This window comes from Schistocerca cancellata, chromosome 11 (assembly GCF_023864275.1).
Source record: "Schistocerca cancellata isolate TAMUIC-IGC-003103 chromosome 11, iqSchCanc2.1, whole genome shotgun sequence".
Lineage (NCBI taxonomy): Eukaryota > Metazoa > Arthropoda > Insecta > Orthoptera > Acrididae > Schistocerca > Schistocerca cancellata.
This window is the reverse complement of record NC_064636.1, coordinates 126,410,957-126,699,314: the sequence shown is the minus strand read 5'-3', so window position 1 is coordinate 126,699,314 and position 288,358 is coordinate 126,410,957. Positions and strand designations below refer to the sequence as shown.

The 288,358-nt window shown below is 40.7% G+C and overlaps 1 protein-coding gene and 1 pseudogene across 2 annotated transcripts; one reads left to right on the top strand and one right to left on the bottom strand.

Moving 5' to 3' along the window:
- The first annotated feature begins 23,285 nt into the window (after positions 1–23,285).
- Positions 23,286–23,403, top strand: LOC126109060 (5S ribosomal RNA; annotated as a pseudogene).
- Positions 23,404–108,911: 85,508 nt separating this feature from the next.
- LOC126108827 (zinc finger protein 468-like) lies at positions 108,912–235,743 on the bottom strand. Of its 2 annotated transcripts, XM_049914191.1 has the most exons (8): positions 235,225–235,596; positions 233,597–233,683; positions 227,040–227,102; positions 214,818–214,910; positions 129,957–130,028; positions 118,967–119,004; positions 109,922–110,615; positions 108,912–109,333 (listed from the first exon to the last, which is right to left on the bottom strand). In XM_049914191.1, exons 2-8 carry the CDS (start codon positions 233,663–233,665, stop codon positions 109,001–109,003), a joined length of 1,362 nt encoding a protein of 453 aa, XP_049770148.1. In that variant the 5' UTR covers positions 233,666–233,683; positions 235,225–235,596; the 3' UTR covers positions 108,912–109,000. The 2 variants fall into 2 exon arrangements, with proteins under 2 accessions (XP_049770148.1, XP_049770149.1); XM_049914192.1 differs by lacking the exons at positions 129,957–130,028; positions 235,225–235,596 and adding an exon at positions 235,608–235,743.
- Positions 235,744–288,358: the final 52,615 nt, after the last annotated feature.

The window sequence follows — 288,358 nt, the reverse complement described above, 5'->3', positions numbered from 1 at the left end:
AGCGCCGTCAAGCCAGCCCTGGAGACGTATGATGTGCACGTGTAGACACCTGCCTGAGAAAATTTACGTACATTCTGTACACAGCGCGGCAGGCTCGCTCCACGGTACACAACCGAGACCTCGTAACTTCGACACTGGCGTCTTGTTTATTACGACCTACTCTGCAACGCAATACGCGAAGCCCCTACAGTCCACAGAGCTTGTCGTAATATTCTTCTCACTAAAATGATTGCCCGCATCTCGTGGTCGTGCGGTAGCGTTCTCGCTTCCCACGCCCGGGTTCCCGGGTTCGATTCCCGGCGGGGTCAGGGATTTTCTCTACCTCGTGATGGCTGGGTGTTGTGTGCTGTCCTTAGGTTAGTTAGGTTTAAGTAGTTCTAAGTTCTAGGGGACTTATGATCACAGCAGTTGAGTCCCATAGTGCTCAGAGCCATTTGAACCATTTTTTGAACTAAAATGATTCGTCATAATATCAAGTATAAGCATTTTAAGGGCTTACTTTTTGTCTTCCTACAGCTGTAACACGTTTTTAAAACGTGTAAAAGGTGCACATATAATCCATCGTTAGGAATACGGTGGGCGACGAGCCTCGACAATCGAACTGCCCACCCTCTGTTGCCAAAGTGGTTTCGCTGTAGTCGCTTCTGCCTCCGCGAAGTAGTGCAGCGACATCTTACACATTCCGTCCACGTATTAAACATTGCCGTAATACCCTTCATGACGCCAGAGGAGAAATGTATCATTAGTAGCTGCCCATATAACATGTGGTGACCGCACTCCGAAGTGTTTGAATAGTCCATAGTAGAAAACTACTGGGAATTGGCGCGATTAATCCAAACAGATTTGCTATACAAAACTATGAGCAAAAGATCCGAGACCTATTAGATCCGACGCAGCGTTTCACACGGAATACGAATCGGTTTATCAAGGTGTTTTCTCTGCCGGTGGACATACAGAAGAACCTGCGCAACACAGAAGCCCTACCACCTCGGCTGTATGGATTACCTAAGATCCATAAGAACAACGTTCCACTAGCACAGATTGTTAGCGTTCCTGGCTCACCGACGTATAAACTTGGAAAACACTTGGCCTCTCTGCTCCAGCCACACGTGGGAAAGACCGACACATACATAAAAGACTCTGGATATTTCATTGAGAAGTTCAAGAAACTCAAACTTGCACCGAACGACATCCTGGTCAGCTTTGATGTTGTTTCTTTGTTTACGAAAGTGCCACTCAGTGACATTCTGGAACACATCGGTTCCATTTTCCCACAAGACATCACAAAGCTCTCTCACCACGAGCTATTTCACGTGGAATGGCCATTTCTACGCACAGCTGGAAGACGTCTTAGGCCAGTGGTGGCCAACTTCTTCACAGAACTTTTCGAAACACAGGCACTGGACTTGGCGACTTGCAAACCTAGGGTGTGGTACAGATACGTCGATCATACTTTCGCTGTGTGGAGCCATGGTGAAGAACAGCTCGGTGACTTCGTAAGACACTTGAACAGCTCCCAAACCAACATAAAATTTACCATGGAACTAGAGAATGTTAAACTACTAAAACTCGCACTTTTTCAAAGAAAGTATAGACATTACGTTACTTCACTCAAAAAAAAAAAAAAAGATTTTCTGTCTCAAACCTAGTGTTATACTTAGTCATCTTGCCTAATAGACGCTATTATTAATGACATAATTAAAAAATACTTAATAAAAATGATAGCATCAAAAATTTGTCGTCAAAGTGTTTTATGTCTCCCACCCACCTCATTGACGATGGGATATGTGTCAGAAGAGACTGGTGCTCACAAAGGGCTCGTTTCAGCTGTATTACATCTGCATGTCAGTGGAGTTCAACAGTTGGTTAACAAAAACGTCCTGTATTCAAACTACTTGACTGTTTGGAAAGAATTATCACAAAATGTGACAGCTGAGTAAGCTATAAAATGGACTGTGAGAACGTAAAATGGAAAGTGAATGAATATTTCGAGGAGAGTCTACTGCTATACGTTTTTACCTCATTCACTGACTGTTGGACTGTCCTGTATCATGGAACGGACAGTTTTAGATTTCTAATTTGTTGTTGGTCAAAACTTTATTCAGAATTGCTTACAGTTTCGTTTCTATGATAATTTTCTTCGTTTGATGTGAGTGTTCATATTAAAGTATAAGAATCTAAATTTTTTGTGTAGGAGACTCCTGGAGAGGAAGCAGGTGGGAGGCGGATCCAGGGTGCTGAGGAGGAGGAAATGAAGATCGGTGAATACTGTGGGCAGCTGGGGCAGATGTGGATGGGAGGGTGAGAGCGGTCACTGTGCACTGGGCTGCAGACAGGCGACACGTGAAGGCAGTGGGGTGTCTGGTGGAAGGCTACACAGGGGATTCGGGTTCGATTCCTCGTCAGATCAGAAATTTTATCCACTTTTGGACTGGATGTTGAGTTGTCCTCAATGACATTTCATCATCATCGACGGCAAGAAGCGGAAGTGACATCATATAACGAAAGGATTTACACTACACAGCTGAACAAGCCCCACGTGGAGTCTCCCGGCCAAAAATGCCGTTAGGCATTTCATTCCACCTGCTTATGAAGATGTTTACATCAACCTTACCATCCTGTGACCATATGCGAAGTTAAACAAGACGTAACTAAATAATTTTTTGCTACTTTTAAAACAGGGAATACGAAAAATTAGTCCTATCACCATTCATTTGCATCCATGTTTATGTAGTACTCGAGTAACACTATCATAAGAGCAGTGCTGAAGAGGTCCTTAAGGTAATGTAAGTAGTCCTTCTCTTGAGGAAACAATACAGATATATTTCTCGAGTGACCTTTACAAAACACAACAACAATTAAAAAGTTCTCCTTTCATTACCAATAAACAATACTTCTATGTCTGAAATTTGCTTTTCCCAGGATATAAAACGTTAAGACAACTTACAGGACTATAGCTAAAAGGCATCTTCAACACGTGCTGATGTTTAGACAGGTGAACACTCCATCATTTTCAAGTTGAAAATGGCGAAATATCGGTGTTTGCCGAAGACTTCACCCAGCTGCATACTCACAAGGTGATTGAAGCAATCTCTACATTATTTCATTAGTGAAAAGTACTTGGTAAGAGCGGAAATAAGCCTTATATTAAACTAGCGAAAACTGCGTCATACACAGCTTACTGCCATATAATCTGTATGATTGGAATGCATCGTAAGTTCTTATCTCAGACTGAATTTACCACTGTGTCTGCAGTATGAATTAGACAGTAAGTAGTGTGGGACTGCTGGTACTGGATAACTATGATCCTGACCTAAAGGTCTTTTCCAGAAACGCCATACAGTCTAACTTGTTATATTTCGCAGTCGTCAGCACCAGCTCTTTTTTATCTTCAGTGTCATTCCGTGTATCCTACCATACTCATGGAGTTGTGCTTGTTATATTTTGCTGAGGTCATTACCAGCAGTTCCTTACCTCCAAGCAGTTCATGGGACTCATGACATCCAGCTACCTGACAAAGCCGAGGAGGTGGAGAGCGAGGGGACTGGGACTCATGTCATCATAATGAGCTCTCCTTTGTCTCCAAGGTCATAGTGGGAATTATAGCATCAGCATCGTTGCATCTGGCCACGTGTCAGAAGTGTATGGACGAGGAGGGGGAGGAGGGGAGGTACTTCCACGCCCCCTGCGCTGCTGTAACCTTGCTCCTCAGCCAGACATGACAGAAATGCAGAAAATACTGTAAATTTTGTCAACTGTGCTTGCATTACTGACTTCCAAAAATTCTTTTAAGGACTGGCTCCCCAGTAACATTGGCGTCATTGCCTATTGTGTTCGTTCAAAAGGCATTAAGCAACACCTGATTCTGACGTATCTGTTACCAGTTATTGTAAAATTCCCACGACTGTGGTGACATTTCTAAGCCTTCGCTAGACTGTGGCGACTTATCGCCGACCAACTCAACTTCTTAATTTGCGTTTTCACTACCTATCGCTTGTTCTATTTCATTATTGTTTGATAAATTGGTTAATAATTGTGGATCCGCGGAATTTGCTGGAGTCTGACGTAAACTACTGGTATTTGCAAATTGTTCGATGTAGTTCATTTCATCCTGTACTAAATCGTTATTTTGCAACACCCTGTTCACTTGTGCTACGACGGATTTTGATATTGTTTTCTGTTGTACCAAACTTGATGAAATACTGATTTTTAGGAAAAACAAAATTCCTACAGTGACCAAGCAAACAAAAATAAAACTTTACTACTGTCCACGCCAATACTGAACAATGAATCAAATTCACACAGAGCGTGTACTATTATGCCGACTGTTTATGTAATAGAGTAATCAATAAGCGTCACACGACATAAAATTTCACAAATTGGACACATGTTTTGAAAGTCATTTCCTGAAGAACAAGTGCAACATTAGTAAAATTAGCGCAGCGGCATCTCTCACTTTCGAGAAAATCAACATTATCTGACTACATATTACCAAGAGAATCAACTAACTAACCTGGCACCAAGGTCGCCGTATGTATCCTCCCCACAATATTGTTTCTTATGAAATTTAGCCCACATTTACCCTCTTTAAAAATCTGCATGTTACGAAAACTATGTACTCACAAACTGTTATCCAACATAAACTCAAATGCTAACCCTTGACTAAACAGAGCCTAATTTGAACTGAACTGTAACTGATCTGAATTCAACTTCTCTTTATATTAAACGCCCAACTTAAGTAAAACCATTATGTCGCGCCGGCATGATTTGGCCGAGCGGTTCTAGGCGCTATAGTCTGGAACCGTGCGACCGCTACAGTCGCAGGTTCGAATCCTGCCTCGGGCATGGGTGTGTGTGATGTCCGTAGGTTAGTTAGGTTTACGTAGTTCTAAGATCTAGGGGACTGATGACCTAAGAAGTTAAGTCCCATAGTGCTCAGAGCCATTTCAACCTATTATGTGGTCCCAATCAAAATTTCCACTTACCTTGCGTATTGAAAATATTATTGCAGATTTCTCGAAAGCCCAACAGCAAACAGAAAGCAGGAAACGGCTAAGCTAGATATCTGTTTCTAAGTATATATTCGAACTGTTTCACATGGTAATGCATAATGATAAGCAGTGGGGTGGGGAGAGTAACTGTTCCTATGAAATGATGTTCCAAGAAACGATTTTAGAGAAGTGTTTATTCAAAAAGATAGAGTAAAATCTCGCGTCATCTGTACACATAACATTGGTCTGAACAGTTCCATGCTTAACAAAGTGAACAATGATTTACCAACATATACATCATATTCACCCTTGCTGTCCTTTACAATCGTTCTTCCTTCATCTAACAGACTCCATCACAAGTCGACGCAGCACCACTGAACACGACCATCAACTACCACACTTAGAATGAATCAGACTGCGCAGAGGTAAAGACCGCACCACGACAGGAGCAAAGATTGCTTAACAGTAACGTAACATGCTCTCTTTTTCTCTCTCTCTGGCATGCACATCGACAACACAAAAAACTCAAAACGTCATGACCACCTTACAACCTAAAAAGAGCTGCTCAGGGATCGAGCAGCGATCCATTCTGTAATCGTCTCCAGCTGGTAATGCCATGTTTTTTAGCCAAGAAATATTTAAAACTTTTCTGTAGTCAGATGTTGGATGCTTTATTAAATCTATAAGATAGTTACCAATAACTACTGGGATTGTGATTTGAAATATAAATATATTATGTAGTTTTACTTCACAGTTATAGGTCATCCACGTTGAACAGTCGATTCCAACGGTTTTATCGTATAGTATAGCCCTGTATAATGTAGTATATACTACAACATATTTCGCTGTATAATTTGTTAATCCAACGTGTGCAGTTTATAAATTAATAATCTCGTAACATATTTCGGAGAACAATGTTTCCCCCTATACCAATATACACTGAAGCGCCAAAGAAACCGGTACGCGCAAGTTTATTCAAATACAGAGGTATGTAAACAGGCAGAATACGGCGCTGCGGTCGGGAACGCCTGTATAACACAAGTTTTGACGCAGCTGTTAGATCGGCTACTGCTGATACAGTGGCAGGTTATCAAGGTTCAAATGAGTTTCAGCGTGGTGCTATAGTCGGTGCACGAGCGATGGTACAAAGCATCCCCGAGGTAGCGATGAGGCGGGGATTCTGCCGTACGATCATTTCACGAGTGTACTGTGAATGTCACGAATCCGGTAAAATATCAAATCTCCGACATCGCTGGGGCCGCTAAAAGATCCTGCAAGAACGGGACCAACGACGACTCAAGATAATCAATCAGAGTGACAGAAGTGTAACCCTTCCGCCAACTGCTTGCAGATTTCAGTGCTGGACCATCAACAATTGTCAGCGTGCGAAACATTCAACGAAACATCATCGATATGGGCTTTCGGAGCCGAAGGCCCGCTCTTGTACCCTTGTTCACTGCACAACACAAAGCTTTACGCCTCACCTGGGCCCTTCAACTCCGATGTTGGACTGTTGATGACTGGAAACGTGTTGCCTAATCGGATGAGTCCCGTTTCAGATCGTATCGAGCGGATTGACGTGTACGGGTCTGGTGACAACCTCATCAATTCATGGACTCTGCATGCCAGCAGAGGACTGTTAAAGGTGGTGAAGGTTCTGTAATTGTCTAGAGCGTGTCCAGTTGGAGTGATATGGGACCCCTGACACGTCTAGATACGACTCTGGCAGGTGATACATATGTAAGCGTCCTGACTGATCACCTGCATCCATTAATGCCCATTGTGCATTCCTACAGACTTGGGCAATTCCAGCAGGACAATGCGACATCCTACACATCCAGAATTGCTACAGTGTGGCTTCAGGAACACTCTTCTGACTTTGGACAGTTCCGCTGGCCCCCAAACTACCCAGACACGAACATTATTGAGCATATCTGGGATGCCTTGCAACGTGCTGTTCAGAAAAGATCTCCCCCCCCCCCCCCCCTCGTACTCTTACGGATTTAAAGACTGCGCTGCAGGACCCATGATCTGAGTTCCCTCCACCACTGCTTCACACATTAGTCTAGGCCATGCCACGCCTTGCTGCCGCACTTCTGTGTGCTCGTGGGGGCCCTACACGATGTATTTGTCGGGTGTACAAGTTTCTTTGGCTCTTCAGTGTATATCTTCAGTCACTAAAACAAAATATTCTCTGTGATTCTGTGATGGTCTCAACGAAATTGGAGTTCTTACAATAATTTATTTCATTAAATTGTTTTCAGTTTACGAGATGTAACATCTCATTCATTGTCGTTCGTTAATATTACCAGCTTTGCTGGATTTCTAGGCTGCCCATACTTTTACATAGAAAGCATACCGAATATTCTTATAAATGTGACATAGGATAAAAACCAGAGATAAAGGATGAGTACAATAAAAATCCATGTTCATGTGCAAAAAATGAGGTACTGCACAAATGAAAACAAAAATGATATCGTACGACTCAAAAAAACAGCAACTCGTATCTATTGATTCAGTTTGAGAAAAAAAATGTACCTAGGACTGTAACAAAACGGACGAATAATATATACACTATACAATATGTCACAGTTTACAATTCACATACAGAAAATGTACATATTAAATGCTAAATTACAAGTTAACATGAATATTAACAAATTATGTGGAAAATAGAAATAAAACATTATTTATGAACTATTGAAAATGATGAGTAGCATGAAGCGTTGGTGTTATAGAATCCAAATCCCACGAAATCGTAAGCAAGCCGATCAAATATTTTAACCATGTGTAAATGTATGAGACACATAGCTGTTGGTCCATCTGTGGAACGCAATACAGCCGGCATTCAGAATGGCATGTTTTCGACAAACCCACGGTAGGTTTACGGAGGTGTACAGCAGCGGACATACGCGCACAGGTCACGCAATAAATGTAAATTATGGGCCAGTTATTTGTGGGGGTTGGCCTCAGACCCAATAGCTTCAGAGATGCGAAGCATCAGGATGAGAGCAGAGAAATCACTATAGGATAATTTCAGCATTGTGCATAGACAGTTGTTCGGCTGGAAGATGGTATTGCTGTTAAGGAAACACCATTCATGAGTGGGTGCTGGTGGTCTGCAGTAATGTTGCCCAAGTGAACAGCTTGCATGATGCCTCAGGTCTCGAGGACGCCCAGATGGATGTCCCACACAGCATAACACTTTCCCCACCGACTCACGTCTGGGGTCTGCTGCAGCTGCTCGTGTGGATGATGGCGTATCAGCAACACGACCACCGATCTGGTGTATCAAGCAAATCTGTTTATCTGGAGACGGGTTTCCATTGATCTACTGTCCAAACTCGGTGTACTCCCTGCGGTCGCAGCTGACGATGTCGTCGTGCCACCACGGTAACAGGTCAGGGTCGTCAGCACCAGGGTTGTGCTCTGCCGTCAGGTTGGCCACAGATCACCGCCAATCCTGCACTACAGAGCGGGCAAGATTTTGACCTCCACAACCTGCGATAAGGCGTCCCCTACTGACGCCTTGTCTCCTTCCTGTGGTTTCTCTGTCCTCCAACCAGTTTCATTCCCATGCATCGGCTAATAACACTCTCCGCTTTGTCAGAGTCGCATGTGTCAACTGTTTTCCCACTTCGCAGCCCTGGCCATTTCTAGAATTACTCCACATTCTTCTCTGCTGCGACTCTGCACACTCCTCAGCGCGTCACGTTCCCACAGCCCCTCCTCCTGGCGTTCTGTCTCGCGCTGGGCAGTGGTCCTAATCCTTTGACTCATGCGAAGGAAGGGCTGGCCTGACGATTTTGGTATCGGAATAGTAAACCAGAATTTCTGGACACGGTCCACAAAACTTTTAGTTGAAGTCGTTGTCGTTCTGAAAGCGTAAAGTACACATAAAACTAACGAATAATTTTCTGTTACGACTGTGTGTTGGCAGCAGGTCATTCTGAAAGGAAAAATGAATGAGGCTGAGATCCGGTGGTTTCTTCATCCTGCGGAAAGACTTCCGCTACGCTCGTCGCTGTACTGGGACTGTTCTCCGTGCGACGCGCGCTGCGTGTGTCGCCACCTCAGTCAGCCTCGACAGCCGACGACGCGTCCAGCGGGCGTAGCTGCGCCGCCGCTGGCTCTGCTTGCATCAAACGGGGCCTCCGTGCTGGATTGCGTCTGCAGGCACGTCGGCCGCAGCCTGAAAGAAAACAGCTATGGTGATGGGGAAATATGGAGAACCTACTGTCGATACCTCCGTGGTGAAAGTATGGAAGTCACACTTCTTCTGCAAATGTGATGCATTATTTATAACAAATTCCATTAGCGAATATATGCGTCGTCATAGTGCAATTAAGATGCCTAACCCCTTGAAAGCGACACACCTACATGACGATCATGGGTGACCACCACACATTATCCTTACCGCTCGCTTATGCTGTGTTGGTCTTTGTTTATTTCGAACACGCTCCATTAAACCAACTTGGTGTAATACTACATATACATCCTGTGTCTGTGTGTGTGTGTGTGTGTGTGTGTGTGTGTGTGTGTAGTGTAGTGTAGCGTAATGCTTGTATTGTGTGATGATGAATATGACTATGTTGATTATGATGATGGTGAAATAAGGGAGCCATTCCCGGCACATAACCGACTGCTTCCGAATAGCACCATGTGGGCCGCAGAGCTTAACGTCCCCATCCGACAGACGGATCGCCATCGACAGTGTCGCACGCCCTCACATCGTCAGGCACTGCAGAGAGGCCTGGCAGTTAAACCAGGAGGTTGGCGCCAAGTCTGGTGACCAGGAACATTACGTCACCACCTCTCCTCCCCTTGACGGCCAAATACTGGCAGTGGTAATTTTTTCCACCACTGGGGCTCTAACCACTTTAGCTCCGGGTATAGAGCCACTGCACAAGTGTGCGTTAGAGACGTCGGCCAAACATGTGGTTAGACTGTGGGTTCAAGAGGACTACACATTTACAGTCAACAATACGGAATCAGTGTACACCACCTGTCTATCTGTAGAGTAAATCCTATGTGGAAGTGTGAAAACGTGTACTAAATGTCTATGTAGCATGTAACGTGGTAACCAGCCTGGAATTCACTTAGCCAGATGTCAGATGATTCGAATAATTTACCTGACTTGTACAGTTCCTACGTATCGAACCTAGCGGGACGTGGGAAACCACCTAAAACCCATGCCCAGTCCGGTCAGCTCGCCAGCCTTCCAGCCTAAATCGTTAACCCGCGGGGGGATACTCTCTGGTGTCAGGCTCAGCTCCCCAAATCCCAGGAACGGCGTGTTACCTTGCGTGACTATCTGCGCAGGCCTTACTCCTCGCTTTTGTGTAATATTTTCTTTCTAAGTGATAAGCTACCCCAGACAATTATTCTGTAAGAATTTGTTTTAGTGAAAATGTGTAAAATTTTTCAAGAGTTTGATTCGTTTGTTTCCAAAACCATAATTATACGAATAGTAAATGAAGCTCAACTCAGTTTCTTAAGCAGCAACTTCCTCCAGTTCTAATTTTCGTCAGTATCTACACTCAAAGAACTGCAGCATTCTGCACAGTTTACTGACTCCTGTTGGTGTGGCTCTGTTTGTTTTACAGAAATAAATGTAGCATGGATTCTCAAAATTTGTGATGAGGTCATCTTCAGAGAATCACCAAACAATTCTCAGAAAACACCATTAAATGCTCATCTATATTAGATTAGATTAGTACTTGTTCCATAGATCATGAATACAACACTTGGTACTGATGTGGAACGTGCCAGGTTAATAACAGGTATCTATACAAGATATCACATTACACTACATATTAGATGACACTTAATATTTTTAATTTTTTTGTGTGTGTTGGGGAAATTACCCACATACTATATCCCAAATTCATCTAATGAGTAGAAGAAGTTGCCATTAAGAAATTCTTTTAATTTCCTTTTAAATACTATATGTCAGACTTTTGATGCTATTAGGTAAATGACCAAAGACTTTTGTGGCAGCATAATTACCCCTTTCTGAGCCAAAGTTAGATTTAACCTTGAGTAGTGAAGATCATCCTTTCTCCTAGTGTTGTAGCCATGTACACTGCTATTACTTTTGTATTCGTTTGGGCTGTTAATAACAAATTTCATAAGTGAATATATATATATATATATATATATATATATATATATATATATATATATATATATAGTGAGGGTATAGTGAAGATCTCTAGCTCTTTAAATAAGTGTTTGCAGGATGATCTTGGATGAGCTCCAGCAATTATTCTGATTACACGCTTTTGTGCAATGAACACTCGTTTACTCAATGATGAGTTACCCCAGAATATGATGCCATACGAAAGCAGAGAATAACAAAAGGTGTGGTAAGCTAATTTACTGAGATGTCTATCGCCAAAATTTGCAATGATCCTAATAGCATAAGAAGCTGAACTCAAACGTTTCAGCAGATCTTCAGTGTGTTTTTTCCAATTCAACCCCTCATCAATGGATGCACCTAGAAATTTGGAATATTCTACCTTAGCTACCGATTTCTGATCGAAGTCTATATTTATTAATGGTGCCATTCCATTTACTATGTGGAACTGTATATACTGTGATTTGTCAAAGTTTAATGAGAGCCCATTTGCAGAGAACCACTTAATGATTTTCTGAAAAACATCATTTACAATTTCACCAATTAATTCTTGTCTGTTGGTTGTGATAGCTATACTTGTATCATCGGCAAAAAGTACCAGCTTTGCATCTTCGTGAATATAGAATGGCACGTCATTAATATATATTAAGAACAGCTGAGGACCCAAGACCGAACCTTGTGGCACCCCATTCTTGATTGTTCTCCAGTTTGAGAAATCACCAGTTTTTGCAAATTATGTGAACTGCTTATTTCGACTTTCTGCACTCTTCCAGTTAGGTATAATTTAAACAATGTCAGTGCAGTCCCATTTATACCACAGTACTTGAGCTTATCTAGAAGTGTTCAATGATTTACACAACCAAAAGCCTTTGAGAGATCACAAAAAGTCACAGGGGGTCACTTCCAGTTACTAAGAGCATTTAATATTTCATTAGTTCTTAGGTGTGCATTCTGATGAATACTTGAACTGGGAAAACCTTATAGTACTCCTGCTAAAACTATTACAAGTATCTATTTTTGACATGAGAACAGCTTCCAACTTTTGGGATATAACAGTCAGTAATTCAATTTAATTTGCATTTTTTTCTTTCAATGATGCCTTGTGGGATAATATTCTTGGGTAAAGCGAAACTTAAGTTTCCCAAAAGAAAATTATTAGAATGAGGTGTTGGGTTCACACCAATACATCTTGCAGGTATCTCTTTAATCCATCACTAGCTCATTGTACAGGCATTCACTTATGAAATTTGTTATCAACAGTCCATCATGTTAGCCACTAAAATAATGAAAACCAGAGATGTAGAAGATAACCAGACAAAATAAAAACACACACGCATGAAACGAAAGAATATTAAGCTACAAACAGACAATACAACTCAACAAAAGATGAGTGAACAGCACAGAATAACACTTGTGAATAGCACACACAGTAATCAGGAAGTAAGGTGTTAAGTCTAAATTGGTTCGAAAAGCATTGACATCCTGGGTATGTAGACCACACAATTATAGCTTCAGGGCGGCACACAGGCAGTAATGAGACTTCAATTGATAAGTAGAAACAAAACATAATTTAACCTCTCCAAACGTGTGCTACAAAGAGTGGTTTCTCACCTAATAAAAAGAGAAGAAGAAGAAAAACCTTAATTAGTGAAAAATTGGTAATTATTATATAGCAAAATAATTGTAAGAAAAGCAAGCATGTATTACAGCCACTGAGAATGCTTCACAAAGAAAAAAGAGCGAAATACGTATGGTCCAGTACAAACAGCCATTAACTTAGCTGCATGTTCAACAATACAGAGTCAGTAAAGGAATGACTGAAAACAAAAAAATGACGATGTAGCCACGTCTAATGTATTCCATCTGGTTATATGATAATTGCAAGAATGTTCGTCTCAGACTATACAAGAGCATCCCCGACTTCATATTAAACTTAAAAAAGCCAAAATAAATGCTCTAATTCCAACTTATGTAAATGTAAACGTCAGAAAAAACTTTTTGGTGGCAGAAAGAACAAAATCTTTTACTTGACAAACTCGATTAAAATTAAAAATCAAATCGCTTTATAGCAAGATATTCATGCCTAATAGAATGTCACGTGATGTAGTTTGCCGCTTATTTGCATTTATTGACAGTCTTGAAGTGATGATTAGCATGCCAGAGAAAATTAAACACTTGACAGCAAAAACATTGAAATACAAATGGAACAAACTCACATACAAAAGTAAAACAATCGCTAGTAAACACAAACTGCAAGATAAATACACAAAGTGCAACAGATACATCTTCACACATTCCACCCTAAACTACTAAACGCCACAAATACGGAATTAAAAGAGGAAGAAGCACAGATACCAGGAAAAGTTCACGAGCACAACATTATTACCATGACAGATAAACACTACATAAAAATAGTGATTGTAGAAACAGAAAGCAGCCAGACAGAGGAAGAGAGAGGACAAAGTAGCACTAAATGTAGCACTAACACGTGAACTGGAAAAGATGAAAGAAACAACATGATCACCATATCAGATAAAAATCATAACAGGAAACCTGAACTAGAAAACGATACTACAAAAAAAAAACCTACACTCCAGCAACATCATAATCAATAGAGCTGATAAAGGAAACACTACAGTACTTATCAGTATAGAACAATACATAGAAAAACAGAAGAAATCATTTACTCAATCATCACAAAACTGAAATCTGGTCCAGGGGCACATTTTCACACACACAAAAACAGACTCGTCGCCAGTCTGTTGTGGCTGGCTTATTTTTGGACGGCTCTGATGATTATATCGGAGCCTGCGATATTTCTTCCCCCATGAACCATGGACCTTGCCGTTGGTGGGGAGGCTTGCGTGCCTCAGCGATACAGATGGCCGTACCGTAGGTGCAACCACAACGGAGGGGTATCTGTTGAGAGGCCAGACAAACATGTGGTTCCTGAAGAGGGGCAGCAGCCTTTTCAGTAGTTGCAGGGGCAACAGTCTGGATGATTGACTGATCAGGCCTTGTAACATTAACCAAAACGGCCTTGCTGTGCTGGTACTGCGAACGGCTGAAAGCAAGGGGAAACTACAGCCATAATTTTTCCCGAGGACATGCAGCTTTACTGTATGATTAAATGATGATGGCGTCCTCTTGGGTAAAATATTCCGGAGGTAAAATAGTCCCCCATTTGGATCTCCGGGCGGGGACTACTCAAGAGGACGTCGTTATCAGGAGAAAGAAAACTGGCGTTCTACGGATCGGAGCGTGGAATGTCAGATCCCTTAATCGGGCAGGTAGGTTAGAAAATTTAAAAAGGGAAATGGATAGGTTAAAGTTAGATATAGTGGGAATTAGTGAAGTTCGGTGGCAGGAGGAACAAGACTTTTGGTCAGGTGATTACAGGGTTATAAATACAAAATCAAATAGGGGTAATGCAGGAGTAGGTTTAATAATGGATAAAAAAATAGGAGTGCGGGTTAGCTACTACAAACAGCATAGTGAACGCATTATTGTGGCCAAGATAGACACAAAGCCCATGCCTACTACAGTAGTACAAGTTTATATGCCAACTAGCTCTGCAGATGATGAAGAAATTGATGAAATGTATGATGAAATAAAAGAAATTATTCAGGTAGTGAAGGGAGACGAAAATTTAATAGTCATGGGTGACTGGAATTCGTCAGTAGGAAAAGGGAGAGAAGGAAACATAGTAGGTGAATATGGATTGGGGGAAAGAAATGAAAGAGGAAGCCGCCTTGTAGAATTTTGCACAGAGCATAACTTAATCATAGCTAACACTTGGTTCAAGAATCATAAAAGAAGGTTGTATACCTGGAAGAATCCTGGAGATACTAAAAGGTATCAGATAGATTATATAATGGTAAGACAGAGATTTAGGAACCAGGTTTTAAATTGTAAGACATTTCCAGGGGCAGATGTGGATTCTGACCACAATCTATTGGTTATGAACTGCAGATTGAAACTGAAGAAACTGCAAAAAGGTGGGAATTTAAGGAGATGGGACCTGGATAAACTGAAAGAACCAGAGGTGGTAGAGAGTTTCAGGGAGACCATAAGGGGACAATTGACAAAAATCGGGGAAAGAAATACAGTAGAAGAAGAATGGGTAGCTCTGAGGGATGAAGTAGTGAAGGCAGCAGAAGGTCAAGTAGGTAAAAAGACGAGGGTTAATAGAAATCCTTGGGTAACAGAAGAAATATTGAATTTAATTGATGAAAGGAGAAAATATAAAAATGCAGTAAATGAAGCAGGCAAAAAGGAATACAAACGTCTCAAAAATGAGATCGACAGGAAGTGCAAAATGGCTAAGCAGGGATGGCTAGAGGACAAATGTAAGGATGTAGAGGCTTGTCTCACTAGGGGTAAGATAGATACTGCCTACAGGAAAATTAAAGAGACCTTTGTAGAGTAGAGAACCACTTGTATGAATATCAAGAGCTCAGATGGCAACCCAGTTCTAAGCAAAGAAGGGAAGGCAGAAAGGTGGAAGGAGTATATAGAGGGTTTATACAAGGGCGATGTACTTGAGGACAATATTATGGAAATGGAAGAGGATGTAGATGAAGATGAAATGGGAGATAAGATACTGCGTGAAGAGTTTGATAGAGCACTGAAAGACCTGAGTCGAAACAAGGCCCCGGGAGTAGACAACATTCCATTAGACCTACTGATGGCCTTGTGAGAGCCAGTCATGACAAAACTCTACCATCTGGTGAGGAAGATGTATGAGACAGGCGAAATACCCACAGACTTCAAGAAGAATATAATAATTCCAATCCCAAAGAAAGCAGGTGTTGACAGATGTGAAAATTACCGAACTATCAGTTTAATAAGTCACAGCTGCAAAATACTAACGCGAATTCTTTACAGACGAATGGAAAAACTGGTAGAAGCGGACCTCGGGGAAGATCAGTTTGGATTCCGTAGAAATATTGGAACACGTGAGGCAATACTAACCTTAAGACTTATCTTAGAAGAAAGATTAAGAAAAAGCAAACCTACGTTTCTAGCATTTGTAGACTTAGAGAAAGCTTTTGACAACGTTAACTGGAATACTCTCTTTCAAATTCTGAAGGTGGCAGGAGTAAAATACAGGGAGCGAAAGGCTATTTACAATTTGTACAGAAACCAGATGGCAGTTATAAGAGTCGAGGGGCATGAAAGGGAAGCAGTGGTTGGGAAAGGAGTGAGACAGGGTTGTAGCCTCTCCCCGATGTTATTCAATCTGTATATTGAGCAAGCAGTAAAGGAAACAAAAGAAAAATTCGGAGTAGGTATTAAAATTCATGGAGAAGAAGTAAAAACTTTGAGGTTCGCCGATGACATTGTAATTCTGTCAGAGACAGCAAAGGACTTGGAAGAGCAGTTGAACGGAATGGACAGTGTCTTGAAAGAAGGATATAAGATGAACATCAACAAAAGCAAAACGAGGATAATGGAATGTAGTCAAATTAAATCGGGTGATGCTGAGGGGATTAGATTAGGAAATGAGACACTTAAAGTAGTAAAGGAGTTTTGCTATTTAGGGAGTAAAATAACTGATGATGGTCGAAGTAGAGAGGATATAAAATGTAGACTGGCAATGGCAAGGAAAGCGTTTCTGAAGAAGAGAAATTTGTTAACATCGAGTATAGATTTAAGTGTCAGGAAGTCGTTTCTGAAAGTATTTGTATGGAGTGTAGCCATGTATGGAAGTGAAACATGGACGATAACCAGTTTGGACAAGAAGAGAATAGAAGCTTTCGAAATGTGGTGCTACAGAAGAATGCTGAAGATAAGGTGGGTAGATCACGTAACTAATGAGGAGGTATTGTATAGGATTGGGGAGAAGAGAAGTTTGTGGCACAACTTGACTAGAAGAAGGGATCGGTTGGTAGGACATGTTTTGAGGCATCAAGGGATCACAAATTTAGCATTGGAGGGCAGCGTGGAGGGTAAAAATCGTAGAGGGAGACCAAGAGATCAATACACCAAGCAGATTCAGAAGGATGTAGGTTGAGGTAGGTACTGGGAGATGAAGAGGCTTGCGCAGGATAGAGTAGCATGGAGAGCTGCATCAAACCAGTCTCAGGACTGAGGACCACAACAACAACAACAAAACCAACCTCAAGGGCATCAGACATATACTCACTGTTAGACAGAAACAATACCTCACACAAAAGAACCCAAAAACATCTGCACTCAAAAATCAACCCGAGCTTCAGAAACCAAATATTCCTGTGAGACTAGTCATAAATTTCATAAATGCACCATCATACCATGTGGAAAAACACATAACACAACAAGATACAACATTATGAAACGATCAACAACAAAAATTAACTTCAACCACAACTGAAAAACTTGCACATTTAACACACAGCTTCACTCATTTCTTTTGATATGGAGAACTTTTACACCTCAGCACCAATTGCAGAAACAATAAAACTAGTTGAATAAAAGATACTGACGTGCAATGAAATACTCACAGGTAATATTAGAGAAATGAACAAAACAAGATTACCATTATTGTCTGCATGGTGACTATTACTGAAGAGCTTGTACCACAAGACATGGACTCTATTAAGATGAAGTATTCACTTTATGTAAATAAAGAATGATATTAATTCACGTGCGCATTTGTGTTGTAGAAAGAGGATACTGGCCACTCATAACAACGTCCGCTCCCTTGCTTCCTTGAGGTACAAGTCTCTACACATTTCATAATTCAGCACGTAGTGTGTCAGCAAATGCATGCAAAGGCTCGAAAACTGTTTATGGAAAGCAGATAACCGATCCCTCTGCTGGACGTGGATGTTTCCCTGTTTGTGCCAACAGTTCCAGTGCTATGCTGGGAACGTGACTACCATTTCCAGTGTGAGTTCCGGAAGGGAGGCGGTGCCAGGACTGAAGCTGTGAGTGCGAGGCGACGCTCCTGCCTCGGTATTCCAGTCGGTAAGCGCAGCGGAAGAACGGGGGCTGCCTCTGAGCCGCAGTCTGACACACAGTTCCGGTGTGTGAGCAAGTTTCAGATTTTCGTTTGTCCCGTTACTGGCACAGTTAATGTGAAACAATTTTATTGCTGCCATTATTGCAGTTTCCATTGCTATTTGTTTTTGTGATGACGATGAAGATTCCGGTTTGCGGGGCCCTCAATGGCGTGGTTATCAGCGCCCATACGAATTTCCAATTTTTGCGCTGTCCAGTCTCGACATTTTCCTGAATGATGATGAAATGATGAGGACAACACAAACACCCAGACCCCAGTCAGAGAAAATCACCGACCCGGTCGGGAATCAAACCTGGAACGCCGTGACCAGGAGGCAGCAACGCTGACCACAAGGCCACGAGCTGCAGAGCTGTTGTAGTGGTCTTCGGTCCGAAGACTGGTTTGATGCAGTTCTTCAAGCGACTCTGTCCTGTGCAAATCTCTTCATCCAGAAAACTTATTGCAGCATACATCTGTCTGAACCTGCCGACTGTATTCAAGCATTTGTATCCGTCTACATTTTTTTTTTACTCCACACACTTGCCTCCCTACCAAACAGATGATGGCTTGATTCCTCAGAATGCGTACTATCAGCCATACCCTTCTTTTAGTAAAACTGTACTATAAATTCTTCGCAGTTTTTCTCGCCTGCAGCTCGCGGTCTAGTGGCTAGCGTTGCTGCCTCTGCATTATGGGGTCCTGGGTACGATTCGCAGCTGGAATGGGGATTTTATTTACCTGGAGGACTGGGTGTTTGTGTTTTCCTCATCATTTCATCATCATCATCAATCATGGCAGTGGCTAGATTGGAGTGTGTAAAAAATTGGGACTTTGTATCGGCGCTCATGACCATGCAGCTGAGTGCCCCACAAAGCTGAGATCATCGTCACCCTGTTTGATTCAGTACCTCTTCATTAGTTAATCGATCTACCCATGTAACCTTCAACATTCTTTTGTAACCCACATTTCATGCACTTCTATTATCTTCTTGTCGAAAGTGCTTACCGCCAGCATTTCCCTTCTGTACGAGTCCACACTCGGGAAATTAGATTTGTATTAGATGTCAGTAAATTGCTCTTTTTCAGAAATGCTTTTGAAGCTATATGCAGTCCGCATTTTATATCCTTTCTGCTTCGGCCATAATCAGTTAGTTTGCTGTCCAAACAGGAAAGCTCATCTACTTCTTTCTTTATCTCAATTCAGAATTGTACTTACACTTCAGAGGCTCACAGTTCCAGATTTCAGTATTCTGATATCTTCCCTTAGCACGTTATGGACATATTGCGATGTATAATACGACTGAATGTTATTAAGACTTAAGTCCGACTGGAAGAAAATAATCTGAACTCCTCTTCAGTGAGTGACAGAACGTGACAGTAATATCGTAAGGGAAACACCTGATGTTCTTCAGCTCATATTTATTTAACTGAAAACAGGTTTGTTATCTTAGTGCTACCATAACATTATCACTTGACTATGGGATAAGAAGCGAAACACATTTGCCACAATCACAGTCACAATCACATGAATAGACAGTGTCGTCGTCGTCGTCGTCTCCCTTCCCCCCCGCCCCCCCCCCCCTCCGGCAACAACGCAGGTGCGAAATCTTGAACGCAGACTATCATAAATGTGCCGAATAGCATCCAATGACAGAGTTTCCCAGACACACATGAAGCGTATTCGCAGTTGCGAATACAAAAAAGCGTCAAATGTATACGGGAATGTCAACAGTGAAAATTTGAGACAGACTGGAACTCGAACCAAGATTTCCTGATGTACGCGAGTGGTCGCCTCAACCCCTTTGGCTATCCGTGCACGCCTCACGGCCAGAGCCAAACTTCCATACGTAGTTGTCCCTCCATCACAACCTGTTGCCGTACAATCATTTTGTAATTCCTTTACGGAGGGAACATTTTAATTGAAAGACGCTGGTTAATATCGGAGGATAATTACTACATTCCAGTGCCTGTATTCCATCTGGTATGCATGCATGTCCAGAGGAACACCGCTCTATTCTTCGTTCTCCAGTATCGTGTTCCAAACATCTTTCACATGTTGCAATTCGGCAACAGTTCATGCAGGCCCTGCAAAACGAGTAAGTTTTCACTTACGTCTGGTGCATATTCAGTTGATAAGACATCTGGTGATCTTGCTGGCCAGGGCAGTTGTTGGACATCATGAAGAGAACGTTGCGCCACAGCAGCCATATGTGGATGTGCATCATCCTGCTGAAGAGGCACATCACCTTCCCGTCGAAAAACTGGGAGTCCCACATGAATAATAACCCGTGGAATGTTGCGGGCCCTGGTTAATTTACACTGCGGAAACACCAAATGTGACTGGGGACTGTAATTGATGCCTCCCACCACACACCATGAACCCCGAGGAATGGCACAAGTGTGTTATGGGGGAATGCAGTCTGGAATAGCCAGCTTATCAGGTCTTTTCCATAGACGTATATGTACGTCAATCACGTATAGACAGAACCTACTCTCATCACTGAAGACAGGAGCGCCATTCCACTCTTTGTTCAATTTCACAGCACCAGAGTAGCCATCTCTAGTAGTGTCACGGTGTCACCCGTAGCCTGGCTAGAGGCACATGTGACATTAATGCTGATGCAAGCTGGCAGTTCTCTGTGGTCCCTGATGACACACCAGGTACATCGCGTCCCCTACTTATTCCCTAGATGATGTTCGGTCGGCCACCGCCGCTCACACAACGCGTCTCCCTTGACGTGCGTCTGTACTGTACAGAAACTCGGAAACCTAAACTAAGGGTGATGTTCCGCAGACGAGTGTTGAAACTTGCGACTCTGCGCCGGTGCTTTGAGGTCTACATGTGTGGCAGTCTATAAATGTATGTTCTTTCTTGCAGGCCTACAACGCTACCCTGTACATATGGCTGAAACTGTTAACCAGGAGTACTTATTCGTCGTCGGGGCGTGGTTGTACCACAGAATGAAACTTTCAGAAACTGTTTACCTAGACACTCAGCACCGTTGTGCCTATAGAGTGAAAACAGAGGCTGCACAGACTTTATCAGCGCCATTTTATCGCAAATATCTGACAGACATGAATGACTAAAACTCTTCAGTATTCAAGTTACAGAAGCACCAAAGAAGCTGGTATGGGCATGCGCATTCAAATACGGTGATATGTAAACAGGCAGAATACGGCGCTGCTGTTGCAACGCCTGTATAACGCAACAAGTGTCTGACGCAGTTGTTAGACCGGTTACTACGGCTACAATGGCAGGTTATCAACATTTAAGTGAGTTTGAACGTCGTTTTATAGGCGCACGAGCGATGGGACACAGCATCTCTGAGGTAGTCATCTAGTGCGGATTTTGTCGTACGACCATTTCACGAGTGTACTGTGAATATCGGGAATCTGGTAAAACATCAGCTCTCCGACATCGCTGCAGCCGGAAAAACATCCTGGAAGAACGGGACCAGCGATGACTGAAAAGAATCATTCAATGTGCGAGAAATGCAACGTTTCTGCAAATTGCTGCAGATTTCATCGCTAGGCCATCAACAAGTACCAGCTTACGAACCAGTCAGCAAAACATCATAGTTATGGGCTTCCAAAACGGAAGTTCCATTCGAGTACCCTTGATGACCCCACGACACAAAGCTTTATGCCTCGATTGGGCCGTCAACACGGACATCGGATTGTTGATGACTGAAAACATGTTACCTGGTCGACGAGTCTCGTTTAAAATTGTATCGGGTGGATGGACGTGTACGGGCATGGAGACAACCTCATGAATCCATGGACCCTGCATGTCAACAGGGGACGGTTCAAGCTGCTGGCGGCTCTGTAACGGTGTGGGGCATGTGCAGTTGGAGTGATATGGGACCACTGATACGTCTAGATAAGGCCCTCACTGGTGATCCTGTCTGATCACCTGCATCCATTCATGTCCATTGTGCATTCAGACGGATTTCGGCAATTCCAGCAGGACAATGCGACACCCCACACTTCTGGAATTGCCGCAGAGTGGCTCCAGGAACACTCTTACACAGCCGTTGACAATAGTGTACAGTTTTCCTCCGGCAGTGTATTTGGAACTGCGGCTGAAACATAGCAATCAACATCTCCCAAGACTGGTGACCCTGCAGGATCTGATCATTAGTGTGTGGCTTCAGCTGGGTTATACCTGAACAATGTTACTCTGTTCCTCGTTAATGGAGGACATTTACGAATCTAGATGCGGTGTTTACGCCGTCATAGCTTGCTGTCTCCTAATGGCTGGCCGATGTGTTGTCACTTATGCTTAGTCTAAGGAAACAGGACAAGTGGCAACAGACAGAACGAATGTAACAAGTGGAGAGGAGAATCAGATGCATAATCAGTGGTTGCAGTCTTCAGTGGTGTACGTACCGTGCACGGAGCAGGGGTTGGTGCAGTCGGCAGCGACAAGGCACGCGAGGCCACCGCCGAGTCCCCTGCCAGAGGTGCAGACGATGCCGCGAACAGCCACCAGGGCGCCGCCGCGCCCCTCCTCGTCTCTGAGCTGCTGGTCTCCCCCTGCAGGCGACGGTGGTCCGTGACACCAGCTACTCTGTGCTAGGCGCGCCACAACCGGCACCGCGATGCAAAGCGTGTCGAGGTCCTGCAGAGTTGCAACATCCAGTGACTTCCTGTAAAACGTTTTCCGGTCATCTTGAGGGCTGCACCCTGCTCAGACAGGGCTTTAATTACCTGCCTCTACATCAACAGCACCATCCATTGAAACTGCAACAACACGAGAGGGGCAACGGACAAACATCAACAAGGCATGAAGTGCACTACATGTTTCTACGAGCAGTACATCAGCGTTTCAGCTGGCCATCACCACTGTGACCATGGTGGCGACTCATCTGGACGTGGACGCAATGAGAGTTGCGATGACGCTGGTGAGTCCAATGACGAAGCTGTACACTGGGGTAACACCATAGGGTAGGGTGCCCTGTTTTCTGATGGTGGCCCAATACCAGGTGATTGGCTACTTTCTCTTTGGACAGTGCTCTCAAAGCGGAAACTAGATGAAATCCATGCACTGCCACCATTTTACTATCCTGCTAACTCCCAAGCATATCAGCCACGTTATGTGCTTATAGCTGATTTTTTTCTTAATATCTTACATTTGAATGTAATATTTTGTAGACACAGTGTAAGCAACAGCCAACAGCCTTGCCGTGGTGGTAACACCGGTTCCCATCAGATCATCGAAGTTAAGTGCCGTCTGGCTGGGCTAGCATTTGGATGGGTGACCATCCGATCTGCCAAGTGCTGTTGACAACCCGGGCACACTAAGCCCTGGTGAGGCAAACTAAAGGAGCTACTTGATCGAGAAGTAGCGGCTACAGTCTTGTAAACTGATATACGGCTGGGAGAGCGGTGTGCTGACCACATGCCCCTCCATATCCACATCCAGTGATGCCTGTGGGCTCAGGATGACACGGCGGCCGGTCGGTGCCGTTGGGTCTTCATGGCCTGTTTGGGGGGAGTTTCGTTTTTTAATGTAAGCAACGCAATCGGATGGCAAGTTGATTTTTTAGTCTTATTTATTGGTGATATATTATCGAAACCTGTGAGTAGCTTTCGAATGCAGTAATTGATTACATGTTTCGATAGGTCAACCATGTTTGTAAAGAGGTAAAGGTGCCTACTTTCAGATACTGTTAGGGTGACAATTTCAACCATCTGACAAATGTGCCTCTTTCTAGATTTCGCTTTTTATTTCTTTTCAGGAGATGGCTGGACAGATGAAGATATGAGGAAGGCAATGAATTGGGTTTCTTAAAAGCGTCGAAAGTGTTTCAGGTGGCAAAATTTACGCTTTTAGATTACGTTAAGTCAGGAAACTCGGAAGAGAAACTGGGCTCTAGGGTAGACGGAAAATGTGCTTTAGGAAGAGTCGTCAACTCAAGACAAGCTAAAATGCAACACAGCAATTTTAGAAGAAGTAGGACAATATTCTAAAAGGTAAAAACACTAAAGCACCCAAAAGGTCAGCCAGAACAACACAAAGGTGCCTATAATGAGTTGGGGGGGGGGGGAGAGAGGAAATAAAATGGACATATGAGTTATCATTTGCTAAGGATTCTGTTTCCCTCCTCTTGACAGACGACAAAGACAGCGCACATGAGGACTGCCTCTATTATTCTGTCTCATACCATAAAGATAAATCAGGGGAAGATTGGGTAAGATGTTTAGAATGTTTCCGTTGGGTACATGAGCTGTGTACTGGGACTCAGAAACCTGGATGGAAGATGTACAAATGTGGAAACTATAAATGTAGTTATAAGAGTATCATTATTGTAATCGAACTGGAATATCTCAATATTACTTTTTGTAATAAAACGACATTTCTATAGGTATGGAATTTATAATTTTCCTTATGAAATTAAGCGACAGAGAATTTGAAATTGCTTATCCCTTTGGTACACACTCCCAAATGAAAAACTTCTTTGATATAAATTATTAAATCTAATTTGCTGAGTTTTGCTATAAACGGATGTATATAACCAAATTATGTTATGTCGGACATAAATCCGTAATGTTTGGAAAATTTCAGCTGATTTTTAACCAATCATATCCTTAGATTTTCTTAGATACCCGAAAACAGGGCATCTCACACTATCGTCTATTCAGGATAGTCGCCATTCTCATTGCAGCATCGCGATGGATGTGTCAATGTGTTGAGGCTCCAAGGAGAGCATAGGCGGCCACGCTGCATTTGTCGTTCCCACACATGGGCAGCAGCTGTCAGCATTATATGGGGTGCTATTTTGTACGTAGCCCATAGTCAGTAAGGTGGACAGCAGCCGCCCATATTTCCGATTTGTCAAGTTCGGTGTCTGCCCACTGTTTTTAAGAGCTCGTTAACATTATCTTTCAAGCAAATAATTCAAGGCCTCATGTTTTCCATCGTGTCTGGGCTCGTGTTACAGTGGTAATGTTACATAAATTGAAGGTGCAGGTGGAAGAAAGGAAAGGAAGGGAAAGAAGCTAATAACATCAGCTGCATCTGGACTTTATACGGAATGAGCGGCGAAGAGTCAAAATGTGTGTCAGACCAGGCGAACAAGGACTCGAACCAGGGATCTTATGCTTACTAGACGGTTGCATTAACCACTGCGCCACCCAGGCAGATCGTTTGTCGCAAACGCGCGCACTATCCCCGGCGTGCTCCCCGGCCGACCCTGGCGCCACCTACCTGCAGTCTCACACATGTCCTCCACACTCACTGATTTTAGATTCCCTCTAGAGATCGAACGCAGATGTGCGTCTGCACCCAAGGTCGTGGATTCATAGCCCGTCGCGACAAATCAGTTATCTGGATCCCTGTTGTCTGTTCTTGCATTTCCTTTCACCCGACTCCACCTTCGATTTACATAATATTCATCACAACTGCGGATTCTGCATGATGTCTGTTGCTTCAGACATCACACATTCATAAAATAGTTGTAATAGCCAGAAGTGTGTCTCTACATTCATAATTTAGCAACCACTGTGACGTTCTTGGTACTAGGTACTTTATATTGTAGAATATACTAGAGATTATTGTCCCTCCATTTGCATCAGGTTCTCGGAAAAAGTGTCAGCTCAAATTACTCTGTGTGCATAGTAATTTATCTAATCCTGTCTTCATGGTCCCAAGCACAGCCATGCGTGGGTGGCTGTAGTATAGTCTCAGATTCCATACTTAATATTCGTTGTTGAAAAAGCTGCCCCCTATCTCCAAGCCCCAACCACTTTAGGCTTTACAGCACTCCTGTGACACTTTCGCAAAACACAGACAAGCCTGACACCCTTCGTATCTCTGTGTACACTCCCAAAACCCTCTCGTGGCGCTGTCTGCTGTGGTGCCCACAGTAATATTCTAGAATGGGCCCCACGAGCATTTTGGAAGCCAGACTGACTGAATTTCGCTAGTGTCCTACTGATAACCTGTCGTCTACCACCTGCTTTAACTACGATTGACCGTATCTGATTCTTCCATTTCCTGTCTCCACAAACTGTTTGTACAATTTCGCTGTTTCCAATAGGCGGGGTGCAAAGTTTCGTATTTATGAACCTTTAAAGAAAGCTGCCAATGTCTGTATGAGTTCTAAATCATGTAAATGTGTGAGTGGGTATATGTGGAGCTTTTCAAGGTACAATTTCGTCACCTGAGAAATTTCTGAGATTATTATTAGCATTGTATAGTAGGCAATTAACATACAATATGGTCTGTAATAGTTACAGCACACTTCCCTTCGGTTACTTCTACACATGTTGTATGATTCTTTATCCGTCTTGAGTCGTGGTACCACATGTATTAGTACACCTCTTAATAATATTTTGTATGATATACGTATGTTCTTCACGAGTTAATAAATCTTGCACTTGATTGCCTTGAACATTAGCTCTCAGAATACCTTGTGTAAAAAGTGCTACTCGAATTCCTCATGACCAATATTTTTGAGAATCTGGCTGGTATTAAGGCGATCATTGTATTCAAAGTACCTCGACTTTCCACCATGGTACGCAACAACTACGAGACAGTAATTTGAAATTTGTGGTAAGTTCCTATGGGACCAAACTGCTAAGGTAATCGCTTACACAGTGCTTAATATAACTTAAACTAACTTACGCTAAGGACAACACACGCGCTCAGGCCCGAGAGAGGACTCGAACCTCCGACGGGAGTAGCCGCGCAAACCGTGGCAAGGCGCCCGAGACAGCACGGCTACCCCGCGCGTCTGTGAGACAGTCGTAGATGTTAGACAGACAGTTTGAGTACTCACTACTGTCACTGAATCGGTTCGCACAGAGCACGACCACTTGGACGAGCTATCCATATACAGAAACAGGCATAGGTCGTAAGCTATTAGCCAGATGGGACGTCGAGCTGTGCTGAGGCGGAGAGGTGGTGAAACGCGTCCGCAACCTCCGGCAGTGGACTCGAATTGCTGCTGCAGGAGGGCAGTTGGGCGCCACTGTTCTGACTAGGTGAGGTTCAAATGGCTCTGAGCACTATTGGAGTTAACATCTGAGGTCATCAGTCCCCTAGAACTTAGAACTACTTAAGCCTGACTAACCTAAGGACATAACAGTCATCCATGCCCGAGGCAGGATTCGAACCTGCGCCGTAGCGGTCGAGCGGTTCCAGACTGTAGCGCCTAGAACCGCTCGGCCACCCCGGCAGGTTAGGTGAGGCGGATGCTTTCCGAGCCCAGGTTTTGCCCAGCTACAGACACACAGATATGTGCACAGTAGCAAAAGGCGCTTGACGAAGACAAGGGGCGAACGGACGACACAGGTGAACATGGCAGTCGCAGATGCCAGAGGACCTCATTGCAGATAGTGATGAAGAGTGCATTCAGAATGGAAATTTGTTGGCGGGTTTGGGTACCCTCTGGAATGAGAACAGAGAGCGTTGTGGAACGGCTCTGAAACTTGTAGTCAAGTGATTTGACTGGCGAAATGAAGATGGTGAGCAGGCCATTCTCATGTGTGGACATCCAGTTAGAAAAACTTCGCAGAGGGCCAGGAGAAAGGTCCTCTTACGTGAGTGTGGCTCTCCCTGTCTGCCAAAACAGCTCACTGGGCTCTCACTTCCTGCAATGACAAGTCTCTCATCACAGTATGCTGCCGAAGGTTGTTTCTGTGTTACAGTAACTAGACGCTGGGAAGCAACACTGAGGATCCTCATTAACTTCTTATGTGCATACCGTTGTATACTTGTATTGGTAATTGTGATACGAACATATTAATTGTGTTGTAAATCGAATAACCAATGACGGATGGAGCAACGAGAACATCAAAAGCTGAGTAGCAGCGGCATTAAGAGCATTCCTGGCCAAGAGAAAGCTACTACTATCAAATAGAGATCTTGATTTGAGGAAGAAATATCTGAGAATATGTTTGGAGCACAGTATTGTATGGATGTGAAGCAAGGTGTTTTGGAAAACCAGGACAGAAGAGAATCGAAGCGTTTGAGATGTGGTGCTACAGATGAATGTTGAAAATTAGGTGGAGTGATAACTTAAGGAATGGGAAGTTGTGTGCAGAATCGGAGAAGAAAGGAATATGTGGGACTTTTTTTGGAAATTTTGTGGTAAGTTCATATGGAACCAAACCACTAAGGTCATCGGTCCCTAGGCTTACATACTGCTTAATCTAACTTAAACTAACTTACGCTAAGGACAACACACACAGCCGTGCCCGAGGGAGCACTCGAACCTCCGATGGGGGAAGCCGCGCGAAACGTGGCTACCCTGCGCGGCGAATATGTGGAAAACAACTGACAAGGAGAAGGGACAGGATGATAGGACATCTATTAAGACATCAGGAAACAACGTCCGTGGTGCTACAGGGAACTGTAGAAGGCAAAAATTGCAGATGAAGATAGAGATTGGAATACATCCAGCAAATAATTGGGGATGTATATTGTAAGTGCTACTGTGAGATGAATTGGTTGGCAAGGAAAGAAATTTGTGGCGGCTACATCAAATCAATCAGAAGACTGGTGAAAAAAAAAAAAAAAAAAAAAAAAAAAAGAAAAAAAAAAACACGAATATTGTGTGATCTAGTAATGTTCCAAAACAGCTCATTTTATGCAAGTAATCGGCGTAATCTAGTTTTTCAATTTTTCAGCTGGTGCTCAGATGCCTTCAGTTTCTGTGTAGCATGCGTCATTTTCACTCATGATAAGTAACTTTTCGGCAACAGATCACTGCGTATGCTCAGGCTTCCAATTCAGTGCACTTGCTCAAAGACACAAATAATTTGAAGTTTATTATAGATTCTCTAGAAGCATTGATATCCTTTAAGCAGTTACAGCCGTTTTCAGTGGCGGTATTGTTAGGCTATTGATCCCTTCTGTAATGTCTACAACGTTCATAATTATGTAAAAGTTATAGAAATACATAAAGGGCACTTACATCACAACCTTTTCACGAACTTGCATCGGTAATGTAGGATCTGGCGAGTAGTCGGATCCTGCACCCTGTCTGTCACATTTCGCAGCGATTGACTTCGTGTTATTCGCATACACCTGGAAAACTTTTTAAATCCAATAAACAACTCAAGATTATTAATTTAAAACCTTTCCAAATCGAACTTTGTGTTATCTTCTGATTCGCAAAATGGAGAACAAATTCCATTCGTCTAAATGTTGACATTAAGTGTAGTTTCCCCCTAATGAACATGGTCCTTCACTGTGAGGCTGGCGACGTTTAGTCTTGCCTCGTAGCTGTATGCAAAAGCCCAGCTGCCTCTCAGAAGTGTATAGCGCCGTTTGACTCTATGATGTACGAGGAAGTACTTGCCCTGCGCTGACAGCTGCAGGAAAACACCTCTCCCTCACCGCGGCCGACGTGGCTGCAGACGCAGTCCAGCACGGACGCCCCGTTTGATGCCAGCAGAGCCAGCGGCGACGCAGCTACGCCCGCTGGACGCGTCGTCGGCTGTCGAGGCTGACTGAGGTGGCGACACACGCAGCGCGCGTCGCACGCAGAGCAGTCCCAGTACAGCGACGAGCGCACAGGAAGTCTCTCCGCCGGTCGAGCGAAACCACAGGAAGCGCGGCGCCTCTCGCCTTGACCGCAGCCGTTTTCCTTCTTATTTTCAGAGCGGCCAGCTGCCAACACACAGACGTGACAAAAAATTATTCTTTCGTTTTCTGCGTACGTATGCCACATGCTTTTTATGACAACAGTTAGTTCAACTAAAAGACTTGTGGGTGATGTCCAGAAACTCACGTTTACTGTTCCCACACACAAAAAAAAAAAGATTCGCCGTACCTGGTTTTTAGTGTTGAATTGGGAACTGAGAGAGTTTGTACGTAACTGCACTTATTGTAAAAATATATTTGTGGATTGAAATGATTGATGCTGAACATACCATGTGGATAACACACCGCTGAGCCGAAACATCACGACAACGGCCAGCGCGGGATTCAATGCTACCAGAAGACGCTGTGAGAACGTGACTCGCTGAGGAGCGCGTACAAACGGAGTAGAGGAGAATGGGCAATCTTTCTACACTGAAGCGCCAAACAAACTGGTATAGGCATTCGTATTCAAATACACAGATACGTAAACAGGCCGAGTACTGCGCTGCGGTCGGCAACGCCTGTATATGACAAAAGTGTTTCACGCAGGTGTTAGATCGGTTACTGCTGCTACAATGGCACGTTATCAAGATTTAAGTGACTTTCAGCGGGTTGTTATGGTCGGCGCACGAGCTGTGGGACACAGCATCTTCGAGGTAGAGCTGAAGTGGGGATTTTCCTGTACGACCAATTCACGAGTGTACCGTGAATATCACGAATCCGGTAAAACATCAAATCTCCTACATCGTTGCGGACGGAAAATCGTCCTGTAAGAAGGGGATCAATGGCGACTGAAGAGAATCGTTCAGCGTGACAGAAGAGCAACTGTTCCCCAGATTCCTGCAGATTTCAATGCTGGGCCACCAATAAGTGTCACCGTGAGAACTATCCAACGAAACATCATCGATATGGGTTTCAGAGCCGAAGGCACTCTTGCGTTCACTTGATGACTGGACCACACGAAACTTTACGCCTCGTATGGGTCCATCAAGAGCGACATTGGACTGTTAATGACTGCAAACAAGTTGCCTGGTAGGACGAATTTCGTTTCAAATTGTATTGAGCGGATGGACATGTACATTTATGGAGACAACCTCATGAATCCATGGACCCTGCATGCCAGCAAGGGACTGTTGAAGCTGGTCGAGTCTCTGTAATGGTGTAGGGCGTGTGCTGTTGGAGCGATATGGGACCGCTAGTGTCTGTAGATACGACTCTGACAGGTGACACACAAGCATCTGGTCTGATCATCTGCATCCATTTATGTCCATTGTGCATTCCGACGGACTTAGCAATTCCAGCAGGGCAAGGCGATACCCCACATTTCCGGAATTGCTGCACAGTGGCTAGAGGAACACTCTTTTGAGTTTAAACACAACCGCTGGCCACCCAACTCCCCACACATAAACATTATTGATCATATCTGCGATGCCTTGGAACGTGCTGTTCAGAGGAGCTCTCCACCACCTCGTACTCTTACGGATTTATGGACAGCGCTGCAGGTTCATGGTGTCAGTTCCCTCCAGCACTACTTGAGACATTAGTCGAGTCCATGTCATGTCGTGTTGCGCCACTTCTGCGTGCTCCTAGGAGGCCTACACGATATGAGGCAGGCGTACCGGTTGCTGTGGCCCTTCAGTGTAGATACGGCAAGGGTCGCAAATGGGGAAAATCACTGACGTACCTATAGGCGACTTCGGCGAAGAGACAGATTGTCATTGGCTGGTGCGTGGGAACGTCGGCTGTTCGTGTGCTACTGCCCTCAGCATCTATGGAATCCGGTTGAAGGTCGGTCAAAGAATTCAAAAGGTAAAGGTGTTAGAAACTGCAGTTTCGCTACAAAATTCTGTGCTAAAATATTCTTCAGTTGCAGTGGATGAGTTCATTATGATAATACGTCACATGCACGCAGTGTCAGTAGTAGCACCACTACCAGCTTCACAGTACCCTTCACTTGATGTTTCTTATGACTGGAACTTTTATATTTCAATTAACTTTTATCTTGGCGCATACTCGCTATAGTATTCAGAGGAGAATTGCAAGATTTCTCTGTACCTTTAAAACTAGAGACTCCAAATGGTCGTTACAGTTGGACAAAATCTCGTCGGAATATCTACAGTCGACTAAAGTCTTTAGCAGAAAAAAATACTCTTTCCAATTATTTTCTTAACTTTTTTGCCAACGGGCAGTAGATCACTTTCAAAGTATGTGCTTTTTTCGCAACCACAGCATATTAGTAGAGTACACAACGCTCATTAATTGTACAGCAGGCGATATTGTATTAAACTGGGACCCTAGAAACGATGGAGAGGCTTCGTCCTGCTGTAGCCCTTTGTGGTTCACAACCCTACAACAGGCCACAGCCGTCCACCCACCACTCCGCCGCCCCACACCGAACCCAGGGTTTTTATGTGGTTCTGGGGACCCCCTTCCCCCGACCCCCCCCCCCCCCCCCCCGTTCCTCCCGCGCCCTCCCTCCCCGGGAACGTCTCATACCAGACGAATGTAGCCCTAAATGTTTACATGGCAGAATAATTATGATGTATGCGTACGTGGAAACAGTGTTTGTGCAGCAATCGCCGGGGCACAGTGTAACTGAGGCGGAATTAGGGGAAACAGCCCGCATTCGCCGAGATATGTGGAAAACCGCCTTCCCGATCAAAAAGCAGCGAGTGGGACAGCGCTGCTAACCGGGTGGGCCTACAGGAGGTTTCTGGATTGATAAAAATTCAGCTCAAAATTATTTTTTTCATTCATTTAATACTTCTTTTTCTTCGTGATTTATTTATGAAAATATTTTCACTATACATAAAATAACTTCATAAGAACTCAGCAAAAACGTGACGATAACTTATTAAAAACTCGCACATAACAAGGACATTTAACTTGTTTCATTTAAGAAATTATTTCGTTTCCGTAGGCATTGAGGTGACAAACATCATGGCACACCTCCTAATGTCGTGTCGAACTTCCTTCTTCCCAGCATAACGTAGCACCTCAGTGTGGCATGGACTCAACGAGTCGCTCCAAGTCCCCAGTAGAGATACAGAGCCGTGCTGGCTCTGGAGCTGCCCATAATTGCGAAGGTGTTGCCAGTGCAAGATTTTGTGCACGAACTGACCTCTCGATTATATCCCACAAATGTTCGACGGGATTCGCATCAGGCGAACTGGGTGACTAAATCATCGCTCGAATTGTGCAGGATTGTCTTCAAACCAATTTCAAATAACTGTGGCCTGGCCATATCCGCACATTTTAATCCATAAAAATTCCATCGTTGTCTATGGACGTGAAGTCCATGAACGGCTGCAAACGATCTCCAAGCGCCCGAACACAACCAGGACCCTATACACTCCATGTAAACACTGGACACGTCACTATGCAGCAACCACCAGCTTGCACAGAGCCCTGTTGCCAACTTGGGTTTATGGCTTCGTGAGGTCCGCGCCAAACTCGGACCCTACCATCAGGTCTTACCAGCTGAATTCGGGACTCGTCTGACCAGTCGTCTAGGGTCCAACCGATATGGCCGCGCACCCAGAAGAGGCACTGCAGACGATATCGTACTGTTAGCAAAGCCACTAGGACCGGTCGCCTGCTGCCAAAGCCCATGAGCGCCAAATTTCGCCGCACTGTCCTTGTGGATAAGTTCGTCATACGTCCCACATCGATTTCTGCGGTTATATCACGCATTGTTGCTTGTCTGTTAGCACTAACGACTGTACGCAAACGCCGCTGCTCTCGGTCGCTAAGTAAAGGTCGCGAGCCGCTGCACTGTCCGTGCTAAGAGGTAATGCCTGAAATTTCGTTTCCTCGGCACACTCTTGACACTGTGGTTCTCAGAATACTGAATTTCCCAACCATTTCCGAAATGGCATTTCCCAGCTCCAACTACTATTTCAGGTTGAAAGACTTAATTCCTGTCATGCAGCCATGATCATAATGGTACTTTCCAGAGTACGAATTATAGCTCCGCCAATCCACTGCACTTTTAGGCCTTGTGCATGCAGTACTACTGCCGCCTGTATACGTGCATATCGTTGTCCCATGACCTTTTCACCCCAGCGTAATGACAGTCATTAACGTTCTTCACAACACGATCGTGAAAATCTTTCATTCGCCGGTGTCGGCTGACTCTTTTTGGTGACCTGCACAGCGGCATGTGAGTGGGCCATGCTGTCACGAACTCGAGTGCTGCACATTTCAAAACAGAAAGAAGCACATTTCTTTAATACACTGATCACGACCTAAGAATATACGTTCCAACAACTAATTGCTGCTTACCTGGGTCGCTCAGGCGGAAAAAGACGTCGATGTTTCAGCTAATACATTGAAACACTACATATCGTCCCTCAGAGCCGAGCGTACTCCAGTTTTAAGGGTGTTATGGAACTGAACTCTTCGTCTGTTTAAACTGAATTTAATTAACATATCTCCGCTAAGTATGCTCTTAAAATGTCCATTTTTGTTTGTTTATTGATTAATGGGAATATTTTAACACTAATATGATCCTAATCTCATGAAACGGTTTACATACACAGAAAAATATTATTCCTTAACAAAACTTGTTGTAGTTAACTGCACAGTATATGCTCAATGGTTTCCATCTTGTTACTACTAATTGCTCAGAGCTTTAGCTTCATTACAGAATATGAACAAACGGAGATGTCCCATTTGGAGTCCCATGAACATCATGCACAAGATAATACGTCACATTTTATCTATGTTTGTGAACATTTTGATGATTACGACATTTTCTAATTTCCTTATAAATGTCAAGGAAATTCAAGCTGTATTGGTGTTCATTATGTTTCCTTTATTTTCTAATTGTAATAATAATTCTAATTTTGGTTCTATACAGCTTTGAAGAATAATGTGCACTAAACGAGCAGTTTGCATAGCCCCATTATGTGACACATTATCATAGAAATGGAATTCTAGTTGTTCTGTAAACATTTAACAGCGCTTCACAGGTTATGTGCTCATGTTAAGTGTGTTATGTACATATCCCAATACACTATCTGCAGTGCTGACATATGTATGTCCTCTCTTCAAGTTATAAGGTATTCTTGAGATTTACAATATTCTTCAACTAAACGGTTTGTCTGTAAGAATTGCAATCAATTGTACATCCTTAGCATCAATTATACATCCTTAGCAGTAAACAGGGCATACTATTATAAGTTCTGTAGGTGATCTATTTAGAAATCAGTGAGATCCGCTTATTGGCATAAAGAATAACAAATCTTTGTTTTACAAAGAAAATGAATCTTCCTATTTCAGCTACTCCCTTCAAACTTAATCACAAAACTGTATTCTGAAGGAACAAACTGAAGGTACTCATTGGATATACATTCTAGTAAACACAATGCCTTGCATTCAAATACTAATATCAGGTGTGTATACAGGTGTGTGTATATCAAGTTACATAGGGCTTACTAATTTATTCGTAACTCTATTTGATTGTGTATGTGTATGCTTTAATCAGAAATCCTAAAAGAACAGCACACCTTATTGGATTAACACCAATACTTGCTAACAAAACCGCATCAGTGGCATTGGCAAATTGCTCTCATAGAAGTATTATTTCGGAGTTTGTTCCCTGACAACACTCTCCAAGTACTTAATAAATTAGTTATTACGAACCATCCATCACTCTTCATCTAGTAATCTTTTCCACTACATCTAGGACATTACAGGTCTATAACCACATGAACGATTTATACTTTTTATGTGACTGCATATTGATATACAGATCTTCATATCATTCACTCTCAGATTTACTGACTCTTAGCAATTTCCCAACCATTCTTCAATAGTAAATGTTCCTACTCTCCTAACACCAGCTCTTCTGGAATAACTCAAAACTGGATCCAGCTGCACTTTTTCTCAGCAGTGGCGTGATCCTCCACATATTAGCTACCTATGTACAAAGCACAGTCTTTGATGGGAGCAGAATATGTATTCCAGATATTGGAAATTTTTTAAATCCAGTGTCCTTGTCTTGCTTCTCTGTCAACTAGCAAGTAAAAAATTTACAAAACAGTAAACCCTTTTCCCAGCTAAAATTAACAAACAGTATACAACCAAAAAAATACAAAAGATGCCTCTACATTTGACTGTGACACTGATAGTCGGGTGATTGGGAGGATTCTTAGGTATTTCAGGGTAATTTTGTCTGCCACATTTCTCAATACTTCAGCACATTTGAGGCGTTATACATTTGCTTAGCAGTTTCACTTCCTGGATCTTGTAACGGCAAGGCCAGTATAACATTCCTTTGTAGAGTAACCAATTACTCTTCTTACAATTTGCTAAACTTATTTCTTGTACAGATTTAAACTTCATTCAACACAGGATTTGTCATCTGTTCCTTCATGATCATTTTAGCTAGTTTCTTGACACCTCTGTTATTGTCACCTCACTTTATATAATAAATTCTAAACTTTGTGCTTGGCACAAACAAGCTCTGGGCTGCCTTAAAACCGATAGTTATCTGTGTGAAGTGCTAGTCATAATATTCTTAACACCTGTAGTATATTTCATTTCAAAATTGAATTTCTATTAAACTTCCTGTATAATTCCATTAATCTAATTAATATATTGTGAATTAGTTCACTATTCCTGAAGAAGGTAAGAGTTTAGTGATCAGTATTCACTATAACTTTACTGCCAGCTTGAAGATCCTTAAATAATTTAAAGCCCTAGATAACTGCAAGTGCCTCTTTCTCAGTCATTGAACAATTAAGGTCACCTTTATTTAGTATTTGAGTGGCAAAAGCTATGCTACAGATGTTGTTCTGTGTGTTGCTTAAATCTCCCAGGAAGGCTTCATGTGCTAATTCATAATCCTAAGCATTAGTTGAAACCCTCAATATTTCGTCCAGATTGCTATAGTGTAACAATTTTGTCCAGTGCAAGGTTCTCCCTGATTTGGGCAAAAACTTTCCTTTCCTTGTTACTCCATTTCAGTAAGATCTCTGTATCAAAAACTGCATAATAGTGGATTAATGATTTGACTCATTCATAGAAATCTCGTGAGATATAAACTATTCGCTTTTTGCTCCCTAGGTATGGGCATTATGCAATCGCCTCCACCTCCTGGGCATTACCTCAGATTTCTCTAGAATCAATTATGTATACGAAAAGTTTATGCTAAAGAGAGATTTACATAGATTCATTGTTACGTGTACTTGTTTAAAATTATCAAATACCTCTTTCAATAAAGCTGTATTAATTGACAATATTTCAGACATAATAAGCAAACCATCAATATACAGAATAATACTTTGCACTAATTTATAGCCTAATCCAAAATTTAAGGCTCACATGAACACTGGTACTGGCACATTTAAACCAAAAGGTAACACTAAATTGATAAGATCGTCCTTTGAAAATAAAATCTGGGTATGGTTGTGACTAAGGATGGAGGCACTTACCAATAACTGGTAGTAAGATCTATACTACTGATATATATCACATCATTTAAATAGGCCACTAGTTCTTCTGTAGGAAGGGACTTGTCCTTATTCATTTCTGTTGTTTTGGTTTATAGTCTTTGTATCCGAAATCTTTACATCTGAAATTAACTGAATCCCTCATTGGGTTTTCTAAATACTAATAGTTGATTACAATATTCACTTTGTGATTTTTCTATTATTCCTTGTTATAACGTTTTCCCAAATTCGATAACTGCAGATGGCTTAAAAGTCATGGGCATAGGATATCATTTTTTTTAAATGGTTTATTGTCTTGAATACTTTTACACTCACACCTTTTCTATCAGTGGAAAAATGTTTTTGTCAGAACACAAAAAGAGGAATATATTCATTTGTAAAATACTCTGACAGGCTAGTGCGAAACCAGCTGCCCCAATCTTCTTTCCGTCTACCTCAACAAGAATTTTGGGAACCGAAATTATTCATGCCGTTTTAACACAAAACATTTTAAATAATTTTATCCAATCTATCTCACAGTAAAGCCTATGTACGCAGCATCTCTCTCACACAGCAACTGCCTATAGTCATCTGTCTGCCACTGTCTCCTTTTTCTCCCACTGACATGCAGTATATTCCACTGCCATTATCTCCACTCTCACTTACATTGTCTCCCTTTGTCTTTCTCTCCTTTCTCTGATACTCTCTTTCAGCACAAAAAAGTGTGAATGTGTTTGTACGCCAAAATTTTTCGTTAGTAAGATGAAATAAGAATTGAGGTAGCTTGTTGCCCACTTTTCTGTCAGTCTTGCAAAGAGGGACATAATCACATTTTCTGCGAATTTTTCCGCTGGTTCCTCTCTTTCCCCTGTTACAACAAATGTGCTGCTTATATAACACGATTTCTATAGGTTAGTAGTTGTTTTGACGCTTTATATATGTATACTTCGACACATTTATATATTTTGAGGCACATAAACAACAAAGAAGTATGCATAATATGAGGGTAACAGAAAATCGTTGGCTTGACATTTTTCTGACAACAATTACCATGGCAGGAGGGGGCACTAGGACAAGACATATGAAAAACAGTACCACTCTCAAAGAGAAAACCACGCACACTGTAACTGTGGCTGCGTGGTACGGCGCATAGTGAGCCGCAGTCTCTGTAGCAACGTAATGGAATAAATGGTCTCTAACATGGAAGCCCTGCATTTCTGGACATAGGTTTATTAGAACTCTTTTGTTCCATATCCTCTCATCCATCAATCCCTAGAGTTTGTGTACGGTGAAAAAAATCACCCTGTGTAACCTGAATGGCATAATTATCCTGTGGAACTGAACTATCAGATATTTCAGAAGACAAACACTGTAACAGAGTACTTGCAGTTTCTCAACAACTCTCGTGACCATGTCAAAAAGAAAACGACATGCCCAGCCAAGTAACTGTAATTTGAGTTCCTAATCTACAAAGACTCATGATACAAACATATATAATCTGAATTGGGACAAATTATTGTACACAACTCGCGTATCAGGTGTTGCAAAACGCGAGGAGTGCAACAAAATACGTGCAGTTTCACAGCAACTGCCGCTGCATCGAGGAACAGAAGATGTCCGAGTTTTGGGGGCTGGTCACCTTAAAACCTTGTAGCTAGAAACGCATTGGTCGGATATTAAGGAATTTCTTATAGGTTGCAGGCACGCATACATTGGCCTTCTCAGCAGGAATTCGGCCCTAGCAGTCACAAAAGGGTTCAACCCCTCTATGTCCCTCGAGGAAAAATGTTCGCGATAATGGATCTCTGGTTGATCCATCAAAATTAGCCAACAAAGCAAAAGTATTACTGGGCAACATAGGTGAACCACATGTGGGACCTGTAGCTAGGCCATTAATAATGGAGAGCTGTTAGTAGTGTTAGTAGTAGTAGCTTTACTCATCTCTAGATTTCATTTTACAAGGATATAGGACATGTCAAAGTATTTAGGAGTTTAGTGAAATTTAAAATAAGCTAATTCGTATACACATACATTTACAGACTTCTAGTTAGGGACAATCATTAGATTTATTCCTGGTATACAATACTTTTTTTACAAACAACTTATTAAATAATGTAATGGCTCGCTGTCCACTCATATCTCACTATCAGTCACTGCACACACAATACACACATTGTTTCATAACTCTTCACTCACTACACACACACACACACACGCACACAGGTGATCTCTGGGCCATTGTCTGTACCACAAATTCCCATTTGCTAGCCAGAAAAACTGAATCAGCATCCTTCTATAATGAGTGAGATGTTGAGCTCAGAAGGAAGAGGTGTTACTACTGTGCAGTGCATATCTTGAGGGTACATTTTTTTCTAGAAAAAGAAAAAAAGAAGGAAAAAACATAGTGCAATGGTGTTACATGGAATGTTGGATGTTTTATAATCACTATTATTATTTGTTTGTCTAACATTTTTCTTTACCAAACCCCTGCTTTGTTTTATAGAAGTAGTCCTTCAACACATAAAATATAATGCGTAACAGGTACTTTTAGCTACCCTTTTAAATAAGTGTATTTTTGCAATTTCTTTTATGTATTTTTGTAATTTATTGTACAGTGTAATGCCTTGGTAGAAGATGCTGTTTTGAGTTTTATGTTTATTTTTTCTTTGCAAATGTAAGTTGAGTCTAACTCTTGTTCCATGGTCAAGGACAGAACTGTTGTCAGCAGCTCGTGGTCGTGCGGTAGCGTTCTCGCTTACCGCTGGGGCAGGGATTTTCTCTCCCTCGTGATGACTGGGTGTTGTGTGATGTCTGTAGGTTAGTTAGCTTTAAGTAGTTCTAAGTTCTGGGGGATTGATGACTGTAGATGTTAAGTCCCATAGTGCTCAGAGCCATTTTTTGAACAGAACTGTTTGTGCAGTAATTACCAATGTTATTTTTGATGTGAACAACTGACTGGTAAATGTATTCACACGGAGCAGTTAAAATCCCCAGCGTTTTGAACAGATCTTTACAATGGGCTTTACTACCACTTTTAGTTATGATTCTTATGGCTCTTTTCTGGAGTTAGAAAACTGTGTTCATATTTTGTGCATTTGTTCCCCTACAAAAGAATGCCATAGCTAAGAATTGAGTGTACATATGAATAACATGTAACTAAAAGATACTGCATGTTACACACTGATGATAGGATTCTAAGGGCATAACATGCTGATGACATTCTGCTTGCGAGTACCTTGGTTTGTTCACACCACTTCAATTGAGAATCAATATTTATTCCTAGAAATTTTGAATTTTTTACACAGTCTATAGAGATGCCATGTAAGTTCAATTTAACATTGTCATTTTCCCTCTTCAAACTGAAATTCATGGCATTAGTTTTCTTTATGTTCAATGTCACTTTATTGCTTTTTGAGCAATCGTAAACTTCCTTGGGGAATTCATTTTCTTTCTCTGCAAGGAGTTCTCTTGTTTTCTCAGTTACAATGATATTGCTGTCATCAGCAAAGAGAATTTTTTCACCAGGAGTAACACTACTGGGAAACTCATTGTTGGTCCTAATACGCTACCTTGCGGAACTCCTATATTAATGTATTTTCCTTCTCTTAAGTGTTTTACGAGATATTTAGACCTATTTGAAGTATGTGTTATCTCTGCTCTTTGTACCCTCTCTGCCAGGTATGATCGAAACCAGTCCTTAGGTACCCATCTTATTCCTAATGCTTCTAATTTATTTAATACGACCTTGTGGTCGACTGTATCAAAGGCCTTAGTAAAATCCAAAAGTATGCCTGTGACACATTCATCTTTGTCAAGAGCATCAGTTTGTGAATTCTACTATGGCTGACTCTGTATTTTTGCCACTTTGGAAACCAAACTGTGATTCGCATAAAAGATTGTATTTATTCAGGTACTTCATTAATCTGTATTTCATACTTGCTTCTATTATTTTTGAGAGTGGTGACAGCAGGAAAATGGGCCAGTGATTTCCTATGACTTTTGCATTACCTTTCTTAAGCAAACGTGAAGTGAGGCCACTTGGTAAGTGGGGCCACTGGGTAAAACTTTTATGGCGAGAGGAATTAATAAGGAATTACTAAAAGAGTGAATATAATTATAGCTTGTGTATTTTTTGGATAGATTCTCCATTCACGACGTCTAGAGAATGCAACCAAGGCAGTTTTACAGTGGATAGGTAAACTGTCCTGATTTGCTAAGGTGCGATATGACAGCACACACACACTGTGAAGTTTATGCTGGCCAGTATCGCCAACAGTATGGTAGTGCACATACCAGTCAATTCACAGAGGTCAGTTTGGTACCCTATAGGTTAAAGAAGAATTTACAGCAAGGTAAGTATGTTCTACTTTATAGTCATTATTCATGGGTAGTAGTTATTTCCAACGGCCTTGCCGCAGTGGTAACACCAGTTCCTTTCATATCACCAAAGTTAAGCGCTATTGGGCTGGGCTAGCACATGGATGGGTGACTGTCTTGTCTGCCAAGCGCTGTTGGCAAGCAGGGTGCACTCAGCCCTCGTGAGGCAAACTGAGGAGCTACTTGACTGAGAAGTAGCGGCTCCCACCTAGAAAACTGACATATGCCCAAGAGAGCAGTGTGCTGACCACACAACACCCCCCCCCCCCATATCAACATCCAGTGACGCCTGTGGGATGAGGATGACATGGCAGCCAGTCGTTATCGTTGGGCCTTTTCGGGCGGAGTTTAGTTTAGTTTGGTTTTTAGAAAGTTATTAGTGTAATTTTGTAGAAGATGAAGCAGGGATGTGTAGATAAAAGCAAATCAAGCAGTAGTGTGAGGATGCCACCCTAATAGCCACTAACTACCACACAGTGGAGTTAAAAGCTGCTACCTAGGAGTAAGTTACTGGCCAAGTCAGAGCAAAGCATGAACGCAAATCTCAGTGTGTGTGTGTGTGTGTGTGTGTGTGTGTGTGTGTGTGCGAAGTACAAACAGAACAACAAAGGAAGTGTAGCTGGTGTAAAGGAAACAGTGACACTGTGAGTGAAGTACAGGATTATAGTGAATACGCCAGAGCTTATGTTGCAGTTGGTTCACAGACAGGAATATCGAGGGCCACTTCTTCCTATGGGGAAAGAAGTGCAATGCTATGGGTCACAGCCATAGACCGTGTCGTATCTACGACATCATTAGCTGTTTCCAGCGTCCTCGGTTAGGAAAATGCCAAATCCCGCTGTAGCAACCCTCCACCACGTGCCTGCTTCCACTTAAACCTCCTTCCGCATTGTTGCAGCCAGAATCTAGGACATGGTGTCGTTTATGGTTGACACAGAAACGTTATGACTTCCTGATGGTCAGTGCCAGACAGCAGTAGTTAACCCTTGTTCGCATAACAGTGGGCTTATAGACCCGACGTCGTTCATTTTCATAAAAATATAGAATTAAAATTAATTTATTGTAGTTGATGTCCTGTGTAAACTACGGAAATACAACTGACTTTCTTGAGAAGAAACATTATTTGTTGGAACTCAGATTACTTATTTTATATTTTCAATTTTGCAATGCTACATGTCTAATGCAAGTCAGTTGTCCTTTAGATCACTTAGCAAACGATCTGTCTGTCCTATAGTATATTTATCTTTTATCTGAATGCTGTGTTAAAGTACTCACTCGTAGCTATATTTCTGTTAACAGTTGTCAATTTGCTATAATTATACTATTTTTTGAGACATCAGAAGTACAGCAAAAGCTACAACCGAATGCAGTTTTGAATGTAAGTGTATTCCTCATTACATGGACAGAAAGACCCTTCACTTTACGATCACATAATTGCTACCTCCATAAAATACCCAGGAGCATGCATACAGAGCGAGTTGGATTGGAACGACCACAGATTAATCGCGAGTAAGGCAGATGCCAGACTGAGATTCATTGGAAGAAAGCCCAGAAAATCTAGCCCATGAGCAAAGGAAGTAGCTCACAAAACACGCTTTCGACAAATACTTTAGTATTGCTCGTCGATCTGGGATTCTTACCAGACAGGACTGATAGAGGAAATGGAGGAGATAGAAATAAGAGCGGTGCATTTCGTTTCAGGTTCATTTAATAAGTACACAAGTCTCACGGATATGACCAGTCAACCCCAGCACACAAGCCACCCTGCATAACGGTGTGGTTTACTGTATAGTCGTGGTGCAGGAAGCTGCCGCAGCTGCGGCCATCGCTCAGCCCGCTCTCGGTGTAGCCCCAGCGCCACCTTTGCTCTGGAGTTCCTGGATAGGAAATCAGCAAGAGCAACGGCCTTCCACCTGTCAGGCTAGCGGGTCAGGCCTGCAACAACAACATCAGCTTTACTGAAGAAAATCAGAGTAGTAACACCATACCACGATTAGAATACTCGGTGATTGCGGACACCATTGAGGTGCGAATCTCCTTCACTAGCATCGAGAATTCGGCAGGAGGGCGCCGCATCCTTGTCGGATTTCTAAGAGCGTGCCTTACCGTCGTGGAAACGGAGTTCCTTAAGGGTGTTAATGGTCTGCAAATCTGCGGTATCCTGCCATTAAATGGATCAAACTGTCGCATCCCCCCAACCCCCAATGTTGCCTCTGGAGTTGAAGGCACAAGTCTTCATTATCTTTGGGAGGATAATGCTGTGATAACGCCGAGCATATCAATCACTGAGTGGTTTCGTGAGACCACGTTGTGAGCTATACTGGCCCAGTTTTTCTGGATGGAAGTTCTGGGGTCAGCTAAAACACTCAGCCACTGGACTTCCATATACATGTCTATCATAGAGTAAATGGAGAGTCTAGCTGTACTGAGTTACCTAAAGATATAGCGAATAAGAAAGCATGCATTAATGTCAAAAATGAAAAAGCCTTGTTTTGAATGGTCAATCCTGGCTTGCAAAAGAAATTTTACAAAAGGTCTGTAGTGTACAGATAGATACCATTTTCGTAAAAATACTATCCCTGGAGGGCCTAACTTTGATGTTATCGAGTTCCCCATTAAGATCGAGAACATACCTAAATTTGAGGCTCAGAATACTGGAATATCAATTCATGTTTATGGCTTGGAGAAATGCACGTCAGATGAGCAGAACAGGTGTATAGTCATCAGCCTCCTCCATTTATCACAATTTGGCACTGATTCTAAGGTGCATGAGCCGACCGTTTTGGACGAGCGGTTGTAGGCGATTCAGTGCGGAACCGCGCTGCTGCTACTGTCGCAGGTGCGAATCCAGCCTCGGGCATGGATATGTGTGATGTCCTTAGGTTAGTTACGTTTAAGTAGTTCTGTCTAGGGGACTGGTGACCTCAGATGTTAAGTCCCATAGTGTTTAGAGCCATTTGAACCACTTTTAGGATGCATGTAAACATGGTCTTATTCTATGATGAGAAAACTAAGGAGAAAGACAATTATCATTTTGTTTGGATCAAAGACATGTCCCATTTTCTCGTCTCCAGATGAGTAAAAATAAGGGTAAAGAAAATAGGGGTACATAACATATTTGCATAAGGTCCCTCAATGCATTTTCGAGAAGCGAGTATTTAGTAAGCATCTGGGAGATTGTGCTTCCAAGGACCCTGTAGGTGTTACTGTGTTTACTGAGGAAAACAGGTTCATAAAGTTTAGGAATGCCAATCATCAGGAGTGATGTCTGTTTGTGATATATGCCAACTTTGAATGCATCCTTGCTCCTGTGACACGCTGTGCAAGTGACCCTCCAGCCTCAGATACTGCATTTACAGAACAACATGTATCATATGTTCTGTGTTCCAAATGGTATCATCCTATGTTTCAAGTCTAAACCACTAGAAATCTTATGTCAGGGACAATCCTGCAGTTGGCTTCTCACTGAGCTAGAAAAACTTTCATAGGAGTTTGATAAGCTTTACCACGACAATGTTCCCATGATGAAATCTCAGGAAAATGAAGATTTGTACAATAACATGGTTGATTGTCAAGTTTGTGGGCTGCCGTTAGGTAAAAAAAACAGAAACTCCTCATAGGGACCACTGTCATCGTACAGGGAAGTTCCGTGGCGCAGCTCACAAGACGAGGAATTTGAAGTACCAGTGACCAAGGCAGATACCATAATTTAAGTGGTTACGCACTTACTTTCTTGTCGAGTACTTGGCTAAAATGGCTGGGAGAAAAATTAGTTCGGTGTCCTGCCTGATAATGTCGAGAAATATATTTCATTCTCCAAACGAATGATGGCAAGACTCACACTCTGCTTCCTTGACTCGCTTCGTTTTATGCAGAGACCACTCCAGAAACTTGTTAAACTCAACCTCAGGAGGATATGCACATCACTAGAGCTGCTTTTCCCTATGAGAAAAAGTTTCAACCTGTGGCTAGGAAGGGGGTTTTCCCACACAATTATCTGGATATCATGGCAAAACTCAACGAAACCAGGCTACATATCTTAAGTGCGTTCTCCAGCAATGTAACAGTCGATGCCATAATGGATGCAGATTATGAATATACCATGAATATCTGATGGGAATTCAGCATCTCCACTTTAGGACAGTATACACAGATTTACCTGGATACAGACGTGAGCTTGCTTGCAGATGTTTTCGAGAAATTTCATAGTCTATGCATGACCACACATTCTCTGTATCCCTCCCTTTGTCAGATGGCACCTGGGTTGTATTGGGTCGCAATGAATCAGGAAACGAAACGCAGCATGAAATTATTGACTGGTTCCAACATGTTTCTTTTCTTTGAGTGAGAGATTCATGGGGGAGTTTGCTAATGTGTCCACAGGCACACCAAGGGAATTAGCTCACAGATGGGTGACAGGTTCAATGCATCCTTCGATTAGAATTACATCATGTACCTGGATATAAAATCTTATACAGGCATGCCATGCAGCGATCACTGCCAACTGGCGAGTTGCAATAGGTGCCCAGACAAATGCAGGGGATTAGTTGGAAAAATCAAGGGCAGTATGGCAGCTGCTGCTGATTTAGGATACGGGGTGGAGGCAGAACTCACATACCCTATTAGTTTGAATGATGCACAATCTGGTTTGCCACTGTTTCCAGAGCAGCTAATTCTGCGAGGATGCTCCACCCCAAAACTGAGGACAACACTGGGCAATGAGGAGAAATATATTATTTACTATTACAATTCCAGCAGTTTCTAAGCTTGGGGATGGAGCTGGTTAGAATCACTCAGGCTACCTCCTTCAACATTTCTACCTGGCTGAAAGAGTATATTCATTTGAATACAAGACAGAGAGCTTCCATGATGTGTGCCCTTAAGAAGGACTTTTATAAATTAATGAATAATTCAATTTTTGCCAAAACAATGGAGAATTTGAGAGATCGTCGTGAAATTTTGATTGCAACTGAATTGGATGGGCGTTATGCCGTAAGAGAATGCATTGCCGAACCGAATTTTAAGTGGGTCGCCATATTCAATGAGAGCTTTTTTGCTGTGAAGATGGGGAAGACTGCAGTGGATCTTATGAAAGTTATTTACATGCAGATGTGTGTACTGGACTTATCCATATTCCTCTCGTTCCACTTTCATTAAGAGTTAGGGAAAACTTATTTCGCAGATCCAAAGTTACTTTATCTAGATACAGGTAGCTTCATCTATTGGATGAAGAACTGTGATCCTGATGAGGTAATGAGGTACCATGGTAACGAATACGGCATATTCTCATACAAAGCCCACAATCCTTATGGTATAGTTCCACAGAAAAAGAAGATTATTGGCTTTATGAAAGATGAGGTGAATGTATTGCCAATTGTGGAGTTTTTAGGTCTGTAATCAAAAATGTATGCGTATCACACATTGGAAGGTGCCACCTAAATATTTATTTATATAAACTCTATGTGTAGTGCATCACGCAAATAGAATAGTTTTTAAGTTTCGCCTTCCAGTAACTGTCCAAGAATGGATAGTTGTTAAGTATATATAGCTCACAGTCCATCACAATTTTTGTAAAACATTTGCTATGGGACTGTGGAATTTAGTTGCAGTAAAAAAGTTCCCCTGTGTTAGTTTTTACCGTAGATTTATATATCTGGGAAATTGTGAATATTCACATCCATTGCTACTGGTAAATTGTAGAAATATTCTCAACCACTGTTGCTGCTGGGAGGTTTTTTTCCCTAGTTATTAGTACTAGCATGTAAGTTAAAAGTCTTTCTGCACTGAAGTATCAGAGCCAAATTGTGTCTCAAGAACTCAACTGTACCTCAAGAAATGACCTATACCTCAAGAACTGAACTGTATCTCAAGAACTGAACTGTCTCTCAAAACTCAAATTGTTTGTGTGTGAACTGAACAAATGAAAAACTCGTTACTATATATATCTTCATTGTTATTTACAAACAACCTATCCCCTATTTCGTTGTGTATATAAAAGACATGCAGGACACTAATTACATTAGTTGTGAAGATGAAGGTGAAGTTTAACATGTATGAGGGCAGTTCAATAAGTAATGCAACACATTTTTTTTCTGAAACAGGGATTGTTTTATTCAGCATTGAAATACACCAGGTTATTCCCCAATCTTTTAGCTACACAACACTATTTTTCAACGTAATCTCCATTCAATGCTACGCCTTACGCCATCTTGAAATGAGGGCCTGTATGCCTGCATGGTACCATTCCACTGGTAGATGTCGGAGCCAACGTCGTACTGCATCAATAACTTCTTCATCATCCGCGTAGTGCCTCCCACGGATTGCGTCCTTCATTGGGCCAAACATATGGAAATCCGACGGTGCGAGATCGGGGCTGTAGGGTGCATGAGGAAGAACAGTCCACTGAAGTTTTGTGAGCTCCTCTCGGGTGTGAAGACTTGTGTGAGGTCTTGCGTTTTCATGAAGAAGGAGAAGTTCGTTCAGATTTTTGTGCCTACGAACACGCTGAAGTCGTTTCTTCAATTTCTGAAGAGTAGCACAATACACTTCAGAGTTGATCGTTTGACCATGGGGAAGGACATCGAACAGAATAACCCCTTCAGCGTCCCAGAAGACTGTAACCATGACTTTACCGGCTGAGGGTATGGCTTTAAACTTTTTCTTGGTAGGGGAGTGGGTGTGGCGCCACTCCATTGATTGTCGTTTTGTTTCAGGTTCGAAGTGATGAACCCATGTTTCATCGCCTGTAACAATCTTTGACAAGAAATTGCCACCCTCAGAGACATGACGAGCAAGCAATTCCGCACAGATGGTTCTCCTTTGCGCTTTATGGTGTTCGGTTAGACAACGAGGGACCCAGCGGGAACAAACCTTTGAATATCCCAACTGGTGAACAATTGTGACAGCACTACCAACAGAGATGTCAAGTTGAGCACTGAGTTGTTTCATGGTGATCCGTCGATCATCTCGAACGAGTGTGTTCGCACGCTCCGCCATTGCAGGAGTCACAGCTGTGCACGGCCGGCCCGCACGCGGGAGATCAGACAGTCTTGCTTGACCTTGCGGCGATGATGACACACACTTTGCCCAACGACTCACCATGATTTTGTCCACTGCCAGATCACCGTAGACATTCGGCAAGCGCCTATGAATATCTGAGGTGCCCTGGTTTTCCGCCAAAAGAAACTCGATCACTGCCCGTTGTTTGCAACGCACATCCATTACAGACGCCATTTTAACAGCTCTGTACAGCGCTGCCACCTGTCGGAAGTCAATGAAACTATACGAGACGACGCGGGAATGTTTGAAAATATTCCACAAGAAATTTCTGGTTTTTTCAACCAAAATTGGCCGAGAAAAAAAATGTGTTGCATTACTTATTGAACTGCCCTCGTAAGATAACAAAATGTATAGAATGGTTGCATGAGATATGCCTGTCGTGTTGCACATATTGGGTTATGGGAGCAGATGGCACGTGACTGTGTCTGCTTCCACATACATACAGCAAACATGTCTAAAATTATATCTCCTATGCATGAAGAAAACTATAGACATAGTATCTGAGTAAAACTGTATACTATCAAAGTGGAAACAGGGTGAAAATATGCAGACTTTGAGATGAAAATTTTTCACATAACTTAACACATATTTTACATTTTCATACGCAGACACAACACTATTTTTCACACATTTTCTTCTGTGTCTTGAGTCGACAGAGAGGAGGACACCCGTAGACTTCCAGGTCTTGAATAGCAGCAGACTTGAATATTCGACATATCCATGTGATCATCTCTTTCCTCTTCACATAGATGATGGTATCAGAGTGGTTGAATAATAGAAGCGACGTCACTATATCTTTATATGGTACTCCAGGATCATCCCAGTGAATTCCAAAGTAGAAATATGTTAAGGGGAGCCGGAGGTGGTCAAATCCAAAAAACTACGATTTCTTTTTTTTTTTTTTTGCTACCGAAAACTAATTGGAACATTCTTCTTTAATGTAAATTTATTGTTCTACTCGCCCCAGAAGTGGAGTTATTACCATTTTCCCCCACGCCTGAAGAGGAAATGGGCGGCCGCTGAATGCATCTAACACCCTCTCATGACTTCCTGGCGAACTGCTTGGGATTTTCTCGGCCCGTTACGCATACAGTGCCTTATGTTACGCATACAGCGCCTTATGTTACGCATACAGCGAGTGTGCAAGGGTTGGCTACATTGTTTTCTGTGACAAATGAAGCGCTAAGAGCGCGGAACATCGTCTCTTTGCTGTTTGCCGTTTCGAATTAATTCAGTGTTGCGCCTGTAGTTGGTAGTATTACACTTCTTGTGTAAAGCGTTGTTCTGGTTACGATGCCACATTTTAGTAAACGTGTATATAAGAAGAGGAAGAACGTAGGGAAAATAAAATTAACAGTAATACGAAGTTGCGATACTACAATTACTGAAACAGTGCATTCTTCTGCTAAGCAACACATGGCCGGCCATAGCCCTGTGACATCTTCTAGCAAGAAGCTGACTGGTGGAAGTGACAGATTTCATGAATATTTTAGTGACAGTGATGATATTAACGAAGTACTGAATATTGGATTATTATCTTCTGTGCTGAAAGAAAGTGTTCTGTGCAAAATGTGTTCAAGTATAGGAGTGGGACTAGAGATAACAAAGCACTTTGGTTTAGCTTGTGAAATGAAGTGACTTTCTACAATTCACATGCCAGTCTCTTTGGTGAAAACGGACGATCTAGAGTGTTTGATGTGAATGTTCGACTAGTGTATGGTCTTCAATCCATTGGAAAAGGGTCTGCTGCTGGTAAACTGTTTTGTGGTATTATGAACTTGCCATCGCCTCCAAGTAAATTTTGGTACTACTGTGAACTGGTAGGCTCCTCCGTTGAAGATGTGGATTTGAAAACCATGAAGGAAGCAGTGGAAGAATCTGTAGAAGTGAACGGTGATTCTAGGGATTTGGTAGTGGCATTAGATGGTTCCTGGCAAAAGAGGGGTCATAAATCCCTGAATGGGGTTGTAACTGCTACTTGTGGTGATAGTGCAAAAGTGATAGATGTTGCAATATTATAAAAACATTGTAGGTGCAAAAATAAAATCAAAGGAGAGCACAGTGGAACCTGTGAGGCAAATTCTAGTGGATCAAGTGGAGCAATGGAAGTGGATGGAGTGAAACAAATTTATGAACGTTCAGTTCCCAGATACAATGTTAGGTACAAATACTACCTTGGGGATGGTGACTCCAAAGGTTTCAAGACTATAGAGGAACTGAAACCAAATGGAAATGAATTTGTAGTTGAAAAGTTGGAATGCATTGGGCATGTGCAAAAGCGTATGGTGCACGGCCTTGAAGGCTCAAACAAACTTTGGGTTCAAGTAGGCTCAGTGATGGAAAGATAATAGGAGGGAGAGGAAGGCTTACTGATGAGGTGATTGAACGTCTGCAGAGATACTATGGGTATGCTATAAGGCAAAATACTAGTAATGTTAGTGACATGCGAAAAGCAGTGTGGGCATTGTTCCTTCATACTGCCTCTTCCAATGAATACCCTCAACACAGCCTACGCCCAAAAGATTCCTGGTGCAAATATAATGCTAAACAGGACTATGATCACAAACATGATTTGCCAGCAGCTGTGGTAAATGCAATAAAACCAATTTTTCATGACTTAGCACAGCCAGAATTGTTACACAAATGTCTACACGGAAAGACGCAGAATCCTAATGAGAGCATAAACAATTTTATTAGGAAAGTGATTCCTAAAAGGGTGTTTGTAAGCATAAAAACACTGCACTTTGGCATTTATGATGCAATAGCAACCTACAACCAAGAGAACAGTGTGAAGTGTGAAGTTCTGAAGGCATTAGGATTTACAGCTGGGGTAAACACTGTACGAGCACTAAGAAATATTGACAGAGAAAGGATAAAAGGAGCAGAAAGAAGAGAAATGCATATGAAGTATGATGGAACAACAGGCCAGAAAAGAAGACAGAAGAGGAAGCTTTTGGAGGATGAAGAAGAAGACCCTGATAATTCATCCTTTAGTGCAGGAATGTATTGAGAAACTTTGATAGCCATTTCCTGTAAATTGGAATTTTTCGAATATAAGGAACATTTTCTCAAAATCCACTCTAGCTAGAGAGATAAAATTTTTATACAGCACTCCTAGTGGTCAACCTTACATTGTAACACAGCCATTTGGCAATATGTTCAGTAGTTTCATTTCAGTTTAATTATAAAGCAATTATTTGTAAAAAAATTTGGGTCATTAATAAAAAAAATAATTGGAAGGAAACTAGAAAAGAAACTCCAAAATCCCTCTGTCATAACTGCAATTCTAAACCACTCTATGTGTAAAAAAAATTCAAATTTTCCATTTTGTAGTTTATTCATAAATGTTCCTCAAACTTAGTGATTTTAACATGGGCAGCATAAGCACCTCCGGCTCCCCTTAATCACTTGCACCCCTTTGTGTATTATCACACTTCACATCTTAGAAAGACCTTGGTGATACAATGTTTGCTGAGAATGTCTCTATTATAGCTGCATCTTCTTGTGTATGCTACGAATGAAACATCTTCAACTATGTACTGTCTACACTCATCGTCATAGAAACCCTGAGCATTTGCAATGATGTTCAAACCTTGAAATACCATTGTGGAATGCTCTGTGTATGGCGCAGCACATGTTCATTTGTACAGCTTGCTACACAACGCAGGTGAGCGGGCAGTAGTTGACCACAAGGTCATGTATAACAAAAGCATACACTGCAGTGTGTTCTAGGAAATTTTCCACCGATTCAAATTCATATAGTACAACTTTAGATCCAGATTTCTTTATATTATTCTGTTTTGAGCAATGTATTACAATGATTGGCGCCAGCTCCTTGAATTTCTGAGGAGTGAATAGACATTCTTCCTCTTCATATTATGAAACATAGAACCTTGCATGCATGTCATATGCTAGACTGTATACATTTTCATCCCCTTTCAGGTGTAAATTATCATACAGGTAGAATTTGGAGTTCAGGATGTCTCTGGCATTAATTAACTTGCAGTTATCAAATTTGGTGAATCATTTGCTATATTTCCTCTTTTATTGGTCTGAAACGCAATTATGATGAACCTGGGAATCTTCAGATGAGCGGAAGTTTTAATAGACCATGTTTGTCTGCTTGCAGTCGGTAGCATTGGGTACTCATAACCTCCTATGAACAGAAAGATCACGGTAGAAATACACCAGCATTCAGAACTTGTAAAAGCTTCAAACACTGCTTACCTGATACTATGATGTATGGTATTTTCCATATGGTGATCTCGTTCTCCTCTTGAGCTTCTTGAGTGAATGAATTGTTATGTGTTGCACTCCATAACACAATAAGTTCCTGTTTAGCATTCATAACAATTCACCACTCATAGTATCCTCAAAGTATCTCATAAGCAGTTTTAAAGGTATACATGCAGTATATCTCTTGTACTCATCCATTGTTCTGTCCATTGGTTCGTCAATCAGCGATCCAGCATTTTCTAAATCGATCATATCTGAATGAGAAGCAGATACATACGTTTTAAGAGTTGTTACGCCTGCATTGCATGTACAATAAATCTCGACCCCATTAAGTTCTTATCATATCTCAGGAAACAGGAACGCTAAAGCATTATGCATAAGGTTCGATGCCACTGTAGCAGTACCTCCCCTTTTCGTAACGATCCATCAAGATATACGAAACTCTTGCATGGGAGGGTTAAAGTGTCTTTGTGTTGGAAGACAGTCCTGATTTCATTGCTCTTGTTTAAACTTGGTTGATGCATAAGGTTTCTGGAAGAAGTAATCCTAGCGTACAATACACTCATCATATTCCATCGGGCTAGTTATACTGAAATATGTCATTGCATGGCTTCAGACCCATCGATTTAAGAAACTCGTAGTCTGCTTGTGTTATCACCTTGCTGTTCTGATGTGAAGAGGCACACTGTGTGTTGAGCACTTTGGTGTCATACCTTATGCCCATATATATATATATATATATATATATATTTATATGTACATATATGTTTCTATGTAAATGTTAGGAAGAACATGGTGTACAGATGCTCGCATAAGTAGTTATTAAAGTCTCTGTAGCGATGAAAATTGTAGAACACACGCGTTCTGTCGGTGAAATATCGCTGTAACTTTTCTGGTGGTTGCAGGTCTCCAAATGAGTCGAAACAGTTGACGTTATTTGTATTTTTCTTAACATATGCCACTCGATGGGGTTCTAGCCCCCCAAGCAACAACTAAATTCACAATTCTACATTCTCCAGATTTCCACATAGTCTTTAATAATGTACACCGCATGGTTTCAGGTATAGTCGTTTTCCGATGGGTGCTGCTTCCCTCATGTGTTTACGTCTTCTTGCTTCCTCTTGCCGCTTCATTGTTCTGGCAATAGCTACAGCACCACCAGCCAGTGAACCCATCGCTGAGAGACCTGGGAGGGCAGAAAAGAGGAAGGGGATAATTCAACCTGATATCTTGGGTGTCAGCGAAACTCTGAGTGCTTTGACCGGTCCTTCATTCTTCAGGGTTGCACACAATGCTGTCAGGATACAGTTTTTTAAACATCCCTTCTTGTTTCTTCGTCGTTGTCTTCTTCTTCTTCAGTGCGTGACGTGCAGCGTTCATAGCTTGCTTGAAATCTACACTTAGACACAACTTCACATTACTATGCATTGTTTTATCAATTAAAAATGCTGCAATGCGCTGTCCTATACCAGTATCCTTTCTTGAACATAATGCTTTGCCTTTATCAGCTAAAATTGGATCTGCAGCGTGATGAACTGGGATGTCTTTATGTTTTGCGCATACAATATCATGTTCCAAACAGGGCTCGTCAAGCAGGTTAATCCCCTTATCACCACAAGGCATACTCATCACTATTTTCATAGCTGCATACATAGAAACTCCTAAAAATTTTGTCTGTTCCTACCATCATTCGGTCTTCTTGATTTGTCAATAACAAGAAACCTGTATGTGTGATACCAGCAACTCCTTACCAACATTTTGGCCAGCATATTAGCACATTGCAGAGCATCCACTGCCATCTGAGGTGATCAAACACCCTATTAAGAATGATGTTTTATCTTTAGTGTTGTCCAGGGGTCACCATTAATCGTGGTGACATCAATGTAATCACTTTCTATGAATAAAAGTGTTATTTCTGTTCATCTCATTCTGCATTTCTTTCAGTTCCTTTCTGTACCATGCTGTGGTAGTTTTCCCTGTGTGAGGTTCATCTTCCCTCAAGCTATGTTACTCGGCTGTAACATATCATGCACAAGTGTGTTTCGTCCATAAGTTTTGCACACCAGTATAAGTACAAAGTTTTTTAATAATTCCAATGAATGTTGTTTTATTCATCAAAATCAGCACACTCGCCCTATAAAATAATCCTCTCACAATATCAAAGTTTTCGGTCATGGTTATAACTGGTTCTGTGTTTAGTGAAATCTGTGTGGAGGTTATTAGTGCTCAAACAAAAATAATGCAGCACCTCTTGGTTTGGTATGCTGTGCTGCTTCTCTTGTGCTTGATGCTGCTTTCTTCAGTGTAGCGACCCGTGGTGGGTGGTAGTTTGTGATATAAATTAAATCTAATGGTGTCAATTTCCCTATTTTTGTCTTAAATACCACTTTTATTTGTATTTAAGTGTTCTCGCTTTTTGCTGGGGAGATTTGTTTTATTAATGAAATTTTCAGTTGTTACTTTTTATTTATCCTATTTAAATAAAACAAGAACATTCAGTATATTATAAATGCAAAAATATGAATACCTGGGAGAGTTAGTCATCCTGTTTACATAAAAATAAGTCAAATATTATATTGTGTGAGATAGAAATAATTTAAATGCGACAAATTAACACAGCAGTCCTATTTTTGTTGTCAGTATTAAAAGAACACAGTAAATATTTGCGTTGTAAACACTGAAATATACTTGGTGTAACAGTAATGCATGCCAGATATTGCAGGACGCATTCCTTACATGTAGATGAAGAAATTATGTTATATGAACGTGGGTCTGGAAACGCTTTGTTTCCATGTTACAACTCACTTTCTCCACCTGATTAATCATGAGAAACACACAAGAACAGAACACACTGGCATACTGCACGCTACTCTTCCTCACAGGAGATGTTCAATATGCCCTTCATGGGCATTAAAGCGTGCATGAAGTCCTCATTGTAGTGTATCTTAGATGCACTGATGAATCCATTGCGTATTGCATCTGGTTTCATAGCCTTCCATAATATAGGCATGGAGACTTTGAGTATACTGTACTGAAGGTTCCACTCACAAGAGCTAAGAGCTCTCATTCAAATGCCCCCACAAACAAAAGTTCAGGTCTGGAGAGCATGGATGCCATAATACTACCTAACCATCTGTCACCAAATCTGTTATTTAAAGGCCAGCAGGCAGTAACACTAAAATGAGGAAGTGCTCCATCATGCATGCATTATATGTTTTGTCACACAGCTAAAGGCACATATACTAACAGATCTGATAGAAGATTTTCTACAAAATTATGATAACTTTTCCTGTTGAGCCTGGGTGAAAGAAAATGAGGTCCTCCCAAACAGTAACCAACAATGCTGGCGCAACATCGAGAAAAAAATCTTTGTTGATGACTTGATTCTACAGTTGCATGAGGATGACATTTGCCATACATGCTGACTGTGAAAATGTACAATGTGATCTAGCTGAATATACGACTCATCTGTGAACAGCACTGTTGCACTAAAATTAGTGTTGACTCTTTGATGAATAAACCATTTCCAGAATGGTACCCTTTGCAGGGAAATCAGCTGATGATACTGTCTGTACACACTGTAAATGGTATGGATTAAGCTGGTCCTAGTGTAGCACTCGCCAGATAGACACATGGCCAACATTCAGTGTTGCAGCTATACACTTCTACTAACTCAAGGGTCGTTTTCAACTGCATGAAGAATTGACACTACCAGTAGCAGTGGCGTCATCCTTCTACCCCCCCCCCCCACACTCGTGAGTATCAGGCTTAAATAACCCATGTTCCCTAAGGTGACGACCAATGGCTTCAAACGTTTTCTGTTAGGGCACCTTCATCCCGAAAATCCGTCCCAGTACAAAAGTTGAGCACTAGCGCCATTGACATCATCTAGTCCATGCATCAAATGGGGCATTTGGGTACACTGCCAATGCATGAACCAAGTCCGTGATTAAGTAGCAAACAGTGTGTTTGCAACGTTTGTACTGATCTCTGAAACAATAGTTACCTGTAAACAAACAATGACGTACGTAGCATGGCAACAGGGACATGTGAAACAGAACACATGATATAAAATACAACCAAATATCACCAAGAGCTCATTTTCCCCCATGATTCTAATGATCTGTTCTTGTGTGTATTCCATGATTATGGAATTGGAGAAAAAGAGTTATAATATGGAAACAAAGCGTTTCCAGACCCACGTTCATATAACATAATTTCTTCTTCTATGTGTGAGAAATGTGTCCTGCACTTTGTGCCATACATTTTTGTTACATCTGTACATCTCTGCCACAGAAAACTCTTTGGATCTATGATAGAGAAATAATGACATGCTGGTAACTAGTTAGTTACCTGAAATGAGTTAATCATGGTGTAACTGTTCTGTGACTAAATACAAGAGGTGTGATATCTTCTCTGTAATTGCAGAAACTGATCTGCAATGCACTTATAAAATAAAACAAGTTGAAATAAATATAAAAGTGCACTACATAATTGGCGTTTCAGTCTGGATCTACAACCCAGACCTGCCTATAGGAAAACTGCAATGCACTATTGGAGGCTATAGACTCTCTTGTCAGGAAAAAGATGAGTACCACAATTACTTTACATTCTCTCGTGGAAGATTAGAAATATAATTACTTTATGTTCTCTTACTGATACTATTAAACTGCTTTAAACAAGGATATAAAACCACAGACTGAAATGTTTTTCAGCAGTGAAACAGTGTCCAAAATTTATAAAGAACGGTGGATGACAAATGCAGAATAATGATGAACTTTGGATAATACAAATTTCTAGAGAAATTGAGAACAGAGCACACTGACGGAAACAGTTGCTGAATTGAACTGTAGCAAGTGCAGCCAACAATATTTTTTAAATAGCTCAGCGTTATCAAATACTTTATTTGTCGTTATTTTATCTATGGGAAATAAAAGGAAACACTAACGACGAAATCTGTGGTGGAAAGATACTCTCAGTAACAGTGGGATGGGGACAGATGTGCAAAATCGAGGTAAAAACTCAAGGTTTAGAAGAAATAATGAGAACATTAATAGTTCAGTTGGAAAAGATGGAAGCAAGATTAATGCACGATGCTGTCGAAAAATTACATTCAAAACTTTAAGAAAACAACATTCAAATAGTTAAAAAATCAGATGCAAAACTTAAAGAAAGCAATTAAGGATGGAAGGAGGGAAGTGTTTCATGTCCATCGACGTTGAGGTTGTTAGTAATATAGAACACATTCAAGTTTTTCAAGGATGAAGAGGGAAACTGGCCATGACCTTTCAAAGAAATCACCCCAGCATTTTCCTGCAGCGATTTACGGAAATCAAGGAAAACTTAAATCTTGGTGGATCCATGCAGATCTGAACTGACTTCCTCCGAAACATGTGTCCAGTGTGCTAAGAGATGCGCCACCTTGCTTACTAGAAATCAGTGGACAGCCGCAGTTGAAGTTAGCAGAAAACACTGATAAATTGTGAGTGAATAGGAAGAAAATCAATCAAAGACTCAGCAAAATAGAAAGTTAAATTGAAATTTATTGCGAGAAAATGTTAAATTTGAATGAGTGTATCAAAAATCGGATTCAATAATGCAATAGTTAGGAACATTAATAGCAACGGCAGTGACAACTGTTTTAATTTTGGAGGAGAAAATTCAGTTGAAGTAATAAATAGTATTTCTGTAGAACAAGACGAAATTTTGAGTTGTAGTATGATGCCTGATACACATTTTCATCAATTTCAACTTCTTGTCCAAGATACCAAAATATTATGTGGAATTTGCAGAATTTAACAAAGAAGATTTTCCAAAACAAATGTTACGAACTTGCAGCGTTACATTTTTTAAAAAATAACTGTAGAAAAAAAGACGAAACTATTTTTTTGTTGACTCACTCTCATGTTAACAAAGTTTTGGCTCATTATAGCGCTTTCCACAGTATTTACTGTGACGATAGTTTGAAAATGCTGAAAACTATGTCACAGAGAAAATTGTGAAAGACTATGTTACATTCACATGCAAGTTTACAAAGGGAACGGTCAAAAGGAAGTTAAAGTTTATTTCTCTGCAATATGTTGCTAAGATTTTGATTTGGAAGAGTTAAAACTCACTTTCACTTTTGGAGTCCTAACAGAGATTAAATCAGAAGCTGTAGTGGCAAGTGATGCTTTGTGTGAATGTTAATGATCATGTTCTCACCGAGTCATGAAACTGTGACATGAGTGTGTTAAATGTATGGCCCCAGACAAAGCAGCATTACTTCTGAAATTTTCACCCTTCCCTGCTGCACCTTTTCTCCTATTCTTATGTTGAGCTTTAAATGTAATCTTCTACCTCAGTCTCTCATAGTTAGGAATCATCCTTACTAGAGATTAACAATAGTTAAAATTATAATGTAATCTTGCAGCACAGGGAAAAAATCATTTATATGTCGTGTTTGCGTAAAGAGAAATAAACTGATACTTTTGTAAAGGGAGTGTTCTTATTATATATGTCTGAAAATACTGCTGCATAAAGTAATAATTTTTATATCTCTCTATATTTTGTTTCTTTTCTGAATTCAAGGATACATAAGACGCAATGATTACCATATTCAAAAAAAGGTTGATGAAATGTAAGATTCATACTATTTTTAAAAAAGTGCAAGTGGATTTGGGGAAATTTTGCATTTTCGGAATGATTTTGTATTTGTTGTGAATAACTTAAAGGTAGAGAGCACCTTACTTGTTTTTGAAACTGTTTGAGTAAATAGATGGAAATGTGAACACATATTAACCTTGGTTAGGGAACTATTGTCCATTTGTCTTGAAATTGATTTTCTGTTGAATTGCTTGCTGAAAGATGGTATTTCACACTTATTGCTGTCTTAGCATAATATTGTGGGTGTAGTCAGCTATAAACCTGGATACTGAAGTGACATCTGACACATTAATGAGGAAACCTGATTATGGATCTCTTTGAGCTACAGTTTTGCAAATTGTGTTAACTCTGTTTATTATCCCTGTGGCAATTAGAGATAAGTGTTAATTTGTGAAAAGTACTTACTTTTCACCACATCTTCAAAGAAAAATTGTTACGTTACTACTTATGTGAGAATCTTGAAGAAGAGTTGATATGGTAGTTTGGTGTAAGTGCTACGTCGTCATGAATGTTGTATGGAAGATATGACCAAAACAGCTTTGTAACTTTGATATTATCTTGAGGGTCTTAGAGTTTTGTGAAGTTATGGGGATATATTATGCGCTATATGTTTATATGGTGGCGAGATTTGAAGTAATGATTTGTGATCATCATTTTGATGGGGATGATGACAATGGTGTTGTTCATTGTGTCAACTTCGTGTATGTTTTGGGCAGAGTATAAGTTGATTTTGTGCTATCACTTGTAATATTTTGTCTATCATTGCTAAGACAATCTTACAATATGTTATTTTTCAGTCTCGTGGTGTTGCAGTAAGTGAATCTTAGTTAACAGATTTGAAATAATGGTATGTGACTGGGATTAGGACGTTATGATTGCTATAGGCCTGAAGTGTAGAATAAATTAATCTTATAGTGGACTACAGATAAGTTATATCTGATTACGGTTTTGCCAAAACTGCCTGACATTTTAGAGATAAAAACCATATAAAACTCAGTGCAAAACTAGAAAATGGATAAAATAATATGTATGATGTTGCAATTGGAATAATATTAGGAAGGTAAGCCTTTGTGAAACTAGGCTGTTGGATAAAATAATGTAGAAGCAAACTTATGAGACTACTGTGGAACCAATTTTAAGTATTCACCTACTTTCTAGTCGAGTCAGTTCATTACCTTCTAATTTTCGCTCTTTTTTCTTACCATAGAGCAATTCCTCAGGCAGCTCTATAAAGCTTACTTTTCTGTAAAATGTTTCTCTTTCTAGCAGTGTAAATTGCCTCTGACACTTTTAACACACCTGTAGTAATCTAAAATGAATTATAATAGTAAATTAATGTGTTTTTTGTTATTTTCAGAATTTGTTGATGATCATCCTTACATCTTTTACGGAACTGTCCATATGTGACCCAATTTTATGAATTTGTATAGGGGAGACAGGGGACAAAAGTTATATTTTGCATATTGCATTTTTATTAGACTATTGTACATGTTCTGTGGGGCTTTTCTAACACGACTGCATTTAGTTTTCCCAGGATTATGTACACTTTGTTTTGTGAAATTAATTTTAAAGGATCAATGTATGTCTTACTTTTGTTCCTCTTACCGGGGACATTAGTAACACTAGTAAGCTACAAAAGTAACATAATATGTAAAACTTCATTTTGGCAAATAAATGATTTATAGAGTAGCTCAAAGTAAATTGCCATTACAAAAGATTAAAAAAAACACCAATAAACGGCGGAAAATATAAAACTTCAGTTATATTTGCAATTTTCAAATTAACTAAAGTAAGTGTAAATAATACTGAATAAATCCAGGCATTATGATTAAATGTTCATGAGTCAATTAAATAGAAGATTAATGCATATCATAAGTTCTGCTCAGATTCGCCGTTCTTATACACATACATATCCTCTGCTTTGGTACAAGCAACATGAGACCAAGCCTTACATACCCAACACCGAATCCTCTTCTCTTTGGATGACTGTGGCAGTAAGATTCGTGACAAACAAGGCACTAGCTATCTTCATCTTCCGATGATGTTTCCTTAGGTTTATTGTGCTGTCTCGATCTTGGCCTGCTGCTTTTTAAACTTAGCTTCTTCGCTTTATTCGTCTGTGAATGGGCTCTTAACTCTTCCTCTAAAATCAATTTCTCTGGAGTATCGATCAAAATTTCTGACTCTACCCTGTTCCACCCTTTTCTTGTGTTTTGCCTCGGACCTGCTTTTGGGAACTGAAGAATAGCTTCAGGTGAAAGGCTAGGCGAACTGAAGGAGATAACTGTAAACCACTAGGCTCCACGTCGCAGGCTATGACACCTGGAAGTGTTTCCTCATGTCTTGATGCTGGATCGGTATTAGATATGCTCACAGCTTCAGATGGTCCGCTGATAGTCGCTAATCGCCCTGTCAAGGACATCGTTTGCTGTTCATGATTAGAAGCTTGTGGCGCTGGGCGATCAGAGACAGCAGGCGGCGCAAAATCGGTTTCACTGAGCACAGTCCAATTCAATGGTACTATGCCTGTGCAATGAAAGCCTGCTGCAATGTTTTTGGGAGTTACAGCAAGTGGACGTGCTTCCCTTACAATTGAAGGGATGTAGAAAATTGACATGGTCTTTCCTAGATGATTTCTGATCCAGCTCTCGGCAAAAGCATTTACCATCTTTTTAAATGATCATAAACTGAACGGTCTAGAGGCTGCATCCTGCGCGTATAGTGTGGCGGGGATAACAACATAACTATCCCTTTGCTTTAGCAAACATTCAGGCTTCTATGGATACATGAGATTCGTAACTGTCAAGAAGCAGTAAACATTTGAGCTCAGGAGTTGGTTTAGCAAATTTTGCAAAGTGGTGCAGGAACAGCAAGAATTCTTCATCCTGCATCCTACCACTTGCATTTTCTGCTCCAGTGCAACCAATAGGACCATCTCAAACCAAATAGTAATGATACCTTAAGCGAGTGAGTACAAAAAGAGGGGTAGTTCTGCTTCCCTGAGCAGTGATAGCAATACCAATGTGACAAGGGTGCTCCTTTCAGCCAAAGTGATGGCACCTATCTGCATTATTGTGTGTTTAGCGACAATCCTGTTTGGCTTCTGGACAGTTGTGATACCTGTCTCATCCATATTCCAGATGTCCATGGGCTCGAACTTGTATCTCTCCATCACATTAGCCAAGTTGTTGGATTAAAACTCGTAGCTCGAGCGAGACTTGTGACTTGAGGCAACAGAAGAGACAACTGTGGATTCGTCTTCAGAAATGCTGAAAACCAGTCAGGAACAGCAGTTTTATTATCTACCCAAGTCGATGGAGTTTGCATGTTATTCTCATTGCCAATTCTAATTTATGGATATTCTTAGGACAAAGCCTGTAAAATATTGCCGGTGCAATAATCACATATTCAGCCATTATTTTTTCTTCTTCATCAGAGAACACTTTTTTTATGCTTCTGTTTCTGACATGACGTATCAGTGTACTACCATCACTTACACACTTCTCTTTCTTTTTAATGTGCCGATGCAAAGTCGCATGGCACATATTGTTTTTTGCTGCTGCTGTAACACTTACGCTATAATTTTTAGCATCATGTGGCGAAATGTAATACACAAGTGTAGCAGTTAGTCCTCTTGTAGTTGTCTTACCTATTGTTCTTGACTGTAATAAAATAACTAAGTAAATTATGGATTTGTTGAATAAAACATTGTATCAATGTGTCCTAACAGTATTATACATAATTTACTGACGCTAATGAGAAAAAACAGGGGATCTGTGTCACTAATACTGTTTTCTCAGTGAAAGGGATGAAAGTAACAGTATTACTTTTGTCCCCAGCAGCACTGTTACTTTCGCCCCAGCCACAATTATCTGTTAAATTCGTATTTTTGGCAAGACCTACACAAATAATGAAAACATTGATACTAACTGTGGCAGAAAAATGAGCGTAACATAGTTAGATTATTATAGTGGACTTACGCTTACAGCGTTCCGTTGCCCTTATCACAAAACTAAGAGGTTTGAGAAAACGTACTCGAAGTACTGAAAAGACGTTTTATTGCATCATACTAAACAGTTCCAATAACAGCCATCGACTGATAGGCAGTGCAGAATGTTCAAGGACATTCATTGTTCGAAACATGTGATTTTCGGAGCTACATGCAAAGATGGAGTGGGAATGTTACTTTGATTCCGTGTTACTTTTGTCACCGTCTCCCCTACTATGAATTCAGATACAGCTATTTTGGATAATCATTATATGGATTTACTTGTGAAGTTTGAGTCTCAAGGAGCTGTTTAATAAGTAATAATAATTTGTGGTTGTGGAGGGGTCAAACTCTATGACGAAGATATTGGCAATATTCTACGAAAATTAACTATTTTTTAACAGTATTGTCATATCATTTGGTAAAGTTGTTCTCAGTAGAGATTTTCCAGGGATAATGTTTTCCTTACGTTTGAAGGAAAGGAAGTGGAGTAGTTACATGAGATAAGGCTGAGCATTGGCAATAATTTCAGTTTACAACTATGTTCAGAAATATATCTTGTTATATAATTGGTGCATTATTCAAGCGTTTTTAAATTTGTGTGACTAGTAGTTAATTTAGTGCTTCTGATTGCAATTTAATGAGTTTTGTGAAAGTATTTTTGTAATTTCATTATTCTCGGCTTTTATTTCCAACTAGTAGAAGTGTGTAAATGGGTTTAAAACCTACCTTTGTCAAAGAAGTGCAATAATTATTCATTGCCATGAATTTGTAACTGCACCTTTCATTTTAAAACTAACACCACGATACATATTCATTCATTTGCATCAATCTGATTTCTGGAAGATAATATAAAATTCTATAGTTGTCAAATATCAGTTCACATTCTGCTTGTTGTCACAGATTTATGAACTTTGTTTAAAATTTATTGTAAATTCAGTCCATATCACTCATTCATCCAAAGTTGGTTTATGTTTGAAATCATTTATTGATCTTGGTTTCATATAAAAGTAAACTTTGATAAGTCTTATCAGCTTTTGTTACTTATGGATAAAACACACACACACTCACATAAGCTACATCTTTTGCAGATTTAACATCAATTTCAAAAACAATGTAGCCATTCTTTACACACTTGACGTCTTTGGGTTATCAGATCTGAAACTTCTATATTTCGCTTTTGTTTTTATGACCTCATTAACCAGCTGTATGTTTATTTACAACATGTTGATAAAATCCAGAAATTTTGTTTTGTTAAGAACAGTATTGTTCAGTTTGTAATATGATGCATGATTAATTGCTGCTTTGTCACACTTTTTACTAACAATAGCTACTTCCCTCAAAACTTCTCATATCATAAAGACAGTTCGACTATTTGAAAACTTTCCTTTCATAATTGTACTGGATGACTGTTCCTGTGCAATTTATGCTTCCATGGGGCACAAAATGTCATATTGAGCTATGCATGACATTCTGTGAGGGTGATGAGCTTGATAGCCTCTGATCAAAACTGAATCTACCACTGGCAGTTTCCGTATATATACATATGGTACCACTTGTGATCTTATTTGCGCAGTTATTGGCTTTTGCTGGGAGCTAGGTTTATTAGCATACTTTTTAATTGTTACTATTTATTTATCTTCTATAAATATAATATGCATAACTGACTATGTATACACCAGACATTTAATCATACAGATATTTATTACATCCAGTAGACATAAAAATAAATAAAATCATATATTTTGTGATGCAGAAATACTTTAAAAGAGAATTAATAGATGAGAACTATTTTTATTTACAATATTACAAATACATTAATAATTTATATCATTGTAAATACTTATATATATGCATAGCAGTACCTTTAGGGATGCAATTGTGACATTTCTGCATGCTGGTAATCAGTTAGTTACCTTGAATGAGTCAGTCATGTGTAATTGTTCTACTATTGAATTACAAGATAAGCAAAATTTTGTCTCCGACCCTAAAAAATTATCTATCAATGCCATGAAAGAAAAACATTGTTATAAATTCACAAGTGTAACATATAAATGGTGTTTCAGTCTTGATATGGATCTGATTACTGAAAAATGATATTAGGCATTTGAACCACTGGACATTATTGCCAAGAAGATGGTAATAATACTATTTTACTTTCTGTCACCACTACTATAAAATTACCTTAATTTTTGCAAAAACAATAGTTTTTGCATGTCGATTGCTATATAAAGGCGTTTTCTTTAGTTCACTATTATCAGTATAACAGACAGTCGTTAGAAGATGCATAATTAAATGGTAGTAAACACTGTTTAGTTGTCTGCAAATGCTTGTTCACTTATTCTGCTCGCATTTACACCACTGCAAATAAGGCTTCAGGTTAAGAGTTTGTTACTGGTCAGTTGCCACTGCACATGATGGCACTGCAGCCAGCTCCACACTGCTTTCTGATGCCACTGTGATATAAGTGGCACAGCTAACAATTGCCGCACAGTTTTCCTTGTGCTTTCGCCACCACCACAGCTTTTGCTTCAGAGAATCCTCCCTGTGTCATAGCTGTTTGTAATATGGGCACTGGAAGCCAAAAAGAATAAATGTTATGCTGCTTGTGTTTAGCCTATTGGGAACTGGGTATGCAGGAGAAATTCCCATCTAGTGGATGCCATTGTTTGTTGCAGGTGATGGTGAAGAGCAGATTTGCATGGAAATATTGCTTTATTGTATGTCTCACTTGTCTTTTCTTTCAAGTGCTGTCTCCTGTGCATTCGAAAACTAGAGGGCTGCATTATTTGATGGTTGGTTGATTGATTTAGGAGACAAGACCAAACAATGAGGTTCTCAGTCCCTTGTGATTAGGAAAGGATGGGGAAGAAAGTCAGCTGTCCTCTTTCACAGGAACCACCCTCGCACTTGTCTGAGGTGATTTAGGGAGATCATGGAAATCTTAAATCAGGATGGTAAGAGGCCAGTTTTAACTGTTGTCCTCCCAGATCTGAATCCAGTGCGCTAACAACAGATCCACCTCACTTGGTGCACTATTTGTCAGATTTATATTTTATAATGGGTGTCTACTATGGTATGTGAAGATGCTGCAATTTAGCTTGTAACCTCCCCCTCACTTATCGACCTTAATGACAGTGAAAAATTAAACCGCGTGTACCTAATGGAAATTTGGGAAAAGCAATCGTCACCGAAGTTAATTTGTCGGTAAAGAGGGAGGAAAGGGTTACATCTAAATGAAAGGAAGAATGCTAATGAAAAGGGGTAAAGTTAATAAAGAAAGTAAATGTGCGGCCGTTACATTAACAATTAACTAGCGGTAATCAGATATTTGAGATTTGGGGGAAATTACGGTCGCCAGTCCTAAGGACAATTACTATAGTGACTGAAAAAGAAAGGTTATTACACATATAATTAGCACTAGAAGCGTGGCAACTGAAGGTTGACACGTGTAGTGTGAAAACTGAAAGTTTGTCAGAAGTAATAAATTTCGCTACACCCTGACTTAATTTAGCAAAAGAATTAATAAAACAGGAAAATCGAAAGTTAATTTAGTGACTGAAGTTAATAGTGAGCTTTCTTGCTGAAGCACATCAAAATTCAGTAAAACATGGTTAGTCTTGGACTACCTCAACAATCATTTCAAAAGCTACTTGAATCTACGCAATTTAGAAAGAAGAGATTTAACTTTGAACTTGAATTAAATGATTCTGAACAATTAACAATAGTAAAATTTAGTACGTACCAAGCTGAGCTGCAGTCACAGGTAAGCTAAAATACGGTAACAACACTCGCACTCTTAATTCGTGCTTATGTAATCTAAATATTGTAGCCAGCTATAAATACTTTAACTGAACTTTGAAATTAAAGCAGTGAAATGCTATATTATTAGTTTAATGCTGGCGTTTGAATTTCAACGACACTCAGGTTCATTCCGGAAAAGAAAGAGACCCTGCTTGGCAATGCAATTGGGACAATGAGCAACAAACGTTCGTGCTAAGTTGCTGTAATTATAGTTACGAAAATGGTACAGTTTGAAAAGCTGAGGTCTGCCATACAGTTCTAAAACTTTACGTGCTTCCAGTCTTCCTTGTTGGTTGGTTGAAGGTTTGAAGCCGTCGATCGAGGAGGTGGCGACAGTCACTCATTGTCGGCCGTCACTGTTGCAGAAGCTGGATGTTGGCGCGCCTTCTTCTCGACACGGTCACCAGGCGAAACGGGCTCTTGATGTGCGCCAGCTAATGCTTCCCGTCCGCGACACCATGTCAGAAACTATCATCGCGAGTCGAGCGCAATTACATGCTGCAAAACCCGGAAAGCGCGGCAACTCGCGGGAGCGTCACACAACACACCTGCTCCACTCGCTACTCCAGCCAGACTCTCTCTGTTTCTGCTCAGCCCGCGCTCCACGCAGCAGAGTTAACACTACCAAAGATCCTAAACACTCTGGTTCTCCACACGACCTATCGACGTATTCGTTCGATAGCATAGTTTTCCCTAGGCAAGACCCAGCGTAAAAATACAAATAATATTTACAAAACAACGAATTATACATCGACATAAATGCATAAATATATATATATATATATATATATATATATATATACAAACAGTAAAACAATTACAATATATAAAGAGACAGAAATGTCATATCTTGAGGTAACAAAACAAGGAAAAAAATTATAGTACAATAGATGGAAATGGGAGAATATGCATTTCCGGCGTTACAAGCTAACAAGGGGACCTTACAGACTGCTCTGCCCTCTACGATTTTCTCTATACTTATAAGATTGGACAACAGTTTCTAAAAGGAGTTTCTAAAAGAAACTCGAAATAACTGCTTTTGAAGAGTAGAAGATTTCCAAGAGCAGTGAAGTATAAAATGTGTAGTAAATTAACAAAATAAGTGGTAATTCAATGTATAGTGTAAACGTCTGATAATTGTAAAGTAGCTTGTTAGAACATGTAAAATATCAAGTAAACTAAAAGCTGAGAGGCATGCAAAATTCCTTATTCTTGAAAATATTATATATAGCAACAATACTACTCAATTCCCAGGAACAGGAATTGACAGCTTAGATTTATTAACACTACACATCAATAGGATGGTAAATAGTGGCTGGCAACGCAATGGTTAAATGGTAACATCTTCACACTAGATGGAACATCAGCATGATATCACTTTGCTTGTCACAGTACTGAATGACGAAAGTCAAGTTATGTCCTCCATAATTCAAAAAATCTGAATACAGTGTCAGAATAAAGAACCTAGCAATGATCTCTACATCTACATCTACGTGATTACTCTGCTACTCACAATAAAGTGCCTGGCAGAGGGCTCAATGAATCACCTGCAAGTTGTCTCTTTACTGTTCCACTCTCGAACGGCTCACGGGAACAACGAGCCCTTAAATTTTTCTGTGCGTGCCCTGATTTCTCTTATTTTATCGTGATGAATATTTCTCCCTATGTAGGTGGGTGCCAACAGAATGTTTTCGGAATCGGAGGAGAAAACTGATTACTGAAATTTCGTGAGAAGATCCCGTCAGAACGAAAAATGCATTTGTTTTAATGATTGCCACTCCAATTCACGTATCACATCTTTGGCACTATCTCCCCTATTTCGCGATAACACAAAACGAGCCGCCCTTCTTTGTACTTTTTTTATGTCATCCGTCAGTCCCACCTGATGTGGATCCCACACCACACAGCAATACTCCAGAATAGGGTGGACAAGCGTGGTGTAAGCAGTCTCTTTAGTAAACCTGTTGCATCTTCTATGTGATCTGCCAATGAATCGCAGTCTACCCACAATATTATCTATGTGATCGTTCCAATTTAGGTTATTTATAATTGTAATCCCTAAGTATTTGGTTGAAATGACAGCCTTCAGATTTGTGTGACTTATCGCTTAATCTAAATCTAGTGGATTTCTTTTAGTAGCCATGTGCATAACTTCACACTTTTCTTTATTCAGGGTCAATTACCATTTTTCTCACCACACAGATATCTTACCCAAAGAATTTTGCAATTCGCTTTGGTCATCTGATGACTTTACAAGCTGGAAAATGACAGCATCATCTGCAGACAATCTTAGACAGATACTAAGATTTGTCATGTACAGAGAGGGAGTCAGATCGACACTCTTCTCGAAGAGTGGAAGGAGGTGCAGGCAGCTTCTGCAACTCCGACCTCTTGAAGGAGTAAGCTATTGCTAAAGTGAAGGATATGTAACTCGGTAAGGAGTGGTTACTTATTCGGGGCAGAATTCATAAAATTCCTATAGTTTGACAACTGAAAAGCCCTACTGGCAATGCCTTGCAATAATTTTATCAGTTGAACCCTTTTATCTGGAATCTATCTCCCTGTATGCTACGGAGCTGAAGCTTGCGATTCGTACAAAGTTCCCACGTCTGTCGTAGAACGACACTGAGCTTGTGTCGTTATACTCAGCAGATCTCGACTGACTACAGGGTCCTCCTGAGCCCCTATTTATACAGCTTTCGTGTGTCACAGAAAGCTTCCAGAACATATTATATCTACTGCAGAGAGGCTGACCACTTACTTGGTGTATTTCCATCATCATGTGATGTTTGAAAGATACTTGGATCCCTGTTTTGAGTCTGACCACAGCAGTCATATAGTCACGTAACGTCATTTGTCTCTTGGCGCCACTTCATCAGCGCTGGTCAGTATCACCTACAAATACTGTTGCAATGCTTCCTGGAGCGTGAGCCTAGCTGCTTTTCCAGCTGAATAAGTCATAATATATTTAATTCACAATCGCCGCTGGTTGAGATTCGCAACACCTGCCTCCCGCAGGGGAGATTTTATAAGCTCTGTTCTGAGGGGCTATAAAATTTCTGAAACCTCTGTTTCAGTGCCAGTGGAACATTTCTCTTTTGTTTATTAGCTTTATACATTCTTACAATATCTTTCCATCAAAATACATGGCGTCCATTAACATTGATTGGACACATGAATATTCACTCACACATAATTTTACAACATTTAATATTGAATTCTCTTTTCCATTCATCACTTTCCTTTATACGTAATACAGCAATTACCATTTCTTTTTAAATGCATATCAACTAAATTTTTCTTTTTACACATTTTCCTTAATACTCTTTCAGTGGACATTTCATTACACAATAAGTTTTATTACTACAATTTACAAGTTTATCTACCTTTTATCTGTGCATATTCTTCGCGATCCTACCATGGGGGTGGTTGCTCTTGATGCTATGGACATGTCTGGTGATTTATTTTTCTCTCTCTTAATGCTCTGTTGAGAAACTTACAGTGTTTAGTTCGTCTTCTGCCTCATAGGTTCGGAGGCCTGTGTGTGCTTATACCTCACTATTTCCCTTTTTGGCTCCTGCTTACAACATTGTTTGTCACACAGATTTTCGCACAACAACCTCTACTTATTTCACACATGCTTCGTCCACATTTTCGACAACATTTGCAATATACAACAGATAGAAATAATTAACACTATTGTTACAGACCACGTGTATCCCTACATGGAATATGTACTCATTGACCAGTCTCAGAAGGTGGTCCATTGTTGATATTATATTTCGTTTTGCAGGTCACATATCTTATGTCCTGCTGCTTTTAATTCGTCTAAATGAGGTACTATATGCTCCAGTAGTAACATCACTAGTATTTCTGACACCTCCTGCTGCTCATCTTCCAGTGTACAACAAAAGATATCTATATTTAAGGGTTGGACTATATCTTTTACAGTATTTTTGGTAAGAATTATCCTCTCTGATTGTAACATTATTGGAGCACCATATCCTTTGAATTCACTCTTAAAACTCAATTTTCCTGTTCCTCTTATTATGAGATCGGACTTGTGGCAAGTCATTACATAGTATTGTCAATCATTCCTCTTTTGGGACTATGAATAACCATTTGTTTCCCCATATCTGCGTCCAGATATTTTCGTTCAATATAATATATTTCAATTTGCAATTTTTCAGTATTGTACTAACTGCTTGAAGCATTCCGGCTTCATACCTCTCATGGTCATACGTCGAAATTAATACAATATTCTGTTTACATTTTTGGTGCTTCATGGTAATCGTTTCACACACAAGTTTGTCTCCTGCCATTTGTGTGTATTGCCTCTTTCCATAATCAATTATGAGAAAATCTCTCTCTGGGGTGATATATGTAAATTACCTCATATTACTATCATAGACTGCATGTAAAGACCATATTTTATATAAAGAGTACTCATTGCTATCCACTGATGGTACATTTAATACACTACTTAATGTACTGCTGGCTAAAAATACAACTAAGTCTATTATAAGTAATAGCTGGTACCCATAGTCTTCAGTGAGTTCAATCAGAAACTTTTTATCTCTCAATTCATTCTTAATTAGCCCCAAAAGACTTTACCACTGGAATAGGATTTATTAAGTGCACCTCTAATAATTTTTTTCGTGCATTTACAACTGCCAATATGAACAAATCATATTTTGTTTCTAATTCATTAAATATCATCGTTAGCTGAACTAACTGTTCTGTGACTGCTATTAAACACAATGTTAGCGGTATTTTCTTATCCATACTATTTTCGAACTCCTCTATATGTTTGCTCAATTTATGCATTCCATTTTCTATAATTTCCTCATTTTTTAGTTACCGCAATTATTTTCTGATTCAACCCCACTGATGATATCCTTACGATCGTTACTTGTTCCTTTGACAGCCTTCACAATTCTCACTGCTTTTCTTCCAGAACATCTATCCTTACTTCAAAAAATTACTCATCTTCCTCATATAATGTACTGAATAACACTTTACTGGTTTCCCCCATAAAATTCAAAATGCCTCGTTTCGCACGTCCTTGCTGGTGTCGGGCTAGTTGATTTATTAATGTCCTCACTTCCATTACTTTCCCGCTATGCCAGCTGATGGTTTGGTTCGCATTCTCACATTCTAGGGTACTTAGTTTCGCCTTCTTTATTTCTCTTATGCAATTTGCCACTGCCATTGTGGATACCTGATTTGTGCTTTCAAACTTATTGTGCCATGCCTGCAAATTAAAATAACTTGGTATTCGCCGCGTTGTGCTGTGTAGCTGTACAATTCCTTGATTATCGTTATATGTACCAGGTGCTGACTGGATTCTCTGCACCTGCACCTCCTGTGGAAGTATTTTGTTTTCTGTTAAACTGGCCACTGAGAAGCTTCCAATTATTATTACTCTCCAATCTTTGCTGCAATCATGTGTAATTAAAAGAACTCTTTTAGTCTATTTGGATAGACTATTATGTAATTCTGTCCTTTTATCCTTATTACTACATTTGGCCCCTTTACATCTACAACAGTGAATGATCCTCTCAACTGACTATCTAGTTTCCTCGAAAGCCCTCTTCTTACACTTTCGGATTCTGTCTCTGTCATATTGTTATTTACTTTGTTCTTTGCGTTTCTGCGTGTTAGCCCTAGCCTCTTGATGTAATATCTGCATCCTTTGCCTTCTTTCTGTCAAATAATCGTTGTAATTATATATTACGTTCTCTGGCTTCTTCTGTAATATTCCCAGAATATTGCACTTTCTCGCACAAAATAATTCAAAAGGCGTATAACCTGTTATACTGTGTGGCGTCGTGTTGAATTCGAAAGTTGCAAACGGTATCTAATTATCCCAATCGATCTGATCCTTTGCTATAAAATTTCTTAACATTTCCGTTAGTGTATGATGTGTGCACTCCAGAGCCCCATTCATTTGTGGATGGAAGCTGGTTGTCTGTATTTTCTCAATCTTTAATAATTTGTACACCCGCTTCATAGTCTCTCTTACAAATTAACTTCCCATACCGCTTAGCAGTGATGTTGGTATTCCGAATTTCAAGATTCTTATTCTTCTGGCAACTCTCGCCAGAACGTATAAATTTTTCGATATTTGTCTTCATTCTAGGCGAACTGCAGTACTGTTTTACTCGCTCATATGTCCTCCCGATTTCCTTATGTCCCCCTATCGCTGACTCGTGCATCTGCTTTAAAATATCCATTTTCTCTTCCTGACTCAATTCAATCTCTGAGTCCATCGGTGGCGCCGCTTCTTGCTCTGCCTTTTCTATGCCTTTTTGTTCCTCTTGCGCCTCCCTGGTCGCAGTTTCTCTATCTTCTGGTGCTTCGCCTTCCGTCTTCGGCACTGCCTCTGTTTTTCCTTCTTGCATACTCGTAATCCGTGGTAATGTGTCTTTCAGTACAGTATTTGGTAGTCGTATTCTTCTACCTTCAACAGGAACTTCATTAATCTCGATCATGGATCTGATATACTTCCTAATTACACAAGTGTCTTGTGGTCGCTCACGATTTTAAACTTCACACCAAATACATATGGCCTAAAATATTTCTCAGCCCATACAACGGCGAGTAATTCTCGTTCCACCGTACTATAATCTTGTTCCATGTTATTTAATGTTCACGATATGAATTCTATGGCTAAATCCTTTCCCATTTGTCTCTGGCTTAGATAAACTCTGACTGCATGATTGCTGGTGTCCTTGGTTACTATAAATTCTTTTTCAAAATCCGAGTATTGCAATATCGGTGGACTAATCAGTTTCTCCTTCAACTGCTGGAATGCCTCTTCTTGGCTCTATCCCCACTCATACGGAATTCCCTTCTTCAATAAATCATGTAGGGGTTTGGCCATTTTGCTAAAATTCCTTATAAAGCGCCTGTATTATCCAATGAGCCCCAGATATGATTTCAATTGCTTTGTTGTCTTTGGCGGTGGGTACTTTTTGATGGTCTCTATCTTTGCAGGATCTGGCTGTAGTCCTGATGCAGTTAGGACATGGCCCAGAAAAGTTACTTCTTTTCTTAGAAACTCACATTTGACTACTTGTAATTTCAAGTTTCCTTGTCTTAGCCGTTCGAATACTTTTTCCAGGTGTGCATTATGTTCCTCTAACGTTGCACCCACTACCACAATATCATCGAGGTAAATAAAAACCCTGTTGCCTTGTACTCCACTGAGTACCGTATTCATTAGTCTCTGGAATGTCGACGGCGCGGTTTTTAGTCTCATGATCATTTTATTGTACTCATAATGTCCTGTGAGAGTGCTAAAAACTGTTTTCTCTCGGTCCTTTTCGTCTATCAACACTTGATAATACCCTTTCGCTAAATCTAGCATGGAAAAATACTTCGTTTTTCCCAAGATGTCTAATATCTCATCTATCCTGGGGAGGGGATAAACCATATTTAACGGAATGTCGTTTAACTTCCTATAATCCGCTACTATTCACCATTTCTGCCGACCACTGGCATCTAGTTTGTTTGGCAATATCAATATGGGGAAATTCCATGGGCTAGTACTATGGGATATTATGCTATCAGCTAGCATCCCTTGTACTTCTTTTGTTGCGATTCTTGCTGCGCCTGGGGTATTCTATACGGCTTTTGATTTATTATCACTCCTTTTGCTTCTGGTATTAACGGTATACTATGCTTCACTACTGTAGTATGAGTCAATACATTTCCAAGTAAATGAAATACAACATTATATGTGGCACATATCCTCTCGAAAGCCTGTACTTCCAACTATTTAAATGTTTTGTTCGCCTGCTTTCTCTTTACATGAAGAGCCTTGACGTATTTACGCTCTTCATTCTGGTCGATACCAGTCTAATTTAATAACTACTTGGTGGCGGAAATTCTTCTGCTAACACGTCTGGCATGTCTAATTGTACCTTTTCTTTACGAGTATTTAATATACTAGTAATACAAGTCCCTCCTTGGACTGTTACTATTGCCTCAGGGATAATCACGTCCCTGTTTCGGAATTATCACTTCTGTACTGTTCACTTTCGATACTCATACGAATCTTTCCTCCCTGGAACCGATCGTAATTTTGCGCGATGCTAGCCCCTGCTGGCTATATTAATCATACTTAAAATCTTTCACTGGTTGCCCTGCTAGCTACATTTCACTGATTGCCCCTTGCTGGCCTCAAGTAGCAGTTTCTCTCTTGTGAACCTATGTTCTTCTGGCTTCTCGGTGCTATTCTTCATTTTAATTATCTGACCTTCAACTGATTTCCTGGGATGAGCTATTTCCCTTCTCAGTTTTTCTATCTGCTTTTTGGCAGCTTCTAATTCACTCTCCACGAAATACACTTTAGCTTTTAAATAACGGTTTTCCTTCCTTATTTTATCGTTTTCTCTTCTTTCTTCTTCATATTCCTTAATTTCCGTATTTACACTCACTTTCAACGCATGGCACTCTCTCTTTATCGGTGAGATTCCCTCTATGTCTCTCCATATGTGTCTATCCGGTCCTCGTGGCCTTCGCCTTGCATACCTTGCTTATCTGCTAACGGTTACGCTCCCGATCGTCCGTGTTTGGTAACTGCAGCGTAACTGGCCCGTTCTCTGTTTACTACTCGAGATGGCTTCGATAACAGTGCGTCTTCTGTGGCTTCCCTCAACTCTAACCATTAAACTCAAAACTTAAAGCTTCTACGTACATAATCTAACACTACTCTGTGCTTTTCTAGTAAACCCCTTCTTAGTAACCCTTCAACTTGGAATTCGTGATAATATCCTTTACCTCTTTTCGTCTGCAGCTGTATTCTAACCTGTCCTTCAGTTCTAATTTCCTCATTTGCGATACTCCTTATTGTCACTGCCTTTCTGGTGTCTACTATTTTCTGCTGTCAAACCTCAGCTTTAATTATACTTACGCGTGCTCCGCTGTCCACTAACAGCCCTATCTTGCTCTCTATTGTAAGTAATCATTTTTACTAATGCAGTCTGTTCTACGTACTATTCCTGTCACCACAACGTAATGGAACTGCTGCATTACGTTTGTGGTCCGTTTCCCGGCTTCTCTAGTTGATGTATGTTGGTCCTCTCCAGTTGATGTATGTTGGTCCAACGACTCTCACTACATTCACTAGCATAGTGTCCTGTGCGACGGCATGTGAAAGACGTAACAGGTTTTGCTCTATTACAAGGAGGGAATGACCAACTAGGTTACACTTCACACACATTATTGGCAGAGGACATTCTCCGTGAGCACCATTTCCTCACAGCTCGTCAACATCTATTTCCTTTATGGGTAGCTTAGTTCTCATGGCTTTGGATTGAGCTCCCTTGTTCTGCCTGAACTCATTTGTACTCTGCTTTTGCATTCTCTCGCTAAATGCCCTATTTTCCAGCAGTTATGGCACCCCTTCTTATTAATTTGCTCTGGATATCCTACCTGCCGATATTTTTCTTTTTCAGAGTGGTTTCCACTCTCTTCCGTCGATGCTAAATCAATTGCTTCTGACAAAGTGCTTCTCTCTCCCTGTGCTCGCACTATCGCCTTTATCCTTTCGCTAAATAGTCCCTGTATAAAAACAGCTCTCCCTAATTCTCCTATCAATGCGCAACTGCCTGGAATTTCGTCTGCCATCATTGCCTTCCTCATGGCTTCTCTGAAATGAAATTGCAGAGAATCTACTCGGGCTCCCCATTGCACCACACTTTCATTCCTCGTTTGCTGGCTATTAAAGATTTAGCACATATAGAAATCTACTGTCATAATGTTTTCATAATTCTCTGTGAGAATCTCCCTCACTTCTGACCATGTTTCAGTGTAATCTCTAACGGTAAGTTTACTGCGGGCAGAACCCGTTATTTGACCTATAACATATTTAAGAAACAATCTTTTATACTTTGGTTCTACTAGTTCGTAATCACTATTGCAATTATCTATAAATTCAGAGTGTTGCTTCTATATCGTTAATATAGATCAGGAACAACATAGGGCCTGTAACACACCCTTGGGGATCGCTGGATATTACTTCTGTTTTACTCGATGACTTTCCATCTATTACTATGAACTGTGACCTTTCTGACAGGAAATCACGAATCCAGTAGCACAAATAAGGCGATATTCCCTAGGCATGCAGTTTGGTTAGAAGACACTTGTGAGAAGTGGTGTCGCAAGCCTTCTGGAAATCTAAAAATATGGAATCAATCTGACATCCCCTGTCGATAGCACTCAATACTTCATGAGTATAAAGAGGCAGTTGTGTTTTGCAAGAACGATGGTATATATCTCTCAATTGCTGTTGAAACTATCTCTGTGAAACCATTCCACAACTTTCCTATGCTTACATGATCAGATCGGAAGGAGTGGAGACTGTCTCTTAAAACGGCGTTCAGAGCATTTTTATCCGATTTTTTAAATAGATATACTCGTACTTTGCTTTTCTTTTTGATGGTTGTACGTGTTACAGCATTCAGCCTAGCAGCAACTGTCTTGTGTTCACTAATCGCTGTATTCATCACGATACTCACTATTTGTCCAGGATGATTTGTTGCTAAGAGGTCAAGTATGCTTTTGCAAGCATTTACGCTTCGAGTAGGTTCATCAACTAATTGTTTAAAATAATTTTCTGAGAAAGCATTCAGTGCAATTTCGGCTGACGCTTTATGCCTACCACCAGCTTTAAACGTATAATTTTTCCAGCATATCGAGGGTAGATTGAAGTTACCACCGACTATAACTGTATGTGTAGAGTACCTATTTGAAATGAGAGTTAGTTTCCTTTGAACTGTTCAGCAGCTATATCTTCTGAGTTGGGGTCTCGGTAAAATGATCCCATTAATATTTTTGTCCGATTGTCAAGTATAACCTTTACCCATACTATTTCGCAGGAACTATCTACTTCAATTTCACTACAAGGTAAACTACTTCTGACAGCAATAAATATTCCCCAACAACTGTATTTAATCTATCTTTTCTGAACACTTTTAGATCGTTTGAAAAATTTCTGCTGAATTTATTTCTGGCTTTAGCTAGATTTCTCTATCTATAACTGTTTCAGCTTCAGTGCTTTCTATTAGGGCTTGGAGTTCTGGTTATTTACTGTCACAGCTACGACCATTTACAACTACAATACCAATCGTTTCTACTACCAACTTACTGTGTTTTACCCGTCCCCTTTCGACAGACGCCCTTTCTATGGTTCCCTGAGACCTTTTAACCTAAAAAACCGCCCAGACGCTTCCACACAGGCCCCGCTACCCGCGTAGCCGCTTCCTATATGTAGTGGACTTTTGACCCATTAAGCGGAAACTGGAAACCCAACACCCGATGGTGCAAGTCACGGAATCTGCAGTCTACACGGTCACAGAACCGCCTGAGCCTCTGATTCAGGCCCTGCACTCGGCTCTGCACCAACAGACCACAGTTGGTTCTGTCAACGATGCTGCAAATGGTGAGCTCCACCTCAATCCCGCAAGCAAGACTGGCAGTCTTTAGCATTTCCACTAGCTGCCCGAAACCAGAGAGAATCTCCTCTGCTCCAAAGAGACACACGTTATTGGTACCGATATTAGCCATGAACCGACATAAGCTTATTAATAGCCAAAGCTAAATTCATAAGGATGTTCTTTCCAACGAATGCACGTTAAATTACTGGGAACTGAATCACTAGGAAAATTGTGGCTTAACATTTCTGAACATCGACACTAACATTTGCTAAAGAAATTATAAATGTAGAAACATGTCTAACAAAACTGGAATACTATGCAGAGTCTTTTCAACACACACTGACAGACACACACACACACACACACACACACACACACACACACACTCTGTATTGATTTTTTTCATCTGTGCTGTTACTGAGAAACCTACCACATATTGTGCATTCAGATATCTAGCCAGTCTTATGGAAGAACATTCAATAAAAAAACCAACTTGCCATAGAAAGAGTGCAATGTGCCAAGAAAGCAAAGTATAATAATAAAATAAGAACTAGGAAGACGCAGATGTACGAAATCCAGTACTGTAAAATGAGTGAAGCATTGTGAATCTAGATTGACTTGTGGTATTAGATGACAACAGCATATTCATCGTCATCGTCGTCTCCTCCCCCCTCCACCCTGCATCAGTGCCAATACTTTCTTCCCTAAAAACCTTGACATTGCTATAGTGTTCCATGCCATTCAGACTCTGTGTGAATGCCATCTTGAAATACAATGTGAAATGTTTTTGCTGTTCTATTCTCTCAGGTGTAAGTCGACATTTATCGCAGTGTGTCTAATGACCATGTAGTGTTTGAGTTATGTGGGACATTTCTTCAATTTTTACTCTTCCTGACATCACACTTGATTATTTGCAATTTATCATTCTACGTTTTTCAACCTCATTAGATATTATTGAGTTCCCCTGAGACACCCGCAGGACAGGACAGATAGTTTAACTTGTGGAAAGCGACCAAAATGAGTGGCTGTCAGTTGCACTCGAACATACTACTTTACTCATTTTACAAACATTACAAGAGTAAAGGGAACATTAAAAACAGAGCAAGCCAAACATTAATTTTAGAACTTAATTCCCGGCTAAATGCGCCATTCAATCTCACTCCTCAAGGGCAAAACAACTTTAATTTAAAACTGGCTGAAGGCTAACCACTTAAGACTCAAAAACAAGAATTCGAATTTTAAAAGGCAGAAGGCCTCATTTAAAACATTTCTCTAAATTAGGTTGAAGGCCCAAACAATCTCATAAATAAGGGCCTAACAACTTTAATTTAAAATCGGCTGAAGGCCAATAACATAAGACTCAAAAACAGGAATTTGAATTTAAAAGGCAGAAGGTCTTATCTTAAAATTTTTATCTAAATTAGGCTGAAGGCCCAAACAATCTCACTCCTTAAGGGCAAAACAACTTTAATTAAAAATCGGCTAGAAGCCATACATAAACAAACAACAAGGACAAATAAGAAAAGACAGCACATCAAACGGCGCTCAGAAGTTTCCAAAGGTTTGCCTGTAACTCAAACACTAATGCTCGCTTACGTAAGACACAATGTGAACAGTTGGGACTGGCTGGTAGATCAAGTAAAGACTCAACTTTTGTGCCCGCGATTGGTGAACCACAGACTGTATCAATGGGAACAGCCCCTCACACCCTGACTGCATGTGGACTCCGCCAGCAGGCCCGGCGAGACACGCACCACAGAGACTTCCTCGCTGCCCCACGGCAACCAACCAACTGCCAGCATCGCACAGCCGGAAAGTATAGGCACAAGGCCAAAGATACTACAAGGGTGCGAATATCGATACACGCTGCTGCTGCCACTTGCGGAGAGAGAGGATAACAGCATGATCATGATAACTGCAGGAGACTAATCACAGAATAGCAACCAAGGTTTAATGTAAGGCATAAGGCAGACCCGCCACGGCTCAATTACATTCAGGCTAAATGCATTTGACAGTAAGTGGGCAAATTCTAAAGTAGTATTGCGCACCTGATAATCAGCAGCGTGACTGAGTTGAAAATATATAATTTACGCACTGTTTCTTGTCACTCTTACAGCGAGTATTGTGGAATGGGAGGAATGGGATGTGCACTGAAAGTTCTACGTTGATACATATTTTGACGATATTTTCAAGCTTTCTTACAAATTTATGTTGTCATAAGAGTTTTATGACGAGGATGACACTGATGAGAATAATAAAAGTTTCTAAAATCTTGACGAATTATGTTACAGTCGTTGAATTTAACGAAATTAATGATCATGAGATAAAAGCATACCTTGCATGGGTATCTTACACAAGCCAGTGAAGCCTTACTTCAAATTATTTAATGAAAATTGCTTCAAAAATTTTTGTTCGTATTTATGTGCAATTACACACACTCACTCACACACACACATGCACACGCTCAGGTACACACACACACACACACACACACACACACACATACACACACACTAGAGGTTTTCTCTTCTGTGCTGGTCTTGAAAATCTAACTCATATTGTACTTCCAGATATCTAGCTAGCTGGAAGAAGCAGAAGATGTGCTTTGTTGGTGCTGCACATTTTTGTATATTTCGACTGATTAACACATGCTGCAGTGTTCTTCTTCAGCACGCCAGGGAAGAAGTTGGCACAGAAACAGCTAACTTAAAAACTCGTGCAGTTAGCACGTTTATTTATACACTCCTGGAAATTGAAATAAGAACACCGTGAATTCATTGTCCCAGGAAGGGGAAACTTTATTGACACATTCCTGGGGTCAGATACATCACATGATCACACTGACAGAACCACATGCACATAGACACAGGCAACAGAGCATGCACAATGTCGGCACTAGTACAGTGTATATCCACCTTTCGCAGCAATGCAGGCTGCTATTCTCCCATGGAGACGATCGTAGAGATGCTGGATGTAGTCCTGTGGAACGGCTTGCCATGCCATTTCCACCTGGCGCCTCAGTTGGACCAGCGTTCGTGCTGGACGTGCAGACCGCGTGAGACGACGCTTCATCCAGTCCCAAACATGCTCAATGGGGGACAGATCCGGAGATCTTGCTGGCCAGGGTAGTTGACTTACACCTTCTAGAGCACGTTGGGTGGCATGGGATACATGCGGACGTGCATTGTCCTGTTGGAACAGCAAGTTCCCTTGCCGGTCTAGGAATGGTAGAACGATGGGTTCGATGACGGTTTGGATGTACCGTGCACTATTCAGTGTCCCCTCGACGATCACCAGTGGTGTACGGCCAGTGTAGGAGATCGCTCCCCACACCTTGATGCCGGGTGTTGGCCCTGTGTGCCTCGGTCGTATGCGGTCCTGATTGTGGCGCTCACCTGCACGGCGCCAAACACGCATACGACCATCATTGGCACCAAGGCAGAAGCGACTCTCATCGCTGAAGACGACACGTCTCCATTCGTCCCTCCATTCACGCCTGTCGCGACACCACTGGAGGCGGGCTGCACGATGTTGGGGCGTGAGCAGAAGACGGCCTAACGGTGTGCGGGACCGTAGCCCAGCTTCATGGAGACGGTTGCGAATGGTCCTCGCCGATACCCCAGGAGCAACAGTGTCCCTAATTTGCTGGGAAGTGGCGGTGCGGTCCCCTACGGCACTGCGTAGGATCCTACGGTCTTGGCGTGCATCCGTGCGTCGCTGCGGTCCGGTCCCAGGTCGACGGGCACGTGCACCTTCCGCCGACCACTGGCGACAACATCGATGTACTGTGGAGACCTCACGCCCCACGTGTTGAGCAATTCGGCGGTACGTCCACCCGGCCTCCCGCATGCCCACTATACGCCCTCGCTCAAAGTCCGTCAACTGCACATACGGTTCACGTCCACGCTGTCGCGGTATGCTACCAGTGTTAAAGACTGCGATGGAGCTCCGTATGCCACGGCAAACTGGCTGACACTGACGGCGGCGGTGCACAAATGCTGCGCAGCTAGCGCCATTCGACGGCCAACACCACGGTTCCTGGTGTGTCCGCTGTGCCGTGCGTGTGATCATTGCTTGTACAGCCCTCTCGCAGTGTCCGGAGCAAGTATGGTGGGTCTGACACACCGGTGTCAATGTGTTCTTTTTTCCATTTCCAGGAGTGTATATAAAAGTCGATTCGGAATTTTCCTTTGTGTGAGACTGAAGAGCCGAGTTCAAATTCTAGATTCGCATACTTTACTGATCACGTCAGTTCCGCATAATGTTTTATTGATTGTATCAATATCCGTTTGTATTGTGGTCTATTGTGAAATTCGAATATTCGCGAGTGTCACAATCAATGCATACTGTTATTGTTAATTGTAGGCTTTAACTCAATTTTGCTCTCATAATTTTTTTTAGAACAGTAGGCCTATCCTTTTGAAAACAATCCTTTTCTAAATGCACTGTATAATTAATTGAGAACTACGTTACTTGTGAGAAATTTTAGTCGCTTACAAAACTATATTTTCGCAAGTGTTTTTGGATAACTTATTTCGTAGAAAATCAGTGTTTGTCATTCACAGTTACTGCCAAAGAGTAGATCACCCCAAACTTCACGGTGTATCGACGTAAATAAACGTGCATTTTTGAGAATTTACAGAAGCTGCTTGTCCTGTGCATAATCTAACTTGTTGTCAATCAAAGTTTGTGATTTAGGTACTGTAGCAGACATATAGTTTTCCATTAAAGAACGTACATATTACCTACATTTATCATAAATTAACCCCATTTTAAAGTTTCCTAGTAGCTATAACTGACCCTAAAAATTTTACTCCCTTGTCTTAATAGAAATATCGTTCTCTATGTTTGCTTCAGTTCTTACGGGAATTAGTAGCTTTTTGGCTCAATGGACATGAAAGATAATCAGCAGGGTTAATTTGAAATAATTTGTTCACTGTCCTGCAATACATTGCGCCAGCAGTGAATGCTATTCTCAGTCATGGGATGAGCTGGTTGACTTTTGTAGGCAGCTGGAAATCGCCTTGACAACTATCAAAGGACTGTCAAACGCTGCATATAAGTGTGATGAAGAGTTCCCGAGAGTCATATACCTGTGCTGCCAGTATCAATGGCAACTCAACTGTCTTCTTCTATGGACCATGTCCCCTCTGCAGAGAGTACAGAATCTCTCATTACTCGTGCACTTGACTGTGAGTGGCGTTTCAGTGGTAGATCCAGGCATCCTCCACAGTGTCAACAGGGACCATGGAGCACTCAGGGTGTTGTACTGATACCCTAAATATCAATTTCGAGGTGCTGTCTTTCACTGAAATTGGAACTGAAACTAAGCCATTGGGACTCACTTCACCTGCTTTCGGGAAACCTTTTTTGTCCAGTGTCAGTAGGAGGTAAACGCAAAAAGATAGAGGTGTTTGAACTGTTGGAAGTTCAATTGTACAGGGAATGGTGGTACCCCTTAGGGAAATGGCAGCAAGGGACACGAAAGGGCATGAGGTGCACCCAGTGTGTATATCTGGAGGCCTAATTCAACATTTTGAAGAGGCTATTCCAACAGCCATTGAGGGAATGAGGTGAAAACAACTGCAGATTGTTGCACATGTTGGAATAAATGAAGCCTGTTGTCTGGGCTCTGAGGTCATACTGGGATCATTTCAGAAACTGATAGAGACAGCTGAGAAGACCAGCCTTGTGCACAGAGTTTCAGCAGAGCTCACAATTTGCAGCATTATCTCCAGAACTGATTGTGGATCATTGGTTCTGCACTGAGTGGAAGCACTGAACCAGAGACTTCAAAAGTTCTGTAACAAGCTAGATTGCTACTTCCTGGAGTTATGCCATTGTGTGGAGAACTGTAGGGTGCCTCTAGATGGGTCAGGTGTGCACTACACATCAGAGGCTGCTATCCAGGTAGCTGACTGTATGTGGGAGAAAACACAAGTTTTTTAGACTAGGCGACCTACTATGCAATCCTGGGAACAAGAGTTGCAGTAAATCCAGAAGTAGTATCTGTGTAAGATCGAAACAAATGCCTCTCACAGGTGAGAATATTAAAATCCTAGTGGTTAACTGCTCAAGCATTCGCAACAAAGTGCCAGAATTCGAAGCACTACTGAAAAGCAATGAAGCCTCCATAATACAGAAAGCCATTTGAAACCTGAAATTGATAGCAATGAGGTTTTTGGGGAAAATTTAAGTGTACATCGTAAGGACAGGCTAACGGGAAATGTAAGCAAAGTTTTTGTCACAGTACTAAAAAACTGAAATCCACTGAGATAGAAACTGAAGCTGGATGAGAGACTGACTGGAGATTCAGTATCAGTGGTTGACATGAAATGGTAATTGGACCCTCTACTGCCTACCAAACTCATCTGCTGATGTAACCGGAAACTTCAGAGAAAACCTCAGTTCACTTCTATGTAAGTTACCCAGTCATCATGTAATCATTGATGGAGACTTCAGTCATTCAAGAACCAATTGGGAAATTATAGTTTTGTTACTGGTGGGCATGATAAGTCATCCTGTGAAACAGTACTAAACATCTTCTCTGGAAACTACCTAGAACAGATAGTTCAGAACCCCACTCATGATGAAAATATATTGTATCTAATGGGAACAAATAGACCTGACCTCTTTGAGGATGTCTACGTCCAAACTGTTATCAGTGATCATGATGAGATTGTGGCAAGAATGATTACCAAAGTACAAAGGACAACTAAAACAAGCAAAAAGATATGTGTGTCCAGTAAACTAGATAAAAAATCGGTAGTGTCATATCTCCATGGAGAACTTGAAACTTCCAGCACAGGGCGGGAGCATGTAGAGGAACTATACCTCAAGTTAACGGAATGGTTCACCATATGGACAGATATGTACGCAGTACAACAGTTCGTAATGGGAGGGATCATCAGTGGTATATAGTCACTGTAACGAAACTTCTAAAGAAACGGAAACTAGTGCATACCAGGTGTATAACAAGGAACAGCACTATAGATAAAGAGATGTTGAATGAAACACATTTCCTTATCAAGAGGACAATGTCCTCAGTGATTACCTTTGCAGAATATTGTCAAGCGATCTTGTACAAAACCCAACAAGATTCTGGTTGCAAGTAAAGGCTGTTTGTGGCACCAAAGTTAGTGTCCAGTCCCTAGCGAATGAGGCAGGAACTCAAACTGAGGGCAGCAAAGTAAAAGCTGAAATGCTTAACCCCGTTTCCAAATGTTCCTTTTCAAAGAAAAGCTAGGAGAACTGCCCCAATTTAACCCTTGTGCAAGTGAAAAATGAGTGAAATAATTTTTAGTGTCAGTGGTGTAGAGAAAGAACTGATTTCGTTAAAATTCGTTAAAATTGCACAAAGCTCTAGGCCCCAATGCAATCCCTGTCCGATTCTACATTGAAATTTCGGATGAGTTCCCGAAGTATTGCTCACATAGGGATCATGAGAACAGGATTAGAACAGTTACAGCATTCACACAGGTGTTCAAACAATCATTCTTCACACGCTCCATATGTGAATGGAATGTGAAGAAACACTGATAACTGGTAGAATAGGTGGCACCCTTTGCCATGCACTTCACAGTGGTTTTCTGATATTGATATAGATGTATATGTAGATGATGAATGATGTTTTTAGTTATTACAAAACGTTCCTGTGAAACAGCAGTAAATAACAACTAAAAGTCATCGGGCATCGCTTCCAAAACACTTATTTCTTAGGTTTCAATTAAAAAATAATTTAATGGGAGTAATCCATGCTCTTGTTGGGAGAAAGATTATTTTGTATACTTTTCTGGTTATTACAATGGACATGGAAGAAATACATCAACGTCTGCATGATTACTCTGCAAGTCAAACTTAATTGCCTGGCCGACGGTTATTCGAACCACCTTCAGACTATTTCTATAGCATTCTGCCCTCTAACAGTGCATAGTAAAATATTTCTATATGTTCTCTGATTTCTCTTATTTTTCCGATTACCATTTCCACCTCTGTACGTTGGCGACAATAAAATATTTTCACATTCATGGGAGAATATCAGTGCTTGAAATTTCGTGAAATGATCTCGCTACAAAGAAACCTGAACCATGGACCTTGCCGTTGGTGGGGAGGCTTGCGTGCCTCAGCGATACAGATAGCCATACCGTAGGTACAACCACAACGGAGGGGTATCTGTTGAGAGGCCAGACAAACGTGTGGTTCCTGAAGAGGGGCAGCAGCCTTTTCAGTAGTTGCAAGGGCAACAGTCTGGATGATTGACTGATCTGGCCTTGTAACAATAACCAAAACGGCCTTGCTGTGCTGGTACTGCGAACGGCTGAAAGCAAGGGGAAACTACGGCCGTAATTTTTCCCGAGGGCATGCAGCTTTACTGTATGATTAAATGATGATGGCGTCCTCTTGGGTAAAATATTCCGGAGGTAAAATAGTCCCCCATTCGGATCTCCGGGCGGGGACTACTCAAGAGGATGTCGTTATCAGGAGAAAGAAAACTGGCGTTCTACGGATCGGAGCGTGGAATGTCAGATCCCTTAATCGGGCAGGTAGGTTAGAAAATTTAAAAAGGGAAATGGATAGGTTAAAGTTAGATATAGTGGGAATTAGTGAAGTTCGGTGGCAGGAGGAACAAGACTTCTGGTCAGGTGACTACAGGGTTATAAACACAAAGTCAAATAGGGGTAATGCAGGAGTAGGTTTAATAATGAATAGGAAAATAGGAGTGCGGGTAAGCTACTACAAACAGCATAGTGAACGCATTATTGTGGCCAAGATAGATACGAAGCCCACACCTACTACAGTAGTACAAGTTTATATGCCAACTAGCTCTGCAGATGACGAAGAAATTGAAAAAATGTATGATGAAATAAAAGAAATTATTCAGATAGTGAAGGGAGACGAAAATTTAATAGTCATGGGTGACTGGAATTCGAGTGTAGGAAAAGGGAGAGAAGGAAACGTAGTAGGTGAATATGGATTGGGGCTAAGAAATGAAAGAGGGAGCCGCCTGGTAGAATTTTGCACAGAGCACAACTTAATCGTAGCTAACACTTGGTTTAAGAATCATGATAGAAGGTTGTATACATGGAAGAACCCTGGAGATACTAAAAGGTATCAGATAGATTATATAATGGTAAGACAGAGATTTAGGAACCAGGTTTTAAATTGTAAGACATTTCCAGGGGCAGATGTGGACTCTGACCACAATCTGTTGGTTATGACCTGTAGATTAAAACTGAAGAAACTGCAAAAAGGTGGGAATTTAAGGAGATGGGACCTGGATAAACTGAAAGAACCAGAGGTTGTACAGAGTTTCAGGGAGAGCATAAGGGAACAATTGACAGGAATGGGGGAAAGAAATACAGTAGAAGAAGAATGGGTAGCTTTGAGGGATCAAGTAGTGAAGGCAGCAGAGGATCAAGTAGGTAAAAAGACGAGGGCTAGTAGAAATCCTTGGGTAACAGAAGAAATATTGAATTTAATTGATGAGAGGAGAAAATATAAAAATGCAGTAAGTGAAGCAGGCAAAAAGGAATACAAACGTCTCAAAAATGAGATCGACAGGAAGTGCAAAATGGCTAAGCAGGGATGGCTAGAGGACAAATGTAAGGATGTAGAGGCTTATCTCACTAGGGGTAAGATAGATACTGCCTACAGGAAGATTAAAGAGACCTTTGGAGATAAGAGAACCACTTGTATGAACATCAAGAGCTCAGATGGAAACCCAGTTCTAAGCAAAGAAGGGAAAGCAGAAAGGTGGAAGGAGTATATAGAGGGTCTATACAAGGGCGATGAAGTTGAGGACAATATTATGGAAATGGAAGAGGATGTAGATGAAGACGAAATGGGAGATACGATACTGCGTGAAGAGTTTGACAGAGCACTGAAAGACCTGAGTCGAAACAAGGCCCCCGGAGTAGACAACATTCCATTGGAACTACTGACGGCCTTGGGAGAGCCAGTCCTGACAAAACTCTACCATCTGGTGAGCAAGATGTATGAAACAGGCGAAATACCCTCAGACTTCAAGAAGAATATAATAATTCCAATCCCAAAGAAAGCAGGTGTTGACAGATGTGAAAATTACCGAACAATCAGTTTAATAAGCCACAGCTGCAAAATACTAACAAGAATTCTTTACAGACGAATGGAAAAACTGGTAGAAGCCGACCTCGGGGAAGATCAGTTTGGATTCCGTAGAAATGTTGGAACACGTGAGGCAATACTGACCTTACGACTTATCTTAGAAGAAAGATTAAGGAAAGGCAAACCTACGTTTCTAGCATTTGTAGGCTTAGAGAAAGCTTTTGACAATGTTGACTGGAATACTCTCTTTCAAATTCTAAAGGTGGCAGGGGTAAAATACAGGGAGCGAAAGGCTATTTACAATTTGTACAGAAACCAGATGGCAGTTATAAGAGTCGAGGGACATGAAAGGGAAGCAGTGGTTAAGAAGGGAGTAAGACAGGGTTGTAGCCTCTCCCCGATGTTATTCAATCTGTATATTGAGCAAGCAGTAAAGGAAACAAAAGAAAAATTCGGAGTAGGTATTAAAATCCATGGAGAAGAAATAAAAACGTTGAGGTTCGCCGATGACATCGTAATTCTGTCAGAGACAGCAAAGGACTTGGAAGAGCAGTTGAATGGAATGGATGGTGTCTTGAAGGGAGGATATAAGATGAACATCAACAAAAGCAAAACGAGGATAATGGAATGTAGTCGAATTAAGTCGGGTGATGTTGAGGGTATTAGATTAGGAAATGAGACACTTCAAGTAGTAAAGGAGTTTTGCTATTTGGGGAGCAAAATAACTGATGATGGTCGAAGTAGAGAGGATATAAAATGTAGACTGGCAATGGCAAGGAAAGCGTTTCTGAAGAAGAGAAATTTGTTAACATCGAGTATAGATTTAAGTGTCAGGAAGTCATTTCTGAAAGTATTTGTATGGAGTGTAGCCATGTATGGAAGTGAAACATGGACGGTAAATAGTTTGGACAAGAAGAGAATAGAAGCTTGCGAAATGTGGTGCTACAGAAGAATGCTGAAGATTAGATGGGTAGATCACATAACTAATGAGGAAGTATTGAATAGGATTGGGGAGAAGAGAAGTTTGTGGCACAACTTGACCAGAAGAAGGGATCGGTTGGTAGGACATGTTCTAAGGCATCAAGGGATCACCAATTTAGTATTGGAGGGCAGCGTGGAGGGTAAAAATCGTAGGGGGAGACCAAGAGATGAATACACTAAGCAGATTCAGAAGGATGTAGGTTGCAGTAGGTACTGGGAGATGAAGAAGCTTGCACAGGATAGAGTAGCATGGAGAGCTGCATCAAAACAGTCTCAGGACTGAAGACCATAACATAACACAAAGAAAAGCGCCTTTATTTTAATGACTGTCATACGAATTCGCTTATCATATACATGACTGTCTCTCCACCATTTCGCGTACTACAAAAGGAGCTGCCATTCTTTGGTGTTCCTCGCCGTCCTCCGTCATTCCTGCCAGATAAGGATCCCGTAGTGCACATCAACTCTCTAAAAGAGGTCAGAGAAATGTAGTGTAGGCAGTCTGTTTAGCAGATCCGTTGCATCTTCAAAGTCTTCTGCCAATAAAATGCGGTCTTTAGTTTGCCTTTCCGTCAACATTATCTACATCATTATTCCAATTTAAGTTGTTCGTAATTCTAATTCTTAGGTAATTAGTTGAATTGACTGCTTCTAGATTTGAGTAATTTATCATGTAACCAACATTTAATGGATTTCTTTTCGTACTCATGTGGAGGACCTCACACTTTTCGCATCATGCAGATATTTTGTCTCATTCATTTTCCATTTGGTTTTGATCTTCTGATGACTTTACTCCACTATAAATAACAGCATCATGTGCAACAATTAAGAGGGCCGCCCAGATTATCCTCTAAATAATTTATGTAGATTAAGAACGGTACAGGGCCTATAGTACTTCCTAGGGGAAAATCACTTTTGTTTGACTCGATGATTTTCTCTTGATTACTACATACTATCATCTTTCTGACAGAAAATCATGAATCCATTCGCATAGCTGAGGCAACATTCCATAGGCATGCAGTATGATTACAAGTGTCTTCTGAGAAATGGTATCAAAAATTTTCAGGATATCTAGAAATATGGAATCAATTTGAGATCTGTCGAAGGCATTTGCCTCTTCACCTGAATAAAGAGTTAATTATGTTTCAGTGAAAAACACAATTTTTTTTTGTTTCAATTTGTTTGTTCCTCCTCTACTGGTTTGCTCTGTGTTTGTTGTTAAAAAATTTAATTTCGTCTAAGCTCAAAGTGTTTTATAACACTCGAAGCCTAATATGTTTACGCAAATGTCGGTAGTATCTGTCAACTATTTTTGAATTCTCTGTAGTGTCGGAAATGTAGTTTGTCTTCTTTCTGGCTATCCGTAATAGTCTCCAGATTTGTTGTATTTCTTTCATCAGGTACTCTTTGGGAGTGAAAAGGACGTGTCAACTTTGCCTTGCAGTCTATTCCTTTTTAAAATCTGCCATTTATATGGGAGTAGTCTCGAAGGATGACAATTCTTCGTCTACATGTACATCTACACCAATGCTCTACCATCCATCTTAGGCGTGTAGCAGTTCTCTGTAACAAGTTTGCTTGTCAGAGGAATATCGATGTTTTCCTGCAGGGTATCACATTTTCTGTTTGTTGTTACATTTATTTATGTGGTATGCAAGGTGGACTCAGTATACCTGAACAGTTATTCTATTTCAGAAATACGTACTAATGTCTCAGCACCAACTGCAACAGACACTCTGAGAATCTTTTGTGAATGCAGTACTCCATTCCTCTGAAATTAAGCTCATTATGTTCTATTCTGAGAGATTTTTTCCCATTCTTGTGTCAAAGTATCTCACACAACAAGTGAAAATAATCACATATTTTCAGCTTTATAGTTCAGTGAGGTTTTTTGAATGAACGACTGTTTCCCACCAGTGTTGCCAGTAGTGGCTCATGATCATACGTTCTGTGTGTTCAGAAATTTATCGACTCAGATATATAGTGAGAGTATGAAATCAATAGTATCTTCTGTATAATCAACATAGTTACACAACTACCAATTTTACTATAATGAGTGAATTGGCGTATCTGAGGAGTGTGCAACGGGGTAATGGGATTTATGAGAAGCGAATGGCGAAAAGAGTCTGCTGCAGTCTGCTACCACTTGGGGCCACTGACATGAACTTTTAGTTGAATAGAAAGCGCTAGCTGTGCACACCATGAACCGTGCACGTTGTTTATCAAATTCGTACGTATCTGGCCCATAAGTCAACTGCGTCACGCCAGTTGTGTATGAGCAAAAGGCCCTTAAATCGCGCTCAACTGAAGGTGTGCTCTCGACCGTGAAACCAAGTTTCACACACTCTATAGGAGTATCAATGTAGTGCAGCGTGGTAGATTTAGCGCCGTATGTTTCAGATTATCACTTCTACGTTACTTTTACCAGCATTCAAAGAAAAATCACCAAAAACTCCGAAAGGTGTCAAAAGTTAGGGTGTTCACATGCTCTCGTGCTCTTACACAACAGCTACCACTGAGTGTTTCTTTGTAAGTACCACACCAATGTTACCGTCCCAACGTCTGTGGTCAGAGATATTCACGTCGACTCTTGCACTGCCCACTTCAGATTGGGGGCATTATTTTACCTGAAATTCCATTCGATCTATTCTGTAACACTCCTTAGCACTTCCCCACATCGAAACATTTGTCGTTTTGGTACGTTTCTACTGTGATTTCTATACAGGTAACGAATATTGAAGATATGAGGTGCAATCAAGTTCTAAGGCCTCCGATTTTTTTTTCTAATTAACTACTCACCCGAAATCTATGAAACTGGCGTTACTTCTCGATGTAATCGCCCTGCAGACGTGCACATTTTTCACAACGCTGACGCCATGATTCCATGGCAGCGGCGAAGGCTTCTTTAGGAGTCTGTTTTGACCACTGGAAAATCACTGAGGCAATAGCAGCATGGCTGGTGAATGTGCGGCCACGAAGAGTGCCTTTCATTGCTGGAAAAAGCCAAAAGTCACTAGGAGCCAGGTTAGGTGAGTAGGGAGCATGAGGAATCACTTCAAAGTTGTTATCACGAAGAAACTGCTGCGTAACGTTAGCTCGATGTGCGGGTGCGCTGTCTTGGTGAAACAGCACACACGCAGCCCTTCCCGGACGTTTTTGTTGCAGTGCAGGGAGGAATTTGTTCTTCAAACATTTTCGTAGGATGCACCTGTTACCGTAGTGCCTTTTGGAGCGCAATGGGTAAGGATTACGCCCTCGCTGTCCCAGAACATGGACACCATAATTTTTTCGGCACTGGGGGTTACCCGAAATTTTTTTGGTGGCGGTGAATCTGTGTGCTTCCATTGAGCTGACTGGCGCTTTGTTTCTGGATTGAAAAATGGCATCCACGTCTCATCCATTGTCACAACCGACGAAAAGAAAGTCCCATTCATGCTGTCGTTGTGCGTGAACATTGCTTGGCAACATGCCACACGGGCAGCCATGTGGTCGTCCGTCAGCATTCGTGGCACCCACCTGCATGACACTTTTCGCATTTTCAGGTCGTCATGCAGGATTGCGTGCACAGAACCCACGGAAATGCCAACTCTGGAGGCGATCTGTTCAACAGTCATTCGGCGATCCCCCAAAACAATTCTCTCCACTTTCTTGATCATGTCGTCAGACCGGCTTGTGCGAGCCCGAGGTTGTTTTGGTTTGTTGTCACACGATGTTCTGCCTTCATTAAATTGTCGCACCCACGAACGCACTTTCGACACATCCATAACTCCATCACCACATGTCTCCTTCAACTGTCGATGAATTTCAATTGGTCTCACACCACGCAAATTCAGAAAACGAATGATTGCACGCTGTTCAAGTAAGGAAAACGTCGCCATTTTATTTAAAACAGTTCTCATTCTCGCCGCTGGCGGTAAAATTCGATCTGCCGTACGTTGTGCCATCTCTGGGACGTATTGACAATGAACGCGGCCTCATTTTAAAACAATGCGCATGTTTCTATCTCTTTCCAGTCCGGAGAAAAAAAATCGGAGGCCTTAGAACTTGAACGCACCTCGTAGTGCGCATCGTTCAAAATGGTTCAAATGGCTCTGAGCACTATGGAACTTAACATCTGAGGTCATCAGTCCCCTAGAACTTAGAACTACTTAAACCTAACTAACCTAAGGACATCACACACATCCATGCCCAAGGCAGGATTCGAACCTGCGACTGTAGCAGTCCTACGGTTCCGGACTGCAGCACCTAGAACCGCACGACCACCACAGCCAGCTAGTGCGCATCGTCTTTTGAGCCTCTTGTTCAGTGTGACTTCACGCAAAAAGTATCTCAGAATGTTGTCTCACTTATGTCACATGCAGTTGCAAATCATTGTAAAGTTAGTGGTTGTCATATGGCAGACAGGTCTGCAAGTGGAATCAGGTATCAAAGTAAGTTATTTTTGTCCTGAGAGAAATCAGATATTTTCTTCTGTTTTAATTATTAGGCTTATGGCTACCTGATTGCACAATGCAGTTGCACCAAGGCCTTGCCTGGAGGCACGCAGAGAGCCTATGACCAGCTTAATAGGCAATGTCACAGCAGGGGTGATGCAGGGAATCTCAACAACCACAATGAATGAGTTTTCTTGGAAAAGATGCCGTAATCAGGGGGGTGATGACATTGCCCTGGCCTTCTGAAAGAAGTTACTACACCATTAAAGCACTGTCAATGGTGTGAAGTTGCTGATATGACAGGCAAGATGGAGCAATGATGTCATGATTGCTCTGTGGTCAGTCTGGACCCTGTTATTAATTACAGATCAGGAGCGCTACCATTTCCAAACCACAGCACATCAGCTTATGCACATACCGCCAAAGTTCGACAGGTATTATGAGTCCTCACCAGACCATAGTTAAGAGGGGAGGTCCACGTCAGTCCACTAAATGTGTAGAAAGCTGCCACTGTCAGACTCTGCTTCCGCCAAGTGTGGGCCTGCTACCTGTACTGCATCTGAATGCTGCTGACTTCGCACCCACTAGCAAACCACTGACCACTACTTGTCACCTAAAATGGTGTTCTGTGTTCCAGAGCCAAGGTGCACTCGACTGAGCGCGTAAACACTGTTGTCGATTATCTTCTCATGTGGGCAAACACAGTAGTTGTTTTCCATTGTCTTTGTTGGTACTCATCATCGCTGTGAATCACCGCCATCCACACTGAGTCTACAGTCTCATTCTGCACATTCTGGCGTGCCTCAGTCCAAGCTGTGTAACTGTGTCAAGTGTGTCTGACCTTTGTTGCTGGCTGTCACTCGCTGTCTAAATCGGCATCTGTGCTGCTGTGCTGACCACATCGCTTCACCTGACTCTACATACTGCCCAATATAACAGGCCATTGCTGAGGCAAGCGTACTGTCACTGTCTGAGTCTGTCCTGTGACTTGAGGATGTGTTGCCCTCCTTCCAGGAGCGTCACGAGTGTTGTAGTTTGTTATGGATTAAATGCAATTTTCAGCTATGCTTTTTCATCACGAAATGTTAAGACAACAATCTGGTATCAACGCACCATGTCATTGCAACACCGCCTAAAGTAACGTACTGCAGGTCTCCTGACCATCCATTCTCACGTGATTAATTTTTCTTTCACAGAAGTTCACAATTAAAATCGTGTAAATCTTTGCTCTTGAAAAACAAGTAAACAAGCTACCGCCATTATAATTCTTTAAGGTTATTTTTGGAAACAGAAAAACAACACATTATTTCTTTTATAATGTGTGGTAATGCGTAATTACAATTTCTTCTATGTCTGCTGCTCTTGTTGCTGCCATTTGCTTCACATCTTTATTGGGTTAAATTATCTTTTATTTATATAACTCTGATGCTGCAGCCTGTCCAGATAGCCACACACGTTTATGTACCACATACAAGATTTGGGGAGGTGACCCAACACTAGTTTGAATTAGCCTCATGGAGGGCTGATGAACCAAGGTATGATTTTTAGACGATTTCCCAGAAACAATTATGTAAATACAGGCTGGTTAGTGTTGTCGTACCTGAGATACTCACTACACAAAAATTTAAAACAAAATGTTCTCAGTTTTTCACTTGAAATTTACTCTAGATGCAGACAGAGAGGATATACAGACCCAATAGTGGGGGAATAGTGGCATCAGGAAGGACACACAGTCACCCACTGTCACTAACATTACCATAACCCAATAAAAAATGTCAACCCCCATCGTAAAATGGGACAAGGCAAGCAAGAATTAGAGAAAAACATGTAGTTGTGACTATGGGAGATAGAATGTTCATAATATCTAATACAAGCATTTGTAAGTTTTTCATGCTTGTTAACAGTTAGGGCTACAGTTGTCTTTTACATAAATGCTCTGCTATCTTTTTCTCAACCTAGTTTCATAGGAATATTAGGTTTTATTGTAATAGGTTTTAAAATTAGCACACTTCATATGCCACCATCACAGTGTAGACACTCTTTTGCTCCAATATGGCAGTCGTATGCTGCCATCATCTGATCTTCTGTAACTTGCTATAAAATTGCCATGCTACATTACATGAAGTCAAAGCATAAAAGGCACTCTGTATGTGTAAATTTCATGATAAAAATTATCATATAAAACTGCCTGCACTCTGATCTCAGTGTATGAAGTGCGTTTATTTTCAGCCATACTGGTCGCTCCACAGCGCAGCATGTGTGCCTCACACAACTGATTTTGACACAGCATATCTCTGTTTTTCGTTTTTGTGAGATAATTTTATGCTGCTGTATACTGGGTGTTGAAAAAGTACTCCACTTTGTTAGATGTGGTAGTATGAATCAAAACAAGACAAAAATGTACAGTCAATATGGACTTCAAAATGCATACTGTAAGAACTATGAGAACTTGTTCATCTTCTTCACTGTGAAACACATCAGCTCTTCTACTGTAACCTTTATACTACCAAACGCTAGCCAACATGTTCATTGGTATGAGGTATCATTAATTCCAAACAATTGACTTGTCTGCACTGCTAGACAATATAGCATTCCACCAACGAATGGAGATGGAGCATCAGCCCAATTTCTGCTGAAAGTATGAGAACACCACTTGGACAATGGATTTTATGAGGTGACCCAGTACTTTGGCCAGCTCAATTTTTGTTTGTGGGGACACTTGGAGCATTTGGTGTATGGACGCGCCATTAACAATGTTCAGACACTACAGAAATACATCATCAACATCCGCCAACACATCTGTCACACACGAGAGTTTCTCCACACGATGTGGTTACCCAAGATTCCCTAAGACATAGATAGAAGCTTGCGTTACTGTGAATGGACATCATAATGGACACCTCCTTCAGTGATGGTTCACAAATGCTGGCTGTATACATTAGCAGATGCATTGGAAGCTCTACTGTCCCACAATACGAGAATACAGTCGTCTTATTTGTTGCAATCTACTAATTTGTTTCCTACCTTCTATAGGCTGTTCAATTTGTTTGGTAGCTTTTGGAAAAAAAAGAGCTTGCAGGAGAAGAGATGTTTCACAGTATGAAAATCAACAAGTACTCTTATCTCTTGCGGTGGGATGTAGTGGGTTTTGGTCAAAAAAATCGATTTTTTAAAAAACATTATTTTCTTGATCTACAGAGTTTATGTTTTGTGTGAATTTTACCGTGATAGCAACTTCAGAAAGGCATTTAAATTGTTAAACTGATTAACTCTGCACTGGCAGCCACTCCCACCTTTTCCAACATTTGGGAAACTGCTTGCTTCAGCGGAATTTTTATCAGTGTGAAGGCTATATTCTTTCGATATCTTCGGCTGACATCTATACCTCTGCCTGAAAACTTTCTTGCATGTGATTTATTTACGTTTTGACCATACTAACACATATTAGTAGGTGTTGGTTGAATTCGCAAACCTTAAAGATTTATGCATAATGGGTGGTGGAAAAACAGTGTTTAGGAAATGGAGGTTTCTTGGAAATCGGTTTACCAACAAAAAAGAGGAAGCAACTCGAATTGAAGAACGTAAGCTCTCAGCTTCAGTTCTCAGCTTCTGGATAATTGTACAGGTTAATGATGTTGATATGGATTCCACTGGATTCAGACTTATTGATTTAGAGCTTCTCTGCCAGGCTGTAAAGTTTTCATGTTCATGTTTCTTGCAAACCCTGATTTATTGAGGAAGTGTCTTCAAGCAAAGACACAATATGCAAATGAAAGTCTCAAGAAATTAATTTGGATTAAATGCTCAAAAAGAACATTCTGTGGACTTGAAGTACTCAAAATAGGTGTCTATGATGCAGTTTTATGTTACAACGGAAATAATGGCAGAACTGAAGTGATGGATAGAGCTGGTGTAGATCCTGGTGTGTTTAAAACAAAAATCATTTTACATCATCGATGAGGGCTGAGTCAAGAAAGCTAACAGATCAGTGTCTGACCTGTAAAAAAAGGGCCAGGGAGATTCGAAAAGATAAAAAATCTGGAGGATGTATCAGTATGGACGATTTTAAAACTGAGGTAAGCTTATTACATCTAGAAGTATGATAAGAAAATTTTTGAACCTCATGTCTCTGTTTTACATTTCTCACGTTATTAGAAGCATTTTCTCAGAAAGTATATGCGCTAATGCTATGAAATTTTCAAGAACTGCTTGCTATTAAATTAAAATTTTTAGATATGTAGATATTTTTAGATATGTAGGAAAAAGTTTATTTTGAATATGTAAAATCAGAAACTCCGTTAATAATACAATTTGTACCACAAATTAATAACTGTAGTTTAGCGTTCTTATAACCTTCTCAGACCAATGAAATAGAATTTGAGTTGAGGTTTTTCATAAAAAAAGACAATAAAAAATAAAAAATTCAAATTTCGGGCAAAATATTATTCCTGCATATTTTATTATATTTTTCCGTTAAAACACAGCTCTTTTGGTTTACACATGTAAAATTTTATATTTGTACATTAATAAATATGGCTGTAATGATTTTTTAAATAAATGTTTGCATTTTCCATTATATCCCCCCTTAAGGTAAAGTAAGTATTTTAGAGCTTATGTCTCCTACACAGTTTTTCTTGTTATGATATATACTACTGCCTTTCAAAATATGGAATACTAGTTTCTAAAACAATGTACACACTTGATTTTGAATTTGTCCCCTTTTACTGTATTTTCTTCTTTCTTTTAATTCTGTTGTGGACTGGGTAGTAAATTTTCAAATTTCTACCATTTTTGAACATATTGTAAGTTTTGCACAGTATCATTCTATTCATAGTAAATGTATTGGCACTTTGCTGGCTGCGGTGGTCTAGCGGTTCTAGGTGCTCAGTCCAGAACTGCGCGACTGTTACAGTCGCCGGTTCGAATCCTGCCTCAGGCATGGATTTGTGTGATGTCCTTAGGTTAGTTAGGTTTAAGTAATTTTATGTTCTAGGTGACTGATGACCACAGATGTTAAGTCCCATGGTGCTCAGAGCCATTTTTTTGTATTGGCACTTTGTACTTCTAATTAATTTTGATTCCCACAGTTAAAATTATTATTGCTTACTACATTTATCCTCAGTATCAACACAGCCTTTTTATTTATGTTGTTGTTACTACTACTACACTATTTCTGAAGACTCCTTCCATTACGACTGTCCAAGTGTTTCAAATATTTTCTTTTCCTGAGTATGTCACTTCAACAGTTCTGCCAAATCTGGAATACCACAACAACTACCCTGGGTCATCTAATGGCCAGCAAACCTTTTATTATGGACATACACTCCTGGAAATGGAAAAAAGAACACATTGACACCGGTGTGTCAGACTCACCATACTTGCTCCGGACACTGCGAGAGGGCTGTACAAGCAATGATCACACGCACGGCACAGCGGACACACCAGGAACCGCGGTGGTGGCCGTCGAATGGCGCTAGCTGCGCAGCATTTGTGCACCGCCGCCGTCAGTGTCAGCCAGTTTGCCATGGCATACGGAGATCCATCGCAGTCTTTAACACTGGTAGCATGCCGCGACAGCGTGGACGTGAACCGTATGTGCAGTTGACGGACTTTGAGCGAGGGCGTATAGTGGGCATGCGGGAGGCCGGGTGGACGTACCGCCGAATTGCTCAACACGTGGGGCGTGAGGTCTCCACAGTACATCGATGTTGTCGCCAGTGGTCGGCGGAAGGTGCACGTGCCCGTCGACCTGGGACCAGACCGCAGCGACGCACGGATGCACGCCAAGACCGTAGGATCCTACGCAGTGCCGTAGGGGACCGCACCGCCACTTCCCAGCAAATTAGGGACACTGTTGCTCCTGGGGTATCGGCGAGGACCATTCGCAACCGTCTCCATGAAGCTGGGCTACGGTCCCGCACACCGTTAGGCCGTCTTCCGCTCACGCCCCAACATCGTGCAGCCCGCCTCCAGTGGTGTCGCGACAGGCGTGAATGGAGGAACGAATGGAGACGTGTTGTCTTCAGCGATGAGAGTCGCCTCTGCCTTGGTGCCAATGATGGTCGTATGCGTGTTTGGCGCCGTGCAGGTGAGCGCCACAATCAGAACTGCATACGACCGAGGCACACAGGGCCAACACCCGGCATCATGGTGTGGGGAGCGATCTCCTACACTGGCCGTACACCACTGGTGATCGTCGAGGGGACACTGAATAGTGCACGGTACATCCAAACCGTCATCGAACCCATCGTTCTACCATTCCTAGACCGGCAAGGGAACTTGCTGTTCCAACAGGTCAATGCACGTCCGCATGTATCCCGTGCCACCCAACGTGCTCTAGAAGGTGTAAGTCAACTACCCTGGCCAGCAAGATCTCCGGATCTGTCCCCCATTGAGCATGTTTGGGACTGGATGAAGCGTCGTCTCACGCGGTCTGCACGTCCAGCACGAACGCTGGTCCAACTGAGGCGCCAGGTGGAAATGGCATGGCGAGCCGTTCTACAGGACTACATCCAGCATCTCTACGATCGTCTCCATGGGAGAATAGCAGCCTGCATTGCTGCGAAAGGTGGATATACACTGTATTAGTGCCGACATTGTACATGCTCTGTTGCCTGTGTCTATGTGCCTGTGGTTCTGTCAGTGTGATCATGTGATGTATCTGACCCCAGGAATGTGTCAATAAAGTTTCCCCTTCCTGGGACAATGAATTCACGGTGTTCTTATTTCAATTTCCAGGAGTGTATATTTTTTTTATTTTGTTACTGTAATATAAACCAAACTCAGATCTGAACAAACACTGTTGCCCTGTAATTTTTTGCTCCTAACAATGTCCTTTCTCCTACATCCATGGCCTATTCGAAAGGGTGAAAGGTTAAGAATGTACAACTCTGTGTGCCAGTCCCAACAAGGATTCGTAGATATTAATAATTTTTGTCTTTTCTTTGTCGTTACGGTTCCACTTTCCGTGCGCAATCATAGCTAGGTGCACATGCTGGTACAGGGGAGTTGATTTAGTCCGATATGCTTGAGTCTTTTTTATTTACTTGTGCTAAATCAAACATGGTTTGTGCCATCTACAACAGCCTCAACTGTTTTTTATCTCTGCTACAGAGCAGCTGACCCATCCCTGTTTCTATCGAGACTGGCAACTTCATCTTTCCTGGAGGGCCCAATAGAAACTAGCACTGCAATAACTGCAGACTTCTCTGACTACATTTATAACTCTTAATTGGCCCTCACACAATCACACAACCATCGACTGTATCTTGCCCACAATCAACCTGGTGTTCTGCACTGCAGCAACTCCTATATTCCCACAAATGATGCTGATACTATTTCATGCTAGAGTTTCACTCGTTTTTCTTTTTGTTCAGGCACAACTCTTGTAGCTGCTGCTATCCATCATCCTTTTAGTGTTTGCTAATTTTCATACGCAGAGTACTAATATTTTCCACGATATCATTACTGTCTCTGTTCTTGTCAGAAGGAATATCAAGTTGTGTTTCTATTAAGTAGTTTGTGCATCTTCGTACCTGCAAAATAATGAGAGTTAATGCTATGATTGTGGCATTCCGTCTAGTTAACCACAAAAAGGATGCCGTATTATGTTCATTTCGCTGCTAATATTACTGTACCAAAAGCCATCTTGTCATATCTCCTCCACTAACATATGAATAATCTTTTTTTCACTGGACATTAAAACCAAATGATATAGTTTTTTCTTGAAGTTACTATTATTAGATTATTTATTTGACATGTCAAAAGAACAGAAGTGTCAAAAATATATATACAAAAGAATACCAAAACTTGGACACGTCAAGAGCATTTGGTGTAGCTCTCAACAGGTCTTGCATGGTGCAGGTGGTTGGTGATGAGGAACACTGAGGGGGAAATGGCTGTTAGTCTGCTCAAAGCCACACTGGCAAAGAACTGAGTCTACAGAGAAACCCCAAGTCTGCAGACTCTTGCACGTTGTGTTTGATCATAATCCTCTGAGAGACCCCATATTGACCACTTCTCCGAATATCCATGAGGGAGTTCTTTCTTTGGAGCGATCCATTCTCCCACATACCGACATTTCTCCCCCCATCGCAAGTTCCTTGCCACATGTGGATTCTCAATGAGAGCCTCAATAGTTGTCAAGAAGCTCTTTCTTGATTTCAGCCAGTGGTCTTACTTTTCTCATATTTCGCAGCTACCTAATATCTCGTTTCAGGAGGAGCTATGCCAGTGAGGCAATGGAGTTTGTCTACAGGAATAGGTCTTAAGCAACCCGTGATAATCTGGAAAGGCTCATTTAGAGCCTCATCTACGTTCCTGGCATGACTGGACTTGTACCATGCATATTCAGCAGTGAACAACACAGACAAACGCGCTTAGCGCACAGTGCATGGTTTAGCACCCCTTGATGTACCTGTCGATTTTCGCACTGTTATTATTTCTGGATGCCACTTTCTGTTTGGTGTTTAGTCAACATTTTTTATATGTTAGCGTGCAATCCAGTATAACTCTAGGATCTTTGTGAGTAGGTTTATGCTCGAGTACGATGTCTCCACAGGATATATTTAACGATCTATTTGCCTGTTTATTCTTCAGGTGGAAAGCGCAGATCTGAGTCTTGGCAGGATTAGGTTTCAAGTAATTCCCATAATAGTAAACAGTGAATTTTTCCAGAGATTTTGATAGCATATCTTCTACAGACTCAGAACAGTAAGCCTGAGTAGTGATAGTGCAGTCATCAGCATAAATAAAGCTTAGGGTCACTTCAGGGATAGGTTGATCGTTGGTATAGATGTTGAATAATAGCAGTGCAAGCACACTGCCTTGTGGCAGCCCATTTTTCTGAGTTCTCCACCTACTTTTCTTAACCTGAAATCCCACAATAAATAAATAAATAAATAAATAAATAAATGTGTAATTCTGGAGAAGGTTTCTAATATTGCACATGCATGTGAAGTCTTTAGTTATGTCGTAAACTTTATTCAGAACAAGCCGATGGTTGATCGTATCATAAGCTGTGGATAGATGGATAAATACAGCACCTGTAATGAGCCATTTCTCATATCCATCTTCGATATGTTGTGTTAAGTTTAATATTTAAGATGTGTGGCTCTTCCCTTCTCTGAAGCTGCTTGATGTGGTATTAGAAGATGCTCCACCTTTCTAATCATTCTCTGAAAAATGAGCCTCTCCAGTATTTTGTAGAGGTGAAAGAGTAAAGAGGTTGGTCTGTAATTTTTGGGATCTTTCCTATCCTTTCCATGTTTCGGTATGTCAATTACTGTTGATTTTTCGCCATACTTTAGCCATCTTGCACTCTCGAATACAGTTGCCCATAAATTGCAGTAACCAAAGCATTTTAGCGGAACCAAAATTCTTGATTTGTTCAGCTCTAATGTCATCCAGTCCTACTGCTTTTCCCTATTTACATTTATTCAGGACTGAATTCAATTCTTCAAGAGAGAAAGATGGAGATAAGATACTATTCTCTTGATCTGTTTGCCTGAATAATTGTTTCCTCTCTATATTTGTGGGTTTAGTTGATCTGCCATTAATCAGGAGTTGGTAAGCAATTTGGTCTGGTTTAATGTTAACATGCGTGTTGACCTGAGTGTTGTCATTACTCAGGCGATGTAATAGCCTCCAGGCCTTTTGACTACTTTTACTCATGTCACAGTCTGCCATTAATTGTATTCATTCTTCTCTCTTAGCCTCAGATATTAAAGAGAGGACATTCTGTGCAAGGCTTGATGTGGCTTCACTGAAAGGATCTTCTTCCAACTCCCTGTAGTACTCTTTAAGAAGAGTGGTCGTTTCATGTGTTATATACCCTTGATATAGTTCATTCTGCATCCCCTTAGAATTGATGCTCAGGCAGAGGCATTAACGATGTTAACAAAATTCTCATATTGATCTATCACAGGACCTATAGTTAAATTTTCTCATCTAAAAATTTTGAAAATTTCAGCCAATCAGCTGTTTTGAAGTTGTACCTTCGTCTGAAAGGGAGTTCTTGAGGTCTTACTTGTGGGAGAACTTGACACATAATAGGTCAACGTTGTCTATTCGGTATGGGCTTACAGACGGATTTAGTGCAGGTATTAAAAATACTTTCACTAACTAAAATCAGATACGGATTATAGCCTGCACTCACTGTAGAAGGAATGAGGTAGTTTGCTGTCATGAAGGAGTGAGAGATGGAAAGTTTCAGCCCACATGAGGACAGCCTCACCATTTTGATCCTCTTGAGTGTACCCCCAAGCAAGGCTGTGACTGTTGAAATCAGGTATCACAATTGAATCTTTCTCTGTAGTAAAATTTTCAGGTGGGGTGAAGGAAAAATCTGCTGCTAGAGGTTTATATGCTGATGTGACTCTACAGTTACTTAACAGTAATAATTTCATTATTGTTATCTGACTGACGAATACTACAGACTTCAAGGTCAGGTCTTATAAGGATGGCGCTTCCATACTGTACATCATGTGTTTCAGCAACCAGTTTCATTCCAGGAACAGAAGGACATCTCTGCTGAGTATCTATGTATTTCTTCAACACAAGATATCACTGTACTTAGTGTGGCACATGTCTTGCAAGAGTTGTTGCTTGCAGGAAGGTATTCCTTCAATATTCATAGATATTATAGTCAACACTGGCCCAAAAACGACTGTTGATTTGATGTCTCTAATACTTCTGGTGTGAAAGGATCAGCTGCCAGGTTATTCTGACATTTCCCAGGGTACACCTGATTGCAATTCATATCTCTGTATTTATCATCAAACATTGCAATCTTCAGGCAGGCTCCTTTCGTGTACCCCATTATTAGATGAGGCCTTAACTCTGGAGATATCATAATTATTTGTAGTAATGCAAATGCTTAAAAATGTCCCATAGCATGCTTTACGGCAATATTTGTTGAAAATCAACTAACCTGAGTATAATCATAGACTTAGCTAATGGAACATCCACAGGGGGATACTGGTGTATCTCAATCTGTTCTTTATGAGACAATGTATGAATTACATAGATCTATCTCATGTGCCATGCACTGTAACCAAAGATATGAAACTATGTCGATGTGCAACTGCCTAGCTTCAACTTGTACAAATTTATGGGTATAAATGTATGAGTGAGTTACACCTGCAGTCCTATGTGGCACACTAGTTAACTTACCCTTAGTAAACGCAGCCACATTAAACATAAACAATAAAAAATTTTAATAGCAGGAATATGTAATGCAGAATCCAAATAAGTAGCATGAATCTGCAAACTATTTTCACTATTTTATATTTTAGTGAAAAGCAGCTTTTCTAGCTTTAAATGAAACCTGTATCATCTTCCAACAAACTCCATTCACTCAAGTAATTTCAAACAAAATGTACTCCAATTCTGTTTACAACAATACTGAAAATCATACTTTCTTGATTTATGATTTAGTTTGGACTCAAGTTAACACTAACAATCTTTCGACAGATGTCTAGCAATACAGGTTTCAAAAAGATCCATTTTGGACAGGAGTGCAAGGCAACAATTATCGTGTCTAAATGATGTTCCTAAGAACTTTTTGGTTATAAAATGCCACCCATATTAGCTTGAAGTGCAGTGGTGATAATGTGAAAACATTCATTACAGCCTTTATGGAATTTGCCACATATATTTCAGCGGAAAACATCTAAAAGTGGTCAGAAACATCATATGATGATGGCAACAATAACCAGTTACGAATAATGACATTTGTTTCAGTCTTATTATATAAATACCACATTACAACAATTAATTGCACTTTATTTTGACAAAGTACTATTGTCAATATTTCCCATTGCTTCTGTCACTTGAACTCCTGTTTTAATATATCACTGTGGGTTACTTAATTTCTGTTCAGAATCTTTAGAATCATCACAAGCGTATTTTCAGTGATGAGACTATTAAAATAGTAGAGTTACAAGCCACAATTTAAGCTTCATGTGAGTATAGTATTGTAAGTTTGTGAATTCAAGGCTCTGTTCTTATCTGAATGATAATAGTAACGATGTTTGTCTCAGCAAGCATTACTGAGAGAACAAAATATTTTTCTGTTTTGATTAAAACAGACCAACCACAAAAAGCACAGTACCAACAGGAACTAAAGTAGAAATATGCAACTAAGTAGCTGGACAGAACAGTGTAACAACATTACTATAAGGAGAACGACAATTTAAAATCCATGCAATTTCTTTCCAAGTCACAACCAAAATTTCTAATGAAGTGTGTATGAGGATGGGAACCCACAAACTATAAATAGATCAACATTCCCTAAATATTTAAAAGCCACAGCAGTGTTGCAGCCTAGATAGCAGCACAATATTATGTTGCAAGAACCATCATGAGAGATACATTCTCATTACAGTAAAAAGCCACACAGCTGAAAGTGTCGCAAACTTCAGAAATGCCTATCACTTAATAAAAATAGTCTCAAGTTACTGAAAGTATGACAAAACTTAATAAACGAACTACCTCACACCAATAAGAAATTGGTGAGAAGTCGAAAACACTGACCAAAAACAAACATTATGAAATATAAGACAAAGCATTAGTAAAGATTTCTGAAAAACTCAGATTTACTCAGAGAAATTATGGAAAATACACACTATGAAATCATGTTTAAAGCAGATGAAAGACAACCAAAAAAATCAGATTAAAACAAAGCAATTAGAAAGAAAGCACATTTAATAAATTAACTTATTACAATAAAAATTATGCATTTGGATTAAATTCATATTCTAGTAATCACACTGAGCTCTTTTAACTGTCCTCGTGTTTATACAAACAATTGGAATTATAATCTGACACAACATGATGACAGTTTTGCCACTGATGTTTGTACAGTAGTTACACGATATTTAAAAACAGATAAATAATTGAAAGATTTGATGCATAAAATTAATCTTCATTTAATCAGAATTATGTACAGGGATTTTTAATACAAATATTTTTCACAAGAAATATGGCACTTAAACTGACAATAGTGTATTAGCATAAAATTTAACGAAGCATGAAAAGTTGAATTACTACACAATGTACCAAAAGATCCTTTTGTGTCAAGATACACTGTTGATCCAAATCATTATACCCACTTCCCTAGGAGGAGTGTGTGCTACCCAGTGGCATTTTGGTTATGTCACGTAGTAAAGAAACTATATAACCAGCAATGAATGGGTAATCATTCTAGTTACAGTATGTGTAAAAAACTGGCATAAATAACTTTGCCAAAGATCAGATGGTTTTGCCTGGTGCCTGGGTAAGTGCATCTAAAAAACAGTGAATCTGGTTGGCTGCTCAGATGCTTCTATCATTAGCCTCTATGGAACATCACTGAAAGATGGGATATCCACAAGTTGACAAAAGGTTGTAGGATTACCATGCATTACCTAGAACAAGGAGATCAGAACCTAGCTGCTTTGTAAAGTGGGATTGATGGCAATCTGTGGAGACAGAAGAAAATGCTTGAGCAGGCACAAGAGTTTCAAGCTATTCAGCATACACTGTTGAACATGAGGTCCCAAGTTATATAACAGCTTCGCATTCCCATATTGATCTAACAACATTGTCAGTTACTATAGTAATACGAATGGGATAATTGAGATTGGACTGCATACCAATAAAGATGTGTCACGTGTTGGGATAAGTGACATTTCTTGTGGATCAGGTCAATGGTTGTGCCCAGATGTGCCATCATCCAGATGAACAGTCGTTCAACACATGCACAACACAACAGGTGCAGAAAGATGGAGGCAATGTCATGCTATGGGGGATATTCATATGAGACGCCAAGAAGCAGCTGGTCATAATTGGAAGCACCATGACAGATGTGGAGAACACGAACATTATTGCAACCTTTGTGTCACTTAATGCTTGATGTATTTCCTGAAAGTGACATCTTACATCAGGATAACTGTCCAAATTACAAGGTCAGAATCACACTACAATGGTTTGAGCATCATGATAGCTCACACTGTTGTCTTTCCCACCTCATTAGGTCAATATGAAACGAATTTGGGATGCTATTGCATACTAACTAAACAGCAACAAACTGATAGCCTGCAGTTAATGGGAACTGTGTGAGACGTGTGTAGACATATAGTCCAATTTACTAGTGGAAAACTAACAGCGAACTAATGAGTCCATACCATACAGAAGCACTGTTGTATTGCAGTCTGAAGGTGAATCAAAATGCTACTAGGCAGATGATTACAATTTTTGCCTGATCTCTGCATACTTACCACCATCAGTTATTTTCTAATGTAGAAGTAGCACAGATAGTTCACATGTGTGCAAATTTTGATCACACAAATAGCATTACTATTTAGGCGGCATACCCCAGTAACATGTTTGCATAATCATGATATTTTTGTATCTTTCTCCATCGTTGAGAAAAATAGCCTGAGTGATAGATGTGTAATAAACACATTTATGCTGACGCCTGGGTACCGCCTACAGCTTCATGAATATTGAAATGGCAGTTTCTTTCAAATAACTAGAACGAGTAACAGATATCTCTCGATGCACCAATTTCTGGTAGACAGATCGTTATAGCATGGAGCATTTAGAACAAAAAATTGCAATTGTGTGCTTCATATATTGTATTTAGTATGCAACTTCTTTGAAAATGAAGCTGTGAAAATGGATTTGTCCTTTTTTGTGACCTTTCTGTAGCACATGCGATCAATATTCATTAATGACTTCCTTGAGATTACCAGAGGAAGAAAAATATTTGCCGCAAGTATCATATTTGTGGGGGCTCATTCCTGCGTGTATTAATTTCTGTGTTTTTAGATGACCCAGTTCTGAAAACGATTTGCCACAACGTTGACTTTGTGTGGTCCCTGTTCAGTGTGTATTAATTCATATTTCTTGAGACTGCCCAATTGAGGAAACGATTTTACACAAACACTATATTTGTAGGGTCTGTTTCCCATGTGTGTCAACAAATGCCTCTTGAGATGGCCAGACTGAGTAAACGATTTTCCACAAACATCGCATTCGTGGGGTCTCTTTCCTGTATGTATTAATTCGTGTGTCCTGAGACTGCTCGACTGAGTAAACGATTTTCCACAAACACGGCATTTGTGGGGTCTCTTTCCCGTGTGTATTAATTCGTGTGCCTTGAGATTCCCCGAACCAATAAACGATTTGCCACAAACAGTACATTTGTAGGGTCTCTTTCCTGAATGTATTAATTCATGTGTCTTGAGACTGCTCGACTGAGTAAACGATTTTCCACAAACACGGCATTTGTGGGGTCTCTTTCCCGTGTGTATTAATTCGTGGGCCTTGAAATTCCACAAACCAATAAACGATTTGCCACAAACATTACATTTGTAGGGTCTCTCTCCTATATGTATTAATTCGTGTGTCTTGAGATTGCTCGACTGAGTAAACGATTTTCCACAAACACCGCATTCATGGGGTCTCTTTCCTGAATGTATTAATTCATGTGTCTTGAGACTGCTCGACTGAGTAAACGATTTTCCACAAACACGGCATTTGTGGGGTCTCTCTCCCGTGTGTATTAATTCGTGTGCCTTGAGATTCCCCGAACCAATAAACGATTTGCCACAAACAGTACATTTGTTGGGTCTCTCTCCTGTATGTATTAATTTGTGTGTCTTGAGATTGCCCGACTGAGTAAACGATTTTCCACAAACACGGCATTTGTGAGGTCTCTTCCCCGTGTGTATTAATTCGTGTACCTTGAGACTGCCCGAACGAGTAAACAATTTACCACAAACATCACATTTGTGATGTCTCTTTGCACTTAGCACAGTGTGGACATTAACGTGATCACTTGTACACATAATTCCATAGTCATCACATCTGAGTTTCTCTGCAACTTGTGTCACAGTATGTGTATTGCATATGTCACTAAAGGATTTCCTTAAAGTTTTCCTGGTTTCCTTGGACGAAGATTGCTTCTCAGTCTGTTCCACAATTTCTTCTCGTACACTTTCTAAGGAGATGTCATCACTGCATTCAAGTTTCTCGCTGTTGGCAGCTGATAATTCTTGGTCACCCTCACTCATTCTCAAATGTTCTTTTAAGCTGTCATCAGTGGGCAATACCTCACCACATGACTTACACACATATGCAGGTGCCTGCACACCATCAATGTGGATGAAGACATGCATTATGAGTCTGTATTTTGAAGGGAAGCTCTGTAGGCAGAAACTACAGTTAAACTTATGGAATTCCTTTTCCCTGATGCTACAATTTAATCTTGTGCCACATAAGCTGTCTTCTTGTAAAGTCCGTAACTTGCTATAGTTATGAGACATACTGAAATCTGTCGACATCTCTGTATCCATCTCCAGATCGTCATCGACTAGTCCTTCATGTAATGCTTCTTGATACGAAACGTTACAGCTGTCACCAGCACTTTGAATGACACTGAGGAAGGAGGAAAGAGGTGTGAAATTACACGATACAAGAAACAGTATTTCACCATCCTCAAAATCAGGGACTTTAAACCGAAAGATAAAAATGTATGGGTGTCACAGATAACTTATTCAGTACATGTAAGTGATTTAAAATTATCATGACATTCTGCCAGAGCGATAGAATTTTTATAAGGCAAATGATCACAGGAAATTCAATAACTACCAGTCTCATTCAGTGCTGACAGGGTTTCCTAATTTTTTAGTAGGTACTGTTATTTAAGAGTCTTGTAATATTTTTAAAATACTGTTCAACAATCTTTTAGACTAACTTATTATTATTATTATTATTATTATTATTATTATTATTAGATATAATATCCTCCAGTTTTTGACATAACAGTTTCCACCCAAAGATAATGGAAAAGAAAAGAGAAAGCAATGATTTTAAAATTAAAATAAATCACTCTCTCCAAGTGGATTTTCCTTTTTTTGGAGAACACTTTGAGCTTAGAGTATAAATTCTTAAAAGCACTCATGATAAATTTATTTCACAAAGCAATGAAGCATGGCATTTTATTTGATTCCAAATGAATCCCCAACTACCACAAACATCACATTTATTATTGGCTAGGTAGTATGGCCATCAACCAGGTGGACAACACCTGTACAGGAACACATACATAAATTTCTAGACTGATGAACAAATGTGAATAACACACACAAATTATTCGAACATTAGAGTGTGTTGTTAGCAGCACAGCTTATGTGTAGCCGGGAGGATGCCAATGCAGTTACAGCCTCCCATTCGAAAGTATCTTCACAACTCCTGGTCCCCTGGAGTTCCAAAACATCCTCAACTAAATCACACACCCCTATCAATGGTGACATCAGCACAAATCATGTACAGTCCATCCTACCATAGTCTTCTGCGAGCAAGTGATGGCAGTAGGTGCATGGTCTACCTGTGTGATATCTGGGTCCAATCATTCCACTTGCAGCTACCCCATTCCATCACAATGGAACTGGACATCTTTGAGCTTCCCAATGAGGTCATTTGAGTGTGGATATGGCTGTGGGTGTGTAGGAGCATGCTCATACTTGCATGCTATTATTCTATCCTGATTGCTGCTTTTGACTGTTTTGTTTTTTGATGTATATGTGGTTTCAAGTAACCAATGACAGTGAAACATTACAGTTTGCTTTCATCAAAAACTGAAATTTTGCTGCAGTAGATGGCTGTGCAAAGAAACATACTAAGAAATTTTTCTGTCTTGAGTTCACTCATAGAAGTTAGCCTTAAAAGCTCTGAACAAAATAATCATGATCTCAGTTGTGCTGCAGATTGCTAATCTCTGTTTTCTTGGATATACTGCAACTCATACAGTTGTGGTAAGGTTAGGGCATGAGTTTAAATTCAAGGCTACAAAAGGCTGTCTAAAATCATCAGACGCTAAGTTAATGTAGAATATTATATCCCACTGACTACAGTACTGTATGTTGAACTTAAAAAGAACACACCTTTTGGATATGCCCTATGTAGGTATATTTCTGATACAGTTGCTTCCACATCTGCCAGATGATAAGAGCAGATGCCTGGTGTGCCCATAATCAAAGTGGCTGAAAACACCTCCCACTTTCAAAGCTTACAGATGGCATAGATGGCACACACTGACTTTCCCCAAACACTCCTTTGTACACATATACAAGGACACAGCCACAATTACACACATTTCCAACATATTATCAGATTAGGGAAAGGCAGTGTATTCCAGGCATTCACATTCTCAGGGTGGAGCAATATCCTTCAAATGTACACTGGATGTGAGTGCGTAGTTGCTTGGATTCTACAGACCAGGTATGCCACATGCTGATCGAATTTTTCTTGTCATTTGGCTTACAGTTGGTGAGGGCCACTTTACAGTAATTATTGTGCAATGTATCATTTTCCCCTGGGTTCAGTAGAACAGGCAAAATTGCTTTCTCACATAAAGCTGAAATTTTCCTACTAGTTCAGCTGTTATGTATCACTGCTTGAAAATAAAAAGTCATATCTAAGTTTCTTGCGGCATTACATCCACCCTCTCTGAGCTATCTCCTTTTCTCCCCTCTGGTTTTTAGATTTGTTCCTGACTGATACAGCAGTTTTATGGGCTATCACAACAATAATAAATCCTCCTCGTCATTACTCATATCTTTTTTGAGCCAGCTGACAAAAGAAATGATGTAGGCAGCTGTTCTGGGCTAAATATTCGCTGTAGACGAACAACATTGGAACTATCACCAAGCTTTGCAAGAGGTGAATACTGTAGGTTGACACTTACTTCCACAACAGGACAAGTGCACCAACAGTGTGGTGAATCTACCTTGCAATAATCATAGTCTGGCAAGATGTAAGCAATTATGAATATCACCAGATGATAAAACAATCCTCTGTTTGCTCTATGTAGTACCCACCTCAGTGACCTTTTGACATGCCTATGTGTGTAGGTTACAATTATAATTAAGCAGGGTTAGAGATTAGTTGTGAGAAAATAAATAACTGTGCTGAAGTAAATTCTAGCACTTGTATTCAGAAGACATAGCTTATCTCACAACCCACCAGGAAATGCTGGCATTACACCTGCATATTACTGACATTAATATCTCCTACAAATGAAATGGCTGGCAAAAATTTTAGGACAATATTAGCAATACTTCTTCCAAAGAGAATCTTGGCAAATCAAAACAAAATCTATTGTTATCATTGAGTAACTGCCCTAAGAAATCATACAGCTAGTGTCTGATCTCAGTCCTCACTTATCCCTCACACACAGCAGATAATACAGGTTGCCCATCCAGCTGTCCTTACCCCCAGTGGCAACCAGTCAGATACTGTGCCCTGACAGCATGGGAGTATTGAAACATTCACAAAGTGACTCATGTGAAATACAGTGATCTTCTACAAATAAAAAGTTTCATTTACTCCACATGTGCTATCAAAACATGAATGTTCCATTGCAGTACAATAGATATTAAACCAATGATAAGCTTTTGTGTTATTACTACAATGCATTAGGGAGATGACAATTTGAAGGTTTATCCTGTGGAACTTTGTGGTTCCATCACAAAACCATCAATGTAAGCATCACATGTGATTCATGGGATATAGGGTATTTGTACCCGATGCTCTAAAAGTGCCAAGTCTCATTATTTGGACAGTTATTATCTTGTATGTTTTTTCTCCAGTGAGTATGGTGGTGGTTTAGGTTTCAAGTATTTTCTATCTTATTCTTTTGGGATAGAGTAGAACATCAAGTAACACCCCCATCAGTTGCCACAACCCTGAAGCCATCATCAAATGTGTTCTTGAAGACATTGCTAGTGAAAGTTCCAACACTGAATATTCCAAGATGTCCCATTGGAACAACCTTCCCATAACAAAAGTGAATGACACAGCAAATATCCTAGTCTATTGCTGGACAGTCATGGTTGAAGCTGGTAGAATTGTTGCAACACTTATGTTCCTGATTCATTTGCAGCTTTCTGATATTTCTCATTGAGTTCTTGTCCTTTAAATGACACAATGAAATCCCATAACAAAGCTTGTGATATTTGGGACTTATGGCATCATGTCAAGATTGATTACATGAGCAGTAACACATGCTGTTAACCCTTGTGAACTTCAGTTTAATATTATATCTCTTAAATGCATCTTATCATTTTAGTTATTCATAATTTTCCTCAAGAATGTGTTGCCTCATTTCTACCAGCCCTTCTTAATTGCTGTGTAACGTCTGAAAAATAACTTATGATAAACAAAAACTTACTATAGTGTTGTGAGAATATATGATATTTAGTGTAAAATTAAAAAGTCTATCAGCATCTCCACAGCACAATGTCATGATTTCCTAATTTTGTGACTTTTTAGTAATAGCTAAGTTATTTGACATGTTTCAGTTTCGTGGCACCCACTTACCATATGAAACATTTATCTTGCCAAAGTGAAGTGACATGCCTGCCTTAATTAAACTGGGAGACATACAGTATATAAAACTGCAATGGAAGGATATATAGGGAGGGTCCACATGCTAACATGTGGTTAATGAAGATGGATGGCCGGTCTTTCTAGTAGTAAATGTACCAGCCACCACCATACCATATGCTAGGGAAATTATTTTGCAATTCCTGAGGACATGCTGCTCTGCTGTATAGTTTAATGGTAATGACATCCAATTGGGTAAAATATTCCAGTAGCAATATAGCCTCCCAATAAGATCTCTGGGAGGGGGCTACTCTGGTGGATATCATCAGGGGAAAGAAACAATATCACTACAAGCGAGAGTGTGGAATGTTAAGTCCCTTGATTGATTAGGTGAGTCAGAGAACATGAAATCAGAAATGGATAAGTTGAAGTTTGATATGGTGGGAATTAGGGTGGAGCATGGGAGGAAGAACAACATTTCTGGTTAGGTGGGTGCCGAGATATCAACACAAAACGAAATTGGAGTAATGCATGAGTAGAAGTAATTATAAATAATAATACAGAAACGTAGGTAAACTATTATGAACAGTACTGTTGACTCAGTTCCATACGCAACACAGATAAAAAGGCAAAACTATCCATAATTGTACAGGCACATATAATTACTAGCTCTGTCAATTATGAAGAACTTAAAAGAATATATAAGCTTGTACCTAGATAAAATTTCAACCATTAGGATTAAAAATACTGAATTTCACAAAAAGGAGAAACAGTGCCCTATCACTACACTCATAAATTTTTGAGTGTAACAATATGTGAAGATACCAACGGTATCATCACACTGGTTCAGTTGTAGGTACAGCAGTCAGTCGATTGCTGGGATACCTCAGAAATCCAATGCTTTCAAAACAACTGTGTGACTCACCTCAGAACATTGCTAAAGGGTGTGTGACGCATATCAAATAGGTCTAACCAGGGATATTAATCTTTTACTTCACATTGCTTTGCAAGGAACAGATGTAGATCTAGACATAGCGGTCACACTCATCTGTGAGCATTTACTAGGTGAAAAATGGTAAATGTTTACCATGGATATACACAGCAAATGCAGAACTGAATTATTTCCTAAAAATGATTTTGCAACCTCATGAGTCCTGCCTTCCCATACAACAGGTCAAGTGGCTACTACAGTTCAAACACCAAAAAAGCACAGCCACAATTTGGGATGAGAACATCTTGTGCCAGGAAAAAAGAGCTTTACTGAACACAAAGGAAGATCTGATAGTGCACTACAGACAGTATAGCAGAATATTTCACTATGCACAGTTTGTTGTCTTCTGAAGTAGTTAGAGCTCTGTCTACCTCGCACAAGATACTTAAGTCCAAGGAGTTATTCTTCCCTTGCTCTTACTTCCATTCAGTATCACGGTTTTTTAGAGAATAAGAATATTAGTAGAATTATTAACACAATTGATAACATTTGTCCTGTAATTTCACTCTAATTCTGTGGTGACAAAACTTTCCTTCTATGATCGAAGCACAACTGATCAGTATTCATTTTACTGTCATTGCCACATAAATCACTGTCAGTTTTGCTCCCAAAACAGCCAAGTTTGCAATGTGTGCATGAAGTCCTTTTGGGGAGTTGTACTGTGTGAGACTTCCCAAATTCAGACATTGGTAATTCTAGGCATCCTTTGTTAGTAGCTTCTCAAGTCACAAAAGATGACTCACCAGTTAAGTCTTCATGGCCTTACTAAAGCTGACTACAGCTACTTTATGAAATTTAAGATCATGATGGTGGCCTGTAAACTGTCAATACAACAAGCTTATGTTTCCCTATCCACATTGCTGACACAGTATTCAAAGAGCTGTTCACCCCAACATTCATTAATCTGAAGGGGCTTAAACTTGACTCCAGTTTTTGGGTATATAACCACTCACCCTTTCCTCTTACTCATTCTACATGGTAGGACATTAGCTTGTACCCATCACATTGAATTTCTATGACTTCCATGTCAAATTCAATTAGAATAGTTAGCACTATACAGCTGCTGACACTTCACCTGCACTTTAGTCTGCTTCTTTTTAATAAAAGAAGTACACTGTTTTTATTAAGGAACCAATACACAAAGTAGCTGTTTTACAGAATGTGTTACTAACCCTACTTCTTTGTAATATTTTTACCTATCAATAATAATGAACAATCAATTATGCTGAACATGAACTCAATTAATGTGAACACTTGGTTAACACCAGCAAAATATCTCTACTGCCAGTGATGTACTTGATATTATACAATGTTTTAATGGTTAACAAATTTCAGTCAACATGAATTACAAACTGTTTTTTAGTCTGTTGCATCATTACATTTTTTATTAAACCTGAATTGTCAACGTTTTTCTCTTTTCCTAATGTTTCTCTAGCTGACCTTTATGCATATCTTTGCTCAACAATCGCCATCAACAAGGAAAACAATTGTGACACCAACAGTGTGGAAAACTAGATTCCATTAACAAGTGCAATTCCATGTTGAGATGTGCTTTTATATTCTTTAAACAGGGCCACTATTAGTAACATTGAGTTCCAAGCAGGGAAAGGGTTGTCATGCAATAGGAAGCACAAAGCATAGATCAGCAAGCGAAACTAAATATTCTGCAGGAAGCAGAACATGGTGTATTGAAAAACAGCACAACTGGCAGAAAGCTTACACTCAGCAAATTTAGATTATCCACATTATTTAAATGAAAAGTTCTTAATTCTGCTGCACTGGGTTCCAGGTGCAAAGGTGATTTCACAGTGTTATGCATGAAGATGCTGAACATTTACTTTTACAATGGTTCAAGCTATATGTGCACTTCCAATGTATCTTTAAGTGGAACTATAATTCAATCAACAACAAATGAGACTGCAGAAAAAAATTTAGACATTCAAAACAGACATCAGGTGTTTTGCTTGTTGACTGTGTAAGTTCCAAAATAGAAGCCTAATTTCATGCTCAGTGATTGGCAATGAAATGAATAAAGTTGATGAAGAAGGGGCAAGCATTGGTTGCATGAATTTGACCAAGTGAGAGAAAAGTTTGCTATATATTACGCCAGCAATGCAGGCAAAACTAGGATTTCTTTACAACTTCTGCCAAGTCAAACTCACAAAATAAAAGTGACATGTGGCATGGCAGGGCCTGCAGTAAACAATGTTTTTAACTTTTGTACTTGTCTGTAATTCATACAGCATAGATGAACAACAATCTTAGGTGATCAGTAAATCTGAGAAACTGATATGTTTTAAGAACATGAAATTACTGCTTTACTTTGCATCTACTCTCTTTATTGGAAAGCTTGGATTGACAGTTAATAATAAATGGCTTTTTGTTTTAAGATTAACTAAAGTAAATGTTCACTTTTTACTACCAAATATGTTAAGTTGCCTTCTGCCTTTGAGTCAAGGCATTACTGCTGCTATGAAGACATTGTATCACAAGCCATTTGTGCTATCCTTATTGCTGAAAACGAGATGGAAGCACTGGATGCAATACAAGCTGGGGATCAGTTCCATCAGTTTCCTCATGACACTTACAGAACTGTTTTAGCAATGCCTGGAGACATTATGTTGGCAAGTTAGATGGTGACAACAATATCACGTCACCTGACAATGGAAAATTTTGCGAGACATTTAAAATCCTGAACCTGGTGTACAGACATTTCTGTCTGAGGTGCAAAACACATCTGAAGAATGTGAGGAGGACAAGACCATTTTGCCTACCCACCATGAAGTGTTAAATGCCTTGGACCCTTTAGAAAGTTTTGCTGCAACATCTGAACAGATCATTACTTTTACAGACGTTCTTACAGCTGGCCATCTAGTTAGGAAGCATTTTTGTTTCTTTCTGTGGCACCACAATGTGTTGAATGTTTGCCATTAGAATATTATCTGCAAGTGCAATTTTTCAGGCATCTTTGTTCCTCTCTGTGACAGCACAATATACTAGATTTAGAACATTATTTGAGTGTATAATTTTTCAGGTTACAGTACAGTATTTAATGTGAGGGCTTTAGTTTCCACTTTTGCTGTTTGTGCTGTTATTGCAAACCAATGTTATAAATGGGACTGACGTACGTTGTAATATCGTAAAGCTCCTTTTTAATCTTCTGCAATAATAGAATAGTGGATATAGTAGTGTTTTCTCTGATAATATGCATAACATTGCTGTAGTCGGTATATGCTGTATGTATATACTGCAAATGGTTAATATATAGAAAAAAATAGAACTCCAAAAACAGAACTTTTTAAAAATAACTTATGGTATTTTGGTCCCTAGGGGTTATTTTTCTTTCACATGGTGTTACTAACAATTTATACTGCTCAAAATATTCTGCAGTGAATAATAAAAAACGTACCTTAAACTATCAGATGCATTTCTTATTGAGGCTGCCACCTGAAACAATACAAAGAATTACTGGTGATTTAAAATTGATGAAACAGTAAATAAATAAAATTGTATTAACACCCACTAACATCTGATTGTTCCAAACAATAGTTGGAAATATTATTATCAAAGAGACACAACATAACTGTAGCAGTTTTTGAAGAAAATTATAAGTAAAAATTAACACTTCATTTCAGCACTTTGCTTTTAGCTTTGTAAATAATTATAAAGACACTGATTTATTTGCAAACAAATTTCCTACTTGATACTTCAAAATTAAAAGCGTGAAACATCATTCACCTGCCATGCACGTACAGTAAGGTGAAGTACCAGAGAAAAATGTAAAAAATCGTCGAATTTTTATTGATGAAACAGGTAAAGAAAAGAACTGAAAAAAAAGTTCTATCTGCTATTGAATGTATTTTTTTCACAACTGTAGCATTGAATATTATGCCATACTCTTGAGATAGCTCACTGCATGGAACTTCAAAGTCGTTAAATGTCACATCAGTTTCATCCACAGAGGAAATTATGAAGTACAGCATGTCATGGAAGTTATAGGAATTATTACATGAAGTGCTGTTATTTTATAGGCATATAAATGACAAAGATTCGTGTATTATCATAAATAGGAAATAAACAACGTGGTTAACATGAGGACAGTGTTCTCTTCAAATGATTGAATGTGCTTTCATACATCCAATGAATACATATGAAGAATCAATGAGCATGTGGACAACTACAATAGCAGTAAAATAAGTGTTACTCGAGTCTAGCAAAAGACCATTAAGATCAAGGATAATCTAAAGATTCAGTCATCAAACCCAGAGATGATCACCAAATGAGAAACATGTCAGATTACACAAACTATTTCACATTAACAGTAAAGACTGAGTCATCTCTGACAGCAAGTTGAATTAAGGTAACGAAATCAGTTAATTTTTTTCAAAAATAACAACTGCACTGAAAATGAGTAATAACAAAGATAAGGGTACTGACAGTCAGATACCTCTAATCTCCTCACACTGATAATTACGGGAGATGTTTCCTGATTGCATTGTCATCGTCATCGTCGTCGTCGTCGTCGTCGTCGTTGCCATCGTCGTCGTCATCCCATACATTAACTTATAAGAGATAGTGTCTAAATTTAAAATTTTCTTCTTACTCCTATATCCTTCCCAATTTCTTTACATGCACAAAATGATCAAAAGTATTCAAACACCCCCAAAAACATAGGTTTATCATGTTAGGTGGATTGTGCTGCTACCTACTGCCAGGTACTCCATATCAGCGAACTCATTAGTCATTAGACATCATGAGAGATCAGAATGGGGCACTCCGCGGAACCCATGCGCTTCGAACTTGGTCAGGTGATTGGGTATCACTTGTGTTATGTGTCTCTATGCCAGATTTCCACACTCCTAAATGTACCTAGGTCCACTGTTTCTGATGTGATAGTGAAGTGGAAACGTGAAGGGACACATACAGCACAGAAGCGTACAGGGCTACCTCGTTTGTTGACTGACAGAAACTGCTGACACTTGAAGAGGTTCGTAATGTATAACAGGCAGACATCTATACAGACCATCACACGGGAATTCCAGACTTCATAATTATTCACTGCAGGTATTACGACTTCACCGTCGAGCACCTGCTCATAAGCCACACATGACCCAGGTAAATTCCAAATGATGCCTCGCTTGATGTAAGGAGCGAAAACATTGGACAATTGAACAGTGCAAAATCGTTGTGTGGAGTGAAGAATCAAGGTACACAATGTGGTGACCTGATGGGTGTGTGTGTGTATGGCAAATACCTGGTGAACATTATCTGCCAGTGTCTGTAGTGCCAACAGTAAAAATCGGAGGTGGTTCTGGTATTATGGTGTCATAATGTTTTTCATGGAGGGGGCTTGCATCCCTTTTTTTGCATGGCGCAATCACAGCACAGGCCTACATTGATGTTTTAAGTACCTTCTTGCTTCCCACTGTTTAAGAGCAATTTGGGGATGGCAATTGCAGCTTTCAACACGATCGGACACACCTGTTCATAATGCATGGCCTGTGGCGGAGTGGCTACACGACCATAACAAACCTGTAATGGACTGGCCTGCATAGAGACATGACGTGAATCCTTTAGAATACCTTTGGGATGTTTTGGAATGCTGACTTCATGCTAGGCATCACCGACCGACATCGATTCCTCTCCTCAGTGCAAACACCTGTTAAGAATGGGTTGCCATTCCCCAAGAAACATTCCAGCACCTGAGTGAACATATGTCTGCAAGAGTGGAAGCTGTCACCACGGATAAGTGTGGGCCAATACCATATTCAATTCCAGCATTACGGGTGGAGGGCGCCACGAACTTTCAAGCCATTTTCAGCCAGGTGCCCGGATACTTTTGATCACATAGTGTATGTCCTCTGTGGTCTTCCAAATATTTATATCCATTTCTGTTTTCCATGTGTCGCTCTTTAAGTATGTTTCATGGTCTTTCTAGACTCTTTTTCGATTTATTATGTTATCTTGTGACAGTCCAACTTCTTCTGTACCTATGATCCATTTTGAACTGTTTTTGCTAGTGCTTGCTACCTCGAAGATCTGCCTTGTGAGCCTGTAGTCAGTCACCCTGTGATGCGTCCACAGAATTTTATCCCTTTTTATCTGTAGGTGTCCATTATTGTTTCTGTCTATCTATAGATCTCTCTAAAGGGCCTCTTTATCCAAATTCGTTCACAGAAAACTGGTCCAAATATGTTCCTGAGAATTTTTCTTTCCTGCTTCTTAGTCATTTTTGTTTGACCATGAATCACGGTATTTTCTACAGTAAAGAGTTATTCCAGCAGTAGTTTTACATTGACTAAAATAGATTTTTTGTTACAACTCCACATCAGTTGACAAGCTTTTGAGCAAGAAACTCCTGAAGTTACGTTTGACAATAATGGAGGATCTCACTTTTGAAAGACTGGAGATTTTGAACAGTGTGATCTCAACATTTCAGCTGCAAAACTTGTGGACAAATGATGGCAGGATGATGGTGAAGATCTAAAATAGGAATCATCAGTCTGCAATGCAGACAGGACGTTTGAAGCTAAAAAAAATTTCAACTCTTCTTGCCTCTAATTTTGTGTGTTTACTTTCATGTCTATTTTGCAAAGAAACAATTTGTTTTACTAATATTATACTTAAAACAGTTTCCCCTCTTATTATTCTCTGTTTGTCTATGATTACTTTTAGTACTAATTTTCTGCTCAATTCTCATACCTCCAAGACCAATACTATTCATTAATTCACTATTACTATTCTACAGGGTGTTTCAAAAATGACCGGTATATTTGAAACGGCAATAAAAACTAAACGAGCAGCGATAGAGATACACCGTTTGTTGCAATATGCTTCGGACAACAGTACATTTTCAGGCGGACAAACTTTCGAAATTACAGTAGTTGCAATTTTCAACAACAGATGGCGCTGCAAGTGATGTGAAAGATATAGAAGACAACGCAGTCTGTGGGTGCGCCATTCTGTACGTCGTCTTTCTGCTGTAAGCGTGTGCTATTCACAACGTGCAAGTGTGCTGTAGACAACATGGTTTATTCCTTAGAACAGAGGATTTTTCTGGTGTTGGAATTCCACCGCCTAGAACACAGTGTTGTTGCAACAAGACGAAGTTTTCAACGGAGGTTTAATGTAACCAAAGGACCGAAAAGCGATACAATAAAGGATCTGTTTGAAAAATTTCAACGGACTGGGAACGTGACGGATGAACGTGCCGGAAAGGTAGGGCGACCGCGTACGGCAACCACAGAGGGCGACGCGCAACTAGTGCAGCAGGTGATCCGACAGCGGCCTCGGGTTTCCGTTCGCCGTGTTGCAGCTGCGGTCCAAATGACGCCAACGTCCACGTATCGTCTCATGCGCCATAGTTTACACCTCTATCCGTACAAAATTCAAACGCGGCAACCCCTCAGCGCCGCTACCATTGCTGCACGAGAGACATTCGCTAACGACATAGTGCACAGGATTGATGATGGCGATATGCATGTGGGCAGCATTTGCTTTACTGACGAAGCTTATTTTTACCTGGACGGCTTCGTCAATAAACAGAACTGGCGCATATGGGGAACCGAAAAGCCCCATGTTGCAGTCCCATCGTCCCTGCATCCTCAAAAAGTACTGGTCTGGGCCGCCATTTCTTCCAAAGGAATCATTGGCCCATTTTTCAGATCCGAAACGATTACTGCATCACGCTATCTGGACATTATTCGTGAATTTGTGGCGGTACAAACTGCCTTAGACGACACTGCGAACACCTCGTGGTTTATGCGAGATGGTGCCCGGCCACATCGCACGGCCGACGTCTTTAATTTCCTGAATGAATATTTCGATGATCGTGTGATTGCTTTGGGCTATCCGAAACATAGAGGAGGCGGCGTGGATTGGCCTCCCTATTCGCCAGACATGAACCCCTGTGACTTATTTCTGTGGGGACACTTGAAAGACCAGGTGTACCGCCAGAATCCAGAAACAATTGAACAGCTGAAGCAGTACATCTCATCTGCATGTGAAGCCATTCCGCCAGACACGTTGTCAAAGGTTTAGGGTCATTACATTCAGAGACTACGCCATATTATTGCTACGCATGGTGGATATGTGGAAAATATCGTACTATAGAGTGTCCCAGACCGCAGCGCCATCTGTTGTTGAAAATTGTAACTACTGCAATTTCGAAAGTTTGTCTGCCTGAAAATGTACTGTTGTCCCAAGCATATTGCAACAAACGGTGTATATCTATCGCTGCTCGTTTAGTTTTTATTGCCGTTTCAAATATACCGGTCATTTTTGAAACACCCTGTATGTTCACAAGGCTCTGATTCAGATGATAAAAATTACAGTCTTATTTCTACTTTAATAATTTATCATCATATTACTGTGGTTACTCATCATTAGCACCAATAGAAAGACAGACTGCTTTCATTCCATTTATCTTGCTTTCGATATTGTTGTGCAGAGACTGTCCTAGCTCTCTTCAGGAACTTTCTCCTCCTGTCTTCAGCTGACCATTCACTGACCAGTGCAAAGCCTGCTGGCCTTGGCCGCAAAACCTCCCTCCACCTGGAGATATCTCCCACTTTCACGTCAAGGAACCTTGCTCCCCTACCAAAATGCACTTTGGTATTCTTTGTTCTCCTAACCTCACCAGCCTAAAGTCGCTACTATCTAGCATCTTCATGAGCCTTGTAGCCAAATGCACTGAACATCACACTGCACTCGCAAATGTTCGATCTCTGCCACCTCATCATAACAAAGAGTGACATATTTCAAGGCATGGACATACATCTGATACTTCTATCAGAGATGTGGCTCAAACCAAGTATGTCCACAAGTTCCGTAAATTGAGAAGACTACATCTTTTCAAGATACAACAGGTGTAACTGACAACTGGGTGGACTAGCGGCATACACATACTCTTGATTAATACATAATGTGCTACACACATCAAACAATCATGAAGATAAACAATAGGAATATGTTCATGTAGATTACATCCATTAACAGAAAGTCACTGATGTGTGTACTCTGCAAACGTCCTGAAGTAGCCACGTTTGGCTGCTTTTTAATTGCTCTTTGAATTGACATGTGAGCATATAATGATGCTCCACCCAAATCTTCCTCTTTTCCCAGAATTCTTAGCTGGTGAGGCTTTTTAAATTTCCTTTCCACGGGACTCACTATATCTGAAAACTATCTTGTACATTTATAAATCCTTTTTATACCTGCCACTATTATTGTTGTCATTACTACTGTTACCACCACCACCATTTGTGGCAGCAGCTGTAATTCTACTAGTAATGTCATTATTAACTTTATTAGTTCATAGTCAGTATTACTTACTCACATTGCCACTTAGGACACTCAAATCATTTTAATCCTATTTATCATATTAAAACTGTTGTTTCTTAGGTAACTATGATGTATGTGTGAAACCCTGGTCCAATGCAGAAGAGAACCTGATGGCCCTCGTCAGACTAGCATAAATAAATAAATAAATGCTGATTGGATTATCTCTCCTGGATATTTTATGTATATATCTTGTGACACTTCCTCATACCAAGTTATAGTGGAGAGATTATCTGCAGGCTTCTTGTCAATTACTGAGTTTCCTCACAGATGATTTGTAGACAAGTTTTCTGTGACATTTTATGAAGCTTCTCCGGGGCAAGTTTGGCTTTTCTACAGTTTCTTAGAACTGTGAGTACCTATAAGAGCCATACACCTCATGTTGGTTCTCTGCTCTTTTTTAATTTCAATTTGGATTCCCTCATCTCCTTCCTTATGTTTTCATAACTTTTTTCAGAATTATTTTAAATTGGAGGGGATTGTGGATCTCTGGCTGCACATTGTTGTGCATTTCAAATGCTTCTAAAATTTCTCCAATCAATTTAACATTTGAGGTTGTACCCATTAATGTCTGTTGGATAACTGCCACTGTTTTACTGTCAATTTTGAATTCCTTTGAAGTACTGAATCAAGATTTTCTTCTATCAAATCATAAGCCTTTCTGACACTTGTCATAAGTTGTCACAGTATTTACACATCACCATCTTTGCAAAATTGACTTTGGTTCCCATATCTGTTCTCTACACGATTACCCTTTGCAAAATCGTGCCTTATACTCGACTATTAATGGGCCTACATGTTCATCCAGTTGACTTCACAGGACTTTTTGAAGAATTTTGGACATAACAGGATGCAGTGAAATTCCCTGCAATTATTCAGACTGGTTTTATGTCATTTTTATGAAGAGGAACAATTAATGCACATTTCCACTCTTAAGTAATTTTTTCAATTTTACAAATGTTTAACATAATTCTGTCAGTTGCTTGTGTCAGATTACTGTTGCTCAGTATCCGTATCTTCATACTTCTGCTATGAGTTTCTGTTTCCGCTGATGACTTGTCATTTTCCAAAGTACTGATTTCCTTCAGTTCCTCAACAGATGATTTTTAATCTGAATTGTTTCGGCTCCAAAAATCTAGTTGTTCTTTCAGAGGCACACAGTCAAGAACTGAGTGGAAGTCATAGACTAAAATTGTTATTTTTATGTTGGTTTCAAGTGACCAGTTTACATTTCTTTTATAGCCTTGAACATTATTTCCTATACTTTAAAGAATTCCTGCAATTTTCTAGGGTTTGTTACTATTTAAAATTTTCAATGCTTGTTCCCTCACATCTACTAGACCGTGATCATAGACAATGTTCCACTACCTGTGTTTTCTCCTCTTTTGTGGTTAGCATAATCTCATAATGGTTTTCAGTATGTCTGCAAATTTCTTACAATTTATGGTATATCAATGAATAATTTGTTGAAAAATTTCTTACTCATAATACGAGTGTTAATGGATTAAAGATGACTGATTTATTCATATGTGTTTCTTTTCCGACAGGTTGAAATCTAATCTTTATATGCAGGAGACGTTGAAATGACTAAAAAATTCCTTTCTTGTTCTTATACTGCGTATTTTTTTATCCTTATTGGCTATAACATCAGAGTCTGAAACACACACAGAGCGGAGTTCAGAAAATTCCATTTTTGTAGCTTCTTCGCAGGTTTAAATTATGTGGTAGTGATTTTGACCTCATTTTCCCAGCTTTATCTCACGATTTTTATATATTCTCTTTTGAACTCCTGTTTTCCAAAATTTTTTTGTTGGAACATAAGCATGCTTGACAATGTGACATCCCACCAGTCAGAAACTGAAGCAATTCAGTGGCATGCTTTTAGATTTGCTACTATTAGCTTTCATTAGCACACAAATGTTATAGATATGGTTCAGCAACTCAGACAGGAATCCTTGCAGGGAAGATGATGTTCTTTTTGAGAATCAATGTTGAGAAAATTTATGGAACTGGCATTTGAGGCTCACTGCTGATGTAACTGTTGATCAGCGTGTATTGTAACTTTGTTGGTCTAATTTGCATATTAATATTTGCCTATAATATAATGCATCACACATTGTGTATCCTCCATAACTGTCAGAGACATAATGAGTTTTATTTTTCTATGTTTACTGTTTTTTCATCTAATGTCTTTTGTTAATTTTGAAATCGCCTGTTTGTGTATACTGAAATAGAAAACGTTTAATAGGATTTAGTGATGGTAATATTCCAGAAGACAGAGTTTAGATGTGTACCAATTAATAGTGAGTTTTGTCACAACAATGGGAGGAGATCAATTATGTAAAGCTGCTGTTGGGCAGTATACAGTCATGAATCGTTAACTTGCGCACATAGACAAATATTTTTTTCTGGTCCGCTGTTGATTGTAAAGATAGTGGACAAAATGGAACTAAAATTTATGCATTCCAGATTGATTTTCCACACAATAGCATGAAGGCAGCAACTTGGAAATGATGCAGAGGCACATTTACTAATGGAAAATTTTATTAAGCATAATGCCACCAACTAAGTTAATAGTCCAAGGTGTCGATCTACCTCTTACTGTGAACTGATGTAATATGGGAAAATATCAGAGCAGTGACAGTAAAGGAAAACTTCTGCTAAATGAACTGATTTCAATATTTAACACATTCTCCAAAGTGAATACCATATGCAAAAACTACTATGCCTCTGCCCCATAGAAAATTGTTGTTACACCATGCATATACAACGGAATGAAGCCTAACAAACAAATGCTTAATTTGGGAAGAGAAAATGTGATGCAGGAACCAGTTATGCCAGGTTCACTCTCTTTTATACCGGGTGTTACAAAAAGGTACGGCCAAACTTTCAGGAAACATTCCTCACACACAAAGAAAGGAAATATGTTATGTGGACATGTGTCTGGAAACACTTACTTTCCATGTTACAGCTCATTTTATTACTTCTCTTCAAATCACATTAATCATGGAATGGAAACACACAGCAACAGAACGTACCAGCGTGACTTCAAACACACTGTTACAGGAAATGTTCAAAATGTCCTCCGTTAGCGAGGATACATGTATCCACCCTCCCTGATGCGCTGATGTAGCCCAGGAGAATGGCGTATTGTATCACAGCCGTCCACAATACGAGCATGAAGAGTCTCTACATTTGGTACTGGGATTGTGTAGACAAGAGCTTTCAAACGCCCCCATAAATGAAAGTCAAGAAGGGTGAGGTCAGGAGGGTGTGGAGGCCATGGAATTGGTCCACCTCAACCAATCCATCAGTCACCAAATCTGTTGTTGAGAAGCGTACAAACACTTCGACTGAAATGTGGAGGAGCTCCATCGTGCATGAACCACATGTTGTGTCGTACTTGTAAAGGCACATGTTCTAGCAGCACAGGTAGAGTGTCCTGTATGAAATCATGATAACGTGCTCCATTGAGCGTAGGTGGAAGAACATGGGGCCCAATCAAGACATCACCAACAATGCCTGCCCAAACGTTCACAGAAAATCTGTGTTGATGACATGATTGCACAATTGCGTGCGGATTCTCGTCAGCCCACACATGTTGATAGTGAAAATTTACAATTTGATCGCGTTGGAATGAAGCCTCATCCGTAAAGAGAACATTTGCACTGAAATGAGGACTGACACATTGTTGGATGAACCATTCGGAGAAGTGTACCCGTGGAGGCCAATCAGCTGCTGATAGTGCATGCACACGTTGTACATGGTATGGAAACAACTGGTTCTCCCGTAACGAAACTAAAATGAGCTCTAACATGGAAATTAAGCGTTTCCGGACACATGTCCACGTAACATCTATTCTTTATTTGTGCGTGAGGAATGTTTCCTGAAAGTTTGGGCGTACCTTTTTGTAACATCCTGTATACCATATCTGCTGTCCCTAGCATTTTTCCTGGAGTGGTATGCTTGCACAATCAACAGGCATCAATGTGCATGAGGGTCATTTACACACAACAAAAGACGAGAAATTAGGGCTTTTATGGAGGCAACAGACAGTTGCTTTTCCCTCACTCTTCTTGCAAGCAAAAAAGAAAAGGAAATGACTAATAGTGGTGGAACATACCCACCGCCATGTACCATATAGTGTCTTGCATAGTATGTCTTCGGATTTATGTTTCTCAGTTTAAATGGTTCAAATGGCTCTAAGCACTATGCATACATTTTCAGTCCTCTACCTTATATTCCCAAATGTTTGTTAGGTTTTATTCCTGTGAGAAGTTTATGAATCTATCCATCCACTTTCTCTTATGTAATGTAGACAAAATTAATACAACAACATTTTATTTTACTGGATTAACTTTTATGCTTCATACAAGGAGACCTTATCAAAGCTGTAAGTTGTGCCAAGAAGATAATTTATTTGGATCTGCTATGACTTCTATGATGAGGTAATACATGGATTTATCTGCATACGTCCAAGAGTTTTTCTGTGACTGACAAATCTGTGAGTAATTCAACATATACCATTGATGTAGCCATACTGTAACTATTTTGAGATCAATGTATCAAGGGTGATCTGTCACATAAAAATAGTAGCACACTTTGTACCTTTGGCAACATTGAAAATTTTTAGTTCAAACTGACAAATATCAATGATTCACTGAAAAGATAAACCATGTCCAATGTATTCCGCAATCCGTTAATCATAAGTTACTGGAAGGAGGAATATTTTTCAAATGATCTACACTCTCATGGTTTAAACTTATACGAACTGTTTAACATCCAGGAGGGTCACAGAAAGTATGGTTAAACATATTGTTACAAATCCCGTTTGGATTCTATCCAGAACAATAAGCAAATAACAGTTGCTAATCCACATCAAGTGGAATATCACAAAAGTACTGTAAAGTTATTAATTGCACTTAGGTCAAGAAAACTCACAATCTGTGCCTGTCCCACAGTAATGCATTTCTTACATCAATTACACAAATACATTTTTATCACTCTACATGCAATAAATCAGAGATGGGAGTGCTTACAGTATTCTCAGTTCCACCCACCTCCAAATTTAGTTCAGGATCCTCCTTGATAAAATCATTTGCCCGAGAGATTACCAAATTATCTTCAAGACACTGAAAGAGAGAAAAAGTCTCAGTTAAAACTACTTGTACCCTTCTGTACTTATGACATGGCACCCAATACTACTTTTTTTTATGAATATAGCAGTTATTCTGCCAAGACATATCACCATAATTTCACACTGTGCTATATTGCACTAATTTTACACATAGTCAGTCAGTACACAGCGTACTTCATGGTACTTACTGACCCTTATCTTTCATTTGGGAACCTCGCACTTTGCCCATAGCAAGAAGAAGAGAGAGTGTGCTTACTCCCTGTGCATTAACGTAGTTGGACAGGAGAGGTGGCGGGCCTGAGAACTACAATGAAATGAATACCCCTAGCTGCATACAGGCATTTATATAAATCAATGGGGACAGCTGAAAATAAGTGCCCCAACTGGGACTCGAACCTGGGATCCCCTGCATACAGGGCAGATGCTCTATCCATCTGAGCCACTGAGGACACGGAGGATTGTGCAACTGCAGGGACTTATCTACTTATCTCTGGCACACCTACCGTGAGACCCACATTCCCAACCTATTGTCCCGCACTACACTCATAGCGCCCCTGCCCATTATACTCATTACTCGCAGCTTTTTGCCGATTCCCGTAAGAGTTCAGGCACTGTTTGTGCATCCGCATAGAAGAAGACGGTCAAATGGCCAGTGAGCCTTGAAGATGGTATCTGTTCTTTTGTAAAGGTCTGAAACAACAGGTACCATCTTCATATACGCAAGAACTATGAGTAGGACTGTCACTTGAGACTCAGGTTGACATGTCATCGGATGGCGTTTGTTGCTTCTGCCCCAATTTATTCTAGAGTTTGTTTAGGACTTGTGAGTGAATGGTTAAGAGTTCAAGGCTGTGGTTATAAACAGGTGCTGAGAGTTGTATTTACTGGTAATTATAGAAGAAAACGAACAAAACATGTCCACGTTTTTCGATCCAGTGAACCGATATGGCTAAAGAGAAACTAAGGGTAAATATCTTGTAGGTCTCCAAAAACTGAAGTATAGTTTCAAAATGATTGACAGCAATTCCCCAGAAAGATAATCTGACTCAAGAGTTGTTATGTCTGTTATTCTCATTTTAGTGAGGAACAACAAATCTCTATCATCAGTAAACAAGTTGAAATTGTAAGACAAGGGTGGTCTTTTAAAACGAGAGCGGCTGAGTGGTTCCTCGTGTATTTCCCAGTTTACTGAAATATCTGTCGAAAATATTACACAGAAGAAAATCGTCCGTCAAGCACTTGCTAAAGGGAATCGGTGGAAAGAAGACTGTAAACAAGCTGCAGTTTCGATGTCTGCCAGTGCTGCTTTTGCTGAGGAAAATATAGGGAGCATATCAGTACTGAACGGAGTAGTAATCACATTAAAACGATGTTGATGTACCAGGAACTGGAAACTGTCCGATTACGTGATAAATTAAGGACAGAAAATGCCGAAATAAATCTCTTCCAAAAGCAAGTCTTACATGAAAACCATAAAATGGCTCAGTCAAATGTCCTAGATCATTGTAAACTCAGTGAAAACAGAAAATCATATTTGCCACTATGTTAAAGAAATGCCAATTAAAAAAAGAAGAATGCATTATGTGATGTGACAATTTATTCATTCTGGATACCGGGTTCTTGAACATTAGCAGCTCATAGAATATAGATATTGAAGCACGCATTGTTGCAACAACCTTCTGAAACATCTCCAAAATTAAATGATTTCAAATGCTCATATGAAATTAACAAAGAGGCTGTAGAACAATTAAGAACTATTTTCGGAAAGAACGAATAAAAACAAGATACGCTGATTTTTTATGAAGTAAAGCACAAGGAAATTTACATTTCAGTAACACTTTGCTGAAAATTTGTTTCGTCGCTTTATGGGTATATACTTCGGACGACTGTAGTAATAACTTTGCCTATCATTGCTCTGGTGTTCATATCTATTGCTCTGATGTGTAACTGTATTCACCCTATTTTAGTGTACTCGAATCACACTGTCACTCCTAGTGATGTCTAGAATATATTGATTCAAGTAATTATCCAGCTAGATCAAGCCAGAATGACACTTGATACATGCACTTCTTATGGTACAGTACAGACTGAATAAAGAGGTCCGGCAGTGTCTAGAAATTACTGACATAAAAAATAAAGTTCCTTGCTCAATATCAAATGCAGTTGACAAGACCAGAAGAATATGGGAATTTTCGTACGCTATCCACGTCATGAATTGAGTAACAAATGGTTGATGTGATAAAACTGATGTACTTTTTAACAATGGCATCAACAACTTCAATTATCGACAAGATAGTTCTCCAGAATCAACGGGATTGTTTATTAGATAGATGAACAACTTAGTCGACACACTTTTATTCTCTTGGTGATGCTTTGTACAAAACGCACAGGCTCACAAAAAGTTGATGAAATGGGGAAGCGTTCTAGCCAATATAGTAAAAGCTTTGGTTCTGAAAGAACACACTGGCCGCTAAGAGTAACCACTAATAGTACCTTAGAAATACCTAAATACTTATGGAAAAGAGGTTGGATTTCTCTCCCAACAGCAGCATCATTTCGGTATCTCTAGGTCTCCGAGTTGCAATCGTCACTCATCAGTAAGACTAACTCTGCTTGGTCAAGTAACAATTTGCTTGCCAGTAGAGTTCCAGTAAAACTTTCATTGTCTGTTGCAGAAACTGAACATAAACGCGAATTTTCGTTGACGTCATGCATAAGAGAAATGCAGATGTTTGCTGGATATTTGCAATGAAAGAACCAATACAGAGTTTTGGAGCAGAAAACATATTTGAAAAAAAAAACCTTTGTATTCCATATAATACCGAAGATCCACAATGTAGGTCAGTCTCCTGATTTTGCCATTGTAACACATACTTCTGTGGGTCGCAAGTAGACGAACTGATATCCCACTGCGGAACTACTGAACTAGGGTAGTCAGCACGTTTCCTCTTTTACTCAATATGTTTGCCTGCAGTTACAGTGTTTCTTCCATCCACTCAACGACTTGTCTTTAATTTTTAATTAAATCACCTGCCTATTTATTCCTGTTTGGATTTACCAGGTTAACATTCTCATGCTCACAGCTCTGGTTTGAATATTTTCTGGCGTATGAGACTTTTCCAACAATGTCATTTCCAACACTGTTTTTTCTTTCTGTCAAGATATCATCATTGTCTCAGAATGGACAAAAGATCATAGAGATGAGATTTACTCTCAGTTGTGTTTACAATAATTAAGTACTAGGTTTATAGACCAACCCTGGGGCTGTAACTCTATTATAAGCCTAAATTTTAGTGTTGCTGGAGATACTAAGTTAAGTCACAATCATTTTCATAGTTTCAGAGCTTTGAATGACTAATGCTGCCTCATTTAACATCCAGCTGTAAGTTTGTGCCCACACAACAAAATTTCTCTACGGTTGTAAATGAAATTTCCAGTATGCACTGGGTTACTTTGCACCACTCCTGAAGGCAGAGTCAACACATAAGGCTTCTTAGCATTTTGGACTACAAACCTCGCTGTTATGTCACGTGCCATATCAAGTTGACGTCTTTGCTATTTCCAGTAATCTGTCAAATATTATGTTGAGCATTCATGGTGACAAGTAGAATCTTGTCAGAAATCAGTACGCACTTTTAATGTACAGGTCAACATCTCTCTCATATCTGTATCTATGCTCTTGTCCCTGTCTGTCTCCTCACTACACCCACTAACTTTTTTGGATTTCAACACTCCCTCACATTGTTGTGTAACCTCTGTCTGTGACCATTGTCCTGTGATGGAAAAATCTATTAACAATGAAGAAATGTGTTAGTTAAATGCCATGCACTTCTCCCATTGTCTCGTAATATGGAGGCTCATTGAAAAGTAATGCTGCCGAATTTTTTTATCCTGTTCTCAGTATCAATTTAGGTATTACTTATCATGCATATTACGTGGTCGAATTCCCATTTCACTGACAAGTTGCAACATTACTATTATGCAGCTTCTCATTGTAGTGTGTAACATTGCAGTGTGTAATGGAACTATGTTATTGCATACGAAAGAGTGTGCTCTAATCAAGTTTGTAACTGCACAAAATGAGCCTTCAATTGAATCAACAGAAGAACGAAACCAGTGCATTGTTTTCACTATATCAACGTCAGTAATGTCAAAACATTCAGTTGTTCATACTCATAATGAAGCAAACGGAACTCCTAACCTCAGCTCAAAGTGGACAGCTGCATAGATCAACACTTACAGACATCTTTGAAGAATTAAGTCTTATAGTGATAAAGTTGTGCAAGTAGAGGTGAGGCTGTGGCTCCATCAACGAAGTAGAACAGCCTGCAGCGACAGTATCAATGAACCGATCACTCACTGGGAGAAATGTTTTCATTGCCAATGTGGCTTTGTTGCAACACAAACATGTAGAGATGAAGAATAAAGGTGTAGAATGTTTATAAAGTTTTATTCAAAAATCTGTACGAGTTTTCACATAAATTTGGAGGCATTACTTTTCAACATGCCCTCATAAATGTGATTTAAAGTTCACATTGCTGCCTACTGACTTCCAATTGCTTCCACAGTTAAACTGTGCAAGGCAATTTACATTGTGTGTTGGAGTATTAGTGATACCAATACAACTATCTTTTTCCAGTAACCCAGAACAGAGGCAATATATTAGAAACATCTGACATTTGCAAAAACAGTTTTGTAGTTCAGGTGCTTGTGAATGCAGTGCTTGTATCAACAAGTGTCAGGACGCATATGTTGGTGCTCAAAACTGTAATTTAGACATCACAGTCATGTTGTCCAATACTGGAATAAATATTATGTCACACTGTTCTTACAAAATTCTGTGCAGATGGATGTACAGCATATAGTTCTCAAAAAACACATTACCTACCAGTTCTGAGCTGCCTCCTTTGTACTACATGTGTATACACTATGCACCACACAAAATGCACACATTAATTACACTCCATTTACAGTACCTATTTGACATATGTAACATTAAAATTGGTATTCTTTGTCCACGAGAGGGGAGGACACTTCTGACTGGTTTGATGTGGGCTGTCATGACTTGGGGTCCTGTGCCGGTCCCATCATCTCATAGCAGCAATGGTATCCGACATCTTCAACTACTTGTTTGGTATATTCCAATGTGCATTTCCTTATAGTTTTTGCCCTCTACAACTCTGTCTAGTATCACACAAGTAATTCTCTGCTGTCTTCATATACACATCCTATTACACTGTCACCTTCCCATCAGTGTTTTCCATAAGTGCCTTTTTAGTAATTCTTTGGAGAACCTCATTCCCAATCATCCAGTCATATCAGTTCAATTATTTTGATCAGTCTTTTGTAATAACACATCTCAGATGGTTCAATTATTTTATTTTCTGTATTCCACCTCCATCTAGCCAGTAACGACTCTAGCTCTTCTTGTTTTACAAAGCTAGATACTATTACTTAGAAACACAAAGATATGCAGTGATCAGACAGAACATTATGATCACCTAACTAGTAGACAGTATGTCCACTTTCAGCATGGGTAACAGCAGCAAGGCATTGTGGTATGGAAGCGATGAGGCCTTGGTAGGTATTTTCAGGGAGTTTTTTGGGGGGGGGTGGGGTGACCAATGAGCTCTGAAGCTATGTTCAATCACATCCCAGAACTATTCGATTGGGTTCAGATGTTGCGAGTTGTGGGAGAAGGAGCCAGCACATCAACTGGGACTCACCACTGTGTTCCTCTAACCACTCCATACTACTCCACCACACTCCTGGCCTTGTGACATGGTGCATTGTCTTGTTGAAAAATGCCAGTGCTGTCACGAAACGTTACTTATGAAGTGGCATATGATGTCTGCAACTAGTGTATGATAGCCCTTGCCCATCACTGTGCCCTACCTGAGTTCCATTGGATCCATGGATGGCCACATGAATGATCCCCAGATCATAATGGAGCTGCCACCCGTTTGTCTCTAGCCGTAGTACGAATTTCAAGACAAAGAATTGTTCCCATGGAAGACGACAGATCTGCGCCCTCCCACTGGCATGATGAGAGGGGTTCATCAGACCATGTAACACACTGCCACTGTGCCAACGTTCAGTGCCAATGGTCACTTGCCCATTTCAGTTGTAGTTGCTGATGATGTGATGTTAACATTGGCATGTTCAAGAGTCGTAGGCTGCAGGGGTCCATAAGCAGTGTTATGTGCACTGTGTGTTCAGACACCCTTTTCTCTGACCAGCATTAAAGTCTGATGTTAGTTCTACCACAGTTTGCTGCCCATTCTCTTACCAGTCTGCCTAGCTTATGACATCTGACATGAGGGGACGCCACCCAGCTCCACGATATCTGGATGTTGTTTCACCTTGGTTTTGTCGCAGCACTCATCGGACACCTGACAAGTCATACATTTTCCGAAATACTCGTGCTGAGCCTCTGGGCTACCACAATCTGCCCTTAGTCAAACTCAGATCACACACCTTCTCCATTCTACACATAGAGGATGCTCACTGATACTACATGCACCATGCATGTGTGACACTCATCCTTTGCCAGGTGACGCTGTTATCACATGGATGGGTTTATATTGGTACTATTGCAGAGGATGGAAAAAAGCAGTTTTAACGGTATAAAGTTAATCGGTATAAAGTTAATTTGTAACTTTAAATGAAATGGGTTAAAATCAAATATTAAAGGTTTGTACCACATTTAAGTGCAATACAGTAATATTAACATATAAATTATGTACCGGGGTGTGTGGGTATGTGAAGAGCGGGATGTGTTGAGTAGAAGCACAATGGAAAGTAAGTTGCAGGATTGCGTTCATACACTTCAATCCTTAATAAGCCTGCAAAATGGTGAGCAGGAAATTTCCCACTCTCTTAACAGCCCTGTTACAAAATTTAAAAGCAGGGTATTTCACAAAATAATATGGACCCTTCCACAGTTTGGTTAATGAATTACTGGGGACCCAGTATGATGATATGCCCATGGCATGGGCAGGGGAAGGTGGAGGGTGGAGGGTAAGCGTGAAGGTGTTTTGTTTCTTTTCAACAACATGCATTAACACTTCACTAATAATGGTAATACAAGTAACATATGGACAAAATCTGTACGAATGTCTATACTGTTTTACACTGCTAGAGGGAGAAATTTTGTGTGTCATCCAGTACAGTAACTAAAATGTTCTTCCAGGGAAAGCAACTTCCCCCACTACAACTGTAGCTCGAATTTCAGTTTACATACAGTCTATACCTCCCAGCATTCCCTGTCCAGTCCTCTTCTGTAAGTACACAAAATAACTTCACTCAGCTGGCATTTATACATGGTGATTTTTTCCACCGTGTACAAACTCTAGGGATTGATTGATTGATGAGAGGATGCAGAACAAAGAAGGTCTAATGAACTTATGCCCAGAATGCATAGTTTCCTTGCTAGAGACCATTTATGTAAACATATAGAGACACTGCGACCTAGACTGTGCTGTACCAAGCTGCCACAGTTGCAATAAGTACTGAAATGGTTTGCATGTGACTTCCTACATGTGAGTATGTGCTGTAGCATGTTCTGTCTCAAGCTGTTTGGTCAAGCTGCAACTAAACGGTGGCAAAGCCAGGATGAATACATTGCTCCAATGTCTCCACATCTGGAATGGGCTCTGCTTATACAGTACTTCTGAGATAACCAGAAATCGAATGGGTTGAGATCTGGTGAATGAGCAGGTCATGCTACTGGACCTCCCCCCCTCTTCAAATACAGATACATCTACCAGTGGCGACAACTGAGAGGGGTCCAGACATGAACAGTGAAGTGGGCTGGAGCACCATCATATACAGCCACATAATCCTTTGTTCACTGATCCTGATGATTCACTGTCCCATAGATGACTGTTATGAAAGCTGACAATACCACTCTGCATAAAGGTGACCTCATCTGTGGATAGGATGGATGACAAATCTTAGAACTGTGGTTGTCTGGTGAAGGGAGTAGAGACGAAACTGCTCCTGATGTGGAACATCTGTCACTAGCAAGCAAGCCCTGTTGTCTTAAGAGTTAATGGTAGCAACAATTGTCATAGAGAATGTTCCACATGGTCATATGGGCTACACTGTACTGGCAGGCTGACTGTCTGGAACTAACACAGCAGTTGCCTTCCACAGCGTTAATTACATTTTCCTCCAAGTCTGGTGTCTGCATATTTTGGGTACACCATGATTTCCTGCTTTCTGAAACAACCCTGTCTCAGAGAAACAGTGAAACACTGTTGCCAACATTGAATGGTGTGGTTGTTATTGGCGGGGATAGGTCTCCTGATACAAGCCTGCTAGCCATCACCATTCGCCTTTCCATAAGGAAACATCACGTTTGCAAGCTCTCAATACGAATATGGAACGATTGTGTACAATGCTGTATCACATCCACTACAAGGTGAGTCAATAAGAGAAGTGAATCGGCCACATTACCAATTACTGTGTTAGGAGAGGATCCTATAGCAAGATGTATGAGAAACAGTATTACTTTCTAGTAGGAAACCATGCATACAGTAACTGTGGCTGGATGATATGGTACATATTAGAACACACTCTATGTAACAATGTGTGATTTAATAAATGGTCTCTAGCATGGAAATCATTCATTTTGGACATAGGATCTTTTCTGTATTGTATCCCCTCATCCATCAATCCCTGTAGTTCGTAAATGGTGGAAAAAACACTATATATGGTGGTGTTATTTTCAGATTATTAAATCAATACTCACTGCATGTATTATGTGAGGTAATGTGTAAAATACAAGCCTGAAATAGGGCCGAGAAGTACTTAGTTTGTAGATGTGATAGTGTTGGTGGCAAAGGGACTGGATTGGTAAATGTGTCACCTGGTTGCTGTCTACCATTGAAAGCATGTTGTAAAGCTGCGTAATTATGTTGCTGTCACTTGGTAAAACAACAAATCATCAGAAAGGTACTGCAGGTCTCTCACTATTGATTGTGTTAGTGATAGGATGCATAAATCTTTTACGTTTAGGAGTAAGTGGAACTTAATGCAGTTGTGAAATGGGCTGCACTGAGTGGACCTACATACCTTACATCCATAGTGTAACTTCCAAGATGGGCGTGAGTATGTCTGATGGAATAGGACTGACCATATTCCATCTAGAACAGTAGTCTGCTAATGCATTGCTTGTCTTATGGTGAAATATCTTACGTTCTATAACAGGTTACCAATCTCTGTTGTAGAGAAATGCAATTTAAGACTCTGGGTCTCTTCATATGTTGGTAAGCAAAAGCTGAAGACGTGCATTTTGAAATCCCTGATGCCATGAAAAATATTCCAGAAAGGCATAGAAAAGACAAAGAAATCGACATTATCACATATATATTGATGGAGTGTTACAGTTCAGACAGGCTTTTCAGTGTGGGGGACACTCACAGCCCCTCTGTACAGATTTTTTTTTACATAATACCTCACCAAAGAACTACAACAAAGTACTTCCTTAACAAACTGAAAATAACTCCACTGTACAAACATGAGCTCAGTGAAGTTATTTTGTCTACTCACACAGGCGAACTGGACAATAAATGCTGGGGAGGTATAGTCTGTCTAAATTGAAAAGCAAGCAGCACTCATGGTGAAGGAATTTTCACCTCCCACAAGAAGGCTACAACCTCCATAAAGGATGACACAATCAGTTTCCCCTCCAACAGCGTAGAACAGTCTGGAAAGATTTTCAGAGACTCTGTCTGTATGTGTTTCTTGTGTTAATGTCATTAGTAACCAATATCAGCTTTCAATTAAGTCTTGACGCATTCTGTGGAAAATAAATAGCCTCCAGCCGTGACTGCAGACTGTGGTAGTGAGCTCTTCATAGGCACATTGTGGAAAGTTGTAATAACTTTGTGAGACACCGTTTGGTTGCTTCTTGAGACATAGTGGGGTAGATTGAATGGGGAATCACAACCTTTATCTTCAGTTTGCAGACCTGCGAAGGAAGGAAGAGCATGAACATAATCTGGCAACCTATCTTTCCTTTGCTTCTACTCCCCATACCTCCCCATCACCCTGTTGCACTCCCAGAACATGATTTGTACTGTAATATGGCTGTATTACACTTACACATGGTACATAAATTTGTTTTTGAACCCCTCCATGTAAAGATAATTAATTTCGTATAGTTAAAGCAATATTTTTAATAATTGGTTTTCCTATTCCCTGAAATGCAGAAGCTATTACTCATAGATGCAAAGGGAACATTTTTAGTAAATTTCATGTAGTTTGAATCTGTGTGGGGAAACATTTTCAGTCGAAACTGCAGTTTTTGAGTTACTTGAAATAAAACGTAAAAAGGGATCTTTAAACATCACTGCCCCATCCCAAGACCCACATCCTACCACTCTGGATTTTTAGCATACTGATCAGGACACTCCCTCTTGACACTAGGCAAAAGTTAGTGGCTACACGATATTTTTCCCCTAATCGAACATCTTTGGGCTTCACAGACTGGGCTATAAAAAGAGAGTTCAGTAGTCATTGGACAAATGAACACAGCATTCCTTAACTTATCACCATAATTTACAGAATTCCATTCTGTTCTCACAATTTATCGCTCTGTCACAACACCTGTTAAGTCCACGGATTGCATCCTCTATACCTTTTGAAGTTTTCTGTGAAATATTGTCATTACTGGCAATCTACAGCTTACAGCAATGGATATGAATGAGACCATTATTTGATGTTATTTCTTGTAACATTATCACTATTTTTATGGTGTTACACACACGTAATATTTATATTGTTTTCTCTCATTTTTCCTTTTCCAACTTTTATATGGGACTTATCTGCTATTCCTATGAAAACTGACCATCTTTATTACAGATAATAGTGATGCAGATGGTGGTTTCCATTCATTATACCAATGGTGATAATGCATACATGAGGTGCAAACAATTATGAAGAAAGTATCTGGTTGATCTGCAACCAGTGCCCAGTGACTGAAGTTTCTCACTTCCAGGAGATCACCTGAGATTTTTGTAAGAACTGAAAAAGTTTTCCAATATTAAATATTTGTTATGCCATTCCTAACACATCCCATTGTTCTTCCCCTCATTAGCGTGGTGTTAAAAATTTTTTTCAAATAATCAAGTGTTTCTTCCTCTCACATTGTTTAATTGTCTCACTGTGTTAAAAATCCACGCCAGATTCATGTGCATATAAAAAAAAAAATCAGCATTTTCCTATCTCCTAAGGTATCAAATACATTCATCTGTAGTTGTATCATGCTCATATTATGCAGTGTTAAGGCAGAAGAGTCAGCTATACTGGATAGTGATGGCACAATTTAATTATTGTATAAAAGCAAGGAATACGAATTTGTTGCTTGTAGGTCATTTGTAATGCTGTTTATATTTTGTCACCCTATACCGGGAAAAGCTGCATGAATGGTCAGTCACATCTGGATAAGAGTTCAAAGTGGTGCAGAGATTGTCAACTTGCTGTAAACGATGAGAAAAGTGACCAAACTGTTGAGATCATCAGTCTCTTCAGAAACGTAAAACTGCACTTATATAGCACACTTTGGTTTACTGGTAAAATGCAACTAGTCCACAAAGGAGATTGCTTATAAAACAGTTGTACAATTCATACTGCAAACCTGATCAGGTGTGTGGCACCTGCACCACATATGACTACCACATCTGAGCACCACAAATGTTCACAAGTTTGTTTGAGCCATGTGACAGTGTCATGCAGATGCTAAGAAACGAGACACATCGATGTTTTTAAGATAGATGCCAACTATCCTATGAAAGCCTAGTTACAGAGATTTAAGAACCAGCTGTAAGTGATGAATCTAGAAATGTACTACATCCTATTATGTATCACTTCCCCAGGGAATGTAAAGACAAGACTTGACTAATTACAGCATGCACAGAGTAAAATGGCTCTGAGCACTATGGGACTTAACATCTGAGGTCATCAGTCCCCTAGAACTTAGAACTACTTAAACCTAACTAACCTAAGGGCATCACACACATCCATGCCCGGGGCAGGATTCGAACCTGCGACCGTAGCGGTCGCGCGGTTCCAGACTGTAGCGCCTAGAACCGCTCGGCCACCCAGGTCGGCTGCACAGTCATTTTCATGGCCATTTTCCTGCACTCAGTTTGTGAATGGAATGGAAGAAGCCCTACTTACTGGTACAGTAGGAAGTACTATCTGCCATATAACTCTCAGCAGATTCCAGAGTATGGATTTTTATGAGGACATGGATGTAAATGCTCTTCACTCTTTTTCCATTTTTCCTTCCATTCACCTATAATAATACAACAGAACATCTCCACTGAGTTAGACTCTACACTTCGAGTGCACTGAAAGGCTGTTTGTTGTACTTGCAATCAGTAGACTACCCACACCCCACCCCAACCCCTCTAGACTCAACATATGCTAGGTCATATCCTCTACCCATATCCCCTTCCTTGCTCTCACTTCAACACACACACACACACACACACACACACACACACACACACACAGTTCCTGTCCCTTCAGAGTAGTGGCATGTGACGAACTGCTCTGCTAGTAGTCACTAACAGTTAGGAGATACAGATAAAGGTCTAATTCTGAGACTACTTGTGACTACTTGCGTGTGTATGGATGGACAGAGACTAATCTAGCAGTGCTGAGATTAACAATTCCCTTTGTGTATGCCCTGATTCCTCTTATTTTATCATCATTTCTCCTGATGTAGATGTGTCGAAGCATATTTTGGCATTCAGAGGAAAAAAAGTCGGTGATTGAAATTTTGAGGAAAGAACTCAATACAAAGAGAAACGCCTTTCTTCTGTTTGCCACTTCATCTCATAACGTACATATTACACTTTCCCCTCTATTTTGCAATAATACAAAACAAGCTGTCCTCCTTTGAACTTTTTCGGTCCCCTCCATTAATCCTATCTACTAAGGATCCCATACTGTTCAGCAATACTCCAGAATATAGCAGACAAGCATAGTGTAGGTAGTCTACTTGATTTGTTGCACCTTCTACACGGACTGCCAATGAAACACTTCAGTTCACCTTCCCCACAACATTTTCTATGTTAAGGTTTTTGTAATTTTAGTCCCTGGGTGTTTTGTGGAATCTACAATCATTAAATCTGTATGATTTATCATGTAAACCAAAATTCAGTGGCGTTCTACAGTTCTGGTGTGGGGGACCTCACACATTCTATTGTTCAGTTCAACTACCATTTCCCACAGCCTTCATGGCAACAATCAGCACAGAGCTGTTTACAGCCAATTGTACTGAGTGATTACAAACTCCTTGTCAGGTCCTTTTATTCAAAATATGATTGTATACATCACTACCATTAATTTATATATCGAGGAAACAACATAGGATAGAAACAAAGTATTCCATGATCTAGGATTGTTAGAGATATCAATTAACATATTTCGTAACAAGTATGAACCATGGACCTTGCCGTTGGTGGGGAGGCTTGCGTGCCCAGCGATACAGATGGCCGTACCGTAGGTGCAACCACAACGGAGGGGTATCTGTTGAGAGGCCAGACGAACATGTGGTTCCTGAAGAGGGGCAGCAGCCTTTTCAGTAGTTGCAGGGGCAACAGTCTGGATGATTGACTGATCTGACCTTGTAACATTAACCAAAACGGCCTTGCTGTGCTGGTACTGCGAACGGCTGAAAGCAAGGGGAAACTACAGCCGTAATTTTTCCCGAGGACATGCAGCTCTACTGTATGATTAAATGATGATGGCGTCCTCTTGGGTAAAATATTCCGGAGGTAAAATAGTCCCCCATTCGGATCTCCGGGCGGGGACTACTCAAGAGGACGTCGTTATCAGGAGAAAGAAAACTGGCGTTCTACGGATCGGAGCGTGGAATGTCAGATCCCTTAATCGGACAGGTAGGTTAGAAAATTTAAAAAGGGAGATGGATAGGTTAAAGTTAAATATAGTGGGAATTAGTGAAGTTCGGTGGCAGGAGGAACAAGACTTTTGGTCAGGTGATTACAGGGTTATAAATACAAAATCAAATAGGGGTAATGCAGGAGTAGGTTTAATAATGAATAAAAAAATAGGAGTGCGGGTAAGCTACTACAAACAGCATAGTGAACGTATTATTGTGGCCAAGATAGACACAAAGCCCATGCCTACTACAGTTGTACAAGTTTATATGCCAACTAGCTCTGCAGATGATGAAGAAATAGATGAAATGTATGATGAGATAAAAGAAATTAATCAGGTAGTGAAGGGAGACGAAAATTTAATAGTGATGGGTGACTGGAATTCGTCAGTAGGAAAAGGGAGAGAAGGAAACATAGTAGGTGAATATGGATTGGGGGGAAGGAATGAAAGAGGAAGCCGCCTTGTAGAATTTTGCACAGAGCATAACAATCATAGCTAACATTTGATTCAAGAATCATGAAAGGAGGCTGTATACATGGAAGAAGCCTGGAGATACTGACAGGTTTCAGATAGATTATATAATGGTAAGACAAGAGATTTAGGAACCAGGTATTAAATTGTAAGACATTTCCTGGGGCAGATGTAGATTCTGACCACAATCTATTGGTTATGAACTGCAGATTGAAACTGAAGAAACTGCAAAAAGGTGGGAATTTAAGGAGATGGGACCTGGATAAACTGAAAGAACCAGAGGTTGTAGAGAGTTTCAGGGAGAGCATTAGGGAACAATTGACAGGAATGGGGGAAAGAAATACAGTAGAAGAAGAATGGGTAGCTCTGAGGGATGAAGTGGTGAAGGCAGCAGACGATCAAGTAGGTAAAAAGACGCGGGCTAATAGAAATCCTTGGGTAACAGAAGAAATATTGAATTTAATTGATGAAAGGAGAAAATATAAAAATGCAGTAAATGAAGCAGGCAAAAAGGAATACAAACGTCTCAAAAATGAAATCGACAGGAAGTGCAAAATGACTAAGCAGGGATGGCTAGAGGACAAATGTAAGGATGTAGAGGCTTGTCTCACTAGGGGTAAGATAGATACTGCCTACAGGAAAATTAAAGAGACCTTTGGAGAGAAGAGAACCACTTGTATGAATATCAAGAGCTCAGATGGCTACCCAGTTCTAAGCAAAGAAGGGAAAGCAGAAAGGTGGAAGGAGTATATAGAGGGTTTATACAAGGGCGATGTACTTGAGGACAATATTATGGAAATGGAAGAGGATGTAGATGAAGATGAAATGGGAGATAAGATACTGCGTGAAGAGTTTGACAGAGCACTGAAAGAGCTGAGTCAAAACAAGGCCCCGGGAGTAGACAACATTCCATTAGAACTACTGATGGCCTCGGGAGAGCCAGTCATGACAAAAATCTACCATCTGGTGAGCACGATGTATGAGACAGGTGAAATTCCCTCAGGCTTCAAGAAGAATATAATAATTCCAATCCCAAAGAAAGCAGGTGTTGACAGATGTGAAAATTACCGAACAATCAGTTTAATAAGTCACAGCTGCAAAATACTAACGCGAATTCTTTACAGACGAATGGAAAAACTGGTAGAAGCCGACCTCGGGGAAGATCAGTTTGGATTCTGTAGAAATGTTGGAACACGTGAGGCAATACTGACCTTACGACTTATATTGGAAGAAAGATTAAGAAAAGGCAAACCTACGTTTCTAGCATTTGTAGACTTAGAGAAAGCTTTTGACAATGTTGACTGGAATACTCTCTTTCAAATTCTGAAGGTGGCAGGGGTAAAATACAGGGAGCGAAAGGCTATTTACAATTTGTACAGAAACCAGATGGCAGTTATAAAAGTCGAGGGACACGAAAGGGAAGCAGTGGTTGGGAAATGAGTGAGACAGGGTTGTAGCCTCTCCCCGATGTTATTCAATCTGTATATTGAGCAAGCAGTAATGGAAGCAAAAGAAAAACTCGGAGTAGGTATTAAAATTCATGGAGAAGCAGTAAAAACTTTGAGGTTCGCCGATGACATTGTAATTCTGTCAGAGACAGCAAAGGACTTGGAAGAGCAGTTGAACGGAATGGACAATGTCTTGAAAGGACGATATAAGCTGAACATCAACAAAAGCAAAACGAGGATAATGGAATGTAGTCAAATTAAGTCGGGTGATGTTGAGGGTATTAGATTAGGAAATGAGACACTTAAAGTAGTAAAGGAGTTTTGTTATTTAGGGAGTAAAATAACCGATGATGGTCGAAGTAGAGAGGATATAAAATGTAGACTGGCAATGGCAAGGAAAGCGTTTCTCAAGAAGAGAAATTTGTTAACATCGAATATAGATTTAGGTGTCAGGAAGTCGTTTCTGAAAGTATTTGTATGGAGTGTAGCCATGTATGGAAGTGAGACATGGACGATAACTAGTTTGGATAAGAAGAGAATAGAAGCTTTCGAAATGTGGTGCTACAGAAGAATGCTGAAGATAAGGTGGGTAGATCACGTAACTAATGAGGAGGTATTGAATAGGATTGGGGAGAAGAGAAGTTTGTGGCACAACTTGACTATAAGAAGGGATCGGTTGGTAGTACATGTTCTGAGGCATCGAGGGATCACAAATTTAGCATTGGAGGGCAGCGTGGAGGGTAAAAATCGTAGAGGGAGACCAAGAGATCAATACACTAAGCAGATTCAGAAGGATGTAGGTTGCAGTAGGTACTGGGAGATGAAGAAGCTTGCACAGGATAGGGTAGCATGGAGAGCTGCATCAAACCAGTCTCAGGACTGAAGACCACAACAAGAACAACATGAAGAATTGACATTACATAGGTTAGAATCAATAGGTTTTCGGTGGAAATATAATGGTAAAAATAATAACTGTAAGTCTTTGGAGAATCAATATAAAGCAAAGTATGAATCGTTTGCTGAGCTACTGCACTTGTACTTTGGGTCATGAAGTAACAAAACTGCTATGCACTGTTCTGTTCATGCGTTGGATTTGGAGGCTACCAGACTGAAGCACAGAAAATTATTTTGTTTGAAGAAATTGGCTGATTGAAATGGTATCCTTATCTATTCATTTCAAAATATACTGTTGAGGTATGACCAGTTACTGTATGTATTGAAAACTGCCTAGGATTTAGTGTAATCCATACAGGCATGGTTATATTTCATATGAATGCGTTTGTAACTGTTACTGAAGTTATGGTAACTATGTTACATATTGTTAAAGCAGAATGCCACGTACCAGTCTACTACAAAATGGCAATATACATAAAAGAGAGATAATAAAGCAATATTTTGATATGGGAATGAAGAATGTGCCAAGATCGCTATACAACCATACAGACACCAATGAAAGTTAAACACCTTTTTTGGAACGAAGTGTAGCAATGTAAAGTAATTAGCGATAATGCCAATCAATAATGTTAGTTTAAGCAGTGAAAAATAACACAAGATATAGACAAATCACACTGAACACATTCAGAAGGATGTAGGTTGCAGTAGGTACTGGGAGAAGAAGATTGCACAGGATAGAGTAGCATGGAGAGCTGCGTCACACCTGTCTCTGCACTGAAGACCACAACAACAACAACAATAAACAAATCCTTTTGTGATCCACAAGGATTGTTAGTATTAAATGCCATCATAGAGTTCTCTAAGTATGAAGAATGTTTATTACATAGGTTTGAATCGACAGGCACTTCTGGGCACTTCATGGTAAAAATAATGAACTGGTACTTATAGTATTATATAAATTGGAGAGGTCTGCCTACATTCACATCTTAATTCTGCAAACCACTGTGATGTGCACGGCAGAGGTAACATCCCACTGGCTTTTTCCCCATTCTATTCACACATGGAGCGCAGGAAGAATGACTGTTTAAATGTGTTCATGAAATCTGTAATAAATGTAATTTTGATGCAACACATATGGGAGCTATACACATGGGACCTCAGCATCAAGTGCTTGTAATTAAAGAGCAGCTACTTGCACAGGTTCAGTATGGAATTTGATCGTCATACCGAAGCAAAACTTGGTAGCTGCATTAATGGGGGAACTGGATGACACTGGAAAAAGCCAGTTCCGACTTTGGACACACCAGTGCAAAATTTGACACTGTACACTGTTTGTCTGACACTATGACATACATGCTGCCATTTGACAATCCATAACATGAGTGAACAGTGTGGCTATCAAGTGAGACCATGGGCTGTTAATGAAACAGTTTTCTGTTAAGAGCAGGAATTACAGTGCTGCACTGACGCAGTAAGGTCTGCAGAGAGGACCAATGTCATTAAATGGTTTAAAGGAGATGACAATGAAATTATAAAACATAAGTGAGCTTGGTGAAGCATCTGGAAGAGGGAGGCACCCTATCTGGATGGAGTTGTTAATTGCTATAACTGACCATGTGGCCATGTCTCAGAAAGGGCTAGTGTTCGTATTTTGTCATGAGAACTGTTCATTCCACAGTGTGGCGTGGAGTATCTGACTGACACCTTTATTGATCCCTGTATCATGATGTCATTTTTTTGTTTTTTGCTTTGCTTTGATTGGGTCAGTTTGGCTAGACCACCAGAGTGCCTATCTTATGTGCTGCTGCAGGTAAGTTGAGTACACCATTTGTTTGCAAATTGTATTTACAAGCATCAAACAGCAGCGACTTATTTTCAGTTATCTTTGTGGATACAGTTTACTTTCTAATTTCTTGCATGTCTGAATACTTACCAGGCATAGTATAGCATCCTAGTAACTGGGTAGTGTACAGTTTTTCCATCTTTGGTATGAATAGGGACTGACTGCTCTGTTCAGATTTGAGCCTAGTTGGTGACTTAGCAAACAGCTCCAGGTGGTGTTGGCTTCAGCCACACAGCTTCAGGCTGTTGCCAATGGGCATCACTATAGAAGACTAGACATCTACTATGTCCCACACATCTCCCGATTGGTCAACTACTGTGGCCCCCCTCAGAACTGCCTGCACTGGAGCTGACCCCTCACCTGCAGTCGAGTCATAAGTAGCTCCAACAAAAGAATATCTGAGGGGCTGATCAGAGTTCTACCCCAGATAGTATGACAAACAAGTTCTGGGAGCTATTTGTAGCTGACGAAATTCCTGAGCCAGATGAAGGCATTCCTCTTTTCCAGAACAAGCTTCTCAGTCCACAAGGTCTGGGCATTCACAGGGGGGGGGGGTGTTTACTGGTAGTTGGGCGTTCCAACATTAGGGGATATGGCTGCTGAGGAGGGGAAGGAATCCATTGTGCATTGTGCACATATAAGGAGGAATTTTGGAAAGCATTATCCTAGATGGGGAATTGGTGCTTCCAGATACCATGAAAAACAAAGTGTGTTGCCAAGTGCAGGTAGTGGCTCATGTTGGAACTAAAAAGATGTCTTGCATTGGATTGGAAGAGATTCTCTATGGTTTTGAGTGGCTAGTTGAAGTAGTGAAGACCAAGCCTTGGTTGTGAGATGAAGGCAGAGCTGCCATCTGTAGCATCATATGCATAACCAACTGTGGTCCTTGGGTACAGAGGCCAGTGTATGGCTCGAATCAAGGGTCCAGATGGTTCTGCAACCATGTAGGCAGAAGAATCCTTGACTTGCACCATAGGGTGGTGGGTTTCTGGACTCCGCTTAATAAGTCAGGAGTTCACTGTACACAGGAAGTGGCACCTGTGTGAAGGGAACTGGGCAGTATTTTTAGGTTCCTGTGGAAGGAATGTGTTCTTACAAACTGCTAGTGAGAAAGTTCAGATAACCAGCTTACGCAGCAGACTGTACAACGATACATTGTCACCAACATACACCTCAGAGGGCTTAAGAAGACAGGATACAAAAATGAGGGCTCCTATGGAAGCATATAGCCAGTCAATTCTCCATCATTCCAGTTGCAAGTGGGACACAATGTTACTGATCATTGGTGGCCTAAGGTATCATCCATCATGCACTGTATGTCGGCTGAAGAAATATATATCTAATTGTAGGTAGATGTGAAGACTTGGGGGCTCTACCAAATAGTGACTAAAGGCATCATATATTGGCTAGCAGGATTGAAGCTAGGTTGGGTTGTAACCCTCTCAAAACTAACAAACTCACTCAAGGGGTCTGCACCTGGGATTATTCAAAAGAAAATCACTTTTGACATGAGTTAGCATTGACCCACTCAAGAGTCACCACACATGGTGCAACCAGTTAGGTTACTGTTAATAACTTGCCTAATGAATGAAAAACATAATAAATTTAGACAGCGTTGTCTATGGAGTGCAGCAACCTGATGCTAACTTTGGTCCAAACAACTGTCAATATCACGTTAACATTTGTTTATTGTTATCTGTTTCGGCTTTTGTTAAAACCATCTTCAGACTTAACGCGCCCTATGGCTGGTGCTGGGAACTGATCAGTTCTTCACAATACCATGATCGTGCACAGCACCAGCCATAAGGGTTCAAAAAATTTGAGGATGGCTTTAACATAATCTGAAACTGGTAATAATAAACTAATGTTATGGCAATCTCGACTGCTGTTTTAATCAATGAAAAACATTATCTCGTTTACTATATTTTTATTAAAAACGGCCAGTTTTGGTTTGAATGGCAGGCCATCTCCAGATCTAGGTTGGTGTATGGAAGAATGACGTGCAACAATACAAAAAATTATTTGAGTTCCACTATAATGCTGACGCTTACAATGGTACAGCAAATGACATTAAAACATGAAATTATTTGTACTTGTTTCAGGCAGGTGTAATTTGCCACTGGTGCTAAAAATGTAACATAAAACAGTGTTACACAAAGTAAAACTGCACAAGGTACACATTTGTCAACAACCATAAAATCAGAAGTACTGACAATAGCAACAAGATGATTTTACGTAGCTGGAAAGAGGGGTATCTTGATTGCTTGAAGAGCAGCAAATTTATACTTCCAAAAGAAAAGAGTATTAATGAACAAAACATTTTCCTACACCACTTATTTATATTTATGACAATGTTCTCCAGTAAACATACGATCTCCAGTGGCTCACTACTCCCATCAACGTGCATTTTTTTCATGTCTGCCAGCCATGGAAAGATGGTGGTTGGTGCAGACTGGTCTGCATAAACATACAGGTGTGATTTGTCACACATACTGCTGTGGCATGTGGTACACCTCTGTGACCATTCTGTTTCCCCTCACTATTATCTTGCAGCTGTCTCAATACGTACTGTAATTATTTTCTAAAACACAGCTGTTTTTATAACCAGATTCTGTTTCCTATTTAAATCAGATTTTCAAGTAATAATTCTTTATTCTATAAATGATAAGTCCTTCCAGTTGTGTTTTAAGAAATGAAGTATCAGAACAATACAGATCTGATGTGTGTTTTAAAAGTACGATTCCTATCTCACAAAATATATAAACATACACAGAAATATACACCTTACAGCAAGATTGTTTCTCACATGTGTGGTTTCACTTTTATCATGGGAGATACATTGTTTCAAATTTCAGGATCTTATCAATATCATTGCATGCCACAACCATGACACTGAAAGTGAGTTACCTGTTCCAGTATTACATTATTTATAACAATTTTTGATCTGATATATGAATTTTCCATTGACTACCTTAACACTTGTTTTCTTAATGGAGATTTTCATGTGACATTCAGAAACCAACAAATCAAGATGATAGACAGCTCTCTGAAGATTCTCTTCATTTTCTTCAATTATTATGAATCATATGGATATGAGCAGGGAACATAGTTCCTGAAATGAAGACATTAGGAATTAATTGCAAGTTGATTCAATGCACACGAAATGAAAATAGATGGTGGGAATATGTAGATAGAATGCCTGAAAGCAACTTCCTAAACTAATTCTTAATTACAAACCACAAGGGACAAGAAAGAGGTGAAGATAACAGAAGGGATTGCTAGAACATGTTGACCAGCAGAGGTGAAATCACCAAACACATGATGGGAGATGAACAAAAGGAAGGATTATGTAGTGCATTGTACACAATCAAATTTATTAGATAAACATAATTTCTCTTTACAGATAATAAACTTGAGAACGCGATCGGCTGAGGGCATGTCATCTGCTAAAATGGTAGATGAATCAGGCGACAGCTGTAGATGGGTGCGTAACAGAGTAAAATAGAGGCACTCAAGTGAAAGGTGTCTCAGTGTCCACAGCTGAGAGCAATGGGGGCAAAGTGGGGGAGGATCGCCACTTAAAAAATGTCGATGTCAAAAGACAGTGCCCTGTCCGGAGTCTAGTTAAAATTACCTCCTCCTGACGACAAGTTCGGGAGGAAGAGGTCCAAGCACAAGGAAGAGCCGTCACGTCCCTCGATTTATTATTGGGAAGTGTAGACCAATGTGCTTGCCATAAAAGAGCAACACGACGATATAAAACACTCTGTAGATCGGCGAAGGGAACCATGCGAACAGCAGGCTGAAGAAGAGAGACTGCAGCCGTGGTCGCTATATTGGCCGCCTCATTTCCACGGATATGAACGTGTCCTGGGATCCAGAGGAACGCCACAGAAGAGCTCGAAATCTCAGCAAAGTGTTGACCCAATGAGTTAGAAATTGCGACGAGGTCCACAAAGGTATCATGCATGACAATGAGCTCAGAGGTCAGGGAGAGACTAGGTGCGCCAGACAACCGTCGAATTCAACTCCAAATTTCAGAGGAGGTAGTGAAGGTGTTAAAAGAGCGAGTAAAAATGTCCCAGCTTGCCTTCTTACTATCGCGGACGGTATCGCGCACGTAACTGCTTATAGTGGATACACTTGGCCAAAGTAGGATGGTGGCGGAAAACGCTAAGACCGCGTCACCGCTCACGTATTGCGTCATGGCATGCGTCGTTCCACCAAGGAAGTAGGGGGCCTGAGGGTAAATCGGAGGTGCAAGGTATTGAATGATATGTGGCTGTAAGAAAAACTTCTGTAATATGAGTGACCTGTTGGTTGACGCTGGGAAAGTGACGGTCATCGGATGTTGCTAGAGACGAAGAAAGTGTCCAATCGACTTGGGCAAACTTCCAGCGTCTCGGGCACATAGATGGCAGTTGTGGCTGCAGTTTAAGGACACATGGAAAATGGTCACTCGAGTGTGTATCAGCAAGAGCGAACCATTCCAAGCGCCGAGCTAGCTGAACAGTACCGCCCAAAAGGTCCAAATGAGAGAAATTTGTCGTGGAGGCAGACAAAAACGTAGGGTCCCCAGTGTTGAGGCAAACTAGATCCGCTTGGTGGAAGACATCAATCAATAGGGAGCCTTGCGGACAATGACGCGGAGATCCCCGAATTGGGTGGTGGGTATTGAAGTCCCCAACCAGCAAATAGGGGGGTGGGGGAGGGGAGCGGGAGCTGACCAAGGATATGAAGATCACCTCTCGCCATCGGTGTGGACGATGGAATGCATCAGTACAAAGAGAGAAGATGTATCCAGAAAGGGAAAGACGGACAGCAACAGCTTGGAAGGAACTGTTTAAGGGGATTGGGTGATAATGGACAGTATAATGGAGAAGAACTGTGATTCCTCCATGTGCTGGAGTGCCATCAACAGAGGGGAGATCAACCTGGACCGACTGGAAATGAGGGGAAGGAAGTTATCATGGGGATGCAGCTTCGTTTCCTGAAGACAGAAGATGACCGGCGAGTAGGATCGTAAGAGGATCGACAATTCATCCCAATTGGCTCTAATGCCGTGGATATGCCAATGGATAATGGACATAGGTGGGACAGAAAAGGGAAGAATCTTATCACGGTGGCTCTCAACTCAACAACTGCTGAGGGTCGGCGGCCGACAGCGTGCAACAGCATTCAGCCAAAGGTAGAAGATCCTGATCAAAAGGTTGTTTGGGAGCAGCTCCTGCCACCAGCCGGTTGATCGGCCGCCAGCAGTGCGCTTTGGCGACACGGAAGATGGCCAAGGGCGGTTACCGCCAGGTGGTGCTGTAGATGAGACACGCTGTGGCGGAGGAGGAGAGGAACTGGGTTTCTTATGAGCCTTGTTGGAAACAGGACGTTGAGATGAGGGAGGAATCGACGGTTGTGAAGTCAGGGTACATAAAAAATCTTCACGAGTAGGCTCCTTTTTGAATGCCGGATGTCTGATTTTGCGGCTTGCGATTCAGCAGAGGATGAAGGGCGAGTCGTAGAGTGAGCAGGTGATAGTGGGGAGGTCGAATGGAAGACCTTTGCGCTGGCCGATCTGACGATCGTGGTACTAAAGGTGAGATCACAAGTCTGAATCTACATCTACATGATTACTCTGCAATTCACATTTAAGTGCTTGGCAGAGGGTTCATCGAACCACAATTATACTATCTCTCTACCATTCCACTCCTGAAAAGTGCGCGGGGAAAACGAACACCTAAACGTTTCTGATCGAGCTCTGATTTCTCTTATTTTATTTTGATGATCATTCCTACCTATGTAGGTTGGGCTCAACAAAATATTTTCACATTCGGAAGAGAAAGTTGGTGACTGAAATTTCGTAAATAGATCTCACAGCGGCGAAAAACGTCTTTGCTTTAATGACTTCCATCCCAACTCGCTTATCATATCTGCCACACTCTCTCCCTTATTACGTGATAATACAAAACGAGCTGCCCTTTTTTGCACCCTTTCGATGTCCTCTGTCAATCCCACTTGGTAAGGATCCCACACTGTGCAGCAATATTCTAACAGAGGACGCACTAGTGTAGTGTAATCTGTCTCTTTAGTGGACTTGTTGCATCTTCTTAGTGTCCTGCCAATGAAACGCAACCTCTGGCTCGCCTTCCCCACAACATTATCTATGTGGTCTTTCCAACTGAAGTTGTTCGTAATTTTAACACCCAGGTACTTAGTTGAATTTACAGCCTTGAGAATTGTACTATTTATCGAGTAATCGAATTCCAGCGGATTTCGTTTGGAACTTATGTGGATCACCTCACCTTACACTTTTCGTTATTTAGCGTCAACTGCCACCTGCCACACCATACAGCAATCTTTTCTAACTCGCTTTGCAACTGATACTGGTCTTCGGATGACCTTACTAGATGGTAGATTACAGCATCATCTGCGAACAACCTAAGAGAACTGCTCAGATTGTCAACCAGGTCATTTATATAGACCAGGAACAGCAGAGGTACCAGGACGCTTCCTTGGGGAACACCTGATATCACTTCAGTTTTACTCCATGAATTCCCGTCTATTACTACGAACTGCGACCTTCCTGACAGGAAATCACGAATCCAGTCGCGCAATTGATATTGACTTGGCTGGACAGTTCAATAAACAACAACTTATTGGAGGTCCGAATGTGTTTCGAGGACTCCGCCTGAACTTCACATGTTATGTACAAGCTCTGTTTGGAGGTAGTACATGGCTGACACTTGCTGTAGTGTGGGGCAACCATTGTGATTATGGTGGCCTTGAAGCATTTCCAGATGCTAACATTTTATGTTGGAAAACATGGAGTATAGCTGAGCTTAATTAGAAGTCACTTGTGAGGAACAGTGTCAAAAGCTTTCCAGAAATCTGGAAGTACGGAATCAACTTGAGATCCCCTGTCGATAGCGGCCTTTACTTCGTGCGAATAAAGAGCTAGTTGCGTTGCACAAGAACGATGATTTCTGAAACCATGCTGAATACGTATCAATAGATCGTTCCCCTGGAGGTGATTCATCATGTTTGAATACAGTACATGCTCCAAAACTCTACTGCAAAGCGACGTCAATGATATAGATCTGTAGTTCGATGGATTACTCCTACTACCCTTCTTCAACACTGGTGCGACTTGCGCAATTTTCCAGTCTGTGGGTACAGATTTATCGGTGGGCAAGCGGTTGTATATGATTGCTAAGTAGGGAGCTATTGCATCAGCGTAAACAGAAAGGAACCTAATCGGTATACAATCTGGACCTGAAGACATGCCCGTATCAAGCGATTTGAGTTGCTTCACAACCACTAATGTATCTACTTCAAAGAACTCATGCTAGCAGCTGTTCGTGTTTCAAATTCTGGAATATTCCATTCGTCTTCCCTGGTGAAGGAATTTCGGAAAACTGCGTTCAATAACTCCGCTTTAGCGGCACAGTCGTCGGTAACAGTACCATCGGCACTGCACAGCGAAGGTATTGACTGCGTCTTGCCGCTTGTGTACTTTACATACGACCAGAATTTCTTCGGATTTTCTACCAAATTTCGAGACAATGTTTCGTTGTGGAACCTGTTAAAGGCATCTCGAATTGAAGTCAGTGCCAAATTTAGCGCGTCTGTAAATTTTAGCCAATCTTCGGGATTTCGCGTTCTTCTGAACTTCGCATGCTTTTTCCGTTGCCTCTGCAATAGCATTCGGACCTGTTTTGTGTACCATGGGGGATCAGTTCCATCTCTTACCAATTTATGAGTTATGAATCTCTCAATTGCTGTTGCTACTGTATCTTTGAATTTGAGCCACATCTCGTCTACATTTGCATAGTCAGTTCGGAAGGAATGGGGATTGTCTCTTAGGAAGGCTTCCAGTGACACTTTATCTGCTTTTTTAAATAAAAGTATTTTGCGTTTGTTTCTGGTGGACTTGGAAGAAACGGTATTGAGCCTAGCTACAACGACCTTGTGGTCACTAATCCCTGTATCAGTCATTATGCTCTCTATCAGCTCTGGATTGTTTGTGGCTAAGAGGTCAAGTGTGTTTTCGCAACCATTTACAATTCGCGCGGGTTCGTGGACTAAGTGCTCGAAATAATTTTCGGAGAAAGCATTTAGGACACTCTCTGAAGATACACTCCTGGAAATTGAAATAAGAACACCGTGAATTCATTGTCCCAGGAAGTGGAAACTTTATTGACACATTCCTGGGGTAAGATACATCACATGATCACACTGACAGAACCACAGGCACATAGACACAGGCAACAGAGTATGCACAATGTCGGCACTAGTACAGTGTATATCCACCTTTCGCAGCAATGCAGGCTGCTATTCTCCCATGGAGACGATCGTAGAGATGCTGGATGTAGTCCTGTGGAACGGCTTGCCATGCCATTTCCACCTGGCGCCTCAGTTGGACCAGCGTTCGTGCTGGACGTGCAGACCGCGTGAGACGACGCTTCATCCAGTCCCAAACATGCTCAATGGGGGACAGATCCGGAGATCTTGCTGGCCAGGGTAGTTGACTTACACCTTCTAGAGCACGTTGGGTGGCACGGGATTCATGCGGACGTGCATTATCCTGTTGGAACAGCAAGTTCCCTTGCCGGTCTAGGAATGGTAGAACGTTGGGTTCGATGACGGTTTGGATGTACCGTGCACTATTCAGTGCCCCCTCGACGATCACCAGTGGTGTACGGCCAGTGTAGGAGATCGCTCCCCACACCATGATGCCGGGTGTTGGCCCTGTGTGCCTCGGTCGTATGCAGTCCTGATTGTGGCGCTCACCTGCACGGCGCCAAACACGCATACGACCATCATTGGCACCAAGGCAGAAGCGACTCTCATCGCTGAAGACGACACGTCTCCATTCTTCCCTCCATTCACGCCTGTCGCGACACCACTTGAGGCGGGCTGCACGATGTTGGGGCGTGAGCGGAAGACGGCCTAACGGTGTGCGGGACCGTAGCCCAGCTTCATGGAGACTGTTGCGAATGGTCCTCGCCGATACCCCAGGAGCAACAGTGTCCCTAATTTGCTGGGAAGTGGCGGTGCGGTCCCCTACGGCACTGCGTAGGATCCTACGGTCTTGGCGTGCATCCGTGCGTCGCTGCGGTCCGGTCCCAGGTCGACGGGCACGTGCACCTTCCGCCGACCACTGGCGACAACATCGATGTACTGTGGAGACCTCACGCCCCACGTGTTGAGCAATTCGGCGGTACGTCCACCCGGCCTCCCGCATGCCCACTATACGCCCTCGCTCAAAGTCCGTCAACTGCACATACGGTTCACGTCCACGCTGTCGCGGCATGATACCAGTGTTAAAGACTGCGATGTAGCTCCGTATGCCACGGCAAACTGGCTGACACTGACGGCGGCGGTGCACAAATGCTGCGCAGCTAGCGCCATTCGACGGCCAACACCGCAGTTCCTGGTGTGTCCGCTGTGCCGTGCGTGTGATCATTGCTTGTACAGCCCTCTCGCAGGGTCCAGAGCAAGTATGGTGGGTCTGACACACCGGTGTCAATGTGTTCTTTTTTCCATTTCCAGGAGTGTATTTTCTGCCTACCACCGGTTTTGAACAAGTATTTTTGCCAACATATCGAGGAAAGGTTGAAGTCCCCACCAACTATAACCGTATGAGTGGGGTATTTATTTGTTACGAGACTCAAATTTTCTCTGAACTGTTCAGCAACTATATCATCGGAGTCTGGGGGTCGGTAGAAGGAGCCAATTATTAACTTAGTTCGGCTGTTAAGTATAACCTGCACCCCTACCAATTCCCACAGAGTGTCTACTTCGACTTCACTACAAGATAAACCACTACTGACAGACACAAACACTCCACCACCAATTCTGCCTAATCTATCTTTCCTGAACACTGCCTGAGACTTCATAAAAATTTCTGCAGAACTTATTTCAGGCTTTACCCAGCTTTCTGTACCTATAACGATTTCAGCTTCTGTGCTTTCTATTAGCGCTTGAAGCTCAGGGATTTTCCCAGCACAGCTACAACAATGTACAACTACAATTCCGACTGTTCCTTGATCCAAGCACGTCCTGTATTTGCCTTGCACCCTTTCAGATTGCAGCCCACCCCGTACTTTCCCGAGGCCTTCTAACCTAACAAACCGCCCAGTCCACGCCACACAGCCTCCGCTACCCGTGTAGCCGCCAGCTGAGTGTAGTGAACTCCTGACCTATTCAGCAGAACTCGAAACCCCACCACCCTATGGCGCAAGTCAAGGAATCTGCATCCAACACGGTCGCAAAACCGTCTGAGCCTCTGATTCAGACCCTCCATCTGGCTCTGCACCAAAGGTCCGCAGTCGGTTCTGTCAACGATGCTGCAGTGGTGAGCACTGCCTTCATCTCTTAAGCAAGACTGGCAGCCTTCACCAAATCAGATAGCCGCTGAAATCCGGAGCGAATTTCCTCAGATCCAAAGCGACACACGTCATTAGTGCCGACATGTGCCACCACCTGCAGCTGCCTGCACCCTGTGCTCTTCAAGGCGTCCGGAAGGACCCTTTCCACATCAGGAATGACTCCACACGGAGTGCACACTGGATTTCTTCCCCTCCTTAGCCGCCATATACCTAAGGGGCTCCATTACAAAACAAATGCCTAACGACTGCGCTACATTCTGCCTAAATTTACGATTACAGTAACTAAAACTCGAAATTACACCTCATATACGAAACTCACACGAAATGTAAGAATCTACGAAGTAAACACAGAAGAGAAGCTATATATGTATCTTTCTGCGATGTCGATGTGAACCAACTGGGAGCTCAGGCCACCTTAGTGGGCCGAGGAGATGCAAGGACAGTGCTATATTTACCTGTCAGAGGCACAGTGGGCTTTTTACTGGCGAATAACTTACGAGCAGCAAATGTCGACACCTTTTCCTTCACTGTGATTTCCTGAATAAACCGTTCACCTTTGAAAATGGGGCAATCTAGGGGCAGCAGCGTGGTCACCCAAACAGTTGATGCGAAGAGGGGATGGAGGTGGACAAGCACCCTCATGGGCAGCCTTACCACATGTAATGCATTTGGCCAGATTGGAACACGACTGGCTGGTATGATTGAACCACTGACACCGATAGCAACACATAGGGTTGGGGATGTAAGGGCAAACTGAAATTTTCTCATAGACCGCTTTTATGTTCGATGGGAGTTGAACTCTGTCAAATGTCAAGAAGATAGTAAGAGTTGGAACAAAGTCCTCGTCAGCCCTTTTTAAGACTCGATGAACAGCCGTTACACCCTCGTCAGACAGGTAGTTTTGAATTTCCTCGTCAGATAATCCGTGGAGGGAGCTGAATTTAGTATGCAGTGCGCTTCCACCTGGACAGCGAAGTTCGCAGCAATATTTGTGCCAGGAGGGCACTGACTGCTTCTAACTATAAGGTGCTATTCCGTAATTAGGAACAAGACTTTCAGGGCCTGCAACTGCGTCGACACCTTTCTGAATGATGAAAAAGTTTACTGTGGAAGTCGTGACCTCCGTCCAACCGAGAAACAAGAAGGAACTGTGGCACTGATGGAAGAATTGCCTGTGACCGAGATTCAGTGAACTTTCGCTTGTGAGCATAAATTGTAGTCGTAGAGGAAACCATTGCGGAAGTATCCCCCATGATTACCAGCGTCTCCGATGGCGCGCTCCTTCCTTGTGGGGGCCCTCTCTGAGGGCTTTCCCGCCTTAGGTGATTGCCCACACCTGCGGTCACACCTCCCGAGAAACGGATGGAGGGACCAATCGGCACGTTCGGAAGGTACCAACTCGGGTAATCACCCCTCCCAAGGCCTGGTCGTTACCAGGGGGTACGTACGTGTCGTACCTGTCTACCCGGGGCGGGGAATTACGCGTTGCCCCGTCACTGGCTACACGTGGGAATGCATGGGTCGGCCTTCAGACATGCACAGGGAGGGAAAAAAAAGGGAGGAACAACGGAAAGGAAAGGAAAGGGAAGGAAAGGAAAGGAAGAGAGGTCTCAAACACCACAGCGGATAAGACGGTACAGAGAAGAGGCAAGGAGAAAAGAAGGACAAAGGAAGGACGGACTTTCCAGCATAGAAAGTGAAGAAGAGAGACTGTCTTACAGTTACGAGCGTCCGTCTCCGTACATAGGCACAATCCATACTCCCAGAGGGGGAGAAGGGGAAGGGAAGAGTCAGAGGCAGAGGCGTAGTGAGGGACATGGGAAATGGGGAGGGATGTGGAAAAGGAAGGTATGCAGTCCAGAAAGGAAAGAGGGCCACATCAGCTCGGGGTCCCGTGCTCGCCACGCACATATCCACAAAAGAGTTGTGGACCCCCTGGGGGGATCCACGTGGTGTTTCCCATACATTATACCAATGGAGACACATGGTGGCAATTATGAAGTGTAACCAGTCCACCTGCAGGCATTTCCACATGACTTGCCAAGCCAGTTGCCAGTGACTGCAGGACTTCCAGGAATCAGGTGGTTTTTTTGTAAAGACAAATGAACAAAATTTCTATACTGAATTTTTATGTTTACATTTTAAATGCACATCCATTTACGTTTCTTCCTCTGCTTAACATGTGGATAAAAGCCCTTTTAGCATAGATTTAGCCACTTTTTTATGAATGGTCTAATTTATAAGCATATTAAAGGTTTCTTTTGTTACATAATAAATATTTTACATTAATCTTGAGACAGGACGTTTTCACCCAGAACTCAACTGCAGAATATGAAACCTTCCTCTAATTATTGATCCAGAATAGTGTGCCTTCATTATCGTGTGGTTGATTGCTTTAAATCTTGAACTAAGCATAAGCATACAAGATGTTTAAGATTTAATTCACTCATTTTTCTGTGTCACTTTAGGAGCAAGCTCATACTCTAGCCCACATGGAAGGAAAAATGGTAGTACTTACAAATTCATTTTGTTCTAATATTAAATCTACACTTGCTATGGGTATCAAACATTTTCTTATTCCAGAGCAACAGAAAGCTGTTCCCATTTAGTTCTCATGTTTATATTATGCTGTGTTAAGAAAGAAAGAACCACACCAGAGAAAAATCAGTGTGGCACAATTTAATCGTTCAACCTAAAAGCTAGGAATTTAATTTTATCGATATTTTGCAGCTTCAAACGAGTACTCAATACACTCCAGTTATGAATTAAAAAACGCCTCTAGTCACAATATGTCGTGTTTTATTCCGTACACGATGCACTTCGGTCCCTGTGGGGCCATCTCCAGGAGTATTTCGTCTTAATATATGCTTTATTCGTCTTCTTGAATGAGATTAAATGCATATTCCTGTCATAGAATAGTGTGACGTTAGGTTATGAATTTCGAAAGCCACACGCAGAAAAATGTGTGAAATAGTAGAAAAGATGGATAGTGTAAACTTACCAAATAATATAAGAAAAGCGTTTTTAACGCTTTAGTAACACCGTAAGTTTTCTGCTCCATCGTTTTCATGCATGTCATTTTATTCAAGAGGCACCTCTGTGAACAACGTCTGTAAACACTTTGCAGATGTTTTTCTACATGGTGTGGTCTGAGGTGCATTTTTCATAGTGCTGAAGATACAAGTATTAAACAATTGACATATGCAGGAAAAAAACTGACATACGCAGGAAATAACTTGAGAACAGGTATTTAAAATTACAAAGGTAACTGTAGCTTCCGAAATTTGTTTGTTCATTTAACACCAACGCTGGTTTTTTGATTCAGTAGAGATGTATCTCCAATTGTTCTAACACATTTAGGGTCTTACCATTGGCTTCATTACGTAATACTACCAAATTGTTTTCTAGATTGTTAATGACATGTTTCGTTTCCAACATGTGTTGTGCAGTGAGTGATTTGTACGAAGTGGTTGAACTTTAAAGCATGTAAATACATGTTCTTGAAAATGGGTTTTTAAGTTCCTGCTTGTTTTCCTTACATAGTGGGCAGGGCAACTGGGGCGTGATACTTTGTACACCCAACTGTTTTTGTTGTTTGTATGCATATTTCATTTTATGTTATGGATGAGTAAGTTTCCTAATTTATTATTAGTTGAGAATGAAACAGTTAGATTTGCGTTTCTTTTAAAAAAGGTTAGCTATTTTTGTGAGATGGGGGTCCAGGTATGGGAGACTGGCGAATATATTCTCTTCTTTATTAGTGTTGTCATTTGTTGTCTTGCTTTTGTGTAATTGTCTGTCTAAATTGTCAATTGATTTGGTTGTGTAGCCATTGCTAATGGTAATGCTCTTTATTGTATCCATCTCATTCTTGAGGGGGTTTCCTTCTAGAGCATGGTAGTGTACTCTGTGTAATATATGAATTGTACAGTGTAATATCTGTGTGTGTGTGTGTGTGTGTGTGTGTGTGTGTGTGTGTGTGTGTGTGTGTGTGTGTGTGTGTGTTTTCTGCGTATGCTAAACTTATGTTTTTGTTGATGGTTCGTGATTTTAAAATCCAGGAAATATATGCTTTTGTTGTCCTCCTGTTCTACTGTGAATTTTATGAGTTTGTGGAATGAATTGAATACTGCTAGTAGTTCTTTGAACTTATTTTTTGTTCCATCAAATAGAAGCAGGGTATCATCAACATATCTCCAGTAATATCTTATTTTACTTTTGAATCTATTGTTTTCATTAAAGAACGTACTTTCCAGATGATTGAGAAATATGTCTGCAAGAACAACTGATAGGGTACTGCCCATAGCAAGACCTTCATTCTGTTGGTGAACTTTCCCATTGAACATAAAGTAATTGTGAGAAAATATTAGCTGCAACATGTCCTTGACCTCTGATATTTCTGCAGTGGACAATTTTTTAATGTGATTAAGTTTTCAGAAATTATGTCTATTGTTTCTACAGTTGGTACATTTGTAAATAGGTTAGTTACATCAAAAGAGGCAAACATGACAGCTACAGGAATATTTATGTCTTTAAGGAATTAGGAACTAAAATTAATATTCTTAACTGAGTATGATTTATCAAATATATAGTACTGCTTCAGAATTTTGTTTAGTAATTGGGAGACTTTGACAGGTGTATTCCCAGAATTAACAGTAGACCTCAATTTAACTTGGTATTTATGAGTCTTAAGGTTGAGCTCAGTCTTTGGTCTGTGGGATTCATTAAAATCCAAGTTTTTGCTTCTTTTTCTGTGAAGGAGAAATTGCATTTATTAACCATTTTTCTGCTTTGTTTAGGAATTTTATAGTTGGATCTTGCTTGAGCTCTAGACATTCAGTGGTGATTTAACACTAGCTTGTAATTCCTGTATGAGTATGCTGCTTTCAGTGACCAGCTGGGCAAATTCAATTTATTTTTATCCATATTTTGGAGCTTTAAACGTGACTGTACTGAACATGCACGAGGTACGAATTAAAAAACGCCTTGCGTCACAATTTTTCGTGTTTTTTCAGTACATTATGCATATCTGACTGTGTGGGTCCATCTTCAGGTGTAATTCGTCTTAATACATGCTTTATTTGTTCGCTTGAAAGGGATGAAGTGCATATTCTTGTCAAAAAAGGTTTGATATTAGTATATGAATTTGCAAAGTCAGACGCAGAAAATACGTGCGAAAAATGAAAAAGAAAAATGTAACAGTTTAATTCTCAACTAATAATAAATTAGGAAACAAGCACAAACTTCAAAACCAGTTCTCAGGAATATGTAAATGCTTTCAGACTCAATCACTCTAAAAAATCAGTCATTTCACAACGTATGTTGGAAACGAAGCATGTCATCAACAATCCAGAAAACAATCTGGTAGTACTGCATAATGTAGCCAATGGTAAGACCCAAAATCTGTTTGAACAACTGGAGATACACCTCCAGAACATACCAGAGTTGATGTTAAATGAACAAACAGATTTCGCAAGCCACAGTTACTTTTGTTATTCTGAAGATATGTTATGAAGTTATTTCCTGTGTACGTTAATTGTTTAATAATTATATCTTTAGCACTATGAAAAACGCACCTTTGACCACTCCATGTATAAAACATCGGTGAAGTGATCCCAAACATGTGTTCGGAGAGGTGCCTCTTAAATGAAATGGTATGCTTGGAAACAATGGAGCGGATAACTTACGCTATTACTAAAGCGTTAAAAACGCTTTTCTTGGATTACTTGGATAAGTTTACACTATTCAACTTTTCCACTATTTCGCACATTTTTCTGCGTGTTGCTTACGAAAATTCGGATCTCAACATCAAACATTTCCATGACAGGAATATGCAATTGTTCTCATGCAAGAGGACAAATAAAGCAGGTATTAAGGCGAATTACACCTGAAGATGGACCCACAGGATCAGATGTGCATAATGTACTGAAAAAACACGAAACATTGTGACAGAAGGCGTTTTTCAAATTCATACCTCGAGTGTGTTGACTACAGTCGCGTTTGAAGCTGCAAAATATGAATAAGATTAAATTGAATTTGACCAGCCAGGCACTGAAAGCAGTATACTCATACACTAATTACAAAATAAAGTTCATGAAAGCAAGTGCTAGTATTAAGTTCACCAAAGCATGTATACCATGTGGATTTCGTTCTAATTACGTCAAAGTGAAGATCAAAGACAAGTATGTTGCAGCCCAGGTTGCCAAAATGAAATGTGAGATAATGTGGAAGAAGTCAGAAGTAAAATCGTAGCATAAGAAGAAAGAAGATATTGGTAAGTCCTTTTGTAACACGTATTTACAATTACCTAATACTCTACACCATTAGAACTAAAAGCTGCTAAGTAGTATGTAGAAAGAATTGTAAATAAAATGCAGACTGAAATCACACTCAGGCACCAAAAATGAATGTTGGTCTGTTATATAATTTTTCTAAGGATATTGTTATTTCTTGATAATTGCTTGAATTGTCAATATTTATAGTTTCAGTATTTATGAAGAAGTCTATAAATATTGTTGTGTTTAGGATAATTAATATTGATATAATAAATACTCATATTGTTAGGGTGATAATTATGGTAATTGATTTAGGTTGAAGTATTTCGTTTGATGCAATTTTTGTAATATAAATAAATAGAACTAATATACCACCAAGAAATGTTAAGAATAAAATATATGATAGTCAATAGCTTTCCATTATTGTTCCTGTTATTAATCCAACTAAGAAAGTTTGAATGATAATGAAAAATATTATTGATATTGGATGTCTTAATTTAATAAAATTAATATTTATTGTGTTTGATATGTTTGATAGTGTTATAATTATTATTTTAATCATTTCAGGGGTTGGTTTATTTAAAATATCGGTTTTGGGAAGCTTTCCACTGTTGAAGTTTTAAAAGTGGGGGTTGGACTTATATCCAGTTTACAAGACCGGTGTGTGTTTTTTTTAAACTATTAAAACTAATGTTTATATTCTCTGTTTTTACATCTTTGTTGGTATATTTTGCTGGCGTTTATGTTTTTTCTTGTAAATGCAAGCATTTATTAATGGTTCTTTTGAGATTTGAGTTTATTGTTCTTTCTTTCTTTATATTATCATTGTTTTTCATATTGAATTTGATTACGATTATTTCTTTCCTGTTATTGTTTTAGTTTTCTCTGTTTGTGAAGGTGCTTTGGGTCTTTCTATTTTGGTTTCAATGATTCAGTCTCATGGTAATGATTTTTTAATTCTTTTGGTTTATCTTCATGTTAAAGTATTTATTTGTAACTATTTTGGGTCCCTCTTTGTTTATTAAATAATTCGTTAATGTTTCTGTCAAGTTTTGTTTTTATAATTTGTGTGTATTCATATGCTGATTTAAATATAATTAGATATTATTTTGGTATTGACTATTTTCTTTTAGTTTAATTTTGTTGAGTTTTTGAATTTGTTCTTTAATAATTACTGCTAGAGGTTCAGTTTATTTGAGTTCTTATCATTCTATTTTTTGCTTTTATCGTTTTAATTTTAATTATTATACTTTACTGCTCATTTGCTAGGTTGCATCTTCTTTGTTTTTATATAAATTTTTAGGCTATATTAGTTCCTACTATGCTTTTGATTTTAGGTTGAGGTTATCAGCCTGAGCATTTGCAGACTGGTGTTTAATTTTTTATACTTTGGTTGCTAGATTACCTTTGTTGTTGGTTTTATTTAAGGTTTATGATTTTTATACCGCTTTATTTCCATTTATTGGTTGATTTTATATTTTATGTATTTTTAATTTTGCCTTTTTTAGTTAAGATGCCAATATTTTTGGTTCATTAAGGTTATTTCTTTTTGGGTTTAAGGTTTAATTATTTTTGATTATGTTTAGGTTTATGTGGTGGAGTTATTAGATTTATTTGTTTTTGTCAGGTTGATTTGGGGTCTTCAACTGAATAATCTTCTGTTGCTCATAAGAATGGTAATTGGTGGATTGGTAACTATAAATTGATGTGGTTGTATGAGCTCAGTTTCTTAAATGGTCGGTCATGGCTTATATTCTTCTGGTTTATTTTGTGTATCGAACACTATTTATGAACATTTAGGTGCACAAAGATTATTAATTAACAAGGGTTTAGTTAATTTAATACCTAGAATGGCTTTATGGTGATTCCTTTTAAGATCATCAAATATGGCTGATACTCCATCACTGAATTTGGTAGGTGAACTTAAATTATTAAATGGAATTATGTCTTTATCTTCTTTTAGATTTTTTGCTTTAATCTTTTTATCGTTTTTGGAGCTGTTTGTACTTTGTATATATATATTCTTATTCTCAGCATGGAAATTATTATTCTGAGGTTCATACTTGTTCTCTTGGTTATTTTCGTGAGTTTCATCTTTTACTTTTGTATTGATTGCCTTTGAATATTCTTTCTTAAAAGGTGAGTATATCTTTGTATACAATGCTTAAGTATTTCAATTTAAAATATTGTTTTGTGGAGTCAATGATATGAAGTTTTTCATCTTATGCCGTGAATTTATGTTCTATTTGTTCTTTGGGTTTTTTCTTTGTTCTTTTCTGGAACTGTAATTTTTATTTTAGGTATTTATTATTTAATAATTGATTATAGTGTTTTTGTTGAATGAGCACTTTTTAATTTGAATGGTTCTACAGTTGTTATAACTCTAATTTTGGATTGAGTATCTCTTATTTTTATGTCTTGTTATGTGTATTTCTTCTTTTGTGATTTATTATAGGGAGGATTATATATCAGGAGAAGCAAATATAAATCGTTTTATTATTATTGTTTTAATATTTGTTCTTTCTATACTGTTTTTAATTATTAGTCTTAATTTGATTAGAATTTTTTTAGGATGGGATGGTTTAGGTTTGGTTTGTTATTGTTTAGTTATTTATTATTATCAAATGTAAAATCTTATAGTGGTAGTATATTAACTGCTCTCTCTAATAGTATTGGTGATGTTGCTATTTTAATTCTATTGCTTGAATATTAAATGTTGGTGGTTGAAATTATATTATTATGGTTTTATTTATAATTGTTTTGAAATTTAAGTTATTACTGTATTAATTGTTTTGGCAGCTATAACTAAATGAGCCCAAATTCGTTTTTCCTCTTAACTTCCTGCTGCTATGTTTGCTGCTGTTTCTGCTTCAGTTCATTCTACTCTTGTTACTGCTGGAGTTTATTTATGGGTTCGTTTTAGACCAATATTAGATACTTATAATTGTTGTTGGTTTTTACTTTTAATTGGTTGTATAGCTATATTTATGGCTGGATTGGATGCTAATTTTGAATTTGATTTAAAGAAGATTATTGCTCTTTCTACTTTAAGACAACTTGGTTTAATAATAAGAATTTTGGCTATAGATTATCCAAAGTCAGATTTCTTTCATTTATTGGGTCATGCTTTGTTTAAGGTATTATTATTTGTGTGTGCAGGTTCAATAATTTATAATTTAAAGGATTCTCAAATCAGTCATTTTATGGGCTCAATTGTTAATTTTATACCTTTAACTTCTGTTTGTTTTAATGTTTCTAGTTTGTATCTGTGTGGTATACCTCTTTTGGCAGGATTTTATTCAAAGGACTTGATTCTTGAAATGAATGGTTTGTTAAGGTTGAATTAATTGTTTAATTTTTTTATTTTTTCTACTGGTTTAACAGCTTTCGTTTATTATTCAATATATGTGGATAATTCTTATTCTAGATTTTCTTTTGATGGTTAGGGTTATTATATTTCATTTGCTATGGTTCGTTTATTATTTGTTGCTGTTTTTGGTGGTAGTCTTATCTTGATTGATTTTCCCTATTCCTCATGTGATTGCTTTGCCTTATTATTTAAAGTTTTTGACGATTATTGTTATTTTAGGTGCTTATTTGGGTTATCTTATTTCTAAGTTTGATTGTTCTCATAATTTATTTTCTGTAAGTATGCTTTATTTTGTTAGATTTGCTGGTTCTATACGATTTATACCTTTTCTTTCAACTATGTTTGTTAGATATGTTCCTTTAAAGTTGGGTTATTATTCATCAAAATCATTTTCTATGGCTGGGGTGAGTTGTTTGTTGGCCAAGGTTTATATAGATTATTTATTTAGTTAATTGGTTATATCCAAGGTTGATATAATTATAACTTTACGATTTATCTTTTAACTTTAATTTTTTGAATGTTAATTTAAAGAATGTTATTTTTCTTATACTTAAATAGCTTATAATTAGAGTGTGACACTGAAGATGTTAAGGAAGTATTTTTACTTTTAGGTATTTGCAAATATGAATATTATTTTTACAGCGAAAATGTAATGTTTTCTTTAAACTATATAAATTTTAGGAATGTTAACAGAGTTTAACTGCTAATATAAAAAGTTAGCAGCTTTCATATTTGCTTTACATCTCCTTAATTGGATCTTTATAGTTAAAATTATATTATTAACAGTAATACACCTGTTTTTGGCTACAATTAATAAGAATAAGGGTATTCTATTTACCAATGTTTCAGGTCGAAAATGACTGCAATATTTTGCTTCTTATTCTACTTAAGGCTGATTGATTATATCAACACTTTTTGAATGCAACCCAAATGTTATAGTTAACTACAACCCTTTATTCTGCTCATTGTAAGGCTCTTATTTCATTTGTGGTGTAGTCCGTGTAATAGGACTAGAATCAAAAATACTGTTGATACAGTTCAGATTATAATGTCTGAGGTTTTGAAAGTAATTACAATTAGACAATTAATGACATTTCTACATTAAAGATTAGAAAAATTACTGCGATTAGGAAGAATCGAAGGGAAAACTGTATGCATGCTGATCTTTTTGGATCGAATCCACACTCTAATGGTGATCTGGTGCTGCATCAGCAGCAGGACAACCAACCATCCAACAAAACAGATTTACAAAGGAGTCATTAACCAAACTCATATCACATTTATTGAAAAACAACAACATTTACTCAGGAAAGCGCTAAAGTACAACATAGAATCCAGATTAAATACTAACAGCCGTAAAACCTCATCACAGACGTTAAAAAAGCTGATCTTAATAACACTGAACAGACTGTCCTAGCACACAACATAAATACAATTATTCAGGAAAGCTTAAGGAACCTTTACGAAACCCCCGAAGCTGTGCATCAAGGGAGAAAGCTATTAAACAGCATAATCATGAAACTCAACAACAATGGCATGATTCTGAAAGTTGACGAAAGCAATTCTGTAGTAATTATGAAAAACAATGAATACATCTCTAAAGCACTTTCTTTTCTGAAAATAACGTAACAGAGCTCAAGCAAGATCCAATTATAAATTTCCAAAACAAAATCAGAAAAATGGTTAATAAATGTAGTTTCTTCTTCAGAGAAAAAGAAGCAAAAACATGTATTTTAATGAATCCCACAGCCCAAAGACAGAGCTCAACCTGAGAGACCGAGCAGGGTGGCGCAGTGGTTAGCACACTCGACTCGCATTCAGGAGGACAACAGTTCTAACACATCTCCAGCCATCCTGATTTAGATTTCTGTGATTTCCCTAAAACATTTCAGGATAATGCTGGGATGGTTCCTTAGAAATGGCATGGCCGATTTCCTTCCACATCCTTCCCTAATCCGAGCTTGAGTTCCTTCTCTAATGACATTGTTGACATGACATTAAACACTACTTTCCTCCTCCTCCTCAACCTAAATCTCAAGTTCCATTGAGGTCTACTGTTAATTCTGGGAATACACCTGTCAAAGTCTCCCAATTACTAAACAAAATTCTGAATCAGTACTATACATTTGATAAATCATACTCAGTTAAGAACATTAATTTTAGTTTATAATTCCTTAAAGACATAAATATTCCTGCATGTGTCAGGTTTGTCTCTTTTGATGTAACTAACCTATTTACAAATGTACCAACTGAAGAAATAATAGACGTAATTTTTGAAAACTTAATATCATATAAAAAATGTTAACTGCAGAAATATCAAAAGTCAAGTTGCAGCTAATATTGTCTCACAATTACTTTACATTCAATGGGAAAGTTCACCAACAGAATGAAAGTCTTGCCATGGGCAGTACCCAATCAATTGTTCTTGCAGACATATTTCTCAATCATCTGGAAAATAAGTTCTTTAATGAAAACAATAGATTCAAAAGTAAAATACGGTATTACTGGAGATATGTTGATGATACCTTGCTTCTATTTGATGGAAGAAAAAATGAGTTCAAAGAACTCCTAGCAGTATTAAATTCTTTTCACAAACACATAAAATTCACAGTAGAACAGGACAATAAAAGCATAAATTTCCTGGACCTTAAAATTACCAACCATCAACAAAAACGTAACTTGAGCATACATAGAAAACACACACACACACACACACACACACACACACACACACACACACACACACACACACACACAGATATTACACTGGACAACTCATCATGTCATCCACCACACAAACAAGCCGCATTTAGTTCCATGCTACACAGAGTACACTACCTTGCTCTAGAAGGAAACACCCTCAAGAATGAGATGGATACAATAAAGAGCATTGCCGTAAGGAATGGCTACACAACAATATCAATTGACAATTTAGAGAGACAAATAAGCAAAAGCACAACAATGAATGATAACACTATTAAAGAAGAGAATATATTCGCCAGTCTCCTGTACCTGGACCCTATCTCACAAAAATAGCTGACCTTTAGAAAGAAAGAAATGTAACAGTTTCATTCTCAACTAACAATAAATTAGGAAACTTACTCATCCATAACACAAAATCAGATACTGAAACATTCAACAGTGGAGTGCATGAAGTATCATGCCCTAGTTGTCCTGCCTACTATGTATGGAAAACAAGCAGAAACTATAAAACCGGTTTCCTAGTACATGTAAATGCTTTCAGGCTCAACCACTTTGAAAAAATCAGTCACTGCACAACATAAGTTGGAGACGAACCATGTCATCAACAATCCACAAAATAATTTGTTAGTATTACATAATGAAGCCAATGGTAAGACCCTGGATCTGTTAGAACAACTGGAGATACACCTCCACAAAATCAAAAAACCATAATCAATATTAAATGAACAAAGAGATTTCACAAGCCACAGCTTTTCTGTAATTTTAAAGATCTGTTCTAAAGTTATTCCTGCATGTGTCAATTGTTTAATTATTAAATCTTTAGCACTATGAAAAATGCATCTTTAACCACACCTTGTACAAAAAGTCTGAAGTGTTTACGAACATCTGTTTGTGAAGGTGTCTCTTGAATGAAATGATGAGCTTGAAAACGATGGAGGAAACAACTTTTGCCGTTACTAAATCGTTAAAAACGATTTTCTTGGATTATTTGCAAGCGTACACCATCTTTACCACTATTTCGCACATATTTTCCGCGTCTGACTTACGAAATTCGTAACCTAACATCAAACCTTTTCTTCATAGGAATATGCACTGCATCACATTAAAGAGAACAAATAAAACATGGATTAATACGAATTACACCTGAAGATGGACCACAGGATCCGAAACGCAGCGTGTACTGAATAAAACACGACAAATTATGACTAAAGGCGTTTTGTAATTCATACCTCGAGTGTAGGAATTTCTAATTTCTTTGTTGCTTGAGGGTTCTCATCTACTACAAGTAGAACATTGTCTACATTTTGCCTATCTATACAAGGAAAGTTCTGCAGAAGTAGTCACATCTTGATCGGATTTCGTAGTGCCAAGATGGGTAACTTGCAGTAAGTGTTCAGAATGTAAAATTTTACACTTCACAAAAAATGTAGGATCCAACTACTACAGTATCAATGAGCCACAGCTGGAAATGGTCCACTCATACAAATATCTGAATGTAGCAATTTTTACGAATTTGAAAGTCAACAATCACACAGGCTTAGCTATATGTAAAGCCAATGGCAGACATCAGTTCAGTGGTAGACTACAGGAAAAATACTATGCGCCTCAAAGGAGATGGCTTGCTAACTCTTACGACCCATTCTATTACAAACCTGAAGCATTCAGCACTTGTATGAAAGAGGACTGACATGAGATACTGAACATATACCATTAAGTGCAGCTCAAATGGACACTAGTTAATTTCAATCGTGAGACAGCATTATGGACATGCTAACAACTACTCCTTGACCAATGGTGCAGCAGCAAGTAGTATAAGTGCTTGTACATCTAAATCTGCATCTACAAAGCTCTGCAATTCGCGCAAGTGTTTGACTAAAGTTCGCAGAACCACTACCAGAATATTTCTCTCCTCTTCTACTCTCAAATACGATGTGTGGGGAATATGGGCACTATCTTTCTGTGCAAGCTCCTTAGTCTCATGTTGGGGACCACACTTTATAGTTTTCATAAGTTGCTATTTTCCCACCATATAGTTATCTTCTCTAAATTATTTTGGATTTGTCTTCATCTGATGAGTTTACTAGAAAATAAAGATCTATAAACAAAGACAGCTGCTCAGATTGTCTCCTATATCATTTACATAAATTAGGAACGAAAGATGCCCTAAGACATTTCCTTGGGGAACCAACTAATTACTTTAATCTCATTAGAAGACTTCCTGTCAGTTCCTATGAACTGCGACCTCACTGACAGAAAATCAGGAATCTAGTGCTATGAGTATGACAATCTGAAGGCACATCATTTGACTGGAAGCCACTTACGACAAATGATGTTAACAGCCTTCTAAAAATCTATAATTATGGTATCAACTTGAGATACGCTATCACTAGCGTTTATCACCACATGTGAATATGATACCAGTCATGTTTCACAAAGACATATTATGAATCTCCGCTGATTATGTGCCAATATATCATTTTCTTTAAAGTACTTCATAATGTAGGAACTCACCATTTGTTCCAGTAGCTGGGTCCCACATTTCGCATGTAGTGACAAAATGTGGGCTGCAATATGAACATGACCTCATGCTTGTGAGGAACTGCCTAAGACATGAAGACTTTTACAGTGACTCCAGCTACATGACATCAAAACAGAAGATACACTATGTGATCAGAAGTATCCAAAGACCTGACTGAAAAAGTCTTACCAGCTCATGGCGCCCTCCATCAGTAATTCAATATGATGTTCACCTACCCTTAGCCATGATAACAGCTTCCACTCTCGCAGGCATATGTTCAGTCACGTGCTGGGAGATTTCTTGGGGAATGGCAGCTCACTCTTCATGGAGTGCAGGACTGAGGAGAGGTATCCATGTCTGTTGGTGACGCCTGGTTCGAAGTCTGTGTTCCAAAACAACCCGAATGTTTCCAGAATGAGATTTCCACTCTGCAGCGGATTGTGCGCTGATATGACACTTCCTGGCAGATTAAAACTGTGTGCCGGACCTAGACTCGAACTCGGGACCTTTGCCTTTCACAGGGAAGTACTCTACGAGCTGAGCTACCCAAGCACGACTCACGCCCTGTCCTCACAGCTTTACTTCTGCCAGTACCTCGTCTCCTCTGTCCAGCACACAGTTTTAGTGGTGGTGGTTAGTGTTTAACGTCCCGTCGACAACGAGGTCATTAGAGACGGAGCGCAAGCTCAGATTAGGGAAGGATTGGGAAGGAATTCGGCCGTGCCCTTTCAAAGAAACCATCCCAGCATTTGCCTGAAACGATTTAGGGAAATCACGGAAAACCTAAAACAGGATGGCCGGAGACAGGATTGAACCGTCGTCCTCCCTAATGCGAGTCACACAGTTTTAATCTGCCAGGAAGTTTCAACCCGAATGTTTTCTGTAAAATTCTGGTCAGGACACTGTGCAGGCCAGACCATTACAGGGATGTCATTGTCGCGTAACCACTCCGCCACAGGCCATGCATCATTAACAGGTGGTCGATCGTGTAGAAAGATGAAATCGCCATTCCTGAATTGCTCTTCAACAGTGGGAAGCAAGAAGGTGCTTGGAATATAAATGTAGACCTGTGCTGTGATAGTGCCACGCAAAACAATGGGTGCAAGCCGCCTCCATGAAAAACATGATCACAACGTAACACCACCACCTCCGAATCTTACTGTTGGCACTATACATGCTGGCATATGACTTTCACTGGGCATCTGCTGTACCCACACCCCGCCATCGGATAGCCACATTGTGTACCCGGTACCATGATTCATCACTCCACACGTTTTTCCACTTCAATCGTCCAATGTTTAAGCTCCTTACACCAAGCAAGGCGTCGTTCGGCATTCACTGGCTTGATGTGTAACTTATCTACGTCTACGTGATTACTCTGCTATTCACAATTATGTGCCTGGAAGAGGGTTCAATGAACCACCTTCAAGCTGTCTCTCTACCGTTCCACTCCAGAACGGCATGCAGGAAAAACGAACAACTTAATTTTTTCTGTGCGGGCCCTGATTTGCTTTATTTTATCGTCATGATCATTTCCCCCTATGTAGGTGGGTGCCAACAGAATGCTTTCAAAATCGGAGGAGAAAACTGGTGGTTGAAATTTTATGAGAAGATCCCATCGCAACGAAAAACGCTTTTGCTTTAATGATTGCCACTCCAATTCACGTACCATGTCTGTGGCACGATCTCCCCTATTTTGCGATAATACAAAACGAGCTGCCCTTCTTTGTACTTTTTCGATGTCATTCGTCAGTCCCACCTGATGCGGATCCCACACCGCACAGCAACACTCCAGAATGGAGTGGGCAAGTTTGGTGTAGGCCGTCTCTTTAGTAGACCTGTTGCACCTTCTAAGTGTTTTGCCAATGAATCACAGTCTTTGGTTTGTTCTATCCACAATATTATCTATGTGATCGTTCCAATTTAGGTTATTTGTAATTGTAATCGGTAAGTATTTAGCTGAATTTACAGCCTTCAGATCTGTGTGACTGATCACATAATCGAAATTTAACCAGTTTCTTTTAGTACTCGTGTGAGTAACTTCACACTTTTCCTTATTCAGGGTCAATTGCCAATTTTCGCACCATACAGATATCTTATCTAAATAATTTTGCAATTCGTTTTGATCATCTGATGACTACAAGACGGTAAATGACAGCATCATCTGCCAACAATCTAAGCCAACTACTCAGATTGTCTCCTGTCATTAACATGGATCAGGAACAATAGAGTGCCTATAACACATCCTTGGGGAACGCCAGATATTAGTTCTGTTTTACTCGATGACTTTCCATCTATTACTACGAACTGTGACCATTCTGACAGGAAATTATGAATCCAGTCGCACAACTGAGGCGATACTCTGTAGGCACACAGTTTGGTTAGAAAACGCTTGTGAGGAACAGTGTCGAAAGCCTTCAGTACATCTAAAAATATGACATTATTTGACATCCTTGTTAATAGCACTTATTTTATGAGTATAAGGAGCTAGTTGTGTTTCAGAAGAACGATATTTTCTGAAACCGTGCCGACTATGTGTCAAAGTTTTCTTGGAGGTGCTTCATAATGTCCGAACACAGAATATGTTCGATATTGGCCTGTAATTCAGCAGATTACTCCTACCTCCCTATTGGGTGTTTTTGTGACTTCAGCAATTTTCCAGTCTTTAGGTACAGATCTTTGTGAGAGAGTGGTTGTACACAGTTGCTAAATATGGAGCTATTTTATGAGGATTATTTGAGAGGAATCTGACTGGTTTACAATCTGGACCGGAGGCCTTGCCTTTAGTAAGCGATTTAAACTGCTTTGTTACTCTGAGGATATCTACTTCTATGTTTCTCATCTTGTTTCTCTCTTGTTTTTACCCCTTGTACCTGTTTCTTGCTTCTCTCTGTGGTTTTCTTTTCCTGTTTCCTCCATAGTAGTGTTGATTGTCCGACTTGTTATTTTGGTTCTGCCTTTCTCCTGTCATTTTGGTGTATGCCTCGTTTTCCTTCTTTCCATTGCTTAATTCTTTTACTGATGACCTCGCAGTTTGGTCCCTTCCCCCTCCCCCTCTTTTATACCAACAAACCATCCCTTTTGGGGTTCTCCCACAAACTGTCAGACAGGTGCCCACTTAGCTGACCTTGACCAACTTAACCACTTCTATCTTAATACAGGAGCACCCACATTCATTTCCCACTCCTTACACACCTAGTCCTATTTGGACATATACTTCTGCATCACCCAGGTTGCCCATGGTCTCAAGCGGTCCATTACTTCAGACACCTACCTGAGTGACCATTTCCTGTGTGCTATACATATGCTGACTCCTACCACACCTGTATGCACACCCACATAGCAGGTTACTAAGGCTGACTGGAGGCTTTACTCCTCGCTGGTGGTCTTTGACGAAGAAGATTTCACCAGTTGTGATGACCAGGTGGAATATCTCACAAACGTTATACTTACTGCTGCAGAATGCTCCATTCCTCACGCTTCCTCTTTACCATGCCATGTCCTGGGGCATGTAGATGTGCTATCTGCGTTTTCAACCATCATCCTACGAAGGCAAATTGCATTCATTATACAGCAATGCATGCACAGTGTCGTGTTCTTTGGGACAGCAAAAAAGCTTGCTGGATTTCATTTACTAGTTCTTTTAACAGTTCCACTCCCACTGTCATGTGGGCCAACCTCTGACAGCTCTCTGGGGCCAAGATCCATTCTCCAGTTTCCAGTCTGACGGTAGCAGATGATGCTGTTGTGGACTCCACTGTGATCCCGTAACGCCTTGGGCCGCCATTTTGCGGAAATTTCGAACTTTTCTCACTGTCCCTCTCCTTTCCTCCATCGGAAACGAGCAGAGGCTCGGGCAATACCCTTCTCAAAATCGAGTGTGCTACAATGTCGCTGATACTATGAAGGAACTAGTTCATGCCCTCACTTCATCCCAATCCTCCACCTCAGGGCCAGATCTGTTCACATTCAGATGTTTTAACTCCTTTGTCTTGCAGGCAAGCACTTTCTGCTTAATATGTACAACCTCACCTGGGCAGAAGGCACGTTTCCCAGGCACTGCTGTGAAGCCAGTCATACCCATACCTAAGCCTGAGAAGCACAATCACCTTCCTTCTAGCTACCACCCCATCTCTCTCACGAGCTGTGTTTGCAAGGTAATGGAACATACGATTCATGGCCAGCTGGTATGGTGGCTAGTCTCTCGCAGTTTGTTTATGACTGCACACTATGGATTACGAGTGTGCCATTCAGCAGTTAACCATCTTGTCATTTTGCCCACCAATGTCATGAATGGTTTTCTGCACAAACCCCAGGGTGTGGCCGTCTCTCGATTTGGAGAAAGCCTACGTCGTGTGCTGGAGGACTGTTATCGTCTGCAGTCTCTACATGTGGGGCTTCCATGGTTACATGCCCAATTTCCGTGAGGAATTTTTATTAGAGACTTTTCAAGGTATGTGTGGATTCTGCCGTGTCGGACGCCTTTATCCAGGAAAATGGTGTGCCTCAGGGTTCTGTCCTGAGCATCGTCTTCTTTGCTATTGCCATTAACCCTATAATGCCCTGTCTCCCTCCTGGTACCTCCAGCTCTCTTTTTGTTGTTTTTTCCATCCATTGCAATTATCCATGGACCTTTCTCATTGAGTAACATCTTCAGCGATGTCTCGATCGTTTCTTCTCATGGAGCATTGATAAAGGCTTTCGCTTTTCCACTGACAGAACATTTTGTATGAATCTCTAGCATGCAGTTGATTCCTTCCACTGTCTTTACATCTTGGCCCTGTTGCTCTTCTCTTCACGGAAACTGAAATACCTAGGTCTCTCGCTCGGTAGGATAGTTTCTTGGTCCTCCCATGTCTCACCTGCAGCACACTGTATGCGATCCCTCAATGTTCTACACGTCCTCAATGGTACGTCACCATCCTCAGTTTGTACTGATCTCTTGTCAGCTCGAAATTAGACTACCGGTGCTTTGTTCATGCATCTACACTTACGGCTCTTGCTCCAGCAGCTTAACTTCACACTACCGCAACTTTCCTTGTAGGTGTGAACCCTTGACAATCTAATATTCATGTGGTGGCCCACGTTCACCTTGGCCTTCATTTGCTTCCTTGGGACACTACTCCAGCCTTGCTCTATTCCATTGTTGCACGACATGCGTATGGAACATCATGATAGTACCTTTGTGTACACTGACGTTTCTCAGACTGACAATGGTGTCGGTATGCCTTCATCATTGGCGATGTTTTTCAGTATCGGCTTCCAGCACACTGCTCAGTAGCTACAGCAGAGCTCCGTGCCCTGTATCAATGCTGGAGTACATCTGGTGACACAGCCTTTTCAATTGTCATCTGCTCACTCTATCAGTGACTTCAAAGCCTCTGTGCACTCTACACCGCCCATCCCTTAATGCAGTGGGTCCAGGAAAACCGTCACTTGCTCACTCTTGATGGAGCCACTGTGATTTTTGTTGGTTCCTAGTCACGTCGGTCTGACAGGAAATGTGGCTGCTGATGCTGCTGCCAAGGCTGCATTCCTTGTACCTCAGCCCGCTAGTTCTTACATTCCCTCTGGTGATCTGGTGTTGCTGTCTGGCAGGAGGTGGTGTCACTTCGGCATTGCCACATGTCCTCCCTTCATGGGAATAAGCTCCAGGTTTTACAGCATCGGCTTGGACGATCTCCTCTCGACCTTCCCCCTGCTGCAGACGGGTCATTGTAATTTCGTTGTGTATTGGGTGCAGCCTTTTTGGTCATCAGCATTTGATAAGTGGCGCTCCCCCACCAATTTGTGCACATTGCGTCCAACTTGTAACTGTCTGCCATTTCCTGAGGAATGCCCATTTTTAACCGTTCATGTACTGCTGTTTGGATCTGCTGTCTGAGTTTTTGGCCATTTTTTCTTAGTGAATGATGTGCGGGCTGTCGACTGCATTATACTTTTTATCCATCATAGCGATATGGCAAACCCCATTTAATTTTTAGTTATAGACCTCTGTTTCTCTTTAATGTATTTTGTAGACATTTCTCCATGTCCCCGTGTTTAGCTGTCTTCTCTTCAGTAGATTGGGATTAATGTGTGGCAATTGTTATCTTCTTTTTCTCCATGTTTCACAGTTTTTACATGGGTGCGTATGATCCTAGTTGTTTTTACAAAAAAATGGCTCTGAGCACTATGGGACTTAACATCTGAGGTCATCAGTCCCCTAGTTGTTTTTACACCCTGACACAAAATACCAGCAAATGTGCCTATGAACAACCAAAATTTTATTTCACAACTTTATATTTTGAGGTACTGGTTAAATATTGGACTACCCCACACGTACACTATGTGATCAAAAGTATCCCTACACCCCCAAAACATACGTTTTACATATTAGGTGCATTGTGCTGCCAGGTACTCCATAAAAGCGACCTCAGTGGTCATCAGACATCGTGAGGGATCAGAATGGTGTGCCCTACGGAACTCATGGACTTTGAACTTCATCAGAAGATAGGGTTTCACTTGTCATACATCTTTACACGAGATTTCCACACTCCTGAACATCCCTAGGTCCACTGTTCCTGATGTGATAATGAAGTGGAAAGGTGAATGGACGTGTACAGCACAAAAGCATACAGGCCGACCTCATCTGTTGACAGACACAGACTGCCGACAGTTAAGGAGGGTCATAATGTATAATAGGTAGACACGTATCTAGACCATCACACAGAAATTCCAAATTGCATCAGGATCTGCTTCATGTACCATGCCAGTTACATGGGAGGTGAGAATACTTGCATTTCATGGTCAAGTGGCAGGTCATAAGTTCAGTTAGACAGTCAGTGAGAGCAGCACCACTAGTTCCTGCTACTAATAATGCAAGTAAACCACTTGCGTCTTACATATTTTTACCAGCTTCAAACAGCAGTGACTGCAGTAATGGATAGAAACTGTGATTGTTGTGTACAGATGTGAGCTAAGTTGGCGACCCTTCACTCACAGCACCAGGCTGCTTTGGCTTCCATCACACAGCTTGAGGCTGCTGCCCAGGGGCGTCAATATGGGGGATCGAACACAGGGACGCGAGGGTCGTCGAGCACGTCCCACATGTACTCCGATCGGTCCACTGCTGTGGCTGCCCCGTGTACTGCCTGCACTGAGATTGACCCCTCACCTGTGGTCGAGTGGGAGATCATTCGAAAGTCTTGCATGCAGCTTAAAGCTTTCCAAGGGGCCCAATCGTAGTGCCTCCCCAGTTTGTTTGATGAACAGGTTTCAGGTGTTATCTGTGGCTGATGTCTCTGACCTGGATGCAGTCATCCACCCTGTCTCAAAGGAAGCTTCTTGGCCCACATGGTCTGGGCATTCACAGAGGGTGGGTTTGCTTGTAGTTGGAAGCTCCAACGTTAGGTGTGTAGTGGGGCCCCTTAGGAACATGGCTGCCGAGGAGGGGAAGAGAGCCAGTGAGCATTCTGGGGGAGTCATTCCAGATATGGAAAGGGTGCTTCTGGATGCCATGGAGAGTACAGGGTGCAGCCAGCTGCAGATGGTGGCTCATGTCAGTACCAATGACATTTGTCTCTTTGGATTGGAGGAGACTATCTGGTTTCAGGCGGCTAGCGGAAATGGTAAAGACTGCCAGTCTTGCTTCTGAGATTAAGGTGGAGCTCATCGATAGAACCAGCTGTGGTCCTTTGGTGCAGAGCCGAGTGGAGGGTCTGAATCAGAGGCTCAGGCGGTTCTGTGACCATGTAGGCTGCAGATCCCTTGTCTTGTGCCATTGGGTGGTGGTTTTCCAGGTTCTGCTCAATAGGTCAGGAGCCCACTACACACAGGAAGTGGCTAGACAGGTATTGGCAGTTGTGTGGAACGGACTGGGCGGACTTTTAGGTTAGAGAGTCTCAGGGAACCACAGAAGGGACATCCGTCTAAACGTAGGCAGGTAAAACACTGTAAGGTAGTTGTAGAAAAGATTGGTATTGTAGTTGTAAACTGTCATAGCTGTGTTCGGATAGAACCAGAGCTCCAAGACCCAATAGAAAGCACTAAAGCTAAAATACTTGTAGGTACAGAGAGGTGGCTAAAGCCAGAAATAAGTTCAGCCGACATTTTTTCGAATGATCTAACAGTGTTCAGAAAGGATAAATACAGTTGGTGGTGTATTTATTGCTGTCAGAGGTAGTTTGCCTTGTAGCGAAGTTGAAGTAGATAGTTTGTGTGAAATAGTATGGAAAGACCTTATACCTGACAATCGGACTAGACTATTAATTGGATCTTTTTACCGACCCCCCCCCCCCGACTCAGAAGATATAGTAGCTAAACAGTTGAAACAAAACTTGAGTCATTTCAAATAAGTACCCCACTCATGCAATTAGTCGGTGGCGTCTTTAATCTACCCTCAATATGCTGGAAAAATTATACGTTTAAAGCCGGTGGCAGCCATAAAACGTCATCAGAAATTGTAATGAATACTTTCTCAGAAAATTATTTTGAATAATTAGTTCATGAGCCCACTCGAACCGTAAATAGTTGCCAAAGCATACTTAACCTTCTAGTAACAAATAGTCGACAAATAGTGAGTATTGTGACGAATACAGGAATTACCGACCACAAGGCAGCTGCTGCTACGCTGAATACCGTAACACCTACAATCAAAACGAAACGCGAAGTATATCTATTTAAAAAAGCTGATAATGCTCTTAAACCCTTTTTCAGAGACGGTCTACACTCCTTCCGATCTGATCATGTAAGTGTAGAAAAGTTGTGGAATGTTTTCAAAGAGATAGTATCGACAGCAATTGAGAGATATATACCACATAAATTAGTAAGTGAGGGTACTGATCCCCCATGGTACACAAAACGGGTCAGATTGTTGTTGTAGAAGCAACGAAAAAAGCATGTCAAATTTAAAAGAGCGCAAAATCCCCAAGATCGGCACAGTTTTACAAAAGTTTGAAATATGGCGCTTTCTTCAATGCAAGATGATTTTAATAATTTCAATGCAAGATGATTTTAATAATTTCCACAATGAAATTCAGTCTCGAAATCTGGCAGAAACCCCAAAGAGATTCTGGTCATACATAAAGCACACCAGTGGCTAGACACAATCAATACCTTCACTGCATGATAACAGTGAAGTCACTGATGACAGTGCCACTAAAGCAGAGTTATTAAACACGGTTTTTCGAAACTCCTTCAGCAAAGAAGAAGTAGTAAATATTCCTGAATTCCAATCAAGAACAACTGGCTGCCAGACCACGAGAATAAAAAGGAAAAAACAGCCATTCTGCAACACATTAAAATATCCACCCTAAAAGCACTAGGGTGGAGGACACAGATATGCACTAAAAATCAGATCGAGTGATAATACCCACCCTCATAGATGAAATGTAAAACAGAATCAGTTGATGAGGCGTCATCTGCTAAAATCAATGATAAGCCTGGCAACCGAAGATGAAGTCACAGGGCAGCCAAAGAAGGACAAAGCAGAAGAATTTAGGTCACTGTCAACCAGGTGCTGCACTTACACTAAGGTGGGTCTTCACAGTGCAGGAGGTAGCCGTGGGTCGCCCAGGCATGGCCGATGCAGAGCCGGCGGAGCACCACCAAGTCCCTGTGAAAGGCTCTCATCAAGGACTTCCACCCATTCATGGCCCCCTTAGTGGCTCGCAGTTTGTTGTGCATACTGAGATTTTGCCATTCCGTCTCCCAAAGCTGAAAAACCTTGTGACGTAATAAAGAAAGCAGGTTAGTTGCGGGGATGCTGATCTCCAGAAGTGGTTGCCGTGTAGCCTGTTTAGCCAGCCTGTCAGTAAGTTCATTTCCTGGTATTCTGGCGTGACCAGGGGTCCAGATAAACACCACTGAACGAATGCACCGTTACAGGGCATAGATGGAATCCTGGGTGTATGATACCAATGGATGACGAGGGTAGCACTGATCGACAGTTTTCAGGCTGCTCAAAGAGCCTGTACATAAAAAAAATGACTCCCCAGGGCATGAACAGACACACTGAGGTCCACGATAAATGGCCACCAGCTCTGCAGTTAATACATTGCTGCCATCAGGTAAGGAATTCTGTTCACAATATGGCTGCCTTGAACGTAGACAAATCCAACACGACCATCAGCCATCGAGCCATCGATGTAAACCACTTCAGAGCCCCAGAACATGTCAATAATCGAGAGGAAGTGAAAGCAGAGAGCTGCAGGGTTAACGGAGTCCTTATGGCCACCTGAAAGGTCCAGACAAAGCTGCAGCCGATGTGTATACCATGGAGGTGTACGTGAATGGACTGCAAATAGAGGTGGTAAAGGGAAGGATTCCAGTTCGGAGAGAAGGGACCACACATGAGCCACAATCATTAGCCCTGACCTGGGCTGCCGATGCAGGAGATGAACCACCATGGGTGGGGAAAGGAGACAGTGATTTGGATGTGCAGCAGCACACAGTGTGTGCAATGTAACTGGCCAGCAGTTGTGCATACTTAATCTGAAATGGAGGTACTCTGGCCTCCACAAGGACATTGGTCACTGGACTCGTCCTAAAAGCTCCTGTCGCTAAGTGTAGGCCACAGTGGAGCACCGGGTCGAGTAAACGCAACGCTGAGGGCGCCTCCAAACCATAAACCAGATTCCAAAAGTCAGGGTGGGATTGACTGAGGGCTCTGTAGAGCTGCAGCAGCATAGAGCTATCAGCACCCCAGTTGGTGTTACTCAGGCAGTGGAGAGCATTGAAGTGCTGCCAGCACTTCCACTTAAGCTGATGAAGTTGAGGATGAAAAGTCAATCAGGTGTAGAAAACCACACCTAAGAATCGATATGGCTCCACTACAGTTATTGGATCGTCATGAAGGTAAAGTTCTGGTAGCGGATGAGCGGTACAATGCCAACAGAAGTGCATGTCACATGACTTAGCGGCCGAAAACTGGAAACTGTGGGGTAGAGACCGTGACTGCGTCTTCTGAATTGCTCCCTGTATGCGCCACTCAGCAACACCCGTACTGGTGGAGCAGTACGAAATGCAGAAGTCGTCTGCATACGGAGAAGGTGAGATGGACTACTCAACACCTGCTGCTAGACAATTAATGGCCACCAAAAGCAGAGAAACACTTAATACATCGCCCTGAGGGAGCCCATTCTCCTGGATATGGAGCGAACTATGAGAGACACTAACTCTGACACCGAAAGTGCCAAGTGACAGGAAATTCTGGATAAAAATCGAGAGCGTGCCTCAGTGACCTCCTCGTATAATGTGGCAAGGATATGATGTCACCAGGTGGTGTTGCATACTTTTCGTAAATCAAAAAAGTCGGCAACCAGGTGTTGGCAGCTGGGAAAGGCTTTTCTGATGGTAGGCTCAAGTGACAAGATTATCAGTGGTAGAGCGACCCTAGTGGAAGCCGCCCTGGCTTGAAGCCAGTAGGCCACTTGACTCCAGGACCCAACCCAACTGCTGACACACCATACATTCCAGCAGCATACAAATAACGTTGGTGAGGCTGATGGGGCGACAGCTATCCACATCAAGTGGGTTTTTACTGGGTTTGAGCACTGGAATGATGGTGCTCTCCCGCCATTGCAATATAAAGATGCCATCGCACCAGATTCTGTTGAAGACAAGGAGGTGACGCTTGTAGTCAGATGACATTTGAGAGTGCGGAAGCCTGTTCGGTAGTTCTCTGATGCAGAGGCCCGAGCATAGTGCTCAGCATAGCGCTTGGCAATCACTTTTGTGTCTGTAGATAACACGCCATTTATGTTAACACTGGCAACACCTTTTGGAGTCAGGTACCTGAGAACAAGTTTGATTTTGGCCCAGACTTGGGAAGATGATGTACCGCACCCAATCGTCAAAACATACCTCTCGAAACACTCCTGCTTCCGTTGTTTGATAAGTAGGTGAACATAGGCTTGGAGCCATTTGAAGGCTATGAGGTGCACCAGAGAAGGGTGCCACTTATGCCGCTGCAGAGCTAGCCAACGTTTCTCAATTGTTTCAGTGACTTCCGGCGACCACTAAGGGACTGCCTTTCGCTGGGACACCCTGAAGAGCGAGGGATCGTGTTTTCTGCCACAGAAACGATTGTTGTAATTACCTGCTCAACCATCACATCGATGTTGCCGTGTGGGGAAGATTCAATGGTGACTGCAGAGGTGAAAGTTTCGCAGTCCACCTTGTTTAAAGCCCATCTGGGCAGGCGTCCATGGGCCTGACGCCAGGGCAGTGGCAGGAAGATGGAGAAGTGGTCACTACCGCACAGGTCGTCATGTGCTCTCCAGTAGATAGATGCGAGAAGTCCTGGGCTGCCAATTGATAAATCAATGGCCGAATAACTACCATGAGCCACACTGAAATGTGTGGCGGCGCCAGTATTTAAGAGGCAGAGGTCGAACTGAGACAGTAAAGTTTCAACGTCTCTGCCTCAGCCAGTAAGCACGGTGCCTTTGGCTTTCTCTCACTGGGTTCCCTGGCTGGGAGAACTTCACTGATTAAGTCTCCCGGATTGAGGATGAGCGTGAAGCCCCATGACCAACTGCTTTTGGGCTCTTCAGCCAATGGTGAGTATCATCTTTCCCACTAGCAGAAACCTGGGAAGGCAGTGACCCAAGTGACCCCTTCCTAGCAAGAGGATCCAAAGAAGACTTCCGTTTCTCCAGCTCAGAAGTGGGTACCGATATCCAGAACAGTTTTGTGTGTGTGTGTGTGTGTGTGTGTGTGTGTGTGTGTGTGTGTGTGTGTGTGTGTGTGTGGGCGCGCGCGCGTGTGTGCGCGTGTGTGGTGGGGGGTGGGGTTGCTCCCATAGTAGGTGGTGTGGGACCAACAGGGAGGGAAGTGCCCCGCACAATCAAGGGGGCAGGTGTAACCTTCTGGTTCCGACAGGCAACAACTGTTCTCATAGTAGCTGTGTAAGAGGTCACTGCTAAAGGATGTAGGTGTTCAAATTTCCTCTTAGCCTCAGTCGGTCCAGGGTCTTATATTCCACGAATTTCCTCTCTTCCTGTAAAATCCTCATGATCAAGGTGAATAATGCTCTCCACAGTTGACACAGTTGCAGGACACATGGAGTATTGGGATGTGATGGACATTCACAATATCGACATGTGACACTGGAAGTACAGCAGGGAGACATATGGCCACTTCCAGCACTTAAAGCGCCTCATCGGGGGATGTATATATGGCTTGATGTCAAAGCGGTAGACCATCAACTTCACCTTCTCAGGCAATGTATCACCCTCGAAGGCCAAGATGAAGGCACCCATGGCAAACTGATTATTCCTTGAGCCCCGATGGATGCGGCAGATGAAATGAACACATCGCCGCTCTAAACTGGCATGCTGCTCGTTGTCACACTGCAAAACGAGGTCTACATCTACATTTATACTCTGCAAGCCACCGAACGGTGTGTGGCGGAAGGCACTTTACATGCCACTGTTATTACCTCCATTTTCTGTTCCAGTCCCTGTGGAAAGTAATACCCTGGACCAGATTTAAGATCTTATGGAGTGTGATGGAAAGAGAAACATCCCTCAATTTGTCACAAGCGAGTTATACCTGTGACTGGGCAGAGGATGCTGTTTTTATAAGGACTGACCCAGAGCGCATTTTGGACAAACCCTCCACCTTCCTGAACTTGTCACCCAAATGCTCCACGAAAAATTGAGGTTTCATGGACATCAAAGATTCCCCATGAACTCTTGTACATACGAGGTACTGGGGTGAATAAGCTTCACTGCCCTCCTTAGCCTGGCGTTCCTGCCATGATGTGGCCAGGGAGTTGGACGTTTGGGCTCATATTTCTTAGCATTGAAGTTAGACTTTTCTCACTGAAAGACTGCTGGCAGCGGACGACCAGCATGAGATGACATACTACACATCATGGAGTATCATCTGCCCTGATGCCACCAACCCAATGCCACCCATTCCGAACAGGGGCCCTCCCCACAGGTGCCACCCAGTCTCAGCAAGTGTCATCTGGCAGGATGGCCATTGCTGGGAGTCCCGATGCCCTAAGGAGATGGCCATCTACTCCATGGCATATGTGGGGAGTTAATGGCGCAGAGATCAGCAGAGTGATCCCTGTGTTGTCGGGGGACGCTGCAACCAACAGGGTACACACACACACTGGACTAGATACCGTGCTGGATATGAGGTGCAAAGAAGTCCACGGTCACCATAGGCACAGAAAGTGACGCTGCATAGTGCATGGTGGAAACGCACCCAGGAGGGTGTCTCACCCAAGATATGCAGAATGGGCAGGACTGCAATGCGATGACGAAAAAGTGTGTTAAGGATCTCAATGCACGATGGACACAATGCACCAAGTAAGGCACCCTTCCCCACTTGGCTCGCTCTTCAGGAAAATTTAGAAAGATGGTCAAACCAGACAGGGGACCATCACAAAGGCCAAGACATATGAGACTCTTTTTAGTCGCCTCTTACGACAGGCCGGAATACCTCAAGCATATTCTAACCACCAGACTTGCAGAGTTAGGGAGGGGGGGGGGGAGGGGGCAAAAGGGATGGTGTGCTTTAGTCACTGAGCAGCAGAAGTGGGTGAGGAAGTTGCCCAACAAGCTGCGAGAGTCTCCCCTGGTGACATTGAATGATTCAGTGATGTAAGTGGTGCAAAGGGAGAAGGTCAAATGAGGAAGGAAAATGCGAACTGGAACAGCTTGAAGATGGGGAGTCAGGGAGATGGCTTTACTATGAACATCATCCGGTATGAGCAGCTTGACTCCCCAATAGATGAGCTTGGGGAAAGTCAAATCAGACCAGGAATAAATGCAAAATCTCAATGCAGTTATGAGGACACAATTTTGTTTCCTCAGAGCAGAATACAAGTGGATGCTGCAATTCTAAAAGCAGCCCTAAATCCTCTTTGTTGGATTGAAGGCCACGAACATCCATACAGGGAGTCATGATAAGGAAACAATGAATGGATGTCACCTCAGAGGATGCCGATTGCCATCCTGTCAAGAATCACTGCTACAGGGCACAGAGCCATGACAATCGTGTTCCATTTAGTCTACAGACGTGTCGGCTTTGTTGTGCAGACAGCTTGCAGAGTTCAATACACAGAAATGGTTAGTGGTGCACACCGGAGACACAAAGGCCAGCCAGGCCAAGGTATCACGTGGCGACACCACCAAAGAGGCTCTTTGAATTGGCAAAGGAGAAGACCATTTGCCTTTCTTTGACTTCTTTGGACCTTTCTGGCTAGCAGATGAAGACTCAGGCTGTGGTTGGCAGGAGAGTCATTTGAGTTCTTCACGGGAGTATTCCTGCTGTCCTTCCTGGCCTGCCGGTTGTATAACTGGTGACTTCACCCTGTGTGGCCAGAGTTGGATGGCTTGTTGCATAACTGGAAGAAGGAATAGCCATGCTACCGTAACACAGGGCAATTTCACAACCTCGGAGTAGAATTTAAGGTCTCAGGTTTGCATGGAGCGAGATTTAGCAAGAACGGTACTCTAACTACCAGACAGCACAAGGCAGGGTTTGAGACTTTTGAGCGACCAGCTAAGGTACGTTTCCTTTTAGCTAGATCTCCTGGACACCCCACTCATCAAGATACATGGGGCTATCTCAAGAGGAGCAGCATGGTGGCCATTTCTGTCTATACGGTGGGGAGGAAGAGAACAATTGCCCTTGTGTGCATCCCCACCATAGGTTAAACATTTGGTCAGGTGTCAACAAGACATTCGAGTGATTGAAACAATGACACTGGTAGCAGCACATCAGATTCAGAATACATTGTTGGACTGTGATAACTTCATAGCCTGCTTTGATCTTTGACGGAAGCACCAATCTATCAATGGTGAGAGAGAGAGAGAGAGAGAGAGAGAGAGAGAGAGAGAGAGAGTGGGTGTGTGCGTGCATGCACACTAAGAAGGCACCTACCTTTTTCATCACCAGATTGACGGCAATGGCACCCTGGTCAGAGTGGTATGTTTGGATTTCAGCCTTGGTCAGACCATCCAGCAGCCTACTGTAAACACCAACACAGAAAGAGTTCCGAGTTCTATGGGCCTCAACACAAACAGGATATCATCAAGAAGCAAAGCAGCAAGCAGTCGTCATGCTTGAGAATCAGAAGCAGTTTCCAAAAGCAAAGTGCTATTCCACAAAATGAGAGCAGGACATCACAGGGCTTGCAATTGCATCAACACCTTTCTGAATTAGAAACAGATTTACTGTTGTGAAGGACTGACCGTCTTCATCTAGTGAAACCACGAAGAGTAGACAACATTCCATCAGAACTACTGATAGCCTGATAGACAGGCGAAATACCCTCAGATTTAAAGAAGAATACAATAATTCCAATCACAAAGCAAGCAGGTGTTTGAAAATTGCCAAGCTATCAGTTTATTAAGTCACAGCTGCAAAATATTAACACGAATTCCTTACAGATGAATGGAAAAACTGGTAGAAGCTGATCTCAGGGAAGATCAGTTTGGATTCCATACAAATGTTGGAACACGCGAGGCAATACTGAACCTAAAACTTATCCAAATCTGCATCACCTGCATCTACATAGATACTCCGCAAATCACATGTAAGTGCCTGGCAGAGAGTTCATTGAACTTAGAAGATAGATTTATGAAAGGCAAACCAGCATTTGTAGACTTAGAGAAAACTTTTGACAATGTTGACTAACACTGTCTGTCAAATTTTGAAGGTGGCAGGGGTCAAATACAGGGAACAAAAAGGTATTTACAATTTGTACAGAAACCTGATGGCAGTTATGAGTCAAGTGGCATGAAAGGGAAGCAATGGTTGGGAAGGGAGTGGGACAGAGTTGTAGCCTATCCCTGATGCTATTTGATCAGCATATAAAGCAAGCAGGAAAGGAAACAAAATAAAAATTAGGAGTACGAATTAAAATCCATGGATAAGAAACAAAAACTTCGATGTCTGCCGATAACATTGTAATTCTGTCAGAGACAGCAAAGGAACTGGAAGAGCAACTGAACGGAATGGACAGTGTCCTTAAAGGAGGATACAAGATGAACATCTACAAAAGCAAAATGAGGATAATGGAATGTAGTCGAATTAAATCAGGTGATGCTGAGGGAATTAGGTTACTAAATGAGACACTCAAAGTAGTAGGTGAGTTTTGCTATTTGGAGAGGAAAATAAATGATGATGGTCGAAGCAGGGAGAATATAAGATATAAGGTGGCAATGGCAAGGAAAGCGTTTCTGCAAAAGAGAAATTTGCTAACATCAGGTATAGATTTAAGTGTCAGGAAGTCCTTTCTGATGAATTTGTATGGAGTGTAGCCATGTATGGAAGTGAAACATGGACAATAAACAATGTAGACAAGAAGAGAATAGAAACTTTTGAAATGTGGTGCTACAAAGAATGCTGAAGGTTAGAGGTGTATAGAACCTAACTAATGAGGAGGTACTGAATAGAAGTGGGAAGAAGAGAAATCTGTGGCACAACTTGACTAGAAGAAGGGATCAGTGGGCAGGACATGTTCTGAGGCATCAAGGGCTCACCAATTTAATATTGGAGGGTAGCGTGGAGGGTAAAAATCGCAGAGGAAGACCGAGAGATGAATACACTAAGCAGATTTGTAAGGATGTAGGTTGCAGTAGGTACTGGGAGATGAAAAAGATTGCAAGGATAGATTAGCATGGAGAGCTGCACGAAACCAGTCTCTGTACTGAAGACAACAACAACAAACAACGGACATTGATTGTGAAAATGATTGGCTCATTGTGAGGAAATCCCCATCCCCCCCATGACTGCAAGTGCCTCCAAGGGCACGCTCTTTTCAACTAGAGGTCCCCTTCACAAGTGGGCACACTCGCCTTAGGTAATTGTTCATACCTGAGGTCACACCTCCCAACAGGTCACGCCTCCATAACATCTGATAGGGAGACCAACTGGCAATTTGGAAAGTCAGCAGCTCAGGCAATCTCCCCTAACTGAGCCTGGCTTGTACTTCTGAACCCTACATGTTGAACCAGGGCTGGGAATTACACATTATCAAGTCACCTGTTACATGTCACACAGATGGGCTGGCCATCAGGAGCACACTGGGAAGAACCTCAAATGCCAAAGTGGAGAAGGATAGGCGAAGGTGAATGAAGAACAGAAAAGGGAACAAAAAACAGTGTGAGATTGTCCCTGTGTCAGCTGTGGACAGTACGGAACATTACCAGAAACACCACAGACTTGTTCCCCATGGGAGCAAAAAAAGAGTACCAAGAGGATAGACATGCAGCACCAAAGGAAAAAGATGCTGTAAATTCTGGGGTCTCATCATAGTCAAGCACAAACCCACCAGAGTGGCGAGACCCAGCTGGGGGGGGGGGGGGGCGCTCCTCACTAAGGGAGCCAATCCACACAGCTAAGTCAGTCATCAGGATAAGCTGGACACAGCTCAACCGTTCCTGCTGCTACCAGAAATGAATTACTCTACACTAAAGCTTTTCCATAATTTTTCTTTTTTCGTCATAAAGCAGCCTACTGTGATTCGGAAATTAAAAAGGGTACCAGCAAGGCTGATATGTACCTGCAAACAAAGCAAAATTTAATTATGTAACCAACTTTTTTAAAGACTGCCACTCATATGCAGCAGAGTATAGATACAGATGTATAAACAGAATGAAGATTAATCATGGGTATGTACATGCACCAGATGGCTGCAACACAAACAATATAGGAAAGGCAATTGTTTTACATTGAACACTAACAAGAACACCTTGTTTTGTTACAGATTTTACCAAATGGGTATCTTCATATATGCTGAGTAGCTTAAGAGTCATGGGTAGGCACTGGATGTGGTTAAGTGCCAAGTCTTACGCATTGCAATTGTCTCAGTAAAGTTCTCATAGCAATAGGCCCTGCTGCCTTCAAATTCAAACTGGTGATCATCTGACTCACAGTAGTATGTTGATCACCCCACATAGCCCTTTTCTAGGTCCCATTTTTTCACCGAACACTTGAGGTCACCTTTACATTTATTTCTTTATGATAGTGAGTATCTGCCCCAAATGCGATTCATGTCAAAAACCCAAAATCTTGTGTAACCTCCAACAGATGATGACAGTTCTTCCAATAACTGTAATCTTACATTCAATGTTTGGTCCACTTACTGTGTACTGCCATATTCAATTCTTATTTGTCTGCAGCACATAGCAGATCACAGCCACAGTTGCACTGCGTTTTGGAAGTACTGTCATCCTCAGTTCAATGTCGGTCCCCTGGAAACACAGTGCCATATTCTGTACTCATTAGTATGCAAGCAACTGTTCAGGTACTGTGTCTACAGCACTAGTACCTTTGAGACAAGAGAGATCTAGTTATGTCATAGGCTATTCCACAGTACTGCCACGTTTATGCTTTAGAAACTGAATTATGTGGACATAATGATGAAAACTGTGGTATCCGTAAAAAGCAAAGCATGCAACACCCTAGACATCTGCATGTCAATCACTGCAAAGCACAAATGAAGACAGGCACTGTGGCAATGTTCTTTAGACAAGATTGCTCTGGCAGTACCTAATCATACGACAATATATATAAACCCATGGTTTGTGAAAATAAGCCACTTGCCACTTCAGTAATATGCCTCATATTTTCATAAAAATCTGTTTGATAAGTCGATTTGGAAATTGTGTGGCATTGTTTATGCATGATAATGTGTTCACACAGGTGTAGTGAAAAAAGGAATTTCATTCAGGGAACAAATTTCCTCAGAAGTGGAGGATGTGCATCATATTGGGGCTGAAGAAGAATAGTGGTAACCTATCTTAAGCTGCCAGCTATCTTACAGTAAAGCTGTTCACACTGTTGAGCTGTTGTACAGCAACTTCATGCATGGTAACCACATGAGATGAAATTACCTACCACCTATTAGAACAGTAAATGCATTAACATTGGTAAGAGTGCTGTAATATCACAATGGGGTTCCACAGCTCGTAGGTCGATGCTACTTTCATACTTACTTTTATATTTTTGTTGATGACAGCATGTGTTGGCATGTATGACTGAAAATAATGGTTAAGAAAGCTGAATTTAAATCATACTGGTTAACGGCTGTAAAACTACTATAAAAAAACAAATGACACATAATGTCCCCAGTAAGTTGTTTCTTAAATTTATTGTAAATTAAATGCACCTGTGGCAAGCTGTCCATCTAACGTTCATGGTGCAATGAAAAGTATCTTACTGATTTTCCTTAGAGGAAAAGAGAAGGAAAATTCATTGTGGTTGGTTGGTTGGTTGGTTTGGGGGGGATTAAAGGGACCAGACTGCGACGGTCATCGGTCCCTTTTTCCAAAAAAAAAAATAACCACCCAAAGAGAATAAAAAACGAACAACAGGAAAGACGTCAGACGACACAGGACAAGAAATACTCCTACAGAGATCAGACGAAACAAATTAAAATCACACAGTGTGACAGTGGTTGGCCGACCATAGAGATAAAAAGGAAAAGCCAACCACCGAGAACACATTAAAAACTCAGCGTAAAATCGTAGGCCAATGGCCAGAATCAACACAAAAGAACAGAACAAACACTCAGAGTAAATAATAAAAACCCCCTGCCTGAATAAAACGGAAAACTAAGTCAACCATACCAGGGTCGTCACATAAGAGGGCAGGGAGCGTATCAGGCAGCGCAAATGTCTGCCTGACCACAGCTAAAAGGGGGCAGGCCAACAAAATGTGGGCCACTGTCAAAGCCGCCCCGCAGCGACATACAGGAGGGTCCTCCCGGCGCAGTAAATAACTGTGTGTCAGGTGGGAGTGGCCAATGCGGAGCCGACAAAGGACGACAGAGTCCCTGCGGTTGGCTCGCAGGGATGACCGCCACACAGTTGTCGTCTCCTTGATGGCACGGAGTTTATTGGGCATGATCCGATTGCGCCATTCAGCGTCCCAAAGCGCAAAAACTTTTCGGCGGAGGACTGCCCGCAAATCAGTCTCTGGGAGGCCAACGTCCAGAGACTGTTTACTCGTGGCCTCTTTCGCCAGGCGGTCAACATGTTCATTGCCCGGGATACCGACATGACCGGGGGTCCACACAAAGACCACAGAGCGGCCGCAACGCGCAAGAGTATGCAGGGACTCATGGATAGCCATCACCAGACGAGAACGAGGAAAACACTGGTCGAGAGCTCGTAAACCGCTCAGGGAATCGCTACAGATAACGAAGGACTCACCTGAGCAGGAGCGTATATACTCTAGGGCACGAAAGATGGCGACTAGCTCAGCAGTGTAAACGCTGCAGCCAGCCGCCAAGGACCGTTGTTCAGAATGGTCCCCTAGAGTTAGCGCATACCCGACACGACCAGCAACCATCGAACCGTCGGTGTAAACAATTCCAGAGCCCTGATACGTGGCCAGGATGGAATAAAAGCGGCGGCGGAAGGCCTCTGGAGGGACCGAGTCCTTCGAGCCCTGTGCCAAGTCGAGCCGAAGGCACGGGCGAGGAACACACCACGGGGGTGTACGCAGAGGCGCCCGGAAAGGAGGTGGAACTGGGAAAAACCCAAGCCCGCAGAGAAGCTCCTTGATGCGTACGGCGATCGGACAACCCGACCGGGGCCGACGGTCTGGCAGATGGACGACTGACTGCGGGAACAGGACACGATAATTTGGATGCCCGGGAAAGCTAAAAACATGGGCAGCATAAGCGGCCAGCAAACGTTGGCGTCGGAACCGCAGTGGAGGTACACCTGCCTCCACTAGGACGCTGTCCACAGGGCTGGTGCGGAAAGCACCAGTGGCAAGGCGTATCCCGCTGTGGAGAATTGGGTCCAGCACCCGCAACGCAGATGGGGATGCTGAGCCATAAGCTAGGCACCCATAATCCAGGCGAGACTGGATTAACGCCTGGTAGAGCCGCAACAGGGTAGATCGGTCGGCGCCCCAGCGGGTGTGGCTCAAACAACGCAGGGCGTTGAGATGCCGCCAACACGCTTGTTTAAGCTGCCGGATATGAGGCAGCCAAGTCAACCGGGCATCAAAAAGGACACCCAAAAACCTGTGGGTCTCCACCACAGCAAGAAGTTCGTCGGCAAGATAAAGCCGCGGCTCAGGATGGACCGTTCGGCGCCGGCAGAAATGCATAACGCGGGTCTTGGCAGCCGAAAACTGAAAACCACGCGCTACAGCCCAAGACTGCGCCTTGCGGATTGCGCCCTGTAGCTGACGTTCAGCTACTGCAATGCTAATAGAACTATAGTGAAGACAGAAGTCGTCAGCATACAGGGAAGCGGAGACAGAATTTCCTACTGCCGCAGCGAGACCGTTTATTGCAATTAAAAACAGGCAGACACTCAGGACAGAGCCCTGGGGTACCCCGTTCTCCTGGACGAGGGAGGAACTATACGAGGCCGCGACTTGCACGCGGAAGGTACGATACGACAGAAAATTTCTGATAAAGATCGGCAGAGGGCCCCGAAGACCCCATCCATGAAGCGTAGAAAGGATGTGATGACGCCATGTCGTATCGTACGCCTTCCGCATGTCGAAAAAGACAGCGACCAGGTGCTGATGGCGGGCAAAGGCTGTACGGATGGCCGACTCAAGGCTCACCAGATTGTCGGTGGCGGAGCGGCCTTTACGGAACCCACCCTGAGATGGAGCCAGAAGGCCCCGAGACTCCAGCACCCAATTTAAGCGCCGGCTCACCATCCGTTCAAGCAACTTGCAAAGAACGTTGGTGAGACTAATGGGACGGTAGCTGTCCACCTCCAGAGGGTTCGTTCCAGGTTTCAAAATGGGGATGACAATACTTTCCCGCCATTGCGACGGAAACTCACCCTCGACCCAGAGACGGTTGTAAAGGTCGAGGAGGCGTCGCTTGCAGTCCACTGAAAGGTGTTTCAGCATCTGACAGTGGATGCGATCTGGCCCGGGAGCGGTATCAGGGCAAGCGGCAAGGGCACTGTGAAATTCCCACTCACTGAATGGAGCGTTGTAGGGTTCAGAAGCGTTGATGCGAAAAGAAAGGCTCCGACGTTCCATCCGCTCTTTAATGGAGCGGAAGGCCTGGGGGTAATTCGCAGAAGCGGAACTCATAGCAAAATGCTCTGCTAAGCGGTTTGCAATGACGTCGGAGTCAGTACAAACTGCTCCATTCAGTGAGAGCGCAGGGACGCTGGCAGGGGTCCGATAGCCGAAGACCCGTCGAATCTTGGCCCAGACCTGCGATGGAGTGACATGGAGTCCAATGGTGGACACATACCGCTCCCAGCACTCCTCCTTGCCTTGGCGGATAAGGAGGCGGGCCCGCGCACGCAGCCGTTTGAAGGCGATAAGGTGGTCCATGGAGGGATGTCGCTTGTGACGCTGGAGCGCCCGCCGGCGATCTTTAATCGCTTCAGCGATCTCAGGCGACCACCAAGGCACAGCCCTCCGCCGAGGGGACCCAGAAGAACGGGGAATGGCAGACTCGGCGGCAGTGACGATGCCGGCGGTGACCGATGTAACCACCGCATCAATGGCATCAGTTGAGAGAGGCTCAATAGCGGCAGTGGAGGAGAACAAGTCCCAGTCAGCCTTATTCATAGCCCATCTGCTAGGGCGCCCAGAAGAGTGACGCTGTGGTAGTGACAGAAAAATCGGAAAGTGGTCACTACCACACAGGTCGTCATGCACACTCCAGTGGACAGATGGTAAGAGGCTAGGGCTACAGATTGAAAGGTCAATGGCGGAGTAGGTGCCATGCGCCACACTGAAGTGTGTGGAGGCACCATCATTCAAAATCGAGAGATCGAGCTGCGACAATAAATGCTCAACGGTGGCGCCTCGACCTGTTGCCACTGACCCACCCCACAGAGCGTTATGGGCGTTAAAGTCGCCCAATAATAAGAAAGGTAGCGGCAATTGGGCTATCAGCGCAGCCAGGACATGCTGCACGACATCACCCTCCGGTGGAAGGTAAAGACTGCAGACGGTAAGAGCCTGCGGCATCCACACCCTAACAGCGACAGCCTCTAAAGCTGTTTGTAGAGGGACAGACTCGCTGTGAAGAGAGTTAAGGACATAGATGCAGACGCCACCAGACACCCTTTCATAAGCTGCTCGGTTCTTATAGTAACCCCGATAGCCACGGAGGGCGGGGGTGCGCATTGCTGGAAACCAAGTTTCCTGCAGAGCAATGCAGAGGAAAGGGTGAAGGCTGATAAGTTGGCGGAGCTCAGCTAGATGGTGGAAGAAACTGCTGCAGTTCCACTGGAGGATGGTTTTGTCCATGGCTGAGAAAGGCGTGCCGGGACTGGGACGGCAGATTACGCCGCTGGGTCACCTGCTGCCTCCGATTGAGCACCCGTGCTAGTGCTATTGCTATTCACGGCGTCTGAGGGACCGGCGAGATCGAGGTCCTCAGCGGACGCCAGAATCTCCACCTCGTCCTCAGACGCAAAGCTAGAAGGTAGCGATGGGGTGGCTACCACCGCGCGTTCCTTGGGCTTAGAGCTGCTCTTCTTTGATTTCTCACGCTGCTCCTTGGGTTTAACTGGCTGGGAGGGCTTCACCGATTCAGTCTCCGGGACTGAGGAGGATCGGGAAGCCCTTCGACCTGCAGATTGTGGGCACTTACGCCACTGGCTATCGTCAGCCTTCCCGCCGGTGGAAACCTGGGAAGGGAGGGACCCAAGGGACCCCTTGCGAGCGTGAGAAGCCGAAGAAGTTGGACACTTCTCCGGCTTAGAAGCGGGGACCGACGTCCCCGATGGGAGGGATGGTGTTGCTCCTGAGGTAGGTGGCACAGGAGCAACCCGGTGGGTAGAGCCCCCCACTGGCAAGGGGGCAGGAGGAGTTGTACCACTCGTCGATCCGGCCGGAAGGCGCGAAACTGATGGGGCTAGCACAGGTGTTGTAGCAGCGGCGTAGGAAGTTGTCATTCGCACTGGATGTAATCGGTCGTATTTCCGTTTGGCCTCAGTATAAGTCAGTCGGTCCAGGGTCTTATATTCCATGATTTTGCGCTCTTTCTGAAATATTCTGCAGTCTGGCGAGCAAGGTGAATGGTGCTCCCCGCAGTTGACGCAGATGGGAGGCGGGGCACATGGAGTATCTGGATGAGATGGGCGTCCGCAATCTCGACATGTGAGGCTGGAAGTGCAGCGGGAAGACATATGGCCGAACTTCCAGCACTTAAAGCACCGCATCGGGGGAGGGATATAGGGCTTGACGTCACATCGGTAGACCATCACCTTGACCTTTTCCGGTAACGTATCACCCTCTAAGGCCTAGATGAAGGCACCGGTAGCAAACTGATTGTCCCTCGGACCCCGATGAACGCGCCGGACGAAATGAACACCTCTACGTTCTAAGTTGGCGCGCAGCTCGTCATCAGACTGCAAAAGGAGGTCCCTATGGAAAATAACACCCTGGACCATATTTAAACTCTTATGTGGAGTAATAGTAACGTTAACATCCCCCAACTTGTCACAAGCAAGTAACCTGCGTGACTGGGCGGAGGATGCCGTTTGTATCAGTACTGAGCCAGAGCGCATTTTAGACAAGCCCTCCACCTCCCCAAACTTGTCCTCTAAATGCTCGACGAAGAACTGAGGCTTTGTGGAGAGAAAAGACTCCCCATCAGCTCTCGTGCAAACTAAGAATCAGGGCGAATAACTGTTACCTCCATCCTGGGACTTACGCTCTTCCCACGCGTGGCCAGGGAGGGGAACGTTTTCGGATCGTACTTCTGAGCATTAAATTGAGCCCGAGAACGCTTAGAGACTGCTGGCGGCTGGCCGCCAGCGGGAGATGATGTACCACGCTTCATTGCGGGTCATCCACCCTGATGCCACCTACTCCGACCAAGGGCCCTCCCCACGGGCGCCACCCAGCCACAGCAAAGGCCACCTGGCAGGATGGCCGTTGCCGGGAGTCCTGATACCCCAGGAGGATAGGCATCTACTCCTTGGCATACGTGGGGAGTTAACGGCGCAGGCATCAGTAGAGCGATCCCTGTGTTGTCAGGGGGCTACAACCAAGAGGGTACATGGCGGCCCCACCACAACAGACTGGCTACCGTGCTGGATCTTAGGTGCAAAACTGTCCAAGGTCGTCGTCGCAGTTAAAAGAAACACTGCAGAGGGCAGCATGGTAATCGCACCCCGGGACGTATCCCCGCCCTAAAGATCGAAAACGAGCGGGACACCATTGCAACGACGTGAAAGCCGGCTAAAGGTCTAATTGCACGACGGATACAGTGCACCATGTAAGGCGCCCTTCCCCAATTGGCTCGCTCTTCGGAATAATTTAGAAAGATGGAGGTCAAACCCGAGAGGGGACCATCACATAAGGCCAAAACATGTGAGACTCCTTTTAGTCGCCTCTTACGACAGGCAGGAATACCGCGGGCCTATTCTAACCCCAGAATCCGCAGGGGGGAAAATTCATTGTGTAGTAGGATCTGAACCACAAACCTCATGTTATACTAAATGAGGTGTAATCTTTTAAACAGATTTAAATTTGTCGATACATGTGCAACAAATGCCACCATGAGAAATGGTTTCTGGATGGGATACCCAGCACTTTAAATAACAGCAGCCACAGTCTGTTTTCCTATCCCCTTGTCAGACTGTTTGCTAGCTCCGCTATCCATCTCTCTTCAACATAAGCTGTTAACCTCTAGCAAAGTTGGTACTTTTTTTGGATTGTTCGTAAGCTCACAGAATTTCTGCCATACAACACATTTCCCAAGAATTTATGTTGTGTACATGTTACTGCTTTTCCTTTGGCATAGATATTCCGATTCCACTCATCTCTGTATTACATATTCTTGCCATAGCTTGGATACAGAAAATTAGATATTTAATATTTGTTTTGTGTATTCTTTCACCCTTTGCCTTTGTAATGTCATTGCTTTCTCATCAACAAAAGAATTTAATTTTGTTAACAACAAGTTTCCACCATCCCATAGCATTGAGCACAACTTTAACTGGAACATGGCTGTGTCTAGTCATAAGAAATAGTTTATTCCTACTACTGCTTGGTATGTGCTTGATATTGCTGACTAATACATATTTTTTCAAGGTGGTAGCTGGAATACAATTGCTACATGACACTGTAATTAGACAGGTATGTCGTTCTGCCTGCAAAGGAGCTCATAGGTGTACTGCACACCTTGAGGAGAAGTTGAGGGGCAGAGAGAAAGGGCAAGGACGAGACAGGCCCACAGATGGAAAAATAGTGGGCGAGGGGGAGACAAAAATAGTGGCAAAGGAGGAGATGGAATGAACGTGGGAGGAGAAGATGGACTAACAGATTGGAATAAATACCTACCCCAGCAATGCCACAAACTCAGCTGGTTACTAATATACTGCTGATCTCTAGAAAACTCACAATCTATGATTATTTCAATTAGCTTTCAACTAACTGATAACTTTTCTCGATCTACATGCAATATTAGTGATGTAAATGCTTACAATATTCTCAAGATCATCCCACACCTAATTTAGTCTGGGATCCTCACTGATACAATCACTGTGACAAGATACTCCCAACAGAACTTCAAGAAAATGACAAATATGTTCGAATTAATACAGCTTGTGCAAATCTGTAATACAAAGATATAATTTGCTGATCAGCTTTTCTAACCCACATTCCCATGATTCCACCTTGTGGTACATTTCACTGTGCTCTTTGCAGAGACTAACAGCTCTCTGCTACACTGTTACTTCACAGCACAGCACAGCACAGCACAGCACATACTGACTCTGACCATCGTCTAACCCAAGTTTGCCTCACATTGCAGTGTTGTGCTTTTCCTATCCACACACCTTTTATCACTCGCCTTCAACCTTCATCCGCCTATTGTTGCCTGCATTTATCAACTTAACGTCTTCTCACATTCACAGCTTTAGTGCAAATGAGTTCAGGCATTTGACACCCATTTCTGGGCAATGTATTATTGTTCTGGTAATCTTTGACTTCTCCTCCTCTCCAATCAACAGTAGTGTCTTGCACTGGACCCAAGATAACATCCAAGATTTTCAGCCTGCAAAAATTATTTTGCATTGACTGCCTGTGTGACAATCAAGGACCTGGTTCTAGAAAGCAACAGGGTAATTTAATTGAACTCTATTTAGAATTACTTTAGGACTGGCAACTAGAAATGAAATAGTGTGGTGATACATGCAAAGACTGCAGAGCATACATTCAGTCTATCCCAAGGGATATACCTTCACCACACTGCCAATATATTTCCCAAGTGCAGTACAGTTCAGTTTTAGGCAGCTCGCTGTCCTATGGAAGCATTCACTGCACTATGGTATTTTGTTTTCATTCATTTCATATACCTCTAGTTGCAATGTTACCAGTCATTACTGTTAGCAGTTGTGGACTGTGCAGTGCTTAATGCTAAAAGCCACTTCAGCAAATGTTATTCAGTGGATATATCAATACATTTCTAGTATTTGTAGACTTTGAGAAAGCTTTTGACAATGTTGACTGGAATACTCTCTTTCAAATTCTGAAGGTGGTACAGGGACCGAAATGCTATTTACAATTTGTACAGAAACCAGATGGCAGTTATAAGAGTTTTTTTTTTTTGGTTGGGTTTAAGGGCGCTCAACTGCTGAGGTCATTAGCGCCCAGTCACTGTTGTTAAAGCACATGGAATCTGGTAAAACTCAAGGGGATGGAGGGGACACCAGAAGGACCTGACAAAGATGCAGACAAAATAAGTAAAAAGATTAAATGTCTTTGGACAAGCCAGTTAAAGTTATAAAACGCAGAATACGAGCAGCTGCTCGAGCGTCATCAGCTAAAACATCCGGTAAAGTAGATGGCAGGGACAGGACAACACAAAATTGACTAAAACGGGGACACGACAATAAAACATGGCGCACTGTTAATGCCTGACCACAAGGGCACTGCGGGGCTGGGTCACCGGAGAGCAGGTAGCGGTGGCTAAACCGGCAATGCCCAATCCGCAACCTGGTCAGAAGGACCTCCTCGCGCCGAGATGGTCGGGAGGATGTTGTCCAAGCAGTTGGTAGCGGTTTTACTGCCCGGAGCTTGTTTCCTTGGAGGGATGACCAAGCATCCCACCACAACGACACAAGCCTCTTACATACATCCCCACGAACGTCGGATGACGGGACGCAATGGGAGGCTGGCAGAGGCAGGAGGACTGCAGCCTTGGCTGCAGCATCCGCAGCCTCACTCCCAGGCACTCCTACATGTCCGCGAACCCACAGAAAGCTGACAGAGCCACCATTATCAGCGAAAGAATGGAGGGACTGCTGTATCCGTTGAATCAAGGGATGGACCGGACATGGAGCTCCAAGGCTCTGAAGAGCACCGAGTGAGTCAGAGCAGAGTACATATGATGAATGGCGGTGGCGGCGGGCATACTGAACGGCCTGATGGAGAGCAAAAAGCTCGGCCGTAAAGCTGGAACATTGGTCGAGGAGCCGGTATTTAAAAGTGGCGGCCCCAACGACAAAGGCACAGCCGACACCATCGTCAGTTTTGGAGCCATCGGTGTAAAAGGTGTGACCGGCAAGTCGAGCACGAAGTTCGGCAAACCGTGAGCAATACACTGCAGCCGGAGTACCCTCCTTCGGGAGTGAGCTGAGGTCGAGATAAATATGAACCGGAGCCTGGAGCCAAGGTGGTGTCGGGCTCTCACCCTCTCTGAAGGTGGTAGGGAGGGCAAAATCCAATTGTCGAAGCAGGCGATGGAAGCAGACTCCGGGGGGCAGCAGGGCAGACACATACAACCCGTACTGACGGTCGAGAGAATCGGCAAAGAAGGACTTGTAAGAGGGGTGGTCGGGCATAGACGACAGCCGGCAGGCATACCGACACAGCAGTACGTCGCGCCGGTAGGTCAACGGTAACTCGGCAGCTTCAGCATAAAGACTCTCGACAGGACTAGTGTAGAAGGCTCCGGTTGCAAGACGTATCCCCCGATGGTGGATGGAGTTGAGCCGGCGTAAGAGGGACGGCCGAGCGGACGAGTAGACGAAGCTCCCATAATCCAGCTTCGATCGGACTATGGACCGATACAAGCGAAGCAGGACAGTGCGACCCGCTCCCCAAGATGAACCGCTAAGAACTCTGAGGACATTAAGGGAACGTGTACAACGGGCCGCCAAATAAGAGACATGTGGAGACCAACACAGTTTCCTGTCCAACGTGAGCCCTAGAAACTTAGTTGTGTCCACGAATGGGAGAACAACGGGACCGAGATGTAAGGATGGCGGAAGGAACGCTTTATATCGCCAAAAGTTGATACAAACCGTCTTTTCTTCAGAGAACCGGAAGCCATTTGCCACGCTCCATGAGTAGAGGCTGTCTAGACAACGCTGAAGGCAGCGCTCCAGGAGGCATGTTCTCTGGGCACTGCAGTAGATCGCGAAGTCATCGACAAAGAGAGAGCCTGAGACATTAGGTGGAATGTAATCCATAATTGGATTGATCGCGATGGCAAAAAGGGCTACGCTCAAGACGGAGCCCTGAGGCACTCCGTTCTCCTGGAGGAAGACGTCGGACAATACGGAGCCCACACGTACCCTAAACTTTCGATCCGTTAAAAAGGAATCAATAAAAAGGGGCAGGCGACCGCGTAGGCCCCACCTGTGCATAGTGCGGAGGATACCTCCTCTCCAACAGGTGTCATAAGCCTTCTCCAAGTCGAAGAACACGGCTACCGTTTGGCGCCTTCGCAAAAAGTTGTTCATGATGAATGTCGACAAGGTCACGAGGTGGTTAACAGCGGAGCGGCGGCGACGAAAGCCGCATTGGACATTAGTAAGTAGCCGTCGAGATTCAAGAATCCAGACTAACCGAGCATTAACCATGCGCTCCATCACCTTACAGACACAGCTTGTAAGAGAAATGGGGCGGTAACCAGAAGGAAGGTGTCTATCCTTCCCGGGTTTGGGTATAGGAACAACAACGGCGTCACGCCAACGCATGGGGACTTGACCTTCGGTCCAGATGCGATTGTAGGTTCGCAGAAGGAAGCTTTTGCCCGCCGGAGAAAGGTGTGCCAGCATCTGAACGTGAATGGCATCCGGCCCTGGAGCAGAGGACCGGGACAGTGCAAGCGCACGTTCGAGTTCCCGCATAGTAAAGGGGGCATTATAGGTTTCCAGATTCAGCGAGTGGAAGGAAGGTCGCCGAGCCTCTTCTGCCTCTTTTCTGGGAAGGAAGGCAGGATGGTAATGGGCGGAGCTTGAAACCTCCTCGAAAAAGCGGCCAAAGGCGTTGGAGACAGCCACAGGATCAACAAGGACCGCATTACCTGAGGTCAGGCCAGGTACCGAGGAGTGGGCCTTAATGCCCGACAGCCGGCGCAGGCTACCCCAAACGACGGAAGAGGGAGTAAAACTGTTAAAGGAGCCGATGAAAGAGGCCCAACAAGCTTTTTTGCTGTCTTTGATGACTCTACGGCATTGCGCTCGGAGTCGTTTGTATTCAATACAATTCGCCAACGTAGGATGGCGGCGAAAGGAGCGTAAAGCACGTCATCGAGCACGGATAGCGTCCCTACAAGCCTCGTTCCACCAGGGGACGGAAACGCGACGTGAAGAAGTAGTACGAGGAATGGAACGTTCGGCAGCATGGATGATAACAGCCGTGAGGTATTCGACCTGACTGTCACAACTGGGAAAATCGTGGTCCGGAAAGGTCGCCAGGGATGAGTAAAGTCCCCAGTCAGCTTTCAGTATGTTCCAGCTCGAAGGACGTGGGGATGGGGTGTGGTGAAGGAGACGAACGACACAGGGGAAGCGGTCGCTCGAATAGGTGTCAGAAAGGACATACCACTCGAACCGACGGGCAAGAGTGGTAGAACAGATCGAGAGGCCCAAGTGGGAGTAGGTATGAGTGGAGTCCGAGAGGAAAGTCGGGGCGCCGGTATTGAGGCAGACAAGATTGAGATGGTTGAAGACATCTGCCAAGAGTGAGCCTCTTGGACAGGATGCAGGAGAGCCCCAAAGGGGATGATGGGCATTGAAGTCGCCGAACAATAAAAACAGCGGGGGAAGCTGAACGATCAGGTGCATCATGTCAGCCCGACTAACAGCAGATGACGGTGGAGTGTAGATGGTACAAACTGAAAAAGTAAAAGCAGAAAGAGTAATGCGGACAGCTATTGCTTGGAGTGGGGTGGTCAATGGGATGGGATGGTAATAGACGTCGTCCCGAATGAGCAACATGACCCCACCATGAGCTGGGACACCGTCCACAGGGGTGAGGTCATACTGCTCCGAGGTATAGGAGGTAAAGGCAATACGGTCAGTCGGGCGCAACTTGGTTTCCTGGAGTCCAAGGACGAGCGGACAGTGCAGGCGGAGGAGCAGTTGTAATTCCTCCCGATTAGATCGAATACCTCTTATGTTCCAATGAAACAACGCCATCGCTAGTCAAAAAGTCGGGGGAACGAGACGGGGGAAGAGCTGGTCACCTCGACGGCCGCGGAGGGCCAGGTTGCGAGGGAACAACGCTACAACAGACGGGAGGCGGATCTGGTTCCATCGACTGGTCGCCAGCTGCGGCCGCTGTCCCTGGTTGTGTAGGAGGGGCAGCATCATTTGCCGACGAAAGGCCAGCTGAGCGCCTGGCAGCAGAGCGTCCCGGCGAAACTGAGGACGGCCGGGAGCAGCGACTCACGGATGGAGCGTCAGTCGAAACGCGCCGGGGTGGAGAGGGGGATAGAGACTTCTTCTTGGAGGCCTTCTTCGAAGGCCGAGGAGGCACAGGGATGGTGGGCTGGACCCGAAGAAGGTCCTCACGCGCGGGGTCCGTTTTGGAACGCCGGACCTCGGAAGCCGGAGTCCGGAACGTTTCCCCGATGGACGCCTGAGAAGAGGATCGCTTCTCAGGTGGCGTGTGGGGAGAAGGAGGAGGAAGGGTGGCCCCTGGGGCAGAGGGGGTGGGGGCCACGGGAGAGGAGGATTTGGAAGGGAGGGATTTGGGAGGAGGAGGCACAGCCCCCTGATGGGCGGAGGAGGCGGAGGGGGGACAGGAGAGGGGTGAGGATACCGCGGAAGGAGTGGACACAACTGAGGCAAACGAAGTGGTTAATGGCACGGGATGGAGGCGGTCGTACTTCTTCCTGGCCTCAGAATAAGACAGCTGATCCAAAGTTTTGATTTCTTGTATCTTCTTCTCCTTCTGATATGCGGGGCAGTCTGAGGATCTAGGCGAGTGGACGCCAGGACAATTAACGCACCGAGGTGGTGGGGTGCATGTATGTTCCTCACGAAGAGGACGTCCACAATCGCCACAAAGGGGCTCAGCCTCACACCATGACGACATGTGCCCAAAGCGCAAACACCTAAAACAGCGCATAGGAGGCGGAACGTAGGGTCGCACGTCACACCGGTAGCACATTACCTTTACCTTCTCCGGGAGAACGTCCCCCTCGAAGGCGAGGATAAAGGCCCCGGTGTCGATGCGACGGTCTTTAGGGCCGCGCTGGACTCGCTGGACGAAATGCACGCCTCGGCGCTCCAGGTTGGCCCTGAGCTCCTCATCAGATTGTAGCAGGAGGTCACGATGAAAAATAACCCCCTGCGTCCTATTTAGTGCCAGATGTGGGACAATTGAGACTGGGATGTCCCCTAGGCGGTCGCACGCCCGGAGCGCCGCCGACTGTGTGGCGGAGGTGGTCTTGATAAGAACGGACCCTGAACGCATCTTGCTGAGAGCCTCGATTTCCCCGAAGATGTCCTCAATGTGCTGAACAAAGAACATGGGCTTGGAGGTGGCGAATGTCCCCCCATCGGTTCGAGAACAGACCAAATAGCGGGGGAAGTACTTCGCTCCAAGCCGGCGGGCCTGTCCCTCCTCCCATGGAGTGGCCAAGGGGGAAGGGGCAGGAGAACCGGAACTAGAAACGGTACCTTTTCTTTTGAAAGACTCGGCCGCAGAGCGACCTGATACGTGGTGACGTTTCATCTGCGAAACGTCCGCCCCGATACCACCCACTCCGACCAGGGGCTCTCCCCACGGGCGCCACCCAGCCGCAGCAAGGGCCACCTGGCAGGATGACCATTGCCGGGAGTCCTGATGCCCCAAGGAGACAGGCATCTACTCCTTGGCCGACGTGGGGAGGGTGCAGCTCAGGTATTGGCAGTACGATCCCTGTGTTGTCAGGGGGCTACAACCTAGAGGGTACATGACGACCCCACCACAACGGGCTGGCTACCGTGCTGGATTTCTGGTGCCATGGAAAGTCCATCATGATCGCTGGTGCAGATGGAGACGCACTATGGGCGTAACTTGGACAACCCAAAAGGCGTTGAGGCCCAATTTGAGTAATAGTGGGTATGGTTACAACGCCGGTGCAATGCTGAGTGCCAAGGTCTGAGTGCACTTAGGACCAGTGGTACACCACGTAAGGTGTCCTTCCCCAAAAGGCTCGTACTTCTGTAGAAATTTAGAAAAATGGAGGTCAAACCCCAAGGGGGACCATCACATGGAAGGCCGAAACGGTTGAAACTCCTTTTAGTCGCCTCGTAAGACAGGCAGGAATACCTCAGGCCTATTCTTACCCCGGACCCGCAGGGGGGAGTTATAAGAGTCAAGGGACATGAAAGGGAAGGAGTGGTTGGGAAGGGAGTGAGACAAGGTTGTAGCCTCTCTCCGATGCTACTCAATCTGTATATTGAGCAAGCAGTAAAGGAAACAAAAGAGAAGTTCAGAGTAGGTATTAAAATCCATGGAGAAGAAATAAAAACTTTGAGGTTCACTGATGACATTGTAAGCAAAGGACCTGGAATAGCAGTTGAATGAAATGGACAGTGTCTTGAAAGGAGGGTGTAAGATGAACATCAACAAAAGCAAAACAAGGATAATGGAATGTAGTCGAATAAAGTCAGGTGATGCTGAGGGAATTAGATTAGGAAATTAGACACTTAAAGTAGTAAAGGAGTTTTGCTATTTGGGGAGCAAAATAACTGATGATGGTCGAAGTAGAGCGGATATAAAATGTAGACTGGCAATAGCAAGGAAAGCGTTTCTGAAGAAGAGAAATTTGTTAACATCGAGTATAGATGTAAGTGTCAGGAAGTCGTTTCTGAAAGTATTTGTATGGAGCATGGCCATGTATATAAGAGAAACATGGACGATAAATAGTTTAGACAAGAAGAGAATAGAAGCTTTCGAAATGTGGTGCTACAGAAGAATGCTTAAGATTAGATGGGTAGATCACATAACTAATGAGGAGGTGTTGAATACAATTGGGGAGAAGAGGAGTCTGTGGCACAACGTGACCAGAAGAAGGGATAGGTTGGTAGAACATGTTCAGAGGCATTAAGGGATCACCAATTTAGTACTGGAGAGCAGCGTGGAGGGTAAAAATCATAAAGGGAGACCAAGAGATGAATACACTAAGCAGATTCAGAAGGATGTAGGCTGCAGTAGGTACTGGGAGATGAAGCTTGCACAGGATAGAGTAGCATGGAGAGCTGCATCAAACCAGTCTCAGGACTGAAGACAACAACAACAACAGCAACATATCAATATCACTCTTGTTCACGGCACTGCAATATAAAATCAGTTGAGAGAAATGGTTTGTGCATAATCTGCCTACACCATCAACACCTTTTGTTGACAGTGCTCCCAAATGTACTGTTGTTGATGAGAAACTTATGCTAAAATAAAAAGAGGAAATTATTGGCTTCAGCATCCATATGTGGAAGTAAGTGAAAAATTTGAAAAGATAGAGCATATAAATCCAATACCTCTCAATAAACCAGTTGGCCACATACGAAAACTTACAGGTTGACAAAAACGTACAGGCATAAAATAATTAGGCTGATAACTTCTCACTGGCACTTCAACCCAACAGATCTGATATGGGCCTAAATTGAAGATTATGTTGGAAAGCATTGATGAAACAAATAAAAAAGGTACACTGTCCAGTTGGGGAACTCAGTAATGAAGCTGTTAAGAAAATTACCAAAGAATGTGTGGTGTATTTACCTGCAGAGCAGATTGTATTTTCATTACTAAGAAGGCTTTTATTGGCAACTACAATCAAAAGAAGTGTACCTCAGGAATTCAGCACTAGTGACACTAACAAAATTTTAATTTTTTGAATCATAATTGTTGTAATTAGAAGGTAGTGAATGATGTTATCACTACTCTTCTTACCTCTACCTCTTACCTCGTACCTCTACCAAAATTGGTAACTTTCTTGTTACATGGATTTGTAATGTTTGATCAGAAAATGTAATGTCATGTTAGCCGTAAATCCTGTGCTGTGTTTCTCTCAACAAAACAGATGACTGATACCTCATCACATGAGCAGAGCATCACACATAATATTTAATTTAAATTAATCTTATCTTAGCCGTCTCTGATAGAGTTTGAAGCTGTTGAAACTAAGATATATTCTAAGTATTTTGTTAACACAATTTGGTCATTTAAACTCAGTAACAAAGTTTCTCTATGAGAGAAATTTTCAGGAACGTTAGATAATGGATTTTCGAAAATATTCTGCATATAAAACTAAAAATTTATTGCCACAAACAAATCTAAAATGAGAATGTAGTGCAACTCTTCCAGAACCCACTTCCACCTTTGTACACTGATTAGTATGCAAATTAGAGTGTGTTAAATGAAATGTCAGATCATACGAACAGTCAAGGAAGATTGAGACAACTGCATTCTGCATCTCCATGTGTTCCTGCTCTAGTGTCAATACCAAAGTACTTTTGGGGACAGTATAGATCACAAGCCTCAGTTTTAATTTTACTGTAGATTGTGATTTTACACACAATCATTTTCATAATTTCAATGTTATTGATCTACTAATGTTCTAGTGCTTTAAATTGAGCTGTAGCTTGTACCCATGTGTCAACAGTTCTCAACCTGTTTCCTCAGGTAATGCTCTACAGACCAACTCTCATGCATGCTATGGACAACCATTTTAGCTCTGGAATTTGCTATGACAGTGCCAAGCAGAGATTTTCCCATTTAATGTATCACTGTTAATTTATCAAGTATTATGTTGAACACACTTGAACAACAATGACGATGTTTTTCAACACCCTCACAGTGCTGTGCAATCATTGTCTGTGAGTACTGTGATCTTTAAGAAATGGGTTCCTTATTCTCTCAAAATACATGTGTGATTACAGTCCATATCCCTGCCTATTAATACCCAATTCTTTGTACACCTACATCTACACCAGACTAGTCACCCAATGTTGCATGGAAGAGCATACAAATGGTACCACTACATCCATTACTTCACCCTTTCCTACTCCATATCAAGGTGGTGTTTGGGGGAGAACAATTGCCAGGAAGCATCTATATTAGCTCTAATGCCTCCTATTTTGTTGCCACACTCATTTTGCAAGATATATATTGGAATAAATAGTACATTGTCCAAATCTTGCTGTGTACTGAATTACACTATATCCTCCTCAAAAAAGCACTTCTTTATCTACTAGTTTAGAGTTGCAAGTGCGTGATGAGGTGCCACTATTGACTATGTAACTAACATAAAAATTAACTACACTCTAAAGTTCCTATTTGATATGTGTAATAGTAGCATTTTTCTCCAAGTGAGATGGAAACATCTGACTAGTTCACTACCTGATGTCTTAACACTTATCCTATCATCCTGTCCCTTCTTTTAGTCAGCATGTTCTGTACATTTCTTTCCTTAACAGTTATACTGAGAACTCCATATTCCTTGTAAGTTCACTTAATTTTCAGTGCCATTCTCTAATCCCACATCTGAAATGTTTCAGTTCCCTTCTTTTTATTTTCCAATTATGTCTACCCAGTAAAAATTCCAATATTCACCACAACTGATCTTAGTCCACAGAGGTGGATACTGTTACAAAGAATAGATTTCTACTAAGTGTTACAAATTTTTGTAAACAGCATTAAATTTGACTGTTTGCTTTCCCGGCAAAGACTGTTTAAGGTTTCTTGGGTCTCCAGCCGGGTGGTAGCATTGATATATTGTGATGTTTTTGACCAAAAAGGAGATGAATGACATCAGAGCTATGATCAATTTGGCTGGAAAAGAACTGGACGCTGCCACAATGGCAGTCCTCAAGAAAGAACTGAAATTTGCCCCTATCCCCAGAACAAACCCAAAACGAGACATTATAGTGGTGTGGAAGAAGCAGTAAAGGCTTCCAAAGGAGGAAGCAGAGGAAGTCAGGTGGGAAACTTCCAGAATAATCGACAGATTTTAGTTGCCTACAAATAATGTACCTGCGGAAGAACGAGAAGCTCTCTGGTCCCTGGGAGATGACCGTGATATAACGATCCTACCAGCAGATAAAGGGAACACTACAGTGCTATTAAGCACTGCCGAGTACCGGTACAAAATAAACCTGCTGCCACAACACGAGGCCTATAAGATGCTGAAGAAGGATCCAACCCCGACGATGAGTAGAAAGATGGTAGCTCTGCTGAAGAAATCTGGCTTACCTGAGCCAATGAAGAAGTGGCTGTACCATAGAGTGCCAGCAATACCACACTTCTATGGACTCCCTAAGATCCATAAGGAAGGGGTACCTCTCGACAGATTGCAGACTCCAACTCTCACAGTTAAGGACTTGCTAAATGCCTAGCAACACTGCTCCAACGCCTTGTGGGACACTGCAGCCACCATGTGAGAAACTCAGCCAAATTCGTAAAAATACTCAGGGACATGCTACTACAAATCGAGGACCTACTCGTGAGCTTCAACATGACGTCGTTTTTCATGAAAGTGTCCTTCAAGACTCCTTGACACTTTTAGCCCAGCACTTTGAACCACAAAGTCAGCCTTTCAGAACAAGCACTAACAACCTACATTCAGCACCACAGGGAATTCATCGAACAGATTGACAATGTGGCCTTGGGCTTCCCACTGGCTCCTGTGAATTCAAAACCTCTATATCGAACATTTCGAGGAGGTGGCCCTTCAAAGTGCCAGACAGAAACCAAAGCACTTCTTCCGCTATGTCGACAACACTTTTGTTATATGCAGACATGGAAAACAGGTGCTAGATGAGATTCAGGAACACCTCAACAGCATCCATCCAAACACCAAATTTATAATGGAAATCGATGAAAATGGATGCCTCCCCTTCCTTGATATTTTAATTAAGAGGAAGGTAGATCGTTCACTATGCCATGCAGTACATAGGAAGAAGACACACACAGACCTATACCTTCATGCAACAAGCTGCCACCATCCAGCACAAAGACAAACAGTACTTAAATGGCTCTGAGCACTATGGAACCTAACTGCTGTGGTCATCAGTCCCCTAGAACTTAGAAATACTTAAACCTAATTAACCTAAGGACATCACACACATCCATGACTGAGGCAGGATTCAAATCTGCGACCGTAGCGGTCATGCAGCTCCAGACTGCAGTGCCTAGAACCCTCGGCCACTCCGGCCGGCCAAACAGTACTTACCACGCTGGTACATAGGGCGCATGCCATCTGCAACTAAGACAGCCAACCATCCGAGCTGCAACACCTGAGGGAAGTCTTCCTCCAAAATTGCTACAGTGAAACGCAGATCAACAGGGCACTTAAAAGGAAGAAGGAAGCAGTGAGAACCCCAGATTATGATGAAGTAGAAGGAGACAAACAACTCGCTTTCCTTCCGTACACGGTTCCACTCTCAGCCAAAATTGCACTATTTCTGGGCAAATATAATATCAAAACCGTTCTCCAACCACCACCAAAGACAGGGAGTTCCTAGGTATTGCCAAAGACCTGCTGATCCTTAACACACCAGGAGTATAAAGCATACCATGCAAATGCATAAAACAATACATTGGGCAAAGACAGCACTGTACATCTAAATGCTGTGAAGAACATATCAGAAAAATCAGCCGAAGCAAAATACAGCATAAATGAAAAACACACCTTCAACTTCAAAAACACAAAGGTGCAGTGCCGAGCATGTGGCTTCTGGGAAAGCATTATCAAAGAATCCATAGAAATAAGGATTCACAACAATCTGGTCAACAGAGATGAGGGATCTCAACTCAGTGCAGCATGGAACTCTGCGATAGCGGCAGTCCATCAGGAGCTTACCCGTCAATGTCCTCTGCCACGGACGTAGACAGAATGCTTACACTGAGAACCAAACATGGCTGCCAAGAGCAACTGTCATCACCATCACCGTGTGCACACCACTGGTCCACCGCGGCTACCCAAGGTCTAGTGGAGGGGGGGTGACCGCACATATAAATAACCCGCTCTCCACCAATCTCGACACTTCGCCAGAAGATGGGTAGTATGGCAATTCCTCAAACATTGCAAGATATCAACACTACCATGCAGGTGAAGACCTGAGAAACCTTCATCAGCATTAAATTTAGTACAATATGGTGATAGTTAATTAAATGAATATGGAATTTCGCACACTATCACTGTAATGTGCTAAATGTAATGCTGTTTACAAGAATTCTTGCTATCACAATGTTTTCTCTTTGCAAGCAGTTTGGGATAAGCAATGTTCCATTACACTGTAAATTTATGCCATACATACTGGATAAACTCATTGCCTTTACACAGAGCAAACAATTCCAGTAATGCAGTTTGTTTTTCATTAAATACTTCAGTGAAAAGAAATAGTATGACAAATACAAAACTTATCTGATAACATACTGCTTACAGTTGATTGCTTTACATCTTACATCTTTTCTATTATAGAACTCTGACAGAGACAAATAAATTGACAGCTGCTGCAAGGAAGTCATCTTTGGTACATTTGTTCCAAGAATGAATTTGAGGCATTCATTATTTACATGTACAATAAAATTACCATGTGTTACAGTTAATAAACTTGTGTTTCCTACAAGTTTCATTCAAATAACATTACACATAGCAGAACAACATACCTACAGTCAATTAAAATACTATAAAAATTCTGGAGAAGTGCTACTATCCTAGGTTTTAATGATTCATCATTTATGATCACTGGAATTTACTGCACCCAATGCATTTCATGATATTCATACAGTACTTCATGCACAATGCATCACCGACGTGAAAACTTACATCATGCTCAATGCCATCTAAATCCCGTTTCAGTTCTAGGTCTTGCTTTATATGAAGACTAGGCATTACAATCCTTGGTGGATCTTGAAGAAACTGAAAAAGAAAGAATGGCATATTCAAAGCTTCTGTTGTTGTGCTTGTGTTACACATCAAGTGGGGCTAAAAAGCTATTGGTCACATGTATTCACTTACTGGCATTAGGTAACAAGAAAATGTGTCACATTAAATTAGATTTACTTTCATTCCAATTGATTCATACTGAGGAGGTCCTACAGGATGTAGATAATGTCAGAAAAACATGACAAACATTTGAAATCAAAGTTCTGTTTACTTTGGAGGTAGACACATCAGATATCAACCAAACAGAAATTATTTCATCCTTTCCAAGCAGCTACTACTACTACTACTACTACTACTACTACTACTACTACTACTCTCTCTCTCTCTCTCTCTCTCTCTCTCTCTCTCTCTCTCTCTCTCTCTCTCTCTCTCTCTCTCTCTCTCTCCCCCCCTCCCTCCCCCCACTCTGAATGTGCCAAGGTGAAGGCTCAAATAAGAACATTTTTTGATTTTATGATGATCTCAGCTCCCTATTTTCTGACCTATGTTATTCAGTGGAAGGAGATAGGGTACCTCTGCAAATGCAATGAGGGCACTATGGTCAAGAAGAAACTAAGCAACTAGCAGGTTATATGCAGAATGCATTTTTTAGGTCAGAAAACCACCTGTAAAGACAATAAGCAGGTAACTGCAGATCTAAATGTGGGTCACCAAATTTTGGTACTGAGGAAAATACATGTCTAATGTCACAAAAACTAATGCAAACCTGAAGTAAAAGTAAAGCTTTCAACAACCTGGAGTTAGTTATTAACACCTTAGTGCTCTGTTAGACATTGTCTTACTGGATGTGGTACACCACTGGCTTCCTCCAACTTTTGAACTCACTGACACAGTAAGTTACACGAGGACCTAGAGCTTCACAATGGAATGGAAACTGTCATTTTCCACATAGACAATTTCCATGTGAAAAAGTGACAGATGATGCCTCGGATGGAACCCAGAACACTTGAATTTGTAGCCTCACACCCATTCAATAAGCAATCCTCTTACTCTTAGAAAAGTGTATATGCATTCAAGACAAGATCCAGAGTTTAATTAACTAACAGTGGCATTGTACACAACAGTGGAAGGAAAACTAGAAATAATTAGCTACAAAATGAGAGATTCCATGCCGAGGACCCACTAGAAAGCTGCACCACAGAACACAGGCAGTAATACATTATCATGAAAAATCAGTACTGGACAATGACATAAATCTGCATTCATCTCATTGCATGTTACTGAAATTTGGAATCTGCATGTGTGAGGAAAAAATAATTTTGAAGTGTCAAATGAGATGTGGAAAAAGTAACCATTTGAATTCCAACATCCACCCACCATAGTACATTAATGCTTAAGAAATAGTTGGTAAATATTGTATACAAATCAAAATCCTCTATCATACTGCAGTGACAGGATATATATACTTGTCAGCTACATAATTGAAGATGCATGAATTCAAACAGTGAAAAAGATTTGGAGGAAAATTACATCAATAAAGTACAACATGACATGAGCTTGACCAAATATAGACAACATGAGCCATGCTGTCCATCCATTTCATTGAAGAGATTTAGAGAATCCATGGAAAATGTAGATCTAAATTTTGAGAGGACAAACTGAACTCTTTCATCTCAAAATCATGTCCTGTGACATTAGCACAGCTGTGAAAACAAAAATTCCTGTGAAAATCTATCAAACATGTTTTCCCAAAATTAGCTTGTGTAACTGTTTAGAAAAACCACACAACAGGAAAATATTTATTCTATTAGTAATAGACATGCCCAAAATAATAAATTCTCTAAATACAGAGATTGGAACATGAGCACTGGACTACTGAAGCATCACAGATTGCTACTGTTAAAAACAAACTCTGGAAGACCAGAACATACTTCTGCCTAACAAATCTGATAAAGTGATCAGACATGATGTAACAGCCAATACACCCAGCATGGGGAATGTTGTGGAATACAGTGAGGACCTGCAAATGTTAACAACATAACATAGTTACATGACAGCAGATATCTGTACAGCAAATTCAAATGAAGCTAAATCCCCTGAATCCCCATGGCCAACCAAAAGTTGAACATATGAGAACCACCAAGACAGCTTATATAAGAAGCCTTCCATTAATTTATAAGCAACATCATATCTTGCAAAATATGAAACAAAAAACGAAAACCCCAGAACTTCTGAACAAAAATGTTAGAAAAGGGATCAAAGACATCTCTACAGTTGATAGTTGACAATGATGCAGATGGTAGCAAAACAGAAGACAGTAACAGAAAAGACATAATTACAATGCTTCGCCTTAGAAATTTTCTCCACTAAAGAACATAAAAATGCATTCACATTTCTTACTACAGCACAGATACTAAAATGACAGATACATAATTGACTAAAGTGGGGATAGAAGGGAGAAGGAAAAACTAAACTTTTTCTACACAATTGACCACTAGACCTGAAGGGGCAGCCATCAGATGAAATAAACCAAGTGGATGTTGCAGGATCACCTGTGGCAATGGAACTGTTATTTTATGGAACAGTGGCGTTTCATGGGAATAGAAAAATGCATAGGTCATTTCAGGTTGTAAGAAGAGGCACAGCAAACATGTTTGGAGCTAAAGACCCAAACAGCAGATAATTTTGTTCTCCTATATGATTTTGGAAAGAAAACAGTTCCTCTGCATGAATAAAAATGAATCCTACAGTCATTCATCAAGTAAAATTGACTGCTCTATTCACTCACTGTTCTGCTGAATGCAATCAGCCAATACAATTTTGAATAGCGGGTGATTTAAGCTAATCAAACATTCACATAGTGATCTAGTGACTGCCTAATATTAGAGATTTGTCTAACAACAGATGTAAAAATTTATTTTGGCTGCACTGATAATTTAAACCTGGATTTCTTGCATTTTATGGGCTGCCACCTTAACCATTATGGACACATCCCTGTGACAATAAGAACTTGACTGAAAAGGGTATCTTGCAGATCATCCTCTTCAATTTCCTTCAGACTTACAGTATTTGGAGTTTAGTGCTGGAACATCAATTTCCTAAACCAGCACTAGGCAGTAACCAAACTAAAAAAATTTGACTTTGAAGATCAGAAGACTTCTGAGTGCTGCCTACTACAAAACATTTCCTATTTATTAACACAATTGCTGGTAACTGGAAGAATAAAAGTGCCTTAATGAAAAAGTTGCTGGTTCAGATCTCCTAGTAGGAACTACTACTTTTTAAAACTTCCATGTCTACTAACAAACTGCAAATTTAACAAATACTGAATTGTAATGGTTCGGTAAAAATTACATATTTTTTCATCATTCAACATATTAAAACAAAAATTTTGATACATTCATGCGAGATTTATTTATTTTCAATTTGATGCTCTCCATTTCTGTACCGAAATGTAATTTTTAACAATACTCACATTTTTATGTAACTTTTAACTAAAAATAACTATTAGAAAAGTATGACTTAGCATGAATTAAAATTACCATTTGTATTACATATGAAATTTAAATAAAACGAAAAGAACTGGTAGCACTTAGTGTGATCTGAACCACCAATTTTATGATTATTATAATATTATCCTATGCACTCAGCTACAGACAACTATACAATACATTTTTTACACTTGCCAGCACTCACAAATCACCCAATTGCCAAATGCATTTTTTGTTTCTACTTTTATGGAGAACGGTATCATACTGCTTTGCCAAATAATTGGCTGGCCACTGACCTTCAAATCCTGAACCTAAGACGAAAATCTATGAGGACACACAAGTGAAATCCCCTTGGCAGCCCTGGAGGCGTGCTTGGTTAGGCTAACTGTTTAAGTAAATGATCCTGAAACTAAGAGTTACAGCCTCAAATCTGAGACCTAGCAACAGTTTTCATCTGTTGGTTTGTATGTGTACCAATGCAGCAGTCTCACAGAATTGTTATTTATCTTCATACAGATAATGAAGTAATTCTACAGATATACATGCTAGAACTATTGCTCCTGCTCAAAGACAGCACTTTAAACAATAGTTCACAGTCCCCACCCCCAAATGAACCATGGACACTGCCGAGGCAGGGTTGCTTGCATGTCAACAACATTGAAAACAGTGTTAGGTGCAAACACAAATAAGTATTATCTGAAGAGATATCAAACTTAGACATGGATTCTCAGGAGGGGCAAAATACTTTTCAGCAGTTGCAGGAGCAATGGTCTGAATTATCAGCTGACCTGGCCTTGTAGCATTAACCAACTTCCTGTGCCAATAATACAAATGTCTGAAAGCAAAGCGAAACTGTAGCTCTCTTTGTTTTTCTTCTCAAGAGCATGCAGCTGTACTGTACGAAATTATCTTAGGCAAAATATTCAGGAGGTAAAATAGTCCCACATTCAGATCTCCAGGCAGAGTCTACTCAGGAGGATGTTATCAGGAAAAGCAGGCCAGGCAGTCTATATGTCTGAGTGTGGAGTATTACATATCTTAGCAGGATTAGCATATATCACTAGGAGTAAGATAGATATTGCCTACAGGAAAATTAAAGAGATCTTTAGAGAAAAGAGAAGCACTTGGATGAATATCAAGAGCTCAGATGGAAAACCAGTTCAAAGCAAAGAAGAGAAAGCAGAAAGGTGGAAGAATTATATAGAGGGTCTATAGAAGGGTGATATACTGGAGGGCAATATCATGGAAATAGAACAGGACGTAGATCAAGATGAAATGGGAGAAATGATACTGCATGACAAATTTGACAAAGCAGTGAGAGACCTGAGTCGAAACAAGGCCCTGAAAGTAAACAACATTCCATTACACCTACTGATAGCCTTCGAAAGGCCAGCCCTGACAGACCTCTACCATGTGGTGAGTAGGATGTAGGAGACAGGTGAAATACCCTCAGACTTCAAGAAGAATGTAATACACTCCTGGAAATTGAAATAAGAACACCGTGAATTCATTGTCCCAGGAAGGGGAAACTTTATTGACACATTCCTGGGGTCAGATACATCACATGATCACACTGACAGAACCACAGGCACATAGACACAGGCAACAGAGCATGCACAATGTCGGCACTAGTACAGTGTATATCCACCTTTCGCAGCAATGCAGGCTGCTATTCTCCCATGGAGACGATCGTAGAGATGCTGGATGTAGTCCTGTGGAACGGCATGCCATGCCATTTCCACCTGGCGCCTCAGTTGGACCAGCGTTCGTGCTGGACGTGCAGACCGCGTGAGACGACGCTTCATCCAGTGCCAAACATGCTCAATGGGGGACAGATCCGGAGATCTTGCTGGCCAGGGTAGTTGACTTACACCTTCTAGAGCACGTTGGGTGGCACGGGATACATGCGGACGTGCATTGTCCTGTTGGAACAGCAAGTTCCCTTGCCGGTCTAGGAATGGTACAACGATGGGTTCGATGACGGTTTGGGTGTACCGTGCACTATTCAGTGTCCCCTCGACGATCACCAGTGGTGTACGGCCAGTGTAGGAGATCGCTCCCCACACCATGATGCCGGGTGTTGGCCCTGTGTGCCTCGGTCGTATGCAGTCCTGATTGTGGCGCTCACCTGCACGGCGCCAAACACGCATACGACCATCATTGGCACCAAGGCAGAAGCGACTCTCATCGCTGAAGACGACACGTCTCCATTCGTCCCTCCATTCACGCCTGTCGCGACACCACTGGAGGCGGGCTGCACGATGTTGGGGCGTGAGCAGAAGACGGCCTAACGGTGTGCGGGACCGTAGCCCAGCTTCATGGAGATGGTTGCGAATGGTCCTCGCCGATACCCCAGGAGCAACAGTGTCCCTAATATGCTGGGAAGTGGCGTGGCAGTCCCCTACGGCACTGCGTAGGAGCCTACGGTCTTGGCGTGCATCCACGCGTCGCTGCGGTCCGGTCCCAGGTCGACGGGCACGTGCACCTTCCGCTGACCACTGGCGACAACATCGATGTACTGTGGAGACCTCACGCCCCACGTGTTGAGCAATTCGGCGGTACGTCCACCCGGCCTCCCGCATGCCCACTATACGCCCTCGCTCAAAGTCCGTCAACTGCACATACGGTTCACGTCCACGCTGTCGCAGCATGCTACCAGTGTTAAAGACTGCGATGGAGCTCCGTATGCCACGGCAAACTGGCTGACACTGACGGCGGTGGTGCACAAATGCTGCGCAGCTAGCGCCATTCGACGGCCAACACCGCGGTTCCTGGTGTGTCCGCTGTGCCGTGTGTGTGATCATTGCTTGTACAGCCCTCTCGCAGTGTCCGGAGCAAGTATGGTGGGTCTGACACACCGGTGTCAATGTGTTCTTTTTTCCATTTCCAGGAGTGTAATTCCAATCACAAAGAAAGAAGGTGTTGACAGACGTGAAAATAACCAAACCATTAGTTTGGTAAGTCATGGGTGCAAAATACTAACATGAATACATTACAGATGAATGGAAAAACTGGTAGAAGCTGACCTTGGGAAAAATCAGTTTGGATTCCATAGAATTGTTTGAAAACATGAGGCAATACTGACCCTACAACTTGTCTTACAACACAGATTAAGGAAAGGCAAACCTATATTTCTAGCATTTGCAGACTTGAAGAATCCTTTTGACAATGTTAACTTGATTACTCTCTCTCAAATTCTCAATGTTACAGGGATCAAACACAAGGAACAAAAGGCTATTTACAATTTGTACAGTACCCAGAGTCGAGGGGCATGAAAGGGAAAGAGCAGTTGGGAAGGGTGTGAGACAGGGTTGTAGCCTATCCCTGATGGTATTGAACCTGTACACTGAGCAAGCAGTGAGGAAAACGAAAGAAAAATTCGGAGCAGAAATTAAAATCCATGGAGAAGAAATAAGAACTTTGAGGTTTGCCGACGACATTTTAATTATGTCAGACAGTGAAGTACCTGGAAGAACAGTTGAACAGAAGCAACAGTGTCTTGAAAGCAGAATATAAGATTAACATCAACAAAAGCAAAATGAGGATAATGGAATGTAGTCGAATTAAATCAGTGATGCCGAGGGACTTATATTAGGAAATGAGACACAATGTAGTATATGAGTTTTCCTATTTGGGGAGCAAAATAACTGATGATGGTCAATGTACACAGGACATAAAATGTAGGGTGGCAATGGAAAGTAAAGCTTTTCTCGAGAAGACAAATTTGCTAACATCGAGTATAGATTTAAGTGTTGGAAAGTCTTTTCTGTAAGTATTTGTTTGGAGTGTAGTCTTGTATGGAAGTGCACAAAATGGATGACAAACAGTTTAAACAACAAGAGAATAGAAGCAAACATCAAACAATGGAAAATCCAGGATGGAATGTAACAATACCAGAGAAGGAAAGTCGCTACTCATGATACAGCGGTGATGCTGAGTCACGATAGGCACAATAAAAAGATTCACACAATTAAGGCTTTCGGCCATTAAGGCCTTTGTCAGCAGTAGACACTCATTCGCATGCAGTCTCAGAGAGCTGAGAGCACAGCTTGGCAATGTGGTCTCAGCTCCCTGCTCGGGGATGATGATGGCATTGAAACAGAGGATGACAAGCGTAAAGCTGAAATACTAAACACCTTTTTCCAAAGCTGTTTCACAGAGGAAGACCACACTGCAGTTCCTTCTCTAAATCCTCGCACAAACGAAAAAATGGCTGACATCAAAATAAGTGTCCAAGGAATAGAAAAGCAACTGGAATCACTCAACAGAGGAAAGTCCACTGGACCTGACGGGATACCAATTCGATTCTACACAGAGTACGTGAAAGAACTTGCCCCCCCTCTAACAGCCGTGTACCGCAAGTCTCTAGAGGAACGGAAGGTTCCAAATGATTGGAAAAGAGCACAGGTAGTTCCAGTCTTCAAGAAGGGTCGTCGAGCAGATGCGCAAAACTATAGACCTATATCTCTGACGTCGATCTATTGTAGAGTTTTAGAACATGTTTTTTGCTCGAGTATCATGTCGTTTTTGGAAACTCAGAATCTACTATGTAGGAATCAACATGGATTCCGGAAACAGTGATCGTGTGAGACCCAACTCGCTCTATTTGTTCATGAGACCCAGAAAATATTAGATACAGGCTCCCAGGTAGATGCTATTTTTCTTGACTTCCGGAAGGCGTTCGATACAGTTCCGCACTGTCGCCTGATAAACAAAGTAAGAGCCTACGGAATATCAGACCAGCTGTGTGGCTGGATTGAAGAGTTTTTAGCAAACAGAACACAGCATATTGTTATCAACGGAGAGACGTCTACAGACGTTAAAGTAACCTCTGGCGTGCCACAGGGGAGTGTTATGGGACCATTGCTTTTCACAATATATATAAATGACCTAGTAGATAGTGTCGGAAGTTCCATGCGGCTTTCCGCGGATGATGATGTAGTAGACAGAGAAGTTGCAGCATTAGAAAATTGTAGCGAAATGCAGGAAGATCTTCAGCGGATAGGCACTTGGTGCAGGGAGTGGCAACTGACCCTTAACATAGACAAATGTAATGTATTGAGAATACATAGAAAGAAGGATCCTTTATTGTATGATTATATGATAGCGGAACAAACACTGGTTGCAGTTACTTCCGTAAAATATCTAGGAATATGCGTGCGGAACGATTTGAAGTGGAATGATTATATAAAATTAATTGTTGGTAAGGCAGGTACCAGGTTGAGATTCATTGGGAGAGTCCTTAGAAAATGTAGTCCATCAACAAAGGAGGTGGCTTACAAAACACTCGTTCGACCTATACTTGAGTATTGCTCATCAGTGTGGGATCCGCACCAGATCGGGTTGACGGAGGAGATAGAGAAGATCCAAAGAAGAGCGGCGCGTTTCGTCACAGGGTTATTTGGTAACCGTGATAGTGTTACGGAGATGTTCAACAAACTTAAGTGGCAGACTCTGCAAGAGAGGTGCTCTGCATTGCAGTGTAGCTTGCTCGCCAGGTTTTGAGAGGGTGCGTTTCTGGATGAGGTATCGAATATATTGCTTCCCCCTACTTATACCTCCCGAGGAGATCACGAATGTAAAATTAGAGAGATTAGAGCACGCACACAGGCTTTCAGACAGTCGTTCTTCCTGCGAACCATACGCGACTGGAACAGGAAAGGGAGGTAATGACAGTGGCACGTAAAGTGCCCTCCGCCACACACCGTTGGGTGGCTTGCGGAATATAAATGTAGGTGTGTGTGTGTGTGTGTGTGTGTGTGTGTGTGTGTGTGTGTGTGTGTGTGTGTGTGTGTGTGTGTGTGTAAGAGAATAGAAGCTTTTGAAATGTGGTGTTATGGAAGAATGGTGAAGATTAGATAGGTACATCATGTAACTAATTAGGAGGTACTGAATAGAATCAGGGAGATGAGGAATTTGTGGCACAACTTGACTAGAAGAAGGTATCTGTTGGTAGGACATGTTCTGAGGCATCAATGGATCCCCATTTAGTATAGGAGGGCTGTGTGGAGGGTAAAAGTCAAAGAGAGAGACAAAGAGATGAATCCACTAAGCAGATTCAAAAAGATGTAGAGTGCAGTATGTACTTTGAGATGAAGAAGCTTGCAGAGGATAGGGTAGTATGGAGAGCTGCACGAAACCAGCCTCTGAAATGATGACGATGACGACAACAGCCTAGGGAGGTTAGAGACTTTAAAAAGGAAACATTGATAGGTTGTATTCAGTTGTAGTAAGAGCTGACGTGCAGTGGCAGAAAGGACAAGATATCTGGTCACGTCAGTACAGGATTATCTACAAAAAATCAAAAAGGAGTCATGCAGGGAGAGCTCTAGTAATGAGCATGAAAATAGGAACATGAGTAAGCTATTATCAACAGCAATGTCAATGAATTACCATAGCTGAAATAGGCATGAAGGAAATACAACAGTGGTAGAAATTTGTATGGCAACCAGACCAGGAGAAGAATGGAACAGGAAAAAGTTTGATGAGTAATTATTCAATAGCTAAGGAAGATGAAAGCCATTTATAGAAGGTAATGAAATTCAATAGTAGGAACAGGATGCACAGTAGTTACGAGAACATCCAATGGCATAAATGACTGAAAGGGGGAAGCTGCCTGGTAGAATTTTGCACATTGCATGAATTAGTCACTGCAAACACGTGTTTCAAGTATCATGAAAGAAGCTTGTGTATGTGGAATAACGTGGAGAAACCAAAAGGTTTCAAGTAGATTATGTAATGTCAAAAACAAAGATTTCAAAACAGGATTGTAAACTACAAAACATTTCCAGTGATAGATGTGGACTCTGGATAGAGTTGTTTTTATTAACTGCAGAGTAATGTTGTTGAAATGGTAAAAGTAGAATTTAAGTACATGGGATTTGGGTAAGTAGAATGAACCAAAAATCATTGATAGTTTGAAAATGAGCATTAGGCAACAAGTGATAAATAGAGGGTAATTATACACTGGGTGATGAATAGGCAGCTTTGAGATGAAACAGTGAAGGCAGGAGGAAATATAGGTAAAAAGTAAGGCCTAGTACGAATACCTTAACAACTCATGAGATGCTGAATTTAACTGATGAGAAGAGAAAATAAAAACATGTGGCTATTAAAACAGACAAAAGGGAATACAGACATTACTGGAATGATTTTAACAGAACATGCAATATGGCTAAACAAGAATGGTTGTAAGGCAAAGGGGAACAAACTTGCTCCAGAAAGGGGAAAGAAAGTAGTTGTAGACAAGACTGGAGATATAATATGGCCAGAATTTGATACAACACTGAAAGATCAAAGTCTTAACAAGGCCATTGCAGTTGATGACATTCCCTCAGAATTATTGGGATACTTGGGAAAGCCATCCATGACAAAATTATTCCACTTTTGTGCAAGATACGAGATAGCTGACAAAGTTATACATCAACCAGAATGTAATAATTCAAATTCGAAGAAAGGCAGGTGCTAACATGTGTGAATACTATCGGACCAGACCATCAGATTAATATATCATGCTTGCAAGAATGGAAAAGCTTTTAGAGGGTTAACCTTACACAAGATCACTTTGGGTACCAGGAACATGTAACACAAGCAATACTGATACTATGGCTTACCTTAGACGAGTTAAAGAAAGACAAAATTGTGTTTACAGCTTTTGCAGATTTACTGAAATGCTTTTGAGAATTCTTTGGAATTTGGACAGCAGCAGAATAAATGGACAGGAAGCCCAAGTTTGTTTGCAACTTTCACAGAAAGCAGACTCCAGTTGTAAGAGCTGAAAGACATGAAAGGGAAGCATTGAGTATGAAATGAGACAGGCTTGTAGCCTACATCTGATATGCACTCTGTACATCTGGAAGGTAAAGGAAACTGTGTGTTTACCAATGACAATGTAATTCTATCAAGAAAACCAGCATCTTGAAATTGTCAATGAAGGGATGTGTGGGAGGTAAAAGCTGGAAGAGAAATTGTATAGTATTACTAGAAGAGATTGTACGACAATCATCAATAAAAGCAATAGAATCTAGCTGAAATAGATCAGTCAATGTGAAGTTTCAACTAGAAAATGCGACACTAAAAGTAGGAGACAACTTTTGCTATTTGGGCACCAAAGTAACTGACAATGGCTGAAGTAAGAAAGAAATAAAGTGAAGACTAGGAATATCAAGGAACATGTGCCTAAAAAGAGGACTGTTCACATCTAATATAAATTTAAGTGTTAGGAAGTATTTTCTGAAGATATTTGCAGTGCAGCCCTGTATGGAAGTCAAACAAATGATAGGCAATTCAGACAAGATGAGAATGGAAGCATCTGAAATGTGCTACAGAAGAATGCTGAAGTTTTGATGGGTAGACGAAACAAATGAGGGAGGAACATAGGGACCAATTTCACTAACACCAGGGACCTGTTAATAGCACAAATTCTGAGGCATCTAGGGATAGTCAATTTGGTAATGGAGGGATATGTGAGGGTAAAAAGTGTAGAGGGAGACTATGGCATGAAGACAAGAAGAAAGTTCGAATGGATGTAGTAGGTGACAGTCATCAGAGATTAAGAGGTTTATAGAGGGTAGACTAAAGTGCATCAAGCCAATCTATATTATATTAATCAAAACTGAGCCATAACATAACACTGCTTAATTTCATACAGTCGCACAAATTCTAGACTTACCTGTTGGGTCACTTGCTCATCCAATTCTTCTTTTACTTTCATGGTAGATGTGTGTAACTGAACCTGTGGTGAATAGTAAAAAAATATCGGCAAGAAGTTCTTTTAAGAAGACAATTTTAGATATATTACAAAAAAGTATCACATATTGCAAGTTCAAATGGCTCTGAGCACTATGGGACTCAACTGCTGAGGTCATTAGTCCCCTAGAACTTAGAACTAGTTAAACCTAACTAACCTAAGGACATCACAAACATCCATGCCCAAGGCAGGATTCGAACCTGCGACCGTAGCGGTCTTGCGGTTCCAGACTGCAGTGCCTTTAACGGCACGGCCACTTCGGCCGGCCATATTGCAAGTCTATGACACTTCTAAAGAATGAATGACTCATTCTATTCAGATAGTGGCCTTCGCAGTGACAGTCAGTAAGGTGCATTTCAATGGTAATGATCGAAAAGTTATATGAATGATCAGTGACAACATATTTGAAAATTTATTAGCATCTTGCACTTCATTTTCCTATGCTGCTATTTTCAATCATATTTCCTACTTCCATAATCTTTATTTACTTATCATTAACTATTTTATACGAAATGCGCATCATATAAAAAAAAACAGTAGTGCAATGAAATCAGTGAGTGCAACTAGAATCTTTAATACTAAAATCAACAATACCCATTATCATACAACTAATTGCAACATGAATTTTCTATCAGCCAATCACAAAGTTTTATTTTGAAATATTAAAATGATGTGGATGAAGCAGGGAGGGAATAATAAGTAAGATTTTTGAGGCCATTCACTTACTGAAAGTTTCCTGTTCTTGCTAGCCTATGACTTTGGATGTGGATTTTTGCTTTACTTACAGTATCTTGTTTGTAAACTGCTTTCTGGGAACACATTCTTTAACATTCTCCCTGATGCCAACAGCAGAGTCATAGAGATATCAAAAACTATTAGTATTCTAAGCCTGGTAAACAAAATACAGACAGCACTGTATGTTCCACCTAGCATATCACACGGACCTTTTTTTATGTTACTGATATCAGGGGAATTAACACATATCTGAACCAAACACTCCTCTCAGTTTACACACGAGGTAAAACAATCTTGAGGACTTTTCTTGCAGATTTGCTTGGTGTGTTTTTTCCAGTTCACTTTCCCATTTACATGAAATTTGGCATATTTCCTTTCTATACTGACTTGCAGACAAATACAATGAAACAGTATTAAAAAATTGAGGTTCTGGACAAAGCCCTTCTGAAACAGAGACCACATTCACAGGAACACAACCAACACACACATGGCCACTGTCTCCAGGAACTGGTAATGACCATCTGCTTTTGGTATGAGCAACCATCTGTTAGGGTGGGTTGTGAGATATGAGGAGGCACAGGGCAGTGAGGGAGGGATAGCAGTGTAAAAGTGGGAGGAGGGGTGGGGGGAAGATAATGTGTTCTCTGTGATAGCATGCAAGGATGTGGCAGAGACAGTATGAGTTGCTAAAGGTAGTTTTGGGAAGCTGTAGTGTGGGAGGGGAAGGGGAGGAGAGAAATTGAGAAACGGAAAATAGTAATTGCACTGAGAGGAAAGAAGTGTGTGTGTGTGTGTGTGTGTGTGTGTGTGTGTGTGTGTGTGTGTGTGTGTGTGTGTGTGGTGTGTGTGTGTGGTGTGTGTGTGTGTGTGGTGTGTGTGTGTGTGTGTGGTGCTGAAGTGAGAGCAGGGAAAGGGGATATGGGTAGAGGACATGGACTACCATAGGCTGAGTCTAGAGGGGTTACAGGAAATAATATGTTGTGTTAGAAGATAGAACCCAGTTGGAGCAAGCTGTGAAGCAGTCACTGAAGTGAACCACATCATGCTGGGGGCACTTCCAGCAAGTGGGTGGTCCAGCTTTCTTGGCCACACTTTGGCACTGGTCACTCCTGCAGACAGAGCGATTTAGTTGTCATGCCTATGTAGGAGACAGCACAGTGGCTGCAGGCGGGTAGTTGCCAATCACAAGGTTGCTTTCACAGGTAGCCCTGCCTTTGTGTTGGAGATGTCTGACAGGGCAGCAGGAAACATGCATGTCCCGCATGTAGCTCTGTTTCAGGGATATGAGACATGAGGCAAGAGGTTGGAAGCAGGGCTGGAGTAGCGATGGGCAAGAATATTTTATCAGTTCAATTGGAGACAAAACACAACTGTGGGAAGGGTGGAGAGATTATTCCTCATTTCCAGGCATGAGAGGTAGGGTAAATCCCGGCAGAAAATGTGATTCAGTTGCTTCAGTCATGGGTACTACTGACTTGCAAGGGGAGTGCTACTCTAGGAGTATGTGGGAGATGGGGGTTGACCAAAGCGTCTGATCCCACCCGTCGGCTTTGACCCATGACTTAAGGCTATTGTGGTGTGTGACATCATGGCGGTGTGGAATTTAGTTTGTGAGAGTGGCGTATTTGTAGGTGTTTTGATGTGATCGGTGGTGCTCTCTGGTGGTGTGTTCATGTGTTGTGTGTTAGGTGATGTTTTTGGTTTGGTTTGCCTGTGTGGAGTGTTTATAGGTGGTGTATTGTTGCGGTTGGTGGTTCTCTCTGGTGGTGTGTTTATGGGTAGCATGTTATGTGGCGTATGATGTTCATTTGCGTGGTAGCATTGCACGTGTGTGGTATTGGTAGTGACTGTGCTTTCAGCAGAATATTTTTCAGGGAGTTAACAATTTTGGGTTTGTTATGTTAATGTTACTTTTTTTGATTGGTGTGTGTGAATTTTGGTAAACTGCTTTTTTTATGTCTTTGGTAGGTATGGATATGACTGGCAGGGTCAACAGTATTTGGTTGTCGCCGATGATGGAGGACAGTGCGTTGTCTCTAATAAAATTTCTTCAACTATTCGGATTTTTGGGTGAAGTCTTGAAGTGTTCAGTGTGTTGTGAAGAAATGCAGCTTACTAAACTTCTGCCATCTCTGATCAGGGATGGCTGTATGTTGAGGTGTCTTAAGAATAACAGGTGAAGGGAAATGTTTGATTCCAATTCGTGGGATCGGGAGCTGCTGTAGAGCTATGTAGATGAAGCAAAGTGTCCGATTCCACTGTATATTGTGTTTAGTAGAATTTGAGTAGTTTTGTGCCATCGTTTTTTTGTCGTTTTGTGTTGTTTAGTATGGTGGTGTGTGTCTAAATTTGTTTGTATTTACTTTGTCCCCACCCAAAAACCCCCAATTTCCCACGCTTGTCCCGTTAGTTACCTTAGGTTTTTGTGGAATGTGTGTGTTGGTTTTTAATTGTATTTTCGTGTTAGTGGTCATGTTTATGTAATGACATTATAGGCGCCATATTGTAGTCTTAGTGTATGGTCGTTTCCACCATATTTGTGACGTCATGGGTCAAAGCAGATGAGTGGAATCAGACGCTTCTGTATTTGTGGCTGACAAGACAAAGCATGGGAATTCTGTTTCTGGGAAAAGGCTGTAAAGGAAATTTTAGGCTGTGCACGCCTCAGTGTGACCCTTAGCATTTCCTTCAAACCACATTGTTTCCCAATATTCTTAGCTGGTGGAGTCTCCTTGCATTTCCTTTCCCCATAACAGTCTGCATCAGAAAAAGTCTACCTTGCACACCTACAAATTCTTTCATCACCGCCACTACCAGAACCACTAGTGGTAGCAACTGCAGTAGTAGAAGTACTGCCAGTATTAACTTTTAGTTCATAGTATTATTCACTGACACTGCTACTTAAGACACTCACTCAAATCATTGTAATACTATTTGCCATATTAAAACTTAGTTTCAGAAAAATATGATATAAAAAGGGAAACCATGGTGCAATGTAATAGAGGGTCTGATGGACTTAATAAAATCAGGTTCAATAAACAAACCAGGAAGATCACAAAAATGTCATCAACGAATCTTGATCTGGTGAACAGTTTATGATTCTGTCAGACAGTCAGACACTGGGGAAGGTACTGTTCAGTGACAAAGTCATGTGTGTTGGGGGATGTGATCATAGAGGGTGATAGCACTTTCCTAAATTGTACAAAATGGAAACTCTTCCTACAACATATCACTCATCCCCATAACCCCCATAGCATCAATGCTCACTAGTCTGTATGCTCCGCCCCACCTATTCCCTACCCTGCTCTCACTGAGCAGTGCACACACCTACCCCACAACTCTCCGCCCCCCACCCCCCGTACAGCCTCCCAACACTGCACCTAGAAGCCCTATTCTGTGACCGTATGTCCTTGACCAATCCCACAGGTAGCACAGCATCACCTCCACCCCTACCCTGCTATCCCTTACTTCCCATCCCACAGCACCTCTTTACGCCACCAGTCATTCCAACAGATTTCTGCTTGCATTAGATGTATTCACGCTCTAGTGTTGTTCTGTACTTCATATGAATGACTTTGTCCAATAGCTTAAATATTTAGCAGTCAATTGATTCTACCTACCTGCAACCAAAGGCCTCCTCAATGTGTTGAGTACAAATGTATCCTTTGTATATCATTATCCTATCCTGACATTTTCTGTGTTTGATTTTACTTTCTCTGTTCTTTGGAAAATGTAACTGAGGCACCTGAGTTGTCGGCAACCGAGTTTTGCTTTTCACCTTTGGACTAGTTCAGATACAACCTCACATGAAAAGCTGGAACAGCTACTGCTCAGTCACACAGCTTTGAGCTAACGGAAAAACAGATACATTTACAATACAGATGTAACACATGATATGAAAGTGCATTGTAGTCGTCACTTCTGTAGTTGTTCCAAAAAGAAGTGATAAGAAGACTGGAACACCAAAGGCATGTGTGCTAAATCTACGATGACTTGCCTTTACCAACTGCTTACATTTTGAGATCAATGCTAGACCAACAGTACCACTAGAAGAATGAACATCCTGAATATGAGCAAGAAACTACACACACCAAGTCCATAGAAAGAAAGGTAAGTGAGACATTGAAACTACAAAGGTTTCCTTCCTTCGGGGGGGGGGGGGGGAGAGAAAGGTCCTACTTGACCCAGGCATTGGCAGTTGACACTAACAAAAACCTGTCAAGGCTACTTTCATAACGTGACATTGTCTAGCATGGGTATACATTTGTGTTTTCGCTGCTTCTAGATAAACTTTCAAGATGAATGATTCAGACCAAAGACATCTTTATAGGGTCACAAGTGTTTTGATCTAGCTACAAAAACACAAATTAATTACAGCACTTTGATGAAGAAAGAAATGTACAATATATTTTCAAAACAAGTTCAATGAGGAGAGAATTATCCGAAGAATGTTGATGACCACACACTGGCAACTTCAAATCCTGCTGTTCTCAGAAATACTGAATCAGAAGTGAGCTCTAACAGTAGCTTTAGCATGTTTTAATTTGCCAGAAGCTGACAGTGACATTCTCCTATAATTACTTCTTTTATGAGCACCAAATCCGTAGGCATATGTTGTGTGTTACAGATGTGTCATATTTGAGCCCACACAGTTTAACTCTGTGATTATACTAATATTTAAGTAATTTATGTGTTACCAAATATTTAGAGTGGTAATGTGAAAATCTACTGGTTAAAGAGCATTGCAAACCTTCTGTAGTTGAAACTGTAACACTCCTTTACTCTTTTAGTATCAGCATTACCACCATTTCCTTCTTAGGGTTGTAAATTACACTACCAACTGCTCATTCATTTAATAGTATTTAAGCTCCTCAAAGGATTTCAACAACAGATCTTTGTCACCTACTACTTCCCTATATTTAATAGATTCTGAATACCTACCCCCAAATCAAAAACTGATAAAGAACAGTAATATTGCTAACAAGAACATTGAGTGCATAAAACCAATTACATGAGCAATAGCAAAAATAATACACCAGGAAAACAATATTGTAGGTCATGAGTTTAGATTTCTCCATCAGGCACCATGACAAATAGACTGCCAACTATTGTCTTTGCAATAAATCCACATATATATATATCCCTCTTGTCTGAGAAAGCAACTATGGTCAACTTAAAAACTGACCACAAATAGAGCATCTGATCAATTCATCCAGCAAGCCATACAACTGATCTACAGTAGCAGCTGAATCATCTGCACTCTAGCAAGTAAAGTCCTACTCATATATTACTTTATCATGTCCCATTAATAATACCACTTTCTAATAAAGGAACAAATCTAGACATTAACAACACACCAAACTAAATCTCAAAGTAGAAAATTAATTTGTAACAAGTGATTGCAAATACCACAATAGTTCAAGAACATGTGACAATTTCCTAGTAGACAACAAACCTGTAATCATTAACTACTGGCATGCCAACATCACACTAACAATAAGCTACAGAAATTTTAAAACAAATTAAATATTGGAGAGCAGCAATATATACTACAAGATACCAATCCATTGCAAATATGTTGCACAGCCAAGAGTCACAACTTCATTTGGTCAAGAATCAAAACCAACAGCCAGTACCAAATATTTCATCTGACAAACAACAGGGAAGGTAATCTGCTTGTTTACACACCACATTGCACAGAGAAATTAATGAAACAATGGTAAAAAATAGAAGAAGCTATTTACCAAGGAGCCTGGTTCAGCATATACTTCATTCTTCTCTTTTTTCAGCCAACTAGTTCCCTTGGAGTCCATGAGTGCTCTCCTAATCCACTGAAAAACAAAAAAGCAAAAGTGATATTGTTTAAATTGTTACTATTCAACATAGTGCACAGGCAGCATTTTCTGGCTGCCGCAAACGAGTCAATGCATATTAAAAATTTAAAACTGCCTGAGGAACAAAGAACCTGATAAAAAGAACTGATTTACAACTTGCTGGTTATAAGGACTCTGAAGCCTCACTGTCATTAATGGAAAACAACTCAATTTGACAGAAAACAAAAACCACACACAATGGAAACAAATGACTTACAGTTACTGCTGTTACTTAGTAGCATTTGCTTGTGGTATACAATCCTATTCTGAATATGGTAGCTGACATATCTTGCTTTTTCCACATAAATTTCTAAGTGTCATGTGAAGCAACTAAGATAAAGTGAATTTACCAGACAAACCTATTTACTGTAGACAACTTTACGTATGAAGAATAAAAGCTTAAAACAAGTCTCGAGCTATATCTAAGCCTGTCAACGTATCCTGCAAATTCCTTAATATACAGAATAATGTAAGAGGTTTATAATTATGTTCTTAGCAACGAATGCAAGGACAGAAAAGAATTACTTCTCAATCATACTGGCTGCACTTTCAATCAATCTATAAACCCATATTTGTTCATGGTATTTAGAAAAGCCGAACATGAAAATCCACCCATACAGACAGAACTTTCTTCTTTTTCAGTCAGTTTAGTATGTATTTTTAACAACTGTTTCCTTATACATTCATCTATATTCAACATTATCAACTCAATATAGCACAATGCTGCAATCTTTACCCAGTCACTGAAAAACGCACACTGCTGCCTGAACGTTGGATTGGAAAAATAAATGATTCTTGACTGTCAAGATTTAACACTGATTAAATTCCTCTACCAAGACTTAGTAAAATTACTTTCTCATAAGTGTACCCATGACAATGTTCAGTGGTTTTGGGATGCTTTTGTCGATAGCAATTACACATACCCATTAGGCCTTACAGAGTCAATTACATTTCCCATATCCTTCCATACATTGAAACGTGCACATTACTACAAACAGCAGTTAACACTATTTACTAAACTATGGAGCACATAGGCACATTGAAAATCCATGGAAAACGCAACACAATGAATTCCCTCTACAGCATTCTCTTTCATACCAACATAACCAATCCCTGATAATCTGTATTAAAGTGTGCTAACGAATCTGCTGTATCGGCAGTACAACTGTTTGCGCTACAACCCAGGTGAACTACAGATTACAGTGAACTCTTACTGTCCCTATTCCTTCCTTCACAAACATTGTTACCGAACTTCGCATGCACAACACAAGTAAATATAACAATATGAATGCAGCGGGAGTGTGAACTTCACGAGAGCCTTTTTTCGTCAATCGCCAAATATTTCACATTGACCTGCACTTTCTCTAACCACCACATATAGACACTTTTCCAGTAATTACAGACAACACATCAAAATTTCTGGCGGTTCTTTTGCTAAATCACGGGAAACATTTAGCAATTTCATCGAACAGAACGAAAACAGCAAGCATATTACATACCCACACGTCGATCTGGTATTTTTCGTAATTGCCGAACAGCACAGGTACGTAATGTGCACTAATATGTTTAGACAAACACTAGTCACGTCCTGCTCGCAATGCGGAAACATAAGCTCACTGAAAATAACAAGTGTTTGGTTCTGATACACATAACCTGAAATAATTGCTTACGAAATTCTAAGGCTATCTCAAACCGTAACCAGAGGCGCCAAAGATGATACAAGAATTAAATGTGGAACAAACTTATCATTCAAATGTGCCCAATAAATGAAATTAAACCGATATAATAACCGTACGAACAGTTACTTTAGCATCATTACAAGGCATTGGCAAACTACTTCATTCGAGGCAGTTAGCTGTAATGATAAATATTGACTTAGTACCACACTCAATATGCGTCTTTCCGTGATTTCCTGTCTCCACCATCAAATCACTAACATATTACACAGAAAACGCAACATAATACCGTACAAACGCATGACACGAACTACTAAACTCTACAGCCGTCTGCTGCTGTGGTCAAAGTCAATAAATGCGGAAGAAAGAACCTACCACGGAGGTCGTTCTAACATTCTTGGAATCAGAGCTGCATATCTGCTAGGAAAAAAAATTAAAGTAGTTTGTTGGTTAATTTGGGGGAGGAGACCAAACAGTGAGGTCATTGGACCCGTTGCCTTCTCTGAAAACTAACTAGAACAGACAGTTAGGAACCTCACTCATGATGAAAATATATTGTTTCTAACGGCAACAAATAGACCTGACCTCTTTGAGGATGTCCACATCAGTGAACTTGATATGGTTGTGGCAGCAAATGACTAACAGAGTACAAAGAATAACTGAAACAAGCATATATATATATATATATATATATATATATATATATATATATATATATATATATGTGTGTGTGTGTGTGTGTGTGTGCGTGTGTGTGTGTGTGTGTGTGTGTGTGTGTGTGTGTGTGTTCAGTAAAGTAGATAAAAAAAATTAGTAGTGTCGTATCTCAATGAGGAACTGAAAGTTTAAGCACAGGGCAGCAGTATGTAGAGGAATGCTGGCTCAAGTTTAAAAGAATAGTTGAGCATGCACTGGACAGATATGTACCCAGTAGAACAGTTCATAATGGGAGGCAATATCTACAGTATACAGTTACTGTAAAGAAACAGCTAAAGAAATAGAGACTACTGTGTCATAGATGTAAAACAAAGCATAGAGCTGTAGGTAGAGAATTGCTGAATAAAACGCATTTGTCTGTCAAGAGATCAATGTGTGAGGCTTTCAATGACTGCCACAGCAGAATATTGTCAAATGCTCTGTCAGCTGGCCACGTCGAATATCGACGCTGTGACTCTGACCTAGAGCTATGAAGGAATAAACATAGATAAACCGAGACCAGGCAGACCTCACGTACTGATGGGCAGGCATTGTTGTCAAATGATATTTCACAAACCCCAAAGCAATTCTGGTTGTATGTAAAGGCTGTTAGTGGCACAAAAAGTACTGTCCAGTCCCTAGCGAACGAAACAGGAACTGAAACTGAGGATAGCAAAGCAAAATCTGAAATGCTTAACTCTGTTTTCAGATTTTCCATTTCAAAGAAAAACCCAGGAGAAATGTCCCCATTTTGGTCCTCATAACACAGAAAAGATGAGGGAAGTAAGTACTAGTGTCAGTGGTGCTGATAAACCACTGAAATCGTTATACTTGAGTAAAGTTCGAGGGCCCAATGGAATCCCTGTCAGATTCTACACCGAATTTACGCTAAGTTAGCCCCCCTTCTAGCTAAAATCTGTCACAGATGCCTCAAACAAAACATGGTACCTAGTAGTTTGAAGAAAGCACAGTTCACGTCCATCTATAAGATGGTAGTAGAAGTAATCCACAAAGTTACAGTCCAGCATCCTTGACGTCCATTTGGTTTAGGATCTTAGAACATACTCTGAGCCCAAACATTATGAGGTATCTCGAACAGAATTACCTCCTCCATACCAGCCAGCAAGGATTCCGAAAATATCAGTCATGTGAAACCCAACTCATTCTTTTCTCACACGACATACTAAAATCTTTGGATCAAGGCAGTCAGGTAGATGCAGTATTTATTGATTTTCGAAAAGCATCTGACTCAGTACCACACCTGTGCTTGTTATCAAAAGTACATTCATATGGAGTATTAATTGAATTTTGCGACTGGATTGATGAATTTTGGTAGGGAGGATGCAGCATGTTATTTTGGATGGAGAGTCGTCGTTACATGTAGTAATAGCTTCAGATGTGAGATGTGCCCCTTTGTAGGGATATGAGGTGGCTCAGTCGGTGCAAAAGCAGAGGGTAGACTCAGTTTATTTGTAGAATACTGGGGAAGTGCAATCAGTCTACAAAGGAAATTGCTGTTCATAGTGTATATTAATGACCTTGCATACAATATTAACAGTAACTTCAGACTTTTTGCAGATGATGCAGTCATCCATAATGAAGTACTGTCTGAAAGAAGCTGTGTAAATTTTCAGCCAGATTGTGATAAGATTTCAAAGGCATGTAATAACTGACAACTTGCTTTAAATGATCAGAAACATAACACTGTGCACTTCAACACTAAAAAGTGTAGTATCCTATGACTATAATACCAATGAGTTGAGCTATACAAATACCTGGGTATAACCCTTTGTAGGGATATGAGGTGGCTCAGTTGGTGCAAAAGCAGAGGGTAGACTCCAGTTTATTGGTAGAATACTGGGGAAGTGCAATCAGTCTACAAAGGAAATTGCTTACAAATCAGTCATGTGATTGGTTCTAGCATATTGTTCAAGTGTTTGTGACCTGTCCCAGAAAGGGCTAACAGGCGATATTGAAAATATACAGAGAAGGGCAGCACAAATGGATGCAGGTTTGTTTGAGCTTTGTGAAAATGTCACAGAGATGCTGAAGAAGCTGAACTGCAGAATTTGAAGACAGACATAAACTATCCTAAGAAAGATTACTAACAAAGTATCGAGAACCGACTTTGAATGATGACTATGCAAATATATTATAACCCCTTATGTATCAATAGGTATAGTGAGGGAAAGATTAGATTAATTACAGCACATACAGAGGTGTTGAAACAGTCATGCTTCCCATGTTCCAAGGGAATGAAATGGGAAGAAACACTAATAACTGATATTGGGACATACCCTGTACCATTGACTTCAGGCTGGCCTACAGAGCATAGATGTTAATGTAGGTACACGGAAAATTGTCTACAGTTGTCATTTATTTGTGCCAAAAGCCAAAATAAGAATTAATCACTATTTCTAAATCAATGAAAATAACAAATCATTAAAATCTTCGAAGAGTGGTGTGTGTACAGATTTATCTGGCACCTAAAAAGATTGTTTGCTGAAAATGTTTGGCATTACATGAAAAAAATTGTACTCTAGAAACCTGTTATTTTATTTTATGTGTCTACAGAAGCTGCTCACGGAAATTGACAATGGCTGGGAGAGTGGTGTACTCACCATGTGCTCCTCCAATCTCCATCTGATGATGCCTAAAGATTGAGGATGACATGGCGGCCAGTCAGTACTATTGAACCTTCAAGGCCTGTTTGGATGGTGTTTGCTTGTTTTTTTTTGTTAGAAAAACAATCTGTATTTTCTTTAAAATATGTCGTGATAATCTGAGAAAGTTGGGTAGAAATACTGTTATTACTCTGCTTAGCCAATGAGACAAAAAGAAGATATAAAGTGTGGTATCATTCTGTAGGTTGTGTACAAGGTGAGTACCAAGCAATTCTTACAATATGATATGTATGTTTTTAGTTAAATTATTTCAGTAGGAGCATATATCAACTTCCTACTTTCGAAGTTGTTCATAGCTAAAGTTTTTGAGGTTGCAGATATGAGCAAAAATGGTTAATCAATGTGGTGGAAATGTATCATATCTGTGCTATCAGGCACATGGGTAGGTTCTGGTTGTGTGCAACCATGTGTCATGGTGTAATTAGCGGAAGGGGATTTGTAGTTTCACTGCAGCTCACTGAATTCTACAAATGTTGAACATCAACACAATATTGGCAAATGTATTCAGATCATAGTACTAGCGACATACATTTGAGCATCTATCCAGTGAATTTCAGAAAGGAAGTAAAGAAGGTTACTGTTGGCAATATACTTTCAACTTGACTCTAGCTTTTAATACAGGAACATATTGAATATGAGTATCGGATGTTTAAATGGTGTCCAATATGCAGCTCTACAACTATGCAACATTTGTTCTTGTTATTCGAAAGTGGTCCACAGATAGAAATTTTATTATGATTGCCACGTCTGTAAACATCATCCAGCATCTCATGTAAGTACCCCAAAAATGTATTTTTGAGGATACTGTAGAGGCACTATAACGCTGACATGCCAGTATCTATCACCTGCAGTTTCAGGGAAACTGGGTTTGCGTCCGAAATTTGTGTTCCTCATCTTTAAATGGAGCTTGATACATGATTCAAGAAGTACTCTAAATTTGTTTTTGTAATTCAGAAATGATTTATAAAACAATTTTCATGCTTGAATGGTAATTCTTTTAAAGGTTTATTCCTGCCTGAAATCCGTTTTGGTATCCTTTGCATTTTCTTTCATGTGTAATTAATTATTCGAATGCCACGCTCTATACTACTACATAATACCTGTCTCAATAATATCAGTTGACACAGACGCCATATAGAAAACTGTGTAACTATGCAGAAATTGCAGCACCCCGATTACTGTGGCATCACTCAATTGAAGCCACTTTTAGTTATGCCATAAAGGATAAAGTCGTTTTAACTATTTGGCACAACTTTCATTCACCCACATTAATTAGTGTCACAAGTAAATCGAGCAATTGCCATTATGGTTTCAGTGCTTCTGAAGCTAGTATGCAGTATTGGTGGCTTTGATATTTATACCTGTGTATTAGGATAATATGCAGATTCAGTTTTAGACTATATCAAAGATCTCTACAAAAAGTGTCAGTTTTAGTACTGTTTGTTGTGCTACAGCCACTGGAATTGGTGTGTCTGCCAGTCCAACTGGCACCCATACAGACTTATTTCTAAAAATTATGTTGCAACTGTATGGTTGTAAATAAGTTATGTTATAGCCTACTAAAAGAAATTATTAGTTAATTTTGTGTGCATGTTGAAAAATATCCTATATATTCTTTGAAATGCTGAGAGACAGTTGTGAAAGTCTGATCACAATAATAATGTTACCGTACTTAAGCCAAAAAAAAAGATGTGGAGCATTATTTCATTATTGGTAAGCACCAAGTAACTTTGACAACATCATGCGTGTTTTTATTCCAAACAGGATGTACCCTGACTGTGACTATATGATGTGTATATAACAGGAATATAATATTTAATTTCTACATTTAGTGTTGCTAGCAATGAAACGTTTGGCCACTGCAGTTGTGGGCACATCATTGTTAATTTATATTGTTTATGCTGTCCCATTATATGATGCACAGTTAAGATTTCTGTCTGAGTAAGTAAGTATTATTGGATAGTTAATGGAAGGTGATTTGTAGTTTCACATTAGCTCACTCATTTCTACAAATGGTGAAACTAAATACAGTATTGGCAGTATATTCGGATTTTAGGGTTGGCAGCTTCAATGCTCTCAATCCTTCCCACTCCAATGGCCAGTGGCGATCGATATTCCAAATATTGCTTTTCGTAGCTCTTACATGCCCCATTCTCGAACCTGACTGCTTCCCATTTAGGGAAGTCTGTGTTAACTCAGTGTCGAACTATAGCCATAATGTTGAGAGAAAAGTTGTAATTACAAAGTTCAAGTAAGTTGGTGTGAAATGGCTAATTCTTCATATGCATTCCTTTCTGAGGTAGATAGTGTAGAGCTTGTACAGAAATCTTAAAGTGAAAACTAGAACAACAACTATTTCTGTGACAGTAGTCTTTATAATGACAGTGATTCATTTGTAAACAATTCGAGTAAAATGATAGCGGAAACAGACCACCCTGAAGAGATTCAAAAAAATCAAACAATGAAATGTTTTGGTTTGTAATGGTTATGTAAATATGCTTGCATGAAAGTGCACTTCTTGTTTTAATGTATATCGTAATTGTTGGTCAGTGACCTTATTGTTTCCACAAAGAGGCTTGTGCAATTCCCTGTGGCACGCTCGCCACCAGGTGGTGGCGATTTAAATATGAGTGTACACAGATGCCCTATGTCTCCATTACAGAGTACAAAGCGTTAGACACTGACCTAGTGGATTTGAGGAAGGAAGTAAGGAGGTTTCTGGTGACAGTATAACTTCAGATTAAGTATACTCTTTAATATAGGAAATGAACAAGATTACAGAGATTAAGTGTAGTTATTAACAATGCCAATGAATTGTATTAGAGTGTCTTTAAGTGCACTTGCACGAAGCATAATTCCAAATTCGTTATAGAGTAACTTCAATATTTGCTCTTATTTAACTGATGTGGGGTGCAGGAGTGACTTGCAACCAAAGTGACGCCACAGCAAGTAGCATAACAGAAACAGTTTCATCAGTTGGTAATTATTGTTATTCTTGGATTGATTTAATTTTGCTTCAGGAAGCGATTAATAGCATTCAAAATACAATTATTTCATGTAAACCTTTTGTTAATAAGTGTTACAAGTAATGTAGTATTTATATTGAAAAGTCACATGGAACTCTGATCCTCAGGAAAGAAAATAAGAAGACAAATGAAGCTTAAATGTCCTCTTTAAAAAAGTGCTAACAATGACAGAAAACATTATAATGTTGTAAGAAATAATTGTGTTAAAGAAATGTGCGAAGTGCATTAGATGAATATTTAACTGTTTAATTTCACATTTTTACTAAAAATTAGTTTAGAAATAAAGTGGAAAAAAGAATCCAAAAGGTAAAGTCACACTCGGTTTGTGCGTCGTTTCTCTCCAAGTCTGTGTGTTTTGTTAACTTGCGCGTCTACTGTAAGCTTCATACTGGTAGAAGAAAGTCTATGACAAAAGTTCATCAATCACTTTTTATTCTAATTTGCTAATGTCAATTAAAGACTCAACTTTCAAAAGTTTCCTTATATTGGAAAGGTACTACAGCCAGTTATAGATTTCTACATAAATACATATCAAGCAGCTGTACAAAATTTTTGTTTTGTTCGTTCACAAAATTTGTTTTATAATGGCACCTTTGTGATATTTCATCCCATGTTTCCACCAGCCTGCTCATTATACATCTGTTCCCTAAGCTTAAACTGGCATATAACTTCTCTGAATTTTTTTATAATGAGAAATGAGAATCAGCGATCTCTATGTACTTCGAAGAAATAGTTTATAGGCAACATTTCGATCTAAACAGTTTCTTATTGACTGGTTTCAACAGCTAAAATAGTCATCTTGAGATCTTTAAAAACTTGTTGGGGTCTACATCATGTTCCATTGTGCATTCACCACTCATCTGATGTTAACATTTGAGTGGAGATCGGATTGCACATTCCACACAGGTTTGACAAAAAGTTCATTACAAATAGATATGTCGCAAGTAAAAACATACACAGCTAAAATGCACCTGGTGAAACTTGTCTACACAGCACTCTTTTGATGCTTTTCAGTTGTTAAAATTCATAATGTATAGCAAGAGTGCACATTTATACCACTGTTTAGATTTACATAAAGAGTGAAGGACATGTTTGAACCTTTTGAGTCAAAATTCATAGTGCTGTTTAGCATCTCTGGCTGCTTGTGGTAAACATGTCACAACTAGTTCACTTGGTCTCTGCCACATGCCACTCAGGGCAACACGCCTTTCTCCACAAACGCACTGTGGAAAAATGAAAGAATAAAAATGTGTTAGTCTCTTCATATTAGCTCAAGCTGCTCAAAATAATTAGCAGTACCCTAAGGTTGTCTAGTTCTAGAGTACATCATTTACTGGTGTCATGCTGCTCATGACTAATACTCGTGTGAAGTTTTTCAGTGTCAGATATACGTATCATCTGCTATGTATTTACTATCAGATAGGAATACAGAAAAATTTTTATCACTGTGTGGCATACAAGCCCAATCCATTTTTTTAAATCGTTTTTTTGCGTTCTTTCATGTCAGTCCCAGGAAGAGTTCAGTGCATTTCTCATCCTTCTGAAGAACTGGAGACTGAATTTTCTGTTTTATACCATAATGTTATGTTCTCTGTGCTTTTAAATCTGTCCAAGGCAGTTTCTATCTATATTACCAATTACATTGTCAGTGACCATATTAGTCCTTCCTCTCAACTCTTCCAAATTAACTGGCAATGGAAGCAGGAATGTGGTGATCTTTGACTTAACCCCATAAGAAGAAATCATATGAAGCTAAGACAGGTGACCGTGGGGGGGTCATTGGAGAAGAGGGTCACAATGGGAACCATGTGCATTTCGACACTAAGGCAGTTCGGCATTGAGATAATCATAAATGTCTGAAAGAAAGTAAGGTGGAGCATTTTGTAGTTGCAAATTGAACCCTTCACTTGCTTGCTGTACTTCTGGCATAAGCCACAGCTGCAGTGTGTGTAGGTACACGAAATCAGGCACGGTTTTCTCCAGGAAGAAAAGTAGTCTGTAAACTTTTGAAAAGGACGTGGCACAAAAGACGTTAATGGTAGGTGAACCACGAATTTTTTCTATATTCTCGTGTGTATGATTCGCCTTTCGGGACACACAAAACTTGGCTTCATCACTGAAAATAAACATTGTCAAAAACTGTCTTCCACTTGTTGTCACTTGAAGTCGTCGCTTGTAGCTGGTATGGTTTTAAGCCTGTATTACATGATATACCTAACATGTACTCCTAGGCCTATGCAGCAGAGCCCCAAGCGTACATGTTTGGAACTGCACATTGGTTAATGTCACTTGATTACATCATACAGACAGAGTAGTCCTGGTGTAAGTCCAGGCGTTCACACTAGATGGTAATTACGTGAAAATCTTGAAGTGGGCTGTCTGATTTCTTGTAAAAGTGTTCATTCAAATTAAAAATGTCTGAGTTTCTATTTATTAATTGCTTCTATTTCTTGTTATTATTATTTATTCTGTAATTGTTGTTCTCTTATGTAACTATCATCGAACTATATTATTTCTGTTCTGAATTATCGGCTTAACTGTTTGTTTCAAGTTATGACATGTGGAATCACAAGAATATGTTTGTATGAACTGCTCTGTTACATCATTATGCACTTGGAGGATGCAGTTGTTTTTGGGTCTACTGGACAGGCAGTATTTGTCACTCGTAGGGTTAGGGTAGTATAATGATGACCACAAGGCAGATATTGTGGGGATCAAACCAGGCTGGGAAAAAGGGTGGAAGTTGATGGCATGTATTCCCTACTGCTGAAGGAACTGACACAGATCTGCAGGAATTCTGGAACTTCGTGGGAATGGGGCGGCTTATTTCGACAAGCGGCTGTCGATGATACAAGAAGTAATTCACTCAACTGATACCGTAATGTTAGACACTTTCATCTAGTCAGAAGGGACCATTAAATCATTTTTCACTCATTTTGTAATCGAGCACTCTCACCTACTCTTGCCAGTTTCATCTTCCTGGCATGTTGAAATATAGCAAAAGATGAAATCAAATCAAATGTGACCTTCCAGCAATTATGGCACTACATATAGAAAACGAAAGTACACATATAATGTTATATACTTAATTACTCAGAACTAAACGTTTGCCGACGTGCCAATGACTGTATACAGACATGTTTCCTCACCAAACACATGATTTAGACCGCTAAATGCTTGTCTATTACTTTCTATTTGTAGGATACGAAACAATCAGTACAAAGACTGATTTCCAGTAACAATTTGTGTAAAAGAAAGTTTGTAGGCAAAATATCGATTTTGTTTAATTATTATATTTATGAAAATCTAATCGCTGAAAACTGTGGTAAATTTACACTATGGAAACCTGAAGCTGAAGTGCGTTTACAATAAGTTGAGACTCTCAACAGTTCAGTATGGAGCGATTGGAGAGAAGAGCAGTTTGCCAGTGTGTGCTGGGCGGGTTTTCAGGTGACCACAGTGTAATGCCAGTACAGACCTACTCGGCGCAGAACCATTCAGGCTCGCTTAACTGCCGCTCACGCCAGCCAATCTGCGATCTTTCTGAAACGATTTTAAAGAATCTATTCGGTAATAAACTGTCATTCTCGCGCATCTTATAGCTTAATTGGCCAGCTTCGTGATGAACGACCTAGCGTTTCGTTAGTGGTCATATTATTGTGATATTTCGCTAGTAGGTAAACTATGCAAGAAATTCGTAGTCTGCAGTGAAAAGTAGGTACCGCTATGAATCTGTGTTTGGTTCATGTCAGGTTACATGTTATTGTGTATTAAATGTAGATAATATATTGAATCATTCTTTAAACTTGGAAATATATCGCTGTCTGTTTCCAATTTCGAGAAAATAGAATGTATTTAAATCTCTCCTTCACGAAGTCGTGTGTCAGTGAGAAACTAGAACGACATATTAAAAATTTCCTCGCACCTCATAAATGGTCTGTGATACCGAAACAAGATTTCTGCCAATGATAGCACGAGAGCGTTTTGGCATATGATTAATATGTGAAACTTCCATTTCTGCCTCGACATTCGGGGGACTCCAGGCTTTTTCAATAAAATAATGTAATTATTGAGAACCATAGATAAACTTGTGAAATGAGAACTGCTGTAGGTTTTGTAACAGTACAAGCAAAGAAGTTACAAGTTTATCTCTATACTGAGACTCCGCTGTTCCACAAACTATTGACCTGATTTGCACTTAGTTGTTAGTTTAATAATCCACTATGACATTATTCTGCCGCTATTTCAATTGTATTAGTCCAGTAACGGGGTGCTTTTGGTTGCAAAAGCTGAGATAGAATTTTCATCTTGTGCATATAGTTGAGAGCATGTAGAATCCATCTTTTCGACCTCCAAATCCCTTAGGACAATTTCTGTGGACAGAAAAACAACAAACTTTTGCTACATTTCTCGGATTTTCACCTATTACTCGGTCACTATGCATCCTACTCAGAATTTAACTATTACCAAAATGAAGGAGCATTAAATTTTACATCGAATGATTACGTAAATGCCAATGTCTGTGTACCCATCTGGCTGCAGTAAGTTGTCAAAGTTCGTTCATTTTTAGCAACTGGTCTAAAAAGTTGTCTTCAGCTCCTGTAACTCAAAAATGCCTACTCCAAATGGTAAACGTCATCAAAGTTGTAGAGCATGAAATTTCATGTTACGAAAGCATCTAGTTTTGCAGTTTTAGTCAGTATAAAGTGTTCATACTATTGAAACCAAAGGTCTCTTTTTTTTTTTTCAAGCAAAGTTATTCAATGAAATGAATTTGCAGTGGGAAGACGGCTCTTTTTATTTTTATTAATTTGATCCATCACTTTATTGGTGGCAGTGGGTTGCTGAAATGAAAACCAAGTACGTAGTAATGGGCAATATGTGTTTATGTATGAGTAATACACAAGTGTGTACAAATGAACAAATAAAAGGGCATGAGAGTATTTAAGAAAGCAGAATTTAAATAACAGTGATTCATATTGTGACAAATCTCAATTCTATCGAGGTCGTTTGGGAGACTGCGGCAGTTACCGGCCCAGAGTCCGATCTTCAGGATCCATTATGTCACCTTCACCACTTACTTGTTCTGTAAGTTAACTTCGTTCCCTTCCTCACCCTCGTCGAACACAATGTTTGGGGCATTCACGCAAGATAAGCCACAAGAGTATTTGCATGTCGAGGAGTAGTTCTGTCCATATTTGCGACATCCACGTATTGCTGTGCATCCTGTTTTGCAAGTGCAGGAAACCATCTTCAGTACCGTGAGTGCTGCCACATCTTTCCTCATCACCATGGGAAACAAGCCTGATAAGTTTTCCTTCTAGCCCAGATAGCATGGATGAGTTTTCTTCCCCAGCCAAGATTGCACCTGATGGTAGGATCGCAATGAGTGGCGCCTTGCTGTGTCCGATGCTGCCAGTAGCCTTTCAAGTTTGGGAGAATTCTTTCTGGAAGACTTTACGAAAAGCTCGTAGGAAGCTACACAGTTGGAATTCCATAACTGTGCAAACGTCAGCTGTTCTCCTACCTGTGCTATAACTTCTCGAGAGACTAAGGTATTAACGAATTCAGCACCTTGCACTTTGATGTGTGGCTGTTGCTCCACAAGGCTTATTAATTTCCTGTTTCATTCGCCAAAAAAGTGTAGAAGATGTGGTAGCGCGTCTTGTAAGGCATAACTGAAAAAGCAGATTCAGGATACAAAGTGAAAGAATTACTGGAGTACCACACTCCAGCTTACTTTCCCTCTTCCCTGTCTATGGAAGCAAAAGTTGTTGTAGTTGTTTTGTCGACCCATTAGGAGAACAAGCAAGTGACTGTACTCGCTCACGACTGCCATACTGTCAGACTCAGCAACTTGGGAAATAGCCGTTTTCACAATTATTGAATCCGCAACGTCTTCTGCCTGTTCCATGTTAATATCTCCGTCCTCAAAATATTTCATACAGATGATTCCAAACTTTTCTTTGATGTGCCAAGCAACCTTATGGAGCAGGTGACTTCCATTCACAACAAGGCTTTTTATTTTGGGTACTTCATCTGTTGGAGAGGTGTGAATGCATCATAGCGATATGATTTGGTACCCTTATTTAGACCATCTTCTGTGAACAACGACATGGGGGATAGGGAAAGTTCAAATGAGGAAGAGAACTTCACATCTTTATCAGATTGCTTGGTAACACATAGTCTGTAAAACAGTGTTAATGAATTTATGGTATAAATCCTCCTCTTCCCTATCTTGAGTGCCATAGTGCAGGACGCAAGTTGGTAAGGCACCTTGGTGTTGTGTTGAAATGAGATGTTCTTCAAGTTCTCTCTTTTCATTCAGGTGATCCGAATGATTTCCTCTACTAATAACTCATGAAAGTTCATCCATTCATCACCAATTACTCCACTGTTTATTGACATAATCACATTACATTTTGGAAAAGATGGATGTATTAACAACCAATTATTCAGATTATCATTGTCTACTACATTTACATCTGTGTGTGAGGCTCTTGAATCTACATGTTGCTCGCTTGTTCCTTCTTATATACCAGAGAATTTTTAATTTTTTTACAAATCTCCTGTAATGTTTCCATCCCTGAAGTCCACTAAGAGCAAAGAATCTGAAAACCTCCATCCGTGAATTGAGCCACCTTTCGCTTTCATTGTCCTCATTAATGTTTGCTCTATGGTCATATCAGACCATAAGCCACACTAAAATTTAACACTTCACCTAATGGTGAAGTAGCCTTCAGATGTAAATTTGTTGAATTCAGCAGCATCCATTCAGTCTTCCAATATGAGCATCTCTTCGGAGTAAATTTGCAGTGCCTTTTGTTTATTTATATTGTCAAAGACGACCTAATCATGTTAGCATTCTTGTGCTTTTTCCGACAAGAACTGTGCACTTCAAATTCAGCCAGCTTCAAATCTTCGATCATACGAGAAGGTATTTGATTTTAATAAACAATGCTTTTGTTGTGGTTAGGAAATTGGTGCTGTAACAACACTAACGTTATCCTACTGTATATGTAATAAATTTTTTTCTTCTGAATTTCAATAAATTAGTATAATCGATCTTCTGATTTTGTTTCTTTTTTGTTTCATGCCATTATGTTGAAGAAGCTATAAACAATTTTCGATGTAAATTTTAATATTTATGTCAAATTTCAAGCAATGTTGTAATCGAAGGGAAGTGTACCTAATGTTGAAACTATTGTAAGATGTGAAAGTTGTATTTGTACGCCTGGTCCATACGTAGGCAATGTATTAGAATATGTGCAATGTAAAACCTTTGGTGAATACCCTGTCTGTAGGGGAGCGGTAAAAGGTGGAGGCAGGCGAGCGCAGGAAAATGCACACAGGTGCTGCACGGCATATCGGGCTCAGCAGAGTTAGTCGGAGTTGGGCACCGATCTGAGAAACACGTGCTGGGTCGAGGAGGCTCTCCTGGAAAAAGTGGTTTCGTTGAGCCTCGAATGCGCTGTTTCCGACATCTATACAGCATGACAATATTCCATAGGCACTAAATGGAAAAGCATTGCGACGCAATGAAGAAGTAAAGTGCCGATATTTCATGAGCCATTGCTGTAATTGCACGTGTGCTTTGTGCCTCGCCATCTCGCCGCCTGCCGACCGCCTCATCGATACGAATAGGTTGAAACTTTCAGTACTGTATTCGTGTGGACCAGTGTCACTTTTGCTACATACTGTTCAATTATAACTTAAATTTTACCAGAACTGTCCTATCAATTAATTATCCTCACAACTAACCTAGACAGGCTCCTTTCCACATGTTGTGCAATCCGAGTATCCCAATATGAAGATTTAAAGTTTATGTTAATAATAATTACCTGTAGACCTATCCATGTTAGAATGATGTTTAAAGAACTTTGTTGTTAATGAAATACTGGACGAATAATATAGGTCTGACCAAGTTGGAAGATAATATTGAAATTGGTTTAGTAATGAAGTTTATTTAAATTGAGACAAAAATAACGGTAGTTAAATGAGCAGGAAATAAGACAAAATGAGAGGTAAATCATATATTGGAAATCTAGAATGCTTAAGGCTCTCAATGATCAAACTTTCACTACAGTGATCATAACAGTTTCAGGGTCCCCCCCCCCCTTCTCCTTTCTTTCTTTTCTATTCATTTTAATCCTGAAGTGTACTGAGCTGCTTTGACCAGCAAAGTTAAAGTCAATATAAAACCTAAATTTATGAGTGTTTTACCCTTCTTAAAATTGACGTTGTATGTGTGTTTCAAAAGTGCTGTTTCTAGGGTAACCTATGCCCGATTTCAGTCAGATCAATAGACAAAACTCAGTTTGTAGTAATCATTATAGTATAATGTTGTGTATTTATAGCTTGTCCAGATTAGTACAGAAAGTGAAAAAATTAGTTCAGTAGATTTTTCTGGTTCTAAAGTTTACCATATAATGCAGTATTACTACGTGTTGTTATGCTTGTACGTACATCCACTTGTACAGGGAAAATACCCACTTAATGCCTAATTACGCTGGCGACCGTATTATTAACAATTGGTAGCATCTGCTGTGTATGTTTCTTGCCCGTCCTAACGTGTAGTTGCACTTTAGACTTGCTTGACGTATCATTGTTGTTACTGAGTGGGTGTAAGTCTGCTTTGCCTCCATTCAGGTACACGCGGTCAACATAGTTACTAAAATCCTTTCTTATAAGGTGAAGCCCGTCAACTTACCATAGTACAGGCTTTAAAGAGTTAACGTACGCCCGAGCATAGACGTTACAAGTGGCTTCCCGGTGACAGGACATCCAATTGTTATCGGTCACAAATTAATGTGAATACCGAGCAGTGGATGTTCAGTGACACGAATTGCAATATTATTCAGTAAAATAAATAACAGTGAACGTCAAATACGATAGTGTAGTGCAATTTGCATTCAGTATGGACGGGAGAGTAGACAGAGTAGATGTGCAGAGCGTAATGGAAGAGGCGCACGGCAATAGCAGGAGTTTACGCGGCCAGATAACAGATGGCGTTAGCGAAAGGCAATTGGCGTATATACAATATCACGAACATGTTAATGAACAGATTGAAATGTCGAGATTCCCTCGAACACAGCAAGAGATAAAACAAGAAGTAGGGGATGACTTTGTAGACGATAGTGGGTACGTGAACGAATCCACTGATATGTTTGATTCTCCACAGATAAAGAAAGAACCGAAAGAAACTTTTGAAGTAGGATCGGAACACACCGATTCCGTAGAACAAAACATTGTGAAAATTTTAAGCATGAACGATTTATTTGAACAATTAACCAAACAAATTGTAGGACAGAGTTATCCACTTGAAAAACAAGTCAGTAATCAGGTTAGTCAGCTCAAAACACAGAATGATCAGCTTAAAACACACGTTGCAGAGCAGCTCAAAACACAGAATGATCAACTTAAAAAACAAGTCAGTAATCAGGTTAGTCAGCTTAAAACACACGTTGACGAGCAGCTTAAAACACAAAGTAATCAGCTCAAAACACAGAATGATCAGCTTAAAACACACGTTGGTCAGCTTAAAGTACAGGTTGAAGAGCAAGGAATTAAAATTAGTAAACAAATAGAACAGGTATAACAACAAGTGGGTAGTTTGAGCTCTGTAGTAAATACTATGAAATTTGAAATTGACACAATTAACAAAAATATGGATACTATGCAGGGGGAAATTGACAACATTAACAGTAGGTTTGATGTTGAAATTCTCAACATCCAAGAGAAAGTAGAGCCTCTAGTTGAAACGAAAGTAGACGAAAAAGTTTTCGGTCTTAAAACTGAGATCGTAAACGAATGTCAACATGGAATATCACAGTTGAAAAAGGCAGTTTCAGACACTGAAAGAGAATTAGGCGAAAAGGTGACCGGATGTGTACTAAAGTGTGAACAAAATACATCGAAAATTCAAGGCAAAATTTTCGATCTTGAGGGTAAAATTAAAGATAGGCCTGGCGTTGTCTGTAATGGCACACCACTTTCGAAGCTATTGGAAGGTGAGGAACGCTTCGATCCCGCCAAGAAACATAACGGATGGCATCCGTTACATTTCATCAAAAATTGCGAGAGAATATTTCCTGAACACTTGTCTGATCAGGAAAAGATAAACGCAGTAATTAGCGCCTTAGCAGGTGACGCTAAGCGCTGGGGAATTAATTTGAATACCGAACGAATGACGTTCGAAGAATTTAAGCAAAAGTTTACGGAAGAATATTGGTCCAAACAAAAACAGGATCATTTGTGGAGCGAGTTTATCATGGCCAAACTTCATGATAACAGGGGCAGGAATTCTGTGAAAGATTTCTGCGAATATTGGTACCGAAAGTTGACGCATTTAAGAGGGAGAAGATCCGATTCAGAAATCATATGGGAGCTATATAAAAAGCTTCCAGAAGATTCAAAGAGATATGTGGGAAGCAAATATCGTAGCTTCCAAGCATTTCTCGAAAGGGTCGAAGACGAAGGCCACTGGCGCGAAAGTCGTGCCAATTATCAAAATTTTGGTAACAGGAATAATCGCAATAATGACGAGAGAAATGACGGCGAAGGGTTTCGCGTCAACGTGATACAGAGAGGAAGAGGCAGAGGCAGAGGAAGAGGAAGTTATATGGTTCGCGGTAGAGGGTACACCGCGCAAAATAATGACGATGCGGGAAACTGATTTCCGCGAACGTTGCGGGCCAAACGGAAGCGGACAATACATACCGGCCCAGATTTAAGAAAAGTTATCGGACCGACAGTAAAGTTATGAGACAGGTTAGAGACAGGCGTGGAACGACGCAACGTGTTATTGCGAAACAAGCGTCAGGGGCGAGCGACGAGTCATCATCGCCGCGCAGAGCGATACTCGTTAACAGGCGAGTGGAGCATCAGAGGGCAATGGCCCAGCCTAGCAGAACAGCTGTTCAGAGAGAAGCCGCTAGCAATGCGGCAGCATTAGATACGAACATTGCCGTAAGAACTGATGAATACATTACGGGTGGTAATTCCGTGGCGAAGGAAATAGTAGATGAAACGGTGGAGACACAGAGAGGAGCGGTTAGCAGTGTTTGCAAAAACGTAAATGGCGAGACTGATCTAGCAGAAGTAACTGATTGGTGTGTGCAGATCGACGATCTGTACAAGGGCCTAAAGCAATGTGAGTGGGTGGATTTTAAGAAGGAGTATGAGGCAAGGAAGTTGATTAGTGAAAAAGGAGATAATAGGGACGTCGATAAGCTGACGTGGCCCGAAGTTGAAGGGGAGAGAGTAAACAGCGCCGCGCTGAGTACGCGTGCTGCCGATAGGACGATGATTAAAGATAGGAAGGAATTGGAGGATGAAATACTAAGCATTGACGAGGAAGTAACTTCTGTTAATGATGCGCCAACAGTACGAGCTGCTACCGAAAAGCACCATGAGGAAGGAGTAGGTAATTACCTGAAAGTAATTGAAGTCCACGAGGATTACACGAAATATGAATTAACAGTAGATGTGAGTAAAGCTGATAATGAGGACGTTTTGCCAAAAGAGGATACTGAGTTAAAATCTAAACCTGACGAAAACGCAGAGGAAGAACTTAGTGCCTGTCTCAGAAAAGCTTTTATGTTAGAACCTGAAAGCGATCCAGAATGGTCGGATTCGGACGACAGTTCAGAGGACAAGTATTTCGGTACTAGTGGAAATAATGGAAATATAGTTAATTGCAATATTATACCTAATGATGACGAAGTTTCAAAACAAAATCCAGATGTTGAGACAGAACAAAGAAAGAAAGAGCCACCTGACGACTCAGGGTCTAGTTTACATAGTGTTCAAGTAATCAATGACTTTGAACTTCCGGAACCAAAGAAACCGCCAGATATAGGTGGGGTGAATGTTAAAAGCATATCTTGGGACAAAGTTATCGTCGACCTGGATTTGCTTAGGGAAGATCACAACAATGAAAAACATTCGATGGTGAAACAAACTGTAATACCAGTTGAAATTTATAATATGAAATTGCAGGTACTTCTTGATACGGGATCTCAGATAAGCGCAATCTCCCAGTCGTTTTTCGAACACATTTGTGATAAGCCTGGAATAGTAATTATGTCAGTGATGGGTGTAAAAATTGTTGGTGCTACTGGCAAAACTAGCAAGCCGGTAAAGAACCAGATTTTGGTTGAATTTAGTATAAAAGGACAAAACTTTGAACACGATTTTTTGGTCGTGCCAGACTTGAGTACTGAAATGATTCTGGGAATAGATTGGTTGGATAAAGAAATGGTTATTATTGATTGTAGCCAGGAAGTGATCAAAATTAATAGTGCATCTAGGAATTTAGAAGTAAAATTTGAGGAAAGTGGGAAGGTGTTCGATTCAGAAATTGATTCTTTATTGTTGGAAATTGACCAAGGGAATGATGGTTTGACAAACAAGTATGAGGTGTACCATGTCCAGAGGTTAATAAATGAGAGTGACAAGCAGGGGCATGATTTTAAAGAAATGGTTCAAAATTTGAAGGGAATATCTCCCGAACAGAAAACAGAATTGCTTGATATTTTAGAAAGTAACAGCACCGTATTATTGGACAAACCTGGCCTAGTTAAGAACTTTGAATACCAGATTGAGACAATAGAGCATAAACCTTTCTTTGTAAGACCGTTTTCGATACCCATATCAAAGAGGCAGGCTGTGCAAGTGGAAATAGATAAAATGATAGAATGGGGTGTAATCGAACGGAGTAGCAGCGAATATAATAGTCCCCTTATCATCGTGAATAAAAGGGATGGGGGAGTAAGAGTAGTTATTGACGCCAGGACTTTGAACAAAATTGTAAAAAAGGAAATAGACAGACCTGAAAATCTGGACGAAATGCTTCAAAATTTTTATAATGTGAAGTATTTAACCAGTCTGGACATGACCGCTGGATACTGGCAAATTCCTTTGAGTAAAGAATCCCGTAAATATACCGCTTTTCTATTTGCCGGGAAATGCTATCAGTATAAAGTAGTACCATTTGGTCTTAGCACTTCGGTGGCAGTATTTATTAGGGCACTGGACTTTGTATTAGGGAGATAATTGAGTTCCCGGCTAACCATTTATGTAGATGATTTACTGATTGCTACAGAAGAATGGCAAGAGCATTGTGAATTATTGCAGAAAGTTTTTGTTGCTCTACAAGCAGGTGGCATGACGCTTAAGTGGAAGAAAGGTGAATTTGTGAAGTCGGAAATAAAGTTTCTGGGGCACATTATTACTACGACCGGTATTGGCAAGGACCCGGAAAAGTTAAGTGCAATAGCAGGATGTCCAGTTCCATGGAAATAGAAAACAGTTGAAAGCCTTTTTGGATTTATGTGGGTTCTATAGAAAGTTCGTCAAGGGGCAAGTTTTTAATAGTCCTCATCTGAATGCTCCCTGCCGCCGTTGGATAAGCAGCTGCAGCAGCAAGTCGTATACTCCTAGCTCACTCATTTGTTACATAGTTTAATTCTTAATTTCTTTGCGTGTTTTTGGTACTTGCATTGTTTCATTCATAAATTTCGGGCGTATTATAGTATTTGAGAGTTGTAGCATCGCGTTTTAGTACCTGAATAGTGTAAATTCGCGTAGTCGTCTGTCTTCTGTTTTTGTTTTGAACGGCCAGTGTCGGTTGGTCACAGTCAGTGTGCTCCCTGCCGCCGTTGGATAAGCAGCTGCAGCAGCAAGTCGTATACTCCTAGCTCACTCATTTGTTACATAGTTTAATTCTTAATTTCTTTGCGTGTTTTTGGTACTTGCATTGTTTCATTCATAAATTTCGGGCGTATTATAGTATTTGAGAGTTGTATCATCGCGTTTTAGTACTCGAATAGTGTTAAATCGCGTAGTCTCCTTCCGCCGCCGAGCAGTGTGTCAGCAGTTCACAAGTGGCAGCATTACTGCATTTACTAGGCAATCTTGTATTTTAATAACCGTTTAAATTTTGTGTCGATTTGTTTGCGCTCTCTGTAGATTACTTCAGACGTTCTTTGCACAACAGTTTTTAGCATGGATAGGGACTGCAACTGCTGTGTTCGGATGCAGGCTGAGTTGGCATCCCTTTGCTCCCAGCTTCAGGCAGTGTTGGCTTCGGTCACACAGCTTGAGGCTGTTGCCAATGGGCATCACTGTGGGGGTCCGGATGGAGGTTTGTCGGGGACGGCCAGCTCGTCCCACGCATCCCCCGATCGGACTACGACTGTGGTTACCCGGGATACTGCCCGCATTGAGGCTGATCTCTCACCTGTGGTAGAGTAGGAGGTCGTCTCAAGGTGTGGCAGGGGGCGAAAGACATTCCGGAGGGCTGAACGGAAGGCCTCTCCAGTTTGTCTGACGAACTGGTTTCAGGCTCTGTCTCAGGCTGATACTGATCTTCGGCCTGACATGGCTGTTTGTCCTGTTCCAGAGGCTGCCCCTCAGTCTGCAAGATCCGGGCGGTCGCAGAGGGTGGGCTTACTGGTAGTTGGGAGCTCCAATGTCAGGAGCGTAATGGGGCCCCTTAGGGATATGGCAGCAAGGGAGGGGAAGAAAACCAAAGTGCACTCCGTGTGCATACCGGGGGGAGTCATTCCAGATGTGGAAAGGGTCCTTCCGGATGCCATGAAGGGTACAGGGTGCACCCATCTGCAGGTGGTCGCTCATGTCGGCACCAATGACGTGTGTCGCTATGGATCGGAGGAAATCCTCTCTGGCTTCCGGCGGCTATCTGATTTGGTGAAGACTGCCAGTCTCGCTAGCGGGATGAAAGCAGAACTCACCATCTGCAGCATCGTCGACAGGACTGACTGCAGACCTTTGGTACAGAGCCGAGTGGAGGGTCTGAATCAGAGGCTGAGACGGTTCTGCGACCGTGTGGGCTGCAGATTCCTCGACTTGCGCCATAGGCCGCTGGATAGGTCAGGAGTCCACTACACGCAACAAGCGGCTACACGGGTAGCAGGGGTTGTGTGGCGTGGGCTGGGCGGTTTTGTAGGTTAGATGGCCTCGGGCAAGTACAGAAAGGGCAACAGCCTCAAAGGGTGCGGGGCAAAGTCAGGACATGCGGGGACCAAGCAGTAATCGGTATTGTAATTGTAAACTGTCGAAGCTGCGTTGGTAAAGTACCGGAACTTCAAGCGCTGATAGAAAGCACCGAAGCTGAAATCGTTATAGATACAGAAAGCTGGCTGAAGCCAGAGATAAATTCTGCCGAAATTTTTACAAAGGTACAGACGGTGTTTAGAAAGGATAGATTGCATGCAACCGGTGGTGGAGTGTTCGTCGCTGTTATTAGTAGTTTATCCTGTAGTGAAGTAGAAGTGGATAGTTCCTGTGAATTATTATGGGTGGAGGTTACACTCAACAACCGAGCTAGGTTAATATTTGGCTCCTTTTACCGACCCCCCTACTCATCAGCATTAGTGGCAGAACAACTGAGAGAAAATTTGGAATACATTTCACATAAATTTTCTCAGCATGTTATAGTCTTAGGTGGAGATTTCAATTTACCAGATATAGACTGGGACACTCAGATGTTTAGGACGGGTGGTAGGGACAGGGCATCGAGTGACATTATACTGAGTGCACTATCCGAAAATTACTTCGAGCAATTAAACAGAGAACCGACTCGTGGAGATAACATCTTGGACCTACTGATAACAAACAGACTCGAACTTTTCGACTCTGTAAGTGCAGAACAGGGAATCAGTGATCATAAGGCCGTTGCAGCATCCCTGAATATGGAAGTTAATAGGAATATAAAAAAAGGGAGGAAGGTTTATCTGTTTAGCAAGAGTAATAGAAGGCAGATCTCAGATTACCTAACAGATCAAAACGAAAATTTCTGTTCCGACACTGACAATGTTGAGAGTTTATGGAAAAAGTTCAAGGCAATCGTACAATGCGTTTTAGACAGGTACGTGCCGAGTAAAACTGTGAGGGACGGGAAAAACCCACCGTGGTACAACAACAAAGTTAGGAAACAACTGCGAAAGCAAAGAGAGCTTCACTGCAAGTTTAAACGCAACCAAAACCTCTCAGACAAACAGAAGCTAAACGATGTCAAAGTTAGCGTAAGGAGGGCTATGCGTGAAGCGTTCAGTGAATTCGAATGTAAAATTCTATGTACCGACTTAACAGAAAATCCTAGGAAGTTCTGGTCTTACGTTAAATCAGTAAGTGGCTCGAAACAGCATATCCAGACACTCCGGGATGATGAAGGCATTGAAACAGAGGATGACACGCGTAAAGCTGAAATACTAAACAACTTTTTCCAAAGCTGTTTCACAGAGGAAGACCGCACTGCAGTTCCTTCTCTAAATCCTCGCACAAACGAAAAAATGGCTGACATCGAAATAAGTGTCCAAGGAATAGAAAAGCAACTGGAATCACTCAACAGAGGAAAGTCCACTGGACCTGACGGGATACCAATTCGATTCTACACAGAGTACGCGAAAGAACTTGCCCCCCTTCTAACAGCCGTGTACCGCAAGTCTCTAGAGGAACGAAAGGTTCCAAATGATTGGAAAAGAGCACAGGTAGTCCCAGTCTTCAAGAAGGGTCGTCGAGCAGATGCGCAAAACTATAGACCTATATCTCTGACGTCGATCTGTTTTAGAATTTTAGAACATGTTTTTTGCTCGAGTATCATGTCGTTTTTGGAAACTCAGAATCTACTATGTAGGAATCAACATGGATTCCGGAAACAGCGATCGTGTGAGACCCAACTCGCTCTATTTGTTCATGAGACCCAGAAAATATTAGATACAGGCTCCCAGGTAGATGCTATTTTTCTTGACTTCCGGAAGGCGTTCGATACAGTTCCGCACTGTCGCCTGATAAACAAAGTAAGAGCCTACGGAATATCAGACCAGCTGTGTGGCTGGATTGAAGAGTTTTTAGCAAACAGAACACAGCATGTTGTTATCAACGGAGAGACGTCTACAGACGTTAAAGTAACCTCTGGCGTGCCACAGGGGAGTGTTATGGGACCATTGCTTTTCACAATATATATAAATGACCTAGTAGATAGTGTCGGAAGTTCCATGCGGCTTTTCGCAGATGATGCTGTAGTAGACAGAGAAGTTGCAGCATAAGAAAATTGTAGCGAAATGCAGGAAGATCTGCAGCGGATAGGCACTTGGTGCAGGGAGTGGCAACTGACCCTTAACATAGACAAATGCAATGTATTGCGATTACATAGAAAGAAGGATCCTTTATTGTATGATTATATGATAGCGGAACGAACACTGGTAGCAGTTACTTCTGTAAAATATCTGGGAGTATGCGTGTGGAACGATTTGAAGTGGAATGATCATATAAAATTAATTGTTGGTAAGGCGGGTACCAGGTTGAGATTCATTGGGAGAGTCCTTAGAAAATGTAGTCCATCAACAAAGGAGGTGGCTTACAAAACACTCGTTCGACCTATACTTGAGTATTGCTCATCAGTGTGGGATCCGTACCAGATCGGGTAGACGGAGGCGATAGAGAAGATCCAAAGAACAGCAGCGCGTTTCGTCACAGGGTTATTTGGTAACCGTGATAGCGTTACGGAGATGTTTAGCAAACTCAAGTGGCAGACTCTGCAAGAGAGGCGCTCTGCATCGCGGTGTAGCTTGCTCGCCAGGTTTCGAGAGGGTGCGTTTCTGGATGAGGTATCGAATATATTGCTTCCCCCTACTTATACCTCCCGAGGAGATCACTAATGTAAAATTAGAGAGATTAGAGCGCGCACAGAGGCTTTCAGACAGTCGTTCTTCCCGCGAACCATACGCGACTGGAACAGGAAAGGGAGGTAATGACAGTGGCACGTAAAGTGCCCTCCGCCACACACCGTTGGGTGGCTTGCGGAGTATAAATGTAGGTAGATAGATAGAAAAATCTACTGAAGAAAAATAGTGCTTTTGTGTGGACCAAAGGGTGCACGAGAGATTTTGAAAATTTAAAAAGTGAACTTTTGAATGATAATATTTTGCATCACCCCATACTGTCAAAATCTTTCCATATGAGTACTGCCAGCAGTGCTTATGGAATTGGTATAGAAGTTTTCCAAGAAATCTGTGACGGCAATGAAATCGAACACAGGACTATCGCATTTGCAAGTAGAACTCTGACAAAATACGAGAGAAACTACACTATATCAGAAAAGGAAGCTTTGGCCATTATATGGGGGTTAAAGAAATTCAGAAATTATTTGTGGGACCATAAACTCATCATACATACTGACCACAAAGCTTGAACTGTTCTTAAAGATTGTCGTTTACTTAATGGCAGGCTGACTCGTTGGGCTTTGTACCTGCAACAATTTGATTACGAGATTTGCTATGTTAAGGGTACTGAGAATTATGTGGCAGATGCGTTATCTCGATTGCCTAATGGTATGAGTGAAGTACCCAATGAAAATGATGAAGAGGGTACTTTTCAGATAAGGTATATGAAAGACGTTTCAGGAAAAAGGAAAATGGAACAAATATGTAAAAGTATGAGATACCATCAAAATGAGGATCCGACATGGAAATCTGTGAAAGTAAATTTTGACAGTGTGCAGTATCCTCAAATGAAGAAGTATTACAAAATCTTTAAAGACATTTTATATATCATCATCATCATCATCATCATTTAAGACTGATTATGCCTTTCAGCGTTCAGTCTGGAGCATAGCCCCCCTTATACAGTTCCTCCATGATCCCCTATTCAGTGCTAACTTTGGTGCCTCTTCTGATTTTAAACCTATTACTTCAAAATCATTCTTAACCGAATCCAGGTACCTTCTCCTCGGTCTGCCCCGAGTCCTCCTACCCTCTACTGCTGAATCCATGAGTCTCTTGGGTAACCTTGCTTCTCCCATGCGTGTAACATGACCCCACCATCTAAGCCTGTTCGCCCTGACTGCTACATCTATAGAGTTCATTCCCAGTTTTTCTTTGATTTCCTCATTGTGGACACCCTCCTGCCATTGTTCCCATCTACTAGTACCTGCAATCATCCTAGCTACTTTCATATCCATAACCTCAACCTTGTTGATAAGGTAGCCTGAATCCACCCAGCTTTCGCTCCCATACAACAAAGTTGGTCGAAAGATTGAACGGTGCACAGATAACTTAGTCTTGGTACTGACTTCCTTCTTGCAGAAGAGAGTAGATCGTAGCTGAGCGCTCACTGCATTAGCTTTGCTACACCTCGGTTCCAGTTCTTTCACTATGTTGCCATCCTGTGAGAATATGCATCCTAAGTACTTGAAACTGTCCACCTGTTCTAACTTTGTTCCTCCTATTTGACACTCAATCCGTTTATATTTCTTTCTCACTGACATTACTTTCGTTTTGGAGATGCTAATCTTCATACCATAGTCTTTACATTTCTGATCTAGCTCTGAAATATTACTTTGCAAACTTTCAATCGAATCTGCCATCACAACTAAGTCATCGGCATATGCAAGACTGCTTATTTTGTGTTCACATATCTTAATCTCACCCAGCCAGTCTATTGTTTACAACATATGATCCAAAAATAATATGAACAACAGTGGAGACAGGTTGCAGCCTTGTCTTACCCCTGAAACTACTCTGAACCATGAACTCAATTTACCGTCAACTCTAACTGCTGCCTGACTATCCATGTAAAGACTTTTAATTGCTTGCAAAAGTTTGCCTCCTATTCCATAATCTTGTAGAACAGACAATAACTTCCTCCTAGGGACCCGGTCGTATGCCTTTTCTAGATCTATAAAGCATAGATACAATTCCCTGTTCCACTCATAACACTTCTCCATTATTTGCCGTAAGCTAAATATCTGGTCCTGACAACCTCTAAGAGGCCTAAACCCACACTGATTTTCATCCAATTGGTCCTCAACTAATACTTGCACTTTCCTTTCAACAATACCTGAGAAGATTTTACCCACAACGCTGATTAAAGAGATACCTCTGTAGTTGTTACAATCTTTTCTGTTTCCATGTTTAAAGATTGGTGTGATTACTGCTTTTGTCCAGTCTGATGGAACCTGTCCCGACTCCCGGGCCATTTCAATTATCCTGTGTAGCCATTTAAGACCTGACATTCCACTGTATTTGATGAGTTCCGACTTAATTTCATCCACACCAGCCGCTTTATTGCACTGCAATCTATTGACCATTTTTTCCACTTCCTCAAATGTGATCCTATTTCCATCATCATTCCTATCCCATTCTACCTCGAAATCTGAAACATTACTGATCGCATTTTCACCTACATTGAGCAACTCTTCAAAATATTCCCTCCATCTGCCCAAGGCATCCACAGGATTCACCAGCAGTTTTCCTGACCTGTCCGAAATACTTGTCATTTCCTTCTTACCTCCCTTTCGAAGACTGCTAATTACACTCCAGAATGGTTTTACAGCAGCTTGACCCATAGTCTCCAACCTGTTTCCAAAGTCTTCCCACGATTTCTTCTTCGATGCTGCAATTATCTGTTTGGCTTTGTTTCTTTCTTCAACATAACTTTCTCTATCTACCTGGCTTCTGGTATGTAGCCATTTTTGATACGCCTTCTTTTTCCTTTTACAGGCTGCCTTGACTGTATCATTCCACCAAGCTGTTTGCTTCATCCTACTTTTACACACTACTGTTCCAAGACATTCTTTAGCCACTTCTAGTACTGTGTCCCTGTACCTTGTGCATTCCTTTTCCAATGACTGTAATTGACTACATTCAACTAACTGGTACCTTTCTGAGATCGCTGTTATGTACTTGTACCTGATTTCCTTATCCTGAAGTTTCTCCACTCTTATCCTCCTATATATGGATCTGACCTCCTGCACTTTCGGCCTCACAATCCCAATTTCACTGCAGATTAAATAATGATCAGTGTCATCAAAGAATCCCCTGAATACACGTGTGTCCCTCACAGCCTTCCTAAATTCCAGATCTGTTATTATATAGTCAATGACAGATCTGGTTCCCCTGCCTTCCCATGTATACCGGTGAATGTTCTTATGTTTAAAAAAGGAATTTGTGATTACTAAGCCCATACTGGCACAGAAATCCAAGAGTTGTTTTCCGTTCCTGTTGGCCTCCATATCCTCTCCAAATTTACCCATAACCTTTTCATACCCTTCTGTTCGATTTCCAATCCTGGCATTAAAATCACCCATGAGCAGAACACTGTCCTTGTCCTTTACTCTAACAACTACATCACCGAGTGCCTCATAAAAACTATCCATCTTATCTTGATCTGTCCCTTCACAATGCGAATATGCTGACACAATCCTAATTTTCTTGCTAGCCACTGTCAAATCTATCCACATCAGTCGTTCGTTTACATACCTTATTGCAACTACGCTGGGTTCCATTTCTTTCCTGATGTAAACCCCTACACCCCATTGTGCTATTCCTGCTTTGACTCCTGACAGGTAGACCTTGTATTCTCCCACTTCCTCTTCTTTCTCACCCCTTACCCGAATGTCACTAACAGCTAAAACGTCCAGCCGCATCTTACTTGCAGCCTCTGCCAGCTCTACCTTCTTCCCAGAGTAGCCCCCATTGATATTAATAGCTCCCCATCTCATTACCATTTGTTTGCCAAGTCGTATCTTAGGAGTCCCTGGTTTGTCAGTTAGAGGTGGGACTCGGTCACCTCCAAAGGTCCGAGGCATTTTGCTCTGATTGTTGCCAGCATAATATTTAAAGTACCAGGGAAGCAGGTTGCTAGCCTTACTTGCCCCGAGTCCCATTGGGTTTTACCCCTAACGGCTGAGGGACTAACTGGTGGATTTTGTAGTCTTTGCCGTATGAGCACAAAGGTGACCATGACTCAGAATATGTCCGAGATGCCCAGCCTTATTCCGAAGTAACTGGTATCCCGACTGTCGGGACCACTTACTTGGCCACTCATACGTTGCCCGTGGTTCATGAACTAGGACATGACTACAGGAACCCACACCATGAACCACCAAGCATTTTATATAGGAGGAAAGAATTAGCCACTGAGGAATGGAGAGTATGTTGGCCACACCAGTTCGATACCGAGGTCATAGACTATTTTCATTTAGCATTGGGGCATAGTGGTCCAAAGAAATGTTTGGATAAATTGAATAATGTAGTAGTGATTGCTGGTAGTGTCAGTAAGAGGGTAAAGGAACGAATTAAGTCGTGTGATGTCTGTCAAAGGGCCAAAGTACCGAACAGAACTAATAGAGGTCCAATGCAAAGTACATTACCTGAAGACACCCTAGAATTATTATCGGTAGATTTATATGGTCCCCTCTCAAAGACTTCGGGAAATTGTGCATATATTTTAGTAATTTTGGAAGTATTCTCAAAGTTTGTGAAATTATGCCCCTTGAAAAGAGCAACAGCAAAAGATGTATTTAGTAGGATGGTCGAATACTTCAGAACCATCGGGAAACCAAAGGCAGTACTATCTGACAAAAGACCCCAGTTCATATCCAAAATTTGGAAAGAAGGAATGGAGCATAATGGTGTGGAGGTTAAATATATATCAGCTTATCATCCTGCTAGCAACCCGGTTGAAAGGTACATGTGAGAATTCGGAAGATTGTGTAGAACGTACTGCAGTCATAACCATAGGGCCTGGGGCAAGTTTATATCGTACTTTGAGACTGTCATGAACACAGTACATCATGAATCTACTGGGTTCCCACCGGAAGAAATTTTGTTAGACAGCAGAAGTAAAAGTTTAATTGAGGAAAAACTAGAGTTTCCACCTTGTACAAGTTTGGGGTTGAGTCAAAAGAAAGAATTAGTCAGAAAAAGGGCAAAGCAAAAAGCTGAATCGAGATCTAAAAGACATGATAAAAATCTGAAAGTTTCAAAATTTAAAATTGGAGATTATGTTCTTTTAAAAACCCACGAAAAATCTAGTGAACTGAACCATGAAATTTCCAAATTTAAATATATTTATAATGGACCGTATATAATACAGAACATTCCACACGATACCCAAAATCCAAAAGACCTTTAGGTATAAGAAATGTTGTGGACCTGAAACTGTATGTTCCTAGAAGTGAGTGAACTAAGTACAATCAGAAAACAATTTACAGTAAATATGCTGTATATTATGGTGAAGCTAATTTATGCCAAATGTAACAAATCTTTGTAACATAGGTAGACCAGTATCAGTATGCTAATGTACTTATGTGAGTTTCAGATTGCCAAATGTATTATAAATGTAAAGAGGTATGGAGAAAAAGGGCTGAAAAGAAAGGATAAATGCTGTCAGCCAGATAAAAGATGGGACTGTCAAAAATGAAAATGGGCAGTGTATGCCATAATATAAAGGACTGCCAAACACCAAAGAGGGCAGATAAATAGTCAAAGAAGAATTGTAAGTGTGATACAGGAGATGTGATAATATGAGGTGAAAAGGACTGCCCAAATCTGAATAATAGGCAGCAAATGTGTGTTGTAATTTTCTAAATATTATTGTGTGTTTTTTTTAGTAAATAAGGAAATGGACTGCCATTCAATGCAAGCAGCGACAAATTGTTTTATAGTGTATATAGATATTTGTATTTGCTTTTGTAAATAAGTGTTTGTGTTTCAAATTTGGTTTTTATTTGTCTGAGAAATTGAACAATGATGAGTAGTTTGCTACTTAAATAATGTTGTGATAGGAGGTTGGACTGTGCCAAAGGCACTTAAGCAAACGATAGGTAAATGTTCTTGATATGTAAAAAAAAATTATAGACTTATGTAAAGTGAGTGAAAGGAAGTTTGTAGCATAATTTTTTTTTTTTTTTTTTTTTTTTTTGATGGGACAATCAGACAAAGATTCAGAACCACTGTATAAATATAAAGTTCAGTGTTCCCATCAAATTTGCACTTAGTGAAATTTAATGGAAACAGGGGCATGTGTAACAACACTAACGTTATCCTACTGTATATGTAATAAATTTTTTTCTTCTGAATTTCAATAAATTAGTATAATCGATATTCTGATTTCATTTCTTTTTTGTTTCATGCCATTATGTTGAGGAAGCTATAAACAATTTTCGATGTAAATTTTAATATTTATATCAAATTTCAAGCAATGTTGTAATCGAAGGGAAGTGGACCTAATGTTGAAACTATTGTAAGGTGTGAAAGTTGTATTTGTACGCCTGGTCCATACGTAGGCAATGTATTAGAATATGTGCAATGTAAAACCTTTGGTGAATACCCTGTCTGTAGGGGAGCGGTAAAAGGTGGAGGCAGGCGAGTGCGGGAAAATGCACACGGGCGCTGCACAGCATATCGGGCTCAGCAGAGTTAGTCGGAGTTGGGCATCGATCTGAGAAACACGTGCTGGGTCGAGGAGGCTCTCCTGGAAAAAGTGGTTTCGTAGAGCCTCGGATGCGCTGTTTCCGACGTCTATACAGCATGACAATATTCCATAGGCACTAAATGGAAAAGCATTGCGACGCCATGAAGAAGTAAAGTGCCGATATTTCATGAGCCATTGCTGTAATTGCATGCGTGCTTTGTGCCTCGCCATCTCGCCGCCTGCCGACCGCCTCATCGATACGAACAGGTTGAAACTTTCAGTACTGTATTCGTGTGGACCAGTGTCACGTTTGCTACATACTGTTCAATAATAACTTAAATTTTACCAGAACTGTCCTATCAATTAATTATCCTCACAACTAACCTAGACAGGCTCCTTTCCACATGTTGTGCAATCCGAGTATCCCAAGATGAAGATTTAAAGTTTATGTTAATAATAATTACCTGTAGACCTATCCATGTTAGAATGATGTTTAAAGAACTTTGTTGTTAATGAAATACTGGATGAATAATATAGGTCTGACCAAGTTGGAAGATAATATTGAAATTGGTTTAGTAATGAAGTTTATTTAAATTGAGACAAAAATAACGGTAGTTAAATGAGCAGGAAATAAGACAAAATGAGAGGTAAATCATATATTGGAAATCTAGAATGCTTAAGGCTCTCAATGATCAAACTTTCACTACAATGATCATAACAGTTTCAGGGTCCCCCCCCCTTCTCCTTTCTTTCTTTTCTATTCATTTTAATCCTGAAGTGTACTGAACTGCTTTGACCAGCAAAGTTAAAGTCAATATAAAACCTAAATTTATTAGTGTTTTACCCTTCTTAAAATTGACATTGTATATGTGTTTCAAAAGTGCTGTTTCTAGGGTAACCTATGCCCGATTTCAGTCGGATCAATAGACAAAACGCAGTTTGTAGTAATCATTATAGTATAATGTTGTGTATTTATAGCTTGTCCAAATTAGTACAGAAAGTGAAAAAATTAGTTCAGTAGATTTTTCTGGTTCTAAAGTTTACCATATAATGCAGTATTACTACGTGTTGTTATGCTTGTACGTACATCCACTTGTACAGGGAAAATACTCACTTAATGCCTAATTAGGCTGGCGACCGTATTATTAACAATTGGTAGCATCTGCTGTGTATGTTTCTTGCCCGTCCTAACGTGTAGTTGCACTTTAGACTTGCTTGACGTATCATTGTTGTTACTGAGTGGGTGTAAGTCTGATTTTGCCTCCATTCAGGTACACGCGGTCAACATAGTTACTAAAATCCTTTCTTATAAGGTGAAGCCCGTCAACTTACCATAGTACAGGCTTTAAAGAGTTAACGTTCTTGTTATGGCTGACACCTCAAGCCTAATCCTGCCATGTACCACTTGAAGTGGGTTCCTTTGTCAGTATTTCAACCTCAGTGAACATAAACTACTTGTTGTTTTTTGTCGCATTATTTTTCACTTAAACCCATGTTCTCTGTCGGATTTAAATGTGCATGATAAGGAGGAAGTCTGATTAAACTACTCCCTTTACCATTAGCCAGTTCGTCGATTTGGTAGTGCGAGATTTTGGCTTGTACAGCATTACAAGTTTCACTAACTTCGCTTTATACATGCTAGGTTCAGCTTTATCTTAAGGAACAGCTGTTTGAACCCAGAGCAAAATATCCACTTGTCTCCCCTGCATTGTTGGAGCTGTATGCATCTCAGCAGAGGAGTGTGGTGTTTCATCCATTACTGTTGTCGAATTCCGAAGAATGTTTTGCACCAGAACGTTATCTTCCCAGCCAGTGAACGTGTTATTGGGTGATACTTTCGCTTAAAATCTCGTGTTCAGATACACTGCATTGGTTTTATTAATGCAGTGCGAACACTACAGAACCTTACGACTACAGAACAGTGTGGTAGGTAAAGCCAGCTCGCCACTGGTGTTACCTCAGCACTGGGTAAGGATGTCACGTTCCCCTCTTGTCGGCCAAACGTCTAAAGTCGCAAACTTATTTTAAATGCACTATAACTGCTGGCCACATATTTCAACAACAGCAGACCATAAACAATAACAAACAGAAATCGTACCAATACTCAGAGTACTCCCTTCTGAGTATGTGCAAGTTGTGGCCATCTAATGTGCATGTCCAAATTTGTGCATGCACAATTCACAGGAGTCTAGAACTGCACTCTCTTTCTGAGTGCAGATAATGAGTCTGCTAATTCTCTCAGTTCCTCTAAATTCCATCCGTTCTACTGCCAGATGGCTGTCACAAGTGCTGTCTGTGGCGGATCATTTTCTAATGCCCCTTTACACACACACTTTCTTGTAGAATGCACCAGACAGCTGACTGCGGTATTTGCAGTTCTCTGTTAAGATGAAACGTTGATTTCTTCAGACAAATGTTTCTCCCGCACACATACTCTGCCTTCTCTGCCTATGCTTCCTTCCATTCTTTTTTCTTCATGACACACAAGCAGTTATAATGAACATGTGACAACTATTATTTTCATACATGTAGTGTACTTATGGTTGGCTGCTCATATCTGTTAAACTACGTAACCTTACTACTGTAGTGGGTCGGGGTTTTGTGACACTAGATATTGAGCATCAGTGACAGAGGAGAGCACAGGTCATTATTTTGTCAGGGATGGCAGGAGGGAAAGCGACCTTTTGTGGGCGGTGGATGGGCTCTTTCCTTGACTCAGTGGGTGAGGTGTAAGTGAAACATTGGTGGTTCCACTATCAGTCATGTATTGAGACATGAGACCCTTTAAACAAACAGAGTAATACAATGTGTTCTGACTCGCTCCATTCCTTGAGACAGCAGAGCGGCACATGGTGGTAACATGCAGATTCCAGTGACCACAGATACGGCGACGGCTCGTGTTGCAGCAGAGCGCCAGGTGGCATAATCTTCCATCAGTGCCATGCCCGGGACACTCTGCAGTGGCGGCGCGGTTTTCTCCTTGTGAATTCGCTCGCTGCGTTCGTAACAAAAGGCTACCACACGGTGTGGCACGCTCCATCGCAGAATCGAACTAACGTCCCTCAAGGTCAGCGTCTTCTGGCACAGATCATCAGAGCGTATTTTTCTGCCGGATCCCTGCTTTGTACAACCATAAATAATACCATGATATATAATTATTATACACAACCTTAAATTAAACATCATTATTATACAGCCTACAATCCCCCCCGCAGCCAGAAAAATTTGTCCTCGAATTTTCTCCTATGTTCATCCACAAATGACTAACAAACAACAAAGCGGAAGCCTTAGCCCACTAGGAAATGTATGTAATACATTCATTCTGTAATAGCTTGAAATACAACAGTATTAAGAAATCTTCATAAAGTAACGTTAGAAATATGGTAGAATGACGATCAGTAACATTACAATGAAGTAGCAAGCAACAATTATCTCTACATACATTTTAGTAGTACAGTGTATGCTCTGGATTTTTGTAGCCATTCAACCGGAATTTGATGCAGTAATAAGTTACTGTTTTTCAGAGACAAGAAGACAAAAATACGTAACTAGACTAAAGAAATTAATTACTCTTTACCTATCATGCAGTCTTAGTGTATTTCACGTGCTGCATGTAACCTGATCATTTTAAAATACTGGCTTCTTTGCCCTCATAGACACTTTAATCTGTATCCCCTGCAGTGATGGAATGTGTGACAAATTATCTATCACTCCACTCAGGGGTTTGACTTGGCAAGCACGAATAATAGATGACTTCGTTAGAAGTTGCATCTTCAAATTTACGAGTTATATCAACTCTATCACTTCTTATAAACTATGATAATTAAAAACTTCTTTGTTCTGCACTTTGGTGTGTAAGGTTTTCTCACTAAAACCCACTGGCCCATCCAATATCGCAGCCGTTTTCCAGTAAGTTTCCCCATCCACTCTTGATGATCTTTTCGTTTATTTGATCTTCTGCCAAACCTCTCTTAACTGTTTCCCGACCTTGTCCACCGATTCCTCATTATAACCTAATTTAGGCTCTAAAGGAGATGGCATCTTCCTACCACATACCACCTCGAGTGGTGAAAGACCTTTTCCTGTGTGTACTTTGGAATTATACACAGAGAAGACGTGTTGAAGACACATATCCCAATTACCATGCTGATTATTTACATAATGACTCAAAATTCTAAAAACTATGCGATGAACTCTCTCAGTATGTCCGTTTGTTGAGAATGGAAAGAGATAGTGCACAGTTTTCTCATATGAAGCTGGCAACACAGCTGCTTCAACAGATCTGACACAAAATTTGTACATTGATCTGCAATTATAGCATTGGGAATGCCAAACGTTTATAACCAAGTGGTAACTGTCGGTTTCGTGATGTGCTTGCTCACTGGTCTGAAATCACAACCATTGCTACAAACTTGGAAAAGTCGCTAGTATCGTCAGAATATATTTATTTCCTGCTGCTGTCCTATTAAATGATCCACAGATATCCAAACCCAAAATTTCAAAAGTTTTCAACTGTACCACCAATCTTTGTTCTTTGTGCACATGGCACTCTGTCTTTCATATACTGTAGAGCATCTTGTTTTCTGGTGGTCCACCAAACCTTGTCAGTTTCACACCTGTCTGATGTCATATGTCCACCACGATAGTCATGGTCATGTGCCTGTCACAATAATTTATTTCTGTGATGTGGGAACCACCATGAGTGGTCTGCATTTCGTATTTTTACTGCATAACAAACCTTCCCCCAGGCGTATCAAACTATGGCTGCGACCTAAATGCCTGACAGTCTACATCAGCTGCTTGTGCCTTCTGCCACTGTAACAGACTTTCATCTAGTGCTTGCATAGCTCCAATCTTCCTAATCGGTGTGTCTGCATTTGTGTGCTTTTTCCCATGTATGGTATGTGCACCACTTTATAACTGAATGTACTTGGCTTCATCAACCATTGTGTCAACATACTGGAAGTGTCTATCACTCTCAACAATCACTAAAGGCAAGTATGATCCATAAATACCTTAAATGTTTGTCCATATAAATAACACTGAAAGTAGATAGTGCCATAAATGACAGCTAGTACTTCCTTCTCTGTAGTGGAATAGTTACATTCTCCTTGTTCTAATGCCTTGGCACATAAGCCACTGGAAGTATCCTGTTATTCACAATGTAGCTCAAAACACAACCAATTTTTTGTATTGATCACATCATGCGATAGGATGAACACTTGCTCAAATTCAGAAAATACCGAGACATAACCTATATCAACGAATGTTTCAGTTTCTCAAAAGCAGCTTGACACTTTGCTGACCATTCGAATTTGAGTCTTTTCTTTCTCAATACACGATTCAATGACTTGGATGTTTGTGCAAAATTCGTCAAAAATTTTTATAATAATTGCAGAGACCAAAGAATAACTGTACTTGTTTCATAGTATGCAGTGCCAGAAAGTCTCAGACTGCTGATATGAGATGTGGATCAGGTTTTACTCCTTCCTGACTAATTAAGTAACTGAGCTAGTTTACTTCCATTCTAGTGAAATGGCACTAATGGGCACTTAGTGTCAGATGTGGTACCTGCAGTCTTTTAAAAACTTTTTCTAGTTGACTCATTTTCTTCCATATCCTTTAAAAAGACAATCATGTCGTCAAGGGAGACCACACCTCTTTTTAGGTTTCAGTTCCTGAAACACTCCGTCCAAGAGTCTAAGGAATTTAGTCTTCACAATCTTCAGGCCAAATGGCATATTTTTTTTCTTGAATCTTCTGACTAGTTTGATGTAGCCAGCCATGCCATCCTATGATGCTGGTAATGCCCCCATGAAAAGACTGCTGTTGGCCCTTATTTTCTAACTGCTTTAGGTTGGTGGTAGCCCCTCTTGAAACACATGGTTGAAAAGTGTCTAGATTGGTCCAAATTGTCGAACGTTGCCTAATTTTATGGATGGTATATGCATCACGGACAGTCCTTCCATTTAGGAAGCCACACACGCAATAGAATCTATAGTTCTTGGTACCATCTGCCGATATTTGAGCTTGATGACAATGCTCACACCTCAGGGATATCATTGTGTTCAATGATTACATTGGCTAACTGCTGGCAGGTGAAATCCTCCATCAATGGTTGTACATGCTTTGGGATGCTGTATGACATCCTATGCTCTGGAGTATTCCATCGTGTTGTTGTCCTATGTTGCGTTATAGGCGTCGCTAGTAATGGACCCATCACATGGAACAAATCTATGAGTGTTAATTAGGCTTCCATATCTTCACTATCTTTCCAGTGCAGATGTTTAAATCTCTCATGTAGTGCTGAACTGATAACCTTATATCTGTGGCTATGGGTGTCACTCGGTCTGTCAGTGTTACTTTATTTTAAGATACTCAAACTGATAACCATTCAGCCTCTAGTAGTCTAACCTCAGCCATGCCAAAAATCATCCATTTTTACAGCAGCCATAAACTAAAAATGGATAGAGGTCGATAGGTCGATTTTTACGTTAACCAGGTCTAGCATCACCATTTTAGATATTTTGTTCTTTTATATTTTTATATCACTTATATTTTTATGTATTTTTATATATATTTTTTGTATTTTTATTGGTTTAATACATTTTGCTACCCAGGACTAGGGCTTCAGTTGGATTGTGGCTGTAACCGGGTGCTTGAGTTTCCTTAGTTGTAAGCAATTTTAAGTGTATCTTACTTCTCATAAGTGTAATTGGTAATATTCTCTGTGTGCTGTAGAGGATAGTTATTTAATACTGAGATCCTTTTGTTGCTGTGATTTCCAAGGTCCTGCCTATGTGTCCTTTTAATTTTGGTTTCTGCCACTAGATGTCGCAGTCTTCAAGGTGCAATGAGATGGCGTGTGCTTGGCTTCACAGTGTTCAGTGAGTGGCTAGTGCTGTAATGTGTAGTTTCGTTTGACGCTTGCTAACATATTTTAGTATGTTGATGAGTTCTGAGAATTATGTGTCTTTTAATTGTTTGTTTCTACCATGGATTTTGACGTTGGCAGTTTTCTCCTCCCTTATACCCTACTGACACTGCGAGGTGTGTTTTAATTTACATTACATTCATTCTAGAATGTTTTGTGCTCATAGGTTTCATCCTACCATATGAAGTTCATCATCAGCTGCCTGTCTTTTGAATGTATTTTGAAGTGTATTACTGATCTTTTATGGTTTGGATCAGATGCCCATCTGGTGTTTCATCCAAGGTTTTACGAAGGAGTGACATGTTTTTATGCGCACTTGTACCTTGTAATTTGTGGCACATAAACTATTAGTTTAGCGAGTACATCGCTTTAGTGTATACTTTGTTCGGTAGGTTATGTTGGCTATTAGAGCTTTTACTTTTGTAGTTTCATTCTATATGCAGATACGACCTGAAGGTATAGCTTCATCGTATGAAAACGGTCGTCATACAGTGAAAACACAATAAACAGCTTGTGAGGATTTGGACTTTCACTCAGTTTAATAAAGACTATGTCACCATCTCTGATTTTAAATTGTCCTTCACGTTGTGTACGAAAGCTGTTGGATAACCATCTTAGGGCTATAACAGTGGATGATAGGATTCAAAGGTTCTTGAAGGCGAGTGAATGCTAGTAGTTAGGAAATCTTTTAGCATTTGTTGAAACAATTGGAGTTTACACTTAGATGTTTCCTTTAGTTTCAAAAAGGAATTCAAATGATCACCACATGGTATTTCACAAATACACGATCCATTTGGTACAATATCGATATGTTCATCTCAAGTGCATTAACAAGGACAAGTGAACAACATTAAGTGACGCTATAATGGAGCTAAGCAGATAAACCATGAATTTATTTACAACATGTACTTATGGTTTCCCTCAAGGCACGTGCACTGTTAGTTCGTTACAGCCAGCATTAAAAGAATGAATTCTTGTATTGTAAACAGATGTTAAGCAAAAATATGCATAAAATGAAGAAATATCTTCATAATGACATGAGATTTTAAAAAATTAAATGAAGTGTAGAACTTGCTAGTAATATGAAAAACGGAAAATTAAATTTGTATTTTATGACCAGAATATTAGAGATTTTAGTGCTTAAGAACACTGTATAGCTACCAGGGAAGAAGACAAACACTGGGCGATACTAGTAAGTTATAATACAGTGAGATTAAGTTACTGATCAACTGAATGGTGAAATTACTAGACTATATGTGTACACCATCCGCTGAAAAGGCCATCAGCAGTGAGAGTTCTGACTCGGAAATGTCTTTCTAGGGAATGGAAAAGTCAATCCCCCAATTTCCACATCACTTGGAATGCACGTATTCATAAACGCCAAGTGGCTATTTATGGAATAAAGCAGTTGCACAAGAAAACATACTCGACAAAAGCTTGCTTCTTCGAAATTCAAATAATGGCCTACTACTCTTAGGCGCTCATTGAAAGTAGCATATTGTGTTAAATTTCTTTTCATCTGCTGAAGAGGTCTTCATTTGTACTGTGCGGCAGCTCATGAGTACTTTGCAGTAGACATAAGAAGACATCATCATTCAAATTACAGCTGTCTTCACTTAATTTTATAATTATTACTGGAAATAAGCATCACATTTGAGCACAAAGGTCTCTATAGTGCACTGTCATGAAATTCAGCTAATCTGTGTGCTGCGAGAGTGTTGTGGGCAGTAAATGAAAGTGTATGTCGGTTTTTCATTGTCTACAATGAGTTTTAAATGCACGCTTTTGCATTGAATGTGGATTACTTATAATTTTGTGAGTTGTGAGGTGTAAAAGCATAATGAAACCTCAAATATCTGGATTAAAAGTCGTAGTACAGTTGTAGAAAATATAGACCTCGCCAGTATCTCAACTGGCTTTAAGTGCTTGGCAAAACGAATAATTGTCTCCCAGTCACTATTTCGGAAGCCGAAAATTGCGTTGTAGAAAACGAGAATGACGATTTGCTGACCCCAAACGAAGATGTTACTTACTGGTTACTTCATGGGGATAAACGATAGTAGCAATGAAAAATTCTGTGTAAAGCATGTTCTCTACAATATTGCCAAAAAAGCCATCATATTTTTAGAACAGTATCCACTGGATACATTGGTATCACACGCCAAATGACTAGCCACTACTGCCCATTATGCATTTTCAACCACTCCTTAACCACGTGTGTTTCACCTGAGGCTTCGTAACAGGGACTAGTAAAGATACTACCTAAAAAGTGCATTGCCACAGCGCCCGCTCATTACTGACAGATTTGAATCCTAATACACTGTTCAAGACCTCACACTATGTAGTCTGCAACCAGCAAACCCTTTACATAATTACAAACAACCTTCTAGTCGAATACCAATCAGGTTTCCACAAATATCGCAGCTTGTCACCCCATGTAGTAAATAACAGACGATATCAAGCTTGTCAAAGATAGACAAGAGGCACTCTCTTGCGCTTATTAGACTTCAGCAAAGCCTTTCAAGATGTTGTCATCGATAAATTTCTGGACCAGTGCAGTGATTACTTGCGCACCCAAAATCTGGTGTCCAGCTCTATAATGTGACAATGGTGATAGGCAATAACAGGTATCTCCCCCACTGTTCAGCGTTAGGGCCTGTACTCTTTTCATTGTATGTCAATGATGTATCATCACTTTTGTTGTGCTGTGGATTCCACATGTATCGTGGTGACCTCCAGTTATAACTAAGTGCAAAACTAGTAAACCAGAAAACAGCTTTGGAGAATTTAAATATCGACATCTGTGCACTTTCAAAATGGACACTGAATGAATATAAGGCTAAACTTCAACCAAAACAAAAACCAAGTGGTCCTGACTGTCTCTTGGGCTCATTACGCGAAATATCGGAAATCCTTTACATCTTTAATCCTAAATGTCACAAATGTCAAAATCTCTGCCTCAGCAAAGATTCTAGGAGCAATAAAAGATAAAAATCTGAGCATGTAATTGCAGTGTGCAAGAGGACATCACTATGTATACATGTCCTCATCTCCCCTTAGACCTCAAAAAGGAGCACATATAAACACTTATACTTCCAATTGATTACAGCAATGTTTTGCTGCAAGATCGTTCACAGAAGAGCTCAAGACTATTATTGCTGGCCGCGATGGTCTAGCGGTTCTGGCGCTGCAGTCCGGCACCGTGGGACTGCTACGGTCGCAGGTTTGAATCCTGCCTCGGGCATGGGTGTGTGTGATGTCCTTAGGTCAGTTAGGTTTAAGTAGTTCTAAGTTCTAGGGGACTTATGACCTAAGATGTTGAGTCCCATAGTGCTCAGAGCCATTTGAACCATTTGAGCCAAGACTCTTATTACTGGCTATGAACGCCTTTGAATAGATGTACATTGGGACACAAGCGCAGTCTTACAAATAGGTACTTTTATACACAAAATAAGTAAAAAATCAAAAGCCCCTATTTTTTAAAATGAAACAAAAGGCAAATATGCACACAGAAAACGACATTTTCATACATAAATAACCACAAAAATGCAATTTACCAGCTCATGCCATCATATGAGAGCAAAATGACAGCTATAAATTTAATAAGGTAGTTGAAAATATACTTTCAATTACACTCGAAGTAAAGTAATGCACAGTCAGATACAGAATAAAAATTTCAGATCATGGAACTCGTTACCATTATTTTTAAGCTTCTTCATTCCTTTATACATTAGTTTAATAATACCATCATCACGAACTGGAAGCTCCAACCAGTAATAAATTTTGAGTATCTATCAGGCAAAATGATCTTAAACCCATTATTAAGCTACATACAAATTTTCTCCCCATATCTAGTTTTTAAATAACTGTAACATACAGTAATACAGTTGATTTACTTTTAGCTCTCTCATCGTTTTAAACAAATTGCAATAACTTGCGTTATTAAACTTCTTCAGTAGAATATTCATTTTATAAATTAAAAATTTAATAAGTGTTACAATTTTTAAACTTACAAACATGAATAGTGTATGGTATGAATTGTTATTTTACATTTTTGTTGAGAGAAATAAAAAATCATGAGAGTGAAAAGTTGAGTGTAATATTTGTAAAAAAATATTTTAAATAGCCTTCAAGTATAGAACATTTGAGAAATCAGGACCACGCTAACAGTACTAATATATTGAAGCAAATTTTAGGAGAAAGAGAATACAAAATTAGATTTGATAGTTATAAGGAAAGTTATATAGAGACATGGAAAGAAATAGAAAATTCAGATTCTCTCTCTTTCATGAGTGTAAAAAAAATAGCAAATTATAATTTACCAATAAAAAATTTTACCAAAAATATTACAAAATTATATTAAAGTCTATTCACTATTTTTAAAAGTTTCTCACTCAATCAATAGAGGTTTAGAATTCAAAGATTGCAATAAAAATCTACTAATAAAGTTATACCATTTGTAATATAAATATACTAAAGATTTTTATTTTATATTAGAAGTGACAGAACAACTTCAGTTTCCATAAGGCTCTGTATCATAATTTTCTATTCTGAGCTTCTTCAGTTAAGTCTCCATTTATGAAGACAAATTTTTATTCATATTTTTGCAATAAAATTTTATGTTATACATAGACTCAGAAAACAACAACAAAAACTCTACACCACTTTATATGGTTGAACACGTAGGAGAAATGAGAAATAATAAACCTGAATTAAGGGCTTTCTTTTTTAAAGAAGATGTTGTTGTTGTGGTCTTCAGTCATGAGACTGGTTTGATGCAGCTCTCCATGCTACTCTATCCTGTGCAAGCTTCTTCATCTCCCAGTACCTACTGCAACCTACATCCTTCTGAATCTGCTTAGTGTATTCATCCCTTGGTCTCCCCCTACGATTTTTACCCTCCACGCTGCCCTCCAATACTAAACTGGTGATCCCTTGATGCCTCAGAACATGTACTACCAGCCGATCCCTTCTTCTGGTCAAGTTGTGCCACAAACTTCTCTTCTCCTCAATCCTATTCAATACTTCCTCATTAGTTATGTGATCTACCCATCTAATCTTCAGCATTCTTCTGTAGCACCACATTTCGAAAGCTTCTATTCTCTTCTTGTCCAAACTAGTTATCGTCCATGTTTCACTTCCATACATGGCTACACTCCATACAAATACTTTCAGAAATGACTTCCTGACACTTAAATCTATACTCGATGTTAACAAATTTCTCTTCTTCACAAACGCTTTCCTTCCCATTGCCAGTCTACATTTTATATCCTCTCTACTTCGACCATCATCAGTTATTTTGCTCCCCAAATAGCAAAACTTCTTTACTACTTTAAGTGTCTCATTTTCTAATCTAATTCCCTCAGCATCACCCGACTTAATTCGACTACATTCCATTATCCTCGTTTTGCTTTTGTTGATGTTCATCTTATATCTTCCTTTCAAGACACTATCCATTCCATTCAACTGCTCTTCCAAGTCCTTTGCTATCTCTGACAGAATTACAATGTCATCGGCGAATCTCAAAGTTTTTATTTCTTCTCCATGGATTTTAATACCTACTCCGAATTTTTCTTTTGTTTCCTTTACTGCTTGCTCAATATACAGATTGAATAACATCGGGGAGAGGCTACAACCCTGTCTTACTCCCTTCCCAACAACTGCTTCCCTTTCATGTCCCTCGACTCTTATAACTGCCATCTGGTTTCTCTACAAATTGTAAATAGCCTTTCGCTCCCTGTATTTTACCCCTTCCACCTTTAGAATTTGAAAGAGAGTATTCCAGTCAACATTGTCAAAAGCTTTCTCTAAGTCTACAAATGCTAGAAACGTAGGTTTGCCTTTCCTTAATCTTTCTTCTAAGATAAGTCGTAAGGTCAGTATTGCCTCACGTGTTCCAGTATTTCTACGGAATCCAAACTGATCTTCCCCGAGGTCGGCTTCTACTAGTTTTTCCATTCGTCTGTAAAGAATACGTATTAGTATTTTGCAGCTGTGGCTTATTAAACTGTATTGCTTTCATATTCATAAGAAGATAATAATTATGAATATGAAAGCAATACAGGAGATGATAATAATGAAGAATGCCAGTATGGTAATGTATCTGTCCTACTTTCCAGAACATGTTTTTATCATCATGAGGACTCAGTGTTCAATGTTTACCTCAACTGTGCAGATTTCATTTTTGGCTCCAGTCAAATTCATCATATTGTATTGTCTGTTGTTGAATAAACAGTTTTTATAGTCTTCTGAACTTGTTTTAGTTTTAACAACATATTTCTTGAATCCTTTAGATTTTTCTTCTCTTTATCACCAACTTTATATGCTTACAGTTTTGCTTTCAGTTTTCAAAATTCTTCTATTATTTTTCAATTACATTCATATCTCCGTGTTCCTAAACTTTCTTATTGAGTTGTGGCATATTGTATATATTATCTGATCGATAGTCACTTGTATCAAAGTGATCAATCTTCGATTTCGTGTCTTCATAGAAATCTTCAGTTTGCTTATTGGATTTGGTTGACAGTTGTCCATCTTTTTTAATATACTCTCATAATCCCCAAGGATAATACTGGAAACTTCAGTGTATTCCGATGATGAATGATCCTTTCTGTGGTAATTCTTCATGTATTGGTTTGTTAACTAAGCAATTTGGTTTGTTTCTATCTAATTGTTTCTTCACTGCTGAAATGGGGTAAGCACATATTCCAAATAAATTTTGGTTCTTTATGTTTTGAGATATGGGCTGAAACGAGTTGAAATAAATCTTTAATCCATTATTAATATGAGTTTCCAACTTTCTATTCTTTTTAAAATGTAATAAATTCACATAATTTTCTTTCTTACTTTTTGTAATCTTGAATTTTCCGTCAAATGAATAAATGTTCATATATACATTAATTTTACTCTCAGTTTTTGGGATGTTGTGAACACCACAGGAAATTCAAAATTTTCTAGTTTTGATCAAGGTCAAGACCAACTTTTTTATATTTTGTAACCCTTTGCGAAAATTTATTTGCAGGAGATAATGCATATTTTATCGACCACAGAAAACAGTTTTGATCGCCATACATACATTAAGACAAGTTAATTTTCTTTAATTATTTCTGGTAATTCAATGTAAGAGGATCGTCTCAGTGGAACATATGTATTAATTCCTAATCTGAGTCCAATAACTCTATTTAATGTCCATCCTGATCCTCTTGCTTGAAAATTAGATAACTTCATTAAAATATCTTGCTTTACATGCTCGGATTTTATAATCAAATCCTTCTTGGTTTGTTTTTGTTGTTCACATTGCTAAAGTTTATCATTTGCCTGCAGTCTGTCATCACAAGATAAATTAAAATTTATTTGGAAACCATTAAATAGTTTTAAATTTTCTCTATTTTCATAATTTTTGGTTCTGCCACATTTAAGAAATGATAGGCTCAATTGAGTTTATGTTATTTTCAGAATTTATAGTTTTCAATCTGTTTTTAAATGCTGTATCAACTAGATCTCTAATTGTTGTTTTGTCTTTGCTTCTCAAATTCATTATAATAATTCGGAAATATTTCAGTGATTTCGATTCTTTATTTTGAAAAATTTCATCACTTACAATTTCATAAAACAGTAGATGTTTCCAAAGATTGCCATTAATTGCAGAGCCCACTTTAGGTATGTGATTTTCATTAATAAATATGACTAAATCTGCTTCCCTTAATCTACTATATCCTCTCAAATTATTCCTTCTGCAATAATCACAAAGTTGGGTGTCTGTAAATCACTCCTTTTATGTAGTATAAAGAAACATTAACTTCGTGAAAAATGGGATTAGCAAAACTAAATTTCATCTTCAGTTAATTTGGCTGTCAAATGGATTAAATGCTTTTAATTACTTGTTAACTACATTTACACACCATTGTTCTTTTATTCTTATCTTCTAGTTCACAAATTTTAATCTATTAGAGAGCTTGTTCCTAGATGTAGTAAAGTATAAAGAAGCAGAATTTTTAAATTCTTTGAGGTTCTTCATCTTTTATCTTTGACAATAATATTTATGGAATATGTTTCACTTGAAAGTTTCTTATAGTTAGATATAAACTCTTCAAGAAGAACTTACTTCTTCTTACATATATTTGTTTTGAGAATTTTATCACATTCCTTACAAATATGTGTATGCCTATCCTTTGTATACTTCTGTGAATAAATATTATCAGTTGCCTTATCCATTTCACAACATTTTTACTGTTTGGAAGTTTCATTTATTGAGAAAAATTTTAATTCTTTTAATTAAAACTATTATATATAAATGCAATGACGTTGTGTGAATTGCTAATTCAAAATTTGAGAAGATATAGATCAAGGTCACAGGATTACATTATTGAAGAGAGAAAAAAGAAAAAAACGATTTTAGAAAAAATTTGGTAGGGGTGAAAATGGTCCTATAAAAAGTAGTCACTAAGATGACTGAAACAGTATAAGAAACACATTGAAAACTAGGCAAACGCAGGGAACAGTTATCCATGTTATGGTGAACAACTTTTCATTAAACATATTGTTTGCTATCAAAAATGCTTTCCATACTACAAAAACTAGAAGATTTAGAAAAAGGATTTAATTTTTATGCTCAACCAGTTGAGCAGTTGAAGAACTGTCATATAAAGCCATTTAATTTTACTAACAATATACTAGTATCATTTACTCTTATTACTTCACTGTAATAAATTTAATTAAAATATGAATTATAATTATAATGAATGTCAGTGATAATGCATACAAGAACAAAACCAAAATTTTAACAATGTATGAATCAATCAAACGACACCAACCCATTTATTACATTTAAAATTTAATTAATAAAATTTAAAAGGCAATTGTTCAGAATGGAAGGTATACATCCTAAATGTGAAGAAATTTTAAGACGTAATTATAATGGTAATTCAATAAATTTGTGTCAACAAATGAAAGAAACAATAAGAATTATTTGTTGACAGACTTACTTTAATACTTACAGTCAATAACAGTTGATTTATGAACTAATTAACTTGACTCAGACACAAACAAAAGACAGCTTTGGCAGTCTCTAGTCTAAAGACAGCTTTAGGTCTTGCTTTCTCAAAATTAATTACATTCTTTTTAGTAACTTGATCCATTATTTAATAAGGATATTTTTTTGATTTGTAAGAATGATTCAAATAAAAAGTTCCCAAACAACTTTATCCTCAGATTCTATTATAAAATCTTCAGATAATTCTTGTCTTGTTGATAATTATACTAGTTTCCTTTATCTTCGAATCTGCTCATAAAGTCTTTGGAGATTTTTCATGACATTATATAACGTTTTCATTCTGATTTTTCTAGAATTTCTCTCATAAAATTTTCCGACAATTTTTGATTATGTGATATAATTTCCCAATCTAATTTATCCATAAATTCTCTTATAGGACCTTCAGATAATTTCTGAAAATCTGATATATTATCCAATTCAGTTTATCTGGAAATTCTCTTATGTAGTTTTCAGACAATTCTTTTTCAAAAAATGTTCAAATGTCTGTGAAATCTAATGGAACTTAACTGCTAAGATCAGCAGTCCCTAAGCTGACACACTACTTAACCTATTTTATCCTAATGACAAACACACACACTCATGCCTGAGGGAGGACTCGAACCTCTGCTGGATCCATCCCCACAGTACGTGACTGCAGTGCCTTAGGCCACTCGGCTAATCTCATGTGGCACTTCTTTTTGATATGACTTAATTTCCCCATCTAATTTATCTTGAAATCCCTTTTAAGATCTACAGACCATTTTTTCACTTTATCAAGGAGTTAAATTTGATTTATCTTGAAATTCGCTAAAAAATCTTGTGATAATTTGTAATGCATTTTACCAGTTGAATTTATCTTCATCTTCTCTCAAAAAGGTTTCTGGTAATTCGTAATAATATGATACTTAATCCCACTGAACTACATTGGTTGGATTTTCATTTTTAATATAATCAATGATATTATTACTGTATGTTGAAGCTGTTGTTGAATATTATGTATATTATTCCTTAAAACGTAAATTTTCGAAATTATAAGTAATCAATAGAATGATATTTTCCATTTCTAATGTAAACAAAACATTAATTCCTAGCTCTTAAGCGCTTTCTTTGAATTCATTGAGTTTTAGAATATTTAGACTCGCGATTCATATAGAAAATAATTGTATTGGATTTGTAAAAAATATGAAAATATTTTTGAAAGGAACATTTTACAAAATTTAACTATAAATTCATTATTGAACTGCAAGGGCTGGGAGGGTGGACTCTGAAATATTTAAATCAATGAAAGGGGATCTAATTAAATCAATAAAACTTATAGCTCACATACAATCTTTAGACACTAAATTGTTTTTTATAGTATTCATAAACAATACAGGTTCCATTACCTTTTAGAAAATATAAAGAATTCAAATTTTCGTCAGTTAAATGACTAATAAATACATATTTATCTTCATTAAGATAACACATGATTAGAAAGAATGAAAGAGTAAGTTTCTTCATTCTTATTTCATCCACTTATATTTATAATTTTTTTGAATTAATTTACATTATTTTAAATAAATTACAGTTATTGCAAGTGTGTGTAATGCTGAAATGAATGTATTTGAATTAAATCAGAATGACAAGATTTCATGCCACAACAAGTAAGTGTGTGTTATTGTTGATAAATATAATGAACCCTTGTTAAAGGTACAGATTTTGCTGAAATAATGGAGTATAAAGAGATTAATGATGCAGTCTCTAAACATGTAGATGTTTATCATAAAATAAAATATGAAGATATTTTCAGCCCCCGGTGATTTGCCAATCAGTTATTTATAAATTAATCTGGTTTACATGTTTATATTTAACCTTCTAAGAAAGAAGAGGCTCAGCAGTTTAATAATGGGTAGCTAGTGAAGTTTTATCTTCAATTAGAAAATATGACAAATACAAACTACAAATGACTATATGGCAATATATAAAGAGAAAGAATAACTAGCTATAGATTTTAGAAATCAGTTGACAATCATAAATATAAAAAAGAATGATTAGGAAATAAAAATTAAAAGTCAGAGCAAGTCAATATGAATTGGATATTCTTTATTGACAAGGTTGAACAAAAAACTAAACATGATTTTATCTAAAGGCCATCTCAAAAAGATATTCTTTACTTAATACTTTTAAAGTAGGGAGAACAAACAAGTTGTCTATTAGAAACTCTAATATTAATTCTTCATGCATCAAACAATCAAATTTTTTGTATGTTACTATGATAAAGTAAGGAACTCCATTTATGTATAAAAAATTTTGTAAGGTAACATCATTTTTATATACGCAAGCATTGTGTGATTTTTCAGATCCCAAATGCTTTACATATACTTTATTTACTTGCTTTTACAAATCTTTTTCAACAACATATAAATCTGGATATTTTGTTTTCATCAATTCTTCTTCATAAAAATTTATTTTAGCATCTTCACCAATTAATTCCCTTAATTTCTATGTCATTGATTTAGAATTAATAACAGATTGAATTTTAAAAATGTTTGTTGACCAAATAGTAATGTATCCTTTTTCAAATATTCCTTTAACTTTAGTGATTCTAACTTTATCACCTTTTTCAAATTTCGACTTTTCATTAGCTGCTACAACAGTTAATTCTCATCATTAACTTCTATCGGATTCATTTTTACTGTTGAATGTTTTGTGATACCACATCCATTAACTAATTCAGAGATGATGTCTATCCATTTATAGTTACAAATAAGAACAAATTGTTTCCTCATCTTTTCTTATTATAGAATTCATTCATGTTATCTGTTTGTAAATTTTTTGGTGATATGTTAGTAAATATTTTTTCAAAAGACACAATAATAGTTTCACACATTTTATCCTTAATTGGAATACACCAAGCATATTTAGAAAATAATAGTTAACAAAGATTTGTATCCTTTATTTATATTTAAAATACCTTTCAAATTACTTGAATCCTTTTCGACTATATCAGCTTGCCAGATACTAACAATACCGAGATAAATTACATTTCTTCATTTAAAATTTTTTCTCATAGGTTTATATAATTTATTAATAATTCATGAGTGATCGATTGATTCTCCCATTCACCTACACAAATCTTTAAGGATTTACTTCTTTGGCTTTTACCTACTGTACAAAGATATTTAATCCTGTTTTCCATATTTAGTGATGACTCTGTGAGGATGATGTATATTAGAAAAATTTTTACACTTCAAACTGTAGGTCTGGTTGCCCATGTATACAGAAGAAAAATTTAATAAGATTTAAATTTTTTGAGAAAATATAACTAATTTTACATCTGCAGAAACTGTTATAACTGTTTGTTAATCTTGCAGTCAGAAAATTTCACTTAAACACCACTATTGATTGGTTGCTATTATCTTTTTCATATAGCAGATACACTTACAGTGATATCAAAATCATCAAATTTAAGATCTTTGTTAATATTCTTACCAACAACAATAATACTCTCCAGTCTAAACTCAAATTCAACATTTTGCATTCTTTGTTTGCCTACAGTATAAATATAAATCTAGTTATTTTCTTTAAGTTTACTTAACTCGTTTAAGTATAGAGATTCCAGGAAATAATCTGAATGACCGCCATCTTATTAGTAAAGTAATTTGCTAGATTAGTTTTATCAAGCTGATTAATATTTTTATAAAAATCCGTTTTAAAGGTATAATTTTTCAGGTGTATTAGAATACTTGTGAATACTGGTTTTCCAAGAAGATTGGATAACTCATTCTGTAAGTATTGTTTGTTCACAACACCTGTTACAACAATTGGATTGCTTCTATTCATAATTATTCTACCTTTAAAATTTATATAACCTATAGTTACTTTAAAAAGGTGTGTTATTCTTTATGATGTTGTTTCATCATTATGTATTTTTGTGTCTACTTATTGAATATCTCTAAATTTGATTTGTAACAACTCTACTGATGATTTTAATTTTTTGTCGGTCTGATGCTAATTGTTCCATAATTTTCAGATCTATATTTGTTTGAAGATCTTTCATTGCTTTACAATTCTCGACTGTCTTTCCGATGTAACTTCTTTCCAAAAAAATCCATTTATTAAAGCCAAAATACCATTACACCTATAATAGTCCCTTAAGAGTTTTAGCACAGATATACAGAAATGACCACATATTACTTCATTTATATTTTTTTCTTTAGATGTTGTGTAGATCATTTTTTTTCAAAATAGTTAACTAATTGTTTTGGAACATTACCAGGAAACGAATCAAAAACAAATATTATTCCTTTATTCTTGTAATAATAAGTCCATTGAGTACCAACATGATCAGATGTATCTAAATGAACTATTCCAGTTTCATATTCTCTAGGATAACTTGTTAATTCATCAGTCATGAATACACCACCATAATGTTCAATTTTTAACTGTTTAACTAATTCTTAGATATCGACATTACTTAAATCATTGCGACAAAATATGGAATGTTATTTGCAATTTTTTTGCTGCTAGTCCTTTCTTTTTCATTGGTAAATTATGTTTTTTGTTCTTCCAGTTGTTTCTCACCTTTCCTATTATTTGCTACTGCCTTTGCTATAGCAGCAGTTCCTCCAGCTATTGAGCTAGCTGCAGATAAACACGGTAATGCAGCAGGGAGTAATGGTAATAATCCAACTTGGTGTTTTTTTCTCCAGTGCCATCTTTCTTTTTTGTTAGATATTTGATAATCTTTTTCAAAACAGGAATACCTAATGTAATAAGTAAATTTCCACCAGTTTTTTAATCTCTCTTTTTTGAACATCAGTAAAGAATTGATCATTATTATGTAGTTGTTCATTATTTAGTTTAACTTTAACTGATTTCGGTTAGTTTTGCCACTAGACAGCAAAGTATAATCAAAGCTCAATTTATTTATTTATATAGATAAAAATTTATGAGGATCAATATTTTTTATAGTCGCCAGCCATTTTCAGCCACATCTAAGCTTAAACCTAATATTAGTTTCTCAGACATTATCCCTCTAAATGCAGTTGCAACTAATTTTTCACCTAATGAGGCACTGGAAGTGTGAATTTTTTCTTTTGCATTTAACTGAAGTTCTTTACAGGCTTCATGTCTTTTTCCTAAATATTTACAGTTGTGATAGGTGATGTCATGTTGTTTGGAAGTTTCATCTAAATCATTTATTCCTGGATTGTCTCTATCTAATCTTTCATCTCATTTGGGTCCAGGACCACAGTACCTATAGCCTAGTAGATGAATTTCAAATGGTAATTTGTTAATCAAATTGTTTACTAAGCCTTTTCCATATTTTCACTTTTCCAAAATGTGTGGGGAAGATCATTCAAAATCTAATTAGATATGGGATTCCTCTCACATTTTTAATAATAAAACCACTAAATTTATTTATTAACATTTAAATTATTTCTGCTTTTACATTGTCATACTTTTTATTTCCAGCTAATTCTTCTCCATAAATTACAGCTTATCTATCCTTTAATTGATGGACATCATCCATTCAAACATATTTGATTGGTTTTTCTGTCTATTTTTAATTAATTGTTCAACTACTTTTTCTTCTGTACTTGAATCTAAGTTTACTGGTAATATTTGAAAGATAAAGCTCGACAAATTCCTTTCTCAAATTCGTATATTTATTGCCTCACTTGATTTTATTTTATTTGTATTATTACCAGAATATAATGCTCCTGAATGAATCAATATATCTGTATAATTTTCACAATACAACCTGTAAATACACTCCTGGAAATGGAAAAAAGTACACATTGACACCGGTGTGTCAGACCCACCATACTTGCTCCGGACACTGCGAGAGGGCTGTACAAGCAATGATCACACGCACGGCACAGTGGACACACCAGGAACCGCGGTGTTGGCCGTCGAATGGCGGTAGCTGCGCAGCATTTGTGCACCGCCGCCGTCAGTGTCAGCTAGTTTGACGTGGCATACGGAGCTCCATCGCAGTCTTTAACACTGGTAGCATGCCGCGACAGTGTGGACATGAACCGTACGTGCAGTTGACGGACTTTGAGCGAGGGCGTATAGTAGGCATGCGGGAGGCCGGGTGGACGTACCGCCGAATTGCTCAACACGTGGGGCGTGAGGTCTGCACAGTACATCGATGTTGTCGCCAGTGGTCGGCGGAAGGTGCACGTGCCCGTCGACCTGGGACCGGACCGCAGCGACGCACGGATGCACGCCAAGACCGTAGGATCCTACGCAGTGCCGTAGGGGACTGCACCGCCACTTCCCAGCAAATTAGCGACACTGTTGCTCCTGGGGTATCGGCGAGGACCATTCGCAAACGTCTCCATGAAGCTGGGCTACGGTCCCGCACACCCTTAGG

What these genes read in the sequence shown, in the direction of transcription:
- LOC126108827 (XM_049914191.1), bottom strand. Translation starts at nt 233,665, where the DNA reads ATGGACTCCAAGGGAACTAGTTGGCTGAAAAAAGAGAAGAATGAAGTA. An exon ending in ATCCTGAACTAAATTTGGAG is followed by an intron (nt 119,005 to 129,956) that starts GTGGGTGGAACT and finishes GTATTGTTTCAG; the next exon opens with GTGGCAGCCTCAATAAGAAA. An exon ending in CTCGTTCGGGCAGTCTCAAG is followed by an intron (nt 109,334 to 109,921) that starts GTACACGAATTA and finishes GGGAATCTCAAG; the next exon opens with GCACACGAATTAATACACAC.